At 48.0% G+C, this 256,233-nt stretch overlaps 12 protein-coding genes, 1 long non-coding RNA gene and 2 other non-coding genes across 34 annotated transcripts; 8 read left to right on the top strand and 7 right to left on the bottom strand.

The window, feature by feature from the left end:
- The first annotated feature begins 15,190 nt into the window (after nucleotides 1-15,190).
- Nucleotides 15,191-35,415, top strand: ABCC10 (ATP binding cassette subfamily C member 10). Its single transcript, XM_029242923.1, has 22 exons — nucleotides 15,191-15,340; nucleotides 15,587-15,758; nucleotides 18,427-19,645; nucleotides 20,788-21,015; nucleotides 21,656-21,812; nucleotides 22,041-22,150; nucleotides 24,417-24,496; nucleotides 25,124-25,295; nucleotides 26,670-26,768; nucleotides 27,183-27,372; nucleotides 28,097-28,174; nucleotides 28,330-28,524; nucleotides 28,937-29,090; nucleotides 29,285-29,474; nucleotides 31,178-31,521; nucleotides 31,832-32,001; nucleotides 32,503-32,663; nucleotides 32,949-33,202; nucleotides 34,131-34,276; nucleotides 34,373-34,470; nucleotides 34,721-34,833; nucleotides 35,159-35,415. The coding sequence occupies exons 2-22, from the start codon at nucleotides 15,598-15,600 to the stop codon at nucleotides 35,277-35,279; spliced, it is 4,440 nt and encodes a 1,479-aa protein (XP_029098756.1). The 5' UTR covers nucleotides 15,191-15,340; nucleotides 15,587-15,597; the 3' UTR covers nucleotides 35,280-35,415.
- A 161-nt stretch (nucleotides 35,416-35,576) lies between these two features.
- DLK2 (delta like non-canonical Notch ligand 2) lies at nucleotides 35,577-39,538 on the bottom strand. The gene is made up of 5 exons (XM_029242925.1): nucleotides 39,448-39,538; nucleotides 39,109-39,172; nucleotides 37,969-38,099; nucleotides 37,358-37,502; nucleotides 35,577-36,496 (listed from the first exon to the last, which is right to left on the bottom strand). The coding sequence occupies exons 1-5, from the start codon at nucleotides 39,521-39,523 to the stop codon at nucleotides 35,761-35,763; spliced, it is 1,152 nt and encodes a 383-aa protein (XP_029098758.1). The 5' UTR covers nucleotides 39,524-39,538; the 3' UTR covers nucleotides 35,577-35,760.
- A 2,659-nt stretch (nucleotides 39,539-42,197) lies between these two features.
- Nucleotides 42,198-42,269, top strand: TRNAE-UUC. The gene has a single exon. It is a non-coding gene; the product is annotated as a tRNA-Glu (tRNA).
- Nucleotides 42,270-43,429: 1,160 nt separating this feature from the next.
- TJAP1 (tight junction associated protein 1) lies at nucleotides 43,430-80,614 on the top strand. 13 transcript variants are annotated; one of them, XM_029243835.1, is made up of 11 exons: nucleotides 43,430-43,482; nucleotides 43,689-43,726; nucleotides 66,138-66,267; nucleotides 73,005-73,113; nucleotides 73,767-73,892; nucleotides 75,518-75,546; nucleotides 76,288-76,449; nucleotides 76,658-76,724; nucleotides 77,767-77,874; nucleotides 77,976-78,059; nucleotides 78,825-80,613. In XM_029243835.1, the coding sequence occupies exons 3-11, from the start codon at nucleotides 66,179-66,181 to the stop codon at nucleotides 79,923-79,925; spliced, it is 1,875 nt and encodes a 624-aa protein (XP_029099668.1). In that variant the 5' UTR covers nucleotides 43,430-43,482; nucleotides 43,689-43,726; nucleotides 66,138-66,178; the 3' UTR covers nucleotides 79,926-80,613. The 13 variants fall into 13 exon arrangements, with proteins under 13 accessions (XP_029099668.1, XP_029099675.1, XP_029099667.1 ...); XM_029243842.1 differs by lacking the exons at nucleotides 43,430-43,482; nucleotides 43,689-43,726 and adding exons at nucleotides 56,554-56,602; nucleotides 57,117-57,208 and having other exon boundaries at nucleotides 73,005-73,102; XM_029243834.1 differs by lacking the exons at nucleotides 43,430-43,482; nucleotides 43,689-43,726 and adding exons at nucleotides 56,556-56,602; nucleotides 57,117-57,208.
- Nucleotides 80,615-81,072: 458 nt separating this feature from the next.
- On the bottom strand, nucleotides 81,073-84,386 carry LRRC73 (leucine rich repeat containing 73). The gene is made up of 6 exons (XM_029243935.1): nucleotides 83,651-84,386; nucleotides 82,868-83,028; nucleotides 82,399-82,521; nucleotides 81,917-82,017; nucleotides 81,554-81,776; nucleotides 81,073-81,407 (listed from the first exon to the last, which is right to left on the bottom strand). The coding sequence occupies exons 1-6, from the start codon at nucleotides 83,920-83,922 to the stop codon at nucleotides 81,337-81,339; spliced, it is 951 nt and encodes a 316-aa protein (XP_029099768.1). The 5' UTR covers nucleotides 83,923-84,386; the 3' UTR covers nucleotides 81,073-81,336.
- Nucleotides 84,387-86,025: 1,639 nt separating this feature from the next.
- Nucleotides 86,026-90,285, bottom strand: YIPF3 (Yip1 domain family member 3). Its single transcript, XM_029244338.1, has 9 exons — nucleotides 90,042-90,285; nucleotides 89,372-89,569; nucleotides 89,078-89,184; nucleotides 87,747-87,792; nucleotides 87,517-87,609; nucleotides 87,234-87,365; nucleotides 86,923-87,036; nucleotides 86,601-86,724; nucleotides 86,026-86,506 (listed from the first exon to the last, which is right to left on the bottom strand). The coding sequence occupies exons 1-9, from the start codon at nucleotides 90,120-90,122 to the stop codon at nucleotides 86,358-86,360; spliced, it is 1,044 nt and encodes a 347-aa protein (XP_029100171.1). The 5' UTR covers nucleotides 90,123-90,285; the 3' UTR covers nucleotides 86,026-86,357.
- A 67-nt stretch (nucleotides 90,286-90,352) lies between these two features.
- On the top strand, nucleotides 90,353-99,910 carry POLR1C (RNA polymerase I and III subunit C). Of its 2 annotated transcripts, XM_029243213.1 has the most exons (9): nucleotides 90,353-90,501; nucleotides 90,628-90,699; nucleotides 97,763-97,870; nucleotides 98,107-98,239; nucleotides 98,524-98,643; nucleotides 98,730-98,882; nucleotides 99,038-99,187; nucleotides 99,293-99,409; nucleotides 99,554-99,910. In XM_029243213.1, exons 1-9 carry the CDS (start codon nucleotides 90,433-90,435, stop codon nucleotides 99,670-99,672), a joined length of 1,041 nt encoding a protein of 346 aa, XP_029099046.1. In that variant the 5' UTR covers nucleotides 90,353-90,432; the 3' UTR covers nucleotides 99,673-99,910. The 2 variants fall into 2 exon arrangements, with proteins under 2 accessions (XP_029099046.1, XP_029099047.1); XM_029243214.1 differs by lacking the exons at nucleotides 90,353-90,501; nucleotides 90,628-90,699 and adding an exon at nucleotides 93,056-93,367 and having other exon boundaries at nucleotides 99,554-99,902.
- Nucleotides 99,911-100,100: 190 nt separating this feature from the next.
- On the bottom strand, nucleotides 100,101-146,193 carry XPO5 (exportin 5). Of its 4 annotated transcripts, XM_029243210.1 has the most exons (32): nucleotides 145,936-146,193; nucleotides 144,180-144,301; nucleotides 143,182-143,254; nucleotides 141,967-142,104; nucleotides 141,399-141,581; nucleotides 138,428-138,454; nucleotides 137,695-137,880; nucleotides 136,980-137,056; nucleotides 133,840-133,939; nucleotides 132,864-132,947; nucleotides 132,122-132,247; nucleotides 131,127-131,217; nucleotides 129,132-129,260; nucleotides 127,443-127,561; nucleotides 126,204-126,359; nucleotides 124,945-124,986; nucleotides 124,531-124,620; nucleotides 123,544-123,743; nucleotides 122,632-122,731; nucleotides 121,592-121,773; nucleotides 110,260-110,360; nucleotides 108,013-108,109; nucleotides 107,058-107,194; nucleotides 106,249-106,346; nucleotides 105,625-105,671; nucleotides 105,096-105,193; nucleotides 104,407-104,469; nucleotides 103,546-103,628; nucleotides 102,985-103,092; nucleotides 102,712-102,849; nucleotides 102,344-102,508; nucleotides 100,101-102,163 (listed from the first exon to the last, which is right to left on the bottom strand). In XM_029243210.1, exons 1-32 carry the CDS (start codon nucleotides 146,038-146,040, stop codon nucleotides 102,026-102,028), a joined length of 3,603 nt encoding a protein of 1,200 aa, XP_029099043.1. In that variant the 5' UTR covers nucleotides 146,041-146,193; the 3' UTR covers nucleotides 100,101-102,025. The 4 variants fall into 4 exon arrangements, 3 of the variants coding, with proteins under 3 accessions (XP_029099043.1, XP_029099044.1, XP_029099045.1); XM_029243211.1 differs by lacking the exon at nucleotides 138,428-138,454; XR_003796750.1 differs by lacking the exons at nucleotides 100,101-102,163; nucleotides 102,344-102,508 and having other exon boundaries at nucleotides 102,799-102,849; nucleotides 105,133-105,193.
- Nucleotides 128,105-128,176, top strand: TRNAD-GUC. The gene has a single exon. It is a non-coding gene; the product is annotated as a tRNA-Asp (tRNA).
- A 180-nt stretch (nucleotides 146,194-146,373) lies between the features above and the next one.
- On the top strand, nucleotides 146,374-179,118 carry POLH (DNA polymerase eta). Of its 4 annotated transcripts, none has more exons than XM_029242646.1 (11): nucleotides 146,374-146,626; nucleotides 150,000-150,140; nucleotides 150,402-150,536; nucleotides 151,970-152,097; nucleotides 165,952-166,121; nucleotides 167,712-167,815; nucleotides 168,993-169,112; nucleotides 169,705-169,828; nucleotides 170,566-170,631; nucleotides 173,672-173,841; nucleotides 175,433-179,118. In XM_029242646.1, the coding sequence occupies exons 2-11, from the start codon at nucleotides 150,004-150,006 to the stop codon at nucleotides 176,316-176,318; spliced, it is 2,040 nt and encodes a 679-aa protein (XP_029098479.1). In that variant the 5' UTR covers nucleotides 146,374-146,626; nucleotides 150,000-150,003; the 3' UTR covers nucleotides 176,319-179,118. The 4 variants fall into 4 exon arrangements, with proteins under 4 accessions (XP_029098479.1, XP_029098478.1, XP_029098481.1 ...); XM_029242645.1 differs by having other exon boundaries at nucleotides 151,970-152,187; XM_029242648.1 differs by having other exon boundaries at nucleotides 151,970-152,187; nucleotides 175,891-175,992.
- LOC114907229 lies at nucleotides 174,329-175,858 on the bottom strand. Its single transcript, XR_003796698.1, has 3 exons — nucleotides 175,744-175,858; nucleotides 175,495-175,647; nucleotides 174,329-174,993 (listed from the first exon to the last, which is right to left on the bottom strand). It is a non-coding gene; the product is annotated as an uncharacterized LOC114907229 (long non-coding RNA).
- A 117-nt stretch (nucleotides 179,119-179,235) lies between the features above and the next one.
- Nucleotides 179,236-187,179, bottom strand: GTPBP2 (GTP binding protein 2). The gene is made up of 12 exons (XM_029242650.1): nucleotides 186,892-187,179; nucleotides 185,076-185,102; nucleotides 184,605-184,789; nucleotides 184,159-184,267; nucleotides 183,756-183,953; nucleotides 183,282-183,456; nucleotides 182,904-183,123; nucleotides 182,340-182,475; nucleotides 182,162-182,220; nucleotides 181,381-181,552; nucleotides 180,772-180,936; nucleotides 179,236-180,538 (listed from the first exon to the last, which is right to left on the bottom strand). The coding sequence occupies exons 1-12, from the start codon at nucleotides 187,075-187,077 to the stop codon at nucleotides 180,362-180,364; spliced, it is 1,809 nt and encodes a 602-aa protein (XP_029098483.1). The 5' UTR covers nucleotides 187,078-187,179; the 3' UTR covers nucleotides 179,236-180,361.
- A 4,189-nt stretch (nucleotides 187,180-191,368) lies between these two features.
- On the top strand, nucleotides 191,369-196,040 carry MAD2L1BP (MAD2L1 binding protein). The gene is made up of 3 exons (XM_029242542.1): nucleotides 191,369-191,448; nucleotides 191,968-192,227; nucleotides 194,387-196,040. Exons 1-3 carry the CDS (start codon nucleotides 191,400-191,402, stop codon nucleotides 194,897-194,899), a joined length of 822 nt encoding a protein of 273 aa, XP_029098375.1. The 5' UTR covers nucleotides 191,369-191,399; the 3' UTR covers nucleotides 194,900-196,040.
- A 1,242-nt stretch (nucleotides 196,041-197,282) lies between these two features.
- RSPH9 (radial spoke head 9 homolog) lies at nucleotides 197,283-211,644 on the top strand. The gene is made up of 5 exons (XM_029242540.1): nucleotides 197,283-198,628; nucleotides 201,546-201,711; nucleotides 204,163-204,292; nucleotides 204,771-204,917; nucleotides 211,426-211,644. The coding sequence occupies exons 1-5, from the start codon at nucleotides 198,315-198,317 to the stop codon at nucleotides 211,584-211,586; spliced, it is 918 nt and encodes a 305-aa protein (XP_029098373.1). The 5' UTR covers nucleotides 197,283-198,314; the 3' UTR covers nucleotides 211,587-211,644.
- Nucleotides 211,645-212,071: 427 nt separating this feature from the next.
- MRPS18A (mitochondrial ribosomal protein S18A) lies at nucleotides 212,072-227,231 on the bottom strand. Its single transcript, XM_029242543.1, has 6 exons — nucleotides 227,094-227,231; nucleotides 220,288-220,319; nucleotides 218,080-218,187; nucleotides 215,564-215,687; nucleotides 215,263-215,332; nucleotides 212,072-212,490 (listed from the first exon to the last, which is right to left on the bottom strand). The coding sequence occupies exons 1-6, from the start codon at nucleotides 227,203-227,205 to the stop codon at nucleotides 212,346-212,348; spliced, it is 591 nt and encodes a 196-aa protein (XP_029098376.1). The 5' UTR covers nucleotides 227,206-227,231; the 3' UTR covers nucleotides 212,072-212,345.
- Between the last annotated feature and the right edge of the window lie 29,002 nt (nucleotides 227,232-256,233).

Here is a 256,233-nt window from a genome sequence, read left to right as displayed (position 1 = left end):
TGAAGAAAGAGGAAGAGTGGCAGTAATAAAAAATGAAAGCAGAGGGCTTCCCTGGTGGCGCAGTGGTTGAGAGTCCGCCTGCCAATGCAGGGGACAAGGGTTTGTGCCCCGGTCTGGGAAGATCCCACAAGCCACGGAGCAGCTAGGCCCATGAGCCATGGCCACTGAGCCTGAGCGTCCGGAGCCTGTGCTCCACAATGGGAGAGGCCACGGCAGTGAGAGGCCCGCGTACCACAAAAAAAAAAAAAAAAAAAAAAAGAAAGCAGAAATTAATTGAATATGACAGAGATATGCGGAGATGGTAAAAAGACAAATAAAATAAAAATAAATATTTATTTTATTCTTTGAAATAAACTAATAAAATAAGCAAAACTCTGGCAGAATTCATTGATCAAGAGAAAAAAGAGAGAGAGCAAATAAACAATCTTAGAAAAGAGGGCTACAGATAAGTTATAGCCAGGCTACCACTAGCCCTCACAGTACCTTTGTGTGAACTAGGAAAAGGTTTCCCCTGTGGGTGGCCACAGCCCTAATACCTAGGGCTTGTTACTTGGAAAGCCGGGTACAGGCTGCTCCCACTCACTCCTTGTCCAGATAAGCTTGTGCTTAAACCACCATATTGGCAGTCGTGGATCAGCATAGTTTAAAAAGTTATGAGACAATATGAACAACCTTGTGCCAATTAATTTGATAATTTGCACAAATGATTGGTTCCCTTTAAAACTACAATTTACCCGACTATATCAAGGAGACATAGACAACCTGAATAAACCTATAACCATTAAAGAAATCAAATAAGTAGTTACAAGATCTAGTTTAAAAAAGCATGAAAATTCTTATTTTTTTCCTATAGTCTAGCATAATTAAACACCATTGGAATCATCTGTTTGCTAAAAGAAATAAAATACAGCTGTGAAACCATGTGGTTCTGGTGCTTTCTTTAAGGGTAAATCTGTATTCATCTTCCTGATCTTTTTTGTGATAACTTGTCTTTTCAAGCTTTCTATTTCTTCATAGGTCAGTTTCGGTAATTTTTTTTCTTTGAGAATATCCATTTCCTCTAGTTTTTCACATTTGTTGCTGTAGAGCTGCACATAATTCTCTCAGCCTCTTTTGTGTCTGTGAATGTATCTCCTTTCTTATTCTTTTTTTTTTTTTTTTTTTTTTTTTTTTGCGGTACGCGGGCCTCTCTGTTGCGGTCTCTCCCGTTGCGGAGCACAGGCTCTGGATGCGCAGTCTCAGCGGTCATGGCTCACGGGCCCAGCCACTCCGCAGCATGTAGGATCTTCCCGGACCGGGGCACGAACCTGCGCCCCCTGCATCGGCAGGCGGACCCTCAACCACTGTGCCACCAGGGAAGCCCTCTCCTTTCTTATTCTTAACCTTGATTTTTTTTTTTTTTTTGCTGTACGCAGGCCTCTCACCGCTGCGGCCTCCCCGGTTGCGGAGCACAGGATCCGGACGCGCAGGCCCAGTGGCCATGGCTCACAGGCCCAGCCGCTCCGCGGCACGCAGGATCTTCCCGAACCAGGGCAAGAACACGTGTCCCCTGCATCGGCAGGCGGACTCCCAACCACTGCGCCACCAGGTAAGCCCCTAACCTTGATATTTTTGCTCTCTTTTTTCCCTAACCAGATTCATGAAATGTTGATATATTTTATTGGTCTTTTCAAATAATTAACACTTGAACTTATTTTTTTCCTTTCTACTATTCTTTTTGTTTTCTAATTCATTATTTTCTGTTGTTGTCTATATTATTTCTCTCCACTTGGGGTTTATTTTGTCATTCTTTTCTTAGTTTCATAAAATGGGCAATGAATTCTTAAAAAAATTATTTCATAGTGAAATATTTAAGGCTGTGCATTTTCTTCCGCTGTTTTACATACAATGCTTTTTTTCATTCCTTTCTAGATGGTTTATCACTTCATTTTAAAAAGTTTTACAAACAAAATAATTATTAGATTAAAAAGAACCAGGAACCTTAATTCTAAGTAGTTATACTCTGACATAATTTCATTTCAAAACAAGACAAATGAATCACTCATTATAATTTTAGCTCTTCCCTAAAGTAATTAACTTGATTTATACACACACACACACACACACACACACACACAAAATAATCTGTAGACCTAACCATCTTTCCTGTAATACCTCAGAAACCTTGATTTATTAAGAAGAGCAACATTAAAATAATTGTATAAATGGGGGAAAATAGGCCTACAGGATTTCACCCTTGCAGTAACAAAGATAGTTTTCCTATAGAAATTCCAATTAAAAGTTTTATTTGGTGATTTAAATAAACCTTAATTTAAGGCTGTACACCTGAGCTAATCTATAGCTCTTTCTTAGTACAGTTGGTATCTATCCCAATAATAGACCAGCTATCTAGCCTATTAACAGATAGGTATTATCTGAGGCTAGCCTGGTTTCCTAATTAATCCCCATTTCAATTTTTTACTTCCTCTTGATCCAAAGTTGCTGTAGGCACGTGCTTCTTTTCTTCTCGTTTTTTTATTTTGTATTTCTTACATATTTTTATTTTGAAAAAAAAGTGCAAATTGTACAAATTGTAGAGCTTTTCCTGTTTTTGAGTTGTTTGAGAGTAAATTGCTACCCGTTACCCACTGCTCCTGAGTACTTTAGCAGGTAGTTTCCAAAATAAGGACATTCTCCTACATAACTCCAATACAATACAAATCAACATTGATACATAACTACCATGTAATTCTCAGACTCCTTTCAAGAGTCTCTAGTCGTCCCCAAAAGATCCAGATCGTAATCATAATTAATCATACATTGCATTTCATTGTCATATCTCTTTAGTCTTATTCATCAAGAACAGTTCTTCACTCTTTGCTTGACATTCATAACCTTGACATTTTTAAAGATTACAGACCAGTTATTTCATGTCCCTCAGCTTGGGTTTGCTGGGGTTTCCTCATGATTGGATTCAGATTATGCATCTTTGATAGGAATAGTATAGAAGGGATGATACCTTACTCTCATTGCATCCTCTCAGGTGGTACAAGATTTCAAACGTTCCCTCCCAGTACTGATAATGTCCACTTTCGTCACTTGATGAAGGTAGTGTCTGCCAGCCTGTGAAGTTACTTTTTTCTTTAGTAATTAATAAATATTTTGTGGGAGGTATATGAAATTGTAAATATCTCATTCCTCACTGTACATTCAATTCATTTATGTCACTATAGACTTGTGGTTTCCTATTCTAGTCAATGAATAGTAATCAGTTATTATCATTATCTCCATTAACTCATGAATGGATAAACAAAATGTAGTATACCCATACAGTGGAATGTTATTTGGCAATAAAAAGGAGTGAAGTTTTTTTTTTATATAAATTTATTTATTTATTTTTGACTGCTTTGGGTCTTCTTTGCTGTGCGCGGGCTTTCTCCAGTTGCGGCAAGTGGGGGGCTACTCTTGGTTGCGGTGGGTGGGCTTCCCATTGCGGTGGCTTCTCTTGCTGCGGAGAACAGGCTCTAGGTGCACGGGCTTCAGTAGTTGTGGTGTGTGGGCTCAATAGTTGTGCCTTGCGAGCTTAGTTGCTCTGCAGCATGTGAGATCTTCCTGGACCAGGGCTCGAACCCATGTCCCCTGCATTGGCAGGCGGATTCTTAACCACTGAGCCACCAGGGAAGTCCCAGGAATGAAGTTTCGATACATGCCACAACAGGGATAAACCTTGAAAACATTATTTTAAGTGAAAAAACCCAGACACAAAAGGACACATATTGTATGATTCCATTTATATTAAATGTCCAGAGTAAGTTAATCAACAGAAACATAAAGAGGATTACTGATCACCAGAGGCTGGGGAGAAGGAGAAATTGTGAGTGACCACTGTTAGGTTTATGGTTTCTTTTTAGGGGACTGAAAATTCTCTGGAATTAGATAGCGGTGATGTTTGCACAACCCTGTGGATATACTAAAACCATTGGATTGTGAACTTTAAAACAGGTGAATTTTATGGTATGTGAATTATATATATATATTTTAAATAAATTTATTTATTTATTTTGGCTGCATTGGGTCTTCGTTGCTGTGCCTGGGCCTTCTCTAGTTGTAGTGAGCGGCGGCTTCTCTTGTTGCAGAGCACCGGCTCTAGGCACGCAGGTTTTGGTAGTTGCAGCACGTAGGCTTCAGTAGTTGTAGCACGCAGCCTCAGTAGTTGTGGCGCAAGGGGCTTAGTTGCCCCGCGGTATGTGGGGCCTTAGTTCCCCAAGCAGGGAGGGATCGAACCTGCGTTCTCTGCATTGGAAAGTGGATTCTTAACCACTGGGCCACCAGGGAAGTCCCTGTTATTATTATTATTTTTAATTTATTTTTGGCTGCTTTGGGTCTTCATTGCTGCGCCTGGGCTTCCTCTAGTTGCGGCAAGCGGGGACTGTTCATTGTGGTGTGTGGACTTCTCATTGCAGTGGCTTCTCTCGTTGCAGAGCACAGGCTCTAGGCGTGTGGGCTTCAGTAGTTGTGGCACGCGGGCTCAGTAGTTTTGGCTCGCAGGCTCTAGAGCGCAGGCTCAGTAGTTGTGGCGCATGGGCTTAGTTGCTCGCAGCATGTGGTATCTTCCCAGACCAGGACTCAAACCCGTGTCACCTGCATTGGCAGGCGGATTCTTAACCACTGCACCACCAGGGAAGGCCCCCTGTTATTTTTAAAAATAAAATAAATCTGCCTTTTTCACAGAGGATTGTAAGGAAAATTGCCTGTTTTGACTCTTACTGCTGAACAGAAGAAAAAGTTCCTTTCCTCAAAATTCATACCCTCAATCCAGTCCTGTAGTCTATGAAAAGCACCTACAATTTGTTGGGAGAAAAACAAAGACCTTAATAAAAAAAATAACCAAAATATATGAATGGACAGTTCACAGAAGAGGAATATAAATGTCCAATAAATAAATTAAACCACTAAAAGATGATCATCTTCATAAAGTAATCAACACACATCGCATTGTGGTTTTGTGATGATTAAAAGAGGCAAACACTTTCAATATTTTCAATACCAGATTCCTTCCTGTCTTTGTACTCATTTTCTCCATAATTCCCTGTAATTGGCTTCTACCTCCACACTTGCCTGAAATTGCTCTTGGTCACAAGACACCCCTCTCAATCCAAATATGAAGACCACTCCTACTCTCCCTGGAACTCTCCAAGGCTCTTGGCCCCTAACCTTTCCTTCCTCGAATGCTCCTTCCAGGCTCTTCAAGGCTCATTCCCACTACACCTGGACCACTACTTGATCTCTTGACTGACCATTCCCTTCCTTTTCCTGCCCTCTAGCTTTGGCCAATTGTAGGTGGACACTTCTCTTGGGGCGGGGGGATGGAGGCTGTTCAGCATCTGAGAATGTCCCACCTTATGAATATTTTATGAAGCAGACCCCACTTCTCACTATAGAAGCTGAAAATGCCAGATATTTGTTTTCCCAACCCGCTTTTGAAGCTGGGTGCTGGCACTGACCTAGGCTGGGTCAATCTGATGCAGCTATTTTAGACTTTGACTCTGGAGTTATTGGCGAAAAGAAGCAGAGTCAATGGAAGAGTGTTCCTGGCACCAGCAACTTCCAGTTTCCATGGCAGCTGTGGCAGCAGTGCCGAGCTCAGGTCGCTGCCTGATGGTGTCAACAGTGTGAGGTGTGACATCTAGTGGACAACAGTGTCCTCACTAGACACTATTTATAGAGTGGTTTGGGCCATGGTGGTAGCTGTTTAGGCTCTGAGCCTGGTTCTCCAGCTTTCCCAGTGATTCTGTGTGCTATTTTAGCTTAACTTAAAATCAGAATCTATTTCCATTGCTTGAGACTGAGAACTCTGACAAATATAGCTTTTTAGAAAGCTGTCCTCAGCTCTCTCTCTATACCTCCTAAAACCACACTTTTCTCTATATTTTCTAAGTCTCTATTGCATTATAAAAGAATCGGTGCAACTTAGCACATTATCATTTGTTACCTTATACTTAAAATTTTCATTTTCATATGTTGTTTATGTTTATTTATGGGCCTTGTTGGACCTGTAAATTGTCTCTCCAACAACACCGTGAACCATGAGAACAATTAAAAATAGATGATAGGACTTCCCTGGTGGCGCAGTGGTTGAGAGTCTGCCTGCCGATGCAGGGGACAGGGGTTCGTGCCCCGGTCCGGGAAGATCCCATATGTCGCGGAGCGGCTAGGCCCGTGAGCCATGGCCGCTGAGCCTGCGCGTCCGGAGCCTGTGCTCCACAACGGGAGAAGCCACAACAGTGAGAGGCCCGCATACCACAAAAAAAAAAAAAAAAAAAAAAGGATGATTATATAGCCTTATATATTTGCTGATGGGAATGATGGGAATGGGACAAACTGAAGATAGAAGGGTGAACGGCTGACAGGCCCAATGTCCTTGAGTAGTTAAGGGGAAAAAAGATCTGGTTTTTTTTCTGGCCGTGCCTCGGGGCTTGTGGGATCTTAGTCGCCCCGCCCCCCCCCAGCCCCGGACCAAGGATTGAACCCATGCCCTTGGCAGTGAAAGCACAGAATCCTAACCACTGGACTGCCAGGGAATTCCCAAAAAGAGATCTAGTGCCCAAGTCAAGGAGTTGGCCTTGGGAGCAGAGACCTATAGCAGGAGGAGGGCAGGCAGATGCTACCAGTGGGTAGCTGTGGTGGCGGATGCCTTAATTTTCTCTGTAGATTAGGAAGCAATGTCATCAGTAGAGAATGAGAAGGGGAGAAAGTGTAGGAGGTTGGAGAAGGCACAGGACAGCAGTTTGGGGAATAAGGCAACTTTCCAAGATGTTCACAGTATAGATAATTTTAAGAGACTCAGTTTCCAGATACTCAATTTCCAAATGTTCTTTTCCTAAAATTGATCTATTTTCTCAAAATAGATGCCAGCTGCCCTTCCTCAATTGCCTTTCTCCCACTTTACATAAGTCATACCTCTCACTCAGCCCAAATCTCACTATAGTTAGGCAGTGTAGCACAGTGATTATGATGGTAGCCAGTCTCCAAGATGGCTTGATTCCTGATATTCATATCCTTGAGTTGTCCTGTACCTCACTGAATCAGGTCTGGTCTATGTGATTAATGTATGACTATTGAGGCTAGGCCATAAAGGGCATTGCATCCTCCACCTTGCTCTTTTGTATTGCTTGCTCTTGGGAACGCCAACTACCACATCATAAGGTCACTCAAGCAGCCCTAGGAGAGGTCCACGTGGAGACAAACTGAGACCTCCCCAAACAGGCAGCACTCACTCACCCATGATGTGGGTGAACCGTCCTGCAAACAGAACCGCCTGCAAACAGAGTCTCCTATCCCAATAGAGCATTTAATGACAAGAGCTCCAGATGATATCTTCCTGATATCTCATGAAAGACCCCTAGCCAGAATCTCCCAGAATCTCCCAGCCAAGCCATTCCTGAATTCCTGATTCATAGAAACTGTGAAAGATAATAAATGGTTCTTGTTGTTTTAAGTCACTACATTTGGTGGTAATTTTTTTTTTTTTTGGCTGCACTGCCCAGGGATCAAGCCCACGCCCCCTGAAGTAGAAGCACAGTCTTAACTACTGGACCACCAGGGAAGTCCTTGGCAGTAATCTTTACACAGCTGTAGATAACTGTAGGGCAGATTGCTTAACCTCTTTGAGCCTCAGTTTTCTCATGTGTAAAATAAGAATGAGAACACAATAGTACCTGAATCAGGATTGTTATGAGGGTTAAATGAATTAATATTTGTAAAGTGCTTAGAACAGAAAAGTAAAAAGTATGAATTTGTTAAATAAAAATAAATGTGATCTATTCAACACAGCACTACTGTACTGGGAGATCTAGATAGTGCAATAAGGCAAGAAAAGGAAATAAAATTTATACAGATAGGAAAGGAAGAAATAAAAACTGTTCCAATTTCAGATGGCATGATAGTCTACATAGAAGATCTCAGGGAATCTACAAAAACTCCTAGAGCTAAAAAGTGAATTCAGTGGAGTTTTAAGATACAAGGTAAATACACAAAATTCTGTTGTACTTCTATAATTAGCAACGAACACATGGAAACAAAAATTTTAAATACAATACCACTTACAATCACTCAAAAAAATGAAATAGATTTAAATCACAGTTTTAAATATAGAACATAAAATTAATAAACTTTTAGAAGAAAACATAAGAGAAAATCTTTGGATCCTAGGGCCTGGCAAAGAGCTCTTAAAATTGATACCAAAAACATGACCCATAAAAGAAAAAAAAACCCATAAATTGGAATCCATCAATTCAAAAACTTTTGCTATGTGAAAAACTGTTGAGAGAATGAAAAAACATGATATAGACTGGGAGGAAATATTTGCAAGCCACATATCTGACAAATACTACTATCTGGAATATATAACTAACTCTCAAAACTCTACAGTAAAAAACAAATAACCCACTAGAAAATGGGCAAAAAGCATGAAGAGACATTTCACCAAAGAGGAGATACAAATGGAAAATAAATACATGAATAAAATTTTCAACATCACTAGCCATCAAGGAGATGCAAATTAAGGGGAGCTCCTTGGCTGGTCCAATGGTTAGAGCTCTGAGCTTCCACTGCAGGGGGCACAGGGTTGATCCTGCAAGCTGTGAGGCATGGCAAAAAGAAAAAGAAAAAAAAAAGGAAATGCAAATTAAGACTACCATTAGATATTAGGTCTATTAGATCAGTTAAAATTTAAAAAAAAAAAGTGACAGTACCAAATGCTAGTGTGGATGCAGAGAAACTGAATCTCTAGATCTCTCATGCATTGTTGATGAGAAAGTAAAATGGTATAGTCACTCTGGAAAATAGTTTGGCAGTTATTTTAAAAATCAAAGCATACATTTACCACGTAACACAGCAGTCCCACTCCTCTACATTTATCCCCACCAAATAACAATTTGCATCCACATAAAAACTGATGCATGAATGTTCATAGCAGCTTATTTGTAGTAGCCCCAAACTGAAAAAAACTGAAATGTCCCCCAGTAGGTGAATGGTAAAACAAACTGTGGTACATCCATATCACGGAGTACTACTCAGCATTAAAAAGGAACAAACTTGATACATACAACAACCTGGATGGATTTCAAGGGCGTTATGCTGAGTGAAAAAAAAGCCTCAAAATGTCGCACGATTTCATTTATATAACTTTCTCAAAATGACAAAATTACAGAGATAGAAAACTGATGAGGGGTTGCCGGTGATTAAGGACAGTAGTTGGGGGAGGGGTGTTGTGACTCTAAAGGGTATCAGGAGATCTTTGTGGTAATTGAATAGTTTTGTATCTTCATTGCAGAGCTGGTTACACAAATCTATACATGATAAAATGATATAAAACTTTATACACATATTGCACCAATCTGTTTTCTGGTTTTGATAACGTACTACAGTTATGTAAAATGTAACCAATGTGGGGGCGCGGTGGAGTGAAGGATACAGAGGAGTCCTCTGTACTACCTTTGCAGCTTCCTGTGAATCTATAATGACTTCAAAATAAAAAGTTGAAAAAAATTCAACAAAAAACATGGATTAATTCCCTAGTGTGTAAAAATTTGTGGAACAAGAACAAAAGGGTCCTCTTTCCTCAGGGTTCTGTGGTAGGACTTGCTGTCTCTTTCTGTCTTATACAGCAGGCACTATGTATCCACATATGTCAAACCACAGACGCAGAGGGCCAACTGCACAATGCCATTTTATACAAGGGACTTGAGCATACTCGAGTTTTAGTATCCATGGAGCTCCTGGAACCAATGCCCTGCAGGTGAGAGGGGCAGCTGTATATGTTTCTGTCATGGGCAAGCATGATTAAGAATGGGGTGTTTTGGCCCATGATGGGGTGTCCAGAATTCAGATATGTTGTGGAGTGTGGCTGGAGTGATGGTAATTTTTACCTAGCCACCTCCCCTCTTATGCTCCCTGATTACTATCAAAGACTCTCCTGAGGGAAGGTCCTGTGAGAACAAAACAAAGAGAATGTAGGTAAGAAACACAGCAGATGACGCCACCTTATTTCATTCAAGGATAAATTCATGGCAAGATGCCATATATTCTCAATTTATTTAGCATTAAACTTCAGAGTGAGATGTTGTCATCACAGGGCCATTATTAACCTGTTTATTTTAATTGAAAGATGAAGTATTTGACAAAAGGGACTGACTTTGCCAGTACACTTGAATGAGTTAAAAGGACACTGCAAGGGGCTTCCCTGGTGGCGCAGTGGTTAAGAATCTGCTTGCTAATGCAGGGGACACGGGTTCGAGCCCTGGTCTGGGAGGATCCCAACATGCCGTGGAGCAACTAAGCCTGTGTGCCACAACTACTGAGCCCGCGTGCCTAGAGCCCGCGAGCCACAACTACTGAGCCCACGTGCCACATCTACTGAAGCCTGTGCGCTCTAGAGCCTGTGCTCGGCAACAAGAGAAGCCCACGCACCGCAACGAAGAGTAGCCCCCACTCGCCGCAACTAGAGAAAGCCCTCACGCAGCAATGAGGATCCAACGCAGCCAAAAATAATAAATAAATAAAAATAAATAAATTTATTTAAAAAAAAGTACACCACAAGATTTGGATTAAAAATGTATATTTAAAATATATCAGGGAATTTCCTGGATGTCCAGTGGTTAGGACTCATCATGCTTTCACTGCCAAGGGCCCGGGTTTGATCCCTGGTTGGGGAACTAAGATCCCACAAGCTGTGCGGCGTGGCCAAAAAAAGAAAAAATATATATCATAAACACATTGTAAATTTTCCATATATTATAATGGTTTGACATCTTTAAAAAAACCTTTCTGTCTGGGGAGAGACTGCCCCTTCCAAGGTAGGTAATTTGTAAAGATAATAACTTGCCTACAAGCGTACCTTTCATATGTAAACCAACCAATCCAGGGTTTATATCCCCAGCTACCTTCTTATCTAACTCTCACACACCAAACCTATATTTCCCTTACCCTAAATCATGCTAGGTCTACGTGCCAGCTAACTAGGGACTACCCCTACAGCTTATAGCCCACCATAATTATTCAAAGTAGCCAATCCTAAACTGTTTCTCTTGCTCTTCCTTGTCTTTCCCATGGAAACCCCTATAAGGGCCATGGACTATGCTTTGCCCTACCTCCCGTTCAACATTATTATCCATCAGGGAAATGCAAATTAAAACCACAATGAGATACCATCTCACACCCATTAGAATGGCTAAAATAAAAAAGATAGACAATAACAAATGTTGGCCAGGATGTGAAGAAACAGGAAATCTTACACATTGGGAAGGTAAAATGGTCCCAGCAACTTTGGAAAACAGTTTGTCAGTTTCTTAAAAAGATAAACATAAATTTACCATAAGACCTAGCAATTTCACAGTTAGGTATCTGCCTTAGAGAAATGAAAACCTATGTCCACACAAAGACTTTTACAGGAATGTTTATATCAGTATTATTCATAATAGCCAAAACTGGAGACAACCCAGATTTCCACCAGTGGATGAATGGATATACAAATATGATGTATTCATACAATATAATACTATTCAGGAATACAAAGGAAAGAAATGGAATGCAAGATTGGTTCAATATCTGAAAATCAATGAATGTGATCCATTCTATCAATAGAAAAGAAAACAAAAATGACATGTTCATCTCAGTAGACAAAGAATAATTTTACAAAACCCATTACCCTTTCACGATAAAAACACTCAACAAATTAGGAGTAGAAGGGAACTTCCTCAACCTGATAAAGGTCATCTATGAAAAACAAACGGCTAGCATCATACTTAATGGTGAAAGACTGAATGCTTGGGGGATTGTGGTGGTGGGATGAATTGGGAGATTGGGATCAACATATATGCACTAATATGTATAAAACAGATAACTAATAAGAACCTGCTGTATAAAAAAAAAATTCAAAAAAAAAAAAGACTGGATGCTTTCCCTCGAAGATCAGGAACAAGACAAGATGTCTAATCTCACCACTTCTATTCAATATCGTAGTGGAGGTTCTAGCCAGGCTGCTTAGGCGAGAAAAAGAAATAAAAGGCATCCAAGTTGGAAAGGAAGAAGCAAAACTATTTCTGTTTATAGGTGACATGATCTTGTGTATAAGAAATCCAAGGAATCCACTAGAAATTATTACAACTAATAAACAAGTTCAGCAAGGTTACAGGACCCAAGGTCAATATTAAAAAATCTATTTTATTTTTATGCTCCTGTAAACAATCCAGGATGAAAGTAAATATATATATATAGTGAAATAAGCTAGTCTCAAAAAGACAAATATTGTATGATTCCACTTACATGAAATACCTAGACGAGTTAAATTCATAGAGACAGAAAGCAGAATGGTGATTGCCAGCATCTGGAGAGAGGGGGCAATGGAGAGGTAGTATTTAATGGGTCTAGAGTTTCAGTTTGGGAAGATGGAAAAAGCACTGTAGATGGGTAGTGGTTATGAATGTGAATGTATTTAATACCACTGAACCGTACACTTAAAATGTTTAAAATGGTAAATTTTATGTTACCACAATAAAAAGAAAAAAGGAATGAAGTACTGACACATGCTCCAACTTGGGTGAAACTTGCAAACATTATGCCAAGTGAAAGAAGCCAATCACAAAAGCCCACATAGGGAGTTCCCTGGCGGTCCAGTGGTTAGCACTCGGCGCTTTCACTGCTGTGGCCCCAGGTTCAATCCCTGCTCAGGGAACTAAGATCCCGCAAGCCACATGGCCAAGAAAACCCCCAAAGCCCACATATTATATGATTCCATTCATATGAAAGTCTAAAATAGGGAAATCTATAGAGACAGATAGACTAAGGCTGGGGATGGAGGGGGTCGAGGGGGAATAAAAGACGGATAGCTAAGGTACAGGGTTTCTTTTTTTTCTTTTCTTTTCTTTTTTTTTTTTAGATGGGCTGCGCAGCAGCTTGCGGTGACCTGGCAGGGAGATGATGTGGGCAGGATGAAGCCTGGGTGTGGCAGGGGCTTTGCCCAGTTTCAGTCCTAGCCACACTTGCCCCCTTGCCCTCCAGCAAATCACCTTGCTGATAATTATGGAGTAAAGTGCAGGCAGAAAGGAGGAAGTAAGCCAAGAAGGGAGCAGCTAGACAGAACCTACTGCCTTGGAAAACCACCACCAAGGAGAGTTCTTCTTCATTTCAGAGGTACCTCCACTGCCCTCCCTTCGATCCCACCCTCTCTTGGGCACTCAGCTGAATGTGCCCACCCCCACTCCCACCAGCTCCACGGGTGCCTGATATACTCAGTTCACACCAGTCTGAAAACTGAAGTCAGTTTACAAAGTTGTAGAAACTTCCTTTGGACATTAGGTTTTGGAGAGGTTGGCCATCCTTCTACTCTATGGATTGTGAATCATCTAGTGACCAATGATTTCCTCCTCTCTCTCTTCAGCTCTCCTCTTGCTACCTAGCTGTTACTCCAACAGTTCCCCAAAGTGGAAGGAAGGAGACAAACTTGTAGCTTTGGCCTCATTTTTCGAAACCAGGGTATAAAATTTCTCCGGGAAACTTGGTGAAACTAAGGGGCCAAATGATATTGAATGCAGGAATTATTTGTTTCAAATTGTGTTTCCTCCTCTGTCTGGGAGAATGTAAATTGGTTGTTTGTGGCTGTCAGAAAGGATCCTATCGGTAGTATGACTCCTTTGCCAAAATTCTTATTGAAAATTAGGACACTGGGTTATTATGAAAATGAGGGGACCACCCCCTGCACCACTTTCTTCAGGTGGTCAGTGGGAACTCGGGCCCTCCCGGTGTGCCTGAGCACCAAGTTGGCCATAGGTGGGGGTGGAAGGTGGTAAAGGAGGAGTAACCTTTAACAGAACCATTAACTGACCCTCTCTTCAGAAGTGGTCTCTCTAAAGAGCCCTCCTGTCCTCTGGTTCTTAGATTCCCCCCAATTAACTTCACCCCATCCTGCTCATACACATGCAGTGAAACACATTTTAGCTTTGTATAGGACGATGTACTTGTTTATAGTGGCTAATATAAACTTGCAAGTAGCTCTGTATTGTTTAACTGTGTCCTGTGTTTCTTACAACTAGATAATTAGATATAGTGGCTTGATCAATTCAAGTTAGATTTTTTTGGCAAGAATATTTTATTTTTCCTAAGGAGGCACACAACTTTTGGTTGTCTCTCTTTTTGTGAGTTAGCAGCCATTGATGATCAATGCCTAAATGATCCATTAATTATTAGGGGGTGTGAAATGTACACCTACACTTCTAAATTTGTAAAAATAGGACCATTAATTTCATTTAAATATTTTTATTGAAGTATAGTTGACTTACAATACTGTGTTAGGACCATTAACTTCTGACATTAGAGAATCTAATGAGAGGCTTCTTACTGAGATTAAATGGGATTATCATAGTTATTTGTTGAGCTACTTTTCTTTGGGCGCTGCACATACTTGTGTCAGATGTATACCAATACCATGCCCCTTAAACAAATAATAAAACTAAGATGCAGAAGTAACTTGCCCAAGATCACACTGCTAAAAATTGGTGGGGTCAGGATTCAAACTGAGGTCCATTGAACTAAAAGCTTATGTTCTTCCACTGCTTCCCTAAAAGATTTATTGCGTTACTACTCTAAGCAAGGCACTTGCACTTAGCACTGTAAATTAATTATTCAACTCTCTCAACACTACTTCGGTAGTGGTGTCATTGCCTCCTTTGTAATGACAAAGAAGCTAAGGTTCCTAGACGTTAGGCAACTTCCCCAAGGCCATACAACCTTGGAGTGAGGAAGGAAATGGTTCAAGTGTCCTTAAGCGGCACGAGGCTCGCATGTTTGGCTTCCCATCGCTGTTAAGCTGTAAGAATTAGACTGCAATGCATGTGCCTGCTAGTAAACAGTAAACAGATGGGAGCGAGTACTCTACGTGAGAGTGTATGGCTGACGCTGCATTAGAGCTGAGATCAGTGCATTTGCAAGTGTCCTGAGAGGCAACATAAGCGCGCCATAATACAAGGGGCTCGCCTCCGTAGAGAGAGAGAGGGAGGGGGAGGGGGAGGCGGAGGGGAGAGAGAGAGAGATGCGCACGCGCACAGAAGCCCTGCAAAATTTGGGAGGTCATCCCGCCTCTAGGGGGTGCCACGCGAGCCTGGTCAGGGTCCCAAACCGGCAGCACGCTCTTTTGCTTCCACCAGTGCTGAGGATCTCGGGATCCGGTGGAAAAACAGCTTCTTCAGGTGATAGGTTCCAGATCTCTGGGGGCGGGGACGCAGGGAGTGGGAAAAGCGGAGCCCGGCTAGGTGACCAGTCCAGAAAGCCGCCTGCTCCTGGGAGCCAAACCAACTCTACCGCTGAGGTAACGCCAGAACGGGCGGTGTCTGGTTTCGGGGCGGCAGCAAGGGAAGGTCCCGCTTTGTGGGCGGGGTTGAAGGCGGGGAGGTCCGGCAGGGGACGCGCTGTCACTCTGCTCCATCCCCGCTTCCTGGTCAGCGTCCCGCCCCCTCTGGTGCCCGCTCCCTGCCTGCGCCTAGTACTTGGGAACGCGGATTCCTCTCTCTCTGGGAGGGTCCTTCCCTTCCTCCACCCTCTGCTTTCCTCTCAGGTGAGGCCTCCATGGAGCGGTTCCTGGCCCAGTTGTGCGGCACCAGCGCGTTGCAGCCGCTTCCTGTGTGGGAGGGGGACACCACCGGCCACTGCTTCACCCAGCTGGTGCTCAGCGCCCTGCCCCACGCGCTCCTCGCTGTGCTCAGTGCCTGCCACTGGGGCAACCCGAGGTGGGTAGAGACGGGTGCAAGAGATCTGTCCTTGTGTTCTTGCAGACCTCACTCGAAACCCACATCTCCGCGGAAGTGTAACCGAAATAGTGAGATCTCTGGAGTAGGGGGCAAAAGTAGAATAAAATGTGGGCATGACCACTCTGCGGCATTGTGGCTGTTTGGGGCAAGTTACCTGGCTTCCCTGAGCCTCATAACATCGTTGGGAGATTTAACTTAGATAATGCATTTAAGCATATAGAGCAGTGCTTGGCACATTTTTAAAGGCCTGATGCATGGTAGAAATCATCACTTTTGTAGATTTTAAGATGCGCAAACACAGTTGTCATGAATTGGAGGCAAAAGCGGGTGAGCAGTGTTTTTAAGCCAAAAAGGTTAACGTGTGATGAAGATGTTGGACCAGTTTCTCACCACTTCCACCTAGGAAACCTCAGTGTTTCTAGGCTAAGAAAAGCATATGTACTCGTTGGAGAGGAAGCAGTCGGTAGAAGAGAAGAGCAAAATCAGAACCTATTCCTTCCTGAATTTGGGGCTATAAGGTGTAGGTGCTAAACTCACCTAGATTTTGTACTTAGTTCCTGCATGTCTAGATATGGCTAAAGTTAATCTCACTCTGGCTACTGGTAAGGCAGGAGGAATGTCTGGTCTGTCTTTGGGAGTCCCTAGTCCAATGGACAGACTGTGTCCTTACCTAAGATGAGTTAGAGGATGATGAATCCCTTCCTTGTGTAGGAGAGGCTTCAGAATTGCTTGGTCTGGGAGGAATCCTGATTTGTCTCTTATGCAGAGACAAAAGTCTGGAGAGAGTTAGTCAGCACAGAGTGACACTGACTAACTCAGAAGGATTATCTGTGCTCAGAGGAGTATCTTTTAAAAGTTGGCCTAGGGCTTCCCTGGTGGCGCAGTGGTTGAGAGTCCGCCTGCCGATGCAGGGGACACGGGTTCGTGCCCCGGTCCGGGAAGATCCCACATGCCGCGGAGCGGCTGGGCCCGTGAGCCGTGGCCGCTGAGCCAGCGCACCCAGAGCCTGTGCTCCGCAACGGGAGAGACCACAGCAATGAGAGGCCCGAGTACCGAAAAAAAAAAAAAAAGTTGGCCTAGTCCTTTGGGAACTCACAGTGTAAGGAGAAGGCAAGAAAGACCAACATGTAATCCACAGAAATTGTGGTTATCTCACTTCATTTAACAGATTTTTGCAAGTTGCTGAAAAGGTTTAGAGAGATCCAGAATCTCAGACAGGAAAGGACCTCAGAAGGCTTTGGGTCCAGACTCCTCACTGCTTACTGTGCTGATGAGGTAAATGAGATGCAGAGAAGGAAAGAGTCTTGCCTGAGTTCATAAAACTGGTTAATGGCCAGCTTGGAGCCAGTGTACCAGCCTCCAAGGGCTCACAATGTTCTTCTGTCCCCACATCTTAGAAAAAAGAATTATTAAAGGTTGACTTTTATCTGAATATAAACCCCTCCATATAACTGTGATCACTGAATTTTTTAAAAGAAACCCAAAACATTTTAACCTACAATTAAAATTTTCAGTAACCCAACCCTACCAACAACAAAGGGAATGCAGATTTATATGTTTTTATATGAACCTCTTCTTATATGAACCTTCAAGGTGTTCTGATATGTGCTGTTGCAGGTGTGTTTTCCTGCACTTGAGTTTTTAAATAATTAATTAATTAATTATTGGGTCTTCATTGCTGCGCACAGGCTTTCTCTAATTGCGGCGAGCGGGGTCTACTCTTTGTTGTGGTGCGCGGGCTTCTCATTGCAGTGGCTTCTCTTGTCGCGGAGCACAGGCTCTAGGCACGCGGGCTTCAGTAGTTGTGGCACGCGGACTCAGTAGTTGTGGCTCGCGGGCTCTAGAACACAGGCTCAGTAGTTGTGGTGCACGGGCTTAGTTGCTCCACAGCATGTGGGATCTTCCCAGAGCAGGGCTCGAACCCGTGTCCCCTGCATGGGCAGGTGGGTTCTTAACCACTGCCGCACCAGGGAAGCCCCCCTGTACTTGATTTTTAATGCAGGCAGATAACCCTTTTGTTTATTAAAAACGTTTTTTGCAAGCCAAGATGATACAAACAAAACTGAAAAGAGGTTTTTCTTCAGCTAATGGAGTCACAAAAATGATCCACACCATCTTCTACAGCCATTGGAGAAACAGAGAGTAGAATATTCTGAGGCTTCAGAAAATTTAGGCTATGGTGTTAGTGTATAGAAGCTGTATGTAAGTCAAATTTTTATCCATCTAATAGTGCTTCGGATGAATTTAAGGGTTATTTTATGTAGATACTTTTGTAAAAATGAAAACTCATCTCTTAGTTGTTATCTGTAAGAAAATTCAGATTTTTGGGGTTTTTTTTGTTTGTTCTTTGGTGTTTTTTGTAATTAGGGTCTTCATGTTCCATACAACATTAACTCAGAATTTTTTATTTCTGTGGCAAAAGAATGACGAGAAATGGTATAGGTAGATGAGAAAAATGGGTTAGGTTAATCCAGGAAGATTTCCTGGGAGAAAAGACCCTGAGTTCCAGAGTAAAATGGGATGGAAATAAGGTATACAGGCAGGAAAGTGAGTTGATTCCCTCTAGGTAAGTGAGTTACTGGAGGTATGTCTGGGCCCTGAGTCAGCCACGATATGCCTCCTTTTCTCTTTTCCCCCTTGTCCCCAGGAATCCAGGTTACATCCCGCGCTGCAGTCCTGGCTGGCGGGTCCGACTTGCATCCTCCTTCCTGCTCTCCATTTTTCCACTGCTAGACCTCTTTCCAGTCGTTTTGCCACCAGGGGCAGGCCCAGGGCCCATAGGGCTAGAGGTGCTGGCCGGGGGCATGGCAACTGTGGCCTGGATCAGCCACAGCCTGGCCCTGTGGGTGTTGGCTCACTCCCCTCATGGCCGCTCCCGGGGGCCCTTGGCCTTGACTCTGACTGCCTTCCTGCCAGCCCCAGCCCTAGTGCTGACCCTGCTATGGCACTGCCAGCGAGGCACACTTCTGCCTCCACTTCTCCCAGGGCCCCTCTCCCGCCTATGCCTTCTCATCCTGCAGCTGGCTGCACTCTTGGCCTATGGACTGGGCTGGGCAGTCCCTGGGCGGCCACAGGAACCTTGGGCCCAGGAGCCCCTTCTCTACGAGGGACAGGAACCCGAGGTAGCTGAAGATGGGGAGAGCTGGCTATCACGCTTTTCCTATGCCTGGCTGGCACCATTGCTGGCCCGTGGGGCCCGTGGAGAGCTCCGGCAGCCCCAGGACACTTGCCGCCTCCCCGACAGGCTGCACCCAACCTACCTAGCCCGTGTCTTCCAAGCACAATGGCAGGAGGGGACCCGAATGTGGAGGGCCCTGTATGGGGCCTTGGGGCAGCGCTACCTGGCACTTGGACTGCTGAAGCTGGTGGGGACCATGCTGGGATTCTCAGGACCCTTGCTACTGTCCCTACTAGTGGGCTTCCTGGAGGAGGGGCAGGAGCCACTAAGCAATGGCCTGCTCTATGCCCTGGGGCTGGCCGGTGGGGCCGTTCTGGGCGCTGTGCTGCAGAATCAGTATGGGTATGAGGTGCGGAAGGTGACACTTCAGGCACGGGGGGCTGTGCTGAACATCCTGTACCGAAAGGCTTTACAGCTGGGGCCCAGACGCCCTCCCACTGGGGAGATCCTGAACCTACTAGGCACCGACTCTGAGCGGCTGCTCAACTTTGCTGGGAGCTTCCACGAGGCCTGGGGCCTGCCCCTGCAGCTGGTCATTACCCTCTACCTGCTGCACCAGCAGGTGGATGTGGCCTTCGTGGGTGGTCTCATCCTGGCGCTGCTGCTGGTTCCCATCAACAAAGTGATTGCCACGCGAATCATGGCCAGCAGCCAGGAGATGCTACAGCACAAGGATGCGCGGGTTAAGGTGAGGGGCTGTTTGGGGTCCCTCAGTCATCCAGAGTCCCCAGGTCCTCCCGTGCACTGTGCCTGAGAGAGTGAGTGTGATCTAGAAGTTGAGAGCTCAGACTGGAGAAAGACAGACATGGGTTCACATCCCAGCTCTACCACTTACTAGTTTAATCACTTCAGACAAGTCACTTAACCTCTTTGGGACTTCGTTTCCTCATCTGTAAAACGAGGATAATAATAGCTTGCCTCATAACATAGTTGGAGGATCGTATGAGATACTGCTTGGCAAGTACCAGTCACAAAGTAAGCACTAAGTAAGTGTAGCCTGTTAGTAATATTATAGTATTAGCTCGTGCAGCCCTAAGAGCAACCCTAGGAGGTGGGAAGTAACCTGTCTGGGGCCAAATGGGATTTTAGTGTTAGAGCCAGGACCCAGTCTCCCACCTCCTCATCTCAGGCACAGAGCACCCCACAACCGCATGTGAAGAGGCCTAGGAGAACCCCAGCTACCTCTTAGGGGTGGGCTGTGGGGAAAGGAGTAGGTCTCTCTCCTACCTGGGCCAACTCTAGGTGTGAGGGTCTGGCTGAGTCGTTCTGGGTTGTGCAGTGATTGTAGTACCTTTCCAGAGGGGATGGTGGGCTTAGGGGTCCATACAGCGTAGTTGTCAACCTCTTACTGGAATAGCTCCGAGTGCTAATGGGGAGGGGGGTGTCTCTGAAAGTTGGTTATGGCATGAGGCCTTTTCCCCTACCTATGACAGCTATTGACTAGTCTCCAGGGCCACCTGGGAAGGCTCCAGTGCCTCCCTGGCTTGCAGGCTGGGGATGTTTGAATGTTAGGATTCAAGGAGTTCCTCTGGCCCTTGCCCGTCTTGCCTGGCCCTGTCCTCTGCCTGACTCTGGGCTGTGGTGTGCCCTCCTACACCTGTATACTCCTATAGGAATAGTTCCCATACCACCTGACCCCCCCACCCTTTACTCTCCACCGCTTCATCTAGGAAGGTGGGAGGATTCCAGCTCCAACCTGCCCGCAGCTGGAGCATATGGGGGCTCAGAATACCTGACATCTTGTGCCAGGAGCCTGGGGGAGACTGAGCAGAGGAGGGCACACGCGAGCAGTGTCTCCACTTTGTACTGCTCTCTTGTCCCCACCCCTAGCTCGTGACAGAGCTGCTGAGTGGCATTCGTGTCATCAAGTTCTTCGGGTGGGAGCAGGCGCTGGGGGCCCGTGTAGAGGCCTGCCGAGCTCGAGAGCTGGGGCGACTCTGGGTCATCAAGTACCTGGATGCAGCCTGTGTGTACCTGTGGGCTGCCCTGCCAGTCGTCATCTCCATCGTCATCTTCATCACCTATGTCCTCATGGGGCACCAGCTCACTGCCACCAAGGTGAGGACCAGGAGGGGAGGGGACAGCTGTAGGAATGCATGGGAGAGAAGCAGCAGCACGGAGACTGCAGTGGAGTGAGGGGTGGACTGGGGCCTTCAGTGCTGGCTGGGAAGGAGGGATGGAGGGTCCCTGGCTGCCTTATCCTTTCCCAACCAAGGAGAAATTCTCTGAAGGGAGTTTTCATCTGGGGCCTCGGATATACAACCCTTCCCTCTGCAAAGGAATTCCTTTCTTTCCTCTCCTCTTCCTGTCCTACTTCTGGTTAGGTCCCCTTATCCTCATTCTGATGGCCTTGGAGGAAAAGTTCACGATCCAGTGCAAGGTGGATCCAGTGCTGGGTATAGCCAGGTGATGTTGCTACTTGGAAATTCTGAGAAGGTCTCAGAGTGAGCTAGGTGTGTGTGCTTATCAGGGAGCAACCTGGATCCCTGGAGGAGTATATGGAATTTCTGGGATTCTTGGACTGGCCACCTCTGCCACCTCTAACCCAAGATTGTCCAGCAAACTCCTCAGTTTTGCTGCTGCCCTGTTTTCCCCTCCACAGACCTGTCTGCAGGGCCACCCATAGAGCAGGCCTTCAGATAATTCCCGAGCTTCAGGTGATGCTCCAACCCTTCCCCCCACCTTCGACCCCACTTAGGTGTTCACGGCCCTGGCACTGGTGCACATGCTTATTCTTCCCCTCAACAACTTCCCTTGGGTGATCAATGGCCTCCTGGAGGCCAAAGTGTCCCTGGACCGGATCCAGCGTTTCCTCGACCTTCCCAACCACAACCCCCAGGCCTGCTACAGCCCAGGTAATGGGAAGCTGGAGGGCAGAACCTGGCACAGGGGAGGAGGGAACTGTAGCCCCTTGGTTGCTGTACACAGATGCTGCCAAGAGGAGCCAGAGGCAGCAGAATTTAGGCAGGGCAGGTGGCCATTTCCTGGGGGAGAATCCTCAGACCAAGACTGAGGCTGAATTAGCCCTGGGCAGGTAGATTGTGGATTAGAAGCCCAAGCTGAGTGGCTTCTTCCTTGTTCAGATCCTCCGACAGAGCCATCTACAGCCTTGGAGCTACATGAAGCCCTCTTCTCCTGGGACCCAGTTGGAACCAGCCAGGACACCTTCATCAGTCATCTCGAAGTGAAGAAGGTTGGTTGGTCAGACACCCTAGCAGAATCCCCGGACTGACGAGGGACATGCAAGCTCAGTGACCGATAAACAAGGACAGAGCCAATCATAGCAAGATGGCCCAGTGGCTCTAATTACTGAGGGAAGGACCAGAGAGGTTTTGGTGAGCAGGTTCTCATTGGAGAGGAGATGATACCTTATCTCTGAATGTCAGTTTTCTAACACACAGCCACTTCAGAGCAGTCACATCTCTCCCTGGTCACCAGACCATTCACATCTACCCAGTCCAGTCCAACAATTGCATTTTTCTCTCCGTGTCCCTCAGGGGCTGTTGAGTTCAGAACAGACTTCAGAACTTATCCAGCATCTTCCCCAGGCTAGGGACCTCTGGGAGAGGCCCAGCAGCACCTGCTCAGAAGGATTTTGAAAATGGTATAGATAATCCTGTATTTAGCCTGGTGAAAAGGAATCACACCCTGTGACTCACACCCTGGCATACATCATCAAAGAAGCACTTGAAAGAACATTCCTGGCAGGACAGCAACTCCTCTTCACCGAGTCCTGAGTTTTCACTCTCCCCTGACCCGTGTCCAACCCTTTGCCCCACAGCTCAACCCAGCGTCCTCCAGTGGAGCCTGAACTGCCTCTGCCGCATTTGGCTCATGTTTCTGGCTTGGGCTGAACGTTTTGTTTTTCCTCTTAGTTCAGGCAAGACAAGGCTGGAATTTTTGAAAGGAATTTTACTAATGTGTCAGTTGGGGCTGTTTTGGATATAAGTCATAGAAACCCACTGGAGCTAGCTTAAGCCAACAAGAATTTGTAAGAAGGATATAGAGGTGAATTGCGGAATCCACAGGCAAGCACGTGGGCAGATCACAGCAGCAGCCCAGAGCCAGGCCTTGACTCGCCGAGCAGCTCCTTCCGTCTGCTTCTCTTTCTGTATCTGCCTCATTCTTCTCTCTCTGTGGACCTGCTCTCCACTGAGCAGAAGACAGGCCTGCAGAGAGCCCTTCCACTTACAGGCCACAGCCAGAAAGAGGGAGGCTTCCCAGGGAAGGGTCTCAGGTTGGTCTGGTGTCCGCTCGAAGATAGGCTAACCCTGGCTGGCAGTGTGGGACATCACAGACAGAGCTGCTAGGAGCCCCACCTGTTTCTTTTTTTTTTTTTTTTTTTTGCGGTACACGGGCCTCTCACTGTTGTGGCCTCTCCTGTTGCGGAGCACAGCTCCGGACGCGCAGGCTCAGCGGCACATGGCTCACAGGCCCAGCCGCTCTGCAGCACGTGGGATCTTCCCGGACCGGGGTACGAACCCGCGTCCCCTGCATCGGCAGGCGGACTCTCAACCGCTGCGCCACCAGGGAAGCCCCCACCTATTTCTATGGAAGGAATTTTTTTCCATTGTGTACAAAGAGATAGCTCCATGAATGTATGTTACAACTAAGCAAGGAAGGGAGCACAGAGAATTTTAAACTGCAAATCACAGAAATGGGTACCTGTACAAAACATTGTTTTTGCCCTGAGCTATTAGAAATCTAGCTGCAGGGACTTCCCAGGTGGCGCAGTAGCTAAGACTGCCTGCCAGTGCAGGGGACACGGGTTCGAGCCCTGGTCCAGGAAGATCCCACATGTGGCGGAGCAGCTAAGCCCGTGCGCCACAACTACTGAGCCTGCTCTCTACAGCCCGCGAGCCACAACTACTGAGCCTGTGAGCCACAACTACAGAAGCCCACACGCCTAGAGCCCATGCTCCGCAACAAGAGAAGACACCGCAATGAGAAGCCCGCACAGCACAACGAAGAGTAGCCCCCTCTCACCGCAACTAGAGAAGGCGCAAGCACAGCGACGAAGACCCAACGCAGCCAAAAATATATAAATAAACTTATTATAAAAAAGAAAAAAAAAAGAAATCTAGCTGCAGGTGGAGTTAGCCAGCCCAGCATCCGGGCCCCAAAGCCTGGAGTCCTTCCTTCCCCTCACCACATCCTGGGTCGCCTGCCTCAGAGCTTTCCTTGGAAGTTCTCGGGCAGTTTTCCTCCCGTGCTCTCTGGCACACTGCTGCTCTCCAAAGGCCCTTCACACAGTGAAACTGATGCTTCTCTGAGCGGAGAATAAAACACCCTACTCCTCTGGGGCCACACAGCATCTGTCACTGAGGCACAGCTCAGCCTGTGGGGTGGAGAATTCTTTCCCTCCAGGCTAACTGGGGCCTAGAGAGAAGCCTCCATGGGATGATTGCTATCCCAGGGCCTCAGGAGGGAGACCTGACACTTGTGTGGCTTCCTTGCAGGGTATGCTGGTGGGCATCGTGGGGAAGGTGGGCTGCGGGAAGAGCTCACTGCTGGCTGCCATCGCGGGAGAGCTGCACAGGTAAGCAGCTTCCAGTGCCCCGTGTCCTCAGCTCTGCCCTTCATCAGCACTTTCCTGGCCCCTGCTACATGGTGGACACCTTTTTAGAGGCCACAGGATGCCAGGATGAGCGAGACATGGTCCCTTTCTTGGGAGAGTTTTCAGTCTGTAAAGGGGAAGGAAGTGAAAGTGGGTTCTCAAAACCATCACACAGAGTGTTAGAAGTGCTGTAATAGTGAGTGAAGAAATATATGGAAACAGCCAGCATCAGCTACTCTCTCAGAAAGTGCGCTTGTGCACGGGAGGGATCCAGAGAGGAGCAGAGGTGTGAGGGAGGGCCTTCTTATTTCGCGGTGAGAATGAATGAGTGCAGGGTGGTGGCCACACTCTCTTCTGAGCACATCGACATATGACAGCTGCTTGGCTGCAGCCAAAGAGCAGTTTCTTCCCTTCCCAGTCCAGAGTGAGCCTCCAGCCTCATTAGGATCCCTCGACCTCAGTGGCTGCCGATCTAGAGAGCCATGTGACATGGAGCGGGACCCCGTGTAAAAGACAGCAATCTGGAGAGGCTTCTGAGAGGCAGGGGCTGGGCAGAAAGGGGACCAGCGGGGAGCCAGCCTCCCATGCTGCTGGCCTGGCTCTCTGCAGGCTGCGGGGGCGGGTGGCAGTGTGGAGGCTGTCCAAAGGCTTTGGCCTGGCCACCCAGGAACCCTGGATCCAGTTTGCCACCATCCGAGACAACATCCTCTTTGGGAAGATGTTTGATGCCCAGCTGTACAAGGAAGTGCTGGAAGCCTGTGCCCTCAACGATGACCTCAGCGTGAGTGCCTGGCCGCCCACTTCCCCGCGTCCCTAACACCGCAGGTCAGAGACTTGCTTCTCTGGGAGGGGGTTGCTTGTACTCAGGCATCATTTGCCCAGGACTGGCCATCAGGCTTTGATCCTCCCAGAGTGTCCAGCTTCTGCACAGGGCCTGGGGGGTGGGGTGGAGACTGGGTGTTCCACACAGCAGCCGAGGGAACCCTGCAGCCTTTGGGACTAGGGGAGGGTTTCCTATGAGGCTTAGCTCTCTGTAGGTCTGGCTAATGGTCTGATTCAAGAGGCCTTCTCCCACCTCCCACTGGAAGAGTCAAGGTTATTCTAGAGAAGTCTGGCAAGCCCATCAGACCCCCCACATCCAGAATGCTAAATTTAAGGGGGATGAGAGTCCAGCTCTCTCCCGTGACTTTCCCACCCAACCCCCATATCCCCTGCAGGATTGTCATCAGCACAACCCTGTCCAGGTAGATGTGGAACTTCCCTGGAAAGGAGGACCTTTGACTCCAACCATGGAGCACCTTATGTCCACTTATCATTTGTTTCTACATCAGGCATTTCCCAAATGTCTCCTGGGTACTGGGAGCTGTTCTGGGTACTAAGAAAAATGAATCACAAAGCTTTTCCCTCAGGGGAGCCACCATCTGGTCGACCACAGGTGCTTCCTCTGGTATGGGGACCCCTTAGCTAGGGAGACCTCTCCCAAGGCCACAGGATACCTCTTCCAAGGCTCGGGATACCTTCCTTCTCTAAAAACCTAGGAAAGTTTCACTTTGAACTTGGCCATCTTCATCCTTGCCTGTTAAAAAGGCAGGGTAGTGAGTGTGACGGAGTGGTTAAGGATCTACATTCATGTCCTGCCCTTTACTAGCTGTGGAATGACCTTGGGCATGGTACTTACTCTGAGCTTTGGTCTCATCTGTGAAAATGAAATAATGTCAACTTCATAAAGTTGCCGTGGGGGTCAGATGAGATGATGCCTGTAATGTGCTCAGCACATAGAAAGTGTTCAACAGGGGACTTCCCTGGCAGTCCAGTTGTTAAGACTCCGCGCTTCCACTGCAGGAGCCACGGGTTCGATCCCAGGTCGGGGAACTAAGATTCTGCATGCTGCGTGGCGCAGCCAGAAAAACAAAAAGAGGAAAGCTTATTAAAAATTCCTCAAGAAAAAAAAGAAGAAAAACGTGTTCAACAAATGATCTTTTTTGTTGGAGTTGTGGTTTGTCCCCTCTGGCTCACATACCCCAAAGTCAAGTCCAGTCTCCTCAAGTTCCCTGGCTCTCTGACCCCCGCCATCTCTTCCCTGCAGAGGGATAGGAAATGGGGTGGAAAGTATTGGGGGGCTCGCTGACCAACACTGCGGGGCCTGTCCTGTCAGATCCTGCCTGCTGGGGACCAGACAGAGGTGGGGGAGAAGGGTGTGACCCTCAGCGGAGGACAGCGGGCCCGGATTGCCCTTGCTCGTGCCGTGTACCAGGTAAGTTGAAGATGGGGGAGCCCGGAGCCTCAGGAGCTTCGCTGGGGAGGGGGCAGTGTGGGGATATTTTCATAGGCATCCGGTTTCTTCCCTCCCCCCCCCCCATACTCCTAAGGTGTTGGTCCCTTGGCCATCCCATCCCCCTTTTGTAGATTGAAGGCAGAATTAAAGGCTCTTTAAAAAGCATTATGTGGCTTGAGGCACTGGGACCCAGCAAAACTGAACACTGGCCCTGGGGCACTGGCCTTGCATAACTGGAGGGAAGTCCACCCTCTGGTCTCACCACCTTCTTTACTGCTGTAGCCCCAGAGTTCCTCTCAACCGTATTCCGGGATGGCCTCAAGATCACGTCCTAGGAGAGGTCTGGGTTCTGGCCAGAGGACTTGATATCCGTGATGCCCCCACCCTCCCTAGGAGAAGGAGCTCTATCTCCTCGATGACCCTCTGGCCGCCGTGGATGCGGACGTGGCCAACCACCTGCTGCACAGGTGCATCCTGGGAGTGTTGAGCCACACCACGCGGCTGCTGTGCACCCACCGCACCGAGTACCTGGAGAGGGCTGACGTGGTGCTGCTGATGGAGGCTGGGCGCCTCATCCAAGCTGGTAATGTGGGCCACCAGGGTGGGAGCCCGGCTGAGCGAGGGAGCCATCTGCTCGGGTGCGACAGATGGATTGTCAAGTGCAGACTCTGCCACCCCCTCTGTGTGTGATCTGGGCCCCGTCATACTTCTGTCTAATGGGAGACCCTCTTCTGCCTTCACAAAACTGGTGTGAGGAACAGAGAGCAGGAGGAAAAGGAGCCTTGTGGCTTTGTGACTGGGAGCTTTGGGAACTTAGAGGCCCAGGATCTCAGAGAACAGTTGGATGTCCTCGGAGAAAGGAAAGCAGTCAGGTTTAGAACAATCATTTTATTTAAAAACAAATAAACAGAAACTCTGATGGATTATTATCCAGAGGGACATGACCATTGGCACGTTCAGTGGAGAGAAACAGGAGCAGATGAGGCTCCACCAGCGGGTTAGGAGTTCCAGGAAGCATGAGGAGAAAGCCCAGCGGTAGTGAGCGGTGCCTCTGGACAGGGTTCTCACAGGTGGCCGTGACTCTCCTCCCAGGGGTGAACATTTTCTGTCTGTGCTGATCGGACACCAGACACAGAGGGATGGACTTGATGGTCCTGCTCAGGGTCTGCGGGTCCAGGGCACAGCCCTGCTAGGGTAGGTCAGGGAGGGGGTCCAAAGAGCATGGGAGGTGGATTGGCTCACATGTCTAGAAAGGCATAGAATATACCCAGGAGAGCCCCCTCCTAATCTCCCCTGCTGCCTTCCAGGGCCCCCTTCTGAGATCCTGCCATTGGTACAAGCTGCCCCCAAAACCTGGGCTGAGGATGGACAAGAGTCTGACCCAGGTACGGCCCGGGGTGAGAGGAAAGAGCCTGCTCTTCGCCGCCACACTTGTAGGGAGATGTTTCTAGGAAGCTTGCCTGCCCCTGAAAACACTAAGGTTTTCAACTGTCATCCTGTAAGCTTAATACCCCCCCGCCCACCTCTCTGATTCTCACAGTCACAGCCCAATCAGTACAGAACCCAGAGAAAACAAAGGAGGGCCTGGAGGTGGAGGAGAGCACGTCTGGCCGCCTGCTGCAGGAAGAAAGCAAGAAGGAGGGCGCCGTGGCCTTCCACGTGTACCGTGCATACTGGAGGGCCGTGGGCTGGGGCCTGGCCCTCGCCATCCTCTTCTCTCTGCTCCTCATGCAAGGTAAGAGTAAACCCTGCAGGCCTTCATCCCACCCCCAGCCCTGTCGCCTAGGTCCCCATCACATCCATCACCTTGTACTAATCACTACAAAGCCCAGACACTCAACCATGTGTGGGCGACAGCTGGGACTAGAGACATGTCCCCAGTTCTGAGGGTCCCAGGGGCCGGGAGCCGGGGGGGAGCAGGGATGCTCCGTAGCCTTCTTCTGATCTGCCCCCAAGGCTGACTCCCGTTCTGCGGATTCAAGATCACACTCTCCCCAGAGTTGAAGGGTGATGGGCCCAGGAAAGAAGTGCACACTGGGGAGGACATAAGGTGGGGATGGCTGGGGAGGAGGGTAGAAACGGGGCTGTCTGAATAGAAAGAAGAAGATGAGCTGTCTGGCAGCTTTCTCCTTCCCACCCCCACCCAGCAACCAGGAATTCGGCTGACTGGTGGCTCGCCCACTGGATCGCTCAGCTGAAGGCAGCCAAGAATAGCTCCCAGGAGGCGCCAGCTCCCACCAGCCTGGGCTCCGCAGGGCCACTGTCTGCCCAGTTGCTCTTCTTCTTCCCCGGAAGCCTCTAGTGAGTGGCTGGGGCCAGGAGCAGGCCTGGGGCTCTCAGAGTGGTTGCCAGGCAGGGAGTGAGTTGGGGGGCTGGTGTTCCAGGGCCTGTGCCTCCTGGAGGGTGGGGAGCAGTGGCGTTGGGAGGGGCCGTGGGGAAGGGACCCCTGAGTGGCCCCACTTTTGGTTACCCACAGCCCCCTCCCCACCACCCAGCACCTCAGTGTTCCCACTGCCCAAAGCTGCCCCCAATGGCTCCTCAGACATCCGCTTTTACCTCACCGTGTATGCGACCATTGCTGGCGTCAACTCCCTCTGCACCCTTCTCCGGGCAGTGCTCTTTGCAGCGGGCACCCTCCGAGCAGCCGCCACCCTGCACCGCCGCCTGCTGAGTCGAGTCCTCATGGTGAGGGGATGGGAGGGTGGGGGTGGCATGGGAGGCCCTTCCCGGTACCTGGGCTCCATCAGGGGCCTGTCCCCACTCCTGGTCCTCAGGAGAAAACAGCCCCTCACAGATGGGTGCAGCACTTGAGACCTGGAGAGACCAAGAGCAGAGCAGCTGCCTGGGTTCAAACCCAATTACTTAGGCCTATAGCTTTCTCATCTATAAAGTGGGGAGAAGAGAGTCTTCCTCAGATTTACTTCTGGCGCAGAGGACTGAATTAATCACCCCTGAGTTCATGTGAGATCCCTTTTTAATTTTATGTATTGATCCATTCCTATTTACCTGCAAACCCTGTTTTCGTTTCCTCTGCTTTCCTTGATAAGCAGCCATCCTGGGTGTGTTTAATATGTATCTTTTTGGCTTTTTGCAAAATGCCTGTGTTTTGTGTGCACATAGTTTCACAAATGACATTCCTTTTCTCACAGTTTTTACTTAGAGTCTTTCTGAGGTCCATCCCTGTTGCTGTGTGTATATATAGTCTGTTGCTTGCCCCATAGGCCATTATAAGGATTAATCAGTACATCGAAAGTGCTTGGGATATAGTACCTGGCATATACTAAGTGCCCAATTACAATTATTATTACCGATGTTGTTATTATTACGAAGCTCTTCTTTTGTCTGTTATCTTATTAGGGCCTCATTATAACCCTGTGAGGTGGGTACTATTATCCTCCTTTTACAGATGAGGAAACAGGCTCTGAGAGTGTGTGCAACCTGGGCAAGGCTAGTTCTGTGGCCGTGAACCCAGGACATGTGGGTCTTTCCCTTGCCTTTCCAGGAGCAGCTGCCCATTGTCTGCCCACATCTTCAGGCTGTGAAGGAATTAATTTCTCATAAGCTGGCTTTAGGAAATGCTTCAGCAAGCCTTTTGACCTAGTGCCCTGCCTTAAGATAGGACTGATCCCCAAGTAAAGGCAGAGAGTTGGGGGACAGGGAAGGTAGAGAAAGGGAAAGGGTCTTTGAGACCGTACCTCCCAATAGTAAGTAGTCTAAGTAGCTAGCAGTTACCAAGCACCTGCTCTGTGGCAGGCAGACCCTACTAAGCTCCTGACTGCTGTCTGTGGCTTCAGTCCTGCTGTCAGCCCCGGGAGGTACAGTTTCATTACTATCCCCCTTTTTGAGATGAGGGACAGGGGCCTTGAGGAGATGAAGCCCTCTTACGTGGGGTCTCACATCTGGTAAGTGGCAGGGCTGGAATCCAAGAAGCAGTCTGACTCCGGAGCCTGAGCGCTTGACCATGGGACAGTGTGGACTTTGACTGCCGCCCTCCCCACTCTGTCCCACCCCAGGCAATCAGGATGTTCCTCCTAACATCTAACTAAATCTCACTCATGGCCTGAAGACTCCATCTTCTGAAAAGAGATTAGCTACCTGCCCTTGAAAGGGGGGTAGGCACGCCTAGCACAGAAGTAGAGGGGTGGCCCGCCTGGCCTCTCAGGGCCCCCGCTAGCCAGAGGGATGGGAGAGACTGTCTCTTTCCCACCTGGGGTATTCTTCCTCTAAGCTCCTCCAGCCCCGCCTCAGTGCCCCCAAACTCTGGGGACACTTTACTCCTTTCCTCTTCTCTACCTTGGGCCTTTCCCCCCGTCCCACCTCCCCCGGGGGCTGCCTCCATGGCTTCTCTGCTGGCCCCTGCCCTGGCCCACCCACACCCCTCCTCCCAGGCACCGGTGACTTTCTTCGACTCCACGCCCACGGGCCGGGTCCTCAACCGCTTTTCCTCCGACGTGGCCTGTGCGGATGACAGCCTGCCCTTCATCCTCAACATCCTCCTGGCCAACGCAGCAGGCCTGCTGGGCCTCCTGGCTGTGCTGGGCTCTGGCCTGCCCTGGCTGCTGCTGCTGCTGCCGCCTTTGAGCCTCATCCACTACCGCATGCAGCGCCACTACAGGGCCTCCTCGAGGGAGCTGCGGCGCCTGGGCAGCCTCACCCTCTCTCCTCTCTACACCCACCTGGCCGACACCTTGGCGGGCCTCCCTGTGCTCCGGGCCACTGGGACCACCTACAGGTGTGTGAGGTCCGCCTCCTCCAACCAGTGCGACGGGGGTGAGGTGCTGGGGGGAGGGGGGACCCCTGAGAAGGAGGGGGTCGGGTCTCAGTCTCCTGAGAAGGGAAGGGTGGGTGAGGGCATAGGGGGAAGAGGAAAGAAACAGAAAAGGGGGAGAGTGACGCTGAGCAGACCCCTACGAGAGAGCACATTGGCTCCTCCGTACCACTGAGGTGCAGCCCGTGGGCGTGCAGGTCAGCTCCGAGGAGGAGGCATCCTACGGGCAGGGCGTCTGGGCAGGTCCGTGCAGCTGTGGTGTGGCTTCCCCCAGGTTTGAGGAGGAGAACCAGAGACTCCTGGAGCTAAACCAGAGGTGCCAGTTCGCTGCCAGCGCCACGATGCAGTGGCTGGACATTCGGCTACAGTTAATGGGGGCTGCAGTGGTCAGCGCCATCGCAGGCATTGCCCTGGTGCAGCACCAGCAGGGCCTCGCCAACCCAGGTGCCGCCCCGGGACCCTTCACTCTCACCTCAGAAGTCTGTTATTCCCAGCACCTGCCCCAGACCTCTCCCTGCACTGCCCCTACAGCCCCAAGCATTTTCACGTCCCAGCCGGGGTTCCCCGTGAGGATATGTTGTAATTCTCATCACCCGCATTTTAGAGTTGAGGAAACTGAGTCTCAAGGAGTCACTCACCCCGGTGGTCGTGGATCTGGGACTAGTCAAGTCTTCTGATCTCCGCCCCTCCCTGCTCACTCGTCCTCAGCACTTAGCAACTGGCCCTAGCCCACCTGCCTTCCACCCGTCCTCCCTCGTAGCCTTTCCACTCTGCTGCAGCCAGCCTCCTGTGGGCCTGGGCTGGCTCCTGCATCTTCTTCCGTCAGTGCCAGCTTCCTCTAAATGCCCACGGTCCACAGCTCAGGGTTCGCCCGTTCTCCCCAGCCATCCCCACACACGTCCCAGCGTCCAAGCCTCCCCCGGCGATTGTGTTCCCTTCCCCCAGGACTCGTGGGCCTGTCACTGTCCTACGCCCTGTCCCTGACGGGCCTGCTCTCCGGCTTGGTGAGCAGCTTCACACAGACAGAAGCCATGATGGTGAGCGTCGAGCGGCTGGAGGAATACTCCTGTGACCTGCCCCAGGAGCCCCAGGGCCAGCGGCTGCAGGTAGCCTGCGCCCTCACCCCAGCCTGGGTGCTGGAACCCTGAAGGATCCTCCTGACGGCCCCAGTCTCTCCCCCAGTTCCTTTCCTTGTGCCCCTCACCATTTTTTCTCTGCTCCTGTACCGTCCCCTGTGATCTCCCTGATTTTTGTGTCCATCCCCCCATCACTCCTCGTTTCCCCCACCTCTCCTCTCACGGCATCCACCCCTCATTCCTCTCCCTTCCACTCTCCTCATTCCTCCCCGTCTCACCCATCTCCCTCCCTCTCCCACCCACGGACCCCACCAGCTGGGCATTGGCTGGCTGAGCCAGGGGAGCGTGGAGTTCCAGGATGTGGTGTTGGTGTACCGACCAGGGCTGCCCAATGCCCTGGATGGGGTGACCTTCTACGTGCAGCCTGGAGAGAAGCTGGGCATCGTGGGCCGCACGGGCTCTGGCAAGTCTTCCCTGTTGTTGGTGCTCTTTCGGCTGCTAGAGCCCAGTTCTGGGCGAGTGCTGCTGGACGGCGTGGACACCAGCCAGCTGGAGCTGGCCGAGCTCAGGTCTGGGGGAGGGAGGAGAGGGGACCAGACTACTGGCACTTAGAGGAAGGCCCAGTTAGGAAGGCTTTATATAAACTCAGGGCAGACAGGGTTGATCAGGTGAGACGGAGGATGGGACAAGCAGGCGAGGATAGTGAGCTGCCAGTGCTCAGGTCGGGGTTCATAGCTGTGGTCCTAAGGTTTTCACCTTCCCAGGTTCACCTTGTACTTCCCAGCATACACCTTCCGCTCTAGACCACCAGTCACTGCCTCCTGAGTCAGAGCCTCCCAGGTGCTGTGACCTTGGGCTTGGCAGGCGGTGCTTGGAACAGCTGGAGACCTGGGCCAGTTTCCTCTGGCCACGAGGGGTCTCATCTGGAGCTAAACACCCCTCCCAACCACGTTGCCCTAGTATCATTTTTTCTGAGTTCCATGATGTGGAAAAAGGTAGGGATGCTCTGTCCTAAAGCCCATTACTGATCCCAGGCCCTGGCCCTGGCCTTCCTGCCTTCTCTTCTAACCTGTGGTGGCCATAGGTTGACCATATGGCTCCTCAGGACCCAATTTCAGGCCTGCTTCCAACCTTGAAGCATCCCCTACCCAGTCATTCCTTGGTCCCCTCTGGTCATTCTTTGCCATCCACTGCTGTCCCGTGATTGGAGTCAGTACCATACTGTTTAGCTCGTGCTTGTTCTGTTTTGCCCCTCAGTGAGATGTAAGCTCCTTAAGGGCAGAGTCCAGGCCTTTGGTTCCTTTGGTATTCCTCATAGCACTGGCACAATTCTAGGTCCATGGCTGACCAAGCGGGGAACAGGACGGGAGTTATGTTCAGGTCTTATCCCCAAGCTTTTCTGAAGGGCTGGACCTATAGCTAAAACCTGTGCTGGGAGCAGAAGTGGCCACATCTCCAGCCAAGACCCCCATGTCCTGTCCCATCCTCATCCCCCAGATCCCAGCTGGCAATCATCCCCCAGGAGCCCTTTTTGTTCAGTGGAACTGTTCGGGAAAACCTGGACCCCCGGGGTCTGTACGAGGACAGGGCCCTGTGGCAGGCCCTGGAGCAGTGCCACCTGAGTGAGGTGATCATATCTCTGGGTGAGTTCTAGGTCCTATCCTGCGTGGTGGCAGGAGTGAGCGGGGAGGGGTTGAGGGAGGCTCAGAACCCAGGGATGAAGGTGCCGCGCTTCGCAGGTGGTCTGGATGGTGAGCTGGGCGAGGGGGGCCGGAGCTTGTCTCTGGGGCAGAGGCAGCTGCTGTGTCTGGCCAGGGCTCTCCTCACAGATGCCAAGGTAAGACAGACAAGAGGAGGGGGCATTCAAGAGGGCCGGGAAGAAGGCAGGGGACGTGTGAGGGGTGGGGGGTGAAGAAGTGGACTGGGGAGAGGTCTCAAGGGACCTAGTTAGTTTTTCTTTTAGAGCTGGAGGTGGGGAGCTGTGGGCTGGCCTGCGCCAGACCAGGAGGCGGGGGCTGGGGCTTATGTAGCAGCCACGGCTGACCCTCTTCTCCCTCCTCCCTGCTCATCCTCTCCACATGGTCCAGATCTTGTGTATCGATGAGGCCACAGCAAGCGTGGACCAGAAGACAGACCAGCTGCTCCAGCAGACCATCTGTAAACGCTTTGCCAGCAAGACAGTGCTGACCATCGCCCACAGGTGTGTAGGCATCCAGAGTGAGAATCTAACCAGGGGCTAAGGTGTCATGGACCCATAGCCTCCCTTCCTTTCAGAAACCCCAGGGGTCAGGGCTCTAGAGATTCCAACCGCCATGAATCTCAGCTCCGTGTTCTCCAGGCACCAACCCCGGCCCTTTGTAGCGCATTGTCTGAGGGAGCCTGCAGCCCCTCCCCTAGCACAGAGCCAGGGGCTGAAGCCTGTGGGGCAGGCTGGTGCTGTCCAGAGGAGAAGAGGAGGGAAAGCAGGTCAGCTTTCTCTAGGGCGTTGTCCTCCATCCCCACGCTGACCACCCTCTCCCACGCAGGCTCAACACGATCCTGAACTCAGACCGGGTGCTGGTGCTGCAAGCCGGGAGGGTGGCGGAGCTGGACTCCCCCGCCGTCCTGCGCAGCCAGCCCCACTCGCTGTTCCAGCAGCTGCTGTAGAGCAGCCGGCAGGGAGCCCGCTCCTCTCCCTGAGGGCCCCGAGTCCCCGCGCCACAGGGCCTTCCTCTGTCCTACCCACTGCTGCCTGGCACAGGGGGGCCTGCCGCCTGTTTACACCCTTCTGTGGCTCTACCTCTCTCTCACCTCCGCAGAGGGGAAAAGGGTACCCTGGGTTCCTCTTTACAAACCACTCCTTCTCGGGGGCAGAGTCCCGCGGCTTCCCCAGAAGCAGGCCTCTGCTCTGGCCCTCTTGCATCTGGGACTCCAGGCGGATTTTTTCTGACAAAGGAGCCCACATGCACTTCCATAGTTTTATTTGATAAAGTTCCATCTTACACTCTGTATTAAAAAAATAATATTTCTGGCATGAGGCTGAGGTCCCTCAGTGTTGGGTATCCCAGCTGAGGGGTGGCGAGAAAGGGCCAATCCACTCTGAGCGGCAGAGGAGGCGAAGGAGGGGGCAGGAAAGCCCCCACCTCCATCACAGTGCTGTGGTCTTCCCAGGCTCAGGGGGCAAGTCAGGCGGCAGGGGGAGCCCTGCCGACAGCATGCTAACCTGACACTCCTGGTCCTGGCGCGCCGGGACATAGTGTGGGGCAGGGTAGCAACAGGGTCCAGGGGGGCAGACACCCCGGCGCCAGGCCCTCAGGGTCAGCAACACCGTGGACAGGACCAGAGCGGCAGTGACAGCCCCAAACAGCACTACGGCCACCAGGCTAGACTCGCCCAGCCTGGCCTCTTGCCTCCGCACTACCTCCTTCACGGAGATGCGCAGCAGACCGGCGCCCCCGCTGTGGGGAACAGGCCCCGTGGCAGGTACCACCACAGCCAAGGTGGGCCCCGGGGGGATGTCCGCTATGGTGGCGGGATCTGGGACGGGTAAGACTAGCTCACAAGTCTTGCCACCATAGCCACTTGGGCAGAGACAGTCAAAGTCGTGGACCCGGTCCCGACAGCGGGCCCCTCTCTGGCATGGGTGGCTGGCACAGTCATCCAGGTTGATGGTGCAGAAGCGCCCAGCAAAGCCCTCAGGGCAGAGGCAGGAGAAGCGGTTGATACCGTCCAGGCAGGTGGCGCCGTTAGCACAAGGCCGCATCAGACAGTCGTCCACGTTCACCTCGCAGCGGGCACCCACAAAGCCCGCCAAGCAGCGGCATGTGAAGTTGAGGGCGAAGCCCTGGTCGTCCTGGCACTGCCCACCATTCCGGCACGGGGAGCTGAGTGGGGTGGGGGAGGGCATTTTACCGACTGCCATCTGCAGGGTAGCCCGGGTCGACATTCTGATCACTGCCACCACTACCACCCCCCTTCTAGGTATGTCACCTTGAGCCACTTTTCTGTGAGCCTCAAATGCCTCATTTTAAAACTAGGATTAGAGGAATTCCCTGGTGATCCAGTGGTTAGGACTGTGCTTTCACTGCCAAGGGCCTACGTTCGATCCCTGGTTGAGGAACTAAGATCCCACAAGCTGCACAGCACGGCCAACAAATAAATAAATAAAAGTGTTAGAAGAAATTTTAAAATAAGTTTAAAAAATATATAAAAATGGGATAAGAGCAGTACCCAGCTTCCCAAATGGTAAGGGTTAGATGAGATAATCCAGGGTCAAGCAAGTAGCAGAGGGCCTGGCCCCAAAGCAAGGCTCAAGGCAAGTGTACAGTTATTATCCACGCAGGCTCTCAGGCTTGACGTGGAAATGAGGAAGAGTCCAGACCTGTAGGCTATTTCCCCATTCACCACGAGGCATAAGGCTGCTGTGTGGAACAACTTCAGGGGCTGCGTGCCACCCTTCCTGGGAGGATGAGGGGAGTCCTAGGCCCTCAGCCTCCCCACCCAGGGGAGTCACACATTGATGTGTTACACCTCCAGCCCCTGTAGATTTTTGTCGTTGGAGAAATGGTTCACATGGTACCAAAAAAGTTGAGAAACCCTACAGATACTCTGACAGACTGGGTTTTATCTTCGAGTACCCCTGTGTGGGACTTCTGACTGTCAGCCCTAACACTGCCCCACCATCCTCTCAACAGTCCTCTCTCCTCCATCACCAGATCCTCATCTAACCTGGGGCCAGCACTCACCCTGCCTGCTCACAGGGTCCGGCCTTGCGCTCACAGTCACGCCCGTAGAAACCCGGTGGGCACACACAGTGGTACTTGCCGCCCCCGTCATATACACACTGGCCTCCGTTCCGGCAGGGGGACTGTGTGGTACAGATGTGCTCATCTGGAGAGGAGACCAGGAGGGCTCGGGGTTAGCCCCTCATGTCTGGCACCCAGACCTGCCCAGGCCCCACCCAAAGTTCTGTGGGTGTGGCTCATACTACAATCCCAGCCCGGGCTGGTACGGTGTAGTGGGGGAAAACAACAACACTGAATTTGGAGTCGGGAGGCACTCAGCCCTGGCCCTGTTAGTCTGTCTCAAAGTGCCTTTGGGCAAGTTGTATCTTGTCTGTAGATCTCAGTTTCCTCATCTGTGATATGAGTACAGTTTTCTGCAGGTGTCTTGCCTACCACATAGGGTTGTGTTTAGGACCAGTTCAGACAACAGATAGGTATAAAGTCTAAAATTATAAGCTACCATATATTTTCGGGTTTGAGCCAGACACAAGAGGCGCTCAATAAATAAGGATGGACGTTCTCCCAAGACACATGGGGTCCCCAGACAACAGCTACCCTCTCTACTCCCCTACCTTTGTCACAGAACTTGCCTGCCCAGCCACTGTGACAGATGCACTGCCAGGGCTGGTGGCAGGTACCATGCTGGCAGCCAGGCATCCTCACACAGCGCTCACAGTGCAGCCCCTCCCAGCCTGGGTCGCACCTGATGGGGAGAAGCACAGGGTCAGGGCTCTGGGTAGAAGGATGTGAAGAAATGGAGGAGGCAAGATCAGAGCTTCTAGAAAACAGACAAATATGACAGCCCCCAAGTGAAAGCAGGCCTATCCCAGGTTGATATAGGGCTGTGCAGGGTCACGGGACACATACATGGTATCAGACCATCAGACACCAGCATTCAAGTCCTGGTTCTGCACTTTGTCTAACCTTTCTGAGCCTCAGTTTTTTCACCTGTAAACTAGGGATACACCTGGCAGGGATGTGTGGAGGAGGAAATTACGATGATGTCTGTAAGTGCTCCCAGCACAACTCCTGGCATGTCTGAGGTGCTTAGAAACATTTTTTTTAAAAGAGTGACCTTGAAAGGTCATCAGGACTATCTTCCTACCCTGATTCCAGGGCAAAGGCCTGCTCTACTTCGGAGAGTCCCAAGCACCCTCAGCCCCTCCAGGACCTTGCCCTGTCAGCTCATTTCCTTATGACCAGACACTCCTTTCCTCCTGCTGCAGAATTTGCCCAACCCCACCCCACTGAGTCAATTACTCAAATTCATCAGAAAAGACTCTCGTAAGCGCTTCTCCCCAGCAACCCTTGCAACAGCCTTTCTTTTCCAGGCTAAACCAATTCTATTTATGTCTTTCCTTTATCTCCCCTTTTCCTTATGGCTCCCACTCTCCACACTCCCTCAAGCTTCGGGTCTTTCTCCTGGTATCTTGAAGAGGAATGTTGCAGAATGCCTGGTTGGGAGAGTGAAGTGGGGAGCCATAAGCTAGAAGAAGCAAAGGAGAGGCAAGGCAAAGGGGAACTGGGGCGGAGTAAGCACAGGGTGAAGGGCTGGCCTTCTGCCCTGTGTACCATGTGCACGAGGGGATGGGGAGAGAGCAGTAGAGTCTTAAGCCCCTAGACATTCTGCTCTGGGGCTTGAGCTGGTTGTGGGTGTGGAGGCCCGGGAAATGTGGAGCACAGCGTTTGGGAGCATGTGCTCGGAGAGGTACCTGCAGGAGCCATCAGGCACACAGCAGCCATGGGCCAGGTCACAGTGGGAGCTGCAGTCATCAGCTGAAAGAGATTGATGTGAGAGGAGTGATCCCGGGGTCAGCGCTCAGCTGCCTGAGATGCGGGGCTAGGGAGAGGATGCAGGGTCCCAGTAATTGGGTGGACTCAGCTCTGGGACAGGGCAGAACAGAGACTCATCCCATTCCAAAGGGATGTCCTGGGTGTCGCCAACCCCGCGGGTCGGAGCGCCTGCAGTGCCATCTCTGGCCGGCAGAGGTCAACGTGCAAGCGAGGGACAGCCGGACAGGGCCGCGACCTGAGCCCAGGGGAGCGCTCACCTCGGGCAGGCTTTACGGGTGCCCCCAGGATGCACAACAGGCACACGAGATGTAGGCAGCGGCAGCCGCTGGGCATGGTCAGCCCCGGCCCCGGGAGGGACAGACGGACCGCCAGACGTGCTGACACCTGTGGGACGGCACAGGCTGGGAGGCGGCCGGACGCGGAGATAGCGGCACAGATTCCGGTTCCGAGTGATAACGAGCCGAGAGGGGAGAGGGGCATCCAGACAGAAAAAAGCGGTGGGGGCAGCGGAGGGCGGGGGCTGGGAAGGTCTGAGCAGACGAGGGGATTGGAGACAGGAACCGGGAGCGGGCTCTGTAGGAAGGAGTTGAAAGATGGGCAGCGCAGAGCGAGGTCAGGACACTGGAAGGGCCGGGGAACGCAGTCGGACGGAGAGGGACATGGAACAGCGCCGAGGGGCGTCCTCGAGCACGGGGGCGACTAGGGGGCTGGTTCCCGGCAGCGAGCTGTCTCTGCCCCCCACCTCCGACTCCCCGCAGGACTTGCTCCCGCATCCCCTTCCTACCTCCACGGCACTCGGCTCGGCCGCGGCGCGGGGCCTGGGCACCCCAGAACGCCCCCAGCCCAGCGCGCCCCTGCCCTCGCGGTCCTCACCTCGGGCTGGGAGGCGGCGCGCCCCGGGGCGCAGAGCGAGGCCGGATCCGACGGACTCAGCTGAAGGGCTGGGCCGGGGCGCTGGACCGCCCTTAGCGGGTCGCGGGGCCAGGCGCCCAGGCGGCTGCCATGCGAGCCAGCGCTGGGGAATCTGGGGCTCAAGGCGACCCCGAGCGGCGGCGGCGGCGGCTCTTCGCACGCGCTCAGGCCGCCTGCCAGGCGCGGCGTGTGCCGGCGGAGCCCGCCTCCCCCCCCCCCCCCCCGCCCGTAGCCGGCCCGCCCCACACCCGCCCGCGCCCGGCGCCCACCCCCGGCGACGCACCGCGCACCCCCGCCCAGGCGCTCACCCTTCCTCTGGGCCTCGCGCTCTCCTGGGACCCCACCCTCCGCAGCCGCCCGACCTCTCTGCACCTCGCTCTCCCTGATGGGAGGAGGAAATTATGGGAGTCTAAATGGGAGCAGACTGTAAAGGGTCGGCCAAATGTGCACAGCCGTTATTCTCCATCTCACATCTCCGCTTTCGTGACCCGCACTGCTCACCCCACGCCCCATCTCTGCTCTCACCAGCCCGCTTCCCATCACGCTTCTCATATATATCCCATGCACGTTCAGGGCATATTTGCCGCTCCTGGCCCTCCTCCTGTCACCAGCCCACGCCTCCTCCATTTGTAAATCCTACATCACCTGCTTAATCTGTCTGCTCCCCTCCTCCTCCGCCCCGTCCGCTTCTTTCCCCCCTCATTGCCAACCACAGCCTTCCAGGATCGATCCGTGCCTAAGTATTAGCCTGGCCCACTCACCCACCCCCTCCATCCCTCCTTCCGTCACGTCTGTCTTTCCTACCCCACTACTTTCGTGACCACTACTGGGAAGCTTCTCTGAACTGGGAACGCCCCTGACTTTGTAAATGTGCCCCCCAAGTTCCCACCTGTGTACCCCGGAAAACATCCATTCTTGACCTCAGGCTAATCGTCGACTGCCCCAAACCCAGAGCTCAGACTGAGAGAGTTATGTAGGGGGAGTGAGGGAGCTCTATCCCTCCAGGCTAATGGCTCAGAGATATCTGTTCAAGGCAGAGGCAAGGGCAGGAAACCGTTTCTTGTTTGCACAAGGCAAGGGGGCAGAGATTAGGACCACCATTGTCCATCTCTAGTCCTTCAAATCAAGATTTCACCAACTTTGGACTTCCCTGGTGGTTCAGTGGTTGAGAATCCGCCTGGCGGTGTGGGGGGACACGGGTTCAAACCCTGGTCCGGGAAGATCCCACATGCCGTGGAGCAACTAAGCCCGTGTGCCACAACCACTGAGCCTGCGCTCTAGAGCCTGTGAGCCACAACTACTGAGCCCGCGTCCCACAACTACTGAAGCCCGCGCGCTTAGAGCCCATGTTCCACAAGAGAAGCCACCGCAATGAGACGCCTGCGCACTGCAACGAAGAGTAGTCCCCGCTCGCCACAACTAGAGAAAGCCCGCACGCAGCGACGAAGGCCCAACGCAGCCAAAAATGTAAAAAAAAAAAAAAGATTTCACGATCTTTAAGTTCAAAACATGGGAAGGAGGAGTCCTAGCCCGTGCAGAACAGCTTCCCATAGACACCCCCCAACAAGTCGGAGCCGCTGGACTAATTTTTCTTGCATTCTCCATTGGACAGAACAGCCACACCCACCCTATCTTCCTAGCCACCTTCCCTGGAACTCTGATCACCTCTTTCCTCAAGAGCTTTCTAAATTTGAGTTGAGTAATGCCACGGCTCTGACCATTTATTTTAATTTTTTTCACTGAAAAATTGCAAAGAACCTATCATGTCCAAAATTACTGTAAGTCAAATAGATTATGGTATATCAACCCTATGTGACTATTAAAAGTCACCTCTTGGAAGTCTAAAGATATATTTTTTTAAAAGCTAAGAATACGTCAGGTGAAGGGGAAAAAAAGCAAGGAACAAAACAGAATGTGTCTCAATGTTGGCAGTGATTTTTTTTTCCTGGATGATGGAGTTATAGGTTATTTTTTCTTATTGCTGCTTTTCAACATTTCTCATCTTTCCAAAATGAATGTGTTCAACTTTTTCTTACCATAAAAGAAATTCAGTAACATTAAAGAACTTTTAGAATAAACTAAAAATTTGGGGAATTCCCTGGTGGTCCAGTGGTTAGGACTCGGCACTTTCACTGCCGTGGCCCAGGTTCAATCCCTGGTTGGGGAACTAAGATCCCACAAGCCTCGTGGTGTGGCAAAAAAAAAAAAAAAAGTTAAAAGTTAAAAATCACTCATGATTCTATTTGCTTCATAAAACCACTGCTGTTGTTTGACTCCTTTTCCTATCCAGCTGTTTTTACACAGAACCTGTAATGTTATATCCTGCTTTCTTTTCACTCCTCATCATATATTGATAGTCCTTAAAATCATAATTTTTGTTATGGCTGCATGATAGTCTATGAAATAGATACACCCAAATTTAACCTAGCCCTCATTATTGGATACTTAGGTTGTATTTACTTTTTGCCATTATAAATTCATTCAACATATATTTACTGAGCACCTATGTGTTACTACTCCATGCCAGACATCATCCTAGGCACTGGGGCAGGCACTGGGGCTACAGCTCCCAGATAAATAAAAGTGCTACAAATTTTCATGCATAAGTTTTAGGTTCCTTCCTTAAGATAGAGTCTGAATTGATGAGTGACTGAGTCAAAGTTGTGAAAAATGAAGAGTTCCTTTTCATTAATGAAATTCACTCGCATTCACTGATGAAACAATAAAGATACTTGAAGCTTTAGAAGTTGATAGCATCAGATTGTATCACTTACTACTCCCTCATGCTTTGAAGATTTTAGCACCTGGCTTGTCACTCTCTTCACTCTCACTTCTGTCAAATTCTTGGTGATGCTTGATTTGGTACCACATAGACAATTTTTCCAACATGTGCGATACTTTGTTTGCAAAGATGGCCTCTCCAGTTCCTCTTGTCCCACGTGACACTTTGCAGTGATTTTGCTGCTCCTTGCAACAAGAGGTGGAGTCTGTTTCTCAACCCCTTGCATCTGGGCTGGTCCTAGGACTTGTTTTGACTAACAGAATGTGGCAGAAATGACACTGTGTGAGTCCGCAGAGTCTGGGCTTCAAGAGCTCTTGCAACTTCCCCTTTGCCCTCTTAGAAAACTTCCAACATCATGTAGAGAAGTCCAGTCTGGCCTGCTGGAAGATGAGAAGCCACATGAAGGAGAACTGAGATGCCCTGAGCAACATCCACCACATATGAGGTCCTGTTACCCAGCCCCAGTCAAGCTTCCAGCTGACTGCAGCCTCATGAAAGAGCCCTGGCAAGACCAAGAGAAGAACTGCTCAGCAGAGTGCAGCCATATTACCGGATCAATGGTGGATGAGCAGATAAATCGTCGGTAAACAGATAAATGGTGAGTGTTTTAAGCCACTGTGTTTTGGGATGTTGTTAATATGGCAGTAGATAACCAATAAAACCAGCTTCCCATCGCCTTGGTTTCTTCTCCACCAATGAGAAGGATGTTCCCACCCAAACCTTGTTACTACCAATTGCTTCACACAGTCCATAATCTCAGTTTTAAGTATCACACTTTCCTATTACCAACTCCTATCTTTTCAGCCCGTCGTACCTGGACTCAAACAATTCTGGATACTTAGGTATGTTTACTTTTTTGCCATTATAAATGAATTCAACAAATATTGAACTTGGATCCATTGGGATCACTCATAAGGGTCACATTATGACTTTTGTGGGCCCTAGACACTTCGCCTTCATGGGCCCCTTCCTCTATGAGAGAATATTAAAAGTTATATTTTATGATTTCCTTGGTATCAGGATGAATATAATCCAGGCTGGGTCCATTATTATATATTCATTTTTATTATATTCACTTTTTTCTTCTGATTTTAAACTAAATTAAAATATTTTGTGGACCCCTAAAACTATTGTGGGCCTTCGGCACTATGCCTCCAGGGATAAGTCAGCCCTGTCTCTCATCCATTGATCCTACCCCCTTTTCAGCAACACCTACCCCCATCACATTCACCCTTCCCTCCTTACTCAGCTTTGATTCAATGATCTATCATTATAATCAGCTCCTTGCATATACCAACTCCCCGGCCCTTCTTTCCCATCATATTCATCTGGGAAGACCCCACCGCAGTGACTTCTCCAGCCTGCACCCAAGCAGCTGAACGTGGCTGGAAATAACACATATCTAGGCTGACTGGTCTCCCTTAAATTCATGCCCTCAAACACTCTTTGTGTTGACCATCCATGCTCCTGCCTTTCCCCAGTTCTGTGCACTCTCTCAGCCCCCTCGACGGCTATTTTTACTTCCTCCTCTCTCCTCCAAACCTCCAGCCCCTCCTGTTCCTCCTCCCTCTGCTGGTGGTCTTGTTTCCAACTTCATGAAGAAAATAGAAGCAGTCTGAAGAGAATTTCCACGTGCTTCCTCCGCCTACCTACATCTGTCTCCATATACTTGCATCTGTTACCATTGATGCGATGCCAGTGTTCTTACACAGGTGAAGCCCTCCCTCCTCCTGGGCACTAGTTCCCATCCCTTCTCACCTGTGTTACTCTGGGGCCCCAGCGGTTCTCCACATCCCCTCTGCATCATCAGTTTGCTCTCTATGAGATCATTTTCATCGTCCTGTCTCCCATCCTAAAATAACCTCCCTCAATCCCATATTCTCTTCCAGCTACATTTTTCTGCTTCTCTTTACTGAAAACTCTTCAGAAACATTTGTCTATACCTGCTGTCTTCGCCTCGTCTCCTCTCATTTTCTGTTGAACCCACTCTTGCCCCACCACTCCACGAGATTTACTCTTGTCAAGGTCACCAGTGCCCTCACCCTTGCCAAATCCAACAGTTGCTTCTCAGTCTTCATCTTGATGGCTCTGTAAGCTGCACTGGACACAGTGGTTCCCTGGGCTTCTAGGCTCAGCCTCAGGAGCTTCCCTACCTACCACAATGGCCGCCCCTCCTCAGCCTCCTTTGCTTCCTCCTCAACCTTCCAATTTCTTCCACAGACCCAGGGCTCAATCCTCAGACCTCTTTTCATTTGTTTACTTATTTGGTTGCACTGGGTCTTAGTTGTGGCAGGCAGGCTCCTTAGTTGCAGCTTGCCAGCTCCTTAGTTGTGGCATGTGAACTCTTAGTTGCAGCATGCATGTGGGATCTAGTTCCCTGACCAGGGATCAAACCCGGGCCCCCTGCACTGGAGGCACGGACTCTTAACCACTGCGCCACCAGGGAAATCCCCCTCTTCTCTTTTCTACCTTCACCCACTCCCTTCGTGATCTCATCCAGCCTAATGACTTTAAATACTACCTCTAAGCTAATGACTCCCAAGTTTATATTTCCAGCTAAGATGTATCCTTGAAATCCAGCCTCGTGTATCCAACTGCCTGCTTGACGCCTCCACTTAACCACTGTCCAATAAGCAACTGAGACCTAGCATGTTCAAATGCAAACTCCTGATTTCCAGCCCCCAATAGTCTTCATATGTCAGTCTCACCCATATCAGTGAATGGCCAAGTGTTTTAGGCTAAAATCCTTGGCATCATGCTTAACTCTCCTCTTTCTCTCACATCCCATGTCCTGCAAATCCTGTTGACTCTGCCTCCAACCGAGAATTTGTCCGCCCTCCACAATCTGACCTCTAACACTTGGGTTCAAGCCCCACTATCTCCTTCCTGGACTACTGCAACAGCTTCCTAATGGATCTTCTATTGTCATGAAGAAGCTGGGGTGATCCTGATAAAGTGGAAGCCAGCTAAATGCCATGTGATATTCTAAACTGAATCCTGAAACAGAAAAAAAAAAAATCATTAGCGGAAAAACTGGTGAAGTCTGCGTAAAGTCTGAAGTTTAGTTTACACAAGGTACCAATACTGGCTTCATAGTTTTGACAAATGTACCACGGTAATGTATAATGTTAACACTGGGGCAAACTGGGTGAATGGTGTATGGGAACTGTCTTTACTATCTTTACAAACTTCCTGTAAGTTGAAAATTATTCAGGGACTTCCCTGGTGGTCCAGTGGGTAAGACTCGGCGCTCCCAATGCAGGAGTCCCAGGTTCGATCCCTGGTCAGGGAACTAGAGCCCACATGCATGTCACAACTAAAAGAGCCCGCATGCCTCAACGAACATCCGGTGTGCCACAACTAAGACCTGGCAGAGCCTAAATAAATATTTTTTTTAAAGGAAAATTATTCAAAATAAAAAGTTTGTTTAAAAGATAGAGGTCATAATTAAGTCACATCTCTGCCCAAAACCTTCCAGTGGATCCCATCTGACCTTGTTCCCTACACTCCCCCTGCCTTGCTCTGCTCCAGCTAAATTGGCCTCTGTGTTGATCCTCGAACACATCAAGCATGTTCCCTGCCTCAGGAACTTTGCACTAGCTGTTCCCTCTTCCTGAAATGCTCTTACTCAGATATTTTCGCAGTTCACTCCCCCCATTTCATTCAGTCTTCTGTTCAAATTTCATTTTAGTAAAGAGGCCCTCCCTGGTTATCCTATATAATAACCCCATTCCCACCCCTGGCATATTTCCATTACCCTACTTTATTTTTCCCCAGAACACTTTTTCCACCTGACATGTATATGTATTAGCATATTGATATATAGACTGGCTCCCTCTACTAGATTATAAACTCCGTGAGGGGAAGGACGTTATTTTTCTTTACTGCTATAACCCAGCTCTTGATTTATCATATCACATCTTGTACTATGTAGCACTGAATTTGTTTTTCTGTCTTTATTGAGACTTGGGTTTGTTTCATGGTCAGGGTGCAAGATTTAGGTTGATGGTGTGTTCACTGCTTTCTCATAACTTGGAAGAAGAAAAAAAGATGAATTTTCTATGGGCCAGGCCCTTCCATTCAATCCTTACCCCAACCCTGCAAGACAGGCATTACTACTTTTTTTTGACAGGCGTTACGATTATTCTGGTTTCGTGGATGAGGAAGGAGGAGATACGAGGGGTTAGGTGACTCCCCCAAGGTCACAGAGCTAGTGAGTGATGAAGCCAGGGCTTTGACCCAGGCTGGCCTTTGCCCTGTGCCAAGCTATCGATTTTGGCAATTGTGCAAGGGTATAGCAGACTGTGGTCTCCAAAAGCGGCTGCCACAAGATCTCCCGCCCCACATGCTCTTCTTATGTGACTTTGACATTCCTCCCATTGAGAGATAGGGTCTATGTTCCCTCCCCTTGCCTTTAGACAGGCTTGTAACTATGGTGGAAGTGATGCTATGTGACTTCTGAGGTTAGATCACAAAATATGATTCAGGTTTCACCTGACTCTCTTGGGACACTTGCCTTTGGAGGCCTGAGTTGCTGTGTAATCAGTCTTATTGCCCTGAGGTCACCATGCTGTGAGGAACCCAAACTAGCCCCAGTGGAGACGCCACATGGAGAGGACCTGAGACACGTGGCGAAACAGAGGGGCCCGGAGAGCCCAGCTGCTCCCGCTCCTGCTGTTTCAGCTCCAACTGACAGTTGCATGAGAGACAAAGTCAGAGCCGCCCAGCTGAGCCCTTCCTGAATCACCCACAGGAATCTGAGAGATAATACAATGATTGTTGTCTTAAGCCACTAAGTTTTGAGGTGATTTGTTATATTCAGTGATAGATACCTGGAACAAAGGGAGTAACAAAATGTCAGAAGCATTCAGTGGGCAAGTCCCTTCTTTCTGGCCCTAAGTTTCCCTTGTAAACAGTGGGCATTAACTCAGTGGCCTCTAAGGATGGTTCCAGCCCTAATGGTTGGTGCTTATCCATAATGATGCCACATCCCTCATTGTCCATTTTTTTGCTGCCTCCTTAATACCCAGTCATTATCCCACCACACCATTATTCCCAGAGTGAAAACTAATGCCCTCCAATACCAAGGAATGTCTGTGGATCTGCTGGGGAAAGGAGATGGGCGCCTCTGGCCCTAATCTGCTTGAGATGTCTTGAAGTGGAGGTAGTGAAGTAAAGTGAACAGGATTTGGAATCTGGCCACTGATTGGCATTGGCTGTGTGACCTCTGAGAAAGTCTCATAACCTTTTTGGGCCTCAGTTTCCTCGTTTGTAAAATGGGGAGAATAGTACCAGCCTTCCTCTCTAACGGGGTTGCTGCGAGGGCAGGATGAGATAGTGTGTGTACAAGCGAAGATATGTGTATAGGAGGTGGGAGAATGGAGGCTGGGACGAGTGGTTGCTGAGGCTTTGGGGAGGGGGTGGTCCCTGGTAAAGTCAGTTTCCTGCCCTGGAGTAGGAGAAGGGGTTAGTGATGAGAGCAATGATGGGAAGTTGAACTGCGCTGTGCTGGGCTGTGCTGGGGCTTGTATCTCAGCATCTGTTTCTGTTCCACTATCTTTTTTTTTTTTTTAATATTTATTTATTTAGTTGCACTGGGTCTTAGTTGCGGCAGGCAGGCTCCTTAGTTGTGGCAGGTGGGCTTCTTAGTTGCGGCTCGCCAGCTCTTTTGTTGTGACATGCATGTGGGATCTAGTTCCCTGACCAGGGATCGAACCCAGGCCCCCTGCACTGGGAGCGTGGAGTCTTAACCACTGTGCCACCACGGAAGTCCCCCGTTCCAGTATCTCTGAGAATCCATTACTAGGGGTGGAGGATTGACGTAAAGGACACCACTGAGTCCAGGCTTCAGTCTCTGCAAAACTTTCTAACACACACACCCCTCGCCTATTTAACAGTCACCCAGGAAAGAGGGCTTGTCTCACTGCTTGGATTTCCAAGAATCCCCTGAAACAAACCTATTTCCAGCAGAGAACTTTCCATTCTCTGGGTAACTGAGGCTTCAAACCTTAAAGCCATCCTCACCTCCTCTATTCCCTTGTTCAGGCTGCTCACCAAACGTTGTCCAGTCCTCTTTCTCTTGGGACCCTGGGTCCATTCGGTCTCACTGTCTCAGTCCTTGTCCACCTTCCTCAACACACCAGACTCAAGACAAGCATTTCCTACCTGGTCTCTCAGCTTCAGAACTGCTTCTTCCTCCCACGCACCTGTTCTGCAGCATGCCTTGAGGTTAAACGCTCCGCATCACCATCCTCCGTGGCTCAGCAGCCTGAGATTGCTCCTATTACTCTTCAGGCCATGTGATATCAAGGTAAGAGTACCAGAAGCTGCTTCAAATCCTGGCTCCATCATCCACAGCTGAGTGACCTTCAGGAGATAACTAACTTCTCTGAGCCTCAAGGTCCTCGCTGATAAAAGAGAGGAACACCCTATGTACCAGGCACTGTTCTAAGCACTTTACATGCATGAACTCATCTGAGCATTACAACTCTGTGAGGTAGGTACGATGCTTAACCCCATTTTACAGATGGGGAAAGTGAGGCACAGAGCACTTCAGTCATTTGCCCATGTTTTGCAGCTAGTTAACTGCAGGATAGCAACCCAGGCAGTCTGTTTCAGACACCCTGCTATTTTTTTTTTTTTTTTTTGGCCACGACATGTGGAATCTTAGTTCCCTGACCAGGGATCACACCCTCGCCCCCTGCAGTGGAAGCACGAAGTCCTAACCACTGGACCACCAGGGAAGTCCATCAAAGACCCTGCTCTTATCCCTGGGAAAAGTGACTGGTATGGGCTGTCTGGTGCTAATCAATTCTTGTCTTTAATTTCTGCTTCACAATACCACTTAGTGGCTACTCTTCGGAGGACTTTGGGAATAGGTTGGGCTAGAAGCCTGATGACTTTGGGATCCTCCTAAACCTACCTGAATAGTGGCCTCTTTTGGAGGGGTGCCAGTAGACATCTGAGACTCATTTCTGGCTTTGATCCCAGACCCTACCAGTAACTACTGCTCTAGAATACCCCAGATTCCCAACCCTCTGGATTCCCCACTTCCCTGAGCATTTCCTTTCTGAGTACCTGCCAATCAACCCTTCCTCCAGGGCCCCCAGCCACGTGGATTCATCTTTTTGGCCTTCCCTTGGGGGCGGGTTCCCAGGTTCCCTTCCTCTCTCCCTAATCTCCTTTCAAACCAAAAGTTTTGTGTATTACCAACACCAAATAAGGGTGCAGAGACAAGAGAACAGGGAGCAAGAGGAGCTCCTCATTCATTTGCATATTTATTGACCCACCCACAGATATTTCTCTGTCTCCCCATCAGAGCCTCACATATGGTCAGGAGCTGGGAAGGGATCACAGATGCTCAGTAAGCATTAGTCAAATGAGTGCAACAATTAATACGAATGAAAACAGGTACTGGGCCTTGATCTCAAGCAGCTTACAGTCTAGTAGGGCAGGCACACCCATTCACTACCCACACACCCCAAGTAAACAGGGGACCAGATGCACCTGCGGGGCCTGGGCCTCACGGAGATCCAGGGGCATGCAGGCCTGGCCCTTGTCCTCACCAGGTAAGGGACCATCATCTGCCTGCTTGTTTTGTCCTGCCACTGCCCCTCCAAGCCGGTTCTGACCAGTCCAACAAGTAGGGGCTGCAGGTGGGCACTGAATTCGTGCAGGGAGGGAGTCAGGTGTATCCATGTTGTCCCACCCTTCGCTGGGCCTTTCTGCCAGCACAGGGCCCTGACACAAATGCCCTCCCCCTCTGGTTGTTTCCTGTCCTCCACCCCAACCTCTCCCTCACAGCAGGAGTTGGAGACAGCTGCTTAAGGCCTGAAATCTAAACCAACAATTGTGCCCCTCCTTTTGGCTTTGTTGGACTGTGGGTGTTGTGGGGGGAGAGGGCTTATTATGTGCCTTAGGGGCTCCCTGAGGAGTGCCAAGTCTCAGGCCCTGGATGCCACACTTGGGGTATCTGGAGATACCTGCTCAGGGAAAGGAAGGAAGCTGGATGAGGGTAGATGCTGACTGTGGGTGTTGGGTTAGTTGAGAAGTGGCAGAGGGGGACACTTTGCCCGCTGACGTGCTAAGTGCGCAGTCGCGCAGTTAGTGTCCAAATGTCAAGAGAGGGGATGCATCCATTTGGAATCATGAGAGTTTGCAGATTCCTGTGCACAGGTCTGAAAGGGCAAGAGGTTCACCCATATCCAGAACTATGAGTGTAAAGCATAGCACTACCAGTGCCCATGAGGGGGTGGTGGAGGAGACAGCCCAGGCAGGTCCTGCTCCAGCCTCTCCAGCAGCCGCTAAAGGAGCCATCCCAGGAGGTTTACCTGAAGCTTCTGGGAGCTGGGCCTCCTCTTTTAACATTTCATGTATGAACAGTTACTTGGTCTATGGGACAGCACAAACATTCAAGGCCAAGTTTCAGGTACAGACCTGGGATGGAGGGAAGCCCTCTTGATTCGGCAAAGAGACAGGGGATGGCAGAACGACCCAGATGCTACTGGGTCAGAGTGAAGTTGGACCTGCCAAACAGGCCCCAGTGCCGTCCAGAAGAGGGAGGTAAGCTGGTGCTTCTGCACTTTCTGAGCTTCCCCAGGACTCAAAATTGAAGTCTGAGAAGGGAGGCACCTGCCCAAAGTCTGAGTGGGGAGACAAGCCCTGCCCTCAGGGAGCCCACCAGAAGCCAGAAGACAAGACTCAGTATCATATAAAGATATACGGGATGTATATTTTAAAGTTTTTTTTTTTTACCGGAAATATTTTTATTGTGGTAAAATATATATAATATTTTCCTTTGTAGCCAACTTTAAGTGTACAATTCAGTGGCATTAACACTGATTGCCAACATACACATTGTTGTACAACGATCACCACTATCCGGCTCCAGAATTTTTCATCTTCCCAAACTGAAACTCTACACCCATTAAATAGTAACTCCCCATCCCCCATTTCCCAGCACCTGGCAACCACCATTCTATTTTCTGTCTCTAAGAATGTGATTACTCTAGGAACCTCGTATAGGTGGAATCGTGGAGTATTTGTGACTGGCTTAATGTACATAGCATGGTGCCTTCAAAGTGCATCCATGCTGTAGCATGTGTCAGAATTTCCTTTTTACGGCTGAAAAATATTATATTGTGTGTATATACCACATTTTGTTAGTCCATTTGTGCTTTACACTTGGGTTGCTTCCACCTTTTGGCTATTGTAATAGTGCTGCTGTGCATAGCATTATTTCATATATATCAGTGAAGAAATATTTATTTGAGTTCCTGCCTTTATTAAGTACCTTTTAAGAGTTAAGTGGGTTTAAGAATATTTAAGAATACAAGATCCTGCAAAGACTCAAGGTCTTGATTTATTTATTTTTAAAAATATTTATTTATTTGGCTGCGTCGGGTCTTAGTTGCAGCATGTGGGCTCTTACCTGGGCCCCCTGCATTGGGAGTGCAGAGTCTTAACCACTGGACCACCAGGGAAGTCCCTGTTTATTTATTTATTTATGGTCTTTAAAATTACATTTCTTAGGGACTTCCCTGGTGGCCCAGTGGTTAAGAATCCGCCTGCCAGTGCAGGAGACACGGGTTTGAGCCCTGGTCCGGGAAGATCCCACATGCTGAGGAGCAGCTAAGCCCATGTGCCACAACTACTGAGCCTGAGCTCTAGAGCCTGTGAGCCACAACTACTGAGCCCGCGTGCCACAACTACTGAAGCCCGTGCGCCTAGAACCTGTGCTCGGCAACAAGAGAAGCCACCGCAATGAGAAGCCCACGCACTGCAACGAAGAGTAGCCCCCGTTTGCCGCAGCTAGAGAAAGCCTGTGCACAGCAATGAAGACCCAATGCAGCCAAAAATATAAATAACTAAAAATAAATAAATTTTAAAAATTACATTTCTTAGACTCCCATCAAATTCAACATCCCAAATTAGGAAAAAGACATCTATACATAATAAAAGCTTATCCACCAGTGTGGCAGTCATGGACTTCTATTAATAGAAGAATTAGGAAATGTGTACAACTTAAATCTAGGGAAGCAGACTGAGTTTTCACCTGTTGAGGTTTTGAAAACATTGTCAAAACAACCAGGTAAATAGGGTTCAGCTTGTCTAATCAGGTCATAAATGAGAAGATAGGTAGCCTTTCGGCTTCAAACTATTAGTAGATAATGTCAGTTGCAACCAGAATGGCTGAATATGGTTTAAGGCCCTTCAAGCTAACATGATGAACAGTTCAAAGGACTCTGGGGCTGAAGCCAGGATGGTTTCAGCTCTTTTCCCAGCAGTTTCCTCCAATACCTGCAGCTCAAATTGCTGTCTTATTCTAAGACCCACTTCTTCTTCCTTTTTAAAATTTTTATTGAAGTAGAGTTGGTTTACAGCGTTGTGTTAATTTCTGCTGTACAGCAGTGTGACTCAGTTATACATCTATGTACGCTCTCCTTCATATTCTTTTCCATCATGGCTAATCACAGGATATTGAATAGAGTTCCCTGTGCTCTACAATAGGACCTTGTTGTTTATCCATCCTATGTATAATAGTTTGCACCTGCCAATTCCAAATTCCCAGTCTTTCCCTCCCCTAACCCCCCTACCCCTTGGCAACCACAAGTCTGTTCTCTATGTTTGTATGTTTCTGTTTCGTAGATATGTTCCTTTGTGTCATATTTTAGATTCCATATATAAGTGATATATGGTATTTGTCTTTCTCTTTCTGACTTACTTCACTTAGTATGATAATCTCTAGGTCCGTCCATGTTGCTGAAAATGGCATTATTTCATTCCTTTTTATGGCTGAGTAATATATATATATATATATATATATATATATATATATATGCCATAGGTTCTTTGTCCATTCATCTGTCGATGGACATTTAGGTTGTTTCCATGTCTTGGCTATTGTAAATAATGCTGCTATGAACATAGGGGCGAATGTATCCTAAGACCCACTTCCATTCCGAAGCTCTCTTCTGCTAAGTGTGGACACCACACAAACATTCATTCCAATGGGGAGACTGGATCTACATGAGTGAAATCAGGAGAAAGAACTGTCTTGGACCTGGGTGGATTGTGACCTGGGAAATACTTGCCCATGCTTACTCAGGTGGGCCCTACAGCCCCTGTAGCCCTGTGAACACCAAGGCACAGTCATGAAAGCTGCCATCAAAAGGTAGTTAGCTTGACTCTACCACAAATTGCAGCTACTTCATAAAACCCTGAAAGCCTAGAAGAGATCCTTAATCTTTACCACCTTCCTCATAGTTCTTTTACAGTGAGAGCGAACAAGTATGTAATTGTGGTCTAATGAATGTATAGGTACACACGCATGTGTGCATTTGTACATCCATGGAGAAAGGAGTGATGAGGTCAGCCAGCCTCCTCATAGTAAAAAGAACTTTATCTTACATATCCTAAAAGTTAAAAACTCTGGAGGACTGTGACTCCCTTTCTTTTCAAAGGTATATTTATGTTTACTGACACTTCCCCTGTTTACAAAATATAAACTTAAATCGTTTTTCAGATTTATATACCCTAAGTTTGTTTACCTGACAGTTCATGGGCCTCCCTCCTCCTCTGGATCCCAAAACAATTTAGGGAAAAGTAGAGAGATGATCTTTCTTTTCTCTTTCTTCTTTCAGTCAGATTCCTTTAGCAAAGAGTAAAAGTCATCTCAAAAAAATCTGAGTTTGTGGTCTTATATCGCAATGAATGTCACATTTTGAAAGTAGTGTATGGACAATTTAAAGGGAACCATGTGGAAACGTACAATGACCGGGAACCCCTATTTGATAAAGCTCTGCAAGAACCAATATAATTGATTCATTTAGTATAATTTTATTAAATTAATAATAATAAACAGTTGAATGGGATTGAAAAAAGTGGACAGGATGAGAAATAAAGATGACTGACCCCTCCTTCCAAGGGCCTGGGGATCTTTGCTGAGGTTTTATTTGTTGTGCTGTTAGAGGAGTGAGTGCTTGAGGCCAGCTCCACCAAGGGACAAACTGGGCGCCCAACCCTCGGCCCAGGGAAATGGGACACCTCTCCACTCTAAAATGTTGATGAGCTGTAGAGGGGAGAAGAACAGGGGAGCAGATGGAATTCCTGGACAATTGTTCCGGCTGTCACCAGAGAAGACAGGCAGGAGGGAGCACTGGATAATTTACAGAGGAACAGATGCTGAGGCTCCTCCGGAACCATCTGGCCAAAAGAGGCCTGGGCTCGGGGTGGATTTCGTCTTTAGATCTGAGTAAACTCCTCAGCCTCCTGCCCATCCCATTTCCTCTACCTGAACTGGGGCTTTCCCAGGAGAGCTCTGCTCCCTGAGGACCCTGCTCCAGAGTTCCACCTGGCCCTCACCCGACTCCCTCCCTCCCTTGCTGCGTCTGGCTTCTGTCTTCCTTCCTATTCTTGATATGGCCAAGTCTGGCCTTAGGGACCTGTACCTTCCATTTATGCATTTCCCTATTTTACAGTATTTTCAATTTCTTCTCCCCATCAATACATTCCAAAATCCCTCTATCACTTATCTCCATGCCATTTATTCATTCAATAAACATTTATTGAGTGCCTACTATACCAGGCATTGCTTTAGATACAGTAACGAATGAGAAAAAGGTCCCAGAGCTCTGGAGTTTGCATTATAGTGGGAGATGGTCAACAAACAAAAATATAATATGTCACATAGTGATAAGTGCTGTGAAAGAAAACATTAAAGCAGGGTAAGGGAGAGTGATTGGGGATGTTGTTTTAGATAGTTTGGCCAGGGAAGGCTTCTCTGAGGTGGTAACATCTGGGCAGAGACACAATGAGAGGAAATATATGGAGGAAGCACATCCCAGGCACAAGGAAGAGCAAGCCTAAAAGCCCTGAGGCAGGAGTATTCTTAGTGAGTGGCAGAATGCTATGCTATTTATTTCTTAAGTATTTATTGTGTGCCAGGCACCTGCTAGGGAATATGAAGATGTAATCAGATGTAGTTTTTGCCCTGAAGGAGCAGCAGTTTAGTGAGAGACACAACATGTAAATAAATAATTACAGCACAGGTAGCTACAATGAAGTTATGTGCAAGTGGCTAGAGATACCCAGCAAAAGGAGCACCAAATCCAATCTAGGATATTGGGAAAGGCTTCCTGGAGGAGGTGATAATTTGAGTTGAGGGCTGAAGGAGGAGTAGGAATTCATAATGCAAGGGGAGGAGAGGGCTTGGACGTTTTCAGGCCTAATGGCCTGAAAACAGGACAATGGGGAACATGAAGTCCCCGGGAGAGGTGGAAAATGAGGCTGATGAAGGGGCGAAGAAGCTGGGTCTTAGAGATTTCCATGTGGCAAGTTAAGAAACTGCCTTTTATCCTTTGGGTGATGGGGAACCAGTGCTGCAACTCCCTCACTATATTTTTGTGCTGTTTGCCCCCAGTCTTTTTTGGTTTTGTTTTTTGAATACCAGAATCTTTCCCCACTTTTCTCGCTATCGCCCTACTCCTGACACCTCCTTCCTTCTTCTGCTGCCAGGCCACCAAAGCCTGCTCTTACGAGCTCCCCGTCTTTCCACCTTGTCTGGCGCCCCACTATTCCCCAGTTGGAAGCCACGCCCCCATGACCACGCCCCCGATGACGCACGACGCCTAGGGCGTGGGGATTCCCGCGGCCGTGACCACTACCCGGCCTGCCCTGCGGCAAGATGGCGGTCTGAAGGGAGTGGGCAGCGGCAGAAAGTTTGTTGTGGGATTGGAGTAGTCGGGCCGGGAGTTTAGACTTGTAGGGGATCATGGGGACACCAACATGGAGTTCGGGCGGAGGAAGGACTAGCACCGGGGTTAAGAAGAGGAAATGGAGTGGTGGAAGGTTGGAGGCGGAGAGAAAAAAAGGCGATAGGAATGGAGGGGAGGGGGCCTAGATTCCAGTGGTAGCCCTGGGGCAGGGGATCCGAGGCGGGGCAACCAGAAGTAGGTACGCAGCCCCGGAAAAGCAGAGTCACGAACTGGAGCGGAACTTCTTAGCGGAGAGTAAAAAGCCTGGAGTGTGGGGCGGAGGCCCGACCGTACCAGGCCGGTGGGAGAGGAAAGGGGTCTTTTCCGTGGAGGAGGAGAGTAGGGAAGGGGGGAAGAGAGACCTGAAGGATGTTGGGCAGGTTTGGTAAAGAGGGAACTAAAGCCAATCAAATGACCATCTTCTAGACTTAGATCAGCCTTTTCACAGTTCTTATAGCAGCATCTGCCCCAATTTCAGCTGAAGACTCAGGGGCCCCAGGGACTGGAAGAAATCACAATACTTGGAAAGAAGAAGAGGTAGCGACTTGCCCCAGCTCAGCCCCAGAGCGGGTAAGGTGGCCTCCGGTGACAGGCTGGCATGCTCCCTGGGAGCGGAGCAGGATGCATGGGCTACGAGTGACGCTGAAAATTATTTAATCTGAGAAGGGCACTCTTCTATAGAGGCTGCCCTTTGCCTGTGGTCCCTAAGTTAATGTTCTTAGATCTCACGCTGATTTTTGAGAGTTGGGTGTAGAATTGAGCCGTGTATGCCTTCACCTGTGCAGGCGAACGTGGGCAAGAGCGTAGAGATCAGGCTGAAAGTATTTGAACACATCCCTGTCACAAGCAGTGCATTCATGCTCACTGTATTTTCTTTGCTCTCCCCATCACATCTTCAGTTTGGTATCCTGCCGGAAGTGGAGATTTGTGGGTGTCAGATGGTGGGGAGTCATAAGAAAACAAATTTCTGGTGGTGTTCACTAACCATTTAGGTACCTGCTGTCACCAGTTCCTGAATTCACTCTTGCAGCATGTCTGTCTCTTTCGATCGTTTCTTTTGGTAAGAAGGGCTTGTTAGTGTTCTTTGGGGGTGTGGATTTGGTGGGTAGGTGGGGTCAGAGGAGGGCGGGAGGCAGGTTGGGATTAGGGAGGAGAAACCCAGGTCAGTTTATGGTAAGAGGTCAAGCTGACTGGGGTAAAGCTCTGCGAACATTTTTCACATCATTCTGTCCGTGAGGCACCTGATTTTGGAGAGCTGCTTTACAACCTGGACCAGTGTGGTGATGGAAGGAAAGGATTGTAAAAGTTGCCCCTTTCTCTTCTGGTAGTTTTCTTCTCTTCCTTTATATTCTTCCCATCAAACCACATTAAAAAAAAAATCAGTTTCATTAGCAAAACTAAGCATGGCTTGAGAGATAGTGGACTTGGGGTTGGAGAAAAGAGAAGGGGTCTGGAGCTACAGAGTGCTGTGAGTATGGTCCTCACTTCCTTTGATGCCCTGTGGTTATGCCCAAGCCAGAGTTGGGAGCATGCTTCTTACTGGAGCCTGTTTCAGGGCCAGCATCTGCTCCATGATTGGACTGGCAAATCTGGTTTGATCTAGGACTCCGCACTAACCATCTCCTGCTCCCCACTCCTACCCCATCCCTGCCTGCAAAAGGCTTACTCCAGGCAGACCAATCCGAATCACTGTCACTAGACTAGCTTCAGTATCTTCAAGTATCTGAAGAACTAGTGTTATTTAGCTGTGACTTCCTTTCTAGAAGGTTGAGAAACTTCTCTTTCTGCGAACAATTTGTGGATGTCCCTAGGAAATTGCGATCAGCAAGGACAGTGTGGTGAGAGCACATAGAGATTAAGAGCACTGACTCTGGAGCCAGATTGCCTATTCAAATCTGCACTTTGCCATATGTAGCTCTGTGACCTTTAGAAATTGCACAGCTCACTATGCCTTAGCTTTCTTATCAATCAAATGGGGATGGTAAGATTACCTATCTCATAGGGTTGTGTGAGGGTCAAATAAGTCAGTATATTAATGTATTTAGAACAGTGCCTGACACACAATGTGTATGTGTTGTTATTATACTAGTCAGATCTCAGCACTAATTTCTGCTTCATGATTGAACTTGGTGTCTCTCTGTGGAGGACCTGTACTGGTTTGAGCTGCTATCCTGATGTTAAGGAGAAGAGGCACAGCTTTTGGATAGTATAGATTTTGTGTGTAGTGAGAATATCCTTGTTAAGCTATTTAAAGTGATGTTTAAATGCCAGTGACTTCCTGTTTGAAGCTGTGAGGCTGCAGAATTATCTAATTTGTAGTTGAGTGATAATAATAATAATAGTGCTTTTTGAGCACATTCTTTGTGCTTGGCACTATTGTAAGTGCCTTACCTGTATTAAGTAATTTAATACTGTTAGTATCCCCATCTTACAGATGAGTAAATAGAGGTGCAGAGTGGTTAAGTAATTTGCTCAATGTCACCTAGCTAGTAAGTGTTAGAGCTGGGATTTGAACCCAGGCAATCTGGCTTCAGCAGTTGAGCCTTTTTTTTTGCATTTGGTATGAAATTAACTTTTAAATATGCCTACTGGCAACGTGTATCTCGTTTGCTTGTAATGATAGTTAGATGTATACCCATATTGTAGTAAAATATTTTTTGTTTGTTTAAAAAATGTTTTAGGAGCTGAGCTCTTCATCTCAGCTCTCCTTCCTCTCAGAGATAATAACTGATGCAGGGATTGGTGAGGGAGCGCCCTGTGCCATGTTAGCCAAATCTGGACTCTCTCTTTGTGATTCAACTTGGTGACTGTGCTTTGGAAAACCTTGGGCTGGGTTGGGTGAGCAGACAGAGTTACATTGGGATCCATTCTTAGCATGCATTAAAGGTGTGGGTGTGGGTGTTAGTTAATGTAGATGTAAATATAAGGCTCAATCTGACTATGATTACTGACATGAGCAGTTGAAGTAGCCATAGTGTTAAACTCATAGACGGTCTGGATGCACCTTTCTTTTAAAAATAAAAAGTAGCAAACTACACAGGGGGAAAAATGTGGCGTTTTAGACAGCTCCCTCCCTCTAACATGAGAGGAAAGTGGAAAGTAAATGTGCTTCTGCTAAAGCTTATGTTGTTGAGGAAGGCCCTGTTGCCGAGCCCAGGTCTCTTTCCTTTTAACAGGCAGGAGACCTGTGTGCAGCCTTGGGGCAGAGGTGTACCCAAGGGTTGATTGACTGGCTTTCCTTTGCCCTGTATTTATGACTTACTCTTCCCCTCCTTCTGAGTCATGTCCTGTCTATTTAACACACCCTCGGGGTCCATCTTTTTCTTCAGTAAATGACTCTCCATTCTGCCATCAGGGTAGGCACGCGCCTGGTGTCGGGGGCTCAGGACCTAGGGTTTGCCCTGGGAATTCTGATGCAGCCCTGTGATGAACTTTTCAGTCTGTTGTGGCATGTGTGATTTTGAGAGTTAGCATCTGTGAGTCTGCTCCCCTTCTCCATCAATAGAGGAGCCACGTATCTCAGGATAATGTGCTTTATCTTGACTCGTGCTTCGGTCAGCATGCTGAAACGTGTTATCTCCATAGAGTACACCTTTGTGTTTTGGTAGAAGTCCTCAGACTTTCTAGATTCAGGTCACATTTTAGCAAATGATTGAACTTCAGGGTGAAGGCTGATAGATTTTGAGCCAATTCTCCCCCTTTAGCATTTTCTTTTTGTTGTTGTCTAAATCAGTTTCTTCTCATAACACCCCATATTCATGTATTATCTTTGAATCGAATCCCTTCACCTCCTTCTCACCACCATATTTTGAGTGCCGAGGACCTGTGGGTAAACTGGGCCTTCATTTCTTCACCTGGATTCAGCCTCTTAACAGCTCTCTAAATTTATCTCATTCTCTGTAGCTTCTGGGCCTTTGCACAAGCTGGTCGTGCTGTCTGGAATGCAGACATTCCAGACTCCCTTTACCTTCCTTATTGCTCTTGTGGTCTCAGTTTAAATGTCACTTCCTTTGGGATCCCACCGCCCTTTACTGTCCTTCTGTGCTTACTTCTATTTTGGCACTTAGGCTGCATTGTAATTGCCTGTTTACTTGTCTGACTCTCACAAGACTCTAAGTGCCTTGAGAACAGATACTGTCTTACTATTGTATTCTAGCATTTAGGATAGTGCAGGGCACATAAGAGGTGCTTTATAATGCTGTGGTGCATACAGATGAATGAAATGTGGGCAGTCTCTCCCTACTCTACCCTACTGCTCTAAAAATTATTTTCCTAGAAAAAAACCCAATGTCTCTGCGGCTTCCCTGGTGGCGCAGTGGTTGAGAGTCCGCCTGCCAATGCAGGGAACACAGGTTCGTGTCCCGGTCCGGGAAGATCCCACATGCCGCGGAGCGGCTGGGCCCGTGAGCCATGGCCGCTGAGCCTGCACGTCCGGAGCCTGTGCTCTGCAACGGGAGAGGCCACAACCGTGAGAGGCCCGCGTACTGCAAAAAAAAAAAAAAAAAAAAAACACAACAAAAAACCAATGTCTCTTCCCTTAGAAAGGCCATGGTTTCTCCCTTGTTTGGGATAAAGTCCACACTCTTTAACGTGGTATGCAAAAAGCACTCTGGCCCAAATTCAACCCTCTGGCCTGAGTTGCTGCCACTCTGCTTCATTTGTCCTGTATTTCCTTGCTTCTGAGTTTCCTACTGCTCCTGAACCTTTTCTAGACATCCGCTTACTTTTTTCTTCTTGCTTGTGCACTTCACTCTCCATAATGCTCACCTCTGTCTCTGAAGCTCTGCTCATCTCCTGAGACCCAGCTTCTCTGTCTCCTCCGATGAGAAGACTTCCCTGCTTTCCTTTCTTCCTCTTGGTCCCCACAGCACTTTGAACCTCTGTCCTGGCACTTACCATGTTGTGTGGTGAGTTCTCTGTTTACCTGTCTATCTCTTTCACTGAGCTGACCCTGTAGAGGAGGCACCCTCCCTGATCATGGGGTGGGGGTGGGGAGATAGGGGAGACTGGGAGGGTGGGGGTGAGGGGAGTTGGAAGTGGGGTGAGCAATGTGGTAGATGGAGTCTGATTTTGGAGCTGGGTTTTAATCCCGACTCTGCCCCTTACCAGCTGTGCGACTTTGGGCAAGTTGCTTAACCAGTAGGATCACTGGTCTTGTCCCCTATAAAGTGAAGGTGACATTATCTTTTTTGCAAGAGTATTGAGCATTAGAGATAATGAGTACACAGCCTGTAGCAAGGTGCCTGGCGTATGAAGGATACTCAGTAAATATTTGTTAAATGAATGAATCCCACTTTGGAAAACTCAGTGGATAAGAAAAGGCTTTGTTTTTATTCAAGGTAGACTAAACCTTTTGATTTTTGCCAGGTAGCCAGGAACATTTCTGAGATGGGAGTAAAATTGAGAGAGTCTCCTTTTTTGTGATGAAGCAACAAAAAAGGTGAGATTGGGTACAGCATCAGTGTGCAAAATAAGATTGTTGATCCTTCTCCCCATCTGTTACGTTGAAACAACTCCTTTGATGGACTGTGACATGCATGCGAGATTGGTGATGACCTTGGTGGGTACAGGTGGGGGTGGGTAGGTGGTGGATTTGTAAGATGGTACAGAAAAACCCGAATGAACTTTTTGGTCAATCCAATAGTTAAGGCTGGGGATGACTGGATGGCATGTTTGATGATCCATGTTCCCCGGTGTTTTGTAGACTGAAAAATGTTGGGTGAAGCTGATGGAACACATCTAGGCATTGAGGAAGCCAGACTTCTTGTCCCAGTTTTCTTACGGCTTCGATGATCTTCTTGTGCCACAGAACAGGCTTAACTCAGGTGCTCCCCAGAAATGGGGTTGGAAGCTGAGGGTTGCTGTCCATTCTTTGCCTTTTTGTTTTTGGTATCGTTGATGGGAGTAGTTCTTCGGGCACCAGTTCTGAACAAACACCAAAGGAATTTGTTTCCAGAAGTCTAGACCTCTTAATTGTATAATGCCGGGTGGTGCTCCAGTGTGAGTTTACAATCAGAGGAAGATTTGTCTGGGTTCTCAGGAGGGCAACCTTTTTGTCTGGTCCTTAAACCCCTGCCCCAGCCAGGTTCCTCTCCTCTTTGCCCTCAGAGCACTCATCACACTATGATGGTGGGGGAGCAGTTAACCTGTCTCTCCCCATCTCGGGGCAAGATCTTCTTTCTTTGAAGCTTCTTAGGGGCAAGGTCATTTATTGAAGGCTGAGCGTTTAGTTAGACTGTACATAGTAGGTGCTGAGCAACTCTGGTTCCTGTGTGACCCAACCCAGTCCTTCCTTAGACTAAAGCAGATAAGATCTATCTGGCAAAGCTTTTTGAACCCTCAGGAAGGAAGGTCCTGCATAAACAAACGGTGATAGTATTAACAATTGCATTACTAATTATTTTCCAGGGTTGAGTTAATGTGGTTAAATGATCTTCCAGGTGCTTGGCTTCAGCTGTCTCCCTTTTCAGCCTTATGTTCTAATCACACATCCCTAAGCCAGCAGGAAGGAGTTAAAAGAGGAATCGAAGTACACACAGGTGTATTTTCTTGCTTAATTAGCATCTTCTAAAAGGTCTTTGGTTGCTGACATCCTCTTTGTTATTCATTAAGCTCCTTTTAGTGCCCACTGTAACCTGCTTGCTTTTCTGTTGTATCACTGGTCCTGTCTTGGTGGGCTCCATGCTCACAACCAGGACTTACTACAGCCTTGTTAGTGCCTAGATGAACTAAAAGGATGAAACCAGCAGGCAGAAGTGGATTGAAGGAGTTTTCCCCGGGCTCTACCCCTCATCCCTCGGTGTGGGGTGCACACTGCAATGTGGCATATCTTCCTGATGGCATCTTGGCAGGAGTAATAAGCTGCATTGTATGTTAAGCAGATTTGAGAGGAGATTGGGTGAGCCAGCTGGACTGGATTGTGCTGTGTGCTTTTAGGCTTCAGAGGGACTGAGTCCATGAGTAGAAGAGTGAGAACTTTGTTTGGTCTATCTCGTAAGTGCCAACTGTCTACTAGGTGACATTTGGAATCTATAAAGGACATGGCCCCCTATTTGTGAAGAGCTTCTGTGCTCTCACAGTAAACTGTGGCAGGGATCTCCCTGAGGGTAGGGACTGCTTTTTGGGAAGTCAGCCTAGACCCGAGAGCCCTGTGCTTCCACTCAGCCAACCAGAGAGATAGAACTCTGTGCTTATCGCCTTGCGTACTGAGCAGTGGCCTCTTTGCACCTTCCCAGGAAAGCCAAGTGGGGAATTCAATCTCAGAAGTCTTTGAGGGTCTTTAATTAGGGCAGAATTGTAGTCGCTTTCCTGTGCTCCCTGGAGAAGACAGCTTTCCAGGCTTTGCACTGGAATTGGTTATGGAGGGTTCTGTCCCAGTGTGTCTGTGGCCTTGGGCAAGTCACTTGTCCTCTCTGTCGCTTCAAAATGGGAGAACTCCACTTGTTCCGTGGGCCTCACTAGGCTCTAAGGATCAAAGGAAATGTAATGGAAGGGACAGCACTTCCAGAATGGTAAAGCACAGTGCAGATGGAGGGATTTTGTCCGTTTGTTGAGGAGCTGTATGTTTTCATCATAAACATAATGTATGTCCTCGTTTAAAATACCAACCATACAGAAAAGTACACAAAATTAAAAGTAAAGTAAAAGACCTTTCCTTTCTTCCCCCGCTGCTCCTGTCTAAGCCTTTTCCCAAAGATAGGGAACTACTGTTAACCGTCTATCATGTATCTTTCTAATCATTTTTGTGTACTTCCAGACATTCCCCATCGTGTATCGCCTGTAAAATAAACAAAACTCGACAGTAATACATACTGTTCTTCAGCTTGCTCTGCCCTCCTAACAGTTAACCCCCGGGGGGTGAGGGTGGGAGTGAGTCCCTCCCTGTTGGAGCCTTTGAGGAGCCTGGTTGCAGCCTCCTGCCCAGCGTGGTGCGTTCCTGGGGGCTGGCTGCTTGGGAGGATGGACCAGCTTTCCTAGAGGCTCTTGCCACAGCGGGCACCCTGCTTATCTCTGAGGGATTGTCTTTTATTCTGGGATGAAATTTTCTGGCAGGAGTGCCCTTGAGGGGGAACCAGGATGGGTGCAAGTGTGATGCGGGCATCAACACTCTCGCCTCATGTGTTTCTCTCCTTCACTCCTCTTTCATCTTTGGCTGGGAAGGGAGTAGAATTACCTAATTTCTCAACCCCTGTTTTAGTGCAGAGAGAGTCTCCTCTAGTTCCTGAAACCTTGGATTAGCCAGGTCACTTGCTGCTCTACCTTTCAAAAGCAAACCAGACCCAGCTGGTGTTTATTTATTTATTTGTGTGTGTGTGTGTGGTGAGGATTCGGAAGGTAGCCTGCCCGTGGCCATGCTTCCTTGCCAGTCCAGCGAAGAGGTCAGAGCCCACAGGAAGAGTTGTCATCTTCTCTGCTAGATGGTTATCTCACCCTTCATGGCCTTTTGACCTCTGGGGCTGCCAGAGCGATGTGGGGAGCCCAGTGAGGAGGCAGTTGGGAAGCCTGTCGGAGGCTTCTCCTGCCTGTGTTTATTGTTGGCCTGGGCTTGGGAGAAGGCCAGGCCCATATGTGGGGCCAGGGTGGTCTCTGTTCTCCCCTTCCTTCCCCGAGTCATCTTGTCATCTGCAGGCCTTTCAGACAGAAGGGCTTTCCTGTCCTGCTGACCCAGGGGTCACATCTTGGGTGGGGGTCTCTGGGACTCCACTGCTGTGGCACATTTGCCTTGAGATCTCAAAGCCGGGGTGTGTCGCTTCCCCTAGGTGGTTCTGGAGGCTTTCAGGAAAGAGTGTTCCTTGGGCTAGCTGTGTGGGAACGCTAGCCTTTCTGGGCATTGCTCATTCTGAGGGGGTGAGGTAGTCCCTCTCAGGGTCTGGGGAGCCTGGCTGTAGCATAGTCCTTATCCTTGCTCTGTGGGTTCCTCTGGCGGCAGCTCACTGGGAAGCATCATTCCCTGGCCCTTTCAGAAACTGAAAGGTGGCAGTGTGTCACCCGTTCCTTTGACTGGCCCAGCTGGCTGGGGTGCACACTGCCCCATTGTACTGGGCTTTCCATGCAGCTCTTGTTGCAGCCTCCGGTCCCTGGGCCAGTTCTCTCCCAGCCCCTTTCCTTGGAGCCCGTGGGAGGTGGTGGGGTGAACTCTGCTGGCACAGGCCTGGGCTAGGTGGCAGCTGCAGCTGTAGCTGTGGGTGGCTTTGTTCTTACAAGCAGCTTTCAGGGCTCTGGTGCAGCCTGGCAGCAATGTTCCGGGAATAGGTGAGACAGGGGAGCTTCCCCCTGGTAGCAGTGCCCCGTTCCAAAACGGCAGTCCTCTCTTTCTGTTGACCATCCCTGGGGTCATGAGCTGGGCTCACTGCTATACTTTCACGAGGCATGCTTTCTAGAGTGGAGAAAGCCCCTGAGGGTCTGGTGGTAAGTCTGGGGGAGTGTCCCTGTCAGGAGAGTGCAGTGTGTACCCTCAGGCATCCTGCAGCTTGGCAATCCTTCTGCTCTCTCTTTGCAGCTCCGGAGTTGGGCTGCTCACAAACCAAGCTGTCTGTTTGTATGGAGTGCCTGGAGGGCGTCTGCCATGAGTCTGTCGCTAACCGTGCTAACCAGGAGAGCTGGCTGGTTGGGGAGAAGACACTAACCCTGTGAGTCTGACCTGGGCCAGCTGAGGGTGCCGCCAGCCATGCCTCTCTTCTCCCTTCTTCCCCCTGACCTGTGCCTTCTCCCCTTTGCTTACATCATGCCATCTCCTCTGCTCGCTTGTCCTTACTACTGGGTTCCCTCCATTTTCCCAGTCTCCTTGCTGTGGGTGGGGCTGTGCATGGGCACCTGCCCATCTGCTGCTGGACTTTGCCCCTCCTTCTCCCTTTAGTTAGTACCATGGCTATCAGTTCTCCCTTAAAACAGAATGGTTAGCATTTCTGTTTAATCTGCTTTTAGCACCGTGGAGTTTGAGAACATCCCTCAGTTACCATACTGTTGGTTTCACGCCTCAGAGACAGATGGAACGAGAGTAGGAAGGGAATTTTCTGCTAGACTGGATAGTTTCCTCCCTTTATCAACAGGGGAAGATGGTGGGGATTCCCTGGTGGTCCAGTGGTTAGGACTCGGCGCTTTCCCTGCCGTGGCCTGGGTTTAGTCCCTGGTCCGGGGACTATGATCCTACAAGGCCTGTGGCGGAGCCAAAAAAAAAAAGAGGGGAAGATGCTGTAGCCATTCTTCTCATCCCAGGGTACGAAGTGAATTTAGGATCAATTGCAGGTTCTTCTTGGGGGTGGGGAAGTTGAGAAACACCTTGGCCTGGCTGTGGGAAATTGCCTGGGCAGAAGAGTGAAACTACTTAAACTGAAAGCTGGAGCCCAGAACCAGAGATGTAGCTCCCATTGGTGACTGTGGCTCTGGGAGGTGGAGTGGGTGGAGTTAGTCCCCCCACCGCCTTCCACGTCTGGAGCTTCACGGGGACTTTAACCATAAAGAGCTGGGAAGGGCGGCTCAGCCAGAGGGGGAAGGACCTGGCTTTGGACTCCACAGTGGGCCTAGGAGAGGCCTTGGCCTCAGCTTGCCATGGAGAAGCCCCCGACAAGCTCCCACCTCCCTCCAGGCTTGGAAAGGAGAAGGGGGGGGGTCCAGAGGTAGCAGGAAGGCCGATTGCTCGGGGCTCCCTGGTGTTCTGCATGGGTAACTCTGTAGACAGACACTGTCTCCAGCCTCTGGAGGCAGTGCAGGGTGGGGTGGGCTGGATGGGGGAACTTGAGACCTGGAGGTCCTCTAAGTGGATTCTGTTTCCCTTGAGCCAGGAGGGAGATGGCAGGGAGCTGCCTGCGACCATGAGGTGTAAGTGTGTAAATGAGAGAGGGGGTAGGTGCTGCGCGGATGTGTAGGGACCCTGAGCAGGGAGGTAGCAAGCTGGAGGGGTTTGTGGCTTGGCTGTGACCAGAAGAGCAGAAGGGGCGTGGAGTGCAGGGCTGATTCAGGGCCACCCTCACTTTGCGCTTCCTTAGGAGAGGGCATGGGGACTGAGGTCAAGTGCTGGTTATGGTCCTGGGGATCTTCTGGCCCTCGCTTTGGGCGGGGGTTGGTTTGCTTGGACCATCATCATCAGTAGTCTTCAGCCCCTTTGTTCCTGTCAAGTGTTTGCCTGAATGAGAGGCCAGGTGGATAGACTTGAGGTATTTGCTCAGGTGGGGATCCAGGTGAGCTCTCACAGGTCTCCAGCACTAGTTCTGAGGCCTCAGGATGACTTTGGGGCACAATAATTCCCACCCATTCTGGCTTTTAAAAACCTGTCAGTCTGTTCTGCTTAGAGCGGGCAGGGGGCCAGGTCAGGGCCGCAGGCAGCATGCCCCAAGAGGGTGAGGTTGAACTTGCCCCGAGGGGTGACAGGCCTGCCTGGGGGAGGGGCAGCAGGGCTGGTCTGGGCACAGACTGGCATCTTCCAGCCTTGTCATCAGCCCAGAGCAGAGCCTGCCTGGGCCCCACCTGTGCTCTGCTGGCTGCTTGCCTGCCACGCGCCCAGCATCGCTGAGGGCTTTGCTTAGGTATCTCAGGAACAGCTGTGCCGGAAACTGGGGGCCTGGTGTGGGGAAGGCTGAACCCAGCCTGCTTTGGTCGGATCGGCTCACTGTGCGGCTGTTCACTGACAGTCGAGGTGGAGAGGAGCCATACTGACTGGGAGCGGTGGCGGGGGGGGGGGGTCCTTGTGGGCAATCTCAGGGGCCCCTGCTGGTTATAGCGCTGGCCCTTGTAGGGTGGTGGTTTGTGTTTCTTGGGCCTCAGCTGGAGGCAGAGCCTGGATTTCAGAGGCTTGAAAAGCAGCTAGATATGTATGGCAGGAGTATGTCCTGCCCTGAGAGGTGCAGCTTCCTCCAGGCCTGTAGTGTTCAGAGACTACATCAGGGCTCACAGCTGAGGACGATTTCTGCAGGGGAGGCGCTAGTCCCTGTGATCAGATGTTCCTGTTTAGCGGTTGATTAGGGGCTTCAGGAAGGGCCCATATTTGTTTTTATTATTTATTTATATCCTGCTGGGTTAAGGTACCATACAGCACAGCTGGAGTATTCAGAAAAGGGGCCGTTTTCCTTTCATTTTAAAAGCAGCAGTGATTGCTAACGTCCATTTGACTTTCTTTGGGTGAATTACAAAAGAAGAGTTTTAATGGTTTTTGTGGTGAGGTGTGTGCCTTCCCTGAATCAGAAGGTTGGGTTCATTGGCCCCTTGAGGTCCTTCACTTGCTTGATTCAGTGACGGCTGGGAGCAGAGAGACATTAGTAAGTTCAGAAATGGTCTGAGCCCAGAGGAACTGTTGGGACCCTAATTTCTTGAAGAGAGTGTGGGTGATGTGGGGAGCTGGGGAAGCAGGCGGTGTCTCTGGGCAGGCAGCTGAACTGGGCCGGTGGACAGGGTAGTGCAGAGCTTGGGAGCTAGAGGAGACCTCCAGTGGGGGAGGGCAGAGTTTGAAAAGCCAAAGAGCCAGACCTATTTTGGATTCAATCCTGTCTCCCTCTGCTGGGCCAGTGTTGAGGGGGTAGCCTCTGAGCCCTGAGCAGAGAGAAAGTTGGATGCTGGGACCTTCCTTCCTCTCCTGCACTGGTGACTTTGCCCTTGGGCAGACCCACAGAAAGGATGGCAGAGGGAAGTAACAGGGCATCCTTGGCTCTTGGAATTGAACCTTTTGCTGTTGCCTCTGTGGGTGTTTGCAGGGAATGGGAGAGAGGATAGTTTGGAGATAATCTGAATTCTGAAGAGGTTTCTCCTTATCCTACTTCGCCTCCAGCAGCGTCCCTGACCTCGATGGAGGCCCCAGGTCACATACCCACACTCTCTGTATCCACAAAGGGGAGTGGGTAGGAGTCCCATCTCCTGGTTTGAGAGAGATGCTTGGCAGATGTTTTGTCCTTTGATTAAAGGACACTGCTCAGCCAGCTCCTGGCACACATTGCTCCTTGTATCTGTCTCTGATACGTGCTCTGCTCAGCTGTTCAGTGGGTTCACAGTGCAGGTTCCCTGTGCGTGCCGAGTCCCATTTCTAATGAAAGTAGACTTTGTTCTCTGGAGGTAGCTAATCGTGCCCGTGGGCTGTAATCAGAGAGAAGGTATTTCATGCAGGGCAGGCGGTAACAGGCGGCCTGAGCTGACTGGCAGATTGCAACATGACAATTACGAAGCTATCAACACCCCCCCCCCACGCCTCCGCCCCAGCAGATAGGGGGTTGAGTCTGTCCTCTGAACTGATTCTGAGTAACTGGAGAATGAATACTATGCAGGAGAGGAAGGAGAAGGAGGAGTTAGGTGGGGTGGGGGCAGTGAGGAGAGCTGCTTTCCTTTCTCACCTCACCTCCACGAGATGGGAGGGTTTACTGCTGCTCTGGGTGTCTTCCTCAGCCGTGCCTGCAGGTCCAGCCCGAGGAGCTGCAGACCAGACTGGGTCAGCCAGGGGTTTTAACTTAGGCTTCAGCCTTTCTCCCAGAGCACAGCTGTTCTTGTAGTACAAACCCAGCATGTGATCTGGTACCCCACATCCTGAGTCATCTGCGTCCAATTCCTTGAAGCTCAGGTAGTTTGTGGTGAGGGATGGGAGTGGGATTCTTCCCTGTCAATTTCTAGAACTTCTAGAAGACTCTTTTCTCGGAGGTGCCCTGGAGCCAGCTCAGCATCCAGAGGCCAAGAGGACCCAAAAGGCCTTGTTTGCTCCTTGTGGCCCATGGCACATTCTGAGTTGTCCAGCTTTCCCTGGGGGCCTCTTCTTCTTGACATGGGATTGGGAGTCCTCCTTGGGCTGCAGCACTCCAAAGCAACCTGGGAATCTTGAGGTGAAGGAGATCTGGCCAGTGGAGGCTGCATCTAGTAGCTGGGTCTTCCTGGAGGGACCACTCTGCTGCCTTCCAGCTCATCTTTCCTCTTCTCCCAGCTTGTGGACCTGCTGTTCAGCTGCTTCTTACTTTGTTCTGCAGTGTACCTGGCATTGCTCTCACTCCTGGGTCTGACCTTCCCTGCGGTGCTTCCAGTCAGGGACAGCAGCCTGCCAGGCGCATCGAGTCCCTGTTCAGTGCTGGAATTGTGGTCCCCTATGGGCTGGATCTGGGGCGCTTAGCAGATCTCAGGAGTTGGAGCCAGGGCCCCAACAAGCACTGGAATTTATGGACATGGGGCAGGGGGCGGCACGGACTTTTCCTCATGGGCTTGTGTTGGGGTCACTGCAGGCTCCCTGGTCGACTGTCTCGCTAGTGGGCATTGTCTTCTGCTTCCCCAGTTGGGAGTCGTTTCCCTCCCTGTGACTCTGACACATACGAAAAGAGTTTTCTCTGGCTGGCAGAGAGAACCTCCCATCACCACTACCATTCATCCCATAGTCTGAGCCTGCACTTATGATCCATCTCACTGCCAGCCACATGCACACTGTCTGTCCCCTCAGCAAGCCAGATTACCTTGCCATGAAAGCCCTGGGAATATGTGCTGTGGGGCCATGAGGTCAAGATGAGGCAGGATGAGCTTGTAGGACATGTGATGGCTAGAGCTGGGCCAGCAGGGTATGGAGTGAGACCGCTCTCTCTCCTCACAGGTAGAATGACCAGTTACCTGGGCCTGTCAGTGTCCTCCCTGCCCACCCACCGCCCACACAGGTGTCCCAGTACCTAGAGGACAGTGTGGGCACTGGCAGGAATAGGGAAGAGAAGAGGCTGAGAATAGAGGGGGTATATATAAAGGGGCCTGCACAGAGAAAGGGCTACTGAGCTGAGTGGGGAGCAGGTGGGGAAGGGAGGAGGGACCTGGCTTCTCCACAGAGAAGGGGAGAAGGCAGAAGCCAGCTCTGGATTTCCCGGGAGCTCTTGGCTACCTGTATCTCTTACTCCTGCAGCTCTGGCTCTTTCCTCTTTTGTAACTCATATACACCCCCACGCTGAGACCCCCTGACGATCAGAACCCAGGTGCCCAGGCTGGCTTGGGACTTTTTGGGCCTTTCCCCTGGGCCGGAGGAGCTCCCACCCAGGGTCCCACCGGAAGGGTAGCCCTGGGGAACCTGTAGGGGTGACTACACCTCAGCAGTGTGCTGTCCCTTCGGGCCTGCCCGGATTCCTGCGCGTGGAGTCAGCCCGACACGGCCTGCTGCAAGTGCCCTGTGGGGACCCGCTCTGCCTCACTATCAAAGGGCTGGGGTGGCGGCTCGTGCCTGCTGCCAAGCCCCAGAACCCCACACCAGAGGCCAGGCTGCCCAGAGGAGGGAGGCCACTCCTGCTTCCCGCCCTCCCCGCCCCCTCACCGTGCTTCCTGCCTCAGGCCCTGTTGGAATGTGACAGGAGTCGTGGCCAGGGCATGTCCCAGCAGCAGGAACACACGCTTTAGCCCGCAAGGCTTCCCTCAGCCCCAGCCCTGGTGAGGTGGATGGCGGCCACGAGATTGTTTATGCCCAGAAGGCCACCTGAGGTTACTGCCTCCATTGGCCCCTGTGGTGGCTGCTGCCCCCATGCTGCAGCCCAGCTCATTACAGGTGGGGGAGAGGTCAGAACCCCAAGAACCTGGAGGGGACCTCAGAGGTCACTCAGTCCAGCCACCTCTCTGCAGATGACAGATTTATCCAGTGAGGAAAGGACTTACCCAGGGCCACACTGTGTGTCAGACGCAGCACTGAGCCCAGAAGCCGGGCGTCTCAGCCCCCCAGACTGGGGCTTTCTACACAGAGTTTTGCAGCCTAGGCACCATCGACATTTTGTGCTGATAATTCTTTGTCTTGGGAGGCTGTATTGTGCCTTATAGGATGTTTAGGAGCACCCCTGGCCTCTACCCACTAGATGCCAGTACCACCCACCCCTGGTGTGACAACCAAAAATGTCTTCAGACGTTTGCCAGCTATCAGGGGTCGGGGGAGGAGGGGGCGGGGGAGACCAAAATCACCCTGGTTGAGAGCCATCATTGCTCTAAAATGCTCCTTTTTCTGCTTTTCTCCTGGACCTGCCCCTCCTCATCACACAGTCTGTTCGCCACCATTGTCCACAGAACTAGGTGTTTGGGCTCCTTCTGGAAACATTGCCAGGAGCTTTTCCCCCAGCGTCTCCTTGAGCCTCTATTAGGCTTTTTCCTGGTGTTGTCTTCAGCCCTTGTCCCCCAAGTCTCTCAGCTGTTTCTAGACTCTGAGGGGCCCGGGGGATGAACAGGACAGATGTGAGGTAGGATAGGGACAAGACAGGACCAGACCTGTCCCGGGATCAGGCATGTGATAAGCCGAGACCATGAACACGCACACAGACACACATGTGTCTCCTCTGGGCCTGGACAGAGCTTTCATGGGGAGCCCAGTGCTTCCACTCTTGTCCAGCTCTCCCTGGCGGGTACTGACAGACAGGCGGCTGACACCTGGTTTCCACTTTCTTCCCTTCTCTGGTTTCAGGAGCTATTGGCTAGAGGAAGTGGCGGGGCTGTGGGATGCGGAGAGCCGAGGGCTGACTCCCGGACAGCGGAACAGAGAGAGCTGCCGACAGACGGACGGTATGTTCCTGGTGAGGCCTGCACCCCCCACTGGGTTCCCTCCTGGGGAGGCTGGCAGGTGAGGCGGCAGCAGGCAGCCCCTCTTGGTGGGGGCTGGTGAAAAGAGTGGTGGAGGCCAGAGAGGCTTGACCTTGAAGGCCCTTAAGCTTGGTGACCCCCTGGAGGAGCTCAGGTTGGGAACGCATCTCAAACCCTTACTTTCTGGTTACGATTTTTTTTAAAGCTAACATTTATCGAACATTTCCTGAGTGCCAGCTACTGTTGTTAGTGCTTTACATAATCGTTAAAACAACCCTATGAAATTGGTGACATTCTCAACCCAGTTTAGAGTTGAGGAAACTGGTGCTTGGAGAGCAGCTTTTTCTCTGAGGCTGCTTTCCGAGCCCACAGGGGCAAGGGGTGGGCTGCTCCTCGGGCCCAATCCATACTCCCTGCACCCAGTCCCTGGACCCTGGCTTCCTCTAATCTGTTCCCCCTGGACCCGGGCCCCCATCCAGCACACCCCTGACCCACGGGCACTGACACACCAGAGTTCAGCCCTTCGAATGACCCCAGCAGCAGCCCAGGCCTGTCTGCCTGCCTGGTGGCTCCTACATGTCCTCTTTTTTTCTCAGTTCAGAGGCCTCTTGCCACATCGCTGAGCCTCCTTCCTTGTTCCCCTTAGCAGGTTGAGGAGCTCTCACCTCCCAGAATGACCAGTGCAGCCCCTGCTAAGAAACCCTACCGGAAGGCACCACCTGAGCATCGGGAGCTGCGGCTGGAAGTTCCTGGCTCCCAGCTCGAGCAGGAGGTCAGCAAGAGTGGTGCCCCTGCCCTGGCTGGCAGATGCAGGCCCCTGAGGCGGGGTTCTGGCTGTCCTGAGGGCACATCTGGTCCCACCAGTTGGGGTGAGGGTGTGGCATTCCTGGTACACACTTGGGCTCTCAGTTGCAGCAGTGCTGGTGGCAGCCATGTAGACTCATAGGGGACAGCTGTGACACACGTCCATGTGTTCAGGACATGTAGCTCAGCAGAAGTGATCCCATGCAGTATTGTTTTTCGTGCAAGAGGCAGCCCACCCGATAGAGGGGTGCTAACCTGCCCGGAGGCCAGGACTCTGGTCCTCCACTGGTGGAGCAGAGCCATTCAACTTGCGGCCCCTCTGGGGGCCATTAGGAAGCAGTGCTCCAGCGACTTCCCCAAGACTAGCTGTTCTTTGCTGTCCCTGAAAGTCAGGCCCTCCTCCAGCTTTCCTTTTTCTGGCTGACACTTATCAAATACGTGCTCCCTGCTCGGAACTGCATTAGATTCTTAGGAGGGCTTCTTCAGGCAACTGCAAAGCATTCTCCAGGTCGGTTTTCCTCCCTCGTTCAGCTTGCTGCAGGAGGAAACGAGGGCTGCAGTTTATTCATCTTGCTTCCGTGTCTCTATCCTGTTGCAGTGCGTGAAACACATTTAAAGAACTTGAGAGATGGCCAGCACGTGCCGAGCATCAGGCATACCATGGCCCACTCTGGTCACATTCACAGCAGAAATGCCGCCCATGACTTGCCCATTTTCAGTTCAGGAAACATTAAATTAAAAGGCCAGATATTGTGCTAGGTGCCACCCACTGGGCATTCCCCTGGTTTTGTAGACGAGGCCACTAGGGTTCAGCAAGATTAACATAACCAGTGTATGGTACAACAGGATCAATCCAGGTGTCAGTGGCTCCCAAGTCCATGGTCTGGGCCACCCACCTCGTTGCCCTGCCTGTGATTGGCATCCTCAGGCAGTCAGGCCAGTCAGATGCTGCTTGACGTTCCCTCCTGTCGTGGCGCGGGTCTGCTCTGCTTTGCGCTTGGCGGAGCTCTGGCTCGTGACCAACGTGGAGGCTTGAGGAGGATGTGGCAGGAGGGTGAAAGCAGAAGACGCTTTACTTGTCTCAGTCAGGTTTAGCCCAGAGGCTCTCCTTCCCCCACGTGCTTGTGCTTCCCGAGCCTCTGTGAGGGCCTGATTCTGCCCTGGGGGCCAGAAGGGCTTTGGCAGACCTCAGAACCCTACTCTAGCTCGCCTGGCTTCATCACTTCTCTGGAAAGTCTTGGCTGTGCCTGCAGGGCCCGCTAGGAGCCCAGTGAACAGCTGAGAGGCTCTCTTTAGCCCTGGGAGAGGTAGCATGGGTACCAGGGCTCATTTGCAGTTGGCTCTAGTATTAAGAGGGGTTGGAGCTAGTATGGGTAAGGGTGAGGGTTGGAATCTGGTTGGCATGGGAGAGAGTAGGCTGGTCCAGGTGTTACTGGATTGCCTCTATCTGTGGGGCCCCGCAGCCCACTTCTGCTGTGAGAGTCACTGGGCTTCAGACATGGCCGTTTCCAGGGCTATTTGGAGGGGGTGGGGAACAAGCAGGAGGCCAGGGGTCCAGAGCTGAGCCTCAAGCTTCTGTTCTTTTGTGCCCAGGAGCCCCTGACTGACACGGAGAGGATGAAGTGAGTATCTGCTGCCCGAGAGCCTGCCCTGCCTCAACTCTGCCCCTCTTAGCTGCAGGCGAGGCTGTTGTTTCATTTGGGCTTTTCCTTGGATTAGGTAGAGGTAAAGGTTGGGGTGGGGTGTTTTAGGGACTCTGGGAGGAGGCTTGAAGTTTGGGATATTCCTTCTGGAAAAAGAGGTTTGTTCCACGGGCTCCAAGAGGACCTGGCATCAAGGAGGTGGATGGCTCTGAGAGGCCTGCTCTTGCCAAAGCTCCCTTCCCCAGCTCCTGGCCCTCCTGTGCCAGCTGCCTCCCCGCAGTCCTTTCTATCAGCTACATGAGGCCTCCGCAGAGGAGGGCAGCACTGGGCTGGGTTTCTAAAAGATGAATAATGGAGCAGCCTGATTGTGCAGTGGGGAAACTGGAGCTGGCGGCTTGCTGGCCAGCTGGCTTGGGCTGTAACCAGAGACAGACTGGGAACTGTAGCCCCTGCAATTCTGTCTTCTCGTTCTTCTGCAGTGAGGGGGGCAGACTGTCCTCTCCCATCCCCTCTGCCCCTCCCAGCCAAGCTGTGATCTCAGGGCCAGCAGGCCTATGGGATACGCTGCCCCAGACTCAGGCTGAATCTCAAGGAGTCCCCTGCCCACAGCTACCTGTTCTCACGTCACCCCTACTGCTTCCTTCCTGAATCCATCCTGGAACTCTAGGGTGGCCCTTCTATCTCTGATGCCCCTCTGCCCTTGACCCCTCACCCTACCAGGCTTTTGCAGCAGGAGAATGAGGAGCTTCGCCGGCGCCTGGCCTCAGCCACCAGGCGCACTGAGGCCCTGGAGCGCGAGCTGGAGATTGGGCAGGACTGCCTGGAGCTGGAGCTGGGCCAGAGCCGTGAGGAACTGGACAAATTTAAGGACAAGTTCCGCAGGTGTGGGAACGAGGGGCCGGGACACACATGCACGCATCTCCCTGTTCATAGGAGGGAGCCTGGAGAGGCTTCAGAGATCATCTGATTCTGATGTGAAAACTGAAGTTCTGGGAGGGGCGCTTGCCCAAGATCCCTTATGAAGGAGGGGCTGAGCAGGGTCTGAAGAACAGGATCTTGATCCAGGGGTCTGCCTTGTGTCCCTCTACAGGCTGCAGCACAGCTACACAGCTTCCCAGAGGACCAACCAGGAGCTAGAGGACAAGCTGCATACGCTGGTAATCTGTCCAGGAGGGCAGCTTGGCTGGCGCTGTGCTCACAGGATAGCAGGGGCTGGGACTTGCCAGGGGACGGCCATCCTGCCCTGGGCTCGGGGAGGGGGTGGGCCGTGGTGGGGAGGGGTCCGCAGTGTGCTGTGAGAGTCAGGACTGTCTTAATGCTCACACTGTTTCTCTTCTCTCCTCGTCTTCCCTCATGCTGCCACCGTTGCTGCCGCATTCTCCTCTCAGGCCTCTCTTAGCCACAGCTGGATTTTTGCAGTTGCGTCTGAGTTTGTGTGTTTTCTCCCTTGCCCTCACCTCCTCCTCAGCTGAGATCTGGGATTGCTGGGGCCCGGCCATTGCCCTCTGCCCACTCCTTTCCTCTTCCTCATGTGAGGCCTGTTCAGCAGTCAGTGCCTCCCTCCTGGGGGACAGCTGGGGAGCCTGTTCTTGGCTTGGGCAGAGTTACTGATTGATGTCACCACTGAATGCTCACAGCTTCTTGGCTGCAGTGGGTAGCAAGCCCCGGCCATTTGGGGGAAGGGGGCCTGTGGACCCAGTCCATGAGCTGAAGATCAGAAGACTGCTTCTGAGCCTGCAGCTCCCTCCCTGCTCAACTAGATAATCTCACAGGCACCCCCAGCCGCCACGCAGCCCCACTCCCCACCTCCTCCAGCTTCCCAACCTGATCCTGGAAACAGCCACAGGCAGCACCGGCTTCAGCCCCTGGGTTTGCACAGTTCTTGCCTCTCAGGTACCAGCTGCCTCGCCTGGTGTGTAGAGCCCCTTGAGTGCCCTCCAGGGCCGGGCAGCTCTTAGACTGCTCTGCCCCGGCCTGGGCAGCTGTCAGTCATGCTCAGAGAGCCCCCTCCCCACAGCCAGCCTGGACTACAGGAGAGGTGTCTGGTCTCCTTCTGTCTGTCCATCGTCTGTCTCTGTGTGCCTTGGCTGCCCTAGCACCTGTGGCTTCCTGTGTCTCTGGGCCGGGAGGAGGGGGAGGGGAGGGGAGAAAGGGCTGGCTGGGGTGTGGGCTGGGTTCACTGTGAGTCTTGTGCCTCAGATCAAGAAGGCTGAGATGGACAGGAAGACACTGGACTGGGAGATCGTGGAGCTGACCAACAAGCTGCTGGACGCCAGGAACACCATCAACAAGCTGGAGGAGCTCAATGTACGGTCACCTCGGGAGCCTCCCTGCCTGTGCTGCCATGTCCTGGCCCTGCCCTGCTCCCCTGGGCTGTGCCGGGCTCTGAACTGCGTCTGTGTCCGCAGGAGCGGTACCGGCTGGACTGCAACCTGGCTGTGCAGCTCCTGAAGTGCAACAAGTCTCACTTCCGTAACCACAAGTTCGCTGATGTGAGTGGGGCACTCTCCCTGCCAGTGCCCGTCTGCCCTTGTTAGGACGCTTCCAACTCCAGTTTCTACAACTCTCTCTGTCCTGTCCTCATACCTTCAGCTCCCTGCTTTCTGCTTTTCCTTCTCCTCGCCTCCCTGTGTCCTCTGAAGCCAGTCAGCTCGGCCGCTGGTTGGTGTCCTGCATGCTGTCAAGGGCCCGTCACTAGGGGTAGAGTGGGGACTGGCCCTGTTGGTATTTCTGGAACAGAGACAGGGAGAGAGGATCTCAATTTCTGGATCCCATGCAGGAAGGAGGGGGTTGCCAGAGGTATGGGCCATAAGAATAATTGAGAGGGGCCCTTGCTCCAAGGGGCAAACCCTAGACCCCAGCGCTCAGGCTCAAGGTTGATGGGGCCTACAGAAGGAGTGGAGGTATTTCTAAGGCTTCTGGTCAATACTGATTCTCAAGCTTGTGTCTGGTTTGGGCAGAATCTACCACTGAGATGGGGAAGTTAGACGTTTGAGAGCATGTGGGCCTTAGCACCAGTTCTGGGTTCAGATCCTGGCTGTGTTAATCAAAAGCTTCAACTTCTTTTACCACTACCGAGCCGCAGTTTATCTGCAAAATGAGGACATACCTTTGTGTGCTGCGGAACAGGTGATGGCGAAGTGCCCAGCACACGGGGGGGCCTTTTATGTGGCAGCCGTCATATTTGCCCTGAAGCAAGCTGTCTTAGGCTGGGCTCATTCACGTCTCTCTTCCCTTCTCTCGCTCCTTTACCCCAGCTGCCCTGTGAGCTACAGGACATGGTTCGGAAACATCTGCACACTGGTCAGGAGGCTACCAGCCCGGGGCCTGCCCCCAGCCTGGCCCCAGGGGCTGTGGTGCCCACCTCGGTCATTGCCCGCGTGTTGGAGAAGCCGGAGTCTCTTCTGCTCAATTCGGCCCAGTCAGGCAGCGCCGGGCACCCCCTGGCTGAGGATGTCTTTGTGCACGTGGATATGAGTGGGAGTGACCCAGGTGACCCAGCCAGCTGCCCAGCTCCGGGAAGCCCCGTCCCCCAACCCAACGGGGAGTGCTGCTCTCTGGGCACCGTGGGGGGCTCCCCAGAGGAGGAGATGTCCCTGCCGGCCTTTGAGAAGCTGAGTCCCTACCCCACCCCGTCTCCACCCCACCCGCTGTATCCTGGCCGCAAGGTGATAGAATTCTCTGAGGATAAGGTGCGGATTCCCCGCAACAGCCCCCTGCCCAACTGCACTTACGCCACCCGCCAGGCCATCTCCCTGAGCCTGGTGGAGGAGGGCAGTGAGCGAGCCCGCCCCAGCCCAGTGCCCAGCAGCCCTGCCTCAGCCCAGGCCTCCCCGCAGCACCAGCCCAGCCCCGCCCCCCCGGGGCTCAGTGCCCCAGCCAGCTCCGCCAGCTCCGAGGAGGACCTGCTGGCCAGCTGGCAGCGGGCATTTGTGGACCGCACTCCGCCCCCAGCCACTGTGGCCCAGCGCACAGCCTTTGGACGTGACGCGCTCCCTGAACTGCAGCGCCACTTTGCTTTTGGTCCCGCTGGCGGAGATGAGGAGGTGCAGGCACCTTCTTCCCCACCCGGTGAAAGTGGGCTTTTGCTGCCAACAGAAGCTGACCCTGGCTTTCCCAGGGAGGAGGAAGAGGAACAGCTGAACCTGCCCATCAGCCCCGAGGAAGAGCGCCAGAGCCTGCTGCCCAGTGATGGTGGCACAGAGGAGGGGCCTGGCACTCCTCGCACTGAGGGCAGGGCCTGGGCACTCCCCAGCTCCAGCCGCCCCCAGCGCAGCCCCAAGAGGATGGGGGTGCACCACCTGCACCGCAAGGACAGCCTGACCCAGGCCCAGGAGCAGGGCAACCTGCTCAACTAGGGCCCTGCTTGCCTTCCTGCCACTGCTGCACGGGGACTGCAAAGGTGCCCCAACCCTCGCAGCTCAGGGTCCCCACCTAGCCCAAGCCCTTGGCCTCTGCTCCCTGTGCAGGTAGGGTCAGGCTACACCAGGCCTTTCGCTGCACTGACTGTAACTGGTACCAGCTTGCCTCATGGTTTTTCCCTCCTGGAATATTTATTCTCCAAAGGTAACATGCAGCTGGGGCTCATGACCTTTCTTCCAGTCGGCCCAAATTGGTCTGTTCTGGGGAGCTGAGGGGGTTATTACATCAGTGTTTATCCTCCATCCTCCTTTCATATCCACCAGTTTTCTATTTTTTCTGGCAGGGGGATGGGGGGAGGAGGGTCATTGGGATTATTAACCTCTAATTTCAGTTTTCACCTGTTTCCCTCTCCCCCCAAATCCTCTGCACGAGCTGTTGCCTTCAAGGGCCTGGCACAGCAGGTCCTCGGGGGGATGAGGGAGAGGACTGACTCAGGGCTCCCCTCAGCTGTTTCCTTCCTCCCTCTGGAAGGGAGTAGAGGGTGGGATTCAGGGCCCTCAAGCTGGGTTCTAGGTGAATCCTGGTCCCACTCCCAACCTTGGCTCTAGACTGTTAACTCCCAGCTTTGGGAAATTTTCACATCAATAACTATTTTAAAATTAAATAAAACTATTTTACTGGTATGGCCTAATTTGTCTATTAATGACCTTCCTTCTGCCCTTATTCTCCCCATTCTTGAGTATTCCCAGTCCTAATCACATCCTAGTCTTTTTGCTGCTGACTGACCCCTACCACTGTTCTGCCTGGGGCTTCCCTGGGCACAGAGCATCAGGTGGTGGGAGAGGGTGTACCTCAAGTAACCCTGGCAGGGCCCCTGAGTCTCTCCTTGAGGTAGGGTCCAGCCCAGCTCGGGGGGGCTCTTTACCTCAGTTACGATCCTTACAGGGCCTGTGTAAGGTGTCACCCCAGAACCCCAGGTCCTGTAAGTCAGAGACGTGAGCCAGACCTGTTGGAGACATTTGGGGCCAGTGGACGCTGCCTGGAGCTTGGGCCGTGGGGTGGCACTGCCCCCTAGTGATGTCTAGTGGTAATTCCAATTCCTCCCTCGCTGCCAGCCCCCAGTGACCAGAGCCACACGTCAGGTTGTCGAGTTCATAAAATCTCTTCCGAGCCAGCGGGCTGCAGCCAGAGCTGCCAACAAGTCCAGAGGCATTGCCTTGGGTTCCAACGCCCCCAACGATTTTGTTTAGTCACAGCTTCCAGAGCCTCCCACCATGCTGCCAGGAGCTGCCAGAGCCCCAGGCACACCAACCCCCCACCCTCCTAAGCCCCAGGGCCTGACCCTGACATCTGGGGCAAAGTGCTGGAGATGCAAATGTAATGACGTGCAGAAGCCTGAATGGAGAGTCACATCTCCGTCTCAGCCAACAGACTGTCCCCTAGTCCTGACGTCATTAGCACCATCTGAGAGCTGGGATCTGTGGAAGGGCAGAGAGGTGTTCAGACCACCATGCATTCCTCCGCTGGGGACCACAAATAGAAGTGGCCTAAGTTTCTCACACCCACTCTCCCTGGTCCCAAGCCTCTTTCAGACCTGACTCTGATCAACCCTTGCGGCTCTTACCACTGGGGCACATCCAGGAGCTACTGCCCCTCTGGTGGGCAGCAGGCTCCCGCCCTCTCTCTCGTTCCTGGGTGTCGCCAGCCCCTCCTGCCACCTCCTCCTCCTCCTCCCCCTCAGAGAGGAGGTCACAGATCTGCTGCTGCAGCTCCGGGCTAATGCTGTTCTCAGCCAACACCAGACTCCGCAAAGCTGTGGGGTAATTTTCCACCATGTCCAGCAGGGTCTGCAGTGGGGAAGAGTACGGAAAATGATGAACACAGTTAAGGCAGCTCCGGAATCCAACCTGCCACCCCTTCAGTATGTCCACAGACACACTGGCTAACCTCAACCCCTGGCCCATCCCCAAACATGAAGACTTCTCACCTGAGCTGACTGGTTGGTGAGCCCTGTACCCTCCAAGTCTAGGACCTCTAAGGTGCGGCTGGAGGCCACAGCTACAGCCAGCATCGCTGCCACATGGTCACCTGGGGAGACAGTACACGTGCACACACTCACCGGCATTCACAGGCCTGCTAACCCTTTCTCCCCACGGCCTCCCCATTGCCCTGACAACCTCAAAATCCACCCCCAGGCCAGGAAACGCCGGCAATTGGTAGGTGGCCAGGAGGGGAGCATTGTGACTGATGAGTGAATGGATGAAGCAAGCCAGGCCCAGGGGTGGTGATGGATGCTCTGATCTACCTGTCGGTCATCTGGTCCTCAACACAGGTGGCTCCTCTACTTCCACCCAGAACCTCCCTTCTTTCCTCCGCCAGTGTGCTGGTTGCCATGGCAACTGACGGTCCCAGGTTCTTGGACAGGGGTGAGGGGTGGTGAGAATCAAAGGGGGCTTTCTTGAGCCTCACCCAGGGGGTTGTAGTCCAGATTGAGGACGCGGACCTGGGAGCTGTGGGCCACGGCAATGGCGAGGCGGCTCCAGCCCTTAGGGGTGATGCCAGGGTTGGCGCTCAGCGTCAGCTCCTTCAAGCCTGGGCAGCATCATAGCGAGAAGCCAGGATGGAGAGGGTCAGGCCTTTCTCAAGCCCATTCCCCACCTGGGGATCTCTGGGGTATCCCTAGTGACTGAGAGCTACCCCACCTCCTCCACAGAGCTCCAGAGACACTAGCGGCCCATGCCTTTCCTGCCCGCTGCAGCCTGGATTCCTGAGTCTCCATCCTGCTCAGCTCCCAATCCTTCTCCCTCCTAAGAGGATTCGAAAAACATTCTCACCCACACAGTCAGAGCCCTCATCTCTAGGCCATGCCCCCTGCCCTCTGCACTGAGCTTTTCATGAAGGCCACACTAGCCCATGCCCTCAGCAGGGCCCTGCTCACCAGACTTGGCCCCATCAGGGGGGAGAAGGCCACAGATGAGGTTGATGGCTTCATCACCCAGCATGCAGTCCCCCAGGTCCAGAGCCACGAGGGCAGGGTGGAGGGCCAGAGCTGGATTCAGCAAGGCCAGCCCCGCATCTGTCAGAGGGCTCCCATGCAGGCTGGGGGGTGAGACCAGAGAGCAGAGGTTACTGCAGTCATCAGTCCTTACTGTAAGGGGGAAGGGGCGCCCTCCCTTATGGTGAGCTGTAGAGCTGAGGGGGACATTCAGTCACAGCACTTGGGACAGGCCTTGGGAAGGAAAAAAGAAAATTCTAGACTCTTAAGAATGCACTTAGAAGGGGAAAATTCGGTTTCTTTTCTGAGGCAGGGACTGGGATCCAGATCAGAACACAGAGAAAGGGTGTGTGGGTGGTGTTCTGGACAGAACATAGGGGCAGGATCTAGTCCTCAGGGGAGTATTCCTTCTTGGGTACTGAGCAAGCTACCCCAGAGAAGTCCAATGCGGGTGATTAGGTTGGGAGGTACAAGGGTCCTGCCAGGAAGGGGTGGGTATCCTATATCATTCGGGGTGGGTCTGGTGTTCAAAGTCTGGAGGTGAAGCAGGAGCTTGGAGGGTGTTGTGGAGGCATGGGCAGAGGAATGAGGTGCGTGAATAGGGGGTGAGAAGGTAGGCTGGTGCAAGCACAGGTACCAGAAGGTGTGCGGAGGAACAGGAGATGGCAGGGGGAGTGCGAGGAGGGGTGCGGTGCCCGGGACCCCTTTTAGAGGGAGCGCACTCACAAGAGGGACTGGATGGAGCGGTTGGTCCGCAGCGCCTCCGCCAGCTGCTTGATGCGGCTGGGGCTGGACACGACGCCCAGGTTAAGGTTGAGCTGCGCCAGGGACGTGGCCCCGGCCAGGGCCCGGCAGATGCGGCCGAAGTCGCGGTCGCAGAGACGGCAGCCGCGCAGTGAGAGCAGGCGCACGGCGTTGTCGCGCAGGCCGCGGCAGATGTCCCGCACTTCGGCGCCTGACAGCGGCTCCCCCGATATCTGGATGGAGCTGGGCAGCATCGTACCCACGGCTGGGCCTCCGGGGCCAGGGCCCGGGCCGCGGCCGAGTTTGGCGGGGCCGCGGGCGGGGTCGGGTCCGGGGTCCGGGGTGGGGTCGCCGACGCAGCGGGGTATAGGGGGAGGCAGAGGCACAGGCTGCGGCGGCGGGGGCGGGGGCGGCGGCGGCGGAGAGGAGCGCCGGGGTCCGCGCGGGAGCCGGCCGGGATTGCGGAGGCGCCGAGGTCGCCGGCCGGGCTGAGACCGCGCGGCACTGGGGCCGGGGCGGACCGTGCCGTCCGTGTCTGGGCGGCGAGCCGGGGCGCGCCTTCCGGGGCCGGGCGGGCGCTGCTCCGCGCTGGTCTTCGTCCCTCGCGGTTACGGCGCCGGCTCAGGGGCCTCGGCTTAGGACGCGCGGAACCGGTCTCCGCTCGGAGGCCGCATCTGTTCCCTCCCTTCCTCCAGCCCCACTCCCCCTACCGCCCCGCAGGGAGAGCCCGAGGCGGGCAGGCGGGCGGGCCGGCAGGCGGGCAGCGGGTGGCGGGCGGCAGCTCTGGCTCAGGCTGCTGCGCAGGAGCGGGCGGCGGGTTCCCATGGCAACGGTATCGTCATCGCCGATCGCCCCGCCTCCTGCCCGGCCTAGACCACGCGGGCACACGAGGTTTGCGCACACCCGATGTTCAGGAGCGGTGGGGGCGCTCTTCCCCTGGGTGTAGGGCCAGACAACAGGTGGCCAGGTGGAAGCCTGGGACGGACAGGGGGTAGGGAGGGGAGAATAGAGGCACATCAGGTGGAGACGGCATTTGAGACAGTTACACGGTTCTTTTGCTCATTTTCTCGTCGTTCCCCGTTCCTAAGGGCCAGACCCCTCGGTGCCTTCGCCTGGATCCCAGGGACGCCCCCCCCCCCCCCCCCCCCGGTCCAGTTTGGAAGTCCCAAGGGCACTTTAATTCGCGCCTCGCCCCGCCCCCGCGACAAGAGGCGCCGCGTGCGCGGGCGTTCCAGGCGCGAGGAATTCCTCGCGTGCCCCTCGCCAAGATGGCTGCCTCGCAGTGGCGGCGGCGGGAGCCCCTGCTCCGTGGAGGCGGCCTCAGCTGCCAGGCCCAGTGGAACCCCAAAGGGTCCTTGAAGCAGGTGAGCCTTAGGTAGATGCAACGCGCTGATGCCGTTCCTTTCCCAGGTGATTAGGGCACTGCTGATGCTCTGACGTCCTCAGTATCCGTGGGACTGGAGTAGCCAAAATGAAGGGGGGTGGTAACCAGGAGAGCAGGCTGCAGTGGCCGTGGGGCCGTGAAAAGTGGGCCGGAGCTTTCAGTAAGGGCACACTGCACAATACAGGCAGTGCCCTTAGAACGTTGTCCACTGGTGATAGTGTAGGGGCCTCACATCACATAGGATCACATAGCGTGAATGAAGGGCACATCTTTCTTAGTCCCTTTATTAGAAGGGAAAAACGCTAACCCAGATTTACTAGGGTAATGAATTAAAAAAAAAAGAATAATATAAACATAGTGAAGGGAGGTCAAAGATTCTGTTCCCTCCATTAACCACCTGACTCAAGTGGAACAGATTAAATGGGTAGTGGGAGAGGATGGTGCTGTGCTTGGGGTGGTTATCGCTTTTAAGAGTAAATAGCACTCTTGAAGAGAAAGGACTGAGGGAACTCCTGAAGAAAGCTTTGTTCCCCTGGGCCCAGTATAACCAGGGCAAAGCCAACTTTGGCTTCAAATGTGCACCTCCACAGAAAAATTATCCCTACACAATGGTCCAGGTGCATAAGGGCCTTGTAATGACATGGTGTTGAGTCTGGAAGTTTTTGTCCAGTTGTCACTGCTCCATAGGCATCCCAAGAGTGAGGCTGAGCCCAGACCTAAGCCGGGTGCACTGTTCCATCAGACTTATGGTTCTTGAGTTTGAGGCCTCCCTGATGCTGCATGGATCTTGTGCTCCCTGCCCTGGGGGCAGGTTCCATATTCAGTCTTTCAATGCAGTCTGGGCTGTCCCACTTTCATTCTGCTTGGATAGGGGTATAATGAAGTGACCATGTGACATTACCACCACTGACAGAACAGGAAAGTGTACAGGAAGTAGGGTGGCAGGGAGGACCACTGGAACGGGTAGCTGTGGTTCCAGACTTCAATCAACATTTTAATTACCAAGTCTATATTTAGCAAGACAATGTGGAAGAGATAAAGAGGAAGGAAGGGGTAGGTGGTGAGAGGACCTCGGAGGAGCTGACCCACTTTCCGCACTGGCTGCAGAGCCCTGCAGTCCCAGCCAGGACTTCCTGGCCTTGTGCCCTTCAGAAGCTCGACAGGCATCAAGGAGGTGCTTAAGTGGCTATAGCTCTGTGGCAGCTGCAGACCCCTCAAAGAGACACATGTCATCAGTACTGTCCTTCAGTCTTCCTCCACTTTGCAGCTGGGGGAAAGGGGGCCGGCCAAGGATCTCAGGTGGGGTCAGTGTGACTGCAGGGTCACCGCGACAGCCTTGGCTGTGGCGTTGAGCGCAGTGGTGGGAAGCCTAGCAGCAGGGAGCACAGCGGGGATGTCTCTGGGGACCCTCTGCATGGGTGGGATGTTGGGGCCCTCCAGCGTGTCCAGGATCCCTGAAAGGAGGAGGATGGAAAGTAAGTGAGGGTTGGTAGTGCCCTGCCCTAGGCAGCTGTCCTTCCTCTCCCCCGCACCCCTCCTGTCACTTACCCTCTACCACCTTGTGGTAAGCAAAATGCAGATAGAGCAGGAAAAGCATGTGCAGGGTAGCCAGGGTGCCACAGAGGAGCAGCCGCTGTGTGGGGCCCACAGTCCGTGACACCAACACTGCCACCTAGGGCAACAGGAATACAGTTCAGAGGGCCTGATCCAAGTGACTAGTGTAGAGAAGCCACTCTTACCCAGAGCAGAACCGTCTTTGGGCTCTTCCCTCCCATTCAGAGCCCCTTGTGGGACTGGGCCTGAGCTCTGGGCTGTTTTCCCTACTCCTTCGGAGGACAGCCCACCCCTGGAAACCTCCTGCCGAGCTTACCATGCGCAGGGTGGACAGCCCACCCACCAGCAGCCAGAAGAGGTAGAAGAGGGCATGGAGGTGGATGTTATAGGTGATGAACAGGACAATGCAGTGCCCAAAGAGGCCGTAGCCCTAGGAAAGAGGATGGCGGAGAGGAAAATCACTCAGGCTGGGCTGGCCTCTGGACCCTCAAGGGGACCCTGAGAAATAAATGGTCCATTGGCCAGCTCACCCCATCCCAGGCCCTGGGGCCCCTAGGACAGATGCAGACCAAAGCCTGGTTACTCTTTTAAGATCACCCTTGCCCACCACCATGCTGGACTCCTTACCAGCAGTGCCAGCATCTGGAGCATGGTGATCTGGGCATTGCACAGGTAGGCGAGGAAGTAAATGAAGGACGAGACGCCCAGCCAGTAGCCGAAGCAGGTGCCAATGGCTGTGCCCATCAGGGTGCCCTCCCGCTGTGGGGTGAAGGCTTTAATTAGTCCTGGGAGGCCTCTTAGCTCACTCAGGGCCTTCCTCAGGGGCTGCTTCTATCTTACTCCACCATCGTCTCCTTGGGCAGCTTTCAACTCGTATCAGCCACCCCCCAAAGTCCTCTGTCCTGCTTACGATAATGGTGTCAGACGTCTTCATCCCATGGAGGAGGATGGCCACCAGCGTGAAGACAAGCATGAGAGGTCCGTAAAGCTCACCTGCGATTTTCTGTCAATACACCAACTCATTCAGGCTGGATGGTACAGTGGCTCTTCCGTTTATGCCTTCCCAGGCTTTGCGTGGTGGCCCCACCCTCTGCCCTAGTGCCTCCCCCGGCTCTTCCAGACATGCTACCCGCTATTCACCTGGGGGAAGTTGACCATCTTGATAGGGATCATGGACTCCAGGAGCCTGGGAGGGGAGAGGAGAGATGAGAGCAGAGGCAGCACTAGGCTGTGAGGTTCTGGAAAGCCTGAATCTTAGTCATCTTGCTAACTGAAGAGAACATGCTGGATGGTAAAGGGAGAAGAGGGTGGTAAAGACAGACAAGGAATGAGGAAATCACTTTTTTGCCCCTGAATGCTTCCAGGAAGAACAGCCTTCTGATGCTGTGCTGACTGATGCAGCAGCAACACGGAGAATTTAGAAAGCCCTGCTGGGCCCTGGGAGAGGGCTTGGACCCCGTTACCTATGTGACCTGCTCCCCTTTAAACCTCAGCAGAGAATGCCCCAAATTCAAGGCTGTGATAGTAAAGCCCTGAGAAAGGTTTAGAGGGAAAGTTGTTACTTGAGGGAACCAGCGTGCCTCCTGCCTCGTCCTGCTTGTCATTCCTCCAGGCACCACTGAGCATTTTCTTGAAAAATATATTTGAAGTGGTATGAAAATTCCAGGCAGAAAGAATAAAAGTACCAATAACTTCCCCACTTCTTAAGTGACTAGCTAGCTCCTAATAATACCCTGGATCTTGACTAAATTTTACTTCCTCTGAGAAAGCTGCCCTGTCCAATCCTCCAACCAACCCTGGGTCAGGTGTCCCTCCTGCGTGTCCCTTCATGGCAAATGAGTGCTCGAGGGCTGCACTCCAGGGTAAGGCTCCCATCTGTCTTCACCACTGAATCAGACACAACGACTGTAGTGCCTGACGCAGAGCAAAAGCTCAGTAAATACTTGCTGAGTGGTACGGGTATTTGATAAGCATTGGTTGAATTAAAGGATGAGCAAAGAACGAAACCAAGATTAAATCCAGCTCTTGAAAAGTCATTCAACAACTAGGTACCGATATTCGAGTTCAGAGACCGTTCTGGTGCTGGGAATAAAAATGTGAAACAGTGCCTGCTTTTGAAAAGGAGGTCTCTGGGGAGACAGACCCAGAAATAAGAAAGTACAGCACTGCTGAAGTGTTATCTGTTAGAGGAAAGCGCAGAGCTCTATTGGAGCACCAGGAAAGGACAAACTGGCAATGGGGAGTAAAGGAAGTGACATCTGAGCTAAGCTTTGAGGGAACATGAGTAGTTTGCTAGATGGAGAAGGGGAGGAAGGCAATGTGTTATCGCCATGCCCTGTTCCGTGACTGGTAAGACGTATAATGTGGCTGGGGTCATGAAGAGGGGAGTCTAAGGGTTTGGTGTCCGGTTGTAGTTTGGATGAAGGACTAGGTGTTAGGGGGGCAGCTTCTGTCAGGAGGAGGATCCTCACCTGCTTCGCACCTGGGCAGGCTCCACGTCAAAGTAGGGTCTCAGGATGTCGATGTTGGCATACAAGCTGAAGGCCCTGGAGGCTTGTCTCTTCCCTGCCTGCCACATCTGAAGCAAGGAAGACGGGTGGGGTGGGAGGGTACTGTGAGACTCTTGGCTCTATTGCTTATTTTTTGGTGGATGTCTACATGGTTCTAACTGGACAACCCGGGATGAACTTCACCCAACACCAACTCCAGAACCAGGGGCCTCCTAGGTATACTTTTCCACCTGTCAGGGAGCCAGTCTTGCTTACCTGATCAGCCACCTGCCGGCTCAATTGTCCTTTAAAGCCCTTCATGCCCAGGAACTCCCCATCCTCTTCTTCAGCGGCAGCTGCATCAGCATCCACTTCTTCCTCACGCAGGCGCTGGTGCAACTCACCCATGTCCTCGAAGCTGGAGCCTGAGGTATCATCCATGTTCTCCATGTCAATCACAGCTGAGCCCCCACCCTGCGAAGACAACAGATCCTAAAGTGCAGTGCCTTTCTGCTCCATCCGTTAAGTCCTTCTCTGTTCACCACAGAGTTTGGGTCTCTGTTCTTACACTGCAGGGGATATGGCTTGGCATTACCATAGATCACGCCATTCTCTCCCCCTCATTTGCTCTCAGAACCCTTGGTTGTTTGTCTGTCTTTTCTAGACTGGGAAACCTATTCCCTGTCTTCCATACACGTCTTTCCCCTACCTTCCCTACCAAAGCCCCCTAAGGGCTACAAAAGTGCCCATTTCCTTTGTCTTTCCCAACCCCAAAACAAGGCCGTGCGCACACAGTGTGGTTTTGGCCAGTGAATCCCGCCCACCCCCAAGCCCACTCCAGCCCCGCGCCATGCCAGACCCCGACCGACCTTCTAACTTGTGCGGAAAGCAAGAGCAAGCGGGCCCAGAGACCTGAGGCCCCTGGTCGGAACCGTGGGGCTATTACCTGGATGTTTTCTTCGAACCCTCCCCATTCCGGGCCAGCCCCATTTCGGGCGCCGCCGGCCGGCGCCGCCGGAGTTGCCATGTCCCTCGAGGGCTCCCGTCGCTGAAGCCCGCGCTAGTCCCGCGCGCTGAAGAGGAGTGGGAGAGACGTGGGCCTAACGCAGGGACAGGTCCACGGACGAGAAAGAAAGGAGGATCCGTCGGAACGCAAAAAAGAGAAACCCGGATGTTTGGCCCAAACTGACTTCCGGTAGCTGGAGACGTGGACGGAGGCGGGGCAGAGTCTCGCGATATCTAGGATTCCAGGAGGTGATGCGTTGCCCCGGAGACGGAGGAGGGCCACTAGGACGCACGCACCAGTTAGGTGCCCTAGTCACGTGGAGGAGTTGAAGATGGCGGCGGCCCAGGCAGTGGAGGAAATGCGGAGGCGCGTGGTTTTAGGGGAGTTCGGGGTTCGCAATGTAAGCCTTGTGGCCTTGAGCTCGGGAGGAGAAATGGGAGCGGAACAGGGATGAGTTGGGGTCAGAGTGGGGACAGGCTTGGCCTCGCTTCCCCTTCGCGGACAGGCTCGTCTCTCTTTGCTCTAGGTTCATACCACCGACTTTCCCGGTAACTATTCGGGCTACGATGATGCCTGGGACCAGGACCGCTTCGAAAAGGTGGGTGGAGCTGGAGGTGCCCGGAGAGAGTACGGGGATCGGACCTTGTAGTCTGAGTAGCCTGTGCCTCAGAAGCTGTCCTTGTGATGCTGTTCAGGCTAAATTAAAGGCCCAGCTTCTTGTTCTACCTGTCCAAAAGAATCTGGACAGGGAACGCAAGAAAGGTCACACACAGAGACTAAGGCGTAGAGAGAAACAAAGAAGCAATTTATTAAGGGGCAGAAGGGAAAGTACGTACTCAGAGAAGAATGAGGGCGTCCTCGCGAGTGAGGGGCGCACCCGAGGAGTTTTGTGACCACCACCCCTGGGGTGGGATCTTGATTGCACCTGGTTACATCAGCTTCTCTTGCGCATTGGTCTTTTAAAGCCACCGCACTTCTGAAAGCTGTTTTCCCTTAAATTTTTCCTTAGCGCCAGGTGTGGAAGGTTGTATAGCAGCCACCCGCAGCCTGTGCATTTTTATTGCTCATGCTCCGCCAAGCTCTAGCTCTGTGGGTTTTCTGGTTAGGGTTCTCTGTTTAGGTATCACGAAGTTTAATCAAGGTTTAATTTATGTTCTTGTTGCTGATGGCCATTCCTCCATGCTTCACAGTCTCATTAAGTGCAAAACAAGGAGAGGTGGCTTTGCCTGTTGCCTAAAGTCTGTGTTTGAGGAGGCTGTCCTTGGGTCCAGCCCTGTCTTTCCTGCCTCAATTCCACCCTGAAAGAGTTCCTTTCCAAAATCAGGAAAGGTTATTCAGGGCCAAAAGTCTCATTCTTCTGTAACTTCTTCAAGCTGGCAGGGGCAGTCTTCCCTTGTCTGACCCTGGGAACGAAACTTTCCTGCTTTCTGGTCAAGGAGTCCCAAGATTTACATAGAGGCCTCAGCAGTAGGCAGTGGCTGGAGTCCCTGTATGACCATCATGTTTATGTCAAATTGTTGCAACCTGGAGGAAACAAATTTAACAAGCAAGTAAAAAGGCAGGGGCCAGAAATCAGCAAAAGTATTAATGCAGCCAGAGGTCCAAGGGTGCCTTTGGTTATATCCTTTTGACTGCAGTCCATGTGGAGTGGGCACTGGGGTTATCCTTTCCAAAACTGTAACACCTGGCCAGGGGTGTTGATGTAGGTGTAACATGTTTTGTTGATAACTGCACATCTCCTTACCTGCTCAGCTAGGAGATAATCCAAGACCAGTCTATTATCCATCACCACATTAGCTAGGGAATTAAGAGATGTTGAGAGTCTAGAGAGTGAGTCCCCTCTGGTCCTGGCCAGGGTAGACAGAGTATCTGACAGGTTATAAAGTGTTGCCTCGTGGTAGGCAAAGCCCCCTCCCCCCCGCCCCGTGGAGCTGCCAGACCAATAGCAACTCCTTTTTTTGCCAGGATGAGTCCAGTTGCCCTCTTATTTCAGGAATGGGATTATAAATGGTTATACTGAGGTCCCTCTGATTACTTAGTTGGCCTAGCATGCATTGTCCCACTATCAGGGCATTATCTAGATAAGGAGAGGCCTTAGCCAATCCCAGGGACGGGAAGGAGGAGTTGGGGTTGTCATCTAAAATATCTGGGGTATTTTGGTCTCTTTTCTTTGGTTCAGTGAAACAAATCTGACATGATTCCTTCAATGAAGGGTTTTGGTATAGCATCATAAAAGCCTGCACGTAAGGATCCTCAGTCTATTTCTCTAGTTTCCTGCAAAATAAATCCAGTTGTGAAATAGTATCATAATTTGAAGAGCCATTTTGGAGCCAGGTTTCCCTGACCCTTACTTGTATTGAGGCCAAAATGTGTTGCAGCAAAAGATGAGTTTCTTGTGTTTTAGCTCATCAACGTTGAATTCCTTCCAGTTTTTCAGGATGTGTCCTAAGAGGGACTGCTCGGGTATTGAAGGGGCACCTCCTATGGTGTTTATACCTAAAGTGGACAGAAAAGAAAACAGCACAAAAATCAGGGCATCCTGTGAGTTTTGCTCTCGGCTTTGGTAACAGCAAGGGCGTCGCCTTCTACCAGTTACCTACTTCCTAGGCCTTGGAGGCGTCCCCTCAGTGACCTTACTAGTCCTTGGATGTCTCCAAGGAGAGAGGGTCTGGGACCCTGCCCATTCGTCCCTGTTGGCCAGGTAGGGGGATTGCCCTTTCTTTTTCTATCCTTCTTTTTGATATAGGGCATGACCAGTAATGTGTCTGCCTGTGGTGCCCAGATGTATCCACTTTTCTTATGAATCTAAGAATCCTTCATAGTGGTGGAATTGCCACCTAGCTCGGGAATCTAAGATTTTAAATAAAACTTCTATATTTAAAGACATTAATAGAAGAGGACTCCTCAGAGAGAGAGAGAGAGAGAGAGGCGGAGAGAAAGCCTGCCTTGGAAGCTTTGGATATTGCCAGAGTAAGCAGATCTTTCCTAAAAGTGAGACCCAAGGAATTAAGCCATGAGTAATTTTTGAAAGATTTACAGTTGCATTAAGTTCCTATTCCCCTAATGCAGACACCCAAAGGAGGGAGAGAGAGGTTAGGATGAATAACGATTTTGTGGTGGCAGCGGCAGTGGTGAGCTAAAAACAAACAGTCCTTTTTAAACCCAGCATGGACAGAGCAGAGCCCTCTCCGGTAAAGGTGCTGAATCAAGACAACACTCAGAAAGGATTACCAGAGCAGCGAGAAGGAACACGAGGAGGATAACAGGTATCCAGGTTCACCAAAGCATATTAATTAGTTTATGGGCGGACTGGTGTAACGGGACAGAAGGAAAATAGTGGCCATAGGTACTTAGCCTTGGATTTATGAAGTTTTTTTGTCCTTCGTTAATAAGAACTCTAGGTTTGGAAGGGGGGCTCACTCGCCTGTCTGGACTCTTCTGGTTGTCTGTGGTCCTCGATGTCCTGTGAAGACTTGGGAGGAGGGAGGGATAGGTTTAACTCTAGACAGGTTCCCTGCTTAGCTAATGGTTGGTCATCCATTCTTGGTGTCCCCAAAATACTTATTTGGTCCTGTTGGGTTTGATAACAGGCAGAATAGCAGTATTGTGTGTGACTGACAAAAGACTAGTAACCTGCACCTAGTAATAATCAGCTTGGCCTGGGGGGCCCTTCCTGGGATGTCTCTGTCTCAGGCTTGAAAATTTATGGGTGTTAGGTTTCACCCAGATGTTAGGTTTCAGCCAGAGCAGTTTAAAAGTTGGGGCCTGTTCCTAGTCGCTGAAGTGTCTCCCAAGCTTTTATAACGTATTGTCCCGTTAAAGGATGGGGGCATTCAGGGACTACCGAGAAGGCATGTGAGACCAAATATTGTTCAGATTGGCAATTGAGTGGCTTAATGAAATACCAACTGTGGGGATTTTTATCAATACCAGGCAGCTTTTAACATTTGAGAGTCCAGCATAATTGTTTAAAGACAGAACAAGTGGCTCCTGTATTGATTAAAAAATTAGACCCGCTTACCTGCCTTGTTAAGGATCACCTGAGGCTCTTCTGTTGAGATGGTGAATTTTTCCATGGGAGCCAAGGACCCCCGGCCCTGTCAGCTATCTGCAGCTACCATTTGGAGTTTCGAAACCCCTTTGTCCAAATCGGACATGGGACATTCTCACGTCTGATGGCCTGACTTTCCACAGTTTGGACATGGGGCAAGCAGTTTCGCCTTTTGCCCTCAGCAGGAACGGGTGCAATGGCCTGGCTTACCACATTTGAAGCAGACCCCTTGTGGAGTCTGTTGATCTGGTGTCCTGTCTTCTCTTTGTCCCTAAGGTTGCAAGGCACTGCTGACAGCAAGAGCTGTCAGTTGAGCCTGTTTCTTAGTTTGTTCCCCTTTGTGCCAGTTCCTCAGGGCTTCCTCTGCCTGGTCACGGTTATTAAATACCCCATAGGCCATATCTAGCAGCTAAGGCATCAGAGCCTGAGGGCCCAACTGTAACTTTTGGAGCTTTCACCTAATATCAGGGACAGACTAGCTTATAAAAATGTTGTCCCAGTAGGGACTAGTTCTTGGGGTGGAGGAGTCTGTGTTAGTGCATTCTCTAAAAACTTTCACAAGTTTAATCCTAGATGAGGCTCATTTGGTCAGAGAAGGAATTCAACTGCCTGGACTTGTCCCAAATTAATTAAGTACTGCTCTTAATGAGTTCACTGGTTTTACGTGCCTTTAGAGTTTAACTAGTTCTGAAATATAGCCCTCGATGGTCAGGGTCCCCAGGCAACATGGGGTGCACAAAAGCCCAAAAGAGAAAATGTCCTTGGTGTCTCTGAATACTCCCAAAGGGTATGTCCCTGGGAGTAAAGATTACCTGTGATCCTTCAGGGGAACCAAGCTCCTGCCAAAAGGAGGAGCATTGTCGGTCACGACTGGCTACGGGTGTCCCTGTTTTTCTCACTCCTGCTGACTGTAGCCTGTGTGAGGGTAGCGACCCCATCATATGGCAACCCTGCCAGCCCCTGTCCTGAGGCCCGTGTCCTCCCCTGGTGTCTGCGATACCCAGGGTGAGCGACCTTCCTGAAGGCTTCAAGGCTTCTCTGTAGATTCTGTAGCCAGTGATTAATTCTTGTGTTCCTGGGGTGCATTCCCCTAAAATGGACATCCTTATAGTTCCAGGACCTATTTAGGTTCTAGTTTTCATTCTCTGAAAGGGTGGTAAGTATCTGAAGATGGGTACCAGCCACTAAGGGAGGCGGTATGTGTAATTATGTTAAAAAAAAAAAAAAATCTAAGAAAACCTCAGCTTTCTTCAACTTACAGTCTGTCCAAGTAAGGCTGTATTTTATATTTTTGCTAATTTGAACCTGACAGTAGTTAATCAAATGGTGGATAAGATAAACCCAGAGGGCAAAGCTCCTGTGGTTCAGGTCCCTGACTGCCTGTGAGCAGAGGCTGGCCTGACATGCCTTGCAACAATGAGAAGTGCAAGACCTAGCAGCAAGCTTGGAAAGCACCTGACAAATTCCTCTTCCCGCACTTCCGGGAGAGCAAGACACGAAAATATGAGTGAGATGGGCCGCATAGGCGCGACAAAGAGCGAAAGAGAAAAGTAATGATAGGAAGTCAGGCAGCACCACTCAAGTGCAAGGGAGGTGGGAGGCTAAGACTTACCAGAGACCAAGATGAGGGGTAATTAACTTCCAATAAATCTCCTGGCTTGCTTGCCAAAGACTGTTGCCAGACAGGCTAAATTAAAGGTCCAGGTTCTTGTTCTACCTGTCCAAAAGAATTTGGACAGGGAACGCAAAAAAAGTCACACAGACTGAGGTGTAGAGAGAAACAAAGAAGCAGTGTATTAAGGGGCAGAAGCAAACGCACTTGAAAAAGAACTCGGGCGTCCTCGCCAGTGAGGAGGGCATCTGAGGAGTTTTCTGACCCCCCCCTCCTTTTATTTCAATTCCTTGAATGGATGCAGGTTTCTTTGATTAGGGGCAGAATATTCATTGGTGGGAGGATGGGGTGGGATCTTAATTGCACCTGGTTACATCTGCTTCTCTTGCGAGTCTGTCTCCTGAAGCCACTGCACATGTGCTCTAAGAGCCATTTTTCCCTTAGCAGTCAAGCACCAGGTGTGGAAGGTTGTATAGCAGTCAGCTGCAGCCTGTGCATTTTTATTGCTCATGCTGGGCTGAGCTCTGTGGGTTTTCTGGTCAGGGTTCCCTGTTCAGGTGTCACAAAGTTTAATGAAGGTTTAATGTATGTTCTTGTTGCTGATGCCATTCCTCCATGCTTCATAATCTCATTAAGTGCAACACAAGGAGAGGTGGCTTTGCCTTTTGCCTAATGTCTGTGTATGAGGAGGCTGTCCTTGGGTTGGGCCCTGTCTTTCCTGCCTCACTTGGGGTTTGCTCCGTATATCAAGCAACATGCTAGGTGCTCGGTATACTCAACTTCTGCCCTGCTTTGCAAACAAGGTGTTCAGTCTTGTTGGAGAAGAGCATGCGTAGACAAATGAGTCCAGTGTAATGCGGTAAAGGCGGTTGAAAGCAAAAAAGGTGATGGGGTTGGGGCGGGTGTATCCTGCACAGGCACTTAATCCAGAATGAGAAGGGGGGGCAGAAGTATGGAAGATTTCCTGAAGGAGATGACATCTCAGTTCAGCCTTGAACGATGAGCAGAAGCTGGGAACAGCGATGGGTGAGGAGTGTCCAAGCAGTTCATTGTTGCTAGAATATGAAGTGGGTCAGCATGAGTGTTAGGCAAGACTGAAGTGCATTTTAGGCACTGTAGGTGATAGGGAGCTTTTGAAGAGCTCTTAAGCAGATATTATCATATCTGCAAGCTTAATGGTTGGGAGAGAATGAATTTGAGGATTGTCATGTGTGTGCAGATTTGTGACAGAATTGCATAGGGGAGCTGAGGCCGAAGGCAGAAACTAAGATTGTGATCATGGAAACAGAGCACAGGAGACAGAAGGTAAATTTGGTGGTTGCTTGGATATGGGCTGTGAGGGGGGAGTGTAAAATTCGCTTGTTGGGGAACTACTTTGACGGATGGTGGTGTCATTTACTGATGAGAAATGGGTCTGGGGAAAGGGAGTGTTGACGCATTCAGTTTCCTGTAGATGGAGAGGTCTAGCAGGCTAGCAGGAGATATATATGAGATCAGAAGTGAGATACAATTTGGGGAGTTGTCCGCACAGATAGTTGCTAAGACCATGAGTGGGGTTGAGGTCACCCTGGAGAGACACAAACACTTGGGAAATGGTAACATGTATATGGTAGGTGGAAGATTGTGAATTTAGTAGAAGGACGGATCAGACAAGGAAGATTGGTGCTCAGAAATCAAGGCAGTAGTTTGGAAATGGGATTCTCTCAATGCCAGGTGCAAGGGAGGTGTCTAGTAAGATAAGGATTGAGTAGTATCAGCTGGACTGAGCAATATGTGAGCCTATTCTTAGTAAAATAGCCTCTGTGGATGGCCTGGCTGGAAGCCATATTGCAGAGGATTTTAAATGAAGATAAAAATGAAGACTTTTCTAGAAACTAATAAATGATTGGAAGAGAGAGGGACATCTGGGCAAAGGGAGGTTCTTGAGGGGACTATCTGGGGGGAGGTATTGCCTGTGTAGAGAGCAGGCTTCATTTTGTGTTTTTCCTGTTCCTTTAGAATTTCCGCGTGGATGTGGTACACATGGATGAAAACTCATTGGAGTTTGACATGGTGGGAATCGACGCAGCCATTGCCAATGCTTTTCGACGCATTCTATTAGCTGAGGTATAGGTGGGCACGATGGCAAAGGTGGAGTTGTGTGGGGAGTCCTCATTTGTAGAATTGTCTCAAGTGGTATTTTTCCTGCAGTTTTGCTGAGCATTCCTCCTGCTCATTCTTTGTAAACTTTTCATCAAGCGTTCTTCTAGGAGGAAGTCTCCATCTCCCTATGTCAGGAGGCAGGGAGTAGATGGGGAATCTACAGGGTCTTTGTAGATGAGTGGCTTTCTTTTCTTGGGCAGGTGCCAACCATGGCTGTGGAGAAGGTCCTGGTGTACAACAACACTTCCATTGTCCAGGATGAGATCCTCGCTCACCGCTTGGGGCTCATCCCCATTCATGCTGATCCCCGCCTTTTTGAATATCGGAACCAAGGTGAGGGTTTGAGAAAATGAAATTTTGGGGGAAGGTGGGCAGCTCTCCTCTGAAGTTGATTCTGGAATCAGACTGCCTGTGTTCGAACCCTTGATTGGCTACTGTATGACCTTGGGCCCGGTACCAGTCTTTTGGTACATCAGTGCTGTTGTCTGTGAGGACACCTGCCCTTGCCTTACCAGGGTTGCCAAGAGGATGAGAGAAACATGCAAGGCATTCAGCGTAGTGCCTGGCACCGAAGTCCACTAGCTCTTTAACAGCCCCCGCCTCCTCCCTTTGTGTAGGAGATGAAGAAGGCACAGAGATAGATACCCTGCAGTTTCGGCTGCAGGTCAGGTGCACTCGGAACCCCCACGCCGCTAAAGATTCCTCTGACCCCAATGAGCTCTATGTCAACCACAAAGGTAGGTACCGGTGGGGTGAGGAAGAGGGCCCCCTGTTGGTGGGTGCCAGTTTTAGGGACTTTGGTCTGACGTGCTTCCTCCCGCAGTGTACACCAGGCACATGACATGGGTCCCCCTGGGGAACCAGGCTGACCTCTTCCCGGAGGGCACCATCCGACCGGTACATGATGATATCCTCATCGCTCAGCTGCGGCCTGGCCAGGAGATTGACCTGCTCATGCACTGTGTCAAGGGCATTGGTGAGACCCTTTGATTACCCTGGGGTGAGGTATGACTAAGGGACTCGGCTGAGATGTCCCCGACAGGCAGAGAGCCAATGGGCCTTTGATGTCAGGAGCTTAGGGAATGTGAGGAAGGGTCTCCTCCCAGGCTCTGAGTTCCCTCTTCCCTCCAGGCAAAGATCATGCCAAGTTTTCACCTGTGGCAACAGCCAGTTACCGGCTCCTGCCGGACATCACCCTGCTTGAGCCCGTGGAAGGGGATGCGGCTGAGGAGCTGAGCCGGTGCTTCTCACCTGGTGTTATTGAGGTGCAAGAAATCCAAGGTATGGGATTTGGGATGCCAGGCCCTAAAGTGTATTTTCTTTGAAGGTAGCAGAGAAATAAAAGCTCTGGGCTCATGTATTTACAGTATGGTTTGTTTTCACTAGGTACAAAGGTGGCCAGAGTCGCCAGCCCCCGGCTAGACACCTCCAGCAGGGAGGTCTTCCGGAATGAGACGCTAAAGAAGGTTGTCCGGCTTGCTCGTGTTCGGAACCATTACATCTGTGAGTTTCAAGCTGGAGGGTGGGGTGGGGCTGGAGTTCTTTGGTGCTGCAGCTGCCTTGCGGAGTTCAGATGTGGACTCTAGCAATACGTATAAGGAGCTTTTGTAAGCCCTGCCTGGGCTAAAGTGTCCCTTTGGTCCCCAGTCTCTGTGGAGTCAACAGGGGTGTTGCCACCAGACGTGCTGGTGAGTGAAGCCATCAAGGTACTGATGGGGAAGTGCCGGCGGTTCTTGGATGAACTGGATGCGGTTCAGATGGATTGAGGCTGCGCTGGACCTGGCATGGCTGGGATTGGATGCTCCTGAGGCAAGCTGAAGATTTTAGGTTCTGACCTGCCCCCACAGGACTGCCGTAGAGAGCCCAGAGACTAGGGGTCCTGAGTTTTCTGGGGACAATTCCAGCTTTATTTTCAGTCAATACACTTCGTTAAATGTGCCACAAAATGTGACTTTTATGCCTCTGTAAGGTCTTAATGTAAATAAATTCACATCCAGACAAAAATCCTTTTGTTGGAGACCACTTTTTCAGTTTTCATCCAAAACTGTGGGGCACCTCAGAAGAGATCTGGCGTTATTTAGCAGTTAAGAGCATTGGGCTCAGACATCACTGCAAGTCAGGGCCAAGTCCCTCTGAAGCCCCTTGAGAAATGCCAAGTGTGATGGTTTCTGGGGGCACAGCCAGACCACAGGAAAACACCGTGTTCTGCTTAACCTATTTCCTGGATACCAGAGGAAGTTCCTGAGAGAAAAAAGGGTGGTCCATGGCAGTCAAGTCACATCAAGAGCCACACAAGGAAGAGTAACAGTCCCCTTGGGCAGCCCCTCTGGGTTAGGTCCAGTGGCCACCAATGACGACACTGAGAGAATGGAAGGGCCGCCTGGTCTACGTGTCAGGAATAGAAAGCTGCTTCTGGCTGGCATGCTATTTCAGAGGGTTTGACAGAGCAGGTCTGTCAGTCACAGTTCTTCCTGTCCAGCCCCCTTAGCAAGCAAGATGCTCATGAGGAACAGTGACCCTGGAGTATATTACTAGTTTGAAAAAGGGAGATGGGGCCCTTTCTATATGAAATTGAGATTTTTACTGACATGCAGATGTGCTTTAGAGTTAATGTTTCTACAAAAAGGTTCTATAAACAATAGAAAACTTCTAGCATGAAGTCACAGGATGTTAAAAATATTACAACACAATAAATACAACTATACCCTCCACAGCCCCACCGCAGAGAAGAGTAGGCAGCTAACAAGTTTGGACGGAAACATGCTGAGATGGCCTTCACAGTGGACAAGAAGCCCAAAGCACCACCCAGGAAGAGGGGATGGACCAAGTCTGTGCTATAGAAAGCGCAATGTGGGACTCCCAAGTCCGTTTCCCCAGCTTTGCCTCTTCCTGACCTTACCCTACCTGGGTGGGGGGGGGGGGGGAGGCCACACCAGCTAAAAGCTGCAGCTTCAGCATCACCAAAACCCTGGTCAGTGGATTGGATCAATGCCAGGCCTCTGTGGGGAACACATGGACACACACTCTAAATGCGTGTCCTTCTGTATAGATTAACTAGTCGTGCATCCATGTCCCCTGTGCTTGCTTATAGGGCCATCCAGTGATGTTTAGAACAGACTGGAGACTCACAGGCTGTGACGGGAAGGCCTATTTTTTCTTTTGGAAATGGCCCATGAGGGAAGTGACCAGGGACCTGAAAGACCACGAGATTTTTGAAGGCACCTGGACTGAGCTAGTCCTAGGAGAGACCAGTGGCTTTGCCAGCTGCTTGTGACAGATGTAGCCTAGTTGGTCTGGGTTATCCTTAAATGCCAATGACATCATGTGACACTAGATAGGGTACTGTGGCTCTTGTGCCTGAGTGGACCCTGGGGACTGGGGAAACCACACTGAGGGGTCATTCATGGAGGGACAAAATGTGTGAGCTCTAAGGGATGTTACAGAGCGCTACAGACCCTGGCCCAGCCCTGGTCCCTGAAGGTACTAACATTTGATACTGTGCCCAGAGCTTAGCAGTGGCCTGTACCATGGATCCCATCAGGTGACCAGATTCTTGCTCAAAACAAACAAAGCAGGAACTGGCCAAATTCAGTTCAGCACTCAGCACCTGACCCAGATATGCCCCTGGGGGATGGGGAAGGTCCCTGTCAGCCCAGCAGCAAGGGGGCTCGGTGGGACTTTCAACGATCCAGGAGAAACTCTGGCACAAGTAGTTCAGGGCTGAGCCCCCGCTGCAAGCCTGGCTTGTCGCAGCATTGGGTATAGCACCCCTAGTTACCACTCTGCACAGGTGTATGGCTGCCTGGGGGCGGGAGGGCTTGGGGAGAAGGGCCGCTCTGCTCTAGCTTTTCTCTCTTGGAAAAGGCAAAACTCCAAGTAGGATGGGAGATACCTGGGTAATCTAGACAGAATGGTGTAAGCCCTAACTCCCTTTCTTGATGCTTTAGCGTGGCTTCCGGCCCTGTACAGGGCCCACTCTCTCCAGCTCCAGACCTGGATCTCTCTCCAGGCTGACGACGGTGTAAAGTGAGGTGACAGTGGAGAGGGGCCTAGAGAATAGCTACAAAGGGGAAGAAGAGATGACAATAAAGGTCGAGGAAGAATGCCCAAAAGCTTGACTCAGGGTTCAAAGATGGCGGCCAGGCTTCCCTCCTCATTGTCCAGCACCTCTGCTTCCAGCATTGGCTTTGTCTTTTTGAAAAGTGAGGGGAGATTCTTAATGTGAACTTCTTTTCGGAACTGCTCGCCCAAGGGTTTCTGTGGAAGACAAACGAGAAAGAACTAATGCTGGGTCTCGAGTGGTGGGTTGTTCTAAAGATCATCTCACCATAATGGTCGTGACTACAGCTGGTTTCTGGTTTGCCTGTACACATGGTCCAAGAAGACTGCAAAGGTGGTTGGGAGCACTAAGGAAAGGGTGTGAAGGTTGTGACCTACCCCAATGCACCCAGCAATGAGGCGTTTGAATTGGTCCTTCCGGCGCTTGTCAGCCACTTTCTGCAGAGAGGGGTTCAAAAGCTTGCAATCAAACTGGTCCAGTGAGTCCTTTTGAATTTCAGGGATCTGCTCCATCACAGCTCTTATCTCCAGGTACCTGGGACGCTGAGAAGTAGGGGTAAACCCACTCAATGGCACAGTTTTGGGCCCCGTCACCTTCCCTATCCCTTGCCACACCCACTTCTCAGGGGCAGCACTAGCAACTTGGCAGCTGCCTACGTTTAGGATTAAGGCCCAAGTGACCAGGAGCAGGCAGGCTGTGAGGGATGAAGCCGCAGCCATCCTGCCCCCAGGCTTTCTCCACTCACCAGCGCCTCATATATCTGGAAGGCCAGGTGGACCAGGGAAGCCATGCAGCCATCGTGCTGCCCATGCGTCTGTAAGCCCTTCAGCACACTGGTGAACAGCCACGTAACAGCATCTGCGAGCAGTGTCCCTGACAGCACCTGGGGAGACAGCTGTGCTCAGGGCCAAAGCGGGACTCTGAAGGCCTCAGCACCCTAGTTCTTCCAACTGATTCAGTCAATCCTCATGACCCAAATGTTTCATGAGGGGAGGGGAGAAAGGGTGAGTAACCATACTTGTTTGAGGAGAGGCCAGCAGAGCTGTGTGGTCGTCCTCTGGCAGGACAGAGTATCCTTCCAGGCCAGGGAATTGAAGGCTGTAATTAACAGCGCTGTACAAACATCCTAACAGAAAAGGATGGAGAATTACAATGGGAAAATAAGTACAATGTTCTCTGAATTCTTATGCATCAGGAGCTAGAGTTTTAATAGGTAAGCAGGAAAACGATAAAAGCAGCTACTGGAGAGATGGGAGTTTGTTTCCTCTATGTCTATCAGGCCATCCAAAAAAGAAAAACTAACCAATACAGAAGAGAAAACCTATGTGCAGGAAAGAGAGCTCAGGCCTGGGGGGAGGCTGAACACCAGGGACTGGTGGCAATGTGCCTGGGTGTTTTTCTGAGCCTTTGCCCATGCCAGCATGGGAACACAGTGGCCTTGTGCCTTCCCCACTGTTTTCTTTAACTCATATAAAGGCGTATTACCAAAAAACCCTCCTGATGGCATCAGAAAATGAGAAAAGTGGAAGCAAGCTCCCTGGCTGGGCAAGGAAAAAGTCTCGCCTGCCCCTCCACCCACCTCATGCTTCATTAGACATTTTCCCAGGTCTGTAAGCTCTGCCATGGCCGAGGGGGTTACCTCTGTGGCCATCATCTCTTCATCTGTAAGTAGAGACCAAAATGTTAAGCTCCATCCTTTCAGAACAGAGACCGTCCTTTCTGACAGAAGCCCACAGAGTAAAGGAGAGGTGAGTATCCTGGGCTGACTGGTGGTTAAAGGTACTAGGACAGCCCCCCAGCCTCATAAGAGGGCGTAGAAGCCTCTGCCCATGGCAGATCTAGAGATGCATCTAGCCATACGTTTGTAGAACAAGGAATTTTTCTGGAGTTACCTAAAAAGCTGCAAATGCTGAGGATCTTTTGTCGTTAAACAAATATTTGAGGACCCACTATAGCAGTTACTGGGGATATAAGAGGAATACGACCAAGTCCCTTCCCTGTTAGGAGTTAAATTCTAGTGAGGGAGAGAAGTAATTGATAACACAAATAAAACATGTCAGGTAGTGATCAGCGCTGGAAGACAGAGCAGAGGAAGAATCTAGAGGCCGGCGTTGCTATTTTTGATAAGCTGGTCATGGAAGACCTCTCAGAAGTGACATCTGAGCAGAGACCTGAATAAAAAGCAAGGGGATGGGCCAGGTATATAGTTGGGAGAACAATCATTCTAGGTAGAGGAATCACCAAGCGCAGAGGCTCTGAGGAGGGACTGTGCTGGGGAATACAGCAAGGGGGCCAGCATGGACAAAAGCTAGATGTACAAAGTCTCCTCCACACCAGACTGCTAGGGACACAGTTTCTATGGGAACTGACCTGGTTACAGAAGTAACAATATTTAGGAGCTTAACGGCTGACCTCCAAGGGCCGCAACAGGCTCACTTACCATCTCCATCTGCAGGGGGAGCAGTACCATGGTCAGCACCTTTCTTTGAAACACAGCACACAGCTAAAGCAAGAAAGCAGGGTTACTAGGCTTATTACCACCAGACAACAGCCGTCTCAGGCCAATGGATCCCAAACTGTCTCTGGGCAGGTGAGGAGTGGGGGAAGGTGGGATACCGTCCAGGCACAAAGTCAGCTTCACCAACAGAAATAGAGGCATTTGACCAGACTGTGTTCTGGTCCCTCGTCAAGTTCAGTCAACTGGCGGGAAATTACAGAATTATCTGAGAGTAAATGACCAGGAGAGGATGCCTGATATGTATACTTGGTCTACTTTGGATCTCAAACAAATGAACTGACCAAAAAATAAAAACGAAATATAACCACCTTCATGTCTAAGAATTAAAGAATTTCCCTATTTTGACAAAGCTAGAAGTGATTCCTACCATTAATCCAACTTCCTCCTGCTATTTTAAACCGTTTCCTCATAATCTGCCCTTAGTATGAACAACTACAATGCAGTTCACAACTCATAAAGTGTCCTTAAATTGACTTAAGAATTACATGGTTTCTATCCAGTTAATTATTTCTTATCAGTCTGTCAGTGTTGCTGCAAACATGTTAGGTGAGTGACCAGCTTTTTTTCCAGAAAAAGGCTTGTCTTCTACCCCTGGTTCCCACGCCACTTACTGATCAGGTCCATGACTTCTCGGGTTAACATCCTCACCAGTTGTTCCTCCAGCATCTCTTGAGACTCTGGGTTTTCATCTGTTGTCTCATCTTCTCCACTGCAGAAAACCAGGGGCCAAGTTCCATGGGAATGCAAAAGGAGCAGTGACCCTAGCTAGACCTTCTGTGCCCACTTCCTTCTCCTGACTTCCTCTGGTCTACATTCCACTCAAAAGTTAGGAATGGGTAGCAGTGATCCACTGAGGGGCATTATTACTTGTGACTATATCCAGTTGGCTTGAGGGGAATGGATCAAAATCCTAAGAATGTCTCAGCATTCACCTAAGGCAGCTGAAGGTACCCCCTGTGAAGGCTTGAGCTGAGTCTGCCTAATGGTCACAGAAAAGCGATCTACCATCTAGGCTGAGGATGACTATAACCCACTACTGTTCTAGCCCTGGGATGGCAGAGTCCTTCCTCCATGTCTACCTTCTCCCACCCCAAGCCTGGCTGCCAGCTCATCCATCATAGAGAAGAGAAAGTCCCTTACCACAGCAGGCTCCTCTGGTTGATGACTTGCCATTTTTGGGAAAGCCTCTGGGAAAACAAAAAAAGAAGTAAGTGCTACACTAGGGAGAAAAGATAATATCTAAGGGCCACTTCATGGTTAGAATTACCTGAACATGAGTCCAGGTAACAACGACAGGGCCTTGGGAGACCCCACAAGGTTAAAAAACCAGATACGGTTTCTGTAACCTCTCCCACACCCACGACAAGGGCAGCATATCAAACACTTCTTTGCTTGGAAAGGATCAATGACATTTCAGAACTCCTGAGTCTCTCTGGACACACCTATTCTCTGCCCAGCTGGTCCCCCTGCTTAATTCCAGAGTCAGGGAAACAGACCCAGGAAGAGCACTCCCCTGATCACCTCTCCTCAGTTAACAGGAGGATAGGAGTAGAATCTGAGTCTGCAGGTGCTTTGCAGGCAATGGAACCAGTTTAGTTCTTCAGGGGGGCTGCTCTACCCTGGGCAGCAAGGGTGGAGCAGCTGTGCAGCCATCCTGGCAGGGCTAGGAGACGATGCTTTCAGGAGCTCTTGACTTGTGAGACTCATGAGAGGCCACCCACTCTAAGAGGCCTCTTTGCCACCCTTTCCTGGCCAATCTCTTACCATGTGAAGGTAGGTGAAAAGAGGTCCAAGGATGGGAGACACCAGAGCTTCGTAGTGCTCCGGGGGACAGAAGAGCACCAGAGGCTTCACAAAGACCCATGCCGCGGTAGGTTAAGAAGCTTTAGCACACGAGCGCACACCCGTCGTTCTAAGGCACCACTCCCCTGCCAGGCTGGAATTGTAATAAACTCTCCTTACAATATAACTTGCAGGGAAGAACCATACTCCCCCAAACAAAAACAAAGAGTCTGAATGAGAATGCAGTATGAGAGTGCTTCTTCAAAGAGAAGCACCTGACAAAGTACAGAAAAGGGATAAAAGCTGCATTTTTCATCTTTCCAAGAAATGGGATGGTAAGAATTTCCCCTAAGGAGAAAGAGCTTTCAACACCCCCTGGACTGCTTTCAGGTTTTTCCTTTTATTTACTTCAATCTTCTTGTCCTTCTAATGTGGCTACTATATACTGTCAAAAATGTTTCCATCTATTTCATATAGCTCAGCTCTGCCTCCTCTGGTGCTTCTGAACTGTTCCTGTCTTCAATCTTCTGGCCCTTTGGGTTATCTAGGGAGGTTTTTTTTTTCTTTTTTTTTGTGCTGTACGCGGGCCTCTCACTGTTGTGGCCTCTACCGTTGAGGAGCACAGGCTCCGGACATGCAGGCTCAGTGGCCATGGCTCACGGGCCCAGCCGCTCCGCGGCATGTGGGATCTTCCCGGACCGGGGCACGAACCCATGTCCCCTGCATCGGCAGGCAGACTCTCAACCACTGTGCCACCAGGGAAGCCCATCTAGGGAGTTTTGAAAGGATATGAAGCATGGGTCTGAGTCGGTAGTCAGGAATATTGTTCAAGTTGACGAAGGCAGAGCTGAGGAGCTGGGTGGCCAGGTGCTCCACGGTGTAGAAGTCCTGCTGCATGGAAGGGCCTGCCTTCCCTAGGATATGGAAACTGTAAGGGAAAATCATGAATAACATCAAATCCATTATCTGTTATCGCCAGCCCTGACTGCCTTGGGAATTTCTAGTCTACAAGAAGACTTCTCAGCTAGAAAAGCAATTAATTGTATTTTCTTTTTAAGAGAACTTTAGCTTAATCAGTACACTTCGAAGATGTGGACTTAATCTTCTATCAGAAGGGAAAATAACAGCCACCCCCCCCCCGCCCCAACGTTTAAGGAAACATCTTGAAACCAGATTCAGCATCTTTTAAAAGACAGATGTCGGTACCCAAGATCAACAGTAGCCTTTCATTACTTTGTAAGTAATATGGATTTACAATGGAGAATCTTTTGTTAGTTGGCTGACTAGAGCACTGTGTTAGTGAGATCAGTGCCCTGGGGAAGTTGGTGTGCAGAAGGGCCAGTTACACCCCCCACGCCACAACCAGGACCCCAAGACAAAATATGGCCAGCTGTCTCCCAGTGTCCATGAAGAGTGGGCTATGAGAGTGAGGGGTCTGAGAAAATGCATCCCCATCACTGTAACTTCTACTTTGGTCTCATCACTTTATGCACTGGAAACAGACAAGTTGGGCATTAAAATATCAAGTCATGGCTAGGACTTAAAGGCACATGTGACAGTTAAAATAAAAATTGCAGGAAACCAGCCTGTTCATTTTGATTTGACACTAGAATCATTAGTTTCCTGTCAAATTCTTTCCTCACATTACCTGTACACTAGAATTCTAGATCAGATGTCCAACCCAAGGCCATCCTATACAATGCATGTCTAGGAGGAGAATATGAAAAGGCAGCATTGGTTCCTTACCAGTTTTCATAGAGGGTGCAGAAGAAACGCTGCATTCTTTCTAAGACCGTTTTGTAGACAGGAGAGTCATTCAGTTCCAAGAGAGGCTGAGGTAATCCTACAGACAAAGATGGATCAGGAACCTGCTGCTCCTCTGCTGAGGGTCTCAACCTGCCAACACCCTCCCGTAGGCAGAGGTGGTTTGGGGGGCGGGGTGCTATAAATGCAAAGCAGCTGACCAAGTCTTCTACCAGCTGGAGGTGCTAACAGCTTCCCTAAAGTGACTGCTACACTGTATTTGCAGGGAAAGGCGAAAGCTATTTAAGTGTCCAGGTTTGAGTACTCTAACTTTTGCCTGGGTTTCTCCAGGTGGAACTTGTACCAAAACACACAATGATAGCCCAAAATGATCTCTCCATAAAGTACTGGGAATGTCCCCCCCTTCCTTTTAAAGTCACAGAACCTCTTTTTTCAAGCAAAATTTTATGCAAAAGCCCGAGGTGTATAGCAGATAAAAATGAAACCCACTTATCTCAGGATAACAATTGCCTTAAAAGATCTATACTTCTAATCAGAGGCAATTTTGTTTCCAATCTTGCTCCTGGTTGGAAGCTGCCAGAGGGAACTGTTTGTCCATTCTAGTATGTTTTGGTTGGTCATACATTTCTACAGCAGCAGTTCCTGGCTTAATATGAATAACTGAAGGGGGGGCAGGAGGGTAACAGGTGGTGAAGCAACACCTAATTTTTATATTAATAACAAGACATTTTTTGGACGTTTCATTTTTACTGGTGTCTCCAAAAGGGAGCTTAAGTGTAGTGGTGCCAAAGGAAATGGCCCAGGACCATTTAGGCCAAGAGAGATAGCCATGGGCCCTGGAAAGACAAGCTAACAGTCTTCTTTTCATTAAGTCATAGCTGAGGCATGCTCACTAGACTGCTTAATCATGGCCAGGCCCAGGCAGAGGTGATAGCCGGGGCAAAAACACACTGTCGGGGTTGTGATGGTAAGCCAGCCTGAAGCTCCAGAGATAGGCACAAGGTTTAGACATCTCTGGTGTCTCTAGCTCTAACTTCTTCTTTTTTTTTTTTAAATAAATTTATTTACTTATTTATTTTTTATTTTTGGCTGCGCTAGGTCTTCGTTGCTGCGCGCGGGCTTTCTCTAGTTGCAGTGAGCGGGTGCTGCTCTCTGTGGTGCGCGGGCTTCTCGTTGCTGTGGCTTCTCTTGCTGTAGAGCACAGGCTCTAGGTGTGCGGGCTTCAGCTGTTGTGGCACGCAGCCTCAGTAGTTGTGCTGTGCAGGCTCAGTAGTTGTGGTGCACAGGCTTCGTTGCTCTGCGGCATGTGGGATCTTCCCAGGCCAGGGCTCGAACCTGTGTCCCCTGCATTGGCAGGCGGATTCTTAACCGCTGCACCACCAGGGAAGTCCTCTAGCTCTAACTTCTAACCAACTGCCTTGCCCTCTGTGTTCCAGCCACACAAGTCACCTTCCTATTCCCTGGACATATCAAGCTCTTTGCTGCATGCCTCGGGCATGCCTCGGGATCTTGCACCTGCCATTCTGTCTGCCTAGAAGGCTCAGCATCTCCTTTTGCCCCCAGCCTGGCTGGCCCCTGTTCATCCTTCAAGTTTCCACTGGGAGGCAGTCTTGTGACTCCACTCCAAGACTGGGTCAGGTCTCCCAATAAACACTCCCACAGTCACTTGCCTTCACAGCACGTATCACAATTATGATCGTGAAGTTATTTGCTAATGGGAGAAATGAGTTAAAGCAACATTCTGATCAAGGTAAAAATTGGGAAACTTGGCCCAGAAACTATTCCTTAAAAAAGTGATAACATACATAATATTTTACTGATTAAACCTATTTAACCTTAATTGTTTGAATACTTCCCCCCCCATACACAAAAGGCAGGAAAGTACGCTAATATCCTTCAGGTCAAAAAGCATGGTTTATTTATAATCTAAAGGCTCTAACACATACTACCAGCTGGCAGCTAAAGTGAAGGAGGGGTTAACATGGGGTGTGTGTGCTTCTGAAGACCTTCTCTGCATGATAAGATAATGAAGTAAACAAACTTGCTCCTAGAGAACCTGTAGGAGCTCCATACATGCATTTCTGAACAAACAGGTGGTCAAGGTGGTGCCAGGTGAGGAGAAGGTGACACAAGGCACACTGAAGCTGCATTAGAGATAAGGTATAGAAATATAAAGGCATACAAAGGTATAGAAAACTTCAAGAAAAAAAAAAAGGTTACATTTCTTACCTAAAATAGCAGATTTTTCCACTTCAAGCATATCTAGAACCCTCGTAAAAGGTTCTGCCATTTTGGCTAGCATTTCTGGTGCATATAAAGTATTGTGAGTTCTGAAAAAAATAGGAATGCTATGTGAACTTTTCTTAGTCTGCTGGAGAAGGAAAGAGTGGGTTTCCATCTTGTAATTCAGTGATACTACATTTCCACACAGATACCTCTCTGTCAACACTACTCTTGGCAGGGGAATTTAAACGTTTCCCTGGAGAAGGGGATAGGCTTGATGCTATTAAGTTTATTTGTACAGTATACAACACCTAACAGCAATCAACCACAAGAACTGAATTCTGAGAGAGCCGGACAACATCACAGTCTAAAGCTGGAAAGCAAAATTCTTTCAAACCTGAGACAATGCCAAGGCACTCCCAGTTTTCTGACTGCCCGTGATAGAGGATGAAATGTCAGAGGCATCAAGGTTCACAGGCAGGAACACAGAGCAGGTAGTAACATGCCCCCATTTTTAGGATGTTTTGTCTCTGAATCAAGAGCATGGACCCAACAATGCTCTGGCAGCTGTTTAGTCTCCTAGAGGCACATCTGCAACTCCCAGCATGAGCATCTCTTCCCCACCAAAATGACTTACCTTTGTTAGACTACAGACCTGATCTACCTGCCTTCCACAGCAATGGCACCACGGAACAATCTATAGCCAGAGGGCATAACTACCTATTTCTCTTTTCAAAGTTAACTATAAAACATTTCAAATGTATAGAAAATTACAGAACGTGGACCAGCAAGATTAAATATTTAAGATGAACAATGAAAAGATCATTTTAGACCATGCTTATTTTTTAAAAACCCTCAATAATGTTTTTGAAGTCTAACCATGTGCATTCATTAGTACCCACGTTTAAGCTGCCTTTTTATGCCTGGCTTATTCCACTTAGCATAGTCAGGGTTCACCCATGTTGTAGTATGTTGCAGAAATGCCTTCCTTTTTAAGGCTGAATGATATTCCACTGTTTGTATAGACCACATTTTGCGTATCCATTCATCCACTGATGGGCACTGGTTGCTTCCATGTTTTAGCTACTGTGAGTAATGCTGCCATGAACATAGGTGTATAAACACCTCTTTAGGACCCACTTCCAATTCTCTTGAGCACATGCCTCAAGCTGGACTTGCTGCTTAACACGGTAATTCTGCTTTTAATTTTTAAATTGATTTTCATGCTTTTGGCCGTGCTGCATGGCGTGCAGGATCTTAGCTCCTCAACCAGGGATAGAACCCGGGCCCCCTGCAGTGGAAGCACGGAGTCCTAACCACTGGACCACCAGGGAATTCCCACTATTTTTAATTTTTTGAGGAACCGCCAAACTGTTTTCCAGAGTGGCTGTACCATTTTACATTCCTACCAACAGTGTACAAGAGTTCCAATTTCTCCACACCCTTGCTAACACCTATTACTTTCTTTTTTCAACATTATTATTTTTTTAATGTATATCTTTTTTTTTAGCATCTTTATTGGAGTATAACTGCTTTACAATATTGTGTTAGTTTCTGTTGTATAACAAAGTGAATCAGTTATACATATACATACATCCCCATAACTCCTCCCTCTTGCGTCTCCCTCCCACCCTCCCTATCCCACCCCTCTAGGTGGACACAAAGCACCGAGCTGATCTCCCTGTGCTATGTGGCTGCTTCCCACTAGCTATCTATTTTACATTTGGTAGTGTATATATGTCCATGCCACTCTCTCACTTAATCCCAGCTTCCCCTTCCCCTTCCCCATGTCCTCAAGTCCATTCTCTACCTCTGTGTCTTTATTCCTGTCCTGCCCCTAGGTTCATCAGAACCACTTTTTTTGTTTGTTTTAGATTCCATATATATGTTAGCATATGGTATTTGTTTTTCTCTTTCTGACTTACTTCACTCTGTATGACAGACTCTAGGTCCATTCACCTCACTACAAGTAACTCCATTTCATTTTATGGCTGAGTAATATTCCATTGTATATTCGTGCCACATCTTCTTTATCCATTCATCTGTCGATGGACACTTAGGTTGCTTCCATGTCTTGGCTATTGTAAACAGAGCTGCAATGAACATTGTGGTACATGACTCTTTTTGAATTATGGTTTTCTCAAGGTATATATGCCCAGTAGTGGGATTGCTGGCTCATACGGTAGTTCTATTTTTAGGTTTTTAAGGAACCTCCGTACTGTTCTCCATTGTGGCTGTATCAATTTACATTCCCACCAGCAGTGCAAGAGGGTTCCCTTTTCTCCACACCCCCTCCAGCATTTATTGTTTGTAGATTTTTTGATGATGGCCATTCTGACTGGTGTGAGGTGATATCTCATTGTAGTTTTGATTTGCATTTCTCTAATGATTAGTGATGTTGAGCATCCTTTCATGTGTTTGTTGGCAATGTGTATATCTTCTTTGGAGAAATGTCTACTTAGGTCTTCTGCCCATTTTTGGATTGGGTTGTCTGTTTTTTTGATATTGAGCCTCATGAGTTGCTTGTATGTTTTGCAGATTAATCCTTTGTCAGTTGCTTCATTTACAAATATTTTCTCCCATTCTGAGGGTTGTCTTTTCGTCTTGATTATGGTTTCCTTTGCTGTGCAAAAGCTTTGAAGTTTCATTAGGTCCCATTTGTTTATTTTTGTTTTTATTTCCATTCCCCTAGGAGTTGGGTCAGAAAGGATCTTGCTGTGATTTATGTCATAGAGTGTTCTGCCTATGTTTTCCTCTAAGAGTTTGATAGTTTCTAGCCTTACATTTAGGTCTTTAATCCATTTTGAACCTATCTTTGTGTATGGTGTCATGGAGTGATCTAATCTTATGCTTTTAAATGTACCTGTCCAGTTTTCCCAGCACCACTTATTGAAGAGGCTGTCTTTTCTCCATTGTATATTCTTGCCTCCTTTATCAAAGATAAGGTGACCATATGTGTGTGGGTTTATCTCTGGGCTTTCTATCCTGTTCCACTGATCTAATTTCTGTTTTGTGTCAGTACCATACTATCTTGATTACTGTAGCTTTGTAGTATAGTTTGAAGGCAGGGAGCCTGATTCCTCCAGCTCTGTTTTTCTTTCTCAAGATTGCTTTGGCTATTCGGGGTCTTTTGTGTTTCCATACAAATGGTGAAATTTTTTATTCTAGTTCTGTGAAAAATGCCATTGGTAGTTTGATAGGGATTGCATTGAATCTGTAGATTGCTTTGGATAGTAGAGTCATTTTCACAATGTTGATTCTTCCAATCCAAGAACATGGTATATCTCTCCATCTGTCTGTATCATCTTTAATTTCTTTCATCAGTGTCTTATAGTTTTCTGCATACAGGTCTTTTGTCTCCTTAGGTAGGTTTATTCCTAGGTATTTTATTCTTTTTGTTGCAATGGTAAATGGGAGTGTTTCCTTAATTTCTCCTTCAGATTTTTCATCATTAGTGTGTAGGAATGCAAGAGATTTCTGTGCATTACTTTTATACCCTGCTACTTCACCCAATCCATTGATTAGCTCTAGTAGTTTTCTGGTAGCATCTTTGGGATTCTCTACGTATAGTATCATGTCAAATGCAAAGAGCGACAGTTTTACTTCTTCTTTTCCGATTTGGATTCCTTTAATTTCTTTTTCTTCTCTGATTGCTGGGGCTCAGCAAAGTCTATTTTGAAACTAACACAATATTGTAACTATTTTGAAACTAACACAATATTGTAAATAGACCACAAAGTCTATTTTGTCTGATACGAGAATTGCTACTCCAGCTTTCTTTTGATTTCAATTTGCATGGAGTATCTTTTTCCATCCCCTCACTTTCAGTCTGTATGTGTCCCTAGGTCTGAAGTGGGTCTCTCGTAGACAGCATATATACAGGTCTTGTTTTTGTATCCATTCAGCCAGTCTATGTCTTTTGGTTGGAGCATTTAATCCATTTACATTTAAGGCAGTTATCGATACGTGTGTTCCTATTACCATTTTCTTAATTGTTTTGGGTTTGTTAATGATGGTGTCTTCCTTTTCTTGTGTTTCTTGCCTAGAGAAGTTCCTTTAGCATTTGTTGTAAAGCTGGTTTGGTGGTGCTGAATTCTCTTAGTTTTTGCTTGTCTGTAAAGATTTTAATTTCTCTGTCGAATCTCAACGAGATCCTTGCTGGGTAGAGTAATGTTGGTTGTAGGTTTTTCTCTTTAATCACTTTAAATATGTCCTGCCACTCCCTTCTGGCTTGCAGAGTTTCTGCTGAAAGATCAGCTGTTAACCTTATGGGGATTCCCTTGTATGTTACTTGTTGCTTTTCCCTTGCTGCTTTTAATATTTTTTCTTTGTATTTAATTTTTGATAGTTTGATTAATATGTATCTTGGTGAGTTTCTCCTTGGATTTATCCTGTATGGGACACTCTGTGCTTCCTGGACTTGACTGACTATATCCTTTCCCGTATTAGGGAAGTTTTCAACTACAACTTCCTCAAATATTTTCTCAGTCCCTTTTTTTCCCCTCTTCTTCTTCTGGGACCCCTATAATTCAAATGTTGGTGCGTTTAATGTTGTCCCAGAGGTCTCTGAGACTGCCCTCAATTCTTTTCGTTCTTTTTTCTTTATTCTGCTCTGCGGTAGTTACTTCCACTATTTTATCTTCCAGGTCACTTATCCGTTCTTCTGCCTCAGTTATTCTGCTGTTGATTCCTTCTAGAGAATTTTATATTTCATTTACTGTGTTGTTCATCACTGTTTGTTTGCTCTTTAGTTCTTCGAGGTCCTTGTTAAACGTTTCTTGTATTTTCTCCATTCTATTTCCAAGATTTTGGATCATCTTTACTTATTACTCTGAATTCTTTTTCAGGTAGACTGCCTATTTCCTCTTCATTTGTTTGGACTGGTGTGTTTTTACCTTGCTCCTTCATCTGCTGTGTGTTTCTCTGTCTTCTCATTTTGCTTAACTTACTGTGTTTGGGGTCTCCTTTTTGCAGGCTGCAGGTTCGTAGTTCCCGTTGTTTTTGGTGTCTGCCCCCAGTGGCTAAGGTTGGTTCAGTGGGTTGTGTAGGGTTCCTGGTGGAGGGGACTGGTGTCTATTTTCTGGTGGATGAGGCTGGATCTTGTCTTTCTGGTGGGCAGGACCACATTTGGTGGTGTATCTTGGGGTGCTGTGAACTTATTATGATTTTAGGTAGCCTCTCTGCTAATGGGTGGGGTGGTGTTCCTGTCTTGCTAGTTGTTTGGCATAAGGTGTCCAGCACTGTAGCTTGCTGGTCGTTGAGTGGAGCTGGGTCTTCGCGTTTAGACGGAGATCTCTGAGAGAGCTTTTGCCGTTTAATATTACGTGGGGCCGGGAGGTCTCTGGTGGACCAATGTCCTGAACTCAGCTCTCCCACCTCAGAGACTCAGGCCTGACACCTGGCCAGAGCACCAAGACCCTGTTACCCACATGGTCAGGTACGTGGGGAGTTTCTTGCCTTTGGGGAAGTCTGAGGTCTTCTGCTAGCGTTCAGTAGGTGTTCTGTAGGAGCTGTTCCTCATGTCGATGTATATTTTATATATTTGTGGGGAGGAAGGCGATCTCCACGTCTTACTCCTCCGCCATCTTGAAGCTATCTCAACATTTTTTATTGTAACCATCCTATTGGGTATGAAGTGGTATCTCATTATGGTTTTGATTTGCATTTCCCTAATGACTATAGATGTTGAGCATCTTTTCATGGCCTTGTTGGCCATTTGTATATCTATTCAAGCCTTTTGCCTATTTTGATCAGATTATCTTTTTCTATGTGTCTATCCTTCTCAGTACCAAACTATTTTGATTTCTGTAGCTTTGCAGTAAGTTTTGAAAAGGAGAAGTTTGAGTCTCCCAACTTTCTTTTTCAAGACTGTTTAGGGGCCCCTTGCAATTCCACATGAATCTGAGGATAAGCTTTGTGCAAAAAAAAACTGTTGGAAATTGTTTTTTTTAAATGTATGTACGTATGTATGTATGTATGTGCCGTGCTGCACAGCATGAGGGACCTTAGTTCCCTGACCATGGATTGAACCTGTGCCCCCTGCAGTGGAAACGCCTGGAGTCCTAACCACTGGACCACTAGGGAATTCCCACTGTTGGAAATTTTAACAGGGGCTGCATTCAATCTGTAGATTGCTTTGAGTAATATTTCCATCTTAACGAACGTAAGTCTTTCAATTCATGAATACAGGACACCTTTTCATTTAGGTCATCTTTAATTCCAGAATGTTTTTTAGTTTTCAGTGTATAAGTCTTTCATATCCTTGGTTAAATTTATTCCTGGGTACTTTAGTCTTTTGAATGCTATTGTATATGGAATTATTTTCTTAATTTCCTTTTGGGATCATTCATTGCTGGTGTATAAGAACACAACTGATTTTTGTATGATGATCTTGTATCCTATAACTTTGTTGAATTTATTTATTAGTAGGAGTAGTTTTTGAACTCCCTTCTAGTCCTAGTTTGCTGGGTGTTTTTATCATGAGAGGGTGCTGGATTCTGTCAAATGCTTTTTCTGTGTCAATTAAGATGATCAAGTGGGTTGTTTTCCTTTGTTCTATTAATATGGTGTGCTATGCTGACTTATTTTTGTATGTTGAACCACTCTTATATCCTTGAGATAAATCCCACTTGGTCATAGTGTATAATCCTTATAACATGCTGTTGGATTCAATTTGCTTGTATTCTGTGAGGCTATCCATAACTCTACCTTAGCCCTTACCTCCTGCTGTGTGGAGCTCAAGGGTTGGTAAGTGGTGCCACTTACTTTTAAAAACTGCAATTTGCCAACTTTTTAGTTTCTGAATTAAGTTTTTCTTGGTTGTTTGGGAAGATGTCTAATACTATGAAATGATCTCTGATAAAATCAGTCCTTTTTTAAAAAAAAATAGAGCTTTTTTCCTATTTATTGATTTATTTATTTACTGGCTGTGTTGGGTCTTCGTTGCTGCACGCAGGATTTGTCTAGTTGCTGCGAGCGGGGCTACTCTTCACTGCGGTGAGTGGGCTTCTCATTGCAGTGGCCTCTCTTGTTGTGCAGCACGGGCTCTAGGCACGCAGGCTTCAGTAGTTGTGGCTCGCGGGCTCTAGAGCTCAGGCTCAGTAGTTGTGGTGCACGGGCTTAGTTGCTCCGCGGCATGTGGGATCTTCCCGGACCAGGGATCGAACCCGTGTCCTCTGCATTGGCAGGCAGATTCTTATCCACTGCATCATCAGGGAAACCCCACATCAGTTCTTCTTGAAAAGAAATTCATAGTCTTAAATTTGATGGGGAACAGATGAGATGTTTTTAATTTTTATTCTTTAATTAAGTGTGACTGTGATCCCAAGATATAATTTAAAAAGTATAACACATCATATGTCAAAATGTCCCTGATGGTACAACAAAATCTTGTATTCTGTATAGTCTCCTCTCCTCCTCCTCCCCTTCACCAAGGAGGTGGCACCATGGTGGCTGCACCTGTAACTCACAAGTAATGGAAGGAGGACTCAGTACATACTGCTCTCGTATCTATGGCTCCAGGGAGTCCTACAAGCCCTAGTAACATTCAGGTTCCTGAAATATCACCTTTCCTGACACACTTGCAAGTTAGAGCACTATGATTCCACATTAAGAGGAACTAGTTATTGCTTTGGCAAAGAAAAAGACAATCAAGTGATAAAAGTTTTAAGTTCTGCAGTCTGTACTTATCTGAAATATTCTTAGTATCACCAACTAAGAGTGTAATTGCCATACACACAGGTATATATTATTCAGCCATAACAGAGGAGAAAATCTTGCTATTTGTGACAATGTGATGGACCTTGAGGGCATTATGCTAAGTGAAACACATCAGACACTGAAAGACAAATACAGTATGATCTTACTTGTACGTTGAATCAAAAAAACCAAACTCATAGAAACAGAACAGTTTGATGGTTGCCCGAGGAGGGAGATGGGGGGTGGGGGAAATGGGCGAAGGTGGTCAAAGGTACAGACTTCAGTTAAAAAGGTAAGTTAAGTTCTGGAGATGTAAAATATACAGCACACTGACAATAGTTAATACTGTATTGTGTATTTGAAAGTTGCTAAGAGAGATCTTAAAAGTTCTCATCACAAGAAAAAATATGTGTAACTATGTGAGCTGATGGGTGTTAACTAAACCTACTGTGGTAATCATTTCGCAATATATACATATATCAAACCAAAAAAAAAGTATAATCGCTATGCTAAACAAGACTTCCCACATACAAAGATTTCAATAAAACATATAGAAGATATCTGGAAACAATGTAACAAACTTTAAGTTAACAGAAAAGGTGTTATTCTAAACAGATAATGAATGATAATAATGAACCTTCTGAGAACCAGAGAATTCTGCTCCCCACATCTATCTTCCACCCAACCCACTAAGAACACACCGTGCAATAGAAACAGAATGTAAGCCACATAAGCCATTTAAAATTTTTTAACCAGCCAAACTTAAAAAGTGAAAAGAAACAGGTTAAATTAATTATCTTTTTATTTAACCCAACACATCAAAAAATCATTTCAATATGTTAGCAATATAAAAATTAGAGATATTTTTACATTTTTTGTACTAAGTTTTCAAAATATAGTGTGTGTTTTACACCTACAGTTTATCTCAATTCAGACTAGCCATATTTCAAGCGCTCAGTAGCCAGCCACATGTGGCTAGTGGCTACCATACGAGACAGCGCAGCTCTAACACCTTCGATTATCAGACTTTGTTTGACAACGAGTTAAAACAGGAGTTTTATAACAAGGAGTTAATACACAAACTGGTAGGAATGTAAACTAGTACACCACTTTAGAAAACTATTTGATTCTATCTATGAAAACTGAAAATATGCATACCTTATAAACAGGAATTCTACTCCTACATGTAGGATTCTGCTCCTACCCAACAGAAATTATGCATACACCAAAAAACATTTGTAAGAATGTTAACAGCAGCACTCGTAGTGATAAAAAAAATGCTGGAAACTACCAAAAGTCCATCAACACTAAATGGATAAATGAGTTACAGCACACTCACACAATGGAATACCATCCCACCAATGAGAATGAACAAGCCACAACTACATGCAATAACACGGATGAGCTCACAAACATAATATTACACAAGAGAAGCCAAGGCACAAAAGAGTGCATGCTTTTGACTCCATTTATTAAAGCTCAAAAAACCAGGCAAAATGTTAAAGTTAGAATAGTGGTTACCCTTGGGGGCACGCAGGACTGAAAAGAGGTGCTGGGAAGGAAAGTTGGAAGAGTGGTTACCCTTGGGGGCGCGCAGGACTGAAAAGAGGTGCTGGGAAGGTCGTTTCTTGACCTGGATGCTGATTACATGGAGGTGTCCACTTTGTCAAAATTCATCTACCCGCACTCACAGTTTGTGTCCTTTTCTTATGTATATTTGTACCCTTAACATTATACTTCAAGATAAAACTTACTACGAAAACAAGACAAAACTCTAACAGCTCCAGCTGCACACTGCTCAGGGAGTCTAACTACTCCATTTACTGCGGTCAGCATTTTTCAAATACCTTTTGATTGACTCTGGGCTTTTCCAAAAGTGTTGTACTCTTAGAAGAATATCACGATGACAATCTCTTGTCTCCTCACCTAACCAGGGATGAACCTTGTTTCCAGGTCTAGGTTCCCACCACAGGGACTCTGGCCACAGGCCTAAAAAGTCAGGGAGTCTGTTGCTATCTGACTTCATCACTTTCACATTTCTCTAAACTACAGAAGATCCTTTCGGTCTTAAAAACATCAATATGGAGACAAACTTTTCCTTGACTAAATATTTTACTACCCTCCCAACATGTAACCCATACTTCTTTTTGAAATCTTTTTCCTCCTTTTGAAATCAGAGCAAAGTATTGTCTATTTCCATAGACATATCCACAATGACAACTTGTTCAGACACTCCAGCCCTCCAATTTGGTCAACATTAACTTAAAACCTTGGATTCTTAAGCATATGGTCCAGGGTGTCTGTTTCAGCAGAGCATCCCTGAGACATGAGGAATTTGATTTACTTATATTGAGTAAATTTGGTTTACTCAGTTGAGACTCCGCTCTAACACCCTGGGTAAGAGGCCAAAAAACAGTGGAACAGAGTTCTAACCTGAACTCAGAAACACTAGGAGATGTAAAAAGCAATCAAATTTTGCTTTGGCCAGTAAAAACTGATTCTCTCCAAAGGCTCTCTTTCACTGTAGAGAGCATCTATCCCTGAATCATCAAACATATACTGAGTAACCAACAAGCCTAGACTTGGCCTACTTCCGCTTGATTATATTAGCTCATGTGATTTATAACAGTGGTTCTGAACCTTTAATGTGCACACAAACAACCTGGGGATCTTGTTAAAATGCAGATTCTGATTTAGTAGTATGTCTGGGGTGAAGCCCTAACACTGCATTTTAAACAAGCTCTCAGGTGACTGCTGATGCTGCTGGTCTGAGGACTCAGCTTTGAGAAGTAAAAACCTAGGACTCTGATGTGGAGCACGTATCATGCCTTCCTTTGGCATGTTCAGCCACTGGATGTTTGGTCCATTTGAGAACACAGTCACTACCGATAAATTCAGATTAGCTCGTCTGAATACCTGACCCAGAGCAGCACCACTACAGAAAGCAACGGCCCTGCTCCCAATGAACAATTCCTTTAGTGGCAAAACTTTAGACCAAATGAAACAAAGTAAAAAGTAGAAATGAAGTATAAAGAAGTAAAAGAACACAGAGGAGGCTCAAAATGAGAAAAGCCATTTTGAGATTAGCCCCCATGTGTTCACTTGGGATGCGAGACGTATAAAAGTGAGAGCCGGGGCTTCCCTGGTGGCACAGTGGTTAAGAATCCGCCTGCCAATGCAGGGGACATTGGCTCGGGTTCGAGCCCTGGTCCGGGAATATCCCACATAGCGTGGAGCAACTAAGCCGATGTGCCACAACTACTGAGCCCGTGCTCTAGAGTCTGTGAGCCACAACTACTGAAGCCTGTGCACCTAGAGCCCATGCTCTGCAACAAGAAGCCACCGCAATGAGAAGCCTGCGCACCGCAACGAAGAGTAGCCCCCGCTTGCCACAACTAGAGAAAGCCCACGCACAGCAATGAAGACCCAACGCAGCCAAAAATAAATAAAATAAAATTATAATAACAACAACAAAAAAAGTGAGAGTCCATGTTACTTTTAAAAAGGAGAGTCCCTCTAGAACGAAACAAGACCTAATCTCTTATTTATCACCATATGACCTGAAGAAGTATAAACAAATTAAGCTTTTGAGATTTTTAAGGCAAAAATACAACAGAGAAAAACCATTATTCTGACTCACCTTATAAGGGCAAGCAAATTGTCAAGAAGTTTCAGAATCTGTTCTGTGCAGGGGTTACGGAAGATTGGATTTCCAGGGGGTGTATAACCCACCACAAATCCCCCAGCTTTGGCCTCTTCTAGGTCAGTGGGCCAGCAAGTTCGTTTCACAACACCCAGAATGCTATACACACAAAAGCTCATCTACAGAAAAACATAAAAATGAAAGGTAAATATAAAAGGGGAAGAAAAGACAAAAGTGCTATTAGATATTTGCAAGATTACGGCAAAGGTGACATAGAAGTTGGACAAAAGGAAAAGCCGCCCCCACCCCCACCCCCATCCCTGTCCCTTCCTTTGAGGTCAAGTCCAAAAGGGATCCTTTCAATGCCATCTTCAGGACCAGTGGTAGGCTCTAAAAGCTTCCCTTTCATGAGGATATTCTTCCAGAGGCTTACTGGACCCCAATTAGAAGGTGGCTTGGACATACTTCAAAACAGTATTTACCCTGCCAACATTTCATCTTGTTTTTGAGTTGGCCCTGCATCCTCCAGTTTAGGCCTTCATAGATTTTGCCCTAATCCTCACTCACAGTACTTTCTACCAATTGACTACTTGACAGGTTAATTAGTAAGACTTTTGCCGTAATGGAGCCAGGAACAATGCTTATTTGAATAGCAAAGAACTGGAAAATCTCAGGTTTGCAAGTTAGGCCACCATTTAGGACTTTACTTCCCAGAGAGCAAAGGCAGGGAGAACCCACCCTGCTGACCAAGTTCTGACCTACTTCCTCATTACACCTTCAGTCCTCCAAGCTATTTACAGATCCTTAAAGCCAAAATAATGATTTCATAGAAAAGACCACCTGCTCTGCTGTGAGAACTAACTCGAGAATTTAAGACTGAAGAAGAAAAGAAAGGAGACACTAACGGAAGTGGAGATTCCCAGATTTCTTGCTCGTATACAAAAACACATAAGTCTACAAGAACCTGGACAAATGACAACACCCTACTCCTACCTGTGGCCTACGCACCTTCCCTATCCCAGGAGAGGCTTACTCACTCGTGCACGGTTTAAGCCACAGGGATCCTCCAGGCCCGGGTCACAGCTTGTCCGATCTGCACCCACATAGGCAATAAAAGCATCAACATCTGACAGCACTCTAAAGGTTGGTGGGGGAAAGACAAGTTACAGCATGATTTTAAGCAAGGGTAGTTTCTTCCTCAAGAGCTAATAAGCTGTGATTATTTGACGCCCAAAGAGCAGTTGTTACAGTGAGAGGAATCTAATCAAATTGTCAGCTGTCATATGAAGATTTATTAACTTCTCTTCCCACTTCTAAATGTTATTAGTGACGCTTTAAGAATCAAAAAGGGTACAAGCTTGAGAAGGCTATGTGGGCACAGAGGGGTGTCTGTGCAGCTCCTACTCTGTATGGCCCTACTGGCTGTTCTCACTTCTTTATATGTGCTGAAGCTGCAACTAGACACCACAGCAGACCTCACTCTGTGGCGTTCCAACCCACACTATCCATCTTAGTCATTTCATCTCTGTTCCTACGCCTCTGCAGAGCAAGGCGATGTTTTCGGCACTTCACTTATAAGACTGCTTTTAGAGCAGCGGTGCCAACCTCTCTGGCGCCACAGGGACTGGTTTCGTGGAAGACAATTTTTCCACAGACCCGGGGTCGGGGGTGTATGGGGGATGGTTCAGGCGGTAATGCGAGCGATGGGGAGCGGTGATGAAGCTCTCCACTGCCGCTCACCTCCTGCTGTGCAGCCCAGTTTCTAACAGGCAGCGGACCAGTACCGGTCTGTGGCCCGGGGGGGTGGGGACCCCTGTTTCAGAGGCCTTCAGCTATCACGGATAGTGCCACTACACCTCAATATCCTTACACCCCGACCCCGGACATAGTCTTAGAAGAGAATGGGTACTCAAGTGCAGTCAAGGTCAAGGGCAAAGGATCTCCCCTACCTGTGCATGTCTTCAGAAAGCCAGATGCTGGCCACAGGTGCCATCAGCTCCTCTAGAAACACCTTCTGACGCTCGTAGTTCTTGAACTGGTTACTAATGAGAACCAGGGCTTCCATGAGGGCACACTTCTCCATCTGTGTCAGGAGCAGCTCATTGGAGAGCAGCTGCTTCACATGGTTATACAGCATGTCAAAATTGGGCTGCATTTCACAAAGAAAAAAACCCAGAGGTGGTGACGGTCTGAGTTTCAAGGCGTGGTGGGTCACTCAAGGAAGGTAAAAAAGAGGATGAAGACACTTCCAGGACAGTCAGGCCAATAAGACTGTCACTTAATAATTTAATTATAACACTCTTCTTTTGGCTGAACAGGCAAGGCAATTTAGGTTTGAGTATTTGGGTAACTGCACTTTCCGACTCTACAACTGTGAAAACCATCTGTCTTTTATTTCTATATCAACTTTTACGGTATCTTCATGGACAAAGATCAGTTTGTTTTCTATACATATATACTTATGTATATATATTTTATAGAGAGAGAGAGAGAAGGAGGGAGAGGGGGAGAGAGACAGACAGACACACACAAATAACTGCTGTGTATTCAGAGAAGAAATTTTTGGTTAATTTGTTATCTGGAGTAGTGCTAAACTTCTTACAGAAACCCTCCAAAAAAGGTTGGGGTTTGCACCTGGCTTCTCTCAAGACCAGGCACATCACTTGGCAGTGGTGGTTAAGGACATCACGCATAGTACGGTAAAGAGGTGTACACTGACGTGGTATCAAATATTTGATAAATGAAAACGTGGTCATCCATGTGCAAGAGAACAATTCATTCTGAGACAATATATTTGCATTTCTAAACTTCACTGAGTAACTCTGGAGTTGGGGAAGACCAACCTTATGTGAGGTATAATTAGGTGTGGATTTAAAGAGAAATGTACCCAAACTCAGCACGTCTCAGTGGCTACTTGAACAGAGTCCAGGGCTTACCAGCACGAGCTGGGGGTAGTCACGACACATCTTGATGATGGAGGAACAAGCATGTCTCCTCACATTCCTCACCGCCCGGGTCCTGGGTGCCTGGGAAGAGATATTCGATAAAATCAAAGCTACTTTTAATATAACTAACAGATGCTGCAGAGAATCACGTAAATATCTCCTTCAGAGGTAAATTCACAATTTTCACAGCTAGGGGAGTATAATCAAGTGATATTTATAGTTAGCAAGAATCCACATGTTTACGGTTTGTCCTAGAGTATCTCTAGTGCAAAACAGCCCATCATATGACTATCTCCTGCCTTTATTAACCCCGTTTGCGTATTAGAAAAATCTACACTAAGTGTTGGGTACTCACATTTTTGTTCTTAAGAAGTTAGAATTGGTAGGCTGAATTAATGATCTTACCTTACTTTCCTCAACAGTTTCAAAAGTGACAGATGAAAATAGCTAAGGGGAAGAAAAAAGGTCACTCATCAGTACCAAATGCATAAAGTATTTTACAAAGTTTCTAACAAAATCCCTAAAGTGCAAACAATATGGTAACAAAAGGGTTTTCAACTGGCATTACAAAGTTTCAGACGTTCATTTTCTCGGATAACTCTGCAAGAGGCTTGAGATTCACAATTTTACCAGCAAACCCTTTACGAAGATAAAGGCCACAGAATCCCAGAACAATCTAGGCTATCACCCAAGAACTCAGCCATGGTCATATCTCCCCACTTTTTGTTAAAAGTTGAGCGGTCTACTCTCCCTGACTCCATTTCATAACTTCCCACTTACTCCTTAACCCAATGCAATGTGACTGCTGCCCTAGCCACTATGATGGAATAACACGCTGACAAAGGTCTAGAGGAACCCAATGGACACTCTCCAATTCTTAAAGAATTTCTGTGGCAACAAATGAGTCCACATTTTTGAAGTTCTCCTGGACTTTGTAACACAATATTTTCTCCATCTCTCTGGCCATCCCTTTTTTTGTTCTTTGAGGGCTTCTTCCTCAATGATGGTGACTGTCGGGGTTCTCTGCTTGAGCTACATGTCCAACTCTACATAAAACTCCTTTTTGCTAGGGCTTCACCGCTACTATTAGCATTTCTATGATGGCGATGCCTTAATTTTCTCTCATAATTTTCTGAGTCTAGACCTTTAACCTCAAATAGCCATTTTAGCATGAGATGTCTCCACTGAGATATTATATGTATACTTTAAACCTAGTCCTGCAAAACAGAACTCACCCCCTCTCTGCCTTACTCCTTCCCTCCTCCTGGTCCAATATTCTCACTCAGGTGGTGCTTCACCTCTCACTAGTCACCTCAACTGGACCCCAAAACCTTTCCTCTTACAAATCACCTCCCAACCTGACAGCACACATTGACACCTCCTCCTTCAGGTACTCTTTTCCATCTCAGTGTACATGTCTACTAACTGCAATGCCACGTAGGTACCACATCTGTCTATGTGCCTTTCTCCCCAAACCGAGAGGTGGTAAAGGACAAGGCGTTCCTACTAGCATGGTGCCTGCTCCACATTAAGTACTGAGTAAATATTTGATAAATGAATAAACAACTGTTTATTAGCTTGTCTCATATACTTACAAAAACAATTACAAAAAATAATTAGCTTAGAAATGCCAAAATAAAGTTTACAAAGGAGAGGGAGTTTACCTTAGAGAAGACCTGGGGCAGGAACTCTGGTCTGTAGGTGACAAATGGAAAGAGTGCTGAGACATTAGTGAGGACACAGGACAGGATGAGGGGATCCTTGGTGTCAAAGTTCAGGACCATCTGCAATAGCTCTACTCCATCATTAATAGGAATCTCCTGTGATACAGACATGAAAAGGAGATTGACATAACTGAAAATCACTTTTGCTAAATTTCCTTCACACTCTATATAAATATGGTTGTCACATATGGTTTTATATAGTGCTTCTTAACCCTTAAAATTCTAAGTATTACCCCATGTTATTAAAATTTTTCACAAATGATGCTGCCATTATTAGGAACGTAGCATTACCTACAACTAGAAATTGAACAAACTCAGAATGCCACCATTTCAAACTGAAGTGAATATAAAAACAGATGAAGTTAATGATCCTAAGATCTAATTTGTTAATAAGCCATTTATGAGAAAAAGCACTGTATTTCACTTATATTCAAGGGACTTAGATTCTTTCTACAACTAACCTAGAATGAGTTAAGACGAATTACCCCAAAATAAGTGATCCAATTATTTTTAATCTAATTAACATAGTTAATATAGTATATGTTGTTATCTGGTTTAATCAGATTATTCAGGAAAGAGGGACACAGATCTGCCATCATGAATATTCTGGTCAATTTGCCATAAATTGGCAGGTATCTCTTAGATTTTCCAATTCAAGGCTTCCATCACTGTCCTCCCTATAATAGTTACCCTACTGTGGTTCACTGTACTATCAGGCTCATCTTATTATCCCCTAAAACGAATACTAAACACCACGGAGTTTAAAGTCAGAGAGACCTAATTTGGGTCCCAGCTCTATTTATTAGCTATGTGACCTTGAGCATGTTATTTACCCTCTCTGAATCTCAGTTTCCTCTTCTGTAAGATGCACACTCACATATTTTCCTATCCTACTGCCAATTTTAAGAAGATCAAAATTGGGGACTTCCCTGGTGGCGCAGTGGTTAAGACTCTGCGCTCCCAATGCAGGGGGCCCGGGTTCGATCCCTGTTCAGGGAACTAGATCCCAGATGCATGCTGCTATCAAGAGTTCGCATGCCACAACTAAGAAACCGGCGAGCCGCAACTAAGGAGCCCGCCTGCCGCAACTAAGACCCGGCGCAACCAAATAAATAAATGAATAATAATTTTAAAAAGATCAAAATTATTATGCAATCAGCACAAGAAACAATTACTTACTTCTTTATCTAATGTTCGAAACATCTGGTTGATCACACTTTCCAAAAAAAAGGTCATGGCTTCCCACTGCACAAATGAAGGTGAGAAGATGGAGCAGAGGCTGCCTTCTCCAGTTCCAGCTGCAGGGGAACAGGGTTTTAAAACACACACACACACACACACACACACACACACACACACACGCACGCACGCACTTATAAACACTGTAGGATCACAGAAGACACAGAGACCACGGGGCTGTAGAAACCACTAGGTAATTTCACAGTTGAAGGAACAAGGTAATCTAACCCTTCTCAGCCTGGGAAAAGAAAAGGAAGCAGAAAGGGATCCCTATCCTGCCTCTACCTCTAAAAACAAACTGTCTGAATTCACCTTTGTGAGCCTTGTCTGTAAAGCCAGTTTAAGTACTGAATGAGAATATACATGTAAGCATCAAAACCAGTGCCTGGCCAATTGAGAAATATTAATTAATTTCCCCCCTCCTTTCATAATCTGTCCACGGGAATCTAAATAATTATGATATCTAAGACCATAAAGAATCTTTCCAACAAGGAATTGCTGTAAGATACAAAATGCTGTTCACACCCAGTAGCCTCATGACAACTGCAAGGGCCCTGTGCAGAGAACTGTGCCACCCTCCAAATTCACAAGTATCATCAAGTTCCCTGGTGGCCTAGTGGTTAGGATTTGGTGCTGTCACTGCCATGACCCAGGTTCGATCCCTGGTCAGGGAACTGAGATCCCGCAAGCCACGTGGCACGACCAAAATATGAAAAAAAAGAAAAGAAAAAGCCCCACAAGTATCATCAAAGGGCGTCACTTCAACAGCAAGGCCCCCGCGAAACGAATTACAAATTACTTTTCTTGCTTCCATACAGTGCTCACATTCACTAGCTTCATCTTGGTACAACATATTTGGGCCTCTGCAAACATTCAAGTTACTAGATACCAGGGACCTTTACAGTCAACTGTGAACACATAAAACTGAATGTTAAATCCCATGAATGCCAAGTAACTAGTGTACTTGGTAACTGACCATAGTGTGGACTTTTTCCAAAGCTGTGACTTACACCCTTTCCTTACAATCTTCTCACCCACTGCCTGCGTTAATAAGATGACAGACAGAAGATACAGAGCACAGAGAAGTTACCTAGCTTATGCTTTTGGGTAGAGGGGGGTTATTTTGATTTTAAATAAAGTGGCATTTCCCAAAGGCTTTGAGGGGGCTGAGCGATACGGGAAACCCCTGCACTGCTTGTTGTGCCTGACTAACAAGTCACTTTTTCCGAGTTTAAGAGAAATGCCATGCAAGAACTTGGTTGAAAAGCTTTAAAAAGTTAGGTCTAGACATGTTTGTTAGATGCTGCCTGAGGTGAAGTAATAAAATCAACAAGAAACAATTGTTGACTCTGTTAGAAAAGAAAAATGAAGGCAAAACTGATAGGGTCATGGTTTTACCCTAATTTAAACAGAGTTAAAATCTGGTATTATATCTGCTTTCTCTGCCTGTATGTGCAAATGAAAAGGCTCACTGTCTAGGATGGAACTGGGCAGTGAGCAAAGCTGTTTTTGAACACTATTAGCATACTGTTTTGAAATGTGGCTCAGAGGTTTATTTCTACGTACAGTTTTGATACATAGAAATACTTCACTAATGTTCAGTCGGAAAAAGAACAAAAGAAGTCTTACAGTTCATGGATCCAGTATCAACAGAAGTTGAGAGTTGATACTTTAGCCACTCCCCAGCCATCTGGAAGCTAGTCTTGGGATCCAAGCGACATGCTAACCTCATTACTTCTCCTTGTTGAGCCCGAGAGGCTGCCAAGAGAAAGACATGAATCAATAACCGCATATAACAGATACTTAGTTAATGTTTATTCATTTATCCATCCCAGGAGGAAAACATTCAAGAGATTTTGTTTTGCAGACTTATGCTCTGAATCTAACAAATGTTCAGTAAAGCTTTGTTAACAAATCTAGCAATTTTCAAAACTAAATTCTAAGAAGCCACCATACCAGCTAGAGGCTATAAGCGGCAAACCAAAAGTGGTCTCCCCTTTCTGTTGGAATTAAAAGGAGATCAGGTTGGTACAGATGTAAAATGGTATGGCTGCTGAAGAAAATGGTCTGGCAGTTCCTCAAAACATTAAACATGGAATTACCATATGATCTAGTAATTCTCTTCCTAGGCATATGCCCAATAAAAATAAAAACATATGTCCACTCAAAAACTTGTACTGGGCTTCCCTGGTGGTGCAGTGGTTGAGAGTCCGCCTGCTGATGCAGGGGACATGGGTTCGTGCCCCAGTCCGGGAAGATCCCACATGCTGTGGAGCGGCTGGGCCCGTGAGCCATGGCCGCTGAGCCTGCGCATCTGGAGCCTGTGCTCCGCAATGGGAGAGGCCACAACAGTGAGAGGCCGTGTACCGCCAAAAAAAAAAAAAAAAACTTCTACCCAGGGGGATTTCCCTGGTGGCGCAGTGGTTTAAGAATCCACCTGCCAATGCAGGGGACATGGGTTCGAGCCCTGGTCCGGGAAGATCCCACATGCTGCGGAGCAACTAAGCCCGTGCACCACAACTACTGAGCCTGCGCTCTACAGCCCGTGAGCCACAACTACTGAAGCCTGCGCTCCACAACAAAAGAAGCCACCGCAATGAGAGGCCCGCACACCACAATGAAGAGTAGCCCCCGCTTGCCGCAACTAGAGAAAGCCCGTGCACAGAAACAAAGACCCAACACAGCCAAAATAAATAATAAGTAAATAAATTTATTTTAAAAAAATAACAAAAAAACTTGTACCCAAATGTTATAATAGCATTATTCTTAATAGTCAAGATGTGGAAACAACTCAAGTATTTATCACCTTATCAATAGATGAATAAAATGTGGTATATCCATACAATGAAGTATTATTGGCAATAAAAAGAAATGAAGTACTGATACATACTACAACATGGACGAAGTTTTAAAACGCTACACTAAGAAAAAGAAGGCAGTTACCAAAGACAGCACACTGTATGATTCCATTTATATGAAATGTTCGGAATAGGTGAAAGGCAGAAATAGAAAGTAGCTTTTCCAGGGCTGAGAGGGATAAGGGGATTGGAAGATGACTGCTAATGGTTACAGGGTTTCTTGGGGTCATGAAAATATCCTAACATTGACTGTGGTTGTGGTTGTAGAACTCTGAAAATACAAAAAAAACCCCACTGTATTATATACTATAAATGAATGAACTGTATGACAAAGAAATTACATCAATAAAGTTGTTATTAAAAAAGGGGGGGGACCAAGTTACAGAAAACCCAGAAGAATTAGGAATAGTGGGGTTTTCCTCTCTTTTTTAGAAAAAAGACCCATAATGTAAGATGGTATTTAATTCTAATATATAAATATAAAAAAAAATGAGAGTGCCTTACCTTAAGTTACTATCTCTAAACTTCAATGTCCAAAGGCAGTGTATATGTGTGTATATGTTTGGGGGAGTGTGTGTGTAAGAGATAAAACAATGCGTGGAATAAGTACAATCCCAGCATTCTCTGCAATGTGCAAATGGGGATTAAACAGGCTGCTGTCCAGACTTGGGGCTCTTTAATACAGAACCTGAAGGGTCATGCACCATGACTCATAACACTAGATGCCATTCTGAGACTGGAAGAAATTCCAGGCCGATTCACTCACAGTTGAAGAAAGCATTGAAGTCCTCGTCGCTATCAAAATCAAATCGAGAGTATTCACAGCTAGGGCTGTCTGTTTTAGAAGGAAAGCCCATCTGGAAAGAGAAACATAATTGGGGTAGGGGGTGAGGGTTTTCATGAGATATATGATGATAAATAACTGCTTCTGGTCTACCCCTAAGTCTACAATTTGCTTCCAGCAGGAATAATCCTGGGAGTGGTAGAAAGAGAACGTTTTTTATTTGATACTCTCTTCCAGGTTCCTCAGGGAAAATTAAATTCTGGAATTAGTTTAAGGTCTTTGATTATAAAGATGTCCCAAAACAAAGTGCTGATACAGCTTGCAATAAGTAAAAGAATTGAAACAATTTGTCTTCTTAAATGCTGAACCCTGGAAATAAGCATGTAACTTTTTATGTTTCATTCGAAAAGTACTGAAGACCATGACGGCAGAGAACTAGAGGATGGTGTGCAACGTGCTAGGTGAATTCCTTGAGGAAATAAGGGGACCCTTGAATGGGTCCTATTCTCTGATTTTACAAATCAAGATGAAGCATCTGTCAGCTGCAAGAGCCTTGAACAGATCTCAGTGTTCATAAGCAACTCTCTATTGAGGTAATGAGCAATCTGCTTCCATTCTCCCCTTCTCATTCACCTTCCTGACCCTCACTTGGCCTTCAGAAAGTCAGACATTACTTCCTCTTGGAATCTCCCTGGCTCCACCATCCTTTCTATTTTTAACCTCTGAAAAGCAATGATCATATTGTATGGTCATGGTCACTACTCTCATCCTATCACTCTTTTTCCTAGCACTTAGCCCAATGCTTGGCATATAAGTGCTCCAAAATATGAAAGAGTAGATATTTCTTCTTGAGGAATAAAAGACTAATATGCCCAAGGAAAGGATCTTAGTGACCAAGACAGGGCTGTCAATGATGCCATCTAAGTCCTATGATGTGTATTCACCGACATTCCACGTTTTACCTTCCCACTGCATACCTTGACCAAGTTAGTCATAGAAGCACGAAGATATTTTGGTATTATTGCTAATAGCAAAGGGTCACGGGATAGGATCTCATGCCGGAAGAGGGCTCCCCAAGTCATCTGAGTTGAAGAGCGCAAAAACTAAAGGGAAAAAAGAAAAAACTCAGTTTAAGGATTTGGGTTTTATATACCAAGACTATTACTTAGCTCAGCAATTATCCACTATATTTTTCCATGGAAATAAATATCTGTAATACTTTGAAACTGCCCATACTGTAGTACAGCAGTAATGACTGCTCACTATGGACTGTATGTTAATAAGACAGACTGGGTCAGGTGCAATTCCCGGAGTATGAGCTGAATTCTACCACTTTCTGTTTTATGCAAGAAATGATATAGGAACCTCAGGATGATATTACAAGGAAAATCTTGGACTGGATAAAATTAATTTTATAATAACACAATTAATCAGACTTTGTATTTAAAACGTCTTTAGTGGTAAATCACCTGGGACATACCTCATATCTGACTGAGCCTTATCAGAATGACACGACCTGAGGGGTAACTGCTGACCTAGACTGTAATGCTTAGCTCAGGAAGAAGGCTCAGCAATTTTCTTAATGAAATGCTACTACAGTTATTCCCTAGGATCTTAAGAGTCACATTTTATACTTCAGCTGCTAATTACTTCAGGCCATAGCACTTGATTTTAATTTACCTAACTAATATTTTGAGAAGTCACCTCCATAAAATTTACCTGACTTGGATGAGTTGTGAAAGCCAGAAAAGATTCCAGGTATTTTCCAAAGTTTGCTGGTGTTTCTACATCAGAATCCACACCCTGTAGGACAAAAAGACCACTACATTAACGATGTTGATGGGGAGGTCAGGGTAGAGAGTGGAGTAACAAATACAGACAACTTATACCCTCAAAAATTTCAGGTTTGAAAGGACTTTATACTTCCTTGTGGCCTAAGGAAGGCATCATTTCAAGGGCTAAAACACAGGAAAGCTGTTTTATCTCCTTAACCATCATCATTAAAACCTATTCTGTGGTCAAATAGTAAAACAAGAGTATTGATTTCAGAAATCCGTATATTTCTTCAGATCTACTCTAGTCACATCTCTGTGACCTAACCTATTAAATAACCACTTGACGGTACACATCTTATGTCTGAAGTTCCATCCTCTCTAGCCATTCAAGCCACCACAAAAAGGCATAACATCAAGCGCAAATGTCTGTACCAATATCCTTTTAACACACAAGACTGAGTATTAAACATTTCCCTAAAGAAAGTTAATTCCAGGTCAATCAGACTAAAGTTTTCTTTTATGATCTAATAATACATCCTTTAGATTTGGGAAAAGTGTTCTTTATTCAAATCCATAATGTTTCATGACCTAATAGGACTTTAAAGGGTAACGCACTCGGCAGACTGAAGTTTTACAAGTACCAAAATGAACAGGAGTAGCAACATTGACTTTAGTCAGATGTTATAACAGATGGAATAACAGATGTGAATGTTTACTATTGACATTAATAATTGATTTGTTAAAAAAAACTGTATCATTCAAACTCAATTAAAATAATTTAATCTATAGAATTATAAGAAATAATCTGTAGGGAAATGCCCCCTCAGGCTAAAATCAATGGCATGTGTCACCCCTTACACAAATATAACTTTCTAAATCCTCTCCTCAAATGGCCCTGAAACTCTCCAGAAAGTGCTCACCAGCAATGCACACAGCTGATTGCCCAGCGCACACAACACCTGACAGAGTCTCTTCAGGAAGACATAGTGCTTTTCTACCAAGCCTCCTCCGTCAGCAGTCCTGAAGAGGAGAAAACAGTGTGATTAGCAGCACATCAAGAGCACCGAAGAGAGTCCCATGGAATGGAGCTGTATGTGGTCTGTGCTCCAATATTCAAATTTCAGTTGATTATTAAAGATAAAAAAAAAAAATCAAAAAACAAAACCAACCCAAAAACCTCCAACCAAACACTGAAAGATCGATGAGGAATAGGGTTCAATGCCATCTCATCCTTCAATGCAGTCCTTGAGTACTTTGGGATAATATTGTAAACTCTGAGCATGACTCCACAAAGCAATATATATACTTATATGCATAAAAACTGCACAAAAAGACATCGGTTGATACTGAGGAAGGACTTAGAGAGATCTCTAGGGGAGCATGCAGTAACTCCTTACACCACTGACAAAATCAAAAGGACTATAATCAAGAGAATGAAAAGACAAGTGACAGACTAGGAGAAAATATTTGCAAAAGACACATCTGATAAAAGACTGTTATCCAAAATATACAAGAACTCTTAAAACTCAATAAGAACAAAATCTGATTAAAAAATGGGCCAAAGGCCTTAATAGACACCTCACTAAAGAAGACACACAGATGGGAAATAAACATATGAAAAGAAGCTCCACATCAAATGTCATCAGGGAATTGCAAATTAAAACGAGATAGCACTATACACCTATTAGAATAGCCAAAATCCAGAACACTGACAACACCAAATGCTGGTGAGGATGTGGAGCAACAGGAACTCTCATTCATTGTTGGTGGGAATGCAAAGTGGTACAGCCCCTTTGGAAGACAGTTTGACAGTTTCTTACAAAACTAAACATACTCTTACCATATGATTTAGCAATCACACTCCTTGATAATTACCCAAAGGAGCTGAACATACAAAAACCTACACATGGATGTTTATAGCAGCTTTATTCATAACTGCAAAAATTTGGAAGCAACCAAGATGTCCTTCAGTAAGTGAATGGATAAATAAACTTTGGTACATCCAGACAACAGAATATTATTCAGTGGTAAAAAGGAATGAGCTAACCAAGCCATGAAAAGACGTGTAGGAACTATAAATGCATGATACTAAGTGAAAGGAAACAATCTGAAAAGGTTACATACTATATGATTACAACTATACAACATTCTGGAAAAGGCAAAACCATGGAGAAAGTAAAAAGATCAGTGGTTGCCAGGAGTTTGGGTGGGAGAGGAGGGATAAACAGGCAGAGCACAGAGGATTTTTAGGGTAGTGAAAAGCCTGTAAGATACTATTATGATGAATATGTGTTATTACACGTTTGTTGAAACTCAGAGAACGTACCCATAAAATGTATAACAGCAGGGTTAACCCTAAGGTAAACTATGGCCTTTGGATGATTATGATGTGTCAATGTAAGTTCAACAGCTCTAACAAATGTACCACTCTGATAGCGGATGGCTATAATGGAGGAGGCTATGCATGCGTGTGGGCAGGGAATATATGGGAAATCTCTGTACCTTCCCCTGAATTTTGCTGTGAACCTTAATCTGCTCTAAAAAAACAAAATCTTTTTTTAAAGATGGTATTAAAAACGTAACTTGGTATCTCATTTCTCCAAGTCATTTAGTTCAGATCAGTAATCACTTATGTGCTATTTTAGAATGCAAATACCCCTTTAAATTAAAAAAAAGATTGTTTGGTGGCAAAACCTGACCTACAATGATGTAGGATGATTTGCACTAACAAGAATTAATAAGGGGGCTTCCCTGGTGGCGCAGTGGTTGAGAGTCCGCCTGCCGATGCAGGGGGCACGGGTTCGTGCCCCGGTCTGGGAAGATCCCACATGCCGCAGAGCGGCTGGGCCCGTGAGCCATGGCTGCTGAGCCTGCGCGCCCGGAGCCTGTGCTCCACAGCGGGAGAGGCCACAACAGTGAGAGGCCCACGTACCGCAAAAAAAAAAAAAAAAAGAATTAATAAGACTGGTGTGGACAGCAGCCATATTAGCGTGTTCTGGAGGCAGTGCAGTATAACATAAAAAGCATGGGCCTCAGGGTAAGAAAGGTCTAGGCTCTAGTGATGTTGAAGGACAGCGTGGCATCATGGTTTCTAGTGCAGGATCTGAAGTCTGACTTTGAATCACAGCTTTACTAACCAGTACCAGTAGCACAAATGGAGATGGGACACCTCAGTGCGAATGTCATAGTCTCTAGGGAACTAAGAAATGGGCCCTGGAAACAGTAACTACAGTGGCCACCCAAAAGACATGTTATTAATTTAATTAACAGGACTCCTTAAAAACAGACCTGTAGTATCCACAGGAAAGAGCCATCATAAAAGCTATGTTAGAACGGTCAGCAAGAAATTTTAAGTAATATAGATATATTACTGTGTCTCACATCTTTTCATTTGTCCCTGGCACCGAAAGTGAAGAAATGGTATTGAAGAAAAATGGGTGCTGTGACAGTTTCAACTACTGTAGTACACAGTTCTACCTGACTCCCTGGTAAGAAAAACATATCAGGAAATGCTTTAACATTTTTCAGAGCGATTAGAAGCAAAATAAGCAGAAGCCACTATCTTAGGACATAGAATGTTTTTACAGAATTTATACACATATTTCACATTGACCACATTGTTCCTGCTGCTTCCTAGAGCCTCAGCACTTCAGGCATTGATTACTTTGACAAGGAGAGAGGGAGGAGTGTCTCGAGTTCTGCAATCAAGGAAGGCCCTGGGACAGACTCTGGTCAGATCAGAGCATTCTCTGGCCTAGTCACCAAGGCTACTAGGAGGCTCAGGGATCATCAAAAGCAGACAAAGAGAACCAAGGGGATGAGCTGTCTGGGGAGAATGTGGAAAACTGTGAATGTGAGTGGATGCTGAGTCAACAGCCACAACTTATTTCCAGCATAAGATCTTCAAAAAGGTGAAACAGTCCCTTTAAGAGTGCCTGATTTTCCTATTAAAAACACAGTCCACTGACTGCCAACAGTCAAACAGGAACTTCAGATACATCCAAATGAGATACAAAAATGACAAAGAAATTAGAAAACACATAGAAAAGAAGATACTCACTGCGCAGCGGAGAGTATATAATGCATGGCAACATCTCCAAATAAGACCATCAAGGGCTTCCGGTCTTCCAACTTGCCCTAGACCCGATTTTAGGGAAACACAGGTAATAACTATGTTATTAAAAACCTCCAAGTACTAACAACTTCTATACCTATAAAATCAAATATACTGACTTCCTAATTTCTCACATAGCCCTGGGGCTAACTGAACACTGAAAAAAACCTCTTTAAATCCAAACCTGGATAAGACTTATATTTTAAAATGTGTTGGGCAATAATGATGATATGAAAGCAAAATAAATTACATCTGAAAATAACATTCTTATGGAGAAAAGAGTCACAATCCCATCTGTTAGCCAAGACAGCTATAAAGCCAGTAGAGTCACCTTCTACAATTCTTTGACGTAACACTATGTGAGTTTTAAACTTTAACATTACGCTTATACAGTTTCTTAAGCATGAAGTACCAAGATTCACAGCTCTTTCAAGAACCAAGTAGCCCTACAAATCTCTATATATCCTGACAAATGGATTCCTAGGATATCAGCAAACTGTTGTCCAAAAGGTTGGAGGCAGGTAATTAAGTTGGTGTCAAGTAAAACAAAAAAACAAACAAAAAAACCCAAACCTTTAAATGTCTTTCACCACAACATGGAATTAAACACACATATGCATCACTCAGAGACTGTCAAAGTCAGTGTGAAGCGGTAACTTACTTTCCTGCTGACTGCAATGAGAAGACACTCAGCTGCTCCCAGCTGAAGTTCCTGTTCGTTCAGAAGCAGGCACAGCATCTCCAGGAGTTTACAGTTTTCAGCAGTAATGTGACTCATGGACACCCAGTCAATGTAGCCCGCTAGTGTATTCAGTGCTGCAATTCCTACTCGACAGTTTGCTTGGGCCTGCATGAAAAGAAGTAACTTTTAGCCATTAAGTCCTCACTAACAGACAAGAAAGCTGTGATTATTCCCGAGCTCCTTCTACTTTCTAATTCTAAAAAGAAAAACAAACAATAAAATGTACTCATGCAACTGTTACTGATAGGCAACTCAAAGGTTTTCTTCTGATACACACACTTATCAAATGATGGCATTCTTGATGCCCATCAGTACGACTATATTGGCATGTGTGGCCATTTTACGTCCTTCAACAAATCTCAGATATTATCATTTTAACTCCCTTCCACCATAGCTCAGTGATCAAATAAACCAAGGCTGAGGGAATTCCCTGGAGGTCCTGTGATAGGACTTCTTGCTTTCACTGTTGAGAGCATGGGTCTGATCCCTGGTCGGGGAACTAAAGCTCCTACAAGCCGCACGGCACAGCCAAAAAAAAAAAAAAGCAAAACAAAAAAAAACCAAGGCCGAGGTCACCCTCCACTAGGTATATGCATCCCTGTACCTGAAAGCCTCAAAGAAGCCTCCTTCCAACTGCACCAAGAGCTCTTACCTTTGACTCCTGAGAATTATCTGTCTTCTGAAAGAAAAGAAGTATAAGGATCTAAATGTTTTTAAAGAGCAAAAGGCTATGTAATAACTTTCCACCCCCATAATCTAGGCCCTTGAACAATGATTTTCCAATACTCAACTTTTAATCTTGGAAAAGAATACAACTTTACTAAGAATACAAAACTGATATTCTCCCAAAGAAGGACGGGTTATTTTAGTTTCAGCAATATGACAAAATCTACTAGAACATTAAGATCCACAAAGACAGTTTCAACGCACACAGTTTACAAAGAAATACAACTAACAGATGAACAATGAAGCAGGCTCAACATTGCTAGCGATAAAAGAAATATAGTTTAAATCAAAGTATTAGCATTTTTTCTATATTAAAATAGAGACAAATTATAACTGGCAAAGGTATACTGAAATGATGTGATGTTAATGGAAAAAAGCAAGAAACAAAATTAAAATGAGTACAATTTATGACCGTGTATGTAGGGACATAACTGTAGGAAAACCACAAACACAAAAATATTAAATGCTAAGTAGACCAAAATAATGTCTGTTCAGTAAATTATACAATTTATAATTTTACAAGCAGGAATAACAACTCCTGACGGACTTGAAAACTTACCACCATTAGCATCATAAAGGATTTGTTTTACAATTCCTTTTCTCAACTTTCAAAAAGTAATTTTTCTAACAAAGAACAAGTATTAAGCCCTCACCATCGGTGATCAAAGAGCGGTGTTAATGGGGCAGAGATGAATAGAACCCTCTCACCAGCATCTGCTGATGCTGCCCAAGAAGGAAAGGGATCCAGGCAACAACAGCCAAGTCCAGCCTTCACCATCTCCTCCAACAAATCCTGCATTCCCATTCGGATCCTATCCTCCTGACCCCTGGGAGCAGTGCAGGCGCCAGGTGATGGACAGGGAGAGTAAGCCTACCCATCCCATCCTTGTCTACCATCCAGCCGACTCCCTAAGTGGGAAGGTGAAGGGACGGAAGCAGAGAAGGAACTATGAGGAAACTGAGAAGTTTCAGGTACAAGAGATGTCCCTTGGTGTGCTCTGGTCCTGGTAGCCTGGTTTAACAGATGGAGATAATGGACACCAAGGCTAAAGAAAAACACCAGTGGATGTACTTCTAACTTGTGTCAGACCATCATCAATCGGCCCTGCTCTGGCATGTTGGCTAGATTTCTAGGGCACTGAAGCATTCATAATTTGTTCATGTCTCTTAGGGATTAAATCTCCTAGGGGAAAATGGAAAGAATACCTCTTTGGACTTCCCTGGTGGTACAGTGGTTAAGAATCTGCATGCCAGTGCAGGGGACACGGGTTCAAGCCCTGGTCCGGGAAGATCCCACACGCCGCGGAGCAACTAAGCCCGGGCGCCACAACTACTGAGCCTGCACTCTAGAGCCCGCAAGCCACAACTACTGAGGTCCGCACGCCTAGAGCCCGTGCTTCGCAACGAGAGAAGCCACCGCAATAAGAAGCCCGTGCACCGCAACAAAGAGTAGCCCCCACTCGCCGTAACTAGAGAAAGCCCGTGCAGCAACGAAGACCCAACGCGGCCAAAAATAAAAACCCAACCTCTTTCACCCTCAATACACATAGGTTTTTAAATGCAAATACTTTGATATTTTCTTTTGTAAAATCCCAGGGAGATACGTGGGGGGAAAGAGTCCATTCTGGTAAAAAGAATGGGGCGTGAATTCTACTATAATCATTTATAAGGGGATCTTCAATAATTATTCTCTGAAATTCAGTTTCCTCATCCATAATATGGAGACAATACTTTCTGACTCTTAGGGTTGTTTTGAGGATTAAATAACATGTAAAGCAAGAAAAAGTATATAACCATTGTAAAGCGATTATACTCCAATAAAGATGTTAAAAAAAAAAAAGAAAAAGAAAAAGTATATAGCATATATTAGGTATTCATTGTGAGTTTCTCCCTACCCTGACACCAATAGTACCTTGTCATCATTTGTGTTAGTATCTAGTGCTTCCCTGAAAATAGACTTAAGATGTCAGGGGCAGAAAACCCCTGGCAACCCAAATTTCAATGATTTTTTGTGTGTGAAATAAGCATGTATGAGGATTCTAGATTAGGGTTCTGAAACCTCAATACTATTGACATTTTGAGTCAGAAAATTATTTTGGAAGACTGTTCTGGGCATTATAGAATGTTTAGCATCATGCCTGGCTTCTACCCATTAGAGGCCAGTAGCAACCCCTAGTTGTGACAACCTGGGGGGCAAAATCGCCCCTCCTTTTGAGAACCACGGTACTAGATTAACTTTCACACGGCCTTCTTCTAAAGCTCTCAGCTAAAAATGACAATGATTGGACAGACAGTATCTGGTTTGCCTTTTTCTGCAGAAGAAAAACCCATCAGGAAGAAATACCAGGAATCATGTAATCAAGATTAATAAAACTTGGCACAGTTTCCACTGCAAAAGGGACCAAGACTAAATGGGACATCGAAATTTAACAGAGATACTATCCTGACCTATCAGGAATCTGGGTTTCAAATATTAAGAATTAACCTACAGGGAGCTCCTTGGCGGTCTAGTGGTTAGGATTCGGTGCTTTCACTGCCATGACCCGGGTTCAATCCTTGGTCAGGGAACTGAGATCGCACAAGCTGCACAGCATGGCCAAAATTTTAAAAATAAATTAAACAACAAAAAAAGAAATTAATCTTCATTTTTATACTATTTTCTTAGTATAAAAGGAATTATTTTTTTCTGGTAGGTATGGAAACTCACTGAATTGAGCTTCTTAGAAAATTAATTCCAGTTTTTCCTGTCATCTTTGTTTCTTTTTTGCTTATAAAATAGCCGTTCCGTTTACTAAACTGAACACCCTAGTTTCTTGCTAAAGGATTAACTTTAAAAAACAAACAAACCCACTCATATTAGAAAACAGAACTTTAGGGAGGTGGTATTTATCCCTTACCACTTGTTGGTACTTGTTTACATTTTCTTGAAGTGTGTTAAGTAGAAAAGTGAAGATTCTCTCCATGTTCTGGGTTAACGTTTGCTGGATATCCCTTCGTCTTTGAGGGGGTAGCGTCTGAAAGGTCACTACGTCCTCTGCCAGTCGCAAAAGGATGAACATCACTAATTCTGTCTGTGTTTCCTATACCAATAGAGAGAAGGTAGTTAAATGAAATTGAAATATGTTTTTCATTATAAATATGACCAAAGGCTCTTTTCTGCTGACAAGACAAACCAACCAACCAAAAAAACCCTGAAGAGCAAACAAAAACAAAAACCTGAATTGGAGCTTCCCTGGTGGCACAGCGGTTGAGAGTCCGCCTGCCGATGCAGGGGACATGGGTTCATGCCCCGGTCTGGGAAGATCCCACATGCCGCGGAGTGGCTAGGCCCGTGAGCCATGGCCGCTGAGCCTGCGCGTCCGGAGCCTGTGCTCCACAACGGGAGAGGCCACAACAGTGAGAGGCCCGCATACCGCAAAAAAAAACCCCAAAAAAACCGTGAATTGATACAGCTGTACTACATACCCCTTGTTTGGAAAGAATGTCCAATTCTATTAGCATGTCAGGCCAGTGCTGTGGCCACTCCCGCTTGATCATTTCTACTACAATTCGAGACAGAACATCTTTAATATGGTTCTCCTCTTCCAAAATGTTCAGTGTTCCCTGAAAAAGAATAAGAGATATTAAGAGGTCTGCAAGACTGAATTCAAGGGAAAAAATTGGGCTGTAAAAGTGTACGAAACTTATGAGCAGGCCTACTTTTAAACTAAACAGAATAAACAAACCTGTTCTCCATATCTGAGTCACCTGTCCTGAATTCTCACTAATCATCCTTCCCACTTAAAGCTTAACAGAGGGTTGCATCACCTAATAAAATGGCTGTCTCATGGAGCAAGGAAGACATCACTGCTCTTCTCCTTTCCAAACTGAAGAGACTCTCATATTGATTGTTTTCATTTTGTAAGAGGGCCAGGGTGGAAAAGTATGGAAATAAGGAACACATTGAGAGGCTGATAAAGTGGGACAAGAAGGAGCAACTGAATATTTTAACAATAGTTCTAGTATTGGAAGATACAGAAAGACCATTACTGGGACTCTCTTCTGAAGTCTGATATCAAGACTAATGAATTATGACTTCTATCAAATTTCCCCAGAATTAATAAAATACCCTTAGCTAGCTAAGTTAATAATTTTGAAGGGAATTTTTTTTTTTCTATTAACAACACTAGACTTTGGGGACGTAAAGGGGTGTGAATTCCCATTTTCATGCCCTTTGTGAAACAGAACATAAACGGCTTTGGATTCTAAACATGTTCAAAGTCATATTCTAACTCCTGAATCAAACTCATTCAGCATATTTTTTATTGCTAATATCATAAAGTAATTCACTTTAGAATAAAAGGAAACAAATAGCAAAGTGTAATCTAATTTAGAATTGATTAATCTAAGACTCTTACTCATTTGCTGAAAATGTTTAATCTCTCTGCCCTGTCTTCATAATTTTAAAAACAGAAGTCAACACATAAGGGATTAATTAAATCCAGTAAGAGAAACGTGATGAACTGTGATTTCTAGTGATGGTGGTTCTTTTTATCTTGAAGGTAACATTTAATATTATATAAAGCATGCTGTTTGACCTATGTAGAAGCAGTGAATTTTTACACAAATGCTACACTGGAAAAGTTACACTTTGTCTAAACTACCTCGGAAACACAGGACTTCCAACCAACCATTCCTTACATTTGCAATCAGCTCCATGACACTGTTCTTCAGATAGACCTTCTCCAATCGAGACATGCTGTTCCACCGAAACCTGGCCACCAAAATGCATAAAGTCAACAGAACTAAATTAGAAGTCTTCTCTTCAGAACAGATTAGCTTTGATTCCTGTGTTAAAATAATGCTGGTGATTTCACTAAGAAACTATACTTTGGATTTTGGTATCCTTCAAAGAATGGACAGAAACAGTCCACATTTAACCAAAATGCTAACAGAAAAAAAGAGTTTTATATAGGCAGTAGTCCATTAATTAGAATCCACACAGGATCTGTGCACAGATGAGCTTTTCTCCTTGATTTTATTGACAGACCAAAAGCAAATATGTACCTGGAACAACTGCAACAATGTAGCTGATTTTCAAAAAATAGAATTTGAAAACACTAACTTCCTTTCTGAACTGGCTTCAGTTCAGTAATTCCCAAATTACTGGAAAGTAATAGCACAATTCCAGAAAAACTGTGGCTAAATCTTAAAAGCTGATTCTTCTGATAGGCACTGGGAGTAGGAGACTCAAGTTAGGAAGGGTTTTCAGTTATTCTCATATAATCTTGCTTAGAATTTGCCATTCACACTCAAACTTAAAAAAGGAGAAAAGAAAAGAAATTAAAGGCGTGTTGCCTAATCAGAGATTCATTTACCTATACACTGCATTATTCTAAAAAACTCTGAGGTCTGCTGGCATATACTAGGAGCTCAATAAGTGCTAGCTAAATGACTATGAGCTAATACTTGCAGAATGCTTAGTATGTACCATGCACTTTACACAGATGAAGAAACTTGAGAAAGGTTAAGTTCTGAATGAGAGCTCCTGTGAGGCTGTGATAACCTCTCAGGAATCATTCCTTTCTCCCTGGGGATTGCTCTTTTCTACTCACCTAAACAGTACCTCTATGAGTTATACACTAAATAAAGATTTGCTCTCTCACACACTTCAGTGGTAAGGTCCAAAAGCTCCTTACTTGACAACGTGTTCCAGGATCTGAAGGCCAAAATGTCTGACGATGGCAATTTGTGTTTTCTCAGCCAACCGCAAGCCACAAGGGACACATATAGGGCACTTTTCTTTAAACTCCTCACAAAACTGAAAAGAAGAAAAGTTAGTGTTTCCCTTAGAAGCCAAGAAAGAGTGTGGACTAAAAAAAGAAAACTTCATCTTCAACTCCAACCTGAGCTATATATATATATATTTTTTTTTTGCGGTACGCGGGCCTCTCACTGTTGTGGCCTCTCCCGTTTTGGAGCACAGGCTCTGGACGCGCAGGCTCAGTGGCCATGACTTACGGGCCCAGCCGCTCCGCGGCATGTGGGATCTTCCCGGACCGGGGCACGAACCCGCATCCCCTGCATGGGCAGGCGGACTCTCAACCACTGCGCCACCAGGGAAACCCCTGAGCTATATTTTTAAGCTGCAAAATCTAGATCAATATTATATGAATAAAGAACTGATAAACATTCCTTTCACTTTGATAGTTCCAGATTTCCCATGCAATGGCCAATTAGTGTTAGAAAAAATAAATTTGACATAAATGAGTAAAAAATTGTTAGAGATACACCCCTGAAGTATACAGGTAAAATGACAATTTCTAGGATTTGCTTTAAAAACCTTTGGTGGGGGGAGGGATAAAGCAAATGTGGTAAAATCTTTACAGCTGCTGAGTTTAGGTGATGGGTATACACAAGACCATTGCAGTATTCTACTTTTGTGTCTATCTTTAATATTTCATAGTAAAAGAGAAACTAACAGAACCCAAATATTTCTGATTCCAAATCCTGTGGCATACATCTATATATTGTAAAGTTTCCTCCAAGTGATGCTCACTCTACTTTATGAAGTTACATCTCTTAAAATACACACGGCACAAATATTTCTTCCTAGAGGTCATTTCTCACAGCCCACATACATTGTTTGATGGGGGAATAAACTCGAATTGTATTAGCATCCCCATTGGTTTTGTATTAGCATTCCCAAATTACACTGCAAGAGTCAGTCCCGGTAGCAGAGCATCCGACACTCAAGAGAACTACTTTCAGGAAACCAAAAGACCCTTGTTAAAATGCAAAGTAAGTGGTAGTAGTTCATCTTTGCGCAAAACAGCCTAAGAATATCACACAATAAAAAACATGGAGGGGTGGGGTGAGAATTAGGCCCGAAATACCCAAGACACAGAAATGGGTTATTGAGAGGTGTAAGGGTGTTAAGGGGCACTAGAGGGGCTGGGGCTCGGTTAGGGCGGGTCAGGAGTGGGTCAGCAAGGAAACGTTTAGTGCTGCGGAGACTATAAAGAATGTGGCCGGTGTTGGGGACGGGTTGGACATGGGCTGGACACGTGCGCCACGGGAAAGCGAGGGGATGCAGGGATGTGGGGTTTGAGGGAATAAAGTGGGTGCAGCAGGCTGTGGAGGGAGTCGTGGTACGGAGAAGAGCAAACAGAAGTGGCGAGAGGGGAGGAGAGGGCAGTGGGAAGTGGTGGTGAGATGAGACGGCCACAGAGAGCTAGGGACGACAGCGTCCCGGGAGAAGGGCAGGCGCGGCGAGCACAGAAGGCGGGGAGTGGGAAGAGGCGCGGAAAGCGGTGAGGGGAGGGCCCCCGGGGGTTGGGGACCGAGGTCCAGGGGCCGCGTGGGCGGGAGACGGCCAGGGTCTTGGGCTGCGCCGGTACTGCTGGGGCTGGGGGAGGGTCTCGGAGCAGGCCCGGGGCGACAGACTCCAGCTACCTTGAGGGCTTCTAGCCGGTAGCGCTGGGTGGAGCTGGGGTCCATCATGATCGTCACCGCTTTCACCAGCTGCTCGCACAGCGCGTTCACTTGATCCATCGACATGACTAGTGCCACGCGCCGCAAGCGCGCACAACGGACGTCCCGGAAGCACGAGGCACGGATCGCTCCGTTGGCGGGACCACACACTGGTACCCGGCCGCGGCGGGCTTAAAGGGGACGGTGGGGAGCGGGAGGAGGAGCGGGAGCCGCAGAAGACCCAGCCGGGAAAAAGCCAGCGCTGCGCACGCGCCCGACCCTCCAGTACGCATGCGCCCGCGGAAGTGGCGACTTCCTTTTGACTGTTGCTCCTTGGTGGGCGGAGCGAGAGACTTAGGGGCCACGGTGCGCAGGCGCGTCAACGGCCCTCGGCGGCGCGCGCGGCGAATAACTGTCGGGAAGGCTGTGAGCAGATCTTGGTGGCTAAGGCTGGACCCGCCCGGCTGTGCCGACTGCTGCCAGGGCGAGGATCGTCAGCGCGCGTAGGTCCTTTTCTCCGTCGTTGCCGGGAATAAATCTCTCTCGAAACCGACTGATCCGTTCCCGGAAAGGGGACGGATATTCAAGACCACTTCATCGTCCTTCCAGTGGACACCGAGTCCAGCATCGGTGGCGTCCGCCGGTGGCGGTTTTGCCAAGTGTTGTCACATTGGTAAGAGAATTTAGAACAGTTCTGTATCTCTGTTTTTAGACTTTTCATGTTGCCTTGGCTATTGGTTGTATAGTATAGCAGTGACTGGGGACAACTTTGGGCCGAAATTACATGAAATAGAAATACTTGCTCACAGAGAGAAAAGGCCCTGGTATTGCCTCTTAAGAGGATTTTTCTTGTGGAAAGAAAATGGTAGCTCTTAAACCTCCCTCTTCACCTGTACGTATTTTCCTTGGGTGTGTTATCACCTGATTGGCACCAAACTTGTTTTTAAAGATTGGGGTAAATCGAGATCGTTAATGATGAATAATTGCAAATACCGAAGGTTTGTACAGTTTTGATCATTTGAAGTGCTACATATATCATATATATGAAATATATATATGTATATCATATATGTATATAATATTTATATGACTTCAAAATAGTGTAATCCTTATTCCCAAAGGAGGGTTTTGGCAGAGAGTATGTTTCATTTTTCATCTTTAAAAAACTCTTGCTTTCTCCAGCAAAATACATAAACTGAAAACTAAAACAGTTAAAATCTGAATATCCGTTTTGGTGTTGTATATTTAGGAAATGTTTGCTCTGCTTAAATCACTGCTCCCTGTTCATACTCCACTTCTGGTGTTTGTATCTAATATAGTACTTACCTGGGTGTGTGTGTGTGACAATGCATTTACTATTTTTAATTTGGCGTTATCTGTTCCAGGACTGTACAAAAGCCACTTCAAGGTAAAGTGATTTCTGGCATGTTATGGTTTTAACTTATAAATGTTTAAAGTATTACGTTCTGCCTGTTTTAGGTGAGTGGAATTTGTAAGGAATTAATGCTTTGAATACTCTGATTTTTTGAATTCATCATTTTCTTTTCCCTAATCTTCCAGCTTTGTAGTTGCATGACACTTTTTTCAAGGTGAATGTTAATTTTTGATACTTTTTTAAAAAAAGAATACAGTTGGACTTCCCTGGTGGCTCAGTGGTTGAGAGTCCACCTGCCGATGCAGGGGACACGGGTTCGTGCCCCGGTCCGGGAAGATCCCACATGCCGCGGAGCGGCTGGGTCCGTGAGCCATGGCCACTGGGCCTGCGCGTCTGGAGCCTGTGCTCCGCAACGGGAGAGGCCACAGCGGTGAGAGGCCCGCGTACCGCAAAAAAAAAAAAAAAAAAAAAGAATACAGTTGAGTGCTTACTCAACTGTATAACCTGTGTTCTCTCATATTTAAATCATGAATTACTGTGTTTCCACAAATATCTTATTTACTTTAAGTCAGTGGTTTTCAACCTCTGCTTTTAAAAATCATGAGAGAGGGCTTCCCTGGTGGCGCAGTGGTTGAGAGTCCGCCTGCCCATGCAGGGGACACAAGTTCGTGCCCCGGTCCGGGAAGATCCCACGTGCCGCGGAGCGGCTGGGCCCGTGAGCCATGGCCGCTGAGCCTGCGCGCCCGGAGCCTGTGCTCCGCAGCGGGAGAGGCCACAACGGTGAGAGGCCCGTGTACCACACACACACACACACACACACACACACACACACACAAGAATTCTTTCTTTAATAATAAACCAAAGATTATTGTCTTCCTTTTTCTCTTTTTCTTTAAATGAAGCCTTTCTGCATCCAACTTCTAATCCCTGACGCCTTCTTTCAAAAATAAATAAATAAAAATAAAAATCATGAGAGAGAGAGAGCTTATTAGAGAGAGCTTTTAAAAATCATGATGGCCAGGTCACACCCATACCAATTAAGTTACATGTCTGGTGGTAGAAGCCAGAAATCAATAGTATTAAATCAATAGTATTAAATAGAAATCAATAGTATTAAAGGTTCCTAGGTGATTCTAATCTGTAGCAAAGTTTACAGAGCCACTGCTTTAGTTTACTGAATCCTTCTGGATTTCTAACAATGTTAAATGAAAACGTTAGTCTGTATTCACTGTGTATAAGGTTTGTTCTTTCAGTCTAGCATCCATACCTTTATATATGTCTGTCTACAAATAGTATGTAGTATTTTCTTTTTGTCTTCAAAAATTTACATGAATGGGTAGAAAATCACCTTTAGAACATCACAAAGTAATTGTGACAGGCCAGATCCACTGATGGGTGCTTAGTGGTTGAAAGTTTGAGGAGAAACAGGGTATTTGCATAGTCTCAAAGTATCTCTCCTAAGAAAGGAAAAAATAGTAACTTTACAGTGAGAAACCTAGCAAACACTATCTCAACTAAATGATATGCTTAACATCACCAGTATTAACACACAGCGACATCATGTACCTCCCAACATGATACACTGAGAAAAGCAGAACCCTTCCATAATATTCTTGCTAAAAATGCATAACCTCAGTCTAATCAAGAGAAAACATCAGACAAACCTAAACTGAGAGACATTCTCAAAGCAACTGAGTAGTTCCCTTCAAAAGTGTCAAGGTCATGAAAAACATGAAGTGTCACAGATTGGAGAAGACTAAGGAGACGTGATGACTAAGACTGGATCCTAAGCTGGATCCTGGAACCAAAAATGAACATTAGTGGAATAACTGGTAAAATTCAAGTAAAGTTTGTAGTGTGAATATTATACTAATGTTCATTCTTTAGTTTTGATAATTGTGCTGTATAAAATGTTAGCATTAGGGGAAACTGGGTATAGGAGAACCCTACTATGTTTGCAACTTTTCTGTAAGTGTAAAAGTATTTCAAAATAAAAAGTTTTAAAAATCCACATGAATGCTTTGATGTTATATATCATTTTCTGCTTCTCTTTTCCCTGAACTTATATTTGAGATTTGTCTGTCAACTAGATTAACTGTTGACTTTATCCCTCCATTGACGTGCATTGTAGTTTTTTTTTTTTTTTTGCGGTACGCGGGCCTCTCACTGTTGTGGCCTCTCCCGTTGCGGAGCACAGGCTCCGGACGCGCAGGCCCAGCAGCCACGGCTCACGGGCCCAGCCGCTCCGCGGCATGTGGGATCTTCCCGGACTGGGGCACGAACCTGCGTCCCCTGCATCGGCAGGCGGACTCTCAACCACTGTGCCACCAGGGAAGCCTGCATTGTGGTTTTAATTTGCATTTCCCTATGACTAATGATGTTGAGCCATTTTCATGTGACTGTTGACTATTTGTATATCTTCTTTTGTGAAGTGTTCAATTCTTTGGGGGGATGGGTATTCTTTAAAGCTTTCAATATTTATTACCTTTCTAAAGTTGTGTCAGTTTATTATTTTCCTGCCAGCAGTATATGAAAATGCCTGTTTCATTATTGTTAGTTTCCATGTTCCCATGCTTATGGTAATTCAACAATGGAAGAATGGAAGTATAATTTTCTTTGGCACTTTTTATTCAATATCCTTTCTAACTGTCCATAAAATATTGTCTTACAGAAAAATGGCTAATGGACAAGACCGGGTAATTACTCTAGTGGACATGGACTGTTTTTTTGTTCAAGTGGAACAGCGGCAAAATCCTCATTTGAGGAATAAACCTTGTGCAGTTGTACAGTACAAATCATGGAAGGGTGGTGGGTATGTATCATAGTTATTGTTGTAACTCTCAACTACTGTTTTAATCTATAAGAATACATGGCAAAAAAAAAAAATACATGGCACTATGCTAGGTCCTGTTTTGGGGGGTTCTGAACTGCTATATTTGAGAATGAATAGTAGCATCAGTGACCAAAAAGTTTATACTATTATGTTTATAACCTATTCATCATGTTAAATTTTAATTATTTTTGCTTGTGATCATGTAATATTTTTCTGTTCCCCTTTTTTTCCTAACCTTAGAATCATTGCAGTAAGTTATGAAGCTCGTGCATTTGGGGTCACTAGAAACATGTGGGCAGATGATGCTAAGAAGTTATGTCCAGATCTTCTACTGGCACAAGTTCGTGAGTCCCATGGAAAATCTAACCTCACCAAGTAAGAAGAAAAGCTTGTTTAAGGGGAATGGAAGAGTTGGAAGCATTTCATGAGGCTAGGAACTCATGTTTCTAATTCGTTTTATGTAAATAACATCTGAAAAAGTTCCCTTTAGTCAGCTAAATTTTCAGTGTGGAATGTAAACAGATTTTAATACTGCGTTTTAGGAACAGTTCAGAATCATTATTACCTATAATAATTGCCACCCTTAATACCCTTTCAGTTCCTTAATTATTTAACAATTGGTTGTTATAATTAAAACTTAATTCCACTTCCCATGTTCTCAGGCCAAAAGTCTGAAATGTTTGAAGTAATTAAATTGACTGTGAAACTAATAAGAGTTTTTCCAGAGAAGGCTGAGTCAAACTCACATTCTAGTGCAATATCTAGAATTATTTGCCAGAATTGAACAGTCCCAAAGAAGCTTAATTTCTCTGTTTTTGAACTGAGCTATCTCTGCCCAGATTTTAGAAAGTTAGCCTTGGAATGGGAGGCATTAGTATAGGCATAGCCAAGTTAGAGGTAGATACAAGCCCCAGTCATTATAATAATCCTAATAGCTAGTGTATAGTGAACATATGTCATATGCCAGGCACTGTGTTAAATTCTTCATTGGCAGTGTCTCTTAAATCTCACATTGTTATAAGGAAGGTTCTAGTATTATCCCCCCCACCCCCACGCACACACAAATGAGGGACCAATTTAGAGAGGTTAAATAATTTAAGTTCGCACAGTTAGGAAGTGGAAGACTGAGGATTCATTTTCAGATCTCCACGTTCTCACAGTACACTATACTGTGTGGGGTGGTGTGTGTAGGGATCATGCTTTGACTTGGGACTTGAGATACCCCTGAATTCGCCTATCAATTAGAAGTCTAAAGGTGGAGTGTCATAGCCAACCTCACATTGGGATTATTGCCAGAAAAGAAGATAGATTTGACTGGAGATTAATACTGTAACCCTAAAGTAGAATTAATTCAGCTAATGGACATATGCTACGTTGCATTGAATAGAATTTTATGCTGGGAAAGACAGTGTAACTTCCCAGAAATACAGTTGACTTCAGAGTGTGATTTTGAAAAGCCACATGCCACCAACTTAAAACTGGATCATTTATTTTACTCTTAAAATCTTCATCAAATAATGAACAAAGGCAGTTTTAGAAAATTTAGGAATAAGTTTGTAGACCAGAGAGTTATTAATAAAGACCCGGTAATTTTAAATTATTATTTTAATAATTAACCTGAGATGCCAGGTTATAAAAATAAAAATATGATTTGCAAAAACATATATATACTTAGTTTATCAAATATTCTTAAAAATACCTTGGAGTGATTATACTTAAGAGTCTGTGAAAGAACACCAACTACTGCAATAGAGCATCCTTTCCTTGCTCTGTATGTGTGTGAGTATATTGTGCTCTCACGCTCTTAGGTACCGGGAAGCCAGTGTGGAAGTGATGGAGGTAATGTCTCGTTTTGCTGTGATTGAACGTGCCAGCATTGATGAGGCTTATGTAGACCTGACCAGTGCTGTACAAGAGAGACTGCAAAAGCTCCAAGGTCAGCCTCTCTCAGCAGACTTATTGCCAACCACCTACATTGAAGGGTTGCCCCAAAGCCCTACAACAGCAGAAGGGACTGTTCAGAAAGGTACTTGCATAGCATCATATTGCTTCTGCTTCCTGCCTTTGGAACCTGCTTTGCTTGGTCATACTGCTCCTTCTTGGATTGATTGAAAGGAAACTTAAACTACAACATGAATGAATCACAAGGACTCACATGGAAGGATATACAAATTCTTTTATCTTTCCAGGTATATGGATGTTGAGAAGCTGTGAAATCTGTATTAACATCAAGCTTCTCTTGAGACATAACTAGGGCAGGTTAAAGTTATCAGTAGAAGGCTGACTGTGCACTTCCATTATTTGTAGGTTAATTTATATTATTGTAACTTGGTTCATAAAAAGAGTGAGCTTTTTTTTTTTTCTTGCGTTATGCGGGCCTCTCACTGTTGTGGCCTCTCCCATTGCGGAGCACAGGCTCCGGACGCGCAGGCTCAGCAGCCACGGCTCACGGGCCCAGCTGCTCCGCGGCATGTGGGATCTTCCCGGACCGGGGCACGAACCCATGTCCCCTGCATCGGCAGGCGGACTCTCAACCACTGCGCCACCAGGGAAGCCCGAAGAGTGAGCTTTTTTAAGGGGACCTAAACAACAGGGAGTTGAATTACTCGAAATTTCTAATCAGTTATCAGGATAATGTCATCAATGGGCTGTTCAAGGCCTCTCTTATTTTACTTTACTTATTTTACTTCTTTTCCCCTTCATAGTGATTCCCCCTTCTCCCTTCCTACCCCACAAACCCTCTGGCACTCACTGATGTATATCTTCTTAAATATGTATATGTCTTTATAAATTGTACAGTGTTGCTTTGTACGTGTGCTTTTAATTATTTTTATTTGTCTGCTATTATCATTTTTCATTTATTTTTTATTTATTTATTGAAATATAGTTGATTTACTATTATATTACTTTCAGGGGTACAACATATTGATTCAATATTTTTATAGATTATACTCCATTTAAAGTTATTATAAAATAATTGCTGCATAATATATCCTTATTGCTTATTTATTTTATGCACAGTATTTTGTATCTCTAAAACCTCTACCCCTATCTTGCCCCTTCCCCTCCCCTCTCCTCACTGGTAACCACTAGTTTGTTCTCTCTATCTGTGAGTCTGTTCCGGTTTTGTTGTATTAATTCATTTATTTTTTAGATTCCACATATAAGTGATAACACAGTATTTGTCTTTCTCTGTCTGACTTATATAACGCGTGCTTTTAAAACTTGTGCTTTTTAAGCACATGAAAAGGTACTCAACATCACTAATTATTAGAGAAATGCAAATCAAAACTACAATGAGGTATCACCTCACACTGGTCAGAATGGCCATCATCAAAAAATCTACAAACAGGGCTTTCCTGGTGGGTCAGTGGTTTGGAGTCCGCCTGCCGATGCAGGGGACACGGGTTCGTGCCCCAGTCCGGGAGGATCCTACATGCTGCAGAGCGGCTAGGCCCGTGAGCCATGGCCACTGAGGCTGTGCGTCTGGAGGCTGTGCTCCACAACGGGAGAGACAACAGCGGTGAGAGGCCCACGTACCACAAAAAAAAAAAAATCTACAAACAACAAATGCTGGAGAGGGTGTGGAGAAAAGGGAACCCTCCTACACTGTTGGTGGGAATGTAAATTGGTACAACCACTATGGAGAACAGTATGGAGGTTTCTTAAAAAACTAAAAATAGAACTACGATATCGGGGCTTCCCTGGTGGCGCAGTGGTTGAGAATCCGCCTGCCAATGCAGGGGACACGGGTTTGATCCCTGGTCCGGGAAGATCCCACATACCCTGGAGCAACTAAGCCTGTGTGCCACAACTACTGAGCCTGTGCTCTGGAGCCCACGAGCCACAATTACTGATCCTGCGTGCTGCAACTACTGAAGCCCGTGCACCTAGAGCCCATGCTCCACAACAAGAGAGGCCACCACAGTAAGAAGCTGTGCACCACAACGAAGAGTAGTCCCCGCTCGCTGCAACTAGATAAAGCCCATGTGCAGCAATGAAGACCCAACACAGCCAAAAATAAATAAAATAAATAAAGTTAAAAAAAAAAAAGTTGTTGGGCTTCGCTGGTGGCGCAGTGGTTGAGAATCTGCCTGCTAATGCAGGGGACATGGGTTCGAGCCCTGGTCTGGAAGGATCCCACATGCCACGGAGCAACTAAGCCCGTGCGCTACAGCTACTGAGCCTGCGCGTCTGGAGCCTGTGAGCCACAACAAGAGAGGCCGCAATAGTAAGAGGCCCGCGCACCGCGATGAAGAGCGGCCCCCGCTTGCCACAACTAGAGAAAGCCTTCGCACAGAAACAAAGACCCAACACAGCAAAAATAAATTAATTAATAAACTCCTACCCCCAACATATTTAAAAAAAAAAAAAGTTAAAAAAAAAAAAAGAACTACCATATGACCCAGTAATCTCACTCCTGGGCATATACCCAGAGAAAACCATAATTCAAAAATATACATGCACCCTAGTGTTCATTGCAGCACTATTTACAATAGCCAGGACATGGAAGCAACCTAAATGCCCATCGACAGGTGAATGGATAAAGCAGATGCGGTACATATATACAATGGAATATTACTCAGCCATAAAAAAGAACAAAATAATGCCATTTGTAGCAACATGGATGGACCTAGAGATTGTCATACTGTGTGAAGTAAGACACAGAAAGACAAACATATGATATTGCTTATATGTGGAACCAAAAAAAAAAAAGAACGTACAAATGAACTTATGTACAAAACAGAAGTAGCGTCATGAATGTAGAAAACAAACTTATGGTTACCAGGGGATAAGGTGGTGGGGGAGGGATAAATTGGGAGATTGGGACTGACATATACACACTACCATATATGAAATAGATAACTAATAAGAACCTGCTGTATAGCACAGGGAACTCTACTCAATACTCTGTAATGACATGGGAAAAGAATCTAAAACAAAGAGTGGTTGTATGTATATGTGTGACTGATTCACTTTGCTGTACACCTGAAACTAATACAACATTGTAAATTAACTATACTCCAATAAAAATTTTTTAAAAAAAGATGCAGTTGAGTATAAACTGCGTTAATTTGCTGTGAAACAATGTTTAAAAAAATTTGTGCTTTTTAATTACATGATAGTACTGTTATTATAGGTCTCATTATTAATTTTCATTGCTGATTTTATACATCTTTTCATGTAGCTGTATTTATGTGTAATTGATTTCTTTTAATTGCAGCATAATCCATGGTATGGATCTACCATGTTTACAGACCCTTCTCCTACTGATGAGCTCATTGGTTGCTTCTCACGTCCTTCTGTTTATATGATGAATGTCCTCATTAATCCTCTTGGACATATGCAAGGGTTTCTCTGGGAAGTATTTTCAGGAGTGGACTGCTAGATTATAGGGTATACACATATACTTAGTTTCACTAAATACTGCCAAATTGCTCCCCAGAATAACTGTAACAATTTGCCCTACCTCTGACAGTACACAAGAATTCCTGTTTCCTCCATATCCTCACCAGCAATTGGTATTATCTAATATTTTAAAGTACCTGCCAATGTGATGGCTATAAAGGGGTATTTTATATTTTGGGGTTTGTTTTAATTTATACTTCTCTTTACTAATTGAGGTTGAGCTTCTCTTCATATACTTGTTAGCCAGTTGAGTTTCTACTTTTGTGAATTGTTTATTTATAATCTTCATCCCATTTTCCATTGGATTTCTGCCGTTGTTTTTTGTTTTTGTTTTTGGAAGAGCTCCTTGTGTATCCTAGTTGTTGGTCCCTTGTCTGTTTTTGACTCTTCAAATATCTTTTCCCAAGTCTGTCATCCATTAACTTTTTTTTTTTTTGCGGTACGCGGGCCTTTCACTGTTGTGGCCTCTCCCGTTGCGGAGCAACAGGCTCCGGACGCGCAGGCTCAGTGTCCATGGCTCACGGGCCTAGTCACTCCGCGGCATGTGGGATCTTCCCGGACCGGGGCACGAACCCGTGCCCCCTGCATCGGCAGGTGGACTCTCAACCACTGCGCCACCAGGGAAGCTCCCATCCATTAACTTTGTTTATGCTGTACTTTGTTGTACAAATTCTTTTAGTTCTTAAGTTTTTCACCTTATGGTTTGTGTATTTTGAATCTCATTTTAGACATCCATTTCTACCAGATGTTCCTAAAGACATTTTTCTACATTTTCTTCTACTTGCCTTATAGCTTAGTTTTAGGTATTTCAGCTATATGGAATTTACCTTTATTTGATTTAAGGTAGGGAGCCACCTTAGTTATTATTCTTATAGTGAGTCAGTTTTCCCAGCATTTATTAATAATCCGTTCTTTCTCAACTTATATATCAGTGGGTCTGTTTCTGTAGTGTCCCATTAGTGTCTGCTTCTGCTTCAGAAACACATTATTTTTATTAGTTTGTAGTATGTCATAATATTTGATAAGGACTCCCCTCTGCTTTTGTTTTTCAAAATTGTCTTGGGTATTTATGCACCTTTATTGTTCAATATATGTTTTAGAATACATTAGTTTAATTCTTCAAAAAATCCTGGGAGTTACATTAAATTTACATATTTAGAGAGGATAGTTATCTTAATGCTTAGTTATCCCATCCATAAACATTTCACCAATTTTTAGGTCTTCATTTATGTCCCTTTTAGTGATTTTTGTTTATTTTTTAAAATTTATTTTATTGAAGTATAGTTGATTTACAATGTGTTAATTTCTGCTGTACAGCAAAGTGATTCAGTAAGACATATATATAATTCCTTTCATATTGTTTTCCTTTATAGTTTATCACAGGATATTGAATATAGTTCTCTGTGCTATACAGCAGGACCTTGTTGTTTATTCATTCTATATACTATAATAGTTGTATCTAATAATCCCAAACTCCCAATCCATGCCTCCCCCTGCCCTTGACAACCACAGGTCTGTTCTCTATGTCTGTAAGTCTGTTTCTGTTTTATAGATAAGTTCATTTGTGTCATATTTTAGATTCCACATACCTTTTAGTGATTTAAAAAAAATTTTTTTAAATAATTTTTTGGAACAAGTTGCTTTTATTTTTTTTAATATTTATTTATTTAGGCTGCGCCAGGTCTTAGTTGCAGCGCGCGGGATCTTTGTTACGCCGTGTTTAGTTGCGGCATGTGGGATCCTTAGTTGCTGCATGAGGACTACTTAGTTGCGGCACGTGGACTACTTAGTTGCGGCATGCACTCATAGTTGCGGTGTGCATGTGGAATCTAGTTCCCTGACCAGGGATTGAACCCGGGATCCCTGCATTGGGAGTGAGGAGTCTTACCAACTGGACCATCAGGGAAGTCCCCCTTTTAGTGACTTTTTTTTTTTTTTTTTTTTGCGGTACGCGGGCCTCTCACCGTTGTGGCCTCTCCCGTTGCGGACCACAGGCTCCGGACGCGCAGGCTCAGCGGCCATGGCTCATGGGCCCAGCCGCTCCGCGGCATGTGGGATCTTCCCGGACCGGGGCACGAACCCGTGTCCCCTGCATCGGCAGGTGGACTCTCAACCACTGCGCCATTTTAATTTTTAAAATAAAATTTTTGATTTATATTTCTGCTTCTTCTGAAATCTAGAATCCAGTATGTTTTCCTTTTTCTTTCTCCTCTAAACTTTTAACTGATGTAATATACATAAAGTATATAAATTGTACGTGTACACCTTGAGTGATTTCACAAAGTAAACCCACTTCTGTAAGCAGCACCCAGATCAAAAAATGTCAGAATTCTAGAAGCCACCCTTGCCTACCCTCCCAGTCATTATCTATTCCTCTCCCCGCTCTCCTATATAACCACTGTCCTGATTTCTATTTAGCTTATTTTTGAACTTTATAAAATTGAAATTATGCAGTATATACTTGAGTCTGGCTTCATTCACTCAACATTGTCTTTGTGAGATTCATCCATTCTGTTGTATATAGTTGAGTTTCTGTAGTATTCCATTGTATGAATATACTACAATTTACCCATTCTACTCTTGATGGATATTTGGATTTCGTCCAGTTTTGGACCACTAAGAATAGTGCTGCTATGAACATTTTTGTAAATATCTTTTAGTGTGTGCATTTCTGTTGAGCATATGACTAGAAGTGCTCAGTTATGTGGTTTGTCTGTATTCAGCTTTAGTTTGCCTGTACTCAGCGTTAGTAGATACTACCAAAAGGTTTCCAAAAAGGGTATACTGATTTCTAATTCCACTAGCGGTATATGAGAGTTCTAGTTGTGCCACATCTTTTTCAACACTTGCTTTTTTCTCTTTTGCTTTTTAGCCATTTTGATGAGTGTATAGTGATATCATATTATGGTTTTAGTCTGCATGTTCCTGGTGTTAATGAAATTGAGCACCTTTTTGTAAGTTGATGACCATTCTTCTTTCATGAAGTGCCTGTTTAAGTATTTGCCCATTTTTTTGGTTTAATTGTCTTATTCATCTATAGGACTTCTTTATGTATTCTGGATATGAGTCATTATCAAATATATGTATTGTAACATCTTCTGGTTTGTGGCTTGTTTTTCACTCTTTTTTTTTTTTTTAATTTTTTGGCCACACCGTGCGGCATGTGGGGTTCCAGTTCCCCAACCAGGGATTGAACCCGTGCCCCCTGCAGTGGAAGCGTGGAGCCCTAACCATTGGGCAGCCAGGGAATTCCCTTGTTTTTTACTCTCTTAATGGTGGATTTTGATGAATAGAGGCTCTTAATTTTAATTTGGTCCAGTTTGTCTTTTTTTTTCTTTATGGATAGTATTTTTTTAAGGTCTTCTTTACCTATTCAAGATCATGAAGAAACTCTCCTATATTATTTTAGAAGCTTTATTGTTTTGCCTTTTACATTTAGATTTACTATCCATTATGTGTGTGTCTGCAGGATGTGAGGTAGGGATCAAGATTCCTTTTTTTATTACATGAGTATCCAATTATAATATCCTTATTAAAGCTTTACTTTTTTCTATAAAGGTCTTGTGCATTCATTATGTTAGTTCCTAGATGCTTTAATTTTTTTTAATTGCCATTACGATTTTGTGTTTTTTTCTATTATATTCTCCACTTGGTTATTGATGTGTAGGAGAATAAGTGATTTTTTTTTGGTAAGCTTATCTTTGTTTACTTTATCTGCCTGATAAAAACTTGAGATATAATCTGCATGAAAGTGCTTTAATAAAATGTACTTGATGGTTAAAAATATTTTCTTAGGGATTTCCCTGGCAGTTCAGTGGCTAAGACTACTGCAGGGGTCACGGGTTCAATCTCTGGTGGGGGAAGTTCTGCATGCTGTGTGGTGTGGCCAAAAAAAATTTTTTTCTTAGACTAGAATTAAATTAGGGCAATTAAAACTTGCTTTTAATCCGGGTCTTATTATTTTTTTAATCAAAATATTACGAAAGTGGAATTCAGCTGGAGCTCACAGAGCAAAGATTCTGCATCTAGAAGCTTTTTAACACCTTTTCACACACATTTTCTAGTACTTATGATAATGGCTATGTTCAAAACAATGTATCTATTCTCCCCTTCATTTGTAACATGTACTTTAGCTTTATTTTGTAACATTATTCTTATTTATTTATTTTTAAAATTAATTTATTTTTTATTTACTTTTGGCTACATTGGGTCTTCACTGCTGCGCATGGGGTTTGTCTAGCTGGGGTGAGCGGGGGCTACTCTTCGTTGCGGTGCGCAGGCTTCTCACTGCGGTGGCTTCTCGTCACGGAGCACAGGCTCTAGGCACATGGGCTGTAGAGCACAGGCTCAGTAGTTGTGGCACATGGGCTTAGTTGCTTCGCGGCATGTGGAATCTTCCCAGACCAGGGATCGAACCTGTGTCCCCTGCACTGGCAGGCAGATTCTTGACCATTATGCCGCCAGGGAAATCCCAACATTATTCTTATTTAGAAAAGCTCTTTTAGTGAAAATCTTTGAATGTTGGACGTTAACCAAAAGGATACAAGTTAACTTCTTGGGGGACTTGTCAGGGCATATGTTATTACTTGTAGAAACAATACAGATTTGTTCAGAAAAAGCTCTAAGAGTGTTTAGCTTATTTCTAGTTACAGTGGTGAATTTTCCATGGGTTCCATGTTTTAAAGTAAGATGTAAGATATTAAAGTTTAGTTTTGCTGTCAACAGTTGTATGATGCCTTTTAACATGTTGTATTGAAGGGTAGAGGTGGAACTACCCAGGGAAACTTACGGGAAGGACCATTGAGGAATTATTTTATTTTCTGATCCTGATAGCTGAGTTTATCAAGGTGGAGGCTGCAGATCTTTTAGTTCTTTAGGGAGAATACAATGGACAATGTAATGTGCCACTCAAAGGAGGCAAAGTTATGGTACATTTGCCTTTATTGATTTATTATTATTATTCTGGGATCAGAGTAAGGAAGGGTTTTTTGGTTTTGTTTTTTGTGTTGTGTTTTTGTTTTTGTTGTTGTTGGGTTTTGGGGGGTTGTTTGTTTTTTGTTTTTGTTTTTTTTTTATTTTTCGCTGTGTTGGGTCTTCGTTGCTGTGCGAGGGCTTTCTCCAGTTGCGGCGAGTGGGGGCCACTCTTCATCGCGGTGTGCGGGCCTTTCACTGTCACGGCCTCTCCCGTTGTGGAGCACAGGCTCCAGACGCGCAGGCTCAGTAGTTGTGGCTCACGGGCTTAGTTGTTCCGCAGAATGTGGGATCTTCCCAGACCAGGGCACGAACCCGTGTCCCCTGCATTGGCAGGCAGATTCTTAACCACTGTGCCACCAGGGAAGCCCGGGGTTGTTGTTTTTAAAGGCAAATCTATTGATTATTTTTGACTGCATTGGGTCTTTGTTTCTGTGCGCAGGCGTTCTCTAGTTGTGGCAAGTAGGGGCTACTCTTCGTTGCGGTACGTGGGCTTCTCAATGCGGTGGTTCCTCTTGTGGAGCACGGGCTCTAGGCACACGGGCTTCAGTAGTTGTAGCACGCGGGCTCAGTAGTTGTGGCATGCGGACCCTAGAGCCTGCGGGCTTCAGCAGTTGTGGCGCATGGGCTCAGTGGTTGCAGCGCACGGGCTCTAGGGTGCGTGGGCTTCAGCAGTTGTGGGTCACAGGCTTAGTTGCTCCGTGGCATGTGGGATCTTCCCAGACCAGGGCTCGAACCCGTGTCCCCTGCATTGGCAGGTGGATTCTTAACCACTGCACCACCAGGGAAGTCCTGTTATTGTTTTTTTTTCTTTCTTTCTTTTTTTTTTGTGGGGGGTCTTAGTTTTGTGTACTACATTTTACTGTGTAGCTAATTTTTTTAAATAAACATTTGGAATTGGTTTTATAATACTTTATTATTTCCTTCCTTCTGCTGGCTTTAGGATTTGTTCTTTTTCTAATTCTCATAGGTAGTAGGTTAGATTGTTTATTCGAGATTTTTCTGGGTTTTTCTTTGTTTTTTGTTTTTTTCTGGCTGTGCCACACAGTATGTGGAATCTTAGTTCCCAACCAGGGATTGAATCCATGCCCCCTGCAGTGGAAGCGCAGAATCTTAACCACTGGACCGCCAGGGAAGTCCCTGAGATTTTTCTTGTTTTTTTGAGGAAGGCCTGTATCTCTATGGACTTCCCTCTTAGGACTGCTTTTGCTGCATCCCATAGATTTTGTGTGGTTGTGTTTGGTTTTATAGTACTTTAAATTATTTGCTGTTTAAGGGTTTTTTTGAAGGCTATATGCCCTTTTGAAAATCTGTTGAAAGCTGTGGACCCTTGCTTGCCTCAGAAAAATACATATCTACATGTAAGACAGTTTTGCATGTAGTTTTCAGGAGATTCACAGACCCACTGAAACCTACATACCTCAGAATAAGAACTATTATTACACGCTACATTGGTTTTGGAGGGCAACTCATTGTTGAAGAGCTCTCTGGTGAAGATGATGGTACATACCTTTGTTGGTGGTCAAATGTTACTTCAAATGGACATGCTCCTCTTCTATACCTATCTTTCTTACATTTTTATATAAAATGCCAGTGTTTTAAAGAACTCTTATTTCTGTATGAGGAAATAAAAGGTATTCATATATGAAGGAAGAAGTTGCTTTATTGTGTCTAGTTGAAATATTAAGCTTCGAGATGCAGTGATATCTTATTATTTAGAGTGCTCAGGACAGTACAATGTCTAGGAAATGATTTATGATGACATATCATACTCCTGAGTCTTCATATGATGTGTGTAATAAAAAAAACGACCCTCATAACAGGAATTAGCTGATCTAAGTGCATATACCCTCCCAGAAATTGTTTTTCGTGGACGTGACATATTTCAAAGCTAGGAAAAAGAGTTGAGGTATTTGTGATGTTTTTATACTGAAGTTCCCATTCAACTTTACCATGGTGCCTCTTAATGGGTCCTACTCAGCCATGCTGCATTTGCAACTTTGTTTTTTCTGTTTCTGAAACAGTTATGTGTGTGGAAAGTTTAAGTAGAAAGATTAATTAAAAATAAAAGTTTAAATAGTAAGATTAATTAAAAATAACTCAAAAATTGTCAGAGTGAAAACTTACCCTTTGGGGCCATTTTGTAACTGGTTTGTGTTAGCTAAAGCACTCATTTGTTCTCCGTTTGCTTCCTCTTAATTCATTTATTTCTAAGCAAGTATTGAACATGTGAATGCATATAATAAGAAACAGTTGTGTAGTGGTATAAAAAAATATAAATCAACTGTCAGGGATTTCCCTGGAGGTCCAGTGGTTAAGACTCCGCACTTAAACCGCAGCGGGCATGAATTTGATCCCTGGTCAGGGAACTAAGATCCCCACATACCACCCGGAGCAGCCAAAAAAAAGATGATAATAATAATAAAAATAAAAATTAAAAAAATAAATCAATCAACTGCCAGAGTTGAGAGCTGTAAGAGTTGGCTAGACTGCTTGCAGGCTTTGACGAAGTAAGCTGCCATATTGTAAGAGGGCCTTTGGAGAAGCCCCCATGGCTATGCTCTGAGAGCTGCTCTCTGCTGACAGCCAGCAAGAAAATGGGGACCTCAATTCTACAGCCACAAGATGATAAATTTATTTATTTTAATTAATTTATTTATTTTTGGCTGCGTTGGGTCTTCGTTGCTGCCCACGGGCTTTCTCTAGATGTGGCGAATGGGGTCTACTCTTTGTTGCTGTGTGTGGGCTTCTCATTGTGGTGGCTTCTCTTGCTGTGGAGCACGGGCTCTAGGGGCGTGGGCTCAGTAGTTGTTGTGGCTCACGGGCTCAGTAGTTGTGGCTCACCGGCTCTAGAGCGTAGGCTCAGTAGCTGTAGCGCACAGACTTAGCTGCTCCGTGGCATGTGGGATCTTCCCGGACCAGGGATCGAACCCACGTCCCCTGCCTTGGCAGGCGGATTCTTAACCACTTTGCCACCAGGGAAGTCCCCAAGATGATAAATTCTGCCAACAACCAGAGGGAGCTTGGAAGGCACTAATCAGCTCATAGCACAGAGGAAGGTACACCCGTTACCAGTATAGGGACTTCTCTTTTGTAGTTATGGTCTCTAGAGTTGTGGGCCATAGCTAGAGGTTTATCAGTTTAATTCCGAAGTTTTGGCACAGATTACCAGTGCTCACTCTTAGAACAGTTCTAGTCAAATGCAGGTGACATGCCCATGTTTATAGAAAATCCTAGGGAACCTACTCCCCCCCCAAAAAAGAACCTAGAATAAGTGAGATTAGCAAGGTTGCAGGGGACAAAGTCAATATGCAAAAATTGGTTGTATTTCTATATATTAAAATTTAAAATGGGAAGTTGACATTTAAAAAGCAATAGCATTAAAACCATAAAATTATTAGAGATATATTTAACAATATATGTGGAAAAACTAGTTCAGTGAAAACTACAAAACATCACTAACAAATTAAAGATGAAATCAATGAAGAGACCATGCTCATGGATTGAAAGATTAAATAATATTAGAGTTCAAATCTCCCCAAATTGACCTACAGATTCATTGCATTCCCTCCAAAATCCCAGCAGGATTTTATAGAAATTGATAAACTGATTGTAAAATTTGTATGGAAATGCAAAGGATGTGGAATAGGCAAACAATTTTGAAAAAGAACTAAGTTGGAAGACTTAACACTACCTGATTTTTAAGAGTTAACTATAAATTTATGGGGACTTCCCTGGTGGTCCAGTGGTTAAGATTTTGCGCTTCCACTGCTAGGGGCATGGGTTTGATCCCTGGTGGGGGAACTAAGATCCTACATGCCGCACGGTGCAGCCAAAAACAAACAAACAAAAACCACAAACAAAGAAGTTTGAGGTGGCCTAGGCAAGAATGAAGAAAAGCTGAATAAAATACAGTGGGTTGCAATGGATATGTGAAATATTTTGAAGTGGGCTTTGGTAACTAAATAACTATAATAAAGGGGAATAAAAGAAAAGAAGCCAAGGGACTTACCTGGTGGTGCAGTGGTTAAGAGTCCTCCTGCCATCGAAGGGGACATGGGTTCGAGCCCTGGTCCATGAAGATCCCACATGCCAAGGAGCAACTAAGCCCGCGTACTGCAACTACTAGAGCCCGCGCTCTGCAACAAGAGAAGCCACCGCAATGAGAAGCCCGCACACCTCAACGAAGAGTAGCACCCGCTTGCTGTAACTAGAGAAAGACCGTGTGCAGCAACGAAGACCCAAGGCAGCCAAAAATAAAAATAATTAATTAATTAAAAAAAAAAGAAGCCAATATTAGATTTTAAACCTTTAAGAGAAATAGGGAGTTGTTTGGGAAAGAGAACCTTTGGGGAGGAAGATATAATAAAGGTTGACTTTAGTAGTATTTTGTTTGATACTGTAATGAAAAATTCAAGAAGACTTTTTCTGTAGGGAGGTAGAAATAAGGGATTAAAGTTAAGAGTTTGGGGATAGAGATTAAGATTTGCATGTACTTAGCATAAACAATTTGAAACATAAGCCAGTACCAGGTCACCAAGAGAAAAAGCATATATACAGAGAAGAGGAGAACGTTGCTCCGTATCTGCAGTTACGGTGTTAGAGGAGGGAGATAGACCAGCAAAGGAGAGAAACAGCAGCCCTCAATAGCTGGAAAATACTTCCTTCTATGTGCTCATCTTCCTCCTCTTCTCCATATATGTGACCCTTCACTCTGCCTCTCCAAGATATTTTGAATTTTCTTGCCTTGTTCATACCTCATTACAGCCTCTTTAAAACAGCATGTGTATATTTCCTAACTTCCTTGTTATATAATACTTTTAAAATGTTTTTCAAAACTGTGACTAGTTCTAAATTGGATAGTAAGGTATTTTCAAAGCCCTAAGGTACAAAGCTACTTCTAATTTAAATAGTTTGTCAAGAGAATAAATCTTCTAGTGCCTCTGATTGGACTTAAGCTATTCAACTGGAACCAGTCTCTAAAAATACATAAATGCTAACTTAAGTTTATACTGAAGCGTGCGATAATTCTGAGTATTTTCTAATTGAGTAACTTAATAGAATTCTTGGTGATGTGCAAGGGAAGTTGGAAGAAGAAAGTTCAAAAACTGGAGAGAGAAAACAGATGTACTTTTAAATCATTACTCATGAAAGACAATACAAAATATTTGTTGCTTATTAGAGCTTATAAGGTTCAGCCAATGCTGGGAGATAAGGCTGCTAGAATTGGTATGAAGGAGAAATTTATCTCTGTTGTGATACTGAATAGTCTTCTAAAACGGCTGCCATTTTTGGTGAAAACCTACATATGTAAAGTACCTGAAATCTAAGCATCTCTGCATTAGATAACACAAATAAAACTCTGATTTTTTAAAAAAAGAAGTCTAACTGTTACCTCTCAACTTTTCAGAGGAAATGCGAAAACAAGGCTTATTGCAATGGCTTGATTCTCTTCAGACTGATAACACCACCTCTCCAGACCTACAGCTCACTGTGGGAGCAGTGATCGTGGAGGAAATGAGAGCAGCCATAGAGAGGCAGACTGGTTTTCAGTGTTCAGCTGGGATTTCACACAATAAGGTGAAGGCTAATAGTAGATTTCGAAGAGAAACACAGATATCTGTAGTTAAACACAGCAGGCATAGAAACAAACAAAAAAAAGAAAAACAAAAACAAAACAAAAAACAAACAGCCAGGATAGATATGAGCGGGCATTTAAATCATTACACATATACTTTGAAATGGGTTTCTACTTAAACTTCACGGTGAAGACCACATAAAAACCTAAGTAATTCTTTATCATGGGAATTGACATTACACATGTACTTTCCTAAGAAGCAGGCTGAAAATTTTGCTGGAAATGGTTATTTACATAGTTGTATCCACAGTATTTCCTTAATGACTGAACTATCCAAAGAAAGGAGGAGGCAGGACTTCCCTGGTGGTCCAGTGGTTGGGACTCGGCGCTTTCACTGCCGGGGGCCCTGGGTTCAATCCCTGGTCAGGGGACTAAGATCCTGCAAGCAAACAAAGAAAGGAGGAGGCTAGTAGGAACCTATTTCTTTCCTTTTCGGTTGCTGAATTTTCTAGTATTATCTCACTTCTTATGTGGCGTTCTGGGCGTTCTGTGCTTTTTGATTAAACTGCAGTGTGGCCCTGGGATCTTCATCCCCTTTGGTGTAGACTCAGTAGTTGGGCAGTGGCTGATTATTCCTAGTTACTACCTTTTCTCCCTCACTCAAGAAGAGGAAAGTTCTGCACTGCTCAGCTTGTGGGATCTTAGTTCCCCAACCAGGGATTAAACCCCAGCCCACGGCAGTGAGAGCACCGAGTCCTAACCACTGGAGCGCCAGGGAATTCCCAAGAAGAGGAAAGTTGCCAAACTACTCAGTAGGGTTTTGGGTTTTTTTTTTTTTCTGGTTAGGTGGAGGGAGGGGAAACAAAAGTCTCAATGTAATAATTTAAACTAGACTAAATGTGGCCTAGTAGAAGTTTCAGGGAATCTCCAATGAATTTGAAGAGTGATTTTATATTTTTCCTACCAATTATAAGTTGTTAAATGATACCACTGAAGTACCTTATTCTTTGAAAAGACTTCTCAAGGGTTTTTTCATTTTGAAGTCTTATTTAATATAAGAAGATGTTTGCTATTGGACAATGACTTCGAGCCCAGTCTTTGTCACAGATGCTAAATGATGGTAATCTGTACTAAATCCGGGACTCAAAATGGACTAACCATTAATCAAGAAATGTATATAAATGGAGTAGGGTAAAATGAGTTTGTTTTAGCATTTTCATATGGACATACTAAGAAATGCATCTTAAGTCTCTTCTGTAGCTTCTCTACTTTTTCACTCTCTTGAAATAGGAAAACCTTAAGGAATAGATGAGGGTGGAATAAATGACTAAAGAAAGACTGAGAATGGAAGATGTGGAAAGAACAATGAGGATAATGATAGTGGGTCATGTTTTCCACTGTGGATATTGTGGGACACCAAGCTTTGGAGATGTCTTGAGTTTCTGGTTTTGTTTTTGTTTTTAACGTGGAAACCATTAGTTACAGCCCTTAAGCTGTGCCGTGTATATGCGTGTATATGTGTGTGTTAATATTCACCAACTCTGTGTGTGGGTGTTGACAGTAATGGGGTTTTTATACTTTCCATGCTCCAGGTTCTGGCAAAGCTGGCCTGTGGACTAAACAAGCCCAACCGGCAGACCCTGGTCTCACATGGGTCAGTCCCACAGCTCTTCAGCCAAGTGCCTATTAGCAAAATGTAAGTATTCAGGGAGCACCTTAGATTTCACTTCTATATATGTGAAGGCCGTCTCTGGTTGTAGTTTCTTCTGTTCCTTAAGGATTGGAGCCAGGGAAAATAGGTACCATGGGGACAGGAGGGAGATGACACAGAAAATTTTACAAACATGCTGAGATTTTTTTCTTAATGAACTTTCAATTCCGGATTATCTGTGGAAGATACTTAATCCTGAATTTTAAAAAAATGAACTGTTTTTTAGCCATATGTTTAACTTCCTTCTAGGTTTTTTACTCAAGCCTGTTACTAAATAACAAATAGGAATTTTACTTCTTTTCTTTGTTCTAGTAGCGTATCAAGCTGTTCAGGGCTACTGAATTGCTCCCAAATAAAATTAATAACTAGGTTGTGCATACCAATAGTGTGTCCTTGACATGGGCTTATAATATTGTTGAAGGGACAAGATATATCTGTTCAAAGCAATAGTGAAAGTGCTATCATCAAGACTATATGTGAGTAACTGCTAAATGAATTGTACAGGTAGTTACCAAAGTTCATAAGAGTCATCTGAGAAGGACTTATGAAAAAGGCATGGGATTTTGTTTTGAGATTGGCACAATTCAGAGAGTCAGATGAGAATAGAAGAGAAATACCAATTTGGAGACTGTTTTGGGCACCAAGAGGGAGAAAATATATTTCCAGTGAACTGGGACCATATTGAGGAAGATAAGTGATGGAAAAAGGACTGAACAGAGAGGTTGAGGACAGATTATTAGACATCTCAAAGGCCAAGCTGAAGAGTTTTTTTTTTTTTTTTACTATATTCTTAAATATAAAATGTTTTAGCTATGGAAGGGGTTTGTTTTGGAGGTGGAATTTTAATCCCTAAATGGGACAGTAGATCCTGTACAATTGAAAGTTTTATACACAGTTGACTTGATAACTAATTAATGACTTTACCCTTGTGTTTATGCTATGGTTAGTCTTCTTGCCAGGCCCTAACTTCCAGAGTACTGAATTCCCAGAGTCGTCTAGTCTTATGCTAGAAAATCAATAGTTTACAGGACCAGTGTGTGTTCTCATTTTCCCTGAACTTTCTGGAGAGCTTCTTATACAGGCAAAATGTTTTGCATCTACTGCTAACTAGATATTTATGATGTGACCTATAAATCTTTTGTCTTTTTTTGGTTGTTGTTAGCCGTAGTCTTGGAGGAAAGCTAGGGGCTTCTGTCATTGAAATCCTGGGGGTAGAATACATGGGAGAACTGACCCAGTTCACTGAATCCCAGCTCCAGAGTCATTTTGGGGAGAAGAACGGGTAAGTGATTCCTAATACTTTTCAATCATAACCTTTATGGATATGCTAAATTCAAATGTAGACAAGAGCATCAGGTAAAATCTAGACCTATCTTTGGGTTAATATTTGCTCCTCGAGGTAATTGCATTGGTCCTTTTGCTTTAAAATATTAAATCATTATAACCTATTAGTCTAGTTTTTTTCACGTGCCTAAATAGGTTGGTAGATAGGAACTGTTACTCTGAAGCTCTGATATACACATGTACAACATTTATGTGTGCTAAGATGCTGTTGTTCTCTTAAAAATCCTTGTATTTATGCTTACTAAGTACCAAAAATACTTGGGGAAATGAAATATGTGGCTTAGTTGGCACTTTTCCAAAAACACAAATGATGACTTGGCTTTAGAAAGCATAATGTGTTCTCCTTGGCAATTTATCATTACTGGAATTCATTGGGAAGGGCAAGGATTCTGTTACGGGTGAGGTGTACTTAATTTTGAACAAATTTTTCCTTTTTCATGAAAGGGATAAAAGGTAGTATAATATAGGTATTTTGTTTTAACAAGAATAATCATTTGCTTTCACCTTAAACTTTTTTGCTGGTTTCTTAGATCTTGGCTATATGCCATGTGCCGGGGGATTGAACATGATCCAGTTAAACCCAGGCAAATACCCAAAACCATTGGCTGCAGCAAGAACTTCCCAGGAAAAACAGCTCTGGCTGCTCGGGAACAGGTAGGCAGACATTCTTGACAGAACATTGCCTCTTTTAAGGGAGTTGGTGGGTAGGTTTTGGTAGCTGTGGAAAGTTAGATGGGACCTTTATGCTGTAAAATATGAAGGAAATAGAAGGTTTTTTGTGTGCTGAAAATTGATTAGTTTAACTTGGGATTTTTTTTATTATTATTTTTTCCCTTTCTTCCATCTAAAAAGAAATAGAATGGAGCTGATTGAAGTTTGAAATGGAATTACTCATTTTTTGGTAGGTGAAATCTTAGGAGGCCAGGATACTGTGCCTCAAGTTTGTGTTTTTTTTTTTTTTTTTTGCGGTACGAGGGCCTCTCACTGTTGTGGCCTCTCCCATTGTGGAGCACAGGCTCCGGACGCGCAGGCTTAGCAGCCATGGCTCACGGGCCCAGCTGCTCCGCGGCATGTGGGATCTTCCCGGACCGGGACACGAACCCATGTCCCCTAGCATCGGCAGACGGACTCTCAACCACTGCGCCACCAGGGAAGCCCACTGTGTCTTTTTTTCTCAGAGCTGGAACATGCCTGAAATTCACCTGATGGCATGCCAGCAGGAAAAGAATGAAAGCTCTTGAGCTAGGGCAGGTCAGAGTACTGAAGATTTCTATGATCTGGGGATCTTTACAGGGGAGACTTTGTTGCACACTTCCATTTTGGGGACAACTGAACAAAACCACCATTTAGTTCTTCGAAATGAAAGATTAAAGTCTCAATACTTTTTTTAGGTACAATGGTGGCTTTTGCAATTAGCCCAGGAACTAGAGGAGAGACTAATCAAGGACCGAAATGATGTAAGATTTTCTTTCTTTATTCCTGGGGTGAGGTTTGGGATTTAAATACAAGTTGCTCCTTACCTTATGGAGCAGAAACAAAGATACAAAAAGATACCAGCTGGAAAATTTTAAGAAATCTTTTATCTTTTCCCATAAAACTGCCATAAAACTCAGTATGATTCTCAAAAGCGTGGATCTGTGAACGTAAGACCTGACTACCCCTGTCTCCCTCATTACCATTTGCTTTTACTTTTTTGTATATTATCTAAATGTTACTGCAACTCTGAATATACAGTGGATCTTCATCAGAACCATTAAGCAGGACATTTAGGGTTTGGACTGTAAATTATTCGGCTTTAACATAGTCCATGTGACAAAGAAGTACTCAGTTTTAGAGACAGAGTCGTAGGTCAAAGATGAAACATCTGATTAGTTTATCTTCTCTCTTTCAAAAAAAAAGCTCTATTGATACATATATATATATTTACATACCATGAAATTCACCCATTTATAGTATACAGTTCAGTAGTTTTAGTATATTTCAGAGTTGTTCAACTATTCCATAATCAATTTAAGAACATTTCATAACCCAGAAAAGAAATCCTATACCCACTAATAGTTACTCCCCTAGCCCTACGCAACCACTAGTCTGCTTTCTGTCTCTATAGACTTAATTATTCTGGACATTTCATATCTATGGAATAATATAATATGTGGCTTTTTGTGTGACTGGCTTGAAATCTTTCAATTAACATAATATTTTCAAGGTTTACCCATATTGTAGCATCTATCGGTACTTTATTCCTTTTTATCACAACATTCTATTGAATGGATATACCACATTTTATTTATCAATTCATCAGTGAATGGATATTTCCACTTTTTGGCTATTATGAATGATGTTGCTGTGAACATTCATGGACAGATTTTTGTGTAGACATGTTTTCATTTCCCTTGTATATATACCTAGGAGTAGAATTGCTGAGTCACATGGCAACTCTATGTTAGCATACCAGACTGTTGCTGCACTATTTTACACTCCCAGCAGTGTAAGAGGGTTCTAATTTCTCTATATCTTTGTTATTGTCTTTTAAAAAATTTTTAGTGGGTGTGAAGTGGTATCTCATGGTTTTCAGGTGCTTATTGGCTATTTTATTTTCTTTGGAGAAATGTCTGTCAAGATCCTTTGCCCATTTTTGAAGTGGGTTGTCTCTTTATATTGAGTTTTAAAAGTTCTGTGTGTATTCTGGGTATAAGTCCCTCGTCAAATATATAATTTGCAAATATTTTCTCCCATTCTGTGGATTTTCTTTCCATTTTCCTGATGGTATTGTTTGATGTGTCCTCTCCAGTTGAGACATCAACTATATACTGTCAGGAATCATCTATAATTACCTGTTTGCCCCTTTTTAGCTGAGGTGGTGGTAAATGTTTGTTCTTTGGGAGGCATCGTAAAGAGGTTGTGTTATGGGTCTATTTGACTTTTCCCACTAGGTGTCGCTCCGTTCTCATCTCTTTATTCTCTAACAGTCAATGACCTTATGTCCTATCATCTCCCCCAGCTCACTCCCCTCTAGACTCCACTTGCTGGCCTCCTCCCCATTTATTTAACACACCAAGTAAATTTCACCTTCACCTTTTCCCCAACTCCCCTGTCATATCAGCAGCCTCCATCACTCCCTGCCTTACTCTGCTTTTTTCCATGGCACTTTGTGGTCATTTCTATTACATGCCTACTTATTTATTATATGCAGCTCCTACTACAAGATTAGATCCAGAAGGGCCTGGACTTTTTGTTCTCTCCTGTATCTCTAGATAGTGCCTGATACATAGTAGGCAGTCAGTTATAGTTGAACGGTTTTAGTCAACAAGGACTTGTTTGTAATTGCCTATTTGTATTCTCTCGAGATATACAAATCTGTATAAACTGTATTTACAAAATGCACAAAAATACAAAATGTATTTTTACCTAGAAGTTGGTTGCTGCTCTTGGTTTGTCTTAGGGGTGTTTCTTACTAGAATCTTTTGATTTTGAGGGGACCCCTATGTATACTTTTTACCTTCTTGCCTCAACCTTTATTTCTTAGTTTGCTTTGCATCAACAGTATTCATGTGCTTAGACGTCACTGAAAAGTGTATCAATGATCATGCTCTCTAGAGGCAGGCTCACTACACTTTATCTTCTATAGGTGGGCTGTAAGGAGGTGCTAGTGGAAACTACTGCTGTTTTTTTGTTGTTGTTGTTAAGATTGAAATATTTATGCATTTAACAAACACGTATTTTTTAATTAATTAATTTTTTGGCTGCGTTGGATCTTCGTTACTGCGCGTGGGCTTTCTCTAGTTGCATCGAGCAGGGGCAACTCTTCATAGCAGTGTGTGGGCTTCTCATTGCGGTGGCTTCTCTTGTTGAGGAGCACAGGCTCCAGGTGCATGGGCTTCAGTAGTTGTGGAACACGGGCTCAGTAGTTGTGGCTCGCGGGCTCTAGAGCGCAGGCTCAGTAGTTGTGGCACACGGGCTTAGTTGCTCTGCGGCATGTGGAGTCTTCCCGGACCAGGGATCGAATCCGTGTCCCCTTCATTGGCAGGCGGATTCTTAACCACTTGTGCCACCAGGTAAGTCCACTTCTGCTCTTAAGCATAAGAGCATCAGAGCAGATTAAAGAATAGATCCACTACTCAATCCTGACACCCTTTCAATGACTTACATGAACCCTCCTTCAGTCACAAACTAGAATATAGTATTTAAAGTATTTAGTATAATCTTCCTGCACGGACACCACCAAAAAACAAAACAAAACATTCAGGAGAATCCATTTTCATTTATTCTGTCCTGTTCCCATTACCTGTCAAAATATCCTAGATATTCTAATATTCCATCATCTAAATTATGTCTTCTCCAATTATTTATACTCAGAAACAGCACAAAATTTTAAAAAATTAAACCTATTCCCAAACCATTCTGTCAGCCTGGTTTTTTCCTCTCACAGACATCACTATATAGAATCCACATGCTCAAGGTAACTTCAGTTCTGTCCCAATCCATTTACACCCACAGAATGACAGGGTGGCCACTCAGTTGGTCGTGAGCATTCGCATCCAAGGAGACAGACGTCTCAGCAGCCTGCGCCGCTGCTGTGCCCTTACTCGCTATGATGCTCACAAGATGAGCCATGATGCATTTGCTGTCATCAGGAACTGTAACACTTCAGGAACCCAAACTGAATGGTGAGTTTCCTTCTAACTCATCTTCTTTTGAGACTTAAACCCTGTCTTTATTTCAAATTAGTGGGTATATAAGCATTCCAGCTGGGGTAGGACACAGTAGAAGCACCAGAAACAAGGCAGCTCAGCTGCAGCCTCTTTGCCTACATTTGGTTTGAGAGGCAGAGTGAACCAATACTATCCCTGCCTATATCAATTTGCTATAGTCATGGGAAGGACCACCTGTACTTAGGAGTCCAGAACTCAAGTTTCAGGGAACTTTTCTCTCAACTGCTTGATGCTTCTATCTTAAAATCATCTTCCTTGATAATGAAAGTGACCTATTCACCAGTAATCTCTCTCTCACATCCCAACTCAGTTACAAGCTCCACTGGTGTAATACCAAATGTCATAATAATAAACTTCACTTCAGCTGGCCATTAAAGATAACCAGGTATATACTGGAGTGTGTTCATTTACTGTCCAGATATTAATGATTTCAGTATTGGAATACCATAATTATTTATTTAACATAGCCTCTTAAATTGAAAAAAGTATTCCAGATTCACAATGTGAATATAATTATGTGAGGAAGATAAATTGGTTGTTTATTTATAGATCTACATTGGAGACTATAGAAAGAAAAGTTTAGTTAGGCACCTAAGTTACTGCATATCTGAATATAAGGGTACTACATGTATGGGTCTCTAAAGGTAGAGTCTTTGTTCTTAGAATAATTTACTTTTACTTCCTGGTATATTTATTTTCAAATATTGAATGGTTTTACTGAACCAAATGATAATTGTGATACTATGTTCACATTAAACCTTGTAAATTGACAGACTGTAACAAATACTACTCACCAGGAGTGTGAAATATTGACAGGGAAGCATAACGCTGTCGGATTATGAGACTGTCCCAGAGCATGAAAGAGGAGAATAGTGAGATACTGTCATGATAACTTTTAAATTTACCTCATCAAGGGACTAATCTGTATATAAAAGCACATTTCATCTTCCAAAATTCAACTCATGTGAAAATTTATTTGGGTAATTAGACATGAGGAACTTTAGGACAGGAATGTCTTGAAATATTTCTGAGACCAGATAACCAAAGCAGCTGTGAAATTTCATTCTCTAAAAATTCCAGGGTTCAAAGTCTGTCAGAGTTCCGGTTCTGTTTAAAAACAGAAGAGTGCGTAAGAGGATTTTTTCAAAAGTCTTTCCACTCTAAATATTCTAAAGCTTTTTTATTGCCCTGAATAGTTTCTTGCCTCAACCCTGAATTTCAGCAGCTCTGCAGAAGTATCTTATGAAAACAATAAACCCAGCTGTCAGGGGATCCAACTTACACATCTGACTTGGTAGGTGTTCGCCAAAGTCAGTGGTTCTCAAGGTGTGGTCCTAGACCAGCAACATCAGCATCACCTGAGAACTTGTTAGAATGGCAAATTCTCTGCCCATCCCGGGTCTACTGAATCTATTAATCCAATATACCCTAAAGTCTGAGAACCACTGCAGTAACAGTTTCCTTTTGTGGCAGAACCAGAATCCCAATCATTTACAAACTGAACCTGTGACCTGGTGCTAATCTTATTCTTTTACTTTCTATTCAGGTCCCCTCCCCTTAAAATGGTTTTCCTCTGTGCTACCAAATTCTCTGCCTCTGCCCCTTCACCTGGCACAGACATCACCATCTTCTTGAGCAGTGACCCAAGTTCTCCGTCAAAGGTGCCAATTACCAGTTCAGAAGCTAAGACCCAGGAAAATGGCCCAGCGGTGACAACCACTAAGAAAGCAACCACTTCTCTGGAATCATTCTTCCAGAAAGCTGCAGAAAAGCAGAAAGTCAAAGAAGCTTCACTTTCTTCTCTTACTGCCACTACGCAGGCCCCCATAAGCAATTCACCCTCCAAGCCCTCATTACCTTTCCAAACCAGTCGTACTTCAGGAACTGAGCCCTTCTTTAAACAGAAGAGTCTGCTTCTAAAGCAGAAACAGCTTACTAATGTTTTCTTCCCTCCACAAAAAACACAGTCCAGTCCTAAAGAGTTACCAAATTGTTTTCCAACAGAGTGTCCAGACTGTGCCCCTGTCTGTGAAAAGGTGCTGAAGCTAGGATCCTTCAAAGCAACTCCTGCAGAGATGGATTTGACCCAGAACAGCCTAAGCAGCCTTGCTTCTTTAACTTCCAAGTCTGCTCTGGAGGTGGCTCAGAAGGCATCTACCACCTCCAGTCTTCTGGCTGCTGAGGACCAAGTGCCCTGTGAGAAGTGTGGCTCTCTGGTACCTGTATGGGAGATGCCAGAGCATACAGACTATCACTTTGCGTTGGACTTGCAGAAATCCTTTTTGCAGCCCCACTCCAACCCCCAGGTTGCTCCTGCCAGTTCTCCTCAAGGCAAAAGAAATCCCAAGAGCCCTTTGGCCTCCAGTAATAAACGCCCTAGGCCTGAGGGCATGCAGACATTGGAATCATTTTTTAAGCCATTAACACACTAGTGCTGCCCTCAGGCTTGCTGCAGGGTTTTAATATTTTATTTGTAACTGGGAGATGGAAATATGTTCACTTCTCAAGGATATTTATAACTTTATAAAATTTTTAATAAGGAAAATAATCTGGTTAGATGCTGAGTTAAGGCTCCCACCTCAGGGATTCTAATTCTATTGTTGACAGAGATGTAAAAACTCATCTTGCAGAGGTACAACCGTATTGAGTTTTTAATTGTTGGTCTTTAGGGAAGCAGTGTCATACAGTTTAAAATGCCTGGGCCTCGGAAGTTAAGAGATCTGGTTCCAAACCTGGCTTTGCCTCTTGGAATACGGCCTTGAGCAAGTCACTTTCCTCATGTGTAAAACTGAGATAATGCCTTAGATTACTGAAGATTAAGAAAAATGTACTTAAAGTATGTAGCTTAACATTGGCACATAAAAGGAACTGAGTGAAAAAAACTTTTATGTGAGGTGAAGACCTGAAACCCTAAAGTGGTAACTAATTTAGGGCAGGACTGTGTACAGAGAAGCTACTCAATAAATACTGAATTTCATTCAAGTAAACCCTATCACAGCCACAATTTTAGCCATTGGCCCTTCTACCTCTTGCAGTGAGACTGTTACTGGACCAGCTCAGGAACTCTGTTTAGATTGGCTAAGTCATGATCAGAACTAGATCATCTCTAGGACCTTGTTACTCCAAGTGTGATTTTGAGGGGCAGCAGCTCCACCACCAGAGAACTTGTTAGAAATAGTCTCAGCCTTACCCCCACCCCTACTGAATTTGTATATTAACAAATTTGAGAAATACCCATCTAGAAGATAATAACAGCCCACCAGGTTTGTAGAGGGCAAGGTCATTTCCTTAAACCCTAAAGACAAATGTAAGAGGTAAATGCTTGGGCCTTCAGGGTCACTGGCACGTTCATCTCTTCCCTACTGAAGTGTGAATCTTTAGTTTAGGGTTTTAAATGAATTACTGTAGCTTTTTGCACTAGTCCGTGTTTATAGTACTGTATTCTTAATCTCCATTCTTATGTGTGGAAAGTCAGTTTTGGCTTTTCTGATATGGGAAATGTTGATTACACAGAGAACCCAATCAAAGATGAACTGAGTGGTGGCAGTGGAGGGGGGAGATAAGAGGGTAGGGAGAACGGTATACATAGTCCCCCTTCCCATACATGTACTCAAACCAGTACTTTTAGGCTTATTTTAGCTTATTTATAAATTGGGGGTCTGTAATTTGAAGGGGGAACATTTGAAAACCACTGTGTCTAGCAAATTATTTCTTCTTCCAGAAAGACCTTCCACTTTTGTGGCAGTTAAATATCTAATAAAAGATAGTGCTTACTGTATATATGGCTCTTTCCCTACTAGATTTGTAGATTTCTTAAAGGCAAGAATTCTTCAGAGTGCCTTGCACACAACAGGTGCTTGATATTCACTGGATGAAATGTATATACTGAAAATTTTAAGATTACCAGAACTGTAACAATAAAAATGTACATACTACTTATACACCTTTTTATACTCCTCAATGTTGCATTAATGTAGCAAAGTGCCTCATTAGTTTGTGGAGATGTCTGGGTATCATTTTCCAAAACTTCCTTTCCTAATCTAGGGAGAAGTTTAAAAAAAAAATCTCCTCTGGGTGCTGTACAGATCAAGTTGAACAAATTTTTAACACTTCAGTTGACTGGAAGGAGTCAAATAGAAAAGTAATGTGGTAGAAACCTTGATTTCATTGACCTTCTAGAGGCCAAGACAGGTGAGGGGAGGGGAGGGGGAGCACTAGTGAATAACCAATAAAGACAATACCAGCAGCACACGTTGTTTTCTTGGGAATGCCAGCCCTGCCCCAGCATACTGGCAGTGAGCCTGTGGAGGGGGCCGCAGACAGACATGCAAACGTCAGTGTTGGGAGAAGGCTATAGTACCTTTTTGCTGACTATAACCTTCCCTCATAGCGGTTTATCAGCAACTGTACAGAAGGAAGTAAATGGTTCTTAGTTCCCAACACCAAGAGGAAGTTCTTCAACCACAGGCTTCTTAGTAGCAAGTTAAACCAGTGATATATAAAAAGCAGCTGAGCCTGAAGGGTAGGGAGGCCATCACTTTAATACCCTGGAGGCAGGATACCTGTGGGACCATGGCCCACATTTATCATTAAATTTGTTTTGCAAGGATCAGTACTGAAAATGTAGTCCCTGCTTTTTTTTTTTTTTTGCCACACTGCGCAGCATGCGGGATCTTAGTTCCCCTACCAGGATCAAACCCGCGCCCCGCTGCAGTGGTAGCATGGAGCCTTAACCACTGGCTGCCAGGGAAGTCCCTGTAGTCCCTGCTTTTTACAGCTGACTTTAACCTTGGGCCATATTTCTTCACCCATAAAATGTGGTAGTCAGGTACTCTGAACACAAACAGGAGGAAGGGACAAAGGTTTCGCCAGCTGGCTTTCGGCTCCAAAAAGCCAGTTTAGATTATATAAACCTCACTTCAGGCTACTTTGCATTGCTAGGAAGAGCGTGAGGACCAGACTGCCATGTCCCTAAGTTCTACTCGTCATTAAGTAGCTGGCACGCTTATCTCCAAATCTCTGACAGGGCACAGTCATCAGCCTCCTTACCCCTGTGACCATCAGCAAGTGGCCAACTCCTCAAGTACAGGGTGGACACCTATCTTAGCTGAAAAGGTGGTAGTTTCACTTTCTATTCTGCTCACTCAAAGAACTATGCAAAACAGGCCAGAATCCTTGAGTCACACCACTGGAATACTGATCGCCAAGTGGGGGAGAGGAAAGGAGGCAGGGTGAATGAGATACCAAATGTGTTCTTCCCCCATTCAGGGCTCAGCAGTGTAAGGGTTTCACTCGTCTCTGATCCTGGAGAGGAATCCAGCTCTGGAAGATGCGCCTGGGTCTTAAGCATAAGCACAGTGTGTTCAATAAAACATTTTTATTCTGTACAATATATATATGTGTATTTAAATATATATATATATATATATATAATATATATGTATATATATATGCAGAGAAACCTCAACCAAATCCCTGAGTCCATGGGAACCCAGGACACTAACAAAGGGAAAGAGGGGGGAATCCATGCTCTAAAGAATAGCAAGTATGGCAACATCTTTCCCTTTCCTCCAGGTTCCCTGCAACAGTGGGAAAGGGATGATCACTACAAATTACTAAAACGAGAGGACTTACATGGGGGCAGGATGGGGAGCTGTGAGTCAGGTCCCCAGCCACCAGTCTGGGGACTGTGGCAAAACAACCTGTTTGATCCAGCATTAAAACTAGCAGATCGCTGCAGAGGAGGGGACAAGACTGATTGACATGCAGCTGACCTTCGGTACGCCAAGTCTTAGCTTGGCGGCCCCACACCTGGGCCAGCACAACAAATAGCACCTGTGGGGCCTTTGAGAGGAGGAATTGGGGACATGGCCCTTGAGTGAAGAAGGGAAGGGAGACAAAGCTGAAGAGCAGACCTCATGTCTCAGCACAGGGCGGGAGCACTGCCATTCACTGTCCCTGTGCCATTTCTTCAGACCCTGGGCCACCAGAGGGCCAGGAGCAGATGTCTTTTGTCCACAGTCAAGTAGAGATGGGCAACTTACATGGCCTTGAGAAGAGGTATAGAAAAAAGGAGTGCTTTCGAGGACCACCCCCAGTTGTTGTGACAATTCCTGACGTGCAGGGACCACACCGGCGAATCATGCCCAGTCCTGACAGTGGGGCCAATGTGGCGGTGATCAGCTCCCTCCGGTAGACAGGCCGTTAGGGATGCCAGGCTTGATGAGCCAACCAGGCGGACACACGGCTGCTGAGCACTGCCCTGAATTCTCCTGTCCTCTCCCTCAGGACTGCCCCTCCCTGGTCACACCAAGCTTGGCGTCTCTCCAGAAGAGGTGGCAGGGAGCAAGCAGTAGAGAGCACCCCTCACTCCCTAGCCTACTAACACGCAGAGCCGCCAACAGGGGGCAGCATGGCCGGAAGTCACCTTATGTACTGTAGAGACAGCAGTAGAGCTGTGCCTGCCTGGAGGAGTTCAGAAGCCCATGTTGGCCTGGGCCTCTCCCGCTGCAATGGCTTGCACATCGGTGACATGGCCGATGCCCTTGGTGACACCCTCCCGGAACAGCAGCTTGGCGCCCACCTTCAGGTACTCTGGGTGTTTCAGGAAGCGGAAACGTACCACTGCCTTCTCCCCTGTCCGCAGCTTGTCCTGCAGCAGATACATGGTCACTGGCCCTGGAAAGCACCTCCTGTCTCTACCAGCCTTGGCTCTCCACCCTCGGGGGCCTAGCAGGTGTCTGCCCCCACCCCCCAAGTGGGGCTTTGTCCCCTTTGTGGGATAAGGGAGCTCTCTACGAATATGGGGACAGGCTTTCCTCCTTTCTGGAAGCAGAATTCTGACTTTTCCCTGGGAAAACAGGGGCATGGCTGGGTCCCTCTCACCTTGGCATGGATCTTTTCTACCACTGCTGTCTGACGTACGTTGCCCACGTGTACTGTCACCTGGAAGCCTCGCCGGAAGGTGGTGGCGTGGAACAGCAGGACTATCTCTGCCTCGAACACTGAGCAGATGGTGGGATTCATCTCTGGGCTCACCATCACCATGCCCTGGGGAGGCACAGCCCCCAGACCCAGGAAGGGCAGACCTCACATTAGCCTCTCCTCCCCGGCCACCCTCACACCCCTTACAGCTCCTCAACTTCCTCCTCCTCCAGGACTTCCAACACAAAGACCTCAGAATACGGAAAACTCTTCTTTTTGAGGGAACCCTTCCTTACCCACCTTTCATGTCCTCTAACCCTTCTAACGCTTAGTGCTTTCAGAGTCCTGGACATTCGGGTTGCACCACAGTAATTCACATTTAGTGATCTGCGCTTTGTGAGTACCCTAAGCCTTTTTCATACACGGACAGTCTGCGTAACCAGCTTCTTGGGTTAGGGACTAGGTTCTCTTCAAGTTCCCCTGAAGCACCTTAGACAGATGCTTCTCATTCAAGGAGCCAGCCTCCCAGGCATTTCTCTTTGTGTTCTCCAACCCACCCTCCCACCTCACCTTGCGAAGGAGTGCTCGGTCAAAGTCCCCGAGGGCCAGCGTAGCGGCCTGACCAGCTCGCAGCACACGACAGGCAGAGCGGTTGCGTTGGATGCTGCATACTCTCAGCTCCAGGAAGCAGCCATCGTCCGTGGGGCCCACCACCAGCTGGTCCCCCTCACGGCAAATCCCACTGCAGCCCACAGGGCAGGTGGCACAGCGTCAGCCTAAGCCCCCCTACCTGCTTCTCTACTAGGTCCTTCCCTTCTAAGACTGAGTCCCTCGGCTGGGAGAAAGAGACCCTAAATTCCAACTGGAAGGTAGGGGAGATGACTGCTTTGCCCCAGTCCAGAATTCAGACTGAAGGCTAACACCAGGAAAGGCTGGCAGTGACGCTGGCAGACAGGTACCTGTTGATTTGACACTGAGCACTTGATCCCTGAAAGAGCAATTATCCCCTTGCGTTTCATCCTCTGCTTTGGAAAGAGTCTTAAGGGACCTCTCATTTCCCTAGCTGGAGATGAAGTCAGTTGATACACTCTAGTTTTCTTCCTGGGGCCAAGACCCACACTTCTCCCCCAGGGGCCTGGAGAGTCCTAATAAACAGCAATACTGTTTCTCCCCTTATAAGCCAATACACAAGCTTTCTCCAGCTCCTCTGATGGTGAAAGCCTAATTTACAAACAAGCACATCCTTTAGATGGGCTCTGTTCAACTCCAGGGTCTCCTTTGGGCTATGATGTCTTCCAGAGTTTGGGTATGTGAGGGCTGAGTAGGGTGGGTAGCAAGAAAGGCAATTCACCTGGAAAGTGTCCCTCCAACAACTGTCCCCACCTCTGGTACTGTGTAGATTTCATCCACCTGAAGCCAAAGAAGATTCTATCAAGGGCTGGCAGGTCCAAAACCTCTAAACAGACTCGGGGCTTGGAATTGGTCCCTCCCAGATCCCCAGCTCACTGCCTGTTCAGATGGCCAGTTACCTGGAACTCCGTCAGCTGCTGCATGAGTTCCTCCTGCTCTTTGCTGTTGGTGAGTGGCGGCAGAATATTCAGAAAGACTTTGAGCAGGTCCAGACTCTCTCCAGACACGCTGGACAGTGTGAAGATGGGGGTGACACTGTAGAGGGAGGCACGGAATGGGTAGATGAGGAAAGTTCCAACAGGAAGCAGAGGCTGGAGCCCTATACGTGGAAAGGTGAGCTTCTCTTGGAGTGGCGAGGGGCTCCTCTGTTGTCTGCTAAGGTTCTCAGGAGCTTGGGGCCCTCTCTCTGTGAGCCATGGAGTGTGGCACGTGAGGCCCATCCCAGAACCCAGGGAGATCGAAATGCCTGGCACAGCACTTCGTCTCCAGGGTCCCAGGCGTCGGCAAAGCTGGCTTGGGGGAAGGGTCCAGCCTTCAGCAAAGACTCCCTCCTATAATCCCAACCTGAAAAACCACAGAACTGAACCAGAACTGGTCTGGCCCTAGGGGGAGGGGTACCCCATGCTCCGGGGCCCTGTGGAGCCATCCCTGTGGATCAGGGCTCTGGAGTGAGAAAGGCTTACTTGGGGGACTGGGCAAACTGCTGGGCAGCAGTGACGGCATCGTCCTCAGAGGTGACCAGCATGGGGACCTTGTGGCAGCCAGGCTGCTTGAGGACCCGCTCTAGCTGGCGTACCGTCCTCTCCACTGTGGTCTTGGCACACAGGTCCACCTTGCTGACCACGATGAAGAAGGGCACTTTCAGGGCCAGGGCCAGCCCCAGATGTTCCCTTGTGGTGCCGGCTGCTCAGAGAAGCAGGCAGGCAGCAAAAAGAAGAGTTAGAATGAGGGAAGGAGGAGGGAGCAAGAGGGGAGTTGGTCTGGCTCCCAGATTTAAGGAGGCCCAGGGTAGGAGAGTCAGCACCCCCCTCCAGCCCCATCCCTGCCCCGATGCCTCGTACCAATCCCAGTGTTAGCACTGACGAGGAGCAGGGCACAGTCAGGGCAGTAGGACGTTAGGCCGAAGATGGTGGTGTGCAGGTACTTGTGGTGGCCTGCCAGGTCGATGAAGGTGATCATCTTGGAGCTGCTCTCACAGATCTCTTCTGCCGTCCGTGAGTCACTGTAATTCACCACCTGGCCCAGAGCCCAGGGCTCTCAGTGCCCCCTGCCAGCCTCCCCAACCCTTCAAGAGTTGCCAGGACCTAAACCAGTCCCTGGGTGACCCTGCCTCTTAACCCTGAGCCCCATTTCAGATCTAGTTCAGTTGATTCCCCATTTGTTTTCTAAGGAGGTCAGAGCTGGTTCAGTGCCCTCAGGGCCTTCGTCTACACTATTCCAGAAAGGCTCCACACTCTGACCTCAGACTCTGTCCTTCACCACTACCATCCCATCCTTAGAGTCTGGTCCCACTGGGTCCCGTTGATTGCATGCACCTCTCCCTTGCTGTTAAAGCCCAGGATCTCGAAGCTGATGCTGGAGGTTCGGCCGGACTGAATCTCATGCAGGTGGCGGAAAAGGTTCAGCCGAGCCCGGCCCCGCCCATTGTCCAGCTCTCCTTGGGTCAGGACTCCAAGCAGAGTCGACTTCCCTGAGTCCACATTCCCCAGGACAGCCACACGGAGGTCCAGGAACTGTGGATGAATTGTCAGAGGTCAGGGCTCCAACCCTTCACCTCTCTCCACTGAGAGTTAAGGTCAAAGGCAGTGGCACTCTCTGGGGACCAAACGATGAACTGGACCCCCCCCACACCAGGGTCCCAGGCCAGGGGAGAGTCTGCCACCACGGGGTCCTCCCAGGGAGCATAGGCATGAGAGGCAGGGAAGGGTGTGGGCCCACCTGTTGGTTGTCAGGGACCTTTCGTACCAGCACCTCGGTGATCTTCCGGGGCATGTCACTATCATAGTCCACTTCTCGCTCCCGGAGAACAGTGATGTCTGCCCCGACCCTGTCACAGCAAGGCCACAGCTGCCACATCTCACCTGTACTCCCCTTCCCCCTTCCATCCCTGCTCTGGACCAATGGCCTTCTTATACCTCCCACAGAGCTCCCAACACCTTTCTTCACTTCCTACCCACCCTCCAGTCTATCCCATATCCACAGCTCCCTTTACACAAACAAACCTTAAGTAAAGGAGCAAAAAAGCCTGGATCCAATGCAGAGGATCCCAGAAAACTAACCCTCCCCACTTCAGCCCTTTGTCAAGAGGAGGCAGGCCCTAGGTGACTGGGCATGCGTGGGTCCAGATTTAGGGAAAGGAGAACCAAGGGGAAGGGGAAGCATACTTCTCCGCCATCCGGTGCAGGGTCTTGAGGGAGGCCCGCATCTCCTCCTCAGCCAGCCCCACCAGCAGCCCATTGTCTTCTACTCCAATCTGGTAGACAGCCTCACCGCGGCCCTCCTGGAGCCGCCACTTCATCTGTGTCACCAGGTGCTCAAAACGATACTGGGATGGATTCACCAGCTTCAGCTTAGGGCAGGTGAGGTATCATGAGAAGGTAAAGTCAGAGATGCTCCTCCTGAACCCACATGCTCCCCATCTGTCCTACCGAAAGGACCAGGACCTTCCCTTCCCTCTTAACTACCCTCATCCCTGACCTCCTCTAACAGTGAGTCCTCTTCCAACAGAATGAGGTACAGAGCCCTTACCCTGTACCACATCTTTAAATTACTACAGATTATGAAGTTAGAAGGATCTCAAAGAAATCATCCCACGCCAGCAAGGACAGCCTGACCCTCCCCAACCTAAGACTCACTTTATATTCGATGTTTCCATCTTCAGCCTGAAAAGAAACAGGAAGCAGTTACCACACACTGTCCAGACCTAACCCCTACTTCCCCTTGATTCCCACTGGGGTCCAGGCAGCTAACTTAAGAGAGCAGGAAGCCTCGGCTGCACCTGCTTAGGCAGGTGTCTGTCAAAGGTCATGGCAGACCAGCCCTATACTCAGTCCCAGTGTGACCTCTCTGAAGGAAAGGCCTCTGAGAACACAGTCAGTCACCCATCTAAGCCAGGAACAGAACCCGGATTCCCTCCTTTTCTGATCACTGGCAGCACGCTCTTCCTGGATGCAAGATTCTCCCCCTCCCTTCCCCCCAGGGCCTCAAACTGTTGTCCCCACAAGTCTATGTCTTCTCCGTGTCCAGGCTGCTGAGGCCATTCTTTGCCACTCATCTGAGAGACACCATTTCCTTCCTGCCCGCCCCTCTCAGCTGATGACATCAAGAATAAGAGGTTGCAAGAGGTTCTGGAGCACGGCCAAAGGGTGAGCTCAGCACCGGTCACTACAAGCCTGATAAGAAAGGAGTCCAGGTGAAAGAGAGGCGGGGCTCCAAAGTTGGGGTTGAGATGAAGAGAAGAAACTCAAAATACAATGAAGAAGACAGACGCCACAAACTAGACTCACTGTGGCTTTTCCCCTCCTGTCCCCTAACTCTCATGGCTCAGTTGAGGTGAAATCTTGGGTCCATCCCACAATCTCCTCCTCTTCCCTACATCAGGTGACCCAACACAGAAGGATCCTGTTGCCTGAGCCTGCCCCTCTTGGGTACAAAAGGATATGAGATTTGCCTGTTCTGCCTGTCCTGCATTTCTGCACTCCTCCTCCCTGACCATTTTATTTTTCTTTTCCCCTTCCTGTCATCATTCCATCCCTTCAAGGCCCTTTGACTCTCAGGCTCTTACAGGTCTTCACCCATAATCTCCACCTCATGGAGTATAAAGGAGATCTTTTCCCATCAGTAAAGACCTTCCTTTTTATCATTTTGCTGGAGATGAAGAATTAGGATGGTTTCAAAAAGTGGTACAAGATAATGGTCTAGGCTAATGGTTATCAAAGTGTGGTCCCAGGACCAGCAGCATTCATATCACCTGGGAACTTACAAGAAACGCAGACTATCAGGGCCACCTTTGACCTACTGAATCAGAAATTCTAGGGGTGGAGCAGCAATCCAGGTGGTTCTCATACATGCTAAAGTTTTATAACCACTTGATGAGGCTTTTCCCCTGGGTCCTCCTTTTCTAAGAGGGACAAAGTAGCAGTTATTGTCTGCCTTAGGGACAGATGGAGCAGGAAGGTGGAGGCTGTCCCCACTCCCTCATAGGACAGGGAAAGGGCGGGAGGACTAAGCCTGACTGTCGCGCGCGCGCGTGTGTGTGTGTGTGTGTGTGTGTGTGTGTGTAAGGACGGAACATATTGCTCTTTTCCCGGGTACTCCCCTCCTCCCCGTGGAACAAGTTCAGAAAACTCGCTAACTCCTCATCCCAGGATGCAGTCTCCCTTCTCCTGTTGCAGCAGGGAGGGGACCGGGGCATTTTACTCTGCTCTTCCCAAAGGGATGCAGGTGGGATCCCCTTTCCCCACTCTTCCTCCCTGGGGTCCTAACACCGGAGGGGGAGGCCCAGTCTCTCTGTCCCTCCTCCCTAGGGTCCTAGGACCGGAAAGAAGGGTTCTCCTCTCCTGGGGGTCTTGACACCGGAAGGGGGTACTAATTCTCTCTGACCCGCCTTCCTGGAGTCCTGGGACCGGAAGGAGTGGTTTCCTCTCACCCCGCCACTTCTCATGTGCTTACCTCGGGGGGCAGGTACGGGGGGTTGTTGGCTTTGCTCCCTCTGTTCCTTCCGTTCTTCTTCTTCCCCTTCGGGCCACCGCAGCTGCTGCTGCCGCCGGCGCCCCTAGCCTTGAGGGTTCCGCCCACGGCCGGGCCCCCTCCGGGCCGGCAGCAGCCGCCGAACAGCTCCGATACCCGCGAGTCCATCCGCCGCTGCCGCCAGCCCCCCGCCCGGCCCCTCCCCCCGCCGCCGCCGCCGCCGCCGCCGCCGCCGCCGCGCCTACTGCCACGGCCGAGTCGAGCCAGCCAGAGGAGGGCTGGGTGGGGCCTTGCGCAGGCCACGCCCCCACCTTCCCTGGCCACCGGGTCGCGTCAGAAACAGCCGCAGGGCACCAAGGGATATAGAGTCCTCAAGCCTGCGAGCTCCCTGGAAAGAGCTCGACGCCGCCCTACAACTCCCGGGCGGCATCGCGGCGCAAGGAGCCGCGGGTGGCTTCGGGGCGTAGGCAAGGAGCGCGCCTTTGCCCGCAAAGGCCTAAGGGAGCTGTAGTCTGGTTCCCAGTCTCCAAGCGCTGAGCGGGTCTTTTCCTGGGGCCTGGTGGTGGGGCAGTCATCAGAGGCGGGGGGGCTTATATCAGAATCAAACTTTGTAGGCGCTTCTGGGTTTAGCCCCTTACCGCGATCCCAGACAACGGGTTTTGGATTGGAGAGCTGCAGAACTCAGGGCGACAGGTCCCTCCAGCCTACTGGCTCCGCCCGTGCCTCAGTTTCTCCCTCGACGGCCGGGGTGCCGTTTGGGTGAGTCAGGACCAATGTCAGGGCGGAGGCGGATGGTGGTTAGCCTAATTACGGCTTTTATTTTTACGATGATTATGCCACCTTTACACAGTAGTCACTGGTTTATTACCAGGCTGGCACTCTCCGCGGGCTGGTTTTAGCAGCCCGAGATACCGCGGTGGTCCCGACACGAGGCCCGAGCCCATAAACCAGCCTTGCAGCGAGGGCCCGCAGCGAGTATTACCCCTCCCCTTTGTTTTGAAGCGGAACCAATCCGGGAGAACCGAGTTTGGCTTTAAAACCGCCAGGGCTGTAGGCGGGGCCTGGCCCCTACTTGGGGCGGGGCTGGGGCTCAGGTTACGTCAACCAAGGCGAGGGAGGGAGAAGTTGCCTGGAATAGAAACTTGGCCAAGGGCCCAGGGGACTGCTGACTTCTGACTTTCTTGCCAAGCTGTCGTCTCTCTTGCTCTTTAGGGCTCTTGCAGTCAGCAAAGAGTAAACACATTCAGTGACATAAACCAGTGTACGAGACACTAGAAAGGCAGAGTGGAGAAGCAGTTAGTGTTGCTGACCTGGGAGTCAGGACGCGGAGTTCAATTCCCAGCCCCGCGGCTGTCTCGTATGCACCACTCACCCATTGTATGTCCACTTCCGCTCTCTTCACAAACAGCGAGATCCTCATACCCGGCCCAGAAATAAAACAGCCTTTCCCGCCAGACCTCAGTTTTCCTTGGAAAACTAGAAGCAGCAACAGTGGCTTACCTCTGGTGATCCTTTCAGGGGTTCAGACTTGGTGGAGTCCATGGCTTCCCCCCAGGACCACAAGGAGAAAGGCAAGTTACTGATCACGTAGTTGCTGTCCACACATAGCTCCCCAAACTGGTGAGAGCAGAAGGACCAAAATCTGTAAAAGGGCCTAGCAGACCTGGCCAATTATGTGGTCTTCAGTGGCTGAAAGCACACGTGACTTCTCAACCCTGTTCAGCTAAAGGAAGGTTTTGCTGCAGAGGTCAACCGTAGCCAGGGACACAACCCCACCAGGGAAGCTGCTACTTAGGGGCTGAGTGAGAGATCTCAAGAAGGTTGGGGATTGGAAGCGAGAGCTAAGACTATTCCCCCAACATTATCACCACCACCAGCTCTGGGGTCTCTTGATAACCAGGGCCTGCTGCACTTGCCTGATAACACTTGTCCTCTCATCATCATAGATCTTTCAACCACCCCAACACACACAATTTCACTTCATTCTTTCCAGTTCCCTTGTCTCCTAAGTGGAGAACTTTTAAGAGAAGGGAAGGGATAACCCATTCTGATATCCATTCTTAAACAACCTGGCTTACCACAGACAGGAGTGAAGGCTGGCAGAGGAGTAGGCTGAACAGGGATGTCTGTCCAGGAGGAGATCAGGGTCCTGGGAGATGGAAGGTGTTATATGTGTTTAGTTTCCTGGAGGGGTTGCTTATGAGGTGTTTACGATGTGGTTGCCTGTGAGGTAAATAATGGATGTATACATACAGACTTTTTTCCTGGTATGTAATTATTAGTCATTCATTCTTTGTGTATAGTACATTTACATATGTTTTAAAGTTAGACTTAGCAATATTCCCCTTTATATTTTCTTGGTTTTTGTCATGTCTAAGCCAACCCCACTCCTAAATTATGGATTATTCTCCAGTAGATGTTTAATCGATTTGGAATGTATCTTTATGTAGGATGTGTAATAGGAACTAACTTGATTTTTTTCCCCTCCTGAATGGATAGGGAGTTGTTTCGAGTTATTTGCTTTGAGAAGTCACCCTTATCATATACTAAGATCTACATATACATTGATCTGTTTCTGGACTGTCTTCTGTTTTATTATGTTTATTCCTGAGCCAACACCACAGTATTTTAATCATTATACTTTTATGATATGTTTTGATCTCTGGTCCTTGCTTCCTGAAGCACACTTTTTTCTTGGCCTCTATAACCTAATACTTGTCTATTTTTCTTTCTACTTCTCTGGCTACTCCTCAGTCTCCTCCACAGATTCTCTCTTTCTGCTCATCCCCTAAACATTAGTGTCTTCAGGATCCTTGCTCATTTTCATTCTATACAGCTTCCCTGGGTGATCTTATCCACTCCCATGCTGACGACTCTCAAATACATATTTCTGTTCCTAATGGTGTTCCTAAATATCTCTTCACTGTCCAATGGAACAGCAAACCTAACAAAAACTGAACTCATCTTTTCTCCTTACCTATACCCCAGTAAAGCTGGTCCTCCTCTGGTGTTCCCTCCTTCACTGAATGGCACAACTGGTCATAGAGTTGCTGAAGTAAAAAACCTGCTTGTCTTCTTGACAGTCTCTCTCTACCCCTCCTCCTCTTCCTGGGCTCAACCACCATGCTCATTGGACCTCCTAAATATCTCTGGGGTTCACCCAGTTCTCTCCACCCCACTGTGACTACCCTAGTTCAGGCCTCTTTCACCATCTTTTCTGTGAGATGTTATGGAAAAAACCCGAACGAACTTTTTGGCCAATCCAATCGTTGGGTAATTCCAGTTGCTAGCTCTAACTGGTATCCCTGCCTCCTCCTTTATCCTGCCTGTAATCTAGACCCAGTGTAGTTAAATTTATAAAATGTAAATGTAATTATGTCACTCCCCTACTTAAATCTTTCAAAGGTTCCCCCACTCCCCTACGGGATCAAGTTCAAACGCTTTAACGTGGCTTATAAAGCCTTGCCATGATCTGGCTCCTGTTTGTCCATCACAGCCTTAACTCTTCATAAGCTGAACACTTTTTAATTCCTTGAATAGAGGATGCTCTTGTATCTCAAGGTCTTGTTAAAAAACAAAGTTCAACTGAAGATTTGAAGATCTAATTGGATTTATTTAACAGTTCATGAATCAGGCAGCATCCCATCTAGTAAATACGAAGGCACTCTGAGGGGCTGTTCAAAATGCAAGACTTTTATAGAAAGGGGGGGCAGGATAAGGAGGTTGTAAGCAAAAGGAAAGAAAGGATTAGGGGTAATGTTGGGGGACTTATCTTGCAGATTACCTCACTAGCGCTGACTAGGAAATTCCAGACTGGTTAGTTTAAAATTCCACTCCAGGAGAAGCTGAAACTGCTACTAGGTTAGGAAATGAGTCTTGGTGAGATTTAGCACAAGTGAATCCGTTTGGGGGTTGTTTCTTTCTAACAGTCTCCAGGACCACCAGGCCCTCCTCTTTACCTTTACTCATCCTACAGGTCTCAGTTTCCTCCGGGACCACTCCTCACTCCCACCCCCTCTAGGTTAGGCGCTCCTGTTCTTCGCGTCCGCTGCGCATGTATGCCTTACTATATAATTCATCACATTGCATTGAATCTATTAGGCATTGAACACTTTGCGGACAGCGCCTGCCTCTGGCTTCTTCGCTGCAGAGTCTCCAGCACCTAGGACAGGGCCTCGCACGAAGTAGGTGCGCAGCGAATACGGAACGCAGGAGAGAACGGATGCATGCGGGCGGGTGTCCTTTGGAAGGCAGCGCTAAGTGGCTGAGAACCCATGGTTTCCCTGTAGGAGAAGGGCTCAGCGGACTTGCCGGACGGTGTTAAGAAGGAGAGCTCAGAGCTCAATTCCCACCCCCCCCAGCCCAGCCTCCGCCACACTGACGCGGCGCCCCGCCCGCTTTCCGGCAACGGAACCGGAAGTGGAGGCCGGGTTTCCCATGAGGCTGCGCGGGGCGCCTATTCAAACCGCACGGAGAGTGGGGAGGAGGTCATGATGGCGGCCCCAGAACCGGAAGTGCAGTCCCCGGCCGCAGTCTCTGGTAAGGCGTGGGGTCCGGAGCTCGAGGAGTCTGTTTCCTCCCTACCGCTGCTCCTTCCAGTCACTTAGCCCCTGGCCCCTTCTCTGGCCTGTCTTCCTTGTCCCCATTTCCCGGCGTCCCTCCCAGTTCTGACTCGGCCCCGTTGACTCCATCGCCCCCAAGGCCCTGGATTCCATTGGTTCACCCCCCTTTTCGCGACGGGTTCTGGGCCCTGCTTGACTACACTTTCTCTCAACTCGTTTTCCCAGATCAGGGCCTCCACTTTGTGAGCAGAGCCCCAGTCGCTGCCTCCGAAATCCTCCACCCGTTCCCCACAAATCCCGCCGTCACTTCACCTTAGGCAACTGGGATCCGGAACCTTCGCGCCACCGCCCACAGGGGAGTTTGCGGAGGGAATCTGCATGTGTCGGGGTGTCGCCTCCGCAGTGGTGGCCGATGTCGCCACAAGGGAATGAGAAGACTGGCTTTGGCCTTTTAAGTTTTTCATTTTTCTCTCTTGTTCCCCTGTGCACCTACCAGATTTGGAGTGGTGTGAGAAGTCGGAGGAAACCCACGACCCCCAGATAGAACTTGAGACCACCTCCCCCCAGGAACCTCCCAACCCTTCGGAGCCCCTTCGCCCCAGAGTCTGCGTGGTGCCAGTGGTGTTTCCCGGGCCTGTCAGCCAGGAAGGGTGCTGTCGGTTTACTTGTGAACTTCTGAAGCATATCATGTACCAACGCCAGCAACTCCCTCTGCCCTACGAACAGCTTAAGCACTTCTACCGAAAACCTCCCCAGGTGGGCACAGGCTTTGGGAGAAAATTGGTGGGGAGACTTTGTGGCTATTAGATGGTGGGCAGGTAAAAAGGGCGTCTAAGGAATCTTCAGGCCTGTCAGCCTAAGCAGCTGTAAGGGATGTTTCAGCCCTATGGCTTCTGTCCCTTTCTACCCACTCTGGTCTTTTTTTTTTTTTTTTTGCGGTGTGCGGGCCTCTGACTGTTGTGGCCTCTCCCGTTGCGGAGCACAGGCTCCGGACGCACAGGCTCAGCGGCCATGGCTCACGGGCCCAGCCACTCCGCGGCATGTGGGATCTTCCCGGACCGGGGCACGAACCCGTGTCCCCTGCATCGGCAGGCGGACTCTCAACCACTGCGCCACCAGGGAAGCCCTGATCCTTTAATTTTAGTGTCTTTTCTGTCCATATCCTCATCTCTTTGTTTCTATGTTATATTTTCTGTGGGTTTATATTATGTTTATATAAATTTATATAAAGTTCCTTGAGTTTATATTCTAACACTTATATCAGTTTTTTTTCTTTTTTGGCAGTCATAGTCTTAAGAGCTTTTTCTTGATTTTTACATGTTCCTTTTAAATTGCATCCTGTTGTTTCCTGTCTGTATGAACTTCTCTTACCTGTGGATGTTAATTATTGTATTTTTGAAGCTTTTCTCTGTCGCTTGCAGTGTCTCCGTTTCTTCCAGATTCCTTTTCCTATTTATTTGTTTTTGTCTCTTTCATGTTAGAGGCTTTTATTTGGTGTCTGATAAATATTTAAGAATAAGTCATTGAAAGTTCTGTGTGCATGGCTGGGCCTCTGAGCTAGCTGATAGCCTTGAAGGATATTGGGTGAGAAAGTAATGGTAGTGATAACAGGAAAGAAGATTGGTCTAATAAAGGTGATTCTGGAGTGGTCTTCCAGTTAAGCATGGCAAATTGAACACATGCTTATCTGTGCTCCCATCTGAAATACTACTAAATGAGAGAAATAGGAAGGAAGGAAAGAAAGAGAGAAAGAGGACTTCCAAAACATTCTGTCTGGGTGGAGGAAATTGGCAGGTGATCTAAGGGTCCTTGCACAGGTGTTCCCTCAGTCCCCATGTGTTCACTTTTGTCTTCTGTGGTGCTTAAGTGGACAATTCCTGGGCCTTTATGGGCTTCTGCATTGTGAATCATTTCAAACTTCTCAGGGGAGTCCCCTCTGTCAGTACTTGGTATTCAGCTCTTTCGAACTCTTTCGTCTGCTTTCTCTCTTCCAGAAATTTGTTGTTGCCTTTGGACACTGTTGTCTATTTTCCAGTTCTTTTTTTTTGCAATTTATTTATTTATTTATTTTTGGCTGTGTTGAGTCTTTGTTGCTGTGCGCCGGCTTTCTCTAGTTGCAGCGAGTGGGGGCTGCTCTTTGTTGCGGTGCGCGGGCTTCTCATTGCAGTGGCTTCTCTTTTTGCGGAGCACGGGCTCTAGGCGTGAAGACTTCAGTAGTTGTGGCACGTGGTCTCAGTAGTTGTGGCTTTGGGCTCTAGAGTGCAGGCCCAGTAGTTGTGGCGCACAGGCTTAGTTGCACCGCAGCATGTGGGATCTTCCTGGGCCAGGGCTTGAACCCGTGTCCCCTGTGTTGGCAGGCGGATTCTTAACCACTGTGCCACCAGGGAAGTCCCTTCCAGTTCTTTTTGCCCTTGGGAGTCTTCTTTCTCTCCCCTCCTTCCCTCCCTTCCTGTCTCCCTCCATTCCCTCTTTCCTTCCTGCCTTCCTTCCTTCCTCCCTCCCTCCCTCCATCCCTCCCTTCCTTCCATTTGCCATGTTTAACTGGAGGATGAACTCCAGAATTTATTAGACCAAATAATCCTCAGTCTTGTTATCGCTCTCAGCACAGCAAAAATTTGCCACCTACCGTGCCACCACATCTCCTTGAGTATTTTAGTTGCTAATTTCTGGATGCCTCCTGCTTCAGAACACTGTCTTTGCTGTTCTAAGTGTGGAAGAATTATGATTTTGTACAAAGAACATAGTTTCCTTTTTGATACATTACCCTCTGATAAAACCCAGTGTCTTGCCTGTGGCAGTTCACTGAACTGGAAATCCAGTCCCATAAGTCTGCTCCATCCCAGAGGGTTCTTCAAAGGTCATTAGCTTTCCCCTACCTTGCAGAACTTCTCTGTCACCATTCTTTGTCCTCACAGGCAGAGGAAGTGGCGAAGAAGAAACCTCGGGCCACTGCCGAGGTGAGCAGCAGGAAATGCCAACAAACCCTGGCAGAACTGGAGAGCGTCCTCAGCCACCTGGAGGGTCTCTTTGCCAGGACACTAGTACCACGAGTGCTGATCCTCCTTGGGGGCAATGCCCTCAGTCCCAAGGAGTTCTATGAGCTTGACTTGTCCCGCTTGGTCCCCAACAGCATGGACCCGAGCCTGAGCACAGCAGCTTGTTTGCGCCGCCTCTTCCGAGCCATTTTCATGGCTGATGCCTTCAGTGAGCTGCAGGTTCCTCCACTCATGGGCACCATTGTCATGGCACAGGGTCACCGCGACTGTGGAGAAGACTGGTTTCGACCCAAGCTCAACTACAGAGTGCCCAGCCGGGGCCACAAATTGACTGTGACCCTGTCCTGTGGCCGACCCGCCATCCCAGCTACAGCCTGGGAGGATTACATTTGGTTCCAGGCACCAGTGACACTGAAGGGCTTCCACGAGTGAATGGGAATGCTCATCGTGAACACAATGGCTAAATTATCTTTCCCCCTGTGGCACCAAGTCACCCATCTCCTGCTTGGAGCTAGTTAATTCCTGGCGAGAGGAAGGTTCTCTCCTTCTGGCTGCCTTCCTCCCTTAGACTTCCCGGGGGGCTGATGGTATGGTTAGGGCTGTAATAATCATCACTGAACAAGCATCTCTTTGAATCAAAGGCTGATTTTCCCAGAGGGTTCTGGGTCAGGTGTTTCTTTTGGGGGTTGGAAAGCAAACATGGGCCCATAGACGGACACCCCTATGGAGGTGACCCTTTTCTGCTTTTTGCTGTGGCCTTTCAGAATTTTTACCAGGGACATAATGTGGATATGACTCATGAACTTAAATATAAAATGTATGGATTAATGTTACATTTTCCTGAAACTCTTTTAGCTTAAAGAGACTTTCCAGGCTTGAGGTTAGAGTATTTTATCTTCCCCCTTGGCCTCTTATGCTTTGGGCTTCCATGATTTTTTTTTTACTAATGATTCTTTCTCTTCATCAGCCCCAGGCCAATCTGGGAAGTTAAGTGACTTGGCCAAGGTTCTATAACAGTTCGATATCAGAGCTGGGGCAAGAGTTCTCATCAGCTAACTCCTAGCCCGATGTTCTTTGCTTGCCACGTGAGTATGTGTACCCAAAGCAGAGGTCACATGGGGGAAGGGAGCTGAGAAAAGAAAACCGAGAGAGTCTTTGCAAAGCCTGATTGAACCATAGGCTAAGGCACCAAGACTGCCCTGCAGGCTCACTTCCCTGAGGCCAGATGTCCCTTCTGGAATTCTGCCCTGCCTCTCTCCATTGCAGTTGCATGGTGGCTGCTGGCCGTTACTGTTGGCAGTATTGTCCTCAGGCAAACCCTGCTCTCCTGCCTGTGGCTGTCCTTCCTAGGCTACATTTCTGGCTTGGCCATCCTGAGCCTTACTGTTATCCTCTCCAGCCTGATGCTGTCCTGTCCACTAAGCACTGAGGCCCTTTGTCCCTGAGAACACCTGCTTATTTCTTGGAAGCAAGTTGAAGACAGAATCCTCATCCTGCTGGTGTTGGAGATAGGGGTGTGTGTTTGAGAGTGTGTGTGTGTGTGTGTGTGTGTGTGTGTGTATGTATGTGTAAATGGGGGCAATATATACTATTTTTCACGTTTTAAGAAGAATGTTTTATATTTTAAGAAAACATAAAAATAGTTTATATTTTATAGTAGATTTTAAGCACTTTACATACATTATCTAATCTAATAACCTTGAAAAGTTCATATTATAGTCCCCATTTTATAGATGACGCTTGGGGAGATTGGGGAGGTTGAATAACTTGCATAAGATAAGTGTCGAAACCTGGATTCATGAGATTGAATAACTTGCATAGGTGTCAAAACCTGGATTCAAACCCAGTCCAGCTGGCTCCAGAGGCTCAGTGCTTTACACTGCTGTACACCCTGTGTGATTTTACTCTGAGCTAATTAAACAGGGTTTGCCCTACTGAAGGTGGCAGAATTGGAAAGCAGCAGGACTTCCGTCTCTGGCTTCAGATTGTGTTTCGTGACATGGAACCTGCCATTTATTGGTGCGGAGTAAATATGGAATCAATGCAAACAAAAGGTTTGAGATCTTTTCTGTGCTGTGTCCACTTGAAGCATATTCCACCAGCTGGACTTTGCTGGTTTTGTGTCTGATATTACCTTACAGAAGAGGAGCAGGGCCATATCTCCCACTTGGGAAGGGACAGGCTAAGGGGTCTGCCTAAAGGGAGGGAGAGTTTTGAACAAGTTATAAATTGTTTTGAGATGTAAGACACATTAAGCCAAGTCAGATCCCTCAAGTACTACTTTTAAAAGCCTTCATAAACAATGTCTAGGCAATCAAAGTAATTATTCAGGTAATTTAGACACTTCTCTGTCGGGTTGGCATTGGGGCCAGGTCATTCTGATTTCATGAGTTCTCCAAAGGAATCCAGAAATTAAAATATCAGTTAATAATTTTATCAATAAATCCCATCTCCTTCTCTGACAACAAGCCTGCTGAGGCACCTGTTTATCTCTTTTTAAAAATTTATTTATTTTTGGCTGCATTGGGTCTTCGTTGCTGAGCATGGGTTTTCTCTAGTTGTGGCGAGTGGGGCTACTCCTCGTTGTGGTGTGCGGGCTTCTCATCGCGGGGCCTTCTCTTTGTTGCGGAGCACGGGCTCTAGGTGCGCGGGCTTCAGTAGTTGTGGCACACGGGCTTCAGTAGTTGTGGCTCGCGGGCTCTATTGCGCAGGCTCAGTAGTTGTGGCGCACGGGCTTAGTTGCTCCGCGGCATGTGGGATCCTCCCGGACCAGGGCTCAAACCCGTGTCCCCTGCATTGACAGGCGGATCCTTAACCACTGCGCCACTATGCAAGTCCCTGTTTATCTCTTAACCTTGGCTGGGCACTCCAGAGATGGATGTGAAGAAATAGTATCTGGCCCAGGGAGTGAAGAGCCCCAGCTTCAGTGGGGTTCTGGCCTTTCATCTGTTGCCACCACTTTCGCCTAAAAGCAACAGTTGTGGGGCTTGAGGTAGGTAAATGTAGGTGGTAGGGAACATGTAGTTGTTAATGTAAATGTTGATGGGAAAGTGTAGTCTGTAAAATCACCCATTTTGTACCCCTCTTCGCACCCTCCTTTCCCAAGGTATGGCCCTATACCTTGCCCCATTGCCTAGGCCCCAGCTACCTGTGCCGCAGGGCTAGTGGGATCTTAATTCCCCCACCAGGGATTGGCTCAGGTCCTCAGGCAGTGAAAGCGGGGAGTCCTAACCAACCACTGGGCCACTGGGGAACTTCACCGCCCCCGCTCCCCCCATCACCTTGCCTAGGTCTTTGTAAGACCTGGCTTTGCGGGGGATTAATTGCCTTGGTATCCTAGAGCCAAGAGGATCTCAAATTCTTTTCTGCATAGATAATTCTGAGGCCAAGAAAGGACACGACTGGAGTGAAATAATATAGCTAGTGTCGCTGTTGCATTTTTCTTCCCAACCCCCCACTGCATATACAGTGAGGACTCAGTAAATGTCGACCGTGTGTAAGGGCTTAGGGAAAGCAAAAATATCCCCAGAATTTGGCTTATTTGGACCTCCAACCTATCACTGTATCCTGCCTATTTGGGGGGGAAAACCACGCTGTTGCCCTGACAAGTGAACACCTCCCGACACCTACTCGGGAAAGGAAGCGGGAGGGAGCTAGTGTACCCCCAGGCTTTTCGGAAGGGCTCCATGGGAAGAAGGGCTGGCAGGAGGCCCTAGAAGGTTGAGCTGCAGGAGGTCGCGTGCGTGAAATCCCGCTTCCGGTCGGATGGAAGGGCGGAGCTTTGGGTCCCGGTGGACACCGGCTTCTCCTAGCAACCGGGCAGGCGTTGAGCAGAGCCGCTGGAGGAATGGACGAAGAGAGCCTCCTATTGTCTCTGGAGCTGGCGTCCGGTAGTGGGCAGGGCCTCAGCCCGGACCGTCGGGCCTCACTGCTCACTTCCCTTATGCTGGTTAAGCGCGACTACCGTTTCGATCGGGTCCTTTTCTGGGGCCGCATCCTCGGCCTCGTCGCTGATTACTACATCGCGCAGGGTCTGAGCGAGGACCAGCTCGCACCGCGCAAGACCCTGTACAGGTGGAGGCGGCGCCCGGGCTGGCTGAGGCCACAGGACGATACTGAGGAGCCGGGGGCTAGCGAGGGCCAGGAAGGGGTGGGCGCGAGGTAGGATCGAAAGGGGAGAGGTCCAGGAAGCGAGTGGGCGAGGTCCTCCCTGGGAGGATACGTGGGGAGGGGCGCCAGAGAAACTTAGAGACTGGTGGGTTTATAATGGACGTGTGGCAAGAACGGAGGCAGGGCAAGGTGAAAGTTTCTGGAGAATGAAGACCCAGAGTAGACGTCAGGTGGTGGACCTGCTTTTTCAAAGAGTTCAGTTTGGAGAAGGGTCAGAAGCCTTGAGGGGGGTGGGGAGCTGTTTGGAAGTGGGCCCTGAAGCATCTTTGGTGGAGGTGTTGGCTCACAGGAGGCACTCTAGGAAGTAGTGAACGAATGTGGAATGGGAGAGAAGGGATTTAGAACTGAAGAAATTTCCCTGGACAGTGCCATACAGGACTATCCAGCCTCTTTTTGACTACCCCCGACGATGGGGAGCTTATCATCTTACAAGCATTCCGTTGAGGCCGCAGGAAGTTGGAGACTTCATTTATCTATCCATGCATCAATCCAACATTGATTGGATGTATCCTGTGCTAGACTTGGGGTTAAAAAGATGGCTAAGACTCACCCCTATCTCCAAGTTATTCACATCCTAGGAAGGGAGACCAATGGGTAACCCAGCAATTACAGCAAAGTGTCTTAAACCTGGGACAGAGGTGTACACAAAGGGGTGCCAGGGTGGGACATTCTCCTAGAGAGTAATTAGATAAGATTACTGAGATCTGATCTGGAGTTCTCTAGGAAAATGTGGGAGACAGGCATGCCAGTTAGAGGGAACAACTGCAAGCTTATTGGCTTGGGCTGGCTTTGGGTGTTTTGGGAGAATAGTGGGAAGACAAACATGGCAGTGGCAGCCTAGGGTGTTATGTTGAACTGGATGGAGAGGCCAAGCGGTTTGAACTTTGTCCACAGGCTATGGGGAGCCACTGAGGGCCTTTAGTCAAGAAGAGCCTGCTCAGACCTGAGTGGGTAGAATGGTCTGGAAGTGGGTGAGCATTTGGAAGTCTGTTGCAGTGTCCAGATGAAGGGGGACTGAAAGGAGGAGGTAGCTGAGGGAGTAGAGGGAAGGGATTGGAAAGATTTAAGTGGTAGAAGTGGCAGGACTTGTGACTAAATGGGGAAAGGTGAAGAGGAGGTTAAGGTTGACCCTTCCTTCCAGCTTAGGCAGCTGGGTAAGTGCTGGTGCCCCCCACTGGGAGAGAATTCAGGAGGTACTAGGGAAGGCCTAGTGAATTTGGTGTGACGTGCCTATGGGGCAGGGTGGTAAGGAGGCATATTAAAGTACAGATCGGGAGTACAGAAGAAAAATTTGGACTGAAGATAGAGATTTGAGACTCACTCTATTCCAATCAGTTTTTATTTCTTTGGCACCTAGTATGTGCCCAGCATTGATCTAGGCATGGGGAATTCACTGAGAAAAGAGACAAAGTCCTTGTCTTCATGGAGTTTACATTTTAGTGTGTATGTGGGGGAGGGGAGACAGACAATAAATAAACATACACATATACTGCATACACTTAGCATTGGTGCTAAAGGAGACAGAGAATACAGGATGGGGTACTATTATAAATAGTAACATTTGAGAAGAGACCTGAAGCAACTTGAGAGAGTAAGCTGTGTGTTTATCTCAGGAAAAAGCATTCCAGGCAAGTGCAAAGGCCCTGAGGCAGGTGTGTGCTTAGTGTAGTGTGGAACCCTGAAGAGGCTAGTGTAGCTAGAGAGAAGTGAGTGAGGGGAACCATTGCAGGACATGAGGTCAGAGAGGGTCCGAGACAATTGTGCAGGGCCCTGTGGGGCACTGTAAGGACTTGGCTCAATGGGAAGTCACTGGAAGGTTCTGCACAGAGACACGATCTGGCTTAGGTTTTAACAGCGGGGTGGGGACTGGACTGAAAGGGGAGCAGGTATGGACATGGGGAGACCGGTTAGGAAGCTACTGCAATATCTGGGCAAGAGTAGATGGTGGCTTGGACAAGGGTGGAAGCAGTGGAGGTGGTGAGAGGTGGCTGGATTCTGGATGTCAACTAGGGAGTAGCTGGGGTTCTAGGGGTCAGGTAGGTGAGACTGTGGAGAGAAAAGAGCAGTGAGAATAGATCCTTGGAAGTACTTAAGGCACTGGAGGAGGGAGAAGGGAGATGTCAAAGGAGATAGAAATGGAGATGCGTTCGTTGGCTTTTAGGTCCCATGGATGACCTTCTTTGGAGCAGTTTCTTGGGGTGCCAGGGGCAGAATCATGGTGCAGTGGTCAAAGAGTGAAAGTGAGGGAGAGCAAGGGCTGCCACAGAGCAAATTGTTCTCGCTTATGATTCAGAATTGGGGGAGAAGTGGGCGGGACAGGAAAGGGGCATTTTCTAGAGGGGCATGGATTTGAGGGCTGTTGTTTTATAAAGCTGGGGCGTTTTCATGTTGTGAAGGAGCCAGTGGAGAGTGAAGGGAGGAAACGCGAGCAGAGAGCAGGCCGGGGATGCAGGCCCTACGTGGATGAGGGAGGAGTGGGAGGATATCCCCTCCTGGCAGGATGTGAGAAAGAAGGGAAGACCTCAGAGGAGAGCTTCTTGGGCCTGGGCTGGGCTTTCCTGATAAGTGGGGGGAGATGGCCATGCTTTCAGCTCAGCAGGCAGGCTGAGCATGAATTTGGGGCCCACAGGAGCAGAGGCACCTGCAACTGAGGAAAGTTCAGCTTCCAGAAACTCATCCGGGACCTCACAGTCCAGATATCTATCTAGGAAGAAGCTCTTGGAATCTTGGCATGCTGAATTTCATCACGTGTAGGGTGGGGTGCACCACAGGCACTTAGCGGTTCATAGGGGAAAGATGTGACTCCCAACAGCTCTTCTTGGGCCTCACCTCTCTTGAGAAGGGGTGGGGGCAGGAAGCTGGAGTGAGAGGGGAGTTAGAATCGGGGTGATGGAGTTGTTGTTGGCAGCCTGAACTGCATGGAGTGGAGCCTCCTGCCCCCTGCCACAGAGGAGATGGAGATGCAGACGTCTGTGGTGAAGGGCCGCTTCATGGGGGACCCCTCACATGCGTATGAACACACCGAGCTGCAGAAGGTGAATGAGGGCGAAAAGGTCTTTGAAGAAGAAGTAGTGGTGAGTGAAGACAAGAGGAGGAGGAGGACCCGAATGAAAGGGACCTGGGCCATCCAAACCCCAGCCCAATGCACACTGCGGCAGAAACAACGTTTATCATCACTGCCACTGGGGCGAGCTGGGCCTCGGGTGCTGGGTGTGTAAGGCCCTGTGCCACTGTATCAGTCCCATTGCTTCATCCTCACAGCTCTGGGAAGTTGGTACCTTACTCTCCAGGTGGTAGAGAGGAGGAAACTGAAACAGAGAGAGGTTAAGTGACTTGCCCAGGGTAACACCACTCCTGAGTGATGACAGGGTGTTAAAGTGGCTGGGCAGCTCTCGGGGGAGCCGTGCTATGGGGCTGGGGCTGGGAAGAAGGGGTGTGTGCTTTGCTCTGGGGCAAGGGGGTGTGCGCAGGTGCTTATATTTTTGTATAATGTGTATTTTACTAGGTAATACATTCACTTGGTTCACAATTCACAAAAAGGAATATAGTAAAGTTTCCCTCCTACCCTATCCACCAGTCACTCAGGTCGTCTTTCTGGGGGTCATTAATATAACCGTGTTGTGTGTGTGTGTCCAAGTCTTGCCACTCAAAGTGCAGTCTGTATCAGAAGCATCACCATGCCCTGGGAGTTAGAAATGCAGACTCTTGGGCTGGCATCAGGATCTGAATTTTAACATGTTCCAAGGGGATTTATTTTTAATTTTTATTATTTTTAAAATAAGTTTATTTATTTATTTTTGGCCGCATTGGGTCTTCATTAATGCAAGCGGGCTTTCTCTAGTTGGCGGCAAGTGGGGGCTTCTCATTGCGGTGGCTTCTCTTGCTGTAGAGCATGGGCACTAGGCGTGCAGACTCAGTAGTTGTGGCTCGTGGGCTCTAGCACACAGGATCGGTAGTTGTGGAGCACGGGCTTAGTTGCTCCTCGGCATGGGGGATCTTCCTGGACCAGGGCTCGAACCTGTGTCCCCTGCATTGGCAGGCGGATTCTTAACCACTGTGCCGCCAGGGAAGTCCCTCCAAGGGGATTTAAATAATGCATTTTAAGTTTGAGAAGCTCTGCTTCCAGAGACATTTTATGCAAGTACAAACCTCAGCCAATACCTCACCCCGACATATTCTCTTTTTATCTTAAAAAACAAAACAAAACAAATGGCAACATGTTATGCACACAGTTCTGCACCTTGCTTTTTTCTCCTAACAATATATTTTGGAGATTTTTCTACATCAGTGCCTTGAAGAACCTCTCCATTCTTTTTACCATTGTGTGAACGTACCATATTTAACCGGCGTCTCATTCATGGAAATGTCGGTTTCCAAGTTTTCACTCTGACAAGTGATGCCACAGTGAATAAGCTTGTGCATGCGTCATTTCCCATGCGCGCACTCGATTTGAAGGATCAACTCCTAGAAATGGGATTGTGCAGTAAAAAAATAACCAGCCCAAGTTCTGAAACTAGAGAAACCTGGGATTCAAAACCCAGCCTCTGCACTGGAACCCAGGTGATGCCGAAACTCTGGGTCTAGGTCTATGATGCTTCAGCTGCAACCCCGTGCCCGCCTGACAAACTTAACCTCCCCTCAGTTTTATTTTCTGTAGAATTGGGATCATTATGTTTACTTTGCAGGCTTGTGCAGATTAAATGAGGTGACATATTTAAAGCCCCTGGCCTAGACACTTATTTAGTTTCAGTCTCCTCCTTTGTAATCAATTCTAGTCAGCAGCCCATGGGAAACAGGTGGTTGAGTGACTTTGGGGGCTCCCAGTGACATGTTTTCCCTGTCAAGTGCTGCTTTTTCCCAAACATCTCTATGAAGTCCTTTTGTTCAGGGCTGCCCTTGATATTGATTATAACCAAATTTCATCTGCGTAAAAATAGTATGGGGTGATGCTTGAGAAATAATGTTAAGTCAAAGGGCAGGATATGAAACTATATAAACTGTAACTCTAATTTTCCTTTGAATATAGGCATAAAAAAAAGAATAGAAGGAAGTATACCAATGTGTTATCAGCGATTACCTCTAGAAGGTGGGATTATGAGTGGTTTTCATTTTCTTAGGTTTATTATAAAATATTTCTCTATTACCCAGATAGTCTACAGTGAGCATGATAGCTTTTATATTTTAAAAAGGCAAAATAAGCAACATTAAAATATGATAGAATGGTTTGTTTCTGGAAAGGTACATAAAAAACCGTTAACGATGTCTGTCCCCAGTGAGGGCAATTTGGGGGCCAAGGATGAAATGAGAGAGACTGCTTTTTTTTTTTTTAAGTTTTAAATATTGCACTCATCACCAATTTAAGAAAGGAACGGAGGGCGGGAAGGCAAGGACTCACCATCGTGATTTTCCATGGCCCTGGCATCTACACTGTGGTGACCCAGATCAGATGGTCATGCTGAGGCCCTTGCACCAGGGGTGACTGGGCACAGCGCCCTGGCAGGGTGGCTTGTCTCTTGTCTCCTCAGGTCCAGATCAAGGAAGAGACCCGCTTGGTGTCCATCATTGACCAGATCGACAAGGCTGTGGCTGTCATCCCCCGAGGTGCCCTCTTTAAGACCCCTTTTGGACCCATCCGTGTCAATCGGACCTTTGAAGGTGAATTCTCAGGCATCTCTTAGGGCCAGAAGGCATCTCTTCCTGAGCATAGTTGGACACGTGCCTGGGAGTCCAGGGGAGACTGCCCACTTTCTCAGAGAAAGAATAGCTGTGGCCACATCACTTGGGAGGATGTGCCCAATGACCTGGCGTCTGTGCCTGGCAGGGGTACCCAGTCACTGGACCCTGACTCTTTTATGCCTGAGGGTGGGGGAGCATCTGGCCACCTGGGTCTGGGGCTTTGTGTGGTGCTGGGCTCCCCACCTTTTCCTACCCTCCTCCTCCATGGTCTGTCCTCATTGCAGGATCTGAGCCAAGTTCGGGCTGAGAGAACCCTGCTCCCTTTTCGCTCTTCAGTCCCCCGTCAGTAGCTGACTGACTCCTCTGCAACCCCCTCCACGTGGTCCCCAATCATAGAGGAAGGAGGCTGTGGGGTTTGGGAATGACCTTCACTTCCTACCTGCTGCCCCTTTTGTAGGACTGTCCTCGTCTGAAGCCAAGAAGCTCAGTTCCTACTTCCACTTCAGGGAGCCTGTTGAGCTGAAGAACAAGACCTTGCTTGAGAAGGCTGACCTGGACCCCTCCCTGGACTTCATGGACTCCTTGGAGCATGACATCCCCAAAGGTAACAGTCTTTTACTTGGAGGACATTGGATTTGCCCCAGGTCAGAGCAGTGCGCCGTGCCACCTGCCGTTCTCCTCTAAGAGTGGGACCTAGGGCCTGGGTGGGAACTGGGGGTTCACTGTGGGGCCTTGAGGATGGGGCTTCCCCAGGGCTCAATACAGGGCTCAGCTCCTAGTAAACAGCTGGTAAGTGTTTGCGGACGAAAGGATTGTCTTCCATGTGCTTTCACAGACAGGAAGTCTCTCAGTGTTTCTTTTGATTTTCATACCAATCTTGAATGGAGGCAAATTGGGAATCTCCCCCAGACCCAAAACATCTCTGAAAACACCCCTGAAAATACTAGCCATACATACATCACAATGGTTAGTTTCAGGGTTAGATCCAGTGCTTGGCACACAGCTGGTGCTCAGTGAGTGGGTGCTGACCGACCTGCTGAGGTCACCTGCTAAGGAAATGAGTTCTATACATTTGCCTCCTGTTAAGTGGTTGTACTTTTTAATCATAAAACATACAACTTCAGAGGCCTTTTTAAAAAAAATATTTATTTATTTGGCTGTATTGGGTCTTCATTGCTGCGTGTGGTCTTTCTCTAGTTGCAGCGAGCGGGGGCTACTCTCCGTTGCGGTGCATGGGCTTCTCATTGCATTGGCTTCTCTTGCTGCAGAGCACAGGCTCTAGGTGCGCGGGCTCAGTAGTTGTGGCTCGTGGGCTCTAGAGCGCAGGCTCAGGAGTTGTGGTGCACGAGTTTAGTTGCTCCACGGCACATGGGATCTTCTCGGACCAGGGATCGAACCCTTGTCCCTGCATTGGTAGGTGGATACTTAACCACCGTGCCACCAGGGAGGTCTCCAGAGGCCTTATTGTGCTTCAGGTCCCACCTGACCCAGGCATACAGCCAGCAGTTGGTGGAGTCACAGAGACCCCATTTCCTTCCTGGGGTCCACCAGTAGAGACGGGCATGTCCTTGGAAGATGTTCTTGCTTGGATGCTGCATCCCAGGACAGGTGCCAGGCTCTGGGCATTCGGGGGCCAGACCCAAGGCACTGACTCAGCACCCCTGCTTCTTTCCCTCCCCATGCTTGGTGTTCTGAGAACTGGAGGGATCTGTTGTTGATGATGGCAAAGATAATGATACTAGTAACTACTCATAAAAGCAATGACACTGCTTACCGTGTGCCAGACATTGTACTGTCCTTCCCATGCCTTATCTCATTTTAATCTTCACAGCTGACCTATGAGGTAGATACTATTACCCCCATTTTATAGATGAAGAAACAGAGGCTCAGAGAGTTAAACCCAAGGACATAGTTAAGTGTTAGAGCATTAGACTCCAAGGCTCTGGCCTTAACTATGGTGTCAAGTAGATGGTGTTTCATTTTAAGTGGACATTGGGAATGGCAGGACAATAGTCACCCCCACCACTAAGGGGAAACGCTTCTGAGGAGCAATGAGCAACCCAGTCGGGCTGGAACTCAGGGTAGGGGTGGGACGGCAGTAGTTGCTAAAGGAAAGGGCTCTAGAACCAGAAAGCCTGCGTTGGAATCCTGAATCTGCCGCATACTAGCTGGGTGACCTCAGGCAAGTCCCTCAATTTCCTTGTGCCTCAATTTGTAAAAGGGGAATAATACTTCCTACCTCATTGGGTTGTTATGAGAATTAAATGAGTTAACACATATAGAAAACATTTATAATAGTGCTTAACACATTAAGGACTCAAGTAAAAATTAATAATTATTACTGATCTTGTTGTCGGTAGCAGAAAGGCCTTAGAGGTGAGTCGGGCAGGCCTAGGAGAGCCTAGAAGGCCAAGGGGTAGGAGGCGTAGACCAAGGCAGTAGGAGCTGCTGGTGGCTTGTGAGCAGGTCTGTGATAACAAGGCAGTGGTGCATGGATGGATGGAAAGGGGCAAGCCAGGGATCTGGAGGCTGTTTCAGGGGTACTGCAGTGCCCCAGGGGCTGGGCCGTGGGTCCCAGGTGGGTAAGGACTGCCAGCAAAGAGTGGCTACTCTGGCCTCCACCACGTGGGGGCTCCAGAGTGAACCCTCCTTGAGCATAGAAAAGGGGGTCCTGGACCTCTGGGGGAGATGAAAAAGGTTTACTGGGGATGGGCATTTCTCAACCACCAGACATACTTCCCAGACTCCCATTACCTCCTCCAATTCTTTGCTCCCCGCCTGGCAAGGCCGGAGGGGGCTGCACATCCCTGGTTGATACAGGGAGCCAGGAACACTGTGGTGGTGGGACCTGGCACCATGGGCTGAATGGTGGATGGAGAAAAGTCCTCTTAGAGCCCCTAATCTGGCGGCAGCAGCCCCTCACCCCTGATCCAGTATGTGGCTGGAAAGCTCTGTACGGTGGTGACTTCTCAGCCTTGCTCACCTGCAGCAGAATGCTCCAGGGCCAGCGGATGAGGCAGTCCCTCCACAGCGCTAGGTGACTGGGCAGGGGCGGGGGCAGGTAACACAAGAGCGCCTCCTCCCCCTTGCGCTTAGACTTCTTGCCCTAATGGTGGGCCTTAGGGCTGAAGCGTCAGCCAATGATTCAACACCCCAGTCCACCCCCGCATTTTGCCATAGTCCTGGAGCCTTAGGGGCTGAGGGCTCCTGACATCTCCTGTGTGTGTGGGCCTGAGGGGAGGGATGCTCCTGGCCTGACCTTGGGAAACTCCACAGCTTCTGGGCCTCCAGCTCCCTTCCTCCCAGAGCCAACACCAGAAAGCCTCCAGGAAGTCGGGCCCAGCTTTTTCTCATGATGTCTTGATGGGGGCCATGGTGTGGGGGTAAAAGTGTGGATGGTCGGGGGAGAGCAGACACTCTGACTTTGCTCCCAGACTCCCTTCCTTATCTTCCAGTGAAAGAGCAAAAGGAGCAGCTGGGAGGCTGCCCCATCAGGCAGACAGCAGCCAGAATGGCTGGGCTGCTAAGTGAGGCCAAATCCCCGAGGAAGAGTTCCCCGGGACACCAGCACTGGCTGGAGGGGTGGAATTTGGGAGCCGTGTTTTCTGCCCAGGTAGGATCAGTTTCCTTTCTGGGTCTGAGGCAATTGTTCAGGGGAACTTCATGTCATCTGTGAGCAGGTATGGCTTAGATTGGCCCTGCCTGGGGCCACTAATGCCCTCCTAACTGTGCCTTGGGGTCTGCGGAGTTGTGTGGGAGTAGGGCTTTGGGAGCGGAACCATCCTCCTGGTGGATACAGGGCAACAGCTAAGAGTTCTCTGAGCTTGGGCTCTTGCCAGATGACACATGAAGTACCAGGTCAGGACGCCAGATTTCTAGGCAGTACTCTTGCCATTCAATGCTCCTTAATCTTCCACTCTATCAGCAAATAATAGCCACTGAGCAGCTACTATGTACCAGGCACCAGAGACGCCGCTGGGAACACGACACCATCTTTGCCTCACAGAGGTTTGGGAAGATCAAATGAAACAGAAAAGTAAGATAGAAGGTGCCTCACAAGCAAAGTCATAGGTGTCCTGGGAAGCAGAGCGAGCTGGGTAGAGGGCAGAGCGCCTCTCCTTGCTCCACTCTGGGCCGGAGCTGACAGATCTCAGGAACTGCTCAGCACAGGGCCGCTGAGGCTCCAGCACAATGCCCAGTTCAGGCAGCAGAGGGCAGCAAGGGGCCTGCTTCCCTGGAAAGCAGCGGGGGACCAGGGGGACAGCATCGAAGAGGGCCGGGGAACACGGTGTCCGGGATCAGCCTTCTCTTGGGGGGTGTGCAGGTGGCACCTCCCTTCCAGCCCTGTGGAAGCCTGGGTGACAGGTGCTCGGTCTTCTGGACCGGGGGGCCTGGCCTTGCTCATCAATAAGACTGGGAACTCTTCCGCCTGGTTCCCCACCCCGCCCCCACCCCCTTCCCATGCACTGTGGCCCTGGTGTCGCGGGAGAGGCTGCTGCTCCTCAAACTTAATCTCAGAGCTTTGCTGCCTTCCTTCCTGGCGGGCAGGAGAATGTAACTATGAGGAGCCTACCCCAACCTGAGGTTTCCATATTGGCAAGGCGGGTGAGGCCCTGGAACTTCCTGCTGATGCAGGAGGGCCCATTCCTGATTTACCAGCTTATATCCCTCCCACCACACCCTCGAGGAAGAGCGCTTGTGGAGAAGAGTGCTTGCCAGGGGACCGGAGGGGAGGTCTGGGGAGACTTGGGAGAGACCAGAGGCTGTGAATGGAAACACCAGGGCTGCAGGAGGCTGCTTTCCCCGGAGTCCCACAAGTGGTGGCTGGCTGGGCCCAGCCTTTCCAGCAGTTGCAGTGAGAAAAGTGGGTGAAGGTGACAGCAAGCACCTGGCTTCCCAGGTAGACACTACGTGACTCCTGGCATGTTGAGTGTGTGTGTTTCCTGGGCGACAAGCTGCACCAGGGACAAGGAAAGGAGTGTGACAGGAATGCAAGGGAGGGAGGAGGTAGTGTCATTGGCTGGCCGGCCACTTCCCATGCCGCTCCTGTACTCGGCCAGCACCCTGGGCGTGCTCAGCACCGGCCCCCACCCTGGAGGCAGCAATGTATTTCTCTAGCATCCCCATCAGTTTCTCTTTGCTCTTGGGTGGGGTGGGGAGAGCCCCTGCTGATGAGCCTGGGCCCCCCGGTGGCCAAACCCTAGGTGGGCAGGCTGGTGCCAGGGGAGGCCAGGACCCAGCCCTTGCCCAGGGTGTGCCAAGGTGCCAGCAACAGGGAACTGCTGACAGTGGTCTGGGCCGGGGGACTCCAGGATTCCAGTTCTTTCTCCAGGGCAGCATCTGGCTGCAAGCTGCCCTCCCCAGGTGGGCAGAGCCTGACCTTTTTCAGTTCAAGGGGGGCTGTGTGGCCCTGGTCTCCAAGGGCGGGGAGGGACACCCCAGACGATGCTCTGGGAACTGGCAGGGGGGGCTAACAGGGGCTGTCTTCTGGGGGGGCCTGTGCTTCTGGCCAGACGCTGAATGCAGTGCACTGGGAACACTTTGTTCTGTCACACCCCCTCTCCGGTTACCCCTAGGCCATCTGTTTTCTGAAACGAGTGACTGGGAAAGCAACAGGCCTTTAAGGCCTCTAGAACTCTGCGGGCAGGTCTGTGAGGTGGAGATGTGCAGAGGAAAGCTGCGAGCTAGGGGAAATACTCTCCACTTCTCTGACCAGGAAAGATACTGCCCCCATTCCCAACCTAGGCAGTGCCCCACCCAGAGCTCTGGGAACCCAGGAACACCTTTCTTCTTAATGCTGTCTGGCCAGCACTGAGCGGGCCTGGGGGAGCGGGGTCAAGCCCACACTGCCTTCTGCTTCATCATCTCACTGCATGGGTGGTGGCACTCGGTGCAGGCCACTGCACAGTGCCGAGGCGGCCTCCAGGTGGCCTCTCCCTAAGCAGCCCAAGGCCAGCTGACCTACACCCCCCAAAAGCTCTGGCTTTGACCTGGGCAGGTGCTGGCACCCTGAGTAGGGCTGAGCTGCCATCAGAGGCAGGGGTGCCTGGTGGTCAGGTCTCTTGGATTCAGGGTGGGAGGGTGGGACCTGAGCTCCGAGGCTGCTGGGTGTGGAGTGACCATGGTGGGCTGTGGCTGGAGGAGGCCTGGGGGCAGAGGGGCAGTGGAAGCTAGGCAGCCGGGCTGACCTGGCAGCTGATGAAGGCCTAGGCGCAGTTCTCAGCGCATCACTGGCTGGTCCAGCACCAAAACCTTCAAAGCATTTGCCTTTCTGGCAGGGCCTGGGGCAGAGCTGCGGCTGGGCCGGGAGAGGCCTCAGTGCGCAGGGGAATAGAAGTTCCAGATCTGCATCCAGAGGCGATTTTCCCAGGCTCCTTCCTCCCACACAACGGCTCCCTCCCTCGGTTCTGGAGCTGGATCAGGCCCTTCCCGCCAAGTCCTCACGGCTGCACAGCTCAGCCCCAGGCTGGGCTGCTCCCGTCTGGGGAGCAAAAACCCGGGCAGAACCCAGGACAGACAAAGGCTTAGTTGCAGCTCAAGTACCCTGCCGCAAAGGATGGCTCCCAGTCTGCCGGCTGCCAGAAAGGGCTACTGAGCTGGGAGGCCTGAAACGGCCCCACTTCTGTGTGAGCCTGGTCAGGTCTCATCCATCTCAGAGCAGAGGCTTCTGGCCTGGGGAAGAGAGCACAAATGGCAAACAGCAGTGAAGCGCACCAGGACTGAAGGCCACCAGTGAGCACCCCTAGCGCAGGGTGAGAGGGAGCCTGGAGCCTCTCCTAGCCCAGCCCCAGCTCCCCTCTGCCTGTGCACTGTGGATTCAGCTTCCTCCCCCACGCAACCTTTCACTAGACTTGCTGACAGGAACAAAACGGACTGCTTTGAGTTTTACCTCTTTTCATTTCCTTTGCCCTCCCTCTGGAAGTGGTTTTAATGAGCAGTGAAACGGCTCAAAGGCAATCAGAAGGAGTAAAGTGCCGGGATAATTAAACTGTCTTCCCTTTTCCCACTGGACCTTAATGCTCGGGCCTGGCTGCCCGGAGCCTGGGGCCTCTGCATGGCCGGCAGGGCTCTGCCTCCACAGTGCCCAGGCCTTGCCTCCTGCTCCTCCTCAGGGTCCTGGAGCATCCAGATGGAGAGAGGCAACACCCTGGTGGTGCTGCGCAGCCTGCTCTGGCCAGGTCTCACCTTCTACCACGCTCCTCGCACCAAGAACTATGGCTACATCTACGTGGGCACTGGCGAGAAGAACATCGACCTGCCGTTCATGCTGTAGGAGGGCTGCCTGGGGAGTCTGGAGAGTCTAAACAGTATTTTCATAAAGTCCAGTGAATTTGGTCTGTTTGTTCTGTGCTGCTGCCTCCCCTCATCTCCACCTCCATCTGGTGTCCAGGCTGAGGAGAGGCCCAGCTCAAATAGAGCAAGTGGCAGAGGGTTGGAATGTGCTAACGAGAGAGAAAGGTGGGAGGAAATGGCGGGGGGGAGGTGACAGCCAGGAGCCCTCTGAGGAGGGCAGCTTCCTGGACTCAGATGAGAGCTGCACATGGGCCAGGCAGCCTAACTTACCTCCTCCTTGCAGCCCCCCTGGCCAAAAAGCTAACAGCTGTCAATAGAGAGGAAGGGAACCTGTTTGGCCCGTGAACTCCCCTGTTGCATTCACGTGGCCCATCACAAGAGATCAGTGACTCAATGCTCAGTAACTGGCCGGAAACGGGTTGAGCCCCCCGCACTTCCCAAGCAGTGGGCGCACACCCAGTGGGTGAGTACAAGCCTGGTTTATAACATTCCTGTGGGCAAAGCTCCTGTCCACCAGCAATGAGCCCAGGCCAGTCACGAGACCACAGCAGCTGCCTGGGGACTCGACTGCCCCACCTGCACCCAGCGCCCAGCTCTGTTGCAGAGCAGGCCCAGGGCACTGGTGTTGGACCTGCTAGCCCTCGTGCCATCCACGTTGGAGGAGCCGGGCCACCCTGGTGGGATGGGGCGGGAGTGCAGGATGAGCTCACGGCCGGCTCTCGGGAGGCTGTGCTCTCAGTCAGTGATACAGCACCAAAGGCCTGCTCACGTAGGAGACGTTGTCCTTCAGGAGGGGGGACCCCACGGCCATGCGCACCTTGTTCCAGCGGTGGCCTTTGTTGTAGATGGGCTTGACGGAGCGGGGAGACCAGCGGGTGAGGTACCTGTGGAGCGAGGACGAGAGGTGGCTGTGGGACCGTGGGCATGGCCTCCTCAGGCCCAAGCCGTGCTTGGCCAACCAAACCCTTTCACCAGTTTTCCTTTCTTGAGAAGGGCTTTTCCTGGGAGCAACTGCTGAATATGCTGTAAACAGATGGGCTGGGCTCCTGCTGCCGCAGGTGTGTGTGGCCAGGGTCAGGCAGCACAAGGCCACACGCTTCCTGGATCTTTATGAGTCGTCAGTGTTTGTGTGTATTTGCTGGGGGAGGAGGTGAAGGAAGAGGCTGCTCAGAGAGCAGATCATCCCTCTGTGGCCCAGTCACGGGGAGAGGAGAGGATGATGTAAGGGCCTGGAGGAATCCTTCCCTCTCCCCCACTTGGCTCACTCTGCCACCCCAGCCTTCAGGGAACAAGCCTAGGCAGCCATAACTCGTAGAGGATCCCTGCCCCTCACCCAACCCATGATGGGGGCCAGGAAGGTTCTTTTAAGTAGGAGGGGGTGGGGTGGGGAAAGATGGCTGCCACCCATAGTCCTTTTGCCTCCTTTGGGGATGGCAGCAGGGCCCTGATAGTTCCCGGAAAAGTGGCTCATGCCGGCTGGGACTGGGGTTTACTCCGTCCAGAACGAAACTTGAATCCTGTCCAGAGAGGCCCACCCTTCGTCCTGAAAGCTCAGCCACGGCAAAGGCCAGGATCCTCCCCTGCTTCCACACTAGGTTAGGGCTCAACCCAGCCGCCTCTAGAGACCCTCAAATGAGAGGTTTTAATTAAAAAAATTAATAACCATGGCTGAAAATTTTTAGCTAAGAGTGAAAAAATGACTGCTGATTTATACATTTCAACTGAGCTCCCCTGGACCTGTGTCATCTGCTCTGAGCTTTGAGAGGAAGTAAAAGCTGTGCGTGGTATTGGCCTCCATGCCACGTGCGAGGTGGGCCAGCAGGAGAGGGCTTCCCCACGTCCACTGTGGCTGTCAGTGCCCCAGCAGGGAGGCCTCTGTGCAGTAGGCTGGCCCCAGGGATGCCTTCGGTGTTGCTGGGACCTGGCAGGCCCCTGTGCTGGCATTTCCCAGGCTTCAGAAGGGTGGGTGAAAAGGTGGGGTGTGGGAGCAGCCTCCCCCAAAGGGTTGCTCCTTGGGTTTGAAGACCCCAGATCCCAAGGCTCACCAGGCTCTCCATAGTTGCTGCCCTAAAGGCTCCCTGCCCCTCCCACCCTGGAGAGACCCCAGGGAAGCTGGGATTCAGCTGGCCCTGGGCCTGATGCCTGTGCCACAAGGAGCAGCCAGCTGGCAGGGGAGGGGGCTGAGGGCCTCCGGACGGCTCTCTGGGAACACTCCAGCTCTAAGAAGAACCAAGGCTCCTTCCTCCTACCTCTCCTGAAGGAGTGGGGAAGGAGGACGCATGGCTCCCCGGGGCCCGGCCGGTGCATGGCAGCTCAAGGACCTCTGGATGGAATCATAAAGTCCCTTGTAAGGAAACAGCCTCCCATGTAGCCAGGACTCCCTCTCCTCCCCAGGGTGGCCTTTGCAACCCAAGAGCCCCCACGCATCATCAATCCCGTGTCATGTTAAAGGACACCGGATATATGGGAGGGAGCCTGGCTTTGCTTCAAAGGCCTGAGGGAAGGATGGATTGTGTCCTTAGGCCTGCTGCTTGTCTCTTAACGAGTCAGGGTAGGGGTGGGCTCAACCCCCAAAAGGTCCACAGCACATTTGGGAAAGACAGGAAGAGGTTAATATGTCCCGTTCCTCCGGGGCTGCTGGCAGATGGCCCAGCTAGCAGTGTGGGAGGTGCAGGTGGAGATGGGCAAGGGGCCAGGGTGTTGGCGAGGCGTCAGTGAAGACCCAGCTCTGGCCCTGCACCCCCAGCCCGGCAATCCATGGCTAGTATCTGCCTGGCCTCTCATCCTCCCTGCCTGGGTTCTGTTGGGGATCAGCCTAGGAGATTTGCTGGGGGTGGGGTATCTTGCTTTGCTTTAACCACAGAGTGCAATTCCAGTGGCAGCGGGACAGGCTGAAGGCAGGGGGTTTATTGATACGATACGGGAGAACAAGAAGAAATACCAACATCGATTTTACAAACCTGGATCTACTCTCAACAAGGGGGTATTATAGTTCTAGGAGTATGTGAGTGTGGTAATGTCAGAGACAGCTGTTTAAGTGTTAGACAGGAATCTATTTCTACACCAGAGTGGGCCACCCTGCTTAGGCTGAAAGGCAGACTGACTGATTCTAGGACCTAGGGGACTTCCTCTCCTCCTCTATAAAACCTCAGGACCTCATGGGATACCATGTGCAGCTGTGCAGGTCGTTAACTGCACAACTCTAGGGAGCACCATTCACAATCTAGTCTACCTGGATGCTGCCTTAAAGTTTTGCAGTGTACGATTTGCGCAGCTATGTACAGTGGCCCTGCCCCAGACAGCCTTCCCATTTCTATTTCTAAGGCCTCATTTTGCCCTTTAATAACCCCAGTGCTATTACTGAAAGTTTGCAGAAGTGCTCTGACATTCCCATAGCAACTCAGTATGATGTCATAAACAGAAGATTAGCACATTCTAATGCCCAACGAACGACCTTCTTATCCCTGTGCTAAGTGCCCTACTGGGGAGGGACAAGGAAAGAGGCTGAGGCCGGCAGGGGAGGGTAACAGAAGCATACACAGTGGTCGGACTGATGGGGTGGGTGCTTAGGCTGGAAGGGATGGAATGCTCCAGCTTTCCTGAACTGTGGAACGAGCTCCAGGAGAGAGCCTCCCCAGCCCAGATTACCTGCTTACCTGTTGAGTCGGGGTTTGCTCTGTGGAACAAATCCTTCTGGAAGCTTAGGCCTGTGATTTGGGAGCAGACCTGAGTGGAGAGAAAAGCATTTAAGGGGATGGTCTCTGCAGCTCCCTGTGTAGCTCCTGGGGGCTGGAGGGAAAGCCCAAGGGGGTGGGAGGTTGGCACTAGGGGGTAAGTATAATGAAGCCTCTGAATACCCATTGCCCTTTCAGGAGGGGCTGGAACACGGGGCAGCTGGAGGGTGGAAATGGTGCCCACAGCCCGCTTCTGCCCCTCTTAGCCCAAGGTGCTTTCTACCTGCTCGGTGGGCCATCTTCACACACTCCTCAATCTTGCGGTGCTCTTCCCGGCACAGGCCCGTGACCCTTCGGGGCAGCATGCCCCCGTGTGGCCGGATGAACTGACTGAGCAGCAGAACATCCTAGTGGAAACGGAAAACAGGAGATGAGGGTCCTCTGGACAGGCACTTGCTGCTGGGGAGCCAGGGCTGAGTGGCCTCCAGGGGAGGCTGCTGTACCCTGGCACTGCCAGAGGCTGAGGCTCCCCCGGAACAGACCTGAGGCCACTCCCTCCCCACAGAGCTCTGCACGCGGGCCTGCTATCTCCACCCTAACAAAGGTTCAATCCCAACTTAGCAAGATTTCCTGACCCCATTACCAACCCCAAGAGTCCTCTCAGCTCCTCCATGAGATAAGTCTTCCGATAGACTAGGTTAGAGAACAGGAACTCTTCAAGAAGGTTAACAAGCTTTCACGCATCCACGGTATCTTTCCTGGTGATGAAAGGTGTGTTCTCCTCCTTGGGTGGGGTAGGGGGTATGTCATGTACTTCTGCACAACAGGGAAAACCTGTACCACTTCCGCCCCCAGAGTCTACATGCCACAGCCCAGAAGACCCACAGAGAGCCCCTCAACCTTGTGCCATGCCCTCTGAAGCCCCAGGCAGCAACGAGCTGAGGATGGGGCCAGGTTGCAAGGTTAAATCCCACATCTTCTAAGCCCCCTGTGACCAGATGTAAATGGATTCTTGGGCTTCCTTTGAACCATCAGACTGCTTTGGATGAGTCAAGGAGAGAGTCAAGAATTAAGAATCAGAATCAAGAGAGACCACGTCCCCTCCCAACTCTCACAGCATGGCTGAGAGGGTTAAAGAAAAGTCGCCCACCTGACCCGGAGGGGCCTGGCATGCCTGTCTCCATGGTCCTGGTCCTCAAGCTGACTCGCTGCCCTGGCAGGTACCTCGCTGTATAGCGGCAGGTTTGTTTTAATCACTGGAAAGCTCCCGGGGGACCCAAGCCCCCAAATGCCACCCCTGTAATCTCCAGAATCTGATGAAAAGAACTTGGATTGGATTATCCAGGGATAATACACTGGTCTCACAGCCCCAGTGCCCCCACTGCAGGCTGCCAAGAAGGCTGACAGCTTTGTGCAGCTCAAAGTGGCAGTGCCCTGAGTGGAAAGGGGTAAAAGGAAAACAACTTCTTCAGCCTTTACCTTGGAGGGGACTGGATTTCTTCTGCTTGATAAACAGAGCCAAGTCCATTTCCTGGAAATGGCTCGTAGGAAGAGTGCCCCACGGTGATCAGGCAGGTGTGGGGTTCACCTCTCTATTCACAGCTGGGATTCTAAGTATGGCCAGGACCCCACTAACTTCCATGTCACAAGAAGCTGAGAGCAGTGCCCCATGGCCTGCAAGTTCCCTGTTACTCCAGGTGGCCATCAGCGGAAGGGCCGGGACAGGTCAAAAGAATACCCCCACCCCCACCCCGGGGTGGCCTGAAGCCAAGGCTCCCAGCCCAGGAGATTAGTTGGGTCATTCTGTTCAGATCCCGTGGACATGTGGCCTCTCCTGCTCTGACCACCTGACCGGGATCTCTGCCCTTAGTCATCCCATTCCACAGAGGGGCATAGGGACAACCTGCCGGTCAAACTGGCCCAGAGTCCGAATCACCTGAAACCTAAAAACAGGGTTGCTTAATGTCACCAATAGAATGCTAAAGGACAAGTATGGATTTCTCCAGGGCTGCGTCCTTTCCCCCAGGCCCGCCCCATCTCTAGACACGATATAGAGTAGTAGCTGGGATCGTAGGCTCTGCCTGGGTTTTGTAGCCCGAGTGTGCATCCCAGCTCTGATACTTACTAGCTGGGTGGGTGATCTGAGGCAAGTTCATTAACTTGTTCATTAACAAGTTCATGCCTCAGATTTCCTCATCTGTAAAACAAGGATGAAAATAGTACCTACTTCACAGGGATATTGTGAAAACTAAGTGAATTATGCCCCATAGGTGCTTACACACAGAGCAGCACCCCGTGCAACTCACCTATTGTTGTTCACTCTTGTCATCTCTCTGTGAAACAATAGCTCTAGGAGACCTACAGCAAACAGGGGTCTCTGTAGCTCCAATATGGAAAGAGAATGATGTATCCCCAGATCACAGTAAGGACTCTCCAGAGATGTCCTCATTATAAAAGGAGGAAAGCCAAGCTCAGATTCTGATTCCACCCCCCCTGGGAACACAGCCCTACGAGACTGGGCTCCAGGGCCCTGGTGGTCTGAATCGACCGCAACCAGACCATGAACTAAGTCAGTGACTCTCCACCCTCGCTGCACATTAGAATCATCTGGGGAGCTTTAAAATATAATGACGGCTGGGCTCCACCCCAGGCCAACAGAATCATCTGGAGGTGGAGCCTGAGCATTTTTAAAACTGGACAAAATGATTCTGTCTTGGTGGTTCCATGAGATGCTGCTTAAGCCCATAGGGAACACAAGCTCCAAGACGCGCAGACACGTGTGTCTGTGCCCAGACTCACCTCGTAGTTATACTTGTGTTTCAGGTTCCAGCGGCAGATGGGGCACTGGCCGGAGGGGTTGGGGGGATTTGGACTTTCCTTGGGAGTCCCTGTGATTCGGCCTTCAATCTAGAAGGCAGAGAAAGACAGCCTGTGAGGGAGAGGGCTGTGCAGAGCCTCTCATCCTCAAACAACCCCCCGAGTGGTAGGAGTGCTGGTGAGACTTCATCTCTGGGGGCCTCAGGCGAGTAGCTAACGGGTCTCTCCGCCCGAATTGTGGTGCTGATTCCATAGCTGCTGGACAATGGACCTTGGAGTACCCACAGAGATGGGTCTGATGGTCTGCAAGAGTAGTAGAAACTGAACTTAATGCTGGTGGCAAGAGGGAGGGGTTTGCTCTATCAGCTGAATGCTACCTTTCCTTCCTCAAAAAGACAAAAACTCCAGAACATTATGCTTCCCTCTCACTCCTTTGGGAGAAAGTAATAAATGCACATGGTAGAAAGTTTCAAACTGTGCAGGGATGTGGAGTTGAAAGGAAGTCTCCCTCCCATCCTGCATGTCCTTCTCAGAGGAAATTGCACTGGATTTTATCACTCTGGATTCTACCTTTCAAACTGTGCTGAGGCCACATGTGAAGTGACCTCCTCCATGGCTGCTGTATCCTGTGACACAGCCTTGGAATTACTAAGCTCAATAAACCAATGATCTGGGCATCAGCTCCAATTGCAAGAAGGGGAGTTTAGAAAGCCTTGCTGATTGAGGCCACAGATTGTGTGATGTTGGGAGAGGTCTGAGAGACTCTGGGAGGGAAGCAACACTGTCTCCCAGGGAAGAACTGGCAGAAGGCAAAGGGGGCCAGAAGCAAGGCTTGGCCGTGCAGGGTGCTGTTACCACCCTTCTGCCAAGGCCACCACAGCTATGCCAGAAAGGGGAAAATGCGCTAGGGAAAATGTGCAGGTACATGGAAGGACTTGGGAGGGGGTCAAGGTGGGCCTGGTGGGGGAGAGCTAACACTTATTGACTCCCCACTATAGGCCTGGCTCTGTGCGAATAATGGTCCACATGTATCATCTCATTTAACCCCACAACCTAGTGAGGGCGGAATCATGATCTTATTTTACTGATGAAGAAAGTGAGACCCTGGAGAGTAATACCCAAAGTCAGCCATGGCAGCGCCTCTCCAGGCATGGCTGGGTTACCTCCCCCAAGGGCTCTCATGGGGCCACATACTTCTGTGTTCATTCCACAAATAGCAAATTCATGCCCCACCGGAAAAACACTCTTCACACTCAAAAGCCAGACGTGCTTCTCTCCACCAGCATGGAGTTTAAAGGGTGAATACTTGCTTTGGCTTTAGATAAGGGAACCAAAAAAGGTGCCCTAAGGGAATGGGATCCCCCTAGAAAGAACTGTTTTGGGGCTAAGCAGTGAAAAGGCTGAGGGCGTGTTCTGGGGAAGACCCAAAGACGGAACCCTAAGGCTTGTCCTGGGGATAAGAAGGCCTTAGGGAGGACTGGTCTTGACTGGCCGCCAGAGGGTTAAATCCCTGCTTGACATGGAAGCTACAGAGGCTTCTGGGAACTCGGTGGAGTGGTTGAGGATTTCTTGGAGGCGCGGAAGGCCATGTGAAAACAACGTTGTCTTTTAGGGATTATAGGATAATCTAGGCCCCATGACTCCCAGAGGAAGGGAGGTGAGATGGGCCCAGTGAGGGAGGGGGGGAGTAGGTGGGTGAAGAACTGTGCTAGCTTTCTCACCAACAGGGAAGACAGGGTGCCAGCTATGAGCCCAGGGCCCAGAGAGTGTCACCTTCTAACTACATCACTGAAGGAGTTGTAGCTTAGTCATTCTAGGCAGAAAGGAAAGATCCAGGCTCCTCGCCCGGGGTCTACTCTCTCTAGTCTTGTCATTACCTTAGTTTTCCCCTTTGGAAAACTGACTTATCACCCGCCAAAGAACATATCAGCAAATACCTATGAGCTCTTGTCATACAAAGGGCCACTTTAATCAAGTAACAGATGTCTTAGTCCAGGCACAGCAACTGTTCCTGATTAACCACACTCTCACACACAGGTTGAAAATAGTAGACTGTGGGATTTATGGTCACAGAGGGAGCAGATCCTGAAGCCAGGAGTCCAGTTGGGGCCTCCCACCCTCCCTCAGAGGAGCAGCCAGGCAGCTCCAAGCATTAAAGATGTTAGAAGTGGCCAACTCGACGATACTTACTATAGTTGTCTTCCCTGCTTGGATCTCCACCACTACAGAGATAAAGGGGAAAAACTAGGTCAGCCATTTAATAAGGAACAGGGAGTTTCAAGTAACAGCTCAAACTTTACACATGGAGAAAAACGGAGCCCTCTCTCTGCACTCTCCCACAGCCCTGACCTGGAAAAGGAAGTGTGCAGGGTTCACCTCCCAGTGCCAAGGCTCTGTGCCCTGGAGGATGGGCGGGGGCAAGCCCAGATGCCCACATCATATCATCTGTCTGGGATTAAGGGTCTCCACACTGTTTCTGCCTTTCTAAGCTGAGATTAATCTTGGTTCCATCCAAGGTACTTGGCAAGACCTTGCCCTACTGTGGCTAGCAACAATGGCCTAAGAGTTGAGGGTTGAAGGTGGGGGGTGGGAAGTGGGCAGAAGCCGCTAAAAGACCTTCAAAAATACCCATCGCATATGTTCTTTCATGAGGAGAACCCAGACAAATATGGTTCCTGACCTTGACGAGTTTGCAATCTAAGATACAGCACTGAGCTAACACTGCTCCAGGGGTCCCACGGTGGCTAGGTAATGAGACCAGTTCACTCCTAAAACATCCTGAGAGCCTTGTGTACAAGCTGTACAAGGGCAGCTGTGCGAGTCAAATCCTCTCCCTGCAGGGGTGCATTTTGTTATCCACACCGGAGAGGGGTGATGGGAGAGGTGGGAATGAGGGGCCTGCAGATATGGGGTCCAGGCAGAACTGCAGAGAGGGCTGCAGTTCCGCACTGAGAGGGCCTCCCTCAGCTCTTCGCTGAGGCAGTCAGAAGAGAACCCGAGGGCAAGACAATTAAGCCGCACGCACACAGGCACGCAAGCCAGGCTGTACATATTTCCTCTTACTTAACCAGGATGCAGAAAGACAACTTCAACAATATCCAAAGGAAGAACCAAGCTAATAACCCACATTCGGCAAACAGAATCAAATAGAAAGTTCTTGGAGATTCTCCTTGGTCTCCCAGTTTCTTTAGAGAAAGAAGCCATGGCTTTTAGCATAGGAACTGGCATACCGCAGATGCTCCATAAAGGCTAGGGAGCAAAATACTTCTCATAACGCCCTTCTGACTGCTAACTACTGTAACAGAAAACATAAGTGCACATACTAGGCTGCAAACTGTCTCCCCAAATAGTAAAACCATATTTTAACAGTAGCTTGGCTACCACAATCCGTTCTACTCAGCCCTAGCCAGATTAGAAAGAGCCTAAGGTTAACTTTGTGAATCTAATGAAAGTTACGGACCTTGCCCTGGAAACGCTTCCGTAAGTGTACACACAATTAGACATGGATTACAGGAAGCTCACACACCCCTACAGCTACGCACCTAAATGGTAATACTGGTTTTCCCTCAGGGATGGGAGGAGGTGATTTTCTGAAGTTTCTAAAATAAACATGTACTGCCTTTGCAATAAAAAATAAACAGTAAAAAGAACGAAAATGTCTAAGAAAAAAAAGTGAGGCAATTCTAACCCACCCGGAGGCCCACAGCAGCATCTGTGATCACTGAGCTTTGTGACTGACACCAAACTGGACACAGATTGCCTGGAATTGTCCCCCGTTTGTTTTCTGGGCAAGGCCATTCATAAAGACTCATTACTTCAACCAACCAACCTGAGAGCCTCTCAACTTCAACTCCACACACACAAAGGAGTAACAATGGCCAGAAAGGCCCTGAGGCTTTCTCCAGAGAACACTGTATACTAACCAATTCAAAGACAAACTAGGTTTCTCTCCCTAAGAGAAAATGTGTCACCGCACAGATCAACTTGTTTCGAAGAGAGACCAGCCTAAATGGGATGTGGGTGAGACTCAGACTGGTACTCAGTCTGGTGGCCAGCACAGCTGCAGGGAGATGGTCACTGCACTGTGTCAGCTACAAAAGCAGGGAGGCAGAAGGACGCAGCCCTAGCCCAGCAGGCACCCCGGAAACTTTGCAGATTTGCAAAAACCAAGTTGGAAGAGGGACGGAGGGTGACCCAATCTGAGCAACAACAGGTGGGGGGCGAGTTTTTAAGAATCCGGATAGGAAACAAAAGGAAAGACCCACTCTGGTACCACTCAAGTCAGCGTGAGAACAGTGCCCTGAAACGAAGCGGACAAACATATGCTTCCCCTCTAGGTGGAGGCACTTGGGTCCTAACCATCAAGTAAACAAGTCTAGCAAAACACACATCACTCCCGGCAAAGAACCAAACCCTGAAGTCATTCCACTGGCCCCTGGAAGAGAGATCAAAGCCCGTAGCAAGCTCCACTGTTAATGAGCTCCCCACACAGCAACTCTGAGCCAGGGAATCATCTCACTATAAGTCAGTGGGTAAAACAATAGGCAGATGCTTATCTAACAGAGACAATTCGTCAAATGAGAAGGAATGACTGGAGAACTCATACAGGACAGAGATTGGTCAGGGCGGTGTCTCAGTGCAGGGGCAGAGGGCCCACCGGAGCCTGAAGAGGCCCTAGGAGATTTCAAGTCTCTGAAAACAGGAGTTAGGAATCAAAATAGTATTGCTTTTCAGCATGCATACAAAAACATGTCAAAACCAAACAAAACCTGATATCCATTTGTTCCTGGCCTCCTCTCCATTCAACAGAAGTGGGGGTGGCTAAGAAAAGCTGGACTAAAAAACTGTTAGTCACTAACTGAAAACTTGTTTAGGAAAAGATGGAATTGCTCTTGTGTTCCGAGATATGGCTGTATCAAGTAAACTAAGGAAAGATACGAAGCAGTTTCCTAAACTAGAATTAAGGGCCAAAATCTTCTAAGATAGGCACTTCTCATACACTTCAAATAATCTGTGCCACAGGAGGCAACACATCTGCTGAGTACCCATGGAGTGTGCAGCCGGGCTCCACCCACTGTGGAGCGCTCCAGCCTACTAGGAGACACAGTCTTTGCCCTAGAGGAGAAAAGAGAACTAAACCAAGCAAGGGAATCTCACTCTAACAAAGTCCATGCCTCGTAAAGAGGTCCTTTGAGTACTTCAGTAAATACTCACCTAGGATGGAGTCCAAGATAACTGAAGTGTGTCTAGAGCAAACAGCATCGAGGTGAGATTGCAGTGAACGCAAAAAGACCTCAATGGCCACATAAACACAGACACAGTGAACTGCAGTGGGATAAAGACCCAGCTGTTTAGTAAAGGAGGAAGTGAGGAGAGCGGAATGACGAGGAGTAGAGGGCACTGCTGCAGGAAGTACCCAGAGACCAAGGTCCTTCTTGGAAAGGATCCATGGAAACCAAGTCCCAAGTAGAGTATGAAGGGACGGAGTAACCGAATGGCAAGGTGGCTAAACGGCAGCACCAACGATCTTACGTAGGGTCAGGGAGTAGAGCGCATGTTTGGGAAGTATGGCCATTGACTACTTTTCTCAAACTCCTTCCTTGCTCAAGCTCTGCTCCCTTCTGTTCATCTTTAATTCTGCCACTAAAGTTTTCTGATTCTCTCATCACCTACCCCTTCCTTTTCCCTTGGACCTCTGAGGGAATGTCCCTCTGCACTATCCTTCAAATGAGGAGTCTTACTGCTACATAAAAACCTCCTTCCACTAGCAGGTTACTCTGGACTACGTCTTTTTTTTTTTTTTTTTTTAAATATTTATTTATTTGGTTGCACTGGGTCTTAGTTGCAGCAGGTGGGCTCCTTAGTTGTGGCTCGCCAGCTCCTTAGTTGTGGCACGTGGGCTCCTTAGTTGTGGCATGTGAACTCTTGGTTGCAGCATGCATGTGAGATCTAGTTCCCTGGCCAGGGATTGAACCCGGGCCCCCTGCACTTGGAACAGTCCTAACCACTGCACCACCAGGGAAGTCCCTGGACTATGTCTTTTGAATTCTTTAAAGGCCCCAATTTGCTCACTCCTCTCTCAAAACTTTTACCTATAAGGATGCCCACCCTGCCAGGCATATCCTTGTCTGAAATGCTAAGTCCTCCAGAAAGCTCCCTTAGGAAAAGATGAAGAAAATTCCCTTCAGCCTTTATTCCTTTTCAACACACTCTGCTCTGAGGGTCTGACAGATCATTACTGTTAATTCAGATAGTCATATGTGTTTATTTTTCTTGTTTTAAATGCATTCCTTCACAAGGGCTCTAAGAGTGACAAGGCAGGAACAAGGTCTAACGTTTGCTAGGTCTGACAGTGTCAATCATGAAACTAAATGGTCTCCAGCAAGTTAACTGACAAGAGCTTTCAGGGAAGGGAGGGAACCATGCAGAAGCCCTGCTAATGGAATACCAAGGTGATGTTATTGGAGGGAAAAGTGCTGGCTGTTCTTCCAACTCTACTACTTACTAGCTGTGCGATACTGGGCAGCTACCCAACACCTCTGGACCGGATTTCCTCATTTGTAAAAATGCCTGTAATATTCACCTTTAAGGATTGTTGAGAAGACTGAATAAGTGTACGTGGGGAACCTAGCACGGTGTTTGCAGCAGGCACTTAGTAAGCCACAACTTCCATTTTTTTGTCTTCCTTTAGTCTTGCTTCTTCTGTAATTATCTTTTTTGGTTTTGTGTGTCCCTCTGTCAAACTTTATACCAGGCTTTCTCAACAGCAGCAGGATCAGTATTTCAGGCCAGGTGGTTCTTTGTTGTGGAGGGCTATCCTGTGCACTGGAAGATGCTTAGCAGCATCCCTGGCTTCTACCCACCACATGCCATGAGCACCAGCTGTGACAACCAAAAATGTCTCTGGACATTGCCAAATGTTCCCTGAGGGACAAAACTGCCCCCAATTGAGAATCACTGCTTCAGACAGAGAGATTCTGTAGGCAGGAGGAGTGGTGCTGAGTGCCCATGAACTCTGACTAAAATTAAGGAAGTACTATCTGATACTCTGAAAAGTAGAATGCGTGAATATTTTCAGCAAGACACCCACCTTCCTCTCCATGACTTTAAATTCTATGTGTACTATATTATTTGTGTGTCACATATACCAGCCGGGACCAGTCAAAATTAGCTTTATGTGTAATTCTTTATGCCTTACACATAATGGATAGAATATCAAGTTTTTTTTTGTTTTTTTTTTTCATTTAAAGGCTTTGGAGATAGGTGGTTCTCAAGAAAAATATAAAATATGGTAATGCCTTCATGTAAGATCACATAAATTCAATTATTTAGCCTTTAGGTCTGACAGTAACACAGAGAAGTTACCAGGTATTTATGGCAAGGAAGACTTCAAACACCCATCTCATCATACAGCCCAGCATTTCACAAACCCTCCAACTGAAAAATTCTAATCTCAAATATTCCTTTGTAAAAAATCAAAACTCTTCCGCTTGCTTATCCTCTGGGGACATAGCAAAAAACTGTTTTCAACTTTTGATTTCATAAAGGATAAGTAAATTGCAGCCGTTAGTGTTTGACACTTGGTAGACGCCCTCAAAAATGTTATGGGCGTATGCCTATTTTGCAGCATGGGAACAGATGAAACACCTTATCCAAGACACCTCTTTGTTGTCTTTCTTTATCAATGAATTAGTTTATCTAATGCTAACCAGGCAGTATCTGGATTTTGTTGTTCTTTCTAGCAAATGTTCCATCTTCCCTTCATAGCTAAATTTTTCAAACACACCTATTCATTTCTTCATGAACTCTCTCTCTCATTTCCCCAAACTGGGTTCCTTGTATGCCACTCTCTTGAAATTGCTGTTTGAAAGCTAAAAAAAGACACCTTTTCTGAGACGAATCCAATGCTCTCTTCATTAGGCTCTTCTTTTTGGACTTTTATGGTCCCCCTGGCAAAAATGATCACTATTTTCCTCTGGATTCTTCTCAGCTTTAGTTAAAGGATATGCTGGTCAATACTACACCAGATCTTAAAAACACACACACACAAAACCACTTCACTTCTATTGCACATCACTCATCCTTTCCTGCTTCCAGCAGTGCACAAAGACTATGTCCTGAAAGACCTCTTCACTCTCTGTCAGGTTCCATCCTTTTATGAGCCTGTTGAAGACACACCCCCTTCATGAAAACTTCCAATTCGGTCTGCTGTTGCCGGTAACCTAATCTCCCTGTACTTCCGCATGTAAATACCTAATACCTAACTTGCATTTATTGGAGTGTATCATATCATCTTATTAGAACCTAAATTCTCAGGAAAAGGGTTATATATTTTTTTCTCCAGAATCCCTTAACAGCTTGAAGTACAGCACTTGGTCTTCAGTAAGCTCTCGGTGCAATACTAGAATCAGGCTGCTTTTCCATACTTAAGACTAATGAAAAGCAAAACCACCATCCAGCATATGCCTCTGTTTCAACTGTTCAATGGTCTTTCCACCTTAGCTTCCACTTCTCAGACTAGCGGCCCAGGCAGAAAAAGCTGCCATCAGATTACAGCATTTTCAGATGAGAAACTGGAAAGGGAGGCCCGGGGGAGGTTATCCAGATGTCCTTCCCCGATGGCGCAGGAATTCTTTAATGAAGGAGGCGGCGATTCGGCGAATACGGAACGGAGAATTAACACGCAGACCCTAACCAAAAACTTTCCTGAACCCTGGGATAGGTTTCCCTTCTGCCCCTGCTAACTAAGTAGGCTTTTCTCTCCGATCTCCATCCCCCTCCCCCGTCCCCACGCGTGAGGACAATCACGATGAGTGGGAGATCAAAGTAACAGCATCAGGGTCCGGAAGGGCACTGCAAGCACTCTCGGAGCCCAAGCATCTCCGGCGTTTCGGAACCGCCTGAAGGAAAGGGAGGGAGGGGAGCACGGGGGCAGAAGGAAGCAACCTTTGCTTCTCCTCTTCAACCCTGGGAGGTCACCAGGACCCAGGACTCACCTTCCCTGAACCCGCGAGCTGGAGGCCGGGCCCGGCTGGTCGCGGCCTGGCCTGCCAGGAGCCCTCTGAGCACCCGTCCGCAGCCGGACACCAGCACATTGAGGGCCACCATCTTGAAAACCAACGCTGACCTCTTGTGCACTTCCGCTTCCGGAACGGCGCGCGCGCAGCCGCAGTGGTGGGCGGGAAGCTTGCGTCCTGTGGGCCTCTAGCTGCGTTATTCTTGTCCGTTACTTCCATTTCCTCACCTCTCCCGCTTTCAGCAAAACGGTGCGGCGTTGTGTGAAGCCTGTGCTTTGTTCCGAGAGTCTAGGGAGATCTTTAGCTCCTGTCTGCCAGTCCTCGAAGTTCTCAAGGTCGCTTTCGTTCCCTGGCGGGCTTCTTCGGTAAAATCACATGCACTGCTCCTATTTCTTTAAAACTTTTTCTTCTCTTCAAGTGAGATGTGGATTTTCAGCTTCTTGAGGCTGGGCTTAAGTCTGTACCAGAGCAGTTGAAATGGTTAGAAACAATGGTTCTGGAACATCAGGTATCCCGCAGACCTGGGATAGAGTTAATACCACCCCCACGCCACCCCCCACGCGTCTTTCATTCTCATGACTTGGCGCTTCCCTTTGGCCCCAGGGACTTTGCTCAGCTATTTCCTTTGCCTGCTCTGTGGCTACTGGTAAACTTGTTTCTCAGGGCTCAGCTCAAACTTCACTTCCACATTAGAGTCTTCCTTAACCTCCCTGTTACTTGTTCTCAGCACCAGATACCTCTCCATCTTAGTGCCCCACTCAACTGCAATTTTGCATCTGTTTGTGTAGTATGTGTCTCCTCACCAGACTGTAAGCTCCTTGACGGCAAGGGCATTGTTTTTTCTGGTTGACTCTCATAGCTCCAGCATCCATTATGCGCTTGACACGTAATGAGTGCATTATATACTTGTTGAATGAATGGGTAGAACCTATTTTATACCGTTTTTGTGAAGATTAGATGGGATAAAACATAAGTGCTCAATAAACATAATTTATTAATAGCACAGTTACTGAAATGGCCTTTGTGCTAGGTGCTTTTCATAAGTTTGACATACTTGCCTAATAAAGAAGCTTGTAGTACCAGAAAGAAAACACAGCTGCCCAGTTTTCTGTCTTTTGGATTTGCAGGGTGTATAGGATATTCCCCTAGAGCTACATAAGAAAGGAAAGCCATTCACAGCTCAATTCTTCCACATTGTGGTTAGGATATTCTTTTCCACACCGGACGGGGGATTTTCTAGTTATCCTACCCTAATTCAAGGATGGGAAAATCAGGCTCATTAAATGGCAGAGCACATTCCCTGATGAAGGGGAGGGAAGGAGCCCATCTGACAGTTGGGACTGCCACGCTTGTGGACTAAGAGGATGCAGAGCAGCTGCTGCATGGGGAGCTTGAGTGGTGTCACCAGAGGTGAGGAGAGTGGGAGAAACGTGGCATTGGGTTTCCTTAAAACATCAAATTCAGCAAAAACAGGTCCTGGGAAGGGGAAACTTCCCAGGTCCTGGGAAGGGGAAACCCAGAGAAAGGTCAATCTCGGTGAGTGAGATGGACACATGGATTAGGAGTGGAGCAGAGGGTTTTGGCCAGGATAAGGAAATCCTTGGCTGTTCTTGTAGCTTCTATATACTTTCCTTTTGTACAGTTGACCTTGAGCCCTTCCTGCTTGTGCCATACCCCTTGTTTCTTTACGAGTCCCCAACTTCTGGGGATGACTGGGACCACGGCAGTAACAGAGCCCCACCCGGGGTTTGTTTTGGACATAGTGAGCTAAAGTATTTGAGTGCTAACCCTCCCTTTGTTATCATATCCTAATTTAATATAATCAAATTTTATTTTAAAAAGCAACTTATATTTTCTACAATGACAAGTAACATGTGATCATAATAAAAAAATGACAATAAAGAGAAAAATATCCATAATCCATAGATAAGCATTCTTTGCATTCAGCAACATGAAATAATACTGTGCATATTCTTTGTTTTGTAATATCTTATTTTTCTGAATCCTTGCGAAATTAGCCCTTACATGAAAAAAGAACTCTCTGAGGCCAGATTTTGCTCAAGAGACTAGCCTTTACTTTAAAAAAAAATTGTTATTGAAGAATAACCTATATAAGAAAGTATACACGTTATCAGTATACAACTTGATAAAATTTCACAAAGGGAACACATTACTCACACCAGCAAGTAGAACATTCCTAGCACACCAGAACACCCCCTGGTGTCCCCTTCCAGACACTACCCCCTCAAGGGTAATCATTATCCTGACTTTTAGCACTATAAATTACTTTTTCCTGCATTTGAATGTTATATAAACAGAATCTCATGTAGCATGTACTCTTTTCTGTCTGCTTTCATCTGCTCACCAACATCATGTTTGTGAGATTCACCTGTATTGTTACATATTGTTGTCATCATTCATTCTCATTGTCGTATAATGTTCCATTGTGATTATACTACAATTTACTTATCCTTTCTTTTGTTGATAGGATTTAGATAATGTCCAGTTGGGACTGTTACAAATAGTGCTGTGATGTACATCTTCTACATGATTATTGTGAAGACAAGAGCAAACTTCTCTTGGGACTATATCTAGGAGTGAAACCGTTCGGTTATAGGGTATGTATATACTCAGCTTAAGTAGATTCTGCCAAACAGTATTCCATAGTAGTTGTACCAGTTCCCAGTGTTCCACATCCTTATCAATAATTGATATTTTTTGTGATTTTTCATCTTGGCCACTCTGGTGAGTACATAGTAGGATCTCATTGTGTTTTTAATTTACATTTCTCTGATGCCTAAATGAGGATGAGTCACTTTTCGTATGTTTATAAGCCATCTCGATCTCCTCTTTTGTAAAATGCCTTTTCAAGTTCTGACCCATTTTATATTGGGTTGTCTTTCTTATTGATTTGTAGAAGTTCTTTATATATTCTGGATACTTGTCCTTCATTGGATGTGTGTATGGCAAATGTCTTCTGCCTCTCTGTGGGTTGCCTTTTCATTCTTCTGTATTACAGTTGACCCTTGAACAACGTGGGGGTCAAGGCACTGATCTCCACGTAGTCAGAAATCCGAGTATAACTTGTAGTCAGCCCTCTGTATACAGGGTTCCCCCATATCCAAGGTTCTTTTGTATTCATGGTTCCACAATCGGGGAACCAACCAACCAGGGATCAAATGGTACTGTAGTATTTACTATTGAAAAACAATCTACATATGAATGGACCCGTGCAATTCAAGCCTGTGTCATTCAAGGGTCAACTGTATATTTTTCGATAAGCATTGTTTTTAATTTTAACATAGTGTAATTTATCAGGTTTCTTTCCTTTTTGGTTGGCTTGTTTGGTTTCTTATTTAAAGTTTTTTCCTTGTCAGGGTCATGAAGATGTTCTCCTCTGTTTTCTTCCAAAAACTTTATTGTTTAACTTTCACATTAGATCTGAACTCATCTGGAATTGTTTTATTATGTGGTCTGAGATTGGGATTAAGATTCATTTTTTTCCCCCATAGCGAAATTTAACTGACCCAGCATCATTTATTAAAAATGTCATACTTCCATGGGCTTCCCTGGTGGCACAGTGGTTGGGAGTCCGCCTGCCGATGCAGGGGACGCGGGTTCGTGCCCCGGTCCGGGAGGATCCCGCATGCTGCGGAGCGGCTGGGCCCATGGGCCATGGCTGCTGGGCCTGTGCATCCGGAGCCTGTGCTTCACGGCAGGAGAGGCCGCAGCGGTGAGAGGCCCGCGTACCACACAAAACAAAGACAAAGACAAAAACAAAATGTCATACTTTCACCCATTGCATTTTATCTGGTATAGATCTATTTTTGGAATCTCTGTTTGATCTCGTTTTCTGTTCTTTAGCACTGTTTTTGATTTTTAATTAAAAAATTTTTGGCCGAGCCATGCAGCATGCAAGGTCTTAGTTCCCTGACCAGGGATCAAACCTGCACCCCCTGCAGTGGAAGCATGACATCCCCTTTAGCACTGTTTTAAATGGCTGTATACTATTTGATTGTCTGCAAGTGCCATAACTTACTTAACCAATCCCCAATTACTAGGCATTTAGGTTGCTTTTAATTCAAACATATTTTCTAAGACCTATCTTCCTACTCCAAAAACAGCATCTTTTCATTAGTGAGTCTTATATACCCCTGTCCCCAGTTGGGTATGTTGTGGTTTTTGTTGTTGTTGTATTTCCAAGTACAACTGTACTGTGGGATATAAGGGAGTGAGGGCCCTTCTCTGGGGGGCTGCAAAGTGGTAGTTGCCACCCAAAGGAGAGGTCTTTTCAGGAGCCAGAGTTTCTGGGGCTGTTGGCAGAGTCACTCTCATGCACGGGAAGAACTATTTCCAGCTGCAATAGTAATCCTGGGCCTTGAAGGGCAGCAGTGACACTGTGTGAACATGTATGAGAGAAGGGAGGCCGATGAACCATTCCTTATCCTGACACAATCTTCTGTCCACCTCCTCCTCCCAGGAGCCCCGCCCCCTTGTTTCCACCCCATTTTCCAAGGAAATCTTCCTTCTTTCCCCCACCCCTTGTCCTGGACCCTTGAGAGAACTCAAGTCGCAAGTAAACCGTCCTAATGAAGACGTTCAGGGAAACATTCATAACAGATGAACCCAGAAGTGTTCATTTAGCCAAGAAAAACTTAAAGTCGCAGCAGAGATGATCTGGTCTAAGTGACTTGCTGCTGGCCAACAGGACAGCCGTCTCAGGTCAGAGCAAAAGCAAGAGTTAGGAAGCCATGGGTGGATCAGCCTGTCTGTGGCTTCGGGGCTGAGGAAGTTCTGGTCCCAGCTGTGGGTGAGTGTGCTCTTCCAGCCTTCCTCCCACCTCACCCAGGAAGAGCGGGTCAGAGCCAAGAGCCACACAGATGTTCAGATGTTCGCTGTGAAGGAGCAGAGGCAGCAAAAAGGCACGGGAAGGAGAGAGCTGATGGGGTAGAGACAAGGGTGGGAGGGGGCTGCGGGAGAACTGGGAGAAAGGGCTGGCAGAGCCAGTGACAGTCCTTTTTGCTTTCTCCTAATTAATGTGGTTTCCTTACAACCCTCCTGCTGATTCCAGCTGGTCAACTCAAACCATAACAACACGTGGCCTGATGGCCGGGGCCAGGAGCTGAGGCTGGGCGCCTCCCAACAAGGGTCCGGTTTCCTCTGCCCCCGCTGCCCCTCCTCCCCAACTGGCTTTGTGCAGATGAGGGAAGGGACAGCACTTCAGTCAGGGTTGAGGTGACAGCCAGGGACTGCTGGCTTTGGGCTCGCCTGGCTGCTCACCTCGGTTTCCCATGACCTTTAAAAAAGGGGCAGTTCCCTGCTTGTTTGGGCTGCTGCCTCCAAATAGGTTTGAGTGGGGGTGGGTGAGGAGACCTTGACAAAGAACCCCTTGCTCAGCGGGGGCCTCTCTACCTACAGGTGTGCCCTGTTTGATGCAATGGGCCTGGAAACAATCAGGGTGTGTCCAGAGTCCTTGCTCATTCAGTGTTTTCCAGCAACTTTTTCAGTGTTGTTTCTTTTCCTCACCAGGACTTTACTCTGTCCAAATTACTCATCTTATCCCCTTATTTCTTCATTGATCCATTTCGACAGCAGGTTTCAATCGAGCAGCTACTATGTGCGTTTTGTGAACAAATGATTACATGTATCGGGGGAACACTCTCCAGGGTGTTGATAAAGAAACATTTTGTAAACTAGATGATTGGCCTGGGGTTTATTTGCTTTCTCTCCCCTCCCTGCTCTTCCCTTCGAAAACTAAAAAAAAACAAAAAACAAACCACACATCAGGAAAAGTACATAAAGTTTAAATGTACCATATAACAGATTAATTGTAAAGCAAAACTGATTCATTTCTATGCTGGATCACTACGGCATGCTGCTGCCCTGATGCGGATAAGGGGGGAAAATACAAAAGAGAAGTGGGATTGGTGAGAAGCAGCTTTAGGGGCCTTCAGCACCCCAGAACCTTTCTGGAAAGTGAGGCCAGAGGCAGGAGGCCCCAAACAAAACTGCCATTGGACAGAAAGCCTGCAGTGCCCTTTGTGTGCACTCCCCAGGCCCAGGCCAGAAGCCTCTCCAAGTGAGTGCACCCTAGTCCAGACCCCCCAGTGCTTGGCTGGCATTTGCCTCACCCCAGCTTCACCCAGTGGTGGGGGCCAGTGAGACCCACTCCACTCAGTTTTCTCCCAAACCAAGCAAGCCCTGGTTGTGACTGGGCATTTCTGCAGAAGGCTGGATGACCTTTCAGAAAAGGCCTTCATGTCCCTGTCAGGCTGAGAAACTCATCAGATTTCTTTTTCCCAGCGCCTCAATTCAGTTATTGTATAAGGAGAAGGTTTTTAACCCTTTAGAACACTTTGGAATTACTGGCACATTTTTGCTACTGGGCATAAAATGGCACCTAGGGAGATGCTGTCCCCTGCATGCACATGGGGACACCTACGAAAGCAAAAGGAAGGAGCTGCAGACTGAAAATCAGGCTCTGCTTTAACCAACGGGCGACCTGAAGTCAGATACTCACGCTCCCTGGGCCTCAGTTTCTCCATCTGTGAGGAGTTCTGTGTGGTTCTAGAATTCTGGTTCTGTGAACATTCCCATCCTTGTAACCTGGAATGGCAGAGTTCAGTCTTCAGCTCCCACCTCCCCACTCTGCTCTCTTTCAGAGTCTCAGCCACTCTTGCCCTTCAGCTTTCACCTTCAGGCTGATAAGAGCAGCATCCACAGCAGTGCTTCTTTGAGCTCCAGCCTCTGGCTCCGACTACCTACAGAAGTTTCTATTTGGTTCTTCTGAAGGAGCTTAAGTATACACCATGTCTAAGTAAGGCCACCACCACCTTCCTGATAAATGCTGTCAGGGTTGTCGGTCTCCCTCTCACTTACAGAGTCACCATTGACTGCCCTCGTCCAATTTCCAAAGTTTTCATAAGTTTCATGAATTTCAAAGTTATCTCATGATTTCCCCCTCTTCCTTATCATTTAAATTTCCACCATCTTCTAATACCTCAATTTGTCCATCGTCTTCAGTTTCCCCATCTCCAATCTACTCTACTGTCTCTGTCTGATTTTCCTAAACACCCCAATCACTTTCCTGCTCCATGGCATCTCATCGCCCACAGCTGGAGTCTGAATTTGCATTTTTAAGGAACTGGAAGACTAAAGTCTGAGAACTGCTGACTAAGGGGAATAAAGTCCCAACTCTGCGGCCTGACGTGAGTGACATGACATGCCTCCCACTACCCTTCCTACTCTTTTCCTCCCTCTTCTCCCGCACAGACTCTCAAAACCCACCCCTGCTCATTTTCCTTCCCTCCTCCACCTCCATCATGTTCGTCTTCAGGGGTGCCCTCCCTCACCTCCTAGTCGGAATCCCCCACTTCTTTCAAGGCCTGGCCCACCCCTTACCTCCTTTGTCTCTTTCTGCATTCTCTCTCTCTCTTTCCTTCCTGCCACTTCAGTGCTTGTCTGCCTTCTATCTCTGGCTCCTTAGTTACATGCTATTCCACATTAGCCAGGACTCTCTGAATTGTGACAGTCATCCAGTTTGTAGAAGGACATTTGCTACCTTTTAGAACCAACCTAGGATGGGCAGGGTTCAGTGGGGCCTCGGGACACCTGGAGCCAGAGACTCAACCACCACCGGGCTCTTCCCCTCCTCCTCTTGTCTCTGTTTCTCTCTGCACTTTGCCTTTATTCCCTTGTTCTCTCCTCAGGAGGCTGCCAGCAGTTCCCAGCCTTGAGGCAGGGGCTGAGTCACTAAGATTGGCAGTCCCCAGTGGAACTTGATGGAGAAGCTGCAGGACAGGCAAAAAGAAGAGCAGTTTCCCCAAAGAAGGGAAGTACTGTTTCAAGAGAAAGGGAAAGTGCTGGACAGAAAAGCCAACAAATGGCCACCACTGTATTAGTTAGGAGTCATGTCAGCTCTTCATGGCAGAAAACTCCAAACAGCAGCGACTTCAATAAGACGGCAAAGGACTCTGAGACCCAAGCTGCTTTCAGCTGGTTGCTGTGCTATCTCTTAGTTCTAGATGATGGCTTGAGCTCCAGTCATTCTGCCCTTATGGTCTAGGGAAGAGAAAGGAGAAAGACACAGAGAATGGCCCTGGAACTCCCTGGTAATCCAATGTTTAAGACTCTGAGCTCTCACTGCCGAGGGCCCGGATTCAATCCCTGGTTGGGGAACTAAGATGTCACAAGCTGCGCAGTGCGGCCAAAAATAAATAAATAGAAAAAAAAAATAGAATGGCCCAACCTGCTGTCCTTGAAAGCCGCCTTCTGGAAGTCGTACATGCTTTAGCTTATATCCCTGATATTGCCAGAACTGAGTTATATAGCTATCCCTAACTGAAGGGGCTTCTGGGAAATGTCTTAATTCTGGACAGCCATGTGCACAGCTAAGAATCAGAGGAGCTGTTACACACTAAGGAAGAAGGAAAGAATGGATGTTGGAGGACAGTAGATGTGCCATGACCCTAATCCATGAGGTGCTTTGAGGGGGCATTTCCCACTAATGGGGACATAGTGCTATCAAGGTGGCCTGCTCTGTTTGTGGACAGCCCAAACATGCCCCTCTGTGACTTATACCTGCTGGTCCTTGCTCTGCCCTCTGACCCTTTTCTACACCATGGTGTTTAAATGGTTGGAAGACAACACTGGCACCCAAGTCTTTGGTCTGATCATCCTTAACTTCTATCTTTCTCTCATAAGTTCCAGACCTCAGCGCCCTGGTGTGCAGCTGGGGCTGGTCAGTATCCTCCTTAAAATGTGATGCTGTAAGCTGGGCCCAGTGTCCCAGATGTTGTATGACCAGTACAGGATATAATTTGGGCTCTTGGCACCCCCATTTCAACACCCTACGTCTGTTAAGGTCCCCAGATTGAGAGAGAATGTTCCTGGCCCAATGGGCTTGTCCTCTAACCTCACACTCATCCTGGTGCTAAAGAGCTCACACTCTGTAATCTGCTCCTCTTCCAGACTGACCCCAAAGCAGGACTTTACAAGCATCTATGCCAATTGCCATCTTGCTCTTGCGGGCCCTTCATTTAATATCTTGACTGTCAGCTGGTGGATCTGTTTTCCCTTCCGACTTCTGTGAGCATCAGCGGCCATGCCCTCTTCATCTTCCATGTCCCCCATGCGGCTGTTTATTTTTTGTCTTCCTTTGGGTACGCTTATTTCCCTAAGTAAGGTGCAAGATCTCTCAGAGCAATGGAAACCCACACCCTGGATTCAGAGTATGTCACAGATTGGGTTCCTGAGAAGTAGACTCGGAGGCAGAGGTTAGCATGCAGTGGGTGTTCTAGGAGTGCTCCAGGATCGGAGTCTGCTAAAGGGAAGGAAGGGGGATCGGGAAGAGGGAGGGGTCAGGCTGCAGTAGGGCTCAGTGAGCTGCCGCAGCCTCTCACAGGGAGTTCTGATGCTAGGATGATCCTTCAGGGTTGACTCAAGCAGGGACAGGAGGGTCAGATCTTTATATCCACATGACAATCAGCCATCGGATGTGGGCAGGTCACCCCCACTTCAGCCAGGCAGTCTCCACAGGGGTTGGCAGCTCAGGCCTTTCTGCCTGCAGCGCACTCAGCAACTGGAAGAATACGCCCTTTATTCCTGAAGTGGGGGTCTGCACAGTGCCTCGTGGAGTCTGCCACAGAGCGGAAGGCCTGGGGGCTCTAAGTTGCCACTAACCAGCTGGGTCGGCTGGGGCAAGTCCATTCACCTCACTGAGCCTCAGTTTCTCCTCTTGTACAAAATGATGTCTGGGGAGTCACCAGGTGCGGTGGGCTGAGAGTGATCGGAGTTGGTAGGAGCTCTGTTCAAAGCCTGATCGGAATCCGGATGCGATCCTCAGGTCCTCCCGTAAATCCCTGACCTTATCTTTGTTGCTGTGGACATTATCAGAGGGTCAGGGAATCACTTGGGTCCCAGGCCAGCGATGGGCATCTAGGTGAGAAGGGGGCTACTTTAAGGACCAGCTGGCAGGGGCCCCTGGGGAGCTCTACTATTTGGAATGGTTTTCCTCAGAGTCCTGGAGAGGACTGGTAGGGGGGTGGGCAAAAGCCACACAGTGGTTGTCAGAGACTGAATGTTTGTGTGCCCCCCACCCCACATGTGTGCCCTAACCCCCCAGTGTGATTGTATTAGGAGGACAGGCCTTTGGGAGCTGATTAGATTTAGATGAGTCCTGAGGGTGAAGCCCCAGCGATGGGATTAGTGGCCTTATAAGAAGAGGAGGAGACACCAGAGCTTCCTCCGTCTGCCTTGTGAGGCTACTGTGAGAACAGGACCATCTGCAACCAGGAGGTGGACCCTCACCAAGAACCACATCTGTTGGCACCTGAATCTTGGACTGCCCAGCCTCCAGAGCCGTGGGAACTAAATGTCTGGTTTTTAAGCCACACAGCAGTGTACAGTATTTTGCCACAGCAACCCACACTGTGTAGCACAGTGGCAGTGGGGGGGGGGGCGACAGCTGAGAAAGCCTGGGGAGTCACTGCTGATAGGAGAGTCAGGAGACCTGGGTCTCAGCGCTGGGTCCACTACTGACTGGCTGTGGGACCTGGGGCATGTCCCTGAGCTGCTCTGGACTCCAGTGACCTCACTGGAGAGTGAAAGGTGGGGTGTGAGTCTCTGAGGTCATATCTGACTTGATGGCCCCATCCTTCTAGAGCTGAAGTACATCCTTTGCACCTCCGTCCTGGGACTACGATGGGTGGGGGGGGGAGAGGCTGGGAGCCAGGGGAGCTAAGCTTTCTCCTCTCTTCTTTCACGTTGGCCCTGCTGTCCCTACAGAAGCCACTGCAGGCCCCTCAGGAAGCCTGCCCTTGGGTGGAGGGGGATGGAGTGAGGTTGGAAGGTGCTGTGGGCAGTGAGAAGACTGCAGGGCCAGGAAAGGGCAGTCACAGCATCCCCTCAGCACTGTCCTTCTGGGCTGGTGGCAGTCTCTGGGTGAGCTTTGGATCTGACAGTTTCTGGGTGAATTGATTAAAGTTAAGGATATTAATAATAAAAGAATGTAAACTAGATTTTCTCAGTGACACGGGTCTCTTGACCACGTGGTATGTGCTCTACGCACAGCTCATGTGTGTGGGGGGGGGGATGGGGGAATGTCTGTCATGTTTGGAAAAATGCCACCTTTTCCCTTTTCTCAGTTTCCTTTTGACCCCTGAGAAAGATTTTCGGTTGTATTTATCACCACGAGCTACCAAGCCTTGGAGCATGAGAACCCAGGCGAGGAAGTGGAGCCAGCCTCTCTGCTCAGTCCTGTGGGTGGTTGGAAGGTACCCGGGCACAGGGTGAGGGAGGAGGCCTTCTTTGCTCTCCCCTATCTAGCCCATCTGACCTTTCCTTCCTCTCTGAGAAGCTGCATGTGGGCTTGAGTGGAGGCCAGGGGATGGATGGGATGCTCTTAGGGGGGCATCTAGCTCAAGACTTCCAGGCCAGGTTAGTCCTGGGATCTCTGTGGGGACCATACCACAAGCCCAGCTGCCCCTGTCCCTGAAGGCCTGTGCATGTCACCTGCCTCAGGCCTCCAGGCTCCCAGATCTGAGGGTCTCTGACCAGTGGACTCACCCCTTGTTCTCACACCAGTCCTGGGAGGCAGGAAAGGGCAAGCAGAGGAAGTTCTTCTTTCTGGAATGACCTCCCAGCTGAAGAGAGGACTAGTGACTTGCCCAAAGTGACACAGCAAGTTAGAGAAAGAGTCCTAGTCAATCAAGTGACCCTACATCTAGAAATAGAGACACTGTGTCAATATTTGCTCTATCTTGCTGGGAGAGGGGAGGGGCTGGAAAAATTCTTTTTGGCTGGTCAGGTAGTCCTGTGGGGCAGAATATTCCTTGTGGTTGTTCCCATGGTCACCTAAGAAGTGCCTGCTTTGCCCTTTCCCCCTCTCCCCGCCAAATCTGCCCTGGGAGCTGGTGGAGGGAGGGAGCAGAATCCACGAAGGAGGGAGGGAGAAGCCAGGATGGAGAAGGCAGAAAGGGAGGAAAGGGCTTGGGGACAGAGGGAGCTGGAGAATGAGCAAACAATGTCCTAGAAAACAACTTGCTTCCCCTTTCCAGGCTCCCTGCCTGCCTGCCTTCCTTCCCCACTGGAGATGGTAATTTAGAATAACGAGTCATAATTTGATTACATTCTCTTCCAGTCTCAAAGGGTAAACAAGGATCTCCCATGGAAGGAAGGGACATGCGGCTTAGGCTGTGGAACACTCCCTGGGGCCTAGACAGGGGTTACCCCTCCTCCTGGGTACGCCTGAAACACGTATTTGAGTGGCTTCAACCCCCGCATTTTCTACCAGGGTTTACATTCTCCGTCTGTCTCCTGCCCCCTTCTTCCCCTCTTCCTCTTGGCCCTCCCCAGTAATGTCCTCACCCTGAAGCCTGCATACCGTGTAAATATTTAAACCTGTGTATTATTTCCTGTTTATTAGCAGTGTAAATGCTGAGTTCATTTATTGTGCATCTGTCTCCCTGTACCATCTCAGAAGGAAAGGCCTGAAGGCAGGGCCTGTGTCCACCCTTCCCTGGAACAGTCTTGCTCAGGCCTGTGGTCAGCTGTATCACCAATTCTGGCTGTGGTTTTACTTTCTCCACATTTAAAAAACTGTGGTAAAGTATGCATAATATACAATTTCTCATCCTAACCATTTTTTAAAAAATTTATTTGGCTGCTCCGGGTCTTACTTGCGGCACGCAAGATCTTCATTGCCGTATGCGGGATCTAGTTCTCTGACCAGGGATCGAACCAGGGCCCCCTGCATTGGGAGCACGGAGTCTTAACCACTGGACCACCAGGGGAGTCCCCATCCTAACCATTTTTTAAGTGTACAGCTCAGCTGTGTAAAATACATTTGTAATGTGCACCTTTCACCACCATCCTTCCCAGAACTGTCTTCGTCTTGTAAAGCTGAAACTCTGTACCCCTTAAACACTAACTGCCCATCCCCCTCTCTCCCCAGCCCCTGGCAACCACCATTCTACTTTCTGTCTCTCTGATGTTGACTCCAAGTACCTCATGTAAGTGGAATCATACAACATTTGTCTTATTTCACTTAGTATAACATCCTCAATGTGCGTCCATATTGTAGCATATTGCAGAATTTTCTTCCTTTTTAAGGCTGAATGATATTCCGTTGTATGTATAGACCACATTTTGCTTAGCCATTCTTCTATCGACGGACACTTGGGTTACTTCCATGTTTTAGCTCTTGTGAATAATACTGCTTTGAGCATGGGTGTACAAATTAGCTTTTATTTTTTTTTTACAATAAAAGTTACCTATTCCTGATTGCTTACTATGTGCTCAGAACCGTGTAGACCTAATCACTTAGTTATCACAGGTACCTCCCAGGTGGCAAATATTCTCTCCATGAGGCTCTGAGAAGCCAAGTAATTTGCCCAAGGCAAGGAAAGGGGAGTGAGAGGACCAGCATCTCTGTGTGCTCCAGCCATGACATTTTATTGCATCGTGTTGATGATGGACTTGAAGAAGGAGGCCAGGGTATATTACCTGCCCTGCACCCCCCAGAAAGGGCAGACACTTTCCCTGACCCTCTGCTCAGTTTGAGAATCCATCCTCCTGTCCGTATGGTTCTGCCAGGCAGGGGTCTCCCCCCGGGCTGCACATTAGAATCACGTGTGGAGATTTAAAAGCAGACGGCCCCTAGGGCCGGAGCCCAGGCATCAGTCGTTTTTATTTTTTATTATTTAAAAAAAATTTTTGGCCACACCGCAGGGCTTAGCAGGATCTTAGTTCCCCTACCAGGGATCGAACCTCGGCCCACGCCATGAAAGTACCAAGTCCTAACTACTGGACTGCCGGGGAAGCCCCCAGGCATCAGTCTTTTTTTTTAATTAAAAAAAATTTTTTTAAGGTATAATTGACATACAACACTATATTAGTTTCGGGTGTACAACATAATGATTTGATATTTGTATACACTGTGAAATGATCGCCGCGATATGCCTAGTTAACGTCCATCTCCACGGATAGTTACAAAAATGTTTTTTCTTGTAATGAAGACTTTTAAGATCTGTTCTCTTAGCAAGTTTCAAATACCTAGGCATCAATATTTTAAAACCGCCCCCCCCCCCACATGCTTCTTGGTGCTCCCAGGGTTGAGAAGCACTGGGTTAGAAGATAGGAGAGGAAGGGGACAGAAGTATTGACACCCTACCCCCACCATTCAGCCTCTTTGTCTTCCCCTGCGGCCCCGCCCACCCACCAAAGTCCAATGGCTCAGAACCCCTCAGATGCCTCCTCCTCTGCCTCCAGAAATTCTGTTTAGTGTGTGTGTGCCTCACAGACAGGATAGCCTGGATACAGGGCCCTGCAGGGCCCCAGATGGACCTATAAAGCCCGTCCAGACCCCAGAATGAAAACAGTTGCTGATACTTTGCAGGCCGCTGGCATTTTTGTCACCTCCCATCGGGGGCAGGGGAGAGGGTGGTGAAGTGGAGGGCAGGGGTCAGTACATCATTAGAAGGGTGGGGAATGGAGGGAGTGGGGAGTACGGGGCCCCACAGGGCAGGGCCAGGGAAGTCATCATCCATTCCTGCCCCCAGCCCTTTCACCATGGCTGTAGCACATCTCCCTTTGGTGTCCCTGCAGCAAGCCCCACCTGTCCCCCCAGTCTCCCTGAGCTCCTGTTAAATCCAGGGTGGTGTCCGAGGCCCGGAGAATTTCTGGGTTGGGCTCTGCCCTAAGGTGTCCAGCCTCAGGGGCTGCTTGGTGGGGGCATATTGGGGTGAGGGGGATCTGTCAGCCTGTCCTGGATTTCTCCTTTTGAGCCAAGAACCCCAAGGTCCATGTGGGAGTAGCAGTTGGCCAGCTCAGTTCCCACAACAACGTGGAGGATGGGGGCAGGGGCGCAGCAGAAGGAGGGCTGCCTTGGGCACTAGAACACTTGGGTCCGGCTTCGTGACCTTGGGCAGTCACTTCTCTTCCCTGGGTTTCGGCATCTCCATCTGCATTGTAAAGGGGTTGGCCCAGAGCCTTGGTTCTCAAACTCACTGCACATTGGAATCCTTTGCGGGAGCCTTGAAAACTACCCTTGACTAGATTTCATCCTCAGAGACACTGATTTAATTAGTATAGGTTGTGGTCTGAGCATTGGGATTTTTAGAAAATCCTCAGGGGATTCTAATTTATAGCCAAGTTTGAGAGCCATTGTTCTAGATAACTGCTTCCTGACCACAGTCCCATCATGGCATCCATAGAACAAGGTAGTATTTGTTCTATGTTACCAGAGGTGATCCCAGAGGGTGCTCCAGCTGCCCACGTGCCTGGCTGTCCCTAAGGACTGCAGGGCTCAGTGTCTCTGTATCAACAAGAAGCTCTTGTGTCCTTCCAGCTGAAGTTTATTGCCTCATTGGTCCTCCAATCGAGGCATACATGATATTCCTGCTGAAGTCCCAGGCACTTTACGAAGTTATAGGTTACACGTGGGACATCTTCTTGCAGCATCAATTTCCTAGAAGATATTAGGAGAAAAATTATGATTCACCTTGTAAGTAACTTAAGACATTAAAAAAAAATACAGGCTCAAGAGGGAGGGGATATAGGTATACTTATAGCTGATTCACTTTATCGTACAGCAGAAACTAACACAACATTGTAAAGCAATTATAATCCAATAAAGATGTAAAAAAATAAAATAATACAATATAATAACAGATATGTATGGCTATATCCTGGAGTAGAATGCAAAGCTCACATATATTTGAAGCTAAAAGATCAGATGTCAAAAGAATTTGACCATTGTGTCAGGAGGCATGGGCGCGCTGTACTCCCTGACTTGGATGACAGTTTGAGGAAAACACTGGAGAAGCCTTGAGTCAGTCTGTGCATTGGTACATGGATCAGAGGCAAGGAGAAGCATTAACTTCTGACAGTTCAGGAAGGCTACCTGGAGGAGGTAGAATTTCAGGGAGGTTCTTGGGGAAAGGGGAGGAAGAAAGGAACTGGTTGGAAGAAGGGCATGGCAGGGGCTCTGTAGAGCTTGCAGCAGGAATATAAGCTCAGATAATGCCTTTCTTGCCCTTGGCCTATGAATTTAAAAAATTCCCCAAAGATCCCTCCAATACACACTCCTACCCTAGTCCACACCCTTGAGGCTGCCCTGGCCCTCAGACCGCCTGCCTGGAGTAGCTGGCGCAAGATTGCAGCACCAAAGCCCTCTCCCCCTTGCCTGGCTTCAGTGGCTGCTGCTGAGTCATGTTGCAGAGGTAGCTGCTGACCACCCAGGCAGGAGAGCAGCCCAGCTGCCCCAGTGTCCTGCTATTTCCTCCTACCTATTCGCTCTAGTCCCCAGGCCTGACAGAAGCCCTCGGTGCTGCAGGTTCGAGAAAAGACTTGGGGAAGGAGAAACTGAGTCTCCTCTGTTTCTCCTGTGAAGTCTGCCTGGCAGACTGCCCTTCACCCTTCTAACCACACACCCCCCCCCCAGTGGCTGCCAAGAGATTGGGCACAGCCCAGAGAGACGGTGAGAGGGACACTCTTCCCAGTGGTGAGGGTGGGTGCTGCAGGGCCTGAGCCCTAGGTCCTCTGTCCAGTAGCCTGGCTATCAGAGAGGGGGTCATGAGCCCCAGATGCCACCAACTTCTTAGCAGAGGGGCTGCTCTTTCTCCTTGGCAACTGGGCCAATAATGCCCTGGGGCACTGACCATCATCTCCAGGCATGAGGACTGACCCTTGCTTCTGTTCATCCCACCTCAGGGAGGTAGTGCGGTGTACTTGTTGACAACATGGACTATTTGTAACTTCGCTGTTTATTCACCATTGTGTCCTAAGTGCCCAGACAGTGCCTGGCACATAGTAGGTGTTCAGTAAGTATTTATAATATAAGCAAAAGGAGCCTGACTCTGGATTTGAATCCCCTTGGTAGATACCGTGGGACTTCTCTGTGCTTTACTTGCTTCATTCTGTAAAATGAGGACAGTAATAGAGTCTACTTCATAGGATTAATATGTAAAAAGCATTGAGACAGTGCCCAGTATAGGCTAAACACTCAATCAGTGTTTGCTGTCATCTTAAATCTCTCACCTTATTTCCAGTCTCTCCTCCCCCATGAAAGGCTCTCTTTGCTCTCCTCTGAGCCCCTGCTGGAGTTACGGTCGATAGCAATGGGGACCAGCTGGACCTGGCATTAGCCACCTTTGGGGCCTAGGACGGCGTCCAGACCAGCCATGTGTGGGGTTCTCTTCCTTTCTCGTCCCTTAACATGCCTGTGGGTGAAACATGGTTCAAACACACATAGACAGGATCCTGCTTTGTGTGAAGGGCAGCGGGGGCCCGCAGACCATGAGGCTGACCATCAAGGCCCAGGGTTCCCCCCCTACCGTGTCACGCCCTTGCTTACTGCCCCTCCGTGGTTCTCTGTCTCCTGCAGCATAAATCCAGGACCCTGCAGGGGCCCGAGTGGCTCCCAGCCCTCTGCTTCCCTCCCCTCTCCATCTTGCCTGTGGTTGATACTCTTGGGTTCCACAAGCCGGTCACCCCAGACGACCTACCCTCCCCAGCTGGCCTGCAGTCTCCCACAATATAAAGCATATGCTCTCCAGAGAGAGGCTGGCCTGGCCGCCACACAAATGAGATGGCCTCAGCGCTGCCTGGAAAGCTCATCCCCTTCCCTGCTCCCCCTGACCTCATTTATTACTTTTTTCAAAGTTCAGCTCGAACATTAACTAACTCCTTTAAGTAGCCTTGACTGACTCCTGCATCCATCGGGCTCACATATGTCCTTCCCAGCGTCTAACCGATGAGGACCCTCAGTGTACTTCCTTGTTCAGGCACCGCCTTTCCCCAATGGATGGGTAACTTCTAAGTGGGCCAGCATCCCTGGTGCCTAACACAGGGCTTCCAGTGTAGTGAGCTCGGGGAAAACTTATGGGAGAAGAATGAATGGATTTCTTGGGGTGTGTATTTACTGGTACACATCAAAGCTGAGGGTTGTTGTACCCCGGGAGGGTGTAGGGCCCCTCTGGTGGGCTGGGACACACTTGGGAGCACGGGTGGTTAGTGGAAGGGGTCAGGCCACTCTGGGCTGGGATTAGCAGTCTGGGAGCTGGAAAGCCCAACCTTCTTGTCTCTTGCCTGTTTCCTGGTGGCCTTGTTGGGGCCTCTGCCTGCCAGGCAGGGATTTGGGGTCAGATCGACATTTGTCTGTCTTCAGGAGCTGTGTTGTTCCCACCTTTAATCTCTGGCATGGGTGGCTGCTCCAAGCTGTAGCCATGAGGGACCCCCAAACATAGTCTTCTGCCCTTAGGGCTCTCAGCTCAGGTGCGAGTCAGAAGATGCTGAACACCTTGGAAGGTGATTGTGTCCAGCCCCCCACCCTCCAAGCAGGCCTGGACCGAGAGTGGTCCTCCCTTTCCTGGAAAAATCTCTGCAGAGGGAGATTCTATAAGGCAGCGGTCCCCCACCTTTTTGGCACCGGTTTTGTGGAAGACAATTTTTCCACGGACGGGGGTGGGTGGGGTGCTGGGGGTGGTTCAGGCAGTAATGAGGGCGATGGGGAGCCGCAGGTGAAACTTCGCTGGCTCTCCCGCCGCTCACCTCCTGCTGTGCAGCCCAGCTCCTAACAGGCCGCAGACCACTCCGTGGCCCCGGGGATTGGAGACCCCTGCTATAAGGCCTTTTCTCCACCTCTCAGCCCCAGGCTCTGGCTGGGCTGAGCCCTTCCATCTCATTTGTGCAGTGGCCAGGCCAGGCTCTCTCTGGAGAGCATATGCTTTATACTGTGGTCATGTGAGATAAAGTTGGGAACATATGCTCTGGGTTCACACTGTGTTCAAATCCCAGCTTTGACACTTGTTTGCAGTGATATTGGCCAAGTTCCTTCATCGCTCCATGCCTCAGTTTCCTTATCGGTACAATGGGGATAATACAGGGTTGTTGGTAGTTGGTAAGGCTGTTGTGAAGATTAAATGAGGTAACACATGAAAAACTTTTAGAGGAGCACCTGGCAGGTAGTAAAATGCTCAGTTAACATGAGCTGTTATTATTATACAGCAGCTACTTTCCTGCTCCAGATCTGGCCCAAGTTCCACCCTCCCTGTCTATCTTTCCACATCCACACACTTACCTTACCAAACCAATTCAGTCTGACAGACATTTCCTAGCTGTGCTCTATGTGTGAGGTCTGAGCTGTCCTGTGCTAGGCATTGAGGGAGGAACAGATGTGATAATTTGGAGTTCCTGTCCTTAGGATGCTGTGAATCCCCTGGACAAATGACGTGGTGTGCACGGCAAGCACCTATGAGGCTGGAGATAAAGGATGAATAAGACAAGTTTCTGCCCCCAAGAAACTCACAGTCCAGACGGGAGGCTGGTTTGGAAACAGACCTGGCAGAAAAACGAAAGGGCCATTTAATACAGAAGCTGCTGCCACTTTTTCTGCTTTCTAGGAATGTACTGTGTTTCGTCTTGAGGAAGTGGTTCTTTTGTGGGGAAAATACAGCAATGGGCCCTTTGGGAGAGACAGGCCTGGCCTTGAATAGGTGAAGATGAGGTCAAGAGAGAAAGTTTTGCATATTACAAGATGTTGAGGAAACTGGCATGTCTGAGGCAGCTGGGCAGAGAGAGGTGCGGGTAGGGCCCTCTAAAGAGGGCCAGTTGGTGAGGACCAGCAAAGACATCTCTAGGCAGAATGAAGTCTCATCTTTTATTTATTTATTATTTATTTATTTATTTTATTTTGTTATTATTATTTTTTGCGTCATGCGGGCCTCTCACTGTTGTGGCCTCTCCCGTTGCGGAGCACAGGCTCTGGACGCGCAGGCTCAGCGGCCATGGCTCACGGGCCCAGCCGCTCCGCGGCATGTGGGATCTTCCTGGACCGGGGCACGAACCCACGTCCCCTACATCAGCAGGCGGACTCTCAACCACTGTGCCACCAGGGAAGCCCCTATTTTTTATTTTGGCTGTGTCATGAGGCTTGTGGGATCTCAGTTCCCCAACCAGGGATTGAACCCAGGCCACGGCAGTGAAAGCACCGAATCCTAACCACAGGACCACCAGGGAACTCCCAATGAAGTTTCATCTTGATTTTAAAAAATTATTATTTTTTTCTTAGTAAGTAATATATTTGCATATATCAAAATTTTAAGTGTACGAAGGTGTAAACAATGAAAAGTCTCCCTCTGCCTTGCCCCCAGCCACTAAGGTGACCACCAGTTTCTTATGTGGCTTCCCAGAGATAGTCTATGTACATAGAGCAAATGTATATAAATCTATGGTCCTTTCCCTTTCTTTCACAAATGTGTCCTTCACAGTATCCTGCACCCAGCTTGGTATTTACTTAGTGATCCTTCTTTGGGCAGCAGGGGCTTTTGCATTATTATTATTATTTTACAGCTGCACAGTGTTCCATTGTGTGTGTACTGGGGCTTATTTACCCAGATGCCCATTGTTTCACCTCAATGTTGAAGGTGCTTCCCGCTCTGTGCTGTACTTTTCCACCGTACACTTGAACCTTCACTTAAGTCTGCCACATAGATGTAGGCCTGGTGAAGCTTAGGAGCAGCTCACCAAATGTCAGAGAGCTTCATGAGGAAAGACTTGGGAGAAGCCCCCCATCCCCCAGCCCTCAGAGATTCGGGGAAGGGCTCTGCGGGTGGGGCTCAAGCCTTGCATTGGATGTTACAGGAGAGGGTAAGTCAAAGAGGTCCATGGTGAAGGAGTCATCAGATTTGCGATGCCCAGGTTACAAATAACAACAACATATTGTGCATAATTAGAAATGCAGACAAATATGATGGTGCCGGCAGAACTCCAGCCAGAGCCAGAAGGGACCCCAGAGACCACTGGGCACTCCTACCTCATAGTCGTAATAATACAGACAGTTAACAGTTATGAGCCAGGCAGCATCCTGAGTGCTTTATATCGATCCACCTGTTTGTTCCTCACACTAACATTTGAGGGGGATGCTACCACTACCCCCACTTCGGTTAAAGATGTTGAGACACAAAGAGGACACATAATTTTCCCAGGTTCACAGAGCAGCTGGGTGAAGAGCTGGGAATCAAAACCCAGGAGTCTGGAGTTTCTGGTCTGGAACCTATGCTCTGAACCTTGCCATGTCCCCCAGCTTCACAGGTGAGGAGACGGAGTCCAGAGGGGCAGTCACACAGCAGGTTGATGGCAGAACCGGGGGGCTAGAAGCCAGGACCCCATTTAGGACCCTCCCTCCAGCACACTGCCTCAGTTTGCCTGATGAGCCCAGAGTGGGGCGGGGTGGTGTAGGGGGAGGGGCCAGCAGGGGTGTGGCTCTGGGGGTGGGGGAGGCGAAGACGAAGGCTGTGGTTAGCTCTGGGTGGCGGTGGTGGTGGTGGTGGTGGTGGGGCAGCCTGGTGCCTGGGGACATGCTGGACGCCTGACATTACAGGTTGGTCTGGGCTGTGTCCCAAAGACATGTACTGTCGACTCAAGAGATATATCTGACTCTTGGTGCTCTTCCAGCTGTGGTTTGTCCACAGAAAGTGGCCCAAACGAACTCCTTGCCCTGTCCCCAAGCCCACCAGGTCTCTCCCTCCACCTGTCATCAAAAACATGGCTTTACCACGTGAGCAGGACCCACCGTGTTTTGGGGTGGGAGGCATTTACTCAAGAAAACAAAGACACCACATGCAGGTTAGAGCTGTATATAAAGTGAGGACTCCATAAATGTTCTTGGTGGTCCCCTGTCAAGGTCTCATGGAAGCGATTTGGAGATCAAGGGTGATGGCTTCAGGACTCTCTGACTTCTTCTAGGATGGGACATTTTCAACAACTGTCCCAGTTAGACTAGGGAGCACCCTACCTTGCTATGCCTCGACCCCCAGTCACAGCCCAGGTGTCTGTCTGCCTCAGCACTGAGTCCACTGGTGAGTCTATCTCAGATCGAGACATCAAGCCCCCTCCAGCTGAAGACTGGGAGCAGGGCAGTGTCTTCCCTGCTTCCACCACACTCTGCGTGCCCTCCCATGGCTCTGCTCCTGTTGGCCTCGCCCAGGCACTGTGAGCACCTCGAGGGCATCTCAGCCTCCCAGTCCCTGGTACAGTGCCTGGTACTTGGTAGGCACCTATTAAAGCCCATGGCACGGAGGAGTGAGCCCACCAGCCCACCAGGCTGTCTTGGAGGAATGCCGTATCCTCGTCTCTTCTCTAAGTCTGGCCCTCGCTGAGTACCCCCTTCCTGGGAGCTTGTAGTTCTATCCAGCCTGCTTTTTTTTTTTTTTTTTAAAGCAGCTTTCTTGAGGTGTCACTCACATACCATACAATTCACCCACTTAAAGTTGAGAGTTCAGTGGTTTAGTCTAGTCACAGAGCTGTGCAACCATCCCCACAGTCAGTTTTACAACATTTTCATCACTAGCCTGCCTCTCTTTTGGCTGCACCCATCCTCCTCAGCTTTCAAATACCCACAGTCTTCCACAATTAAAAAAAAAAAGTCTCCCTTGACCTTGCTCTGCACTCTCCGGCCATTGTGCAATATGTTTCCCTCTTTCTGTGACTAAACCTGAATGAGTGGTTCACACCCTCTGCCTTCATTTTCTCAGATTCAATAAACATTTTTTAAAAAGCATCTACAAGGTACTATGCCAGAAGTTTTCATATACATCATCTCATTTAATCCTCATAAACATTTTGTGAGCTGGGAATTATCTCTATTTTAAATGTGAGAAATCCAAGGCAGAGAGGAAGTGACTTGCCCAAGGGGCTTGGCCGGGATCTGGTTCCAGGTCCGTGTGAATCCAGAGTTGGTGCTTTGCTCTACTGCCTGTGGTCAAGTCCAGCTGCACAGTCCAACTGCTGACATTCTCACGCATCACATGGGCTGGGCGCTCTGCACATCCTACCACCCCTCAGATGACCTTGCTGTGCCAACCAGATTGATGCCCTTCATGCCAGCTCATTCTCTTCTCCAAGCCTTTGTTCAAGCTGTTCCTTCCACCTGGCATCCTTTTCCTTCTTCCTTTCTACCTTGGAATATTTGAAAATTCTTTTTTTTCTTTTGGTCTTAGATCTGGCTCAGATCTACTCTCTTCTTGAGAACTCCCTATATCTTTGGTTGAGCCTACCTTCTCCTGAGGGCTATGGCTTGTTTGTTCCTTATCTAACAGCTTGGTCTTTTTACTGAAATAGTTTTAAATTTCCTGGGACTCTGAAACCACATTAGTACCCTACAACCCACAACTTGCTGTGTTATGAAAGGAACAGATGCTCAGTAAGTGTTCTAGAAGAAAGAAAAGAGGGGGAGAAGAAAGGGAGGGAGGGAGGGATGAAGGGAGGAAAGGAGGGAGGGTTTGGAGGTGATATGGTGGCAGTGATGGTGGGAGTCTCAGGAGATATGGATGGGAAGGTGTTTTCAACCGTGAAACCTATTTTAAGGGCAAAATAAAACTGGTGTCCTAGCAAGGGGCCTCACATATGCTATGTGCTCCGTGATTACTGTTTGTATTAAGCTGAATGACCTCCACTGAGACCCCACTCCTGGACATGGTACTTGTGTCCTCCTCTGGGTAAGGAGTCTCCAGAGCAGGGACCATGTCTGTCCCTGATCACTTTCCCGGACTCAGCACAGGGCCTGATACATGGCAGACCTCCAAAAATGCTTAGCAAAAAAGTGAATTTACCTTTCAAATAGCTCACCTGAATCCCCCAAGATGTGCTGTCCCATAGGTGTCTTTGGGATATATACCAGCTTAGTCACCTCATTCACTCAAGAAATATTTATTAAGCACCTACTATGTGCCAAGCATAGTTCTAGGTCCTTGGTATATGGCAGTGAACAAAACAGAGACATTTGCCTGCCCACATGGAGTTGGCACTCTAGTGGTTGAGAGAGATGATAAAGAAGAAACAAAAGTAAGTAAATTATAGGGTATATTAGAGACCTATAAGGGCTTTGGAAATTAAGAGTTGAATACGATAAGGGGAGGAGATTGAGAGTGTTGATGGAAAGGTTGGTACAGAAACAAATAGTTTGTTCAGAGTAGGCCTAATTGAGAGGTGAGATTTAGGATCAAAACCTGAAGGAGGTAAGGGAATGAGCCATGAGGATGTTTGGGGGCAAAGCATTCCAGGTAAAGAAAACAGCAGGAGCAAAGGCCCTGAGGCAGGAAAGTGCCTTGAATGTTTGAGGCTAGTGTGGCTGGAGCAGAGGGCACAGGGAAGGTGGTAAGAGGGGAGGGAGGGGGCAGAGGTCAGATGTGTGGGTGCTGGAGGCCATTGTAAGGGCCTGGCTTTTATGCCGAGTGGGAAGTAACACTGGGGTGTGTTGAGCAGAGGAGGCAAGAGGTTGGCTTGAAAAGGGTCAACTCTAACTCTGGTGACTGTGTAGAGAGTAGACTGTAGGGTCCAAAAGCAGAAGGAGGGAGACCTGTGAGAGGCCCCTGAACTAAACCAGGAGAGAGGAGATGGCAGCTTGGCGGTTGGGAGTCGTGGGGTTTGAATATATTTTGAAGGTAGAGCCAACAAGACCTCCTGATGATTGAAAGCAAGAGGCAGGGGAGAGGTGTTGATGGTGGCACCGAGATTTATGTCCTGAGCCATTTGTTGGAAGGATGGAGTTGCTATTAGCTGTGATGGGGAACCTGTGAGTGAAGTGCATTTGGAGGGAAAAATCAGGGGTTTGGTTTTGGACACGTTGAGTTTGAGACCCTAGTGGGCACCTAGGGAGCGCTGACGCATAGGCGGTTGATTGCTCAGGTCTAGAATCCTTTGCTCTGGGTGGACTTGGCTCTTTAACACCAGCGCAAGGCTGCTGACAAGCACAGAGGGTGCTGGTCCCATAGACTAGGTCTGCCCAGTGCATGGGGTGGCCCTGTTTCTGAGGCTTGGTTTCCTCATGTGCAAGATTGGTATAATAATACTCATTTGGGGGCTTGCTGTGGGGGTGTGTCAAATGAGACAGTAGACGTAAAGCACTTAGCACAGTGCCTGGCATAAAAGGAGCACTCGAATGGTTGTGAAAAAATAACGAGGAGTCAACCTGGATTGGCTACTGCGGACCAGTCATCAAATGGGTTAAGGGGGTGTGGAATGAGGGGTGGGGAGAGGAGAGGCTAAGAATGGGGTCAGAGCCCGGAGGGGCGGGTGGTGGTGGTGGGGGAAGGGGGGACGTGATTTCATTGTTCCAGAGGGACAGGAGCTTGTTGACCGGCAGGAAAGTGTGGATGTAGCGCCATCCAACTACAGGTGCTGGATCAGCTCCTTGGCTTGGGACTGAGCAGCCGTGCTTTGAGTGTCCCAACCAGGGTGACAACAGGCAGGGCAGGCTGTGTGGTGGCCTGGGGACACCACCCTTTTGCAGTAGTACCCATAGGAGATATTAGCCAGTCCTTGGCTTTTTAAAGCCCACGTCTTCTAAGGGGAGAATGCAGGATTTTCTCAGCTTTTCTTTCAGGCCCAGCACACGGCTTGGTGTGTAGCAAGTCTTCAGTGAATGTGAGCATCTGTCCTTCCCTCCATAGCTATAAAACGGTGGCTAAGAAACCGTATTTTCCAGAATTGCTGTGATGATGACACACGACAGCATGTAAACATCTTTGCAGCAGTGATGACATTGAACCCCCGGGATAACTGAGTCTCAGAGATGTTCGATAACCTCCCCAAGGCCACAGTTACTATGAGGTGGAGGGAGATTTGAGGCAGTCTCCTTCAGCAGGGGGTCTTCAGCAAGTTGAGAAAGTGAGGAGGGCAGAGCTGGGCAAAGAGGAGGGAGAGTCAGGCTCCATCTGGGTAGGGCATGGCTTTCAGAGCAGGTTCAGGCGTGGGGTGAATGAACTGGATGCAGTCACTAGTGAGTGAGACCCCAGAAAGTGGGGCAGGGTGTGGAGTGAGGGGAAGCCATCCCACGCAGCTTCCTGCAGCTCTTAGAGAGGAGGAAGCCAATGATTTGGGGTGTGAACCAAATCAGGGAACCCTCTGGCAGGGGAGGTACCATCTTCCCATTGCACAGATGAGGCTGCTCAGACCTGGAGAGGGTAAGGACCTTGTTCAAGGTCACACAGACCAACAGTAATGGAGCCAGGATTGTGACCCAGCTCTGCTCAACCACAAAGGCTACCCTCTGTCCACTACACTATGTGGTTGTTGTCGTGACCCCCAGGCAACAGGGGGATGGACAATATCAGATGACTTTTTGCAGATCTCTTCCAGCAGAAACATCCTCTCAGTCTCTGTTCCCTGGTCTCCCTTCACACTCTCCCCTGCCTCCTCCCTCTCTCTTCCCTCCTCATTACTCAACCCCTAGTAACCCCAAGGGCAGGCAGATGGTCTGCAAGGCTGGAGGAGGAGGAGACCAGCTCTTCTGGGTGGCGCATATGAAACCTCTGCAGCCTGCCCGCCTCCATCCCCCCGCACCAGCACAGTGGGGAGGACCCCCTCCCCCACCCCATGCAAGCATCCATGGCTGAGGGGTCCTTCCCAGAATTAGCCACCAAGAACAGCTGGAGCACGGAGGCGGAGGTGGGGGAGGGGATGGAGGCTAACAGCTTCCAGATGTGCCAGGGCATGAGAGAGCCGAAGGAGCCTCCGGTCCAGTGGTCTCCTGCCGTGGCTGGGAGGCTGGGATGAGCTGGCTCCCGTGTCTGGGACTTCCAGAACTGCCAAGGCAGCTGGGCAGATCCCTACTCAAGAACCGCATGCAAATCCATGTGTGCAGGGCAAGGGAGACTTCCGTGCTGCACCTGCAGGGGCCCCTGGGAAAACCCTGGCAGCCCATCTGCTCTCTATGCCTTTCTTCTTTTAATTAACATCCAACTATTACTTTATTTATATTACTATGCTTAAGTTACATGGAAGAGATAATTGAGAAGTTCTACCCCATTTTGGGAAAAGTTTCCAATCAACACCAATTATGTGGTGACAGATAACTAGAACTGGTGACATCTTTGGGTCAAGACTGACAATGAAGCATGGGCTCTGGTGCTATGGTCCATCTCCAGCAAGACTGCCGTGATGGCCAGCACAAGCAATACGAACATGGAACCTTTAGGGTTGGTCCCAAATTTGGATCTCTTCCCTAAAGCTAGCAAATCGAGTAAAATAACTGGGTTGAAAAAAAAGTTTTAGAATGAAGCCCAAGTAAGTTTAAAACTATACTTGATACCTTTTCCTTCCAAAATTTACGTAAGCACACTTTTTCTCTAATAATATTAATCCTAATACTATAGACCTTGGCTACACTGCCAGTGGTGTAGGCACAGAGCAGGGGCTGCATTCAAAGCACCTGGAATCAAATCCCAACTCAGCCACTTACCAGCCATGGGACACTGCTCAGCTCTCTTGGCCATGCAACGGTTTCTGTTTCATGACGTTATTATTAGGGTTGAATGAGTTAATCTATACAAAACACTTAACGCCGTGCTTGGCATGTAGTACATTCTTACCATTCAGGGAACACCTACCTTGTTTCAGAAGCTGTGCCGTTTTATCCTTGCAATCTGGAAATTAACTATGAATACCCCCACTTTTATGAGAGGAAATTGAGGGCCAGAGAGGCTAAATCACCTGTCCAGGGTCACACGGGTGTTTAAGTGGCAGGGCTGCGACATAAACCCAGACCTATTAGACCCTAAAACCCAGGCTCATTATACTGGGCCCCTCCCTGCATGTTTCTTTACTATTTTTCCATCAGTAGTAAAAGGTCCCAGACCTGCTGGGGGCTGGGGGGCATGATTTTCAATCCTACTTATCTGAACGGAGGACTGATTCAGAAAAATGGGCAACAGCTTGGGGGTTCAGAGGGGCCCTGGAAGGAGAAGCCAAGTGCCCTAGAGGGGGCGCTAAGGACAGGAGATTTCAGGAATGTGGGAGGAGCGGGGTGGAGGGGGTGAGAGGGTGGGGACGGGAGATCCAGAGGTTGGAAGAGTCTAGGTTGTCCTGGGGTGCCCTCAGAGTGCCCAAAGCCCCCTGAGCAAAGACCCAGGGTCTGCCAACTGCTCTTTCTCCCTGTGTGTGTTTCTTGCTTTGCCAATGCTGCTCCCCTTCTGCACGTCTTCTCTTTGGCCGGGGTGGGGTGGTGGTGGGGTCTCCAGAATTCCCCTTTGTGGGATGGAGAGGAGGACAGGAGGAGGAGGAGGACCAAGAGCAAGGGGGCTGGAGCTGGCCAGCAGGGAGGCCCGCCATTGGCCCAGCTCCCAGGGCCTGGGCCCGAGGAGGGAACTGCCTGCCCCTGGCCATTCCCTCCCCCTGCCCCCCAGGGCTCCTTGGCGGCGAGCCTGCCAGCTGGGACCCTGCCAAGCCAAACAGCTGCCAGGGGGAGAGGAAGAAGCATTTCCGAGCAGAGAGGCCCCTGTGGGCTCCAACTCAAGCCTAGAATCCCCCTTTCTCACCGCCAAGTGAAAAGGGGAGTCTGTGCACATGCACACAGGCATGCACGCATGGCACCAGGGAGCCCGGGTCCAGGGCTGAGGGCCTGGCAGTCTGTGGGAGGAGGGGAGGGGCGGGGTGTCTGGGAGCAGGCCTGGGAGGCTCAGAGGGACAGGGCCCGTGACCGTGCCAGGTGGTGTGCGGGTTAGCAAATTAGGTTTGGCCTACTCAGAGGCTGGCGGGGGGGCCTGGTGGTTTGAATAGTTTTCTCTGCAAATTTATATCCACCTGAGACCTCACCGTGTGATCTTTGGAAATAGGGTCTTTGCAGATGTAATTAAGGTGAGGATTGAGATGAGATAGTGCTGGATTAGGCTGGGCCTTAAATCCGATGAGAGTACTTTTAGAAGCAGAAAAGAACATACAGAAACCCACGGGAGAAAGCCATGTGAAGATCCACGTGAAGACGGTGGCACAGATGGGAGCCCCAAGCCAGGGAACGCCTCGAGCCACTGGAAACTGGAAAAGACAAGGGAAGATTCTTCCCTAGAGTCTTTGGAGGGAGCATGACCCTGCTGACACCTTCTGGCCTCCAAAACGGCAAGATAATACATTTCTGTGGTTTTAAGCCACCTGGTTTGTGGTAATTTGTTATGGCACTTCTAGAAAGCTAATACAGGGAGGCATGTGGCAAAAGGGGTTGGTGAGGCCACGGCTTGATAAGAAAGCCTTGGAAAACAGAATGAAGAAGATGTATTATTCATCGTGCTACTCTTCTGTGCCGGACACTTTTAAAGATACTCAGCTCAGTCTTTACAGTGACCCTGCC

The sequence above is a fragment of the Monodon monoceros genome, unplaced genomic scaffold (genome assembly GCF_005190385.1).
Source record: "Monodon monoceros isolate NGI ecotype Baffin Bay Population unplaced genomic scaffold, NGI_Narwhal_1 Super_Scaffold_3, whole genome shotgun sequence".
Taxonomy (NCBI): Eukaryota; Metazoa; Chordata; class Mammalia; order Artiodactyla; family Monodontidae; genus Monodon; species Monodon monoceros.
This window is presented reverse-complemented; position numbering and strand designations above follow the sequence as displayed.

Excerpts from the sequence above, each read along its gene's own strand:
- MAD2L1BP (XM_029242542.1), top strand. The coding sequence starts at position 191,400 with ATGATGGCGGCCCCAGAACCGGAAGTGCAGTCCCCGGCCGCAGTCTCT. Across the intron at positions 191,449-191,967 it reads GTCCCCGGCCGCAGTCTCTG|ATTTGGAGTGGTGTGAGAAG; the intron begins GTAAGGCGTGGG and ends TGCACCTACCAG. Across the intron at positions 192,228-194,386 it reads TCTACCGAAAACCTCCCCAG|GCAGAGGAAGTGGCGAAGAA; the intron begins GTGGGCACAGGC and ends TTGTCCTCACAG.
- GTPBP2 (XM_029242650.1), bottom strand. The coding sequence starts at position 187,077 with ATGGACTCGCGGGTATCGGAGCTGTTCGGCGGCTGCTGCCGGCCCGGA. Across the intron at positions 183,954-184,158 it reads AGGTCCCTGACAACCAACAG|TTCCTGGACCTCCGTGTGGC; the intron begins GTGGGCCCACAC and ends ATTCATCCACAG. Across the intron at positions 182,221-182,339 it reads AGCAGCTGACGGAGTTCCAG|GTGGATGAAATCTACACAGT; the intron begins GTAACTGGCCAT and ends CTTTGGCTTCAG.
- RSPH9 (XM_029242540.1), top strand. The coding sequence starts at position 198,315 with ATGGACGAAGAGAGCCTCCTATTGTCTCTGGAGCTGGCGTCCGGTAGT. Across the intron at positions 201,712-204,162 it reads TCTTTGAAGAAGAAGTAGTG|GTCCAGATCAAGGAAGAGAC; the intron begins GTGAGTGAAGAC and ends TTGTCTCCTCAG. Across the intron at positions 204,293-204,770 it reads TGTCAATCGGACCTTTGAAG|GACTGTCCTCGTCTGAAGCC; the intron begins GTGAATTCTCAG and ends CCCCTTTTGTAG.
- TJAP1 (XM_029243835.1), top strand. The coding sequence starts at position 66,179 with ATGGAGTGCCTGGAGGGCGTCTGCCATGAGTCTGTCGCTAACCGTGCT. Across the intron at positions 76,725-77,766 it reads AGGACAAGCTGCATACGCTG|ATCAAGAAGGCTGAGATGGA; the intron begins GTAATCTGTCCA and ends CTTGTGCCTCAG. Across the intron at positions 78,060-78,824 it reads GTAACCACAAGTTCGCTGAT|CTGCCCTGTGAGCTACAGGA; the intron begins GTGAGTGGGGCA and ends CCTTTACCCCAG.
- LRRC73 (XM_029243935.1), bottom strand. The coding sequence starts at position 83,922 with ATGCTGCCCAGCTCCATCCAGATATCGGGGGAGCCGCTGTCAGGCGCC. Across the intron at positions 82,522-82,867 it reads CCCTGATGGGGCCAAGTCTG|GCTTGAAGGAGCTGACGCTG; the intron begins GTGAGCAGGGCC and ends GATGCTGCCCAG. Across the intron at positions 81,777-81,916 it reads TCACCAACCAGTCAGCTCAG|ACCCTGCTGGACATGGTGGA; the intron begins GTGAGAAGTCTT and ends TCCCCACTGCAG.
- XPO5 (XM_029243210.1), bottom strand. The coding sequence starts at position 146,040 with ATGTCGATGGATCAAGTGAACGCGCTGTGCGAGCAGCTGGTGAAAGCG. Across the intron at positions 127,562-129,131 it reads TGATACTGGATCCATGAACT|CTGGAACTGGAGAAGGCAGC; the intron begins GTAAGACTTCTT and ends GTTCCCCTGCAG. Across the intron at positions 110,361-121,591 it reads AATTTGCTTGCCCTTATAAG|AACTCACAATACTTTATATG; the intron begins GTGAGTCAGAAT and ends TATTTTTTTCAG.
- POLH (XM_029242645.1), top strand. The coding sequence starts at position 150,004 with ATGGCTAATGGACAAGACCGGGTAATTACTCTAGTGGACATGGACTGT. Across the intron at positions 150,537-151,969 it reads GGAAAATCTAACCTCACCAA|GTACCGGGAAGCCAGTGTGG; the intron begins GTAAGAAGAAAA and ends TCACGCTCTTAG. Across the intron at positions 169,829-170,565 it reads CTCTGGCTGCTCGGGAACAG|GTACAATGGTGGCTTTTGCA; the intron begins GTAGGCAGACAT and ends TACTTTTTTTAG.
- DLK2 (XM_029242925.1), bottom strand. The coding sequence starts at position 39,523 with ATGCCCAGCGGCTGCCGCTGCCTACATCTCGTGTGCCTGTTGTGCATC. Across the intron at positions 39,173-39,447 it reads ACCCGTAAAGCCTGCCCGAG|CTGATGACTGCAGCTCCCAC; the intron begins GTGAGCGCTCCC and ends AATCTCTTTCAG. Across the intron at positions 37,503-37,968 it reads AGGCAAGTTCTGTGACAAAG|ATGAGCACATCTGTACCACA; the intron begins GTAGGGGAGTAG and ends TCTCCTCTCCAG.
- ABCC10 (XM_029242923.1), top strand. The coding sequence starts at position 15,598 with ATGGAGCGGTTCCTGGCCCAGTTGTGCGGCACCAGCGCGTTGCAGCCG. Across the intron at positions 22,151-24,416 it reads GTCATCTCGAAGTGAAGAAG|GGTATGCTGGTGGGCATCGT; the intron begins GTTGGTTGGTCA and ends GCTTCCTTGCAG. Across the intron at positions 32,664-32,948 it reads CCCAGGGCCAGCGGCTGCAG|CTGGGCATTGGCTGGCTGAG; the intron begins GTAGCCTGCGCC and ends GGACCCCACCAG.
- MRPS18A (XM_029242543.1), bottom strand. The coding sequence starts at position 227,205 with ATGGTGGCCCTCAATGTGCTGGTGTCCGGCTGCGGACGGGTGCTCAGA. Across the intron at positions 218,188-220,287 it reads AAGCAGGGAAGACAACTATA|ATTGAAGGCCGAATCACAGG; the intron begins GTAAGTATCGTC and ends TCTGCCTTCTAG. Across the intron at positions 212,491-215,262 it reads AGCAAACCCCGACTCAACAG|GTACCTCACCCGCTGGTCTC; the intron begins GTAAGCAGGTAA and ends CTCGCTCCACAG.
- POLR1C (XM_029243213.1), top strand. The coding sequence starts at position 90,433 with ATGGCGGCGGCCCAGGCAGTGGAGGAAATGCGGAGGCGCGTGGTTTTA. Across the intron at positions 98,240-98,523 it reads TTTTGAATATCGGAACCAAG|GAGATGAAGAAGGCACAGAG; the intron begins GTGAGGGTTTGA and ends CCCTTTGTGTAG. Across the intron at positions 98,644-98,729 it reads GCTCTATGTCAACCACAAAG|TGTACACCAGGCACATGACA; the intron begins GTAGGTACCGGT and ends TTCCTCCCGCAG.
- YIPF3 (XM_029244338.1), bottom strand. The coding sequence starts at position 90,122 with ATGGCAACTCCGGCGGCGCCGGCCGGCGGCGCCCGAAATGGGGCTGGC. Across the intron at positions 87,793-89,077 it reads CCTGCCCAGGTGCGAAGCAG|GCTCCTGGAGTCCATGATCC; the intron begins GTGAGGATCCTC and ends CTCCCCTCCCAG. Across the intron at positions 86,507-86,600 it reads TTACCACAAGGTGGTAGAGG|GGATCCTGGACACGCTGGAG; the intron begins GTAAGTGACAGG and ends TCCTCCTTTCAG.